The 288,358-nt window shown below is 38.6% G+C and overlaps 1 protein-coding gene and 1 long non-coding RNA gene across 7 annotated transcripts; both read left to right on the top strand.

Moving 5' to 3' along the window:
• The first annotated feature begins 133,657 nt into the window (after positions 1–133,657).
• LOC136379855 (uncharacterized) lies at positions 133,658–261,061 on the top strand. 6 transcript variants are annotated; one of them, XR_010746809.1, is made up of 7 exons: positions 133,658–133,879; positions 133,997–134,065; positions 216,859–217,142; positions 232,407–232,513; positions 251,881–252,085; positions 252,515–253,066; positions 254,840–258,020. It is a non-coding gene; the product is annotated as an uncharacterized lncRNA (long non-coding RNA). The 6 variants fall into 6 exon arrangements; XR_010746812.1 differs by having other exon boundaries at positions 133,660–133,879; positions 252,515–252,548; XR_010746807.1 differs by having other exon boundaries at positions 133,660–133,879; positions 252,515–252,552.
• On the top strand, positions 229,449–230,839 carry SOX2 (SRY-box transcription factor 2). Its single transcript, XM_066347582.1, has one exon. It carries the CDS (start codon positions 229,593–229,595, stop codon positions 230,556–230,558), a length of 966 nt encoding a protein of 321 aa, XP_066203679.1. The 5' UTR covers positions 229,449–229,592; the 3' UTR covers positions 230,559–230,839.
• Positions 261,062–288,358: the final 27,297 nt, after the last annotated feature.

Below are 288,358 nucleotides of genomic sequence, written 5' to 3'. Positions count from 1 at the left end.
TTATATTACTTGAGAGCCATATTTCACATTATTCATTATAATGCTTGTTTACCTACAAATCAGTGGTGGATTAGATAGAACCAATGGAATATTTGAGGAGTTGGGCTTAAGGAATAGAAAGGGCCCACCGTGTGAGCCCTGTAGGGAGATGGCAGGATGAGGCACTGCTGAAGGCTAGGAGCCCTCCCATTCTTGTCAGACATTTACTGAGGAGAAAGAATGTGCATGGTGTACTAGGTGTTCTGGGTTTTAATAACATATAAGACATGATTTCAGTCTTCGACCTGCTCCCAGTCTAGACAGGGAAATAGATAAGAATATAGAAAGCAAAAAACAATGCTTTTATGACTGAATAATGTAGGAAAGAGATTTCTTTCAATGGAGATAGAGATGTTTGGGGTAAATTCATGGAGATTATTGCATTTGTGTCAAAACCTAAAAGATGGACAGGAATTCAATAAACATGAATAAGGATTGATAGAGAAAAAAAATAACTAATGTTGTTTTCATACACAGTGGTGGGAAGGTGACAGGCATGTACAGGGAATGTGTGATTAATTGACAAATGTGCATGAAAGACTGTATATTGGAAGCTAGAAAAGAAAAACCACCTTTTAATCATTTTACCAGTGTCATATATCCTCTAAAACCAATGCTTCTCACTTTTTTTTTTATAAGGACACGTTCTTTCCATAAAGCCTCTTGACTGAGAATCAAAATTGAGAATTTTCAATTTGTTGATATATATCAGGAAGAAGGGGTCCCTCCCCTTGGTCTTCAGAGCAGTGTGTTTCCTACATATAGTCTCCCAATGCTTTTCAGGCATGTTCGTATTCTTTCCAAGTGTAGATATCTAAGCCGCTTAAAGATAAGTTTTTTGTGTTTGTTTGTTTCCAGGCCTTGTTTATTTGTTTGTTTTTAGTGAGAGAGAGACAAAGACAGAGAGACAGGAAGGGAGAGAGATAAGAAGCATCAACTCATAGGTGTTGCACTTTTAGTTGTTCATTGATTACTTCTTATACGTGCCTTGACTGGGGGGCTTCAGCTGAGCTGATGACCCCTTGCTCAGACCAGAGACCTTGGGCTCAAGCCAGCGACCACCGAGTAATGTCTATGATTTCACACTCAATCCGGTGACCCAGACTTCAAGCTGGTGAGCCTGTGCTCAAGCCTGTGACCTCAGGTTTTGAACCTGGGACCTCAGCCAGATAAGTTTTTATTGTGAATATGAGATTGATAACACAATTTATTTAGTTCAGGCTTAGTGAAAGTAGAATATGACATTGACATGTCTTTTATTTTTGTTCAGTTTATTTCTAATTTTATTCTTGTATTTAATATAGGATGTCTCCATGGCTATGATAAGAGCTATTGAAAGATACTAATTGAAAAAACTCTCTTTGAGTTAATTTGAATTGAACTTAAATGGTCCTATTCTGACTTTTCTCCAGGCTCAAGTGTGAATGTCTCTTTTTGTTCTATAAACATTGTTAGGTTCAAATTCAGCACTACTACTTTCTCAGTAATTGTGACTGACTTGTATCATCTGGTCTAAGTGTATACAATTCTTTGGGCTTCAGTTACTTCCAAGGTAATGTGGACATCATGGATTTCTTAGGAATGCCAGACATTCTAAATGTATGAAAAGTGTCTTCTTTCAATTTGTCTCCTTATAGTGTATTATACAATAATTTAACCTCTCAGAAGATTTTGAAGGAAACTTTGAACAGGATAGGAATTGAGGGTCATCCTCTAGCATCTGGAAGCTCGTTACTCCCCAACTTCCAAATCCTACCTTTGATAGCAAGAAAATTTGACATGGCTGAAATATATATATTTGGTATTCATTTAATATCTGGTTCATTCTCTTTGTAGTTTATTTTTATTAGTCTTTTTTTCCTTATTAATATTACTTTTCTTTACATGTGTTTATACATAGCTCTGTGTGTATTTGTTCTATTCTAAATTGAGAGTGCTGAATGGCCCAGAAAATGTATCTAAAGAGCCAGAAGTCCTCATTTTTTAAAACGTATCATTATTTTTTTGGACTATAAAACCATAGTAGTTTACATTACTGTCTTATTTAAAGTGACTTCGTGCATACTGAGCATACTGCAGGTCACAGATACTGCTTCATCTGCCTACTTACTGGAGAGGGTAGCCGGGTTTGTTTTCACTTTCATTTATACTCTGTTTCAAGACGTGAAAGCAATCCATTTTCCTCTCGCCTCCATCTGCTTCCCTCGCCCCCTCTTCCTTTGCTCACAGCATGGCAACAAGAGTTACAGCTTAGCCTGTTTTGCTTGTGGAACTGTGCCAGAAGCAGTTTTGAAGGTGTTTTAAAAATGAAGACATCTGGCAGCTGGCATACTTACAATTCATTTCCCAAAGACAAGTTGCACGCTGCTGGAATTTTCAACTGAAGGTCACACACCAGGTAAGAAGCAGTCAGGTGGAGCTGGTGTTTAGGAAGCCACACACAGAAAAACTGTGAGCTCTGTGAAGTTGGGTGAGCTAAATCAAGAAGCATGCGTTTTTCTTTTTCACCCCTCACCCCTTTGTCACTAGACCCCTTTAAAAGAAGGAAGAGGAGAAAAAATCCAAGCCGAGGAAATTGATGATTTTTGTTTGCCAGTCAAGTACCTATCAGATGAGGCCAATCTGAAATCCCTGCTAAATTTTTCATTCATCACATAAAGCTTTGCATTCAGACCTTCTGATGTATGAATCCAAACCTAAGGAGTATTAGTTCTTCACAGAGGACAGTATCTCTAAAGTGATTCCACAAAGTAATTCGTACTGCAACATTAGTTCTCATTCTCCTTGTGGGTGGCTTTAGGTTGTTTTTATTTATACAGAATTCCATTACTAGGTAAAAGACAAACAAAATATAGATTATGGACAGCATATATAATCTCCAATAAGAAATATCAAAAGTGAGTTGGGAAAGTGAAAAATGTAGATCGTTGGAAATAGTTGCATTTTCAAAATACAGTTTGGTGTGTGTGTTTTGGTAGCAGAGGGCAAGGACTTAATTTATTCTTTCTAACATTCAATTTTTAAAATTAAGTAATGGTGCTTTGGAGGTGAAATAAAATTAAAGTGAATAAATGTGAGGAAATATGCATATAAACATATTAAAATATAACCTAACAATCTAGAAAGCAGGGCTTGTTACACATATTTTTATTGGTGGGAATATTATTAAGATTTTCTCAATATATTTTACTGAGCACCTACTACAACAAATTTTATGGCACATATACTACAAATAAGGTACTCCAATTCAAGTATAAAAGGAAATTGCAATCAAATTCCTTAAACTCCATTTTAATTTTGTATTGAAAATGTGTATTATATTAATATTCATTGATAAAAACAACTAAATGCCTGACATTTGAATAATTATGAAGAGTACATGAATTGCTTTATATTTATGGTGTGGGGTTTTTTTCCCTTTGAAAATAGTTTTATAAATTACATAGCAAGGTGAGTATCATTGTCTCTGCTTTGTGAATTATATAGGGTTAGTGACTTATCTAAACATGTATAACAAATAAGGGATAGAAACACTTTCCTGACTCAATGCTTTGTCTAACACACCCTACTGGAAGAGATGGTTATGTGCTCTTTGTTATTACTATTGATACTAAAATATAATAGTGAACTTAGATGGTATAATCTAGGGCTTTAGTTTTACATTTTAGGTTTTATGTTATTCATTCATTCAGCTAACACTGAACAAATCCATATGCTTAATACTATGATAGATGCTGGGTCTACAACTGAAAGTAAATCATTATATATAGTAAAATAAGAAATTAAAAATTATCACATATATATGCATTCCAGGAACATACCAGGCACACTCTTGCTTTGGAGCATTGATACTGTTATTGTCTTTGCTTTGACTACTCTTCCCCAGAAATTCACATGGCTCATTCCCTCACTATCATCAAGTCTCTCCTCAAATGTCACCTTCTCGGTTGAACAATGCATAATTCTAAATTCAGCCAAATGAGCACCAAATGTGAGAATGGGATAAAAGCATGTTAAGAAATCCATTCAGAAAGAAATATTTTAAAAAGTACTCAAGGGAAACAAGAAGAGCCTGACCAGGTAAGGTGGTGGCACAGTGGATAGAGCATCAGACTGGGATGTGGAGGACCCAGGTTCCAAACCCCAAGGTTACCAGCTTGAGTACAGGCTTATCTGGCTTGAGCATGAGCTCACCAGCTTGAGTGCTGGGTCGCTGGCTTGAGCACAGGGTCGCTGGCTTGAGCCCAAGATTGCTGGCTTGAGCAAGGGGTCACTCTATCTGCTATATCCCCTCCCATCCAGGTCAAGGCACATATAAGAAAGCAGTCAATGAACAACTAAGGTGCCGCAATGAAGAATTGATGCTTCTCATCTCTCTCCCTTCCTGTCTGTCTGTCCCTATCTGTTCCTCTCTCTGTCTCTGTCAAAAAGTAAATAAATAAATAAAGGAAACAATAAGAGTTTAGGAGACAGAAAGACTTTGAATACCAAAAATAAGTGAAGAGACCAGTAAGATATATGGATGAGTATAGTGAGTATGGATCCTTAAAGTTATATAAAAAATTTAAAATACTAATAATATGTAACTAAATTCCAAATATTTTCAACATAAAATTTTAAGGTGAAGCCAATGTCAGTGAAGGGAAAATGATAGAATGCTGCAGTTTATTCTCTTTTACTAAGAAAAAGTATATATATTTGAACATCGAAGTTAAAAGATTTATGACTAACCAATACAGAAATAGAAACAGAATACATAATTTTTAAGCCTCTGGAAAATAAAAAGAATGGAGAAAATTCAATCAACTCCCAGAAAATATAAAGAAAAAAATAAATTATTTGTCTTAAAAAAGGTAAATATTAAATATTTAATAGTGGAAATATTTGCAAATATTTTAATAATCATAATAAATGCAAATGTTAATTGTTCTATTAAAAAGCAGTGATTGTTAGATTTTCTTTTAATCTGACTACTTACTATTTGCCAGAGACACTTCCAAAACAAAATGACACAGCATAATTAAAATAAAGAGATGGATAGCAATATTTCAGAAAGATGCTAATTAACAAAGAGAAAGACCAGTTAAGGCAATATTAACATAACACAAATAAGATTTGGAGGCCAAGTGATTAACTTGGGCAAAGAGGAAGATTTCAAGTTATAAACAGAACAATCTATCAAAATACAAAGATCAGAAATTTTATGTACCAAGCCATCCAGGTTTGATATATATGAAATAAAAGCTATTAAAAATGCAAGATGTGGTGGGTATGCAACATAATTGAACGACAAGATAACCTGGACTTGTTATCTTTGAATATATGTATCCTGATTTATTGATGTCACCCCATTAAAAAAATAAAATTATTATAAAAAAAATGCAAGATGTTGTTATAATCTTAGAGAATTTAGTATCTCTCTCAAAATTTGATGATTAAAATAGCAAAATAATAATAATGTTTCATAAGATTTTAATAATATAACAAAATATGTATCTATGCATATACATATCTAACAAATAGCAAGTACACATTTATTTGGAAATACAAGTACATTTTTATTTTTTTAACTTACCATATATTATGCCTCAGGAAACAATCTGAATAAGTTTCCAAGAAAAACTAAAATTACACAGACATGCATTGACTTCAACAAAATTAGAAATTCATGAACTGATAGCTAGAAACAGTCTAACCATGTAGCTAGAGTTTTTTAAAATCCTTTAAGTAATTCCTAGGTTAAGAAGAAATTATAAAATATATACAAGTGAATATATTGAAGACACTATATTAAAAATGTGTGGTATATTCAGAGATAAATATGTAGCAAAATATTAAAAGAATAGTGTTTCAAGAAAAGATAGTATAGAAATATAGAAATCTATGTAATTCACTCTAGTAACACTAAAGAAGACAATAATATGGTCATCTCAATACATTCTAAACTTGTTAAAAATAAAATAAGGCCCTGGATGGTTGCTCGGTGGATATAATATTGGTCAGGCATATGGACATCTGGGGTTTGATTTCCAGTCAGGGTACACAGAAGAAGTAGCCATCTGCTCTCTCCTCCTCCCTCTCCCCCTTCTCTGCCTCTTCCCCTTCTGCAGGCAGTGGCTCAGTTGGTTTGAGCATGGCCTGGGGTACCCAGGATAGCTAGGTTGGTCCAAGCACATCAGCTTCAGGCACTAAAAATAGCTTAGTACTCAAGTATCAGCCCAAGATGGGGTTGCTGGGTGCATCCCAGTCAAGGCACATGTAGGAGTTTGCCTCTCTATCTTCCCTCCCCTCACCTAAAATAATAATAATAATAATAATAATAATAATAATAATAAAATTAAACAATATATTTTTGCTAAAATTTTTAACAAGCTAGGAAAAGAGGTAAACCTCCTCACTTTAATAATGAATACTTCTGTCTTCATCTCACATACTTCAAAATCAGTAATGAAACACTGGAAGTATTTCCATCAAAGTCAAGAGTAAGTCTCATTGTCCAAGACTCTACTGGCTGCCCAAGGCAATGCAATAAGAAATAATAATTATGATACTTATAATAATATATTAAGTAATATATGAAAGTTAGAAAATAAGGAAATAAAAATTATGATCTATAAATATGATTTTATACTTTAAAAATCCAAAGGAAATAACTAAAAAAGTTATTAGAACTGATAAAAAAAAGTTTAATACACTAACATGACTGAAAAAATGCATAGTTTTTCTATATACAATAATAATAACCAATTAGAAAATATCTTGAATATTGTTCACAATTACAAAAAAGTAAAAATCCCACAAAATATGTGGGACATTAACTTCTGTTCCTGTATGTACTCTGAGTGGAGATCAAACCAGCAACCTTGCACTTCAGGTGCATGTTCTAACCAACTGAGCTATCTGGCCAGGATGACATTAACTTAATATACAAGATTTATATGAAGAAAGAAAGTAGTAAAACATTACCTCAGTAATGGATGGAATTACTCAATATAGTAAGTCCAGCAATCTCCCTCAAATTAATCTATAATTCAATGCAAAGCAAAATAAAAACACTTAGAAGCTCATTCCAAAATATATCTGGAAGTGAGAATACTCAATGAAGGAAAGAAATGAAAGTAAAATATTTTCTAAAACCTTATAAAATATCACAGCATGTTATGAAATTAAAAGAGCTTGATATTGGGACAGATAAATAAATAAATAAATAAATAATAGCATGGATGGAGAGTCCAGGAACTAAATTTAAAATATTATAAAGGGTGTATTTTAAACCATTAAATATGAGGATGAATATATATATGTATTTTTTTTTTGAGAGGCAGGGAAAGAGAAACAGACAGGAACATCAGCTGTCCCTGTATGTACCCTAACTGGGGATCAAACCAGCAACCTCTGTGCTTCCAACCAACGTTCCAACAAACAAAGCTATCCAGCCAGGGCTTAATTTTCTATTGATTGATTGACTGTTAGAGAGACAGAGAGAGGAAGGGAGAAAGAGGGGAGGGAGTAGGGAGACATTCATTTATTGCTCCACTCAGTGGTGCATTCATTGGTTATTTTCCATGTCTGCCCTGACTGGGGATCAAACCCACAACCTTGTTGTTTGGGACCATACTCAACCGACTGAACTAACTGGCCAGGGCTGAGAAACTTTTTTAATAATATTAGGGTAAGATAGACCTAGTTAAAATAAAACATAAAAGCTAAAAGCCAAATAATTGATAGATTTGAATACATAAAATTAAAAACTTACGTATATCCCAATAAAAATCTGCAGAGAAAGTTGTAACAAGCAATAGGTTGGGAGGAAATATTTGGGTTATACATATAACAAAGGATTTTATACAGAATATATGAAGAATTCATGATAAACAGGAAAAAAATAAACAATCCAATGGGCAAAGCATACTACCAGGCAGTTTCAAAAAGAGGAAGCATAAATGGTTAATTAACAAATAAAAATGTTTCACCTCCATAGTTGTTAGAGAAATGAAAATTAAAACAAAAATGAGATATAATTTTTCAGTCATCATATTGGTAATTTTTTAAAATTACTAAATTCTAGTATAGTCAGGAGAAAGTGAGGAAATGAGTAATCTAATATAATCTAATATCCTTACAGCCAGCACTTTCAATTTGAGATGTCTGCAGTGAGCACTGCTGGCCACCTCTCCAGCATTTCCTCCCTCTAGAGCCCCATTTCTTCAGTATTGCCCCTCCCCTCCACCACCCTTCTGCCTCAAGGGAAACGAATCTCATCCTCACCTCTAAAATGGGTCTGATTGAACCAGTGGTCATCTCAGCCCCTGATCACTCATTCAGAGTTGGTCAAAACTCTGGGCCATGAGAAAGGCAAGGAGAATTTTGCTTGAAGTTTTCAGAAGAATTCTTCCTCACTCCTAAGAAAATCAAGAATCCAGTCTTACTTTCTCCCACAAGACATGAGCAAGGAAGAAGAGAGTACCGACACTTCTCCCACCACTGGAATTCTTATATGCACTAATAATTTTCCTACCATGTGCCAAGTAATGTTCTAGGTGCTAGGAACACATAGTTTATAAAACAGACAGAATTCACTGCTCATAAAACAGTCTACTTGGAAAAAATAGGAACAAAGAAAACAAATAAATAAAATAGATAGTCTGACAAATACAAAAGCAGGAAAAGGGGATTAGAAATGTTGTAATACAATTTATATGACAGTCAGGACAGGGCTCCCTGAAAGGAGGATGTTTGAGCAAAATCTTCAAGGAGGGAGGAAAGCCATGTTCGCATATGAAAGGAGAAGATTCCAGAAGGCAGAAAAAGTCAGTGCCAAGGCAAAGAAACGCTAGTGTGCCTGGCAAGTTCAAGGAAAAGCAAGAAGCCCTGTGGGGCTGGATCAGAGTGAACAAGGAACAGAAGAATGGGTGATAAGGTCAGAGAGATAAGAGGGGGCCAGATGTGTGGGGCCTTGTAGAACATTATAATGGCTTTGGTTTTTGCTCTGAATGAAATGAGAAGCCATGGAGGGTTTAGAGGGGCAACATGGTCTCAGTTTCATTATAGCAAGATGTCTGGTTGCTAGTTTGGCTGGACTATAAAGGAAGAGCTAGAGAGAGTAGTTAAAGAGTTCACTGTGGGATTCAGAAAGCCTCGACTGTGGCTTGGACCAGCGTGGTTCAGCGGAGTGGGTGGGGGGGGTGGAGAATTAGTTAAATTCCGGTTATATGTTCAGAGTAGGGCCAGAACGATTTGTTGGTAGACAAGATACAGGTTGTGAGGGAAAAAAAAAAGTCAAGAAAGACTCCAAAGTTTTGAGCCTAAGCAACTCTTGAGAATGGAGTTGCCCTTAACTGAGAAGGGAAGCTGGTTTGAGATGGGCGTGGGGAGAGATCTGGGGTTTGGTTCAATGTTGTTAAGTCCGAGATACTCATGTCTCAATGTGGAGACATCAAGGAGGCATTCTGATGTTCAAGTCTGGATTTCCTGGGAACATTGGTTTGGAAGTAAATATTAGGGAGTTGTCAGAATTCACTTTTCACTGAAAATTCCTGAGAATTTTGACGAGATCACCAAAGGAGTGAAGAGAGAGAGAAAGAAAGTCATTGAAGATTTAGGAAACTCAGCAAGGAGGAACAGGCAGGAAGGAGCCGCGGAGAAGGTAAGGAAAAGATCTGGGGAAGCGTGGTGTCCTGAAAGCAAGTGAAGAAAGTGTTTTAAGGAGGAGGGAGCAGTCAACCGAGTCAAATGCTGCCAGTGACTCAGCTATACTCACTGGCTAAGGTAAAGGCTCTGGAGCCATTCTGCCAGCTTTCATCTATCCATAAAAGGCTCCTGTTCGTATGGTTATTGTGTGGCCTGTGTGTCTAAATCCTTTAACGCACTTAGACTAGTACATACAGTGCAATAGTGCCCAATTCTGTTTTTTCCTTTAAAAAAAAAAAATTGGATGACATCGGTGTGCAAAACCATACAGGTTTCAAATGACCAACTCAATATAACTCAATATAACACCATCTGCACACTGCATCGTGCACTCGCCACCCCAGGCAAAGTTTCTTTCCATCCCCATTCCATCCCCTCCTTCCCCACACCCCTCTCCCTCTGGCTCTCCCTGCTGTCTGTGTCTGTGTGCTACGTATATGTACATTTGGCATCAGAAGGGAGGGGGTGAGGGGATTGGAAGAAAGAAGGTGAAATGCCCAGTGTTAATGGCAGCTGTAGATATTATTTTTGTTGGAAATTTTTATTAGTTTTTTCTTCCAGTTTTACTGAGATATATTTGATATATAGTACTGTATATACAGCATAATAACTTGACTTACATATATTGTGAAATGATTACCATAGTTAAGTTTAGTTAGCATTTATCATCTCATATACATAGATACACACATGCACACAAAGAGAAAAACGTGTTTTTCGTTTGTAATGAGAACTCCTACGATCTTTTCTCTTAACATTCAAATATATCATACTAGCTATGCATATTATTACCTTTAATAGTGACAAGAAGTAGTAGGAGGAGGAAGAATAAGGAAAGAACTGCGATTTGACCATTAGCAAAGTGGAGGTCATTTGTGACATTGACAAGGAGCAATTTGGGTAGAATGGTGAGAGCAAAAGCTGGTTTAAGGTTATGTCAGGTCCAAAAGAAAATGGCAGAAGATGAACTGTAGACAGGTAAGTAGAACAGTAAGAAAAACTTTTTCTTCAAAAAGAAAAGAGGAGCGGAGAAGTAAGTAGTTATAGACAGAAGTTTGATGAGAGAAGCTTTTTAATTATAGGAGAAATACCAGGTTTTAAATAGTAAGTGTATTCATTTTAAACAGACCTAAACCAGAGCTTGGTCTCAGAGGCGTCAGTTTACATGCTTGCTGGTAACAGGGAGGTGGAGGGGGTGGAGCGCTGTAGAGGGACTGTGCACCCATCACCTCACGTCACATGTGCCTGTTTGTTAATATGTATCTCTCACATATATGGCCTTTAGAAAGGGTCCTTGTTTTATTCTCTGCTAGATCTCATATCACCTGGAACAGTACCTAGTACTCAGTAGGCATTTAGTAAATATTTGTTAAATGAAAACTTATTTCCAGTGAAAATTTGAGACCTAGGAATGTTAAATAAATTGTTTGCCTAGCTCATTATGTTATAGAGTTGGATCTAATACTAGAATCTCTTGGTTCCTAGTACAGTGAACATTCCAGAATCAGAAAAACCTGGGTTTTAGCATTTACATCCTGCTCTTCAAATGAGTATTAAAGACAGTTACACCTATTTCAAAAGCTGAAATGATACAGAAGAAAATGGAACAACTTCCCACTTCTTTTCAACTTTATCCTATGTCACTGCAAACACTATTTTTATTCTGTTAAAAAGTTGAATTTTGTTGATGTGGCTCTTAAATAATTAAAACTTAGAAGACAAAACTAGTCATTGTTGAACAATACAAACAAAAATAAATTTTTTTTTAAAATCTCTGCAAATCTTGACCTTTTTCCTATTGCACGCATTGTCTGTATTTTCCAAGATTGCAACAATTGAAAACTTGCAAACATGGTTCCTTGTAGGAATATGCTATGAAAATATGCAGAGTTAGGATGACAATTAGAGAGAGTGAGCACCCTAAGGCAAAAGCTCTGAGCAGACGAGAGTCCAGAGGCCTCTCTGACCCGTACTGGAAATAGTGCATGCTAGAGACAGCAAAACAGCAGGGTAGGATTCACCAACAAAAAAATGTTTAGGCTCTCAGAACAGAGATTAGAAGTCAGCATGTTTCTTGTCCTTTACTTCACCCCCTAAAAAGTTCTTTCTGCTTCCTTGAGTTTTTTATATTAGCTAATAAATATCTGAGTAAGGCTGGGGATGGGGCTTCAGTCCTTGGGTCTGCTGACTGGGGGGCTGTTGCCTCAGTCCCTCAGAACATTTCACCTGGTTTCCAGGTAATTCATTGTTGCCACAAGTAGTGTTCCACGTGAGGAATGGGAACCAAAAGAAAGGTTTGCTATTCTGAGTAGTTTATTGTCCCCACCACAATTTCTTGAGGCAAAAGGTTAGAGTATGTGTAAATGTAGCAGATACTTCTACAAAGCTCACCAGGAATAGTACCTTTTATGCAATTAGAAATGACCTTGAACATCTTGTTCCTTGGTTTAATAAATTATATACAATATAAGATTGAAAGGTTAAGAGAAGAATTGTATCTCTCTGTAGTATTTACTCCTTGATGTTCAGTGATATTATTAATAGCAATGACCCATCTTTATTCATATATAAAAATTTCACTGCATATGTATATATATCTTTCATACCATGTAAAACATGGCAAACGTTTGTTTTGGGTTTTTTTTGCACATACATAAATTGGAACTTTTAACACTAGATGGAAGAGGATTGATTTTACTCTTATTACATCAAATTTTATAGTTCTGTTATAAATGTTTTATAGTTCTGTTAAACTTCATAACTAAAAAACTGAAATATAGAGCTACTTCATATTGCTAGAAAAAGTTTTATAGTTCTGTTAAACTTCATAACTAACTAGAATTGGAGAACTATTTTTAGAATGGCCAAGGACTATAAAATGAAACTAATTCATAGATGTCTCCAGTTAATTATAGAGAGATTACTAGACTATTTCTACAAAAATATACAAAGTATGCCTAAATCCACATAAATGGAGACATGTAATGGGCCTCTATATGGAAGTTAAAAATTAGGTCTCCCCTCATGGACATGGACAAGAGTGTGGTGATTACCAGGGGGAGGGGGAGGGAGGAAAGGGAGAAGGTGAGGGAGGAGGGGCATAAAGAAAACCAAATAAAAGGTGACAGAGGACAATTTGACTTTGGGTGATGGGTATACAACATAATCACGAGTCAAAATGATCTGGAGATGTTTTCTCTGAATCTATGTACTCTAATTGATCAATGTCACCCCATTAAAATTAATTGTCTAAATAAATTTTTTTTTTAAATTGGGTCTCCCCAATCATGTGTCCTTCTCACTAAGTTTCTGAAAAGCATAGCATTGTAAAATAAGACAAGTAGTTTGCTAGATTTTTTTTTATCTTAAAATTGGCCTCATCCTTTGACCCAAGAAAATCTCACTTCTGGAAGACTGCTACATGGAAATAACAAAAAGGAAGAAAAATGCTACATGTTTGAAGATGTCCATTGCTGTGGGTTTTTTTATATAATTTTAGAGCTGGGGAAAAACCTAGATGTCCAACAATAGGGAGATGTTTAATATAATTGGAGTCTAGCTACTTAATACAACATGTAATCATTAAATGTATAGTATAAAATATTCATTGTATAGAAATATGCTTTTAATCTGTGTGTTTTTCATTAAACAGTTCAATCTCAATTTAGTTATTGTCATGCCCCTATATATATTTAACTGTCTAAATGCTACCTGGACTAAAGGATAGGAAAATAGACAAGTAGCACCTTTTATAAAATTTTGTCTTAAAAATGCTTAATCCTGTCTGATTGAGCCACGTGATACATTGATAAAGACTTTTAGACTCCCAAGGTAATTATAAGTCACACCTAACAATCACTATTCAGGCTCATTCATTGAAACTAGCCTTATGAAGCAGAGAAATTTAGTTTATTGATAGTGGGTATTTTCCTACCCTTTTCAAGTCATTTAGGAATTCTTTTTCAAGCAATATGAAGTAGCTCTATATTTCAGTGCACATTTTTGCTATAGAAACATGATTTTCGGCTTTGCAGCCCAAGTATGCGTTCCATGTATGAATAGGAGTCTTTGTGCAACAAGAGTAAAGTCATCAGCTTCTATGCTATGAAGAAGAAATGTTCATCTTCTAATGCGCATATATGTAAGCCCTTGCTTTAAAATCAGTCCCCTTAAATGGCACTGAGTATGCTTCTGTGTATTACACATCAATGTCCATTAATTGCATGAAGAGAACCAAAATTCCAATGGCAAAATCTGTAAAAGTAGATACAAAGAAAAGTGGAAGCATCTGTTTAATATATACGACATTAGAATTTAATTTTACCTCTATGATGCTTTTGTGTGGCTGCAGTGTTAGAGCGGAGCACATAAGCATAGCCGTGCAGTGTCAGCAGGTGCATGCCACCAAATTACTGCTTTTAATTTGCATATTCATCTGCTAAGAAGCATGTCATTATCATATCAAAGGGATACTAAGCAACATCTAACTTGGAGAGATGTGGCATAGTTTCAATAGGAGCAATTAATGCAAGATGAGGACTCTTTCTGTCATGTCTCCAGGGCTAGCTGTAATCGGGCTGATTATTGGATACCAATAAGACCAGGCCCAGTTGGCACAGAATGAGAGAACTGGAAAGGGAGCCTGCTTGTCCTCTCCACTGTATGCTTGATGGCAACGTGATGCTCTGGTCACTCAAACAAATCCTGTTCTTATTATAGACACTGTTTATATGCACTCATCTATTTCAGTTGTCAGAAAATGACCAAATTCAGTCCAAATGTAATCATGTATTTAAAAAGAGAGAGAATGATCTGGACTCTGGACTTTAGAGGTCATGTAAAGGCAATATGAAAGATATTGTTCACAAATAATGGATTTTAGTTAGTACTTAGGTAATTTAATTCAAACAAATATCTTCCTTCTTCAAACATTTATTGATCACCTATGTATATGTCAGTGTCAAGTGATGAAGATGCAGACACAAACTAGTCACTGTTCCTAATCTCAATGAATTGCAGATGAGCAGGGGAGACAGTCAGCCAGTGAAACCAAACAAAACGTGAATAACATTCTCTTTCTAACTGAACTTAAGAAATGTCGCCAATGTGCAAAGCCATCTTTTGATATGACAGTAAGGACATGTGGTATCATCTTTTTTTAGGAAAGCCATTAAGAACAGGATTTTTTTAGTTTAGTTTTAGAAATGATCTCATTTTTTCTCCTCTTGATGGTAGTAGTTAAAAACAATGTACAAATTTGAACATTTGGACATTGGAAGTATAGATTTTTTAAATTATCCTATCATTTCTCAATTTTTCATTGGATGCATTTGTATAAGTAAATGTTTTTAACAAGCAGAATCATTAGTAGGTTGCTTGGCATGGTGTCCAGGGTGGATGGTACACACATACACTGTTATTAATTTATTCAAAAAATATTTTGTGAAAACTCACTATGGCCCAGCACTGCTCTGAGCACTAGGAATACAGCTGTAAACAGAATGGGCCAAGGGTCTGCCCCCAGGTTTATATTCACATATGCTCCTCTTGGTGAGAGTATGCACCACCACAAGCTGATGGAAAGCTCAGACATTCATTCAACAGGTATTCATTTAATAAGCACCTTACACGTATCAGACTAGGGAAATGAAAGGGATATATAGAAAGCTTACCTCAGAAACTACAAACCAGCAGTGAGTACAAAAATAATAATAATAATAATAATAACTTCCAAATGATCAACTAGCTTATGTGAAACAAAACTTAAAAATAAGAAGGCATCCACCTGACCTGTGATAGTGCAGTGGGTAAGGTGTCAACTTGGAATGCTGAGGTTGCTGATTCAAAACCCTGGGCTTGACTGGTCAAGGCACATACAAGAGGCACCTTGTATGTGCAAGGTGCTGTTTCCTGCTCCCCTTCACTTCTCTCTATCTCTACTCTCTCTAAAGTCAGTAAATAAAATTTTTTTAAAAATAAGAATGTATCCTTTTATGGTTGTTCAATCTTCCAAGTAGTTTCAGATATCAACCAGTTAACTCAATTTATTCACCAATCCTCTTATCAATTGCTGTTAAAATTTTAAGGATACAGCATTGGACTGTACTAAGCATCAGATCCAACCAAGCACTATGAGTGCATTGTCTTATCGAATACACAGAGATATCCTCTAAGATGTATCCTTCAGTGTATTCAGCAATACACTGAATTTGCTGATAAGGAAACCATGACCCCAAGAGTTAATGTTTCCCAGGGTCACAGTTGGTAAATAGTTGGTAGGATTGGAACTCAGAGTTTTCTGCTGCCAAATATGGATTGTATTCACAATTCTTTATAACTCAGCATTCAATATCCTAGTCTAATCTATTTTGTGGCAATGAATTTGAATGTCAGAACTAACTTACATGATTAAAGCTAATTATTTTGAGCAATAACAATACTTTCCAGTAAGACTCTTTTACTTTATTGTGGTGGAAGATATGGATTAAATGTATACTATATCAAAACTACTGGTTGAAAATGTAAACAAATGAACAAAAATAGTCTTTTTTACCTATATGTTATTGTTCTGATTGACTTTTTCACCAAGTGGAGAGGACCTCTTTTCTTTTTAATTTATTCTGAGAATTGTGGACTCAGAGTTTTTGTTTTGTTTTGTTTAAATGGACTGTTCTGTAGAGTTGAAAGAGCTTGTTGAGTTGAATAAGAAGACCTCAGTTTAAGTCCTGGTTGTCTGTGGAAGATACTTAGCTGGTAAGGGCTCAGTCTTCTTTTCTATAAAATGAGGAATTTAATCTTTATGCTAGCTTAGGTTGCTTCAAGGTCTAGCTTTTTATGATTCCATGCAAAGGAGCTAGCTAAGGTTCTACTTCAAATATGGTACAGAAAATATTTGAATAGCCCAAGCACCTTAAATCCTCTTTCCTATGAAAAAATAAAATTGTTCATGTTTTTAACTAATACATTTAGGCATAACATCAGTAAATGGTAATTGTAAAGTGTTACCTTTTCACAAAAGTTGACTGCATTAAAGCACTGAATGTTTACTTATTTTTTGTTACAAAGAAGGAGAGAGGAAAGGAGGAAGAGAAGGAAGGAAGGAGATAGAAAGGAAGAGAGAAAGGAAGCCAGACTTGGGTGCATGCATGTTACGATGTCTCATAGGTAACAGTCATAGGTATATGATGTAACAAATACATGCACAACATGTGTTACATAACATAAAAACATACATGTATGTTACATATACACAAATGATCATGTTGACAACTTCTTTAAGTTTTATGATTTTTTCTTGCCTTAGAAAAATGAGGAAATGTTACCCTTCAACAAGGTTATATTCCCAGTAGCTATGGCATCCTTCCTCTGAATGAAATGATGAATTCTACAAATGCTAGAGTTAATATAGAAAGTTTATTTATTTAGTTCTCCTGTTCTGTTAACAGGAGTCAGCTTTATGAATCAATCATACATTGACTGAACTTATAACTATTTATAATTTTAACTGTAACTATATTATGTATCAACTGTTAAGTCGAATATCATTGAATTATCAACTGCTCTGGGCATTTGGAGATTTTCTAATTGATTTGTATAAGCCTGCATTCACAGGAGAGGCCTTTGAGATCACTCTGTTGTTTTCAGGATACCTTAATTCAGATCTAAACTTTAATCTCACTAAGAAAAACTTCAGTCACACACACTACTCTCTCCCACAGTCTTGATACAACTTTCCAAACTTCATTACAGTAATTGTAGGAATCAAATAAATACTAAATATTTAAAAATTTTTAAATTGTTTTTTTAATTCATAATTGATGGAGGAAGTTTTTGTGTCACCTATTATCTTAATGACTTTTAGTGGTAATGAGTTTCTGAGCAAGTCCATTCACAAACCTGTCACCTCCATGTTTAGCTGCTACAGTGTGGAAATGAGAGCCTCGATGCTCTTACTGAAAGAATTCAAAGTACACCTCCACCTGATGTAAATAAGGGATGCTGGTATAATGTAAGCTTTTTAGAATTCTTAGGAAAGATAAAAAAGCCATTTCCATTTATGTATATATGTATGTGTTAGCAACAGTGAAGCTAAGTGGTAGTATTGGATACAAGAGAATAAGAAAATGTGGTGTTTAGAAGAAACTAAGCTTTATTGGTACAATTCAAATGGTCAAAGATAACATTCATTTGTCCCAAAAAGAAAAATCAAACATTAAAAATGTTAAGTGATCACTCTAATAAATTACTGAGAATGAAATTGAAGAAAGAATTCTAATATCACACATCAGATTTACTCTTGATAAGGGGAGGGGAGAGATGACTAGAGCAAGATATGAAAAGATGCTCAAAGTCATTGGTCATCAGAGAAATGCAAATTAATCCACAATGAGATATCACCTCACACCTGTCACTATTATCAATAAATCAATAAACATTGCTGGCGAAAATCTGGAGTAAACGTGCACTGTTGGTGAGAATGAAGATTGGTGCAGCCATTGTTGAAAGCAGTATGGAATTACCTCAAAAAATTAAAAATGGAACTGCCCTATGACACAGTAATTCCACTTCTGGGAATATAGCCAAAGAAACCTGAAACACTAATTTGAAAGAATACATGCACCCCTGTGTTCATTGCAGCATTACTTACTATAGCCAAATTTTGGAATCAGTCCAAGTGCCCATCAGTAGATGAGAGGATAAAAAAGCAGTGGTACATTTCCACAATGGAATACTACTGAGCCATAAAAAGAGGGAAATTTTACCTTGTGCAACAGCGTGGGTGAACCTGGAGATTATTATGCTAAGTGAATAAGCCAGTTAGGGAAAAACAAGCACCATATGATTTCACTCATATGTGGTCTCTAGTGAACAAAATAAACCAACAAGAATAGAAAGTTGGTAGCATGTGTGTGTGTGTGTGTGTGTATGTTTTGTTTGGCTGCTTTAAAAGTAGGGAAATTTCTCACTTAAAATCTCCAGATTTCTTTCTTTAAAAAACAAAAAACAAAACAAGAAACAAACAAAAACAAACCAAGGAAGGTCTGGAAGTACTAACCTGTATTCCTACCTGACACTTGGCAGGAACTAAGCAGTGGGTGTCCTCTTTAGATTTTAGTCTCTCCTATTTTGCCATTGTCCCCACCAGCCCCTCGATATTACACCCAAACTGCTTAGGTACATGATCTCTTGGTGGCTTTTGAGTGTTCAACCCCTGATGTGCTAAGCATTACTCTGGGCCACGTCTTTTATTTTGGTAATCCTTGGAAATATCCCAAGAGACAGGTAACATATTAACATTTTGCAGACAAAGAAACCAAAGCTCTGGGTGATTAGATAATTTGCAGAACTGCTCGCCTAAGAAGAAACTACTACACTCTTTATTACATTTCTCGGTAAATAATACTTTAAGGATTAGAAAAGTTTAGACCAGCCATTCTTAAACTTAACTGCATATTAGAATCACCTGAGAAGCTTAAAAAAAAGTGTGGGCTTTATCTCAGGCCTATAAATCAGAAACTCTTGAGGAGGCATGGGTAATTTTTTTTTTAATTTCTCAGCTGAGCCTGACCAAGTGGTGGCGCAGTGGATAGAGCTTCGGACTGGGATGCGGAGGATCCAGGTTCGAGACCCTAAGGTCACCAGCTTGAGCGTGGGCTCATCTGGTTTGAGCAAAGCTCACCAGCTTGGACCCAAGGTCACTGGCTCGAGCAAGGGGTTACTCGGTCTGCTGTAGCCCCATAGTCAAGGCACATGTAAGAAAGCAATCAATGAACAACTAAGGTGTCACATGAAAAACTTATAATTGATGCTTCTCATCTCTCTTTGTTCCTGTTTGTCTGTCCCTATCTATCCCTCTCTCTGACTCTCTATCTCTGTAAAAAAAAAAAAAAAAAAAAAAAATTCTCAGCTGATTTTGAAATACAGCCAGGGATACAAACCCCTTGTTTAGGTATCAAAACACAAGATGATTTCCAGTTTGTTCTTAATTCTAATTTTTAATTAGTTGTGTCCATGAAAAACAGAGTTCAGCACAAATGGCATTACAAAAAAAAAGCACTTATTTAATGTTTTACTTTTGAAAATGCGTATTGTATTGTTATGGACAAACCATTAGCAAACCACCTAAAATGAGTTTGATCTGACCAAATGCTATTCGGGGCTTGAATGGCCCTGTTTGTCAAGGGACTGAAACAAAGCAAATATTTGCATTCTGGTGCCTGTGTGCTGTGGGTGTCAAGTATCTTCACACAGCTAAGTTTCAACACTGCACACAGGAGGCCCGGCCAAGCCTCTGACTGCCTTGAGCAATTAAGTTTTAATATAGGTCTTATGGGAAAAGCTTGTTTCTTTTCTGATTCCTTAGTCCTGTTATGGGTACAACATGGAAAGCTCAGTTTGACCAATCAGTCCAAAAAATAATGAAATTGGTTGTTTGGTTACTTTTTAAAAAATAAGGAATTGGACTTTGGTTTGATTATTATACAGGCGGACTGTATGTGTAAACCATCTACAATGTTAATGCTATTATTATATTTTATTAAGTGATTGGAAAATTTTGATGTAATATTTTTGTAGACAATTCAGATATTACTAAGCCTGGAGAGGAGAAAAAAAGTGGAAAACATAATTATTTACTTTTAGCAAAATGTGACACAACATTTGCGTTAAAATGTACTCTGTGCATTATAGATGAACATTTGTTTTTAGAGGTGTCATTAGTCAGGAAAAAAATTGCAAATTACTTTCTGCTTTGGGAATATGTCTTTACCAGTAAGGATACTAGAAATGATTCTACATTAAAGTGTTTTGATAGAAAATGAACCCAACACCATCACAATTTGAACTTTTACTTCAGACATGACTTATTTTGATACATCGTATAATTTTTGTGGAGAACAATTTTGAAGTAAGGTATAAGATAGCAGTGTTCTCTACTTTAGTGACTAGAGCACTGGACAGTAAATTTCAGAATTTGAATAGTTATCCAAACTTAGATGCTGAAGAAGCACTGGGTGTGCGGAGGCTCAGGAGCCTGCTCTCAACAGGTCACTCAGCATCAGTAGGTCTATTAGAATCCCCTGACTCAGCTAATTTAGCTCATTCATTCTCAAAGCATCTTCATAAGCATACTAATAAGAATGTATTTTAGCCTGACCAAGCGGTGGTGCAGTGGATACAGTGTCGAACTGGGATGCGAAGGACCCAGGATCAAAACTCTGAGGTTGCCAGCTTGAGAAAGGGTCACTGGCTTGAGAATGGGATCATAGACATGACCCCATGGTTGCTGGCTTGAGCTCAAAGGTCACTGGCTTGAAGCCCAAGGTCACTGGCTTAAGCAAGGGGTCACTCACTCTGCTGGAGCCCCCCACCCCCGTCAAGTCAAATATGAGAAAGCAGTCAATGAGCAACTAAGGTGCCGCAACGAAGAATTTATGCTTCTAATCTCTCTCCCTTTTTGTCTGTCTGTCCCTCTCTCTGTCTCTCTCTCACTTGGTCACACACAAAAATGTATTTTGCATATATAATACAGAGACAGAGAATATGCCTTGCTCCAGGTGAGGTTGAAATTGCATAGAGCTTAGGATGCTGTACTGAGCATAGTATTGTAGCCTGTGTGAAATAGATTACATAGATATAGATGATAGATAGATAGATAGATAGATAGATAGATAGATAGATACTAGACATATGCCAAACATACACACATACATAGATATACTATATATATATATATATATATATATATATATATATATATATATATATATAATACTTATAATGAAGGCTTTGGTATAAATGTCATGATATCAAATTCTTTATGATAACAGAAATTTTAGTCAGAAACAAGTTTATTGTGAACAACAAAAACCAAATGAATCTAAACAGTGAATGGGATTTATTAGCTAGCATACTATAAAATCCAGCTGGCTTCATTCAGTGGCAAATTATGTAATCAGGGCTCTATCTTGATTTCTTCCTCAAACTGTTTAGACTTGGCAGCAAGATGCTGAATAGCCTCCCCACGGCACCACCACTTCTGGTCCAGCAACCCCTCTGCAGAGAATTGTTCTTCAATAGCTCCAACAGAAATCCCAGGGCAGCACGCTGATCAGCCCTGCTTGGATCAACCTGCCTGCTCTGTGCAATCACTATAGCCTGAGGGATAGGGTCCTCTAATCGCCTGGGCTTAGGTTATATATCCACTCTTGTATCTGGGTGGGGAATGAAGAGGTCAGGGTCATTCTGCCTCGCCAGCCACACGAAGAGGGTCCTCTCCTGGAAAGGAGTTCTGTTACCAGGAGAATGTGGAGGAGGGAGATGGCTAGACAAAAACAACATATGCTTCATTTCAACATACAAGGCCCTTTTATCTGGCACCTGCCTACCAGCCTCACCTTATTAGCTCTCATTACTCATAAATGCCAGAGCCAATTACTAGTTTTGCTAAATTTGATGTGTTTGTTGAGTGAATTGATGAACAATTGTAACAATAGTGGTTCCTCTATGGTGTTACTGGGTGTAAAAAACTTGAAGCCTCCTGAGTTAACTGAAAATTCCAGATAACTAAAGATAATGAATAGTGCTCTTCAGTGATCTGTATTATTCCATAGAGTGTTGAGTAAATATCAAACTGAGGTTATTAACAATGGTTTTATGTGCTTATTGTACTTCTGTCTGTTTATAAATCTAAATATCTGTCGTCTCTCCAGACTGAAGGCAGAAATCCTATTGTTTTTGCAACCTTCAAAGCACCTACTATAATGCTGTGCAAATACTACTTGCTTAGTAAAATTTTCTGAACTGAAATAAATGGTTGATTCCAGTTCTTAGGCAGGATATTTTCTGCATACTAAAAACAGGATAGCTATTTTCCTTTAAGGAGCTATCAAATGTTATAATTCACATATGTGTATTTGGTAAAGAAACACTGCCCTAAGTATAAACTTTCTGATCTTTTTTTTTTTCTTTCTTTCTTTCTTTCTGAAGCTGGAAACGGAGAGACAGTCAGACAGACTCCCGCATGCGCCGGACCAGGATCCACCCGGCACGCCCACCAGGGGCGACGCTCTGCCCAATGCTCTGCCCCTCCGGGGCGTCGCTCTGCCGCGACCAGAGCCACTCTAGCGCCTGGGGCAGAGGCCAAGGAGCCATCCCCAGCGCCCGGGCCATCTTTGCTCCAATGGAGCCCTGGCTGCGGGAGGGGAAGAGAGAGACAGAGAGGAAGGAGGGGGGGGTGGGGGTGGAGAAGCAAATGGGCGCTTCTCCTATGTGCCCTGGCCGGGAATCGAACCCAGGTCCCCCGCACGCCAGGCCGACGCTCTACCGCTGAGCCAACCGGCCAGGGGCCTAAACTTTCTGATCTTATAGTAGTTGTCCAAAGCAGCCTGAATAATAAAAATTGTTGCCTGGTTTCTAGATGGAAGTTGAACACTGGAGTGTTTTAGAAATATTAAAGCCCACAGGTAAGAAACCTCCTACTTACAGAAATTTGCAGGCAGGTGAGCTTAGCTTTTTTAATGATATGGAGATTTTAAAAGGAAGTAAGACTGTTCAACAATTAAAATTTATTCTGTGAACTTTTTTTTGCTTTAACTATAGGTCAAATCTTCCATTTATGATATTATTAAAAATCACATTAGTATAGTAGTTTATAGTCTATAAATTGCTTTCACATTCAAAATTGCATAATTCATTTGAAAAAAAAACAGGGTTTTAGTTGACAGTAAGTATAAAATGAACTACTGCATGCTTAGTTGCCAAGAAACATAATGTGATTTCAGACTGCATTAATAGAAGTAAAGTGTCTGAACAAAGGAGGTGACAGTTTCATTGCAGTCTGTACAGTTAGGAAACACCTGGGGCATTGTGTTCAGCTCCCTGCTTCCTTGAGTCTTAAGAGGGACCTTGAGTGACACAATTGGAGATTGCCCAAAGGAAAGCAACCAAAACATGGGAGATCTGAGGCCAAGTCAGATGAGGAACAGCTGAAAGAGCTGAAAATGTTTGATATAAAATAAAAAAGCAATGAAAAATATAGCAACATCCTTTAAATATTAATAGGGCCATCAAATCAAGTATGAATTAGATCTTTCCATATATTAACTGAGAGTACAGAATTAGGATGAAGAGCTGAAAGGTACATATTTCAGTTTAACATTTAAAAAAGTTCTAACCCCCAAAAAGTTATTTTGAAATGACATGATGGTTTGCCTATCACTGGTAGTGATAACTCAGTGTCTACATGGTCACTTATCAGAGATCTCAGCTCCACCACATATTAGCTATGTGGCTTTGGACAAGTTACTTTACCTCACTAAGACTTTATTCTAATCTTGAAAATAGAATTATTAGAATGTCTATAGGGGTGATGCAAGTCAGACCATCAGCAGTGTCTGCTCATTATATATGCTCACTGAAGGAGAGCGTAATCAGAGTAGCTTGAGAAGGGCATCTACAAGCCATCCAGAAATAGGAAGGAGGGATAATAATGTCAGGGTTTAACTCCCTAAGCTTTCATACAAAACCAAAGTTTGACAAATGTTGATGTGCAAACCTGTGTCCTCATCAAGTTGCAGTGATTGATTATGATTTTTTTTGTCTTGAATTTTATTGGAAACCTTAGCCAGAGGAATCACAATTTTTCTGAATAATCAAACAATGTTTGTGGAATAGCTCCCTAACTTTATGAAATGCCATGGAGTATTATTTTTAAGCATTTGGAAAAAAAGAGTGACCCAAGAAGCGGCAGGAGAGACTGAACAGGATGGTCACTGAGCCAAGCAAAGGCCAATTTACTTTGCGGTACACATTATATGTAAGAAATGACTAATACAGACATAAAGGTAATATGCAGCCCAAAGGCAATATGGGTTTACGGAAACTGACTCTATTCAAATTGCAAACACTTATGAAGCACCACGTCAGCCTTTGAAGAATAAAAGCTGAACATAGGAAATACAGAAGTAACTACAGGAAATGACCCCTGCCCTCAGGAATTTATAGAGTATAGTCTGAGATACAGTAATATACAGAACTTATCATAAGTCAAAACAAAATAATTTAAACCAAATGTTGTGAGAAAACAGCATGGGAGCAATGAATATAAAGGAAGTATCATTCAGGTTTGAGGAGTCGGGAGAGTTTTGCACAAATGATACTGACACTGGTCCTACCTTTCTTTACATGGTGAAAGAAGGACATGCACTAAAGGTCTCGGGAGTACCATTAGTCAAGGTGAAGAGATGTGGAAGAGCATCAGCCTTCCAGAGATGGCAGGCTGTCTGGAGTTGCTTGAATACCAGAAGTTGTGAGGAAGGAAGGAGTGGCAGGAGATGAGCCCAGAAAGGCCAGAGGGGTCAGATGTTAAGGAGTGCAAACCTAGGCTAGGGAACCAAATGAAGAAAGCATTGTTGGCAGAGAAACTCCATGATAACATACTTCCTATTAGGTATTCCCTGTGGGCCCACTGATGGCTTCCTTGGGCCACTCAGTAACAAAACATCTCATAAAGGTTGCTGAACTTATGTTGAGATGATTCGTAGAGGTCTCAGACTGAGGAGGTGAGAGAAGATATCAATTAAAAATCCATAAAGGTTCTTGAGTGAGGAGTGAAATAATAAAAATTGTGTTTTGTGGAGTCCGGAGAGTTAGTTGTGAAGATTACAGAGGAGAGAGACTAGAGGCAGAGAACGGTGGTATGAGACAATGTGGAGGAGACCAATGGATGCATTCTGCCCAAGGAAATGTGTAAGAAAGAGTGGGCCAGGAGGCAACATTGAGAAATAAGTGGAAGGAATGGAAAAGAAATATGTAGGAAAAGAGAACAGTAAAAATTGTATATACATATGTTTCTAACATTCATGCTGTATACATATATATTTGAAAGATGCTCTGGCCCAGGCTGCCTATGTGGTTCCTATAGTCTATTACTGTTTTCTTTAAAAACATATACTCTATCTGTGGAAAGGCTGCTTGTTTATTTCCCAATTTTTTTTTGGGGGGGGAGGAGTTTTCACTTACAGTTTATAGTCAATATTATTTGTATTGAAAATTCAAGAGGAAGACTCCCAAGCTCATTTTACAGGGCCAGCATTATCCTAATTCCAAAACCAGTTAAAGGCCCTACAAAGAAATAAAATTACAAGCCATGATGAACTAAATGCAAAAATCCTCAATGAAGGATTGGCAAACTGAATTCAGCAATAGATTAGAAAGATCATACACCGTGTTCAAGAGGGGTTTATTCCTGGGATGCAAGGTTGGTACAGTATCCACAAATCAATTAATGTGATGCACCACATAAACAAAATAAAGAATAAAAACCCTATGATTATTTCCCAATTTCAGTTCTATCCAGTCACAACAATTTCTTAACAAAAAATATAGTTTCTGCACTAAGAAAGAGAATTTCTGCATAATGGAACTAAAAAGGGATAGCTACTGATTATGAATTTTCCCATTATATTTTGTAAGTAGTAAAGCAGGAAATAATATTTTAATTTTTGGAGCTTTGTGAGCAAATCTGTAATATAATTGTTGCTATTTACAAATTTGCATATTCTAATGATGACTGTGAAGCAAGCTTTGTCATGTATCATGTGTGCATGATACAACCAAGCCATTTTTTTTTTTTTAAGTGAAAGGAGGGAGATAGAGAGACAGATTCCAGCATGCACCCAGACAAGGATCCACCTGGCAAGCCCCAACTGGGGCTGATGCTCGAATCAATGGAACTATTCTTAGCACCTGATGCCAACACTCGGATCAATTGAACTGCTGGCTGGGGGAGATGAAGATAGAGAGAAAGGGGAAAGGAGAGGAAAAAAAGCAGATGGTCACTTCCCATGTGTGCCCTGACTGGAGACCAAACCTGGGACATCCACTTGCTGGGCCAACACTCTATCCACTGAGCCAACTGGCCAGGGCCCAGGCCACTTTTTAACCTTGTGAATTAAGATTGCAATTCCTTCTCAGTTTATTATTTTAAAATGAAAATGTATCAAAAGTCATGATATTTTTCAATATCCTTTAACTCAATTTCCTAAAACTTTATCATTCAAATTTTTCATGGATATATTTAAATATTTTATTGCATAGATATTTTACCTTCTGTAGCAAGAAGGAAATCTAAATGTCCCATAAAATATAATTAAATAATTTGACACATGAATATGATATACATTGCAATAGTCTATAGCTTAATAATAATGTTTCTTAATAGAGTATAATTAAGTAATGTTTAATGCTATAATGTTCACAATATAGTGTTAAGTGAAAAAGCACACCACAAAATGGTCTAAACTATATAATCCTGTTTTTGTAAAAATAAATGCATATATATTTATGCATAGAAAAAGAATAAAGGTTATTCATCAAAATGTATCTGTAGTTATCTCTGGTAGTGATTTCTATATTATTCTTTGGCTATTCTGTATTTTTCAGGATAAATATATAAAAAATAATACTTAAAAGTTATTGTTTTAATAATATGTAAGTAAACTTTTATTTTGAAACTTAAGACATCACTCAATTGGTGGGTATTTGTCACACTCAATTGGTGGCTAAGGCATTTTTAAAACAAGTTAGTTCTTGCTTGACCAGTGGTGGCACAGTGGATAAAGTGTTGATCTGGGATGCTGAAAACCCAGGTTCAAAAATCCAAGGTTACCACCAGCTTGAGCACAGGATCACCAGCTTGAGTGTAGGATCATAGGCATGATCCCATGGTCACTAGCTTGAGCCCAAAGATTGCTGGCTTGAAGCCCAAAATCTCTGGCTTGAGCAAGTGGGTCAGTGGCTTGGCTTGAGCCCCCAGTCAAGGCACAGATAAGAAGTAATCAATAAACAACTAAAGTAACACAACTATAAGTTGATTTTTCTCATCTCTCTGTCTTCCTATCTCTCTCTCTGTGTGTCTCTGTTCTCTGTCTTTCTCTCTTTTGCTAAAAAAATAAATTAATTAAATAAAACAATTTAATTATTTTAATTCTTCACTTATGTGAAATTCATTTATAGTGAGAATAATACTATCTGGGTTTCCAAAAGAAAAAATGATGAATAGTTTAATTGTAGTTGAGAAATCACTTTTACCCTGTAACTATATAGTTAAAATAATTTTTTTGATCTTTTGGTTCAATCTGAAAGTCTCAGATCCACATGATTCACATTTATTGGTTGTATATGTGTGACCCATATGTAGTAAGTTTGGAAGAAGCCACGGGAATAAAGTGATGAAGGAGACTTTCTGCTTGGTTAGTGTCCTTTCAATGCTAGTACACTGTGACAAAAAGAAAAATGCCTTTTAAAGAATCAGGAAGGTTCTTGGGAAAGAAAGAAAAAGATAAGAGATCTCTGTTGTTAGAAGGAAAACTGTATAAAAGCATGTTTTCATGATAGAGTTGAAAAAAAAATGGCTTCCAAAAGAACTAAACTGAGACTGTGAAAAGACTGAAGTGTGACTTTCAGAGCATCCTGGGCAATGTGATGATTGGGTGAAGCATGGCCAGTGTGTGGCACAGGACTCAGCAGGACCTGAACTGGTCACCCTCCCTTTACCATATGACTTGGGTAAGACCTTTGGGACCTACCTGGGAAAGTTGTAAGGGGGATGTAGGGGAGAAAAAAGAAAGACAAATCTTGAGAAACACAAGCAAAATAATGGCAAAAGAAAGGAGCACAGAAACACATAGTTTGATGTGGTGTATGTAATAAGCAAACTAGAGCCCTTAATAAAAACCAGTTATGCTTTTGCCATCGGTCAACCCAATGAAAGATAAAATAATACAGACTAAAGATAGGAGAGTAATGGCAATGCTACTGACCACAGGAGCTACTTTTAGAGAGAGATACTGCTACCAGAGAAAGTGAGAGCACTCTTGCATACTGTACCAGATTTAATATTCTAATGCACAACTCTATTTCCTCAGAAACCTTCCGTGTGTCACCCTACTCCCATGCCTATGAGAGGAAGCTCAGATTTCCTGGTCTGGCATTCAAAGTGTTCCCTGATCTGCCTTCGGCCTCCTCTACAATGTGACATCCTGGAGCTTACTTACAATCTGTGCTCCAACCAAATCGAATTATACGCCTTTCCCACTTTCCTATCTTTGCACACACTGTTTTCTCTATCTGAAGGCTCTTATTCCTCATTGTTGGATAAATACACTCAGTGATGTTTCAGGGTCCCATTTCAAGTGCCATGGTCTAAAAAGCTTTATTCTGTCCTCTGTTGCAAGTAATTTTTCTCAACTCTGATCTCCCTCATTTGTGGGAGTCCCTCCCTCTTAGGACTCTTTCAATCCAACCAGAATTTATTGACCACATACCATGTATGATGTACTCTACTAGATTTTAGAAATACAACTACACACACACACACACACACACACATTCCATGTCCTCAAGTAGCTAATAGGATAAATGGGAAATAATGAGGTTATTGATTTACTGTGAATCAGTGTGAAAAATTCAAGAAGAGAAATGTATACTAAATATACCAGCGTTGCAAAGAAATGGTCATTCCCATCTGAGTAAAATGGCCCCACCATTCACCCAGTTGCTGGAGCTAAAAATTCTGGAGTTCATCTTGGAGTCTTCTCATTTTCTGGCCTCCACATTCAGTTTATCAGCAAGACTGTAAACTGCACTTCCAAAACACACCCTGAATCCATCCACTTATCTCTGTTTCTACCACTATGACCATCTCTTGCCCTATCAGTCTCCCTAAGAGTCTCTCTGCTTCCTTCCTGTCTTGCCTTTCTGCAACCCATTCTGTACAGAGAACTCAGGGTCATCTTTCTAAAATGTTAATCAACAAAAAATTTTGCAAAACTATGCCCTCCAAAATAAATAAATAAAACATTAATCAAATCATATCCCTTGTCTGCTTATAACTTACTCAAATAGTTTCCAGCCACATATAAAACCAAAACTTTCCATGGCCTACAAAGTCCTCTGTTTCCTCTCCCCAAGTTCACTTCCTCCCTCCCTCCTTCTCTCTGCTATCTTCTACTCGCAATGGTCCCGTTTTTGTTCTCAGACTCATCAAACTTGTTCTGATCTTGTATCTCTGCACAGTTATAATCACCTGTCCAAAATTATGCACCTATTAAATGTCAGAACTAGGAAGTCAACCCAGAGTCCAACACTAGAACCCTGCTCTTAATCTTTACAAAATGCTACTTCTGAAAATGAATGCAGTGTTGAACTCTGCTTATATGGAAAGGATAGCTGCTCAGAGAAAATAATGCTACAGTGGAGTTTTGAAGGACAACTAAGAGTTTGTCGAAGAATAACGGAGTGAGCGATATTCTAAATTGAAGGTGGAGTGTATTCAAAAGCATGTATTTTGTAATAATAATTTGTATATATCTTCCTTATCATATTTGCATATACCTTAAGTTTCAAATAACATTTATTATGTACCTCCATGCCCTGAGTGGTGCACATACATCTTTGTCTGGAAAGGGCTTTGAACAAGAATTCAGAAAACAATTAATTTCTAACCCCCACTCTAAAATTATGAATCTCTATAACCTCTGAAATGCTCTCTGAGCTTTGATTTCCCTACCAATGAATGGAAATGATAATCCTTTGTTTCAGGATGCTGGAAGCTCACAAGAAGATCATGGATGTGAAAAAAGGGTACGGGCTATAAAGCATAGAAGAAGTGGCATGCCCTTTCCCTCATACAGCTTAGTGTAGCTTAATAATTTTAATCGTTTTCCCACACCTTAAGGCTTAGATTTTTCAATACTGGATTTCCTCTCCTGACTCAGCTAACTTACTAGAGCTAGCTGAATCTTTTGGGATGTTCAGCTCAGCTTTCTTTTGATGAGTCTCAGTTCTTTACTAACCCTAATGCCTGCCCTCTTGTATGGCTGAGATTTTGACTGGGATTGTATTAGTATGCAAATCAACTTGGGGACATCTTATTAGTAAGTCTTTCAATCCACAAATATGATCTATCCTTACATTAATTTGATCTTTAAATTTTTTCCCAATTATGTATAATGTTTTTATATAGATCCTATACATCTTTTCTATGCACTTAATAATTTCTAATGCTATTGTATATGGTATTATTTTTAAATTTTATTTTCTAGTTGCTTTTTTTAGTTTATAGAAATATAATTCATTTTTATTTATTGACATAATATCTTTTTTTTAACAGAGACAGAGAGAGGGATAGATAGGGACAGACAGACAGGAATGGAGAGAGAGATGAGAGGCATTAACCATCAGTTTTTTGTTGCGACACCTTAGTTGTTCATTGATTGCTTTCTCATATGTGCCTTGACTGCGGGCCTTCAGCAGACTGAGTAACACCTTGCTTGAGCCAGCGACCTTGGGTCCAAGCTGGTGAGCTTTTCTCAAACCAGATGAGCCCGCGCTCAAGCTAGCAACCTCAGGGTCTCGAACCTGAGTCCTCCGCATCCCAGTCCAACGCTCTGTCCACTGCACCACTGCCTTGTCAGGCGATATTTATTATTTTGGAAATTATTTATTAATTCCACAAGTTAACTGTAGAATATTTTTATTTTCTAGTTGGACAGTTATATCAGTTATAAATAATAGTAATTTTATTTATTATTTATTTATTTACTTTTTGTGACAGAGACAGAGAGAGAGAGGCAGAGAGGACATACAGACAGGAAGGGAGAGAGATGAAAAGTATCAGTTTTTCGTTGCAGTTCCTTAGTTATTCATTGATTGCTTTCTCATATGTGCCTTGACTGGGAGGTGGGGGGAGCTACAGCAGAATGAGTGATCCCTTGCTCAAGCCAGTGACCTTGTACTCAAGCTAGGGACCTTGGGCTTGAAGTCGGCGACCTTTGGGCTCAAGCCAGCAATCATGGGGTCATGTCTATGATCCCATGCTTAAACCAGCAACCCCATGCTCAAATAATACTATATACAAGCTGGTGAGCCCACACTCAAGCTGGATGAGCCCACACTCAAGCTGGCAACCTCGGGGTTTTGAACCTGGGTCCTCTGCATCCCAGCCCAACACTCTATCCACTGTACCACCAACTGGTCAGGCTAAATAATAGTAATTTTAAATTTTATTTTTCTTTATAAATATTATATCTTTTTTTACCCTATTGCATTTCCTGAGCCCTCCAATAAAATGTTAAGTAGTAATAGAGGACATCTATGTCTCATTACAAATTTCAAAGAAAAAGCTTTCAATATTTTACCATTATCATGCTTACTGTATAGGACTTTTATAGCTGCCCTTTCAGCTTAAAAAAGTTCCCTTGTATTTCTGGTTTACTAACAATTTTTAACATGGATTGGTATTGAATTTCACCAAATATTATTTCTGAACCTACTGAAATGATATATCTCTTTTAATTATTTCATTACTTTGATTTAGAATAAATGATTTTAGAAGGTTAAATCAACCTGGCATTATTGGAATAAACTCAACTTGGTTATGGTGTAGTATTTTTTTTTAGACATTGCCTAATTTGGTCTGCTTATATTTTGTTTAATATTTGTGCATCTATGTTCTTAAGAAGGAAGAGAGGGAAAGAGAAGTAGAGACAGAGACAAGGAGAGAGAGGAGAGAAAAATTGACTTGCAGTCTCAATTTTTGTAATATTATTAAGTTGTGGTAAAGGTTATGCTGTCTTCATGAAATTAGTTAGGCTTTTCCCCTCTTTTTCTTTTCTCTGGATAAGTTTGTGAAATTTGGGGTTTATTTCTTTAAAAATTTGGTAGAAGCCATCCGGTTCTAGATTCAAACTATAAATTCAGTTTCCTTAATAAATATGAGATTATGCAGATCTTCTGTTTCCTCTTGGTCAGATGTATTTTTCGAGGACTGCATACACTTCATCTAAATTTGTAACTTATTGGCATAAATTTTTTTTCAAAATGCATGTGCATTTTTTAAAGATTTTATTTATTCATTTTTAAAATTTTTCATTTTTAGAGAGGAGAGAGAAAGAGAGAGAAGGAGGGAAGGAGCAGGAAGCATCAACTCCTGTATGTACCTTGACCGGGCAAGCCCCGGGTTTTGAACCAGCAACCTCAGCATTCCAGATCAACTCTTTATTCACTGTGCCACCACAGGTCATAAAACTGTTTATAATATCTTTTTATCACTTTTACATCTGTGAGAACTGTAGCATTGTCATGATAATGCTATTTATAATAGTTATCTGTACCTTCTCTCTCTTTTTTTCTTGATCTAGTCTTAGTTTCCATAGATTTAATTTACTTTATTATTTTCTAAATACTTGAAGTTGATGCTTAAATACTTTATTTTTTGTCTTCATCCTTTAATATATGTATTGTTGCTCTAAACTTACCTTGAAACATAACTTTATTTGCATTGCAAAAATTTTGAATATATTTTTGTTATCATTTAATACAAGTATTTTCTGACTTTAAGTGATATTTTTCTTTGATCTCCTTGTGTATTTAGTTTATTGTCTAACTGCTTAACCTTGTGACTTTTTTAGCATTGTTGTTATTCATATCTAGCATATTTTCACTGCAATCAGATAAAATGCTCTGAATTATTTTAACTTTTGAAATTTCTTGTGACTTGTTTTATAGCTTAACACAGTGTTTTTCAACCAGTGTGCCACAACACACTAGTGTGCCGTGAGACATGGTCAGGTGTGCCGTGGGAAAATTAAACATGGGTCCCCAAACTAAGGCCCGCGTGCTGGATACAGCCCATGGAGACTATTTATCCAGCCCGCCACCAGCCGCCATCATCCGAACATAAACATTCCCCTCACAATCCCTCCAGCTATCAGCGACAGGGAACGCTCGCTGACCAATCACCTTCTAGGATTCATCCCGACCACTAGCGATGAACCAATAGTAGGCCGCCTCTCATCCACACCCAGGAAGGTCCCCGCTCGGGCTACCGCGTACTTGTCATTGTGTGGCCCCAGCGAGTAGTTGAAGCTGCTACTCCTCCCTATGGTCCCGATTTCTCCCATCCAAGTACTAACCAGGCCCAACCCTGCTTAGCTTCCGAGATCAGACGAGATTGGGCGCGTTCAGGGTGGTATGGCCGTAGACCCGATTTCTAATCCTGGTCAGGACTGGAGGTAAATGTTGCCACCACTAGATGAAGCCTCAGCCTCAGCTGGTTATGTCTATCCTGATGGTGTATATAGATAGTTGACCTTTTTCTTTTTAAAAGAGGCTCCTGCAGAGGGTGATATACAATGCATCACAATGCATCACGATGTTATCTAACTTTAAAGCTAAAGTTTGCTGATCTTCCTTTGGACAGTTTTTGGTTATCTGTTGCCAAGGAGTTCCCCATTCTGTCCAACAAAGCTATTTTGACATTGCTCCCGTTTTCAACCACATATCTATGTGAGCTGAGCTTCTCAAGCTTGACTGCGATAAAAACTAAAAACCGAGAGAGACTGAGAACTGTTGAGGAAGAGCTTCGTGTGTGTCTTTCTAGCATTCCTGCCAGGATATCCCTTTTGTGTTCATCGAAACAGGCCCAGGTTTCACACTAAGTGAGTATAAATACATTTAGAAACTACATTATTAACTATATGTATAATATGTACGGTGTTAGAGTGTCATTTTATGTCATTTTGGTAGGTGGTGTTCCCCAGGATTTTGTAAATGTAAAAAATGTGCCACGGCTCAAAAAAGACTGAAAATCACTGGCTTAACATATGTCAATTTGGATAAATGTTCCATGTGCACTTACAAAAATATCAATAGTTTGGAGGTGAAGTGTGCAGTTTGTTAATTGTCTTCGGTTGGCTCAGTGGTAAAGCATCAGCCTGGCATGTTTCCCAGATGTCCTGGGTTCGATTCCTGGTCAGAGCACACAGGAAAAGCAATCATCTGCTTCTCCACCCCTCCCCCTTCTCTCTCTGTCTCTCTTTCTCTTTCCTTCCTGTAACCATGGCTCGACTGGTTTGAGCGCATCAGCCTCAGGCACTGGGAATGGCTTGTGGAGTCTCCACTGCAAGTGCTAAAAAGAAGCTCTGTTGCAAGCATTGTCCCAGATGGGCAGAGCAAAGGCCCCAGACTGCTGGATGGATCATGTTCGGGACACATGCTGGAGTCTTTCTCTCTATCTCCCCTCCTCTAACTTGGAAAAAAGAAAAAAAATATTTGGTTATGATTGTGGATTTGCCTATATCTTCTTTTAATCCTGTTCGTTTTTGCTTTATACATTTTAAGGCTACGTTATTAGCTGCCTACAGAGTCAGAATTTTTTTATCAGTTTGGTGGGTTGACACTTTCATTGTTAAGAAATGCATAAATGTGATTTCTTATTTTCTGGTTTTGTTTGAGAATGCCTTCATCTTTAAAATATATATGCAGTGAGTTAGAATTTTAAGTTGACAGTTATGTTCTTTCAGTGCTTTGAAGGCATAATTCCTCTGTGTTTTGGCTTTCATTGTTTCTTCTGAAAAAAAAACACATCTTATTCTTGCCTCTTTGAAAGTAATGTTTCTTTTTTCTCTTTGCTTTTAAATTTTTTCTTTTTGACTTTGGATTTCAGTTATTTCAATATTATGTGTTAATGACAATTTGTCTTTGTAGCTATTCTGTGTAGAATACACCATGCTTTTTTAAAATGTACCTTGATATCTTTTAGTAGTTTGGAAAGTTCTTAGTCATTATCTCATCAAATATGACCTCTTAGCTTGCCTCTTTACTCTCTGCCTACAAATACAGGGTGTGGCAAAAGTAGGTTTACAACTGTGAGTACACAAAACAGAATTTTTTCTTGTATTATTTATTTATTAATTATTGCATTAGTTTCCAACAACTGTAAATCTACTTTTTACATACCCTGTATATTTAGTATGACTTTTATACACTTTTCTGCTCTTTTCTGTATTTTCCTTTCTTTTGTCTCTCTGTGCTTATCTGATGATTTTTCTGAACTGTATTCTACTTCATAAATTATTTCTTAAACTGTATCTAATCTACTGTTAAACCCAATTCTTAGATTTTTTATTTCTAGAATTTTTATTTAATTCTTTTTTTCTAAGGATTTTATTTATTGATTTTACAGAAAGGATATTTAGAGAGAAAGGCAAGGGAAGAGCCGGAAGTATCAACTCATAGTAGTTGCCTCTCGTATGCGCCTTGACTGGAAAGCCAGGGGTGTTTTTTGTTTTGTTTTGTTTTTGTTTGTTTGTTTTTTGCATTTTTCCAAAGCTGGAAACGTGGAGGCAGTCAGACAGACTCCCGCATGCGCCCGACCGGGATCCACCCGGCATGCCCACCAGGGGCGATGCTCTGCCCCTCTGAGGTGTCACTCTGTTGCATCCAGAGCCATCCTAGTGACTGAGGCAGAGGCCACAGAGCCATCCTCAGTGCCCAGGCCATCTTTGCTCCAATGGCGCCTCGGCTGCGGGAGGGGAAGAGAGAGACAGAGAGGAAGGAGAGGGGGAGGGGTGGAGAAGCAGATGGGTGCTTCTCCTGTGTGCCCTGGCCGGGAATTGAACCCAGGACTCCTGCACACCAGGCCGACGCTCTACCACTGAGCCAACCGGCCAGGGCCCAAGCCAGGGTTTTGAACCAGCAACCTCAGCATTCCAGGATGAGACTTTATCCACTGTGCCACCACAGGTCAGGCTAATTCTTTTTTATAGCTTTCTGTTCCCTGTTGAAATTCTTCATCTTGCTTCTAATTCCTTGAGCATATGAAACATAGTTATTTTTAAACTTATGTCTGATAACTCTATTTTCTATATCTCCTGTTTGTTTCTAGTAACTGTTTTTTTTTCTTTTGTCATAGCATATCTTTTCATTTTCCTTGTGTAAAGCCAATAGCCATGGCCACCATCACAGCCGTCTGGCCCATGTAGGTTCACATTAGATTCAGACAGATGGTAATGAAACAACAGAGCCAATAACTGGTGGGCCATCTCTTTTTATTCCTACCTTGCACTTGGCAGGCAAGTAAAAACACACACTGGGCTCCAAAACCCGCTCATTCAGTGCTCACAAAGCTACTGGCTTATCCCAGTTTCCTAGAGTCAAAGGTTTCTAGCTCAATAGCCTTATTCACCTCTGTTCCCCATCTCCTTCTCTCTGCACAAACTCTGCACAAACTGGTTTCTCCTTTTGCATTCTGCCATCTTGGCTACTTCTCCTCTCCTCCACATAGCCTTTATCTGCTCTCCTCTCTAATGCTAATCTCAGGAACCAAGAGAGAGCAAGCTCCAGGTCTGCCCCACATTATAGTGTAGAAATCCAAACCTTTAAGCCAATATACAAACAAGGAAGTCTCTGATACAAAGTCACTTATCTGAGGCATAATGAGATTCCTCATGAGAGTGCACCACCCCACTTATCAAAAATGATGTAAAGGCTTAGTCCTAAAACCAAGCCCCAGGCTACAAGGATCCTGCCAGCCCACAGCCTGCCCCCAACACACATTAATATAATCATGCCCATCCCAAGCAAAAGGGGCAATTAATATTATCACCTGGGTGATGGGCTTCCACGTGGGCAGCACCATCTTTAACAAACTGAGCATAATATATTTTATCTGCCCAACACCTTATTATTATTATACAGATATTTTGACACTTTGGATCATAGTATCTTTCTTTTTTTTTCCACAGGGACAGAGGGAGTCAGAGAGAGGAATAGATAGGGACAGACAGACAGGAATGGAGAGAGATGAGAAGCATCAATCATCAGTTTTTCTTTGCCACACCTTATCAGGGGTCTCAAACTCGCGGCCTGCGGGCCACATGTGGCCCGCTGAACAATTTTGTGCGGCCCGCAGACTAATCCATGAAGTTCAAAATATTTTGGATAAAATTAAGTAAGCCTAGGGGATTAGTCTGCGGGCTGCACAAAATTGTTCGGCGGGCCGCATGTGGCCCGCGGGCCGCGAGTTTGAGACCCCTGCTAGTTGTTCATTGATTGCTTTCTTATATGTGCCTTGACCACGGGCCTTCAGCAGACCAAGTAACCCCTTGCTCGAGCCAGCAACCTTGGGTCCAAGCTGGTGAGCTTTGCTCAAACCAGATGAGCCCACGCTCAAGCTGGCGACCTCAGGGTCTCGAACCTGGATCCTCGGCATCCCAGTCCGACGCTCTATCCTCTGCGCCACTGCCTGGTCAGGCCCATAGTATCTTTCTTAAGCAAGAATTTTCTTTGGTTTCTGTTAAAAAGCTTGGCTATTACCACTACCAATCTAAGATCATCTTATTTATTCAAAGTTGGGTTTTAATCCTGGTAAAGAATAGTTTATTTCCAAATTATTTTTACTCATATAACAAAGACCTTCTGCTCCACACACCAAGGCTTGTGTTATTGCTACTACATTGCCTCTTCAGTGGACTCCTGAAAATCCCAAAAGCTTTGTACAACTTCTCAGCCTTTTTGCCATTGTTTTTAGAATTGGCACACACCCTAAGAGAAAGCCAAACAAATTCTAGACTCCACTTTCTAGCTTTCTTTTCTCCCTGGATTTGGACCTACAAATCTCTATTTTCTTGAGAGCTTTTTTAAAATTTTTGCTACAGTTAAAACATATATATTTTCTTAATAAGTTGTTCTCAGCAGGACGGTTGATCCTAAAGAACCTACATTGCCATTAGAGAAGTATAAATTTCTATAATTTCTTATCAATTTTATTGTGATAGCCTCTTAACTATTCTTCCTTTTCCATCTCTGATCCCTTCCTGTCTGTTCACATCATAGCAAATGGACTCCTTTAAGCATTTGTTATATCATGTCATTCTTTTGCTCCAAATCTGCTAACGATTTTCTATCTCAGTAAAAGAAAATGTCAGAAAACTCCTGATGATCTACAGTGTCCTATATGATTTAGCCACTTCTAGGTAAACAGCCTCATCAGAAGAAACTGATAAGACAAAATAGAATTTTAACTAAAAGACATTAATGGGGATAAAGAATGACATTACACATGATAATAAAGGAGTAATTCAATAGAAAGATATAACAATCATGAACTTGTATGTATCCAGCATCATAGCTTCAAAATATTTCAAGCAAAATAGTGCAGATTACAAATAAAAATTTACAAATCCACATTCTTAGTTATATTTTAACACATTTCCTTCAGAAATTTACAGATTAAGCAGACAAAACATTAACTATAATATAAAAGATTTGATGCCAAAAATAATAGTTGTGATCTAATAGATACATAGAAGACAGGACATACATAAAATATGTTTAAAGGCATTGAACATTTAAAAATTTTTATATACTAGGTCTCAAGACAAAGCTCAAAAAATTATAAAATAAATATCTTGCATATCTCTGACCATAATGCAAGTAAGTTTGAAAACAATATATATAATTTTTTAAATATATTGAAAAACTTGAAATTATGCCCTTAAATATAAGGTCTACCAGAAAGTTCTGTCTGTTTCTGTCACAACAAGTTTCGACACGTAAGCACATGTTTTTTTGGCGCATGTGTGCCTCTCTATTTTTATCACTTAATGTATACATGCTGACGTAGCAAGTTAACTAAAACAAAGTTGATTCACATTAGTCTTATGTGTGAAGCCATAGTGTACCCATGGCTACTGATAAAGTTCATTTACGCCACTGTAATTTTTACGAATTTCAACAAGGAAGAAATGCTACAGAAGCATGTCTGTCTCATCCACCATATTCCCCAGACTTAGCACCCTCCGATTATCACTTGTTTTTGTCCTTACAAAATTTTTTGAAAGGCAAAAAATTCAAAAATGAAGAAGATATCAAAGAAGCACTGGTTCAATTTTTCACATCAAAAGATAAAACATTTTTCAAAAATGGGATATACAAATTGCCCTCACGCTGGTAAGAAATCATTAATAATAATGGCAATTATATTATTTAATGAAGTTTATTGATGGTAAGAAAAATGTGTATTTTGTTTTATTCCAAAAATGGACAGAACTTTCTGGTAGACCTTATATTTTTACAAAAGGCATAAATCACCTGTGAATTTCAAAATATTTGAGACCAGCATTTCTAAAAGTACATGGGTTAAGAGTTGAAGAAACTGGAAAGAAAACAAAAAAGTCTAATGAAGTTGCAAAGAAAGCTATACTAGTAATAAGAATAAACATTATAAATATATATTAATGAAAATTGACAAAATTAAAATCTGGTTCTGACCTAGACAGATGGGGGTAAGGTATCGGGGTAGAGAGCCTAAGCGAAAGTAAGTCATTTGCCAAATCTTTAATGAATAAATAATCTCTGTTTAATACAAACTGTTTCAAAGGATAGAAAAGAATAAAAGCTACTTTTAACATTTGGGGTCCAGTCAGGAAACAAATTATGCAGTAGGCAAGTTAATATAAAAATTATTAACTATTTGTGGGATATTAACTACCAGAGGGAATTCTTAAAACCACTTACGGAGAGTACCTAGGGAAAGAACAAACTTGGAAAGGTGGGGAAGGGATCTTTCCCAAATTGGGATTCAGATCTCAGGAAAAAGGAGTAGTTACCGTGTCCTGGATGGAGGTCAGTTTTGCTGGGTTGATCTGGGCCAGAGTTGGCTCACAGATAGCAGGCCCAAGGTACCTCTGATCTTGGGAGTGGGGTGCTCATGAACCTCACTAGGAAGCTTCCCATAAGGGGTGCTATGAACTCTCTAGGAAGCTACCCAAGGTGCCTGAGAACGAGCAGCAACATGCCCACTGGGGCGGCTGCTGCACTTGCTGGAAGCCACCTCATGTCAGAAGGAGGTATTTCTGAAATTCCTTGGGTATACAGAAGTACCCACTGAGAAGCACCATAGCAGAAAGGAAGAAAGGCACACTAGAACCCAGGAGGAAAGAGGTATAAAACAGCGCATTGCCACATTGTTTGCATTATCAAAGAACTGAAAAACAGAAAGGAAATAAATTAAAAATATATATTTATAAAACAGTTCAATATAGAGTTAACTGGGTCCTATGTGTATCAACATAGACATATCTCAAAATATAATATTCAGTGAAAAATTACAGAAATATTATACCGTATTATATAGTTTGTAACAACTTTAAAAATACACAAAATTATACAAATGTAGGGATGAAGGTATTCCGAGAGTTTCCCAACATATGTTCTGGAGGATTCCAATAGATATCCTATGCTTAAAAACATATCTATGCTTAAATAAATTGACTCTTGATGAGTTACTAACAGAGTGGGGCAAAAGTAGGTTTATGTTGTGAGTACACAAAACAGAGTTTATTCTTGTCTTATTACTTATTCTTTTATTATATATCTAATATAATACTCATTGATTTCTTACTGAACCCTATTCTATGTAGCACATATTAGATAAGTGCCAGTTTGCTCAAATAAACTGTGGTTGTAACATACACAATTCAGTCACTAAATATATGAGAAACAAAGAATTATGCTATTCAAGAAATCTTCCCTTTGTTTAAGCTGAGTCTGATTTCTCAAATGATAAACACAGTTCTCCCTATGTTTGATTTTTCAGGCATACCTTATCAACTCATTTGTAAAACATTAGTTTAAGGTTTGATTTTCAACTGAAGAATTATTTGTAGTAGAAAATATTACAAAAGAAAAACAGTGTGACCTATATGTCCATTCCAGTCCCACCAATTTTCCTGATTCTACACAAGCTCAATCAGTTGTAACAGCCTTTAATTATCCACTAAAATAGTGGTTTTCCAGTTCAAAGCATTCAAACCTATAAAAGCTTATGTTTGGGGCAGTGATTGACAGTACTGTTTTGGGGGTGGGTATCAGAGAAATGCCGCTAATTCTTCCTTATTTCTTCTTATGAGTGTCCTCATACTTGAAAAGCACAAACTTAGATTTGGTAAATATCACTTGTCTTGTCAGACTTTTTTATTCTTAAGTAAATTAAAGAATTCACAAAAGCAATGTAAATGAAAATATAACATCAGGTCACTGGCTGGTATACCATTTGGTGTAATTTGCTGACCTCAATATTTATCAGTTGTTCAATAAGTACATAAATTCCAATGTAATCTTAATTTGTAAATTTGTAAGAAAGGCTTGGCAGGGGTGATTTGTTCAAAAGTTGTAAGTTGGCAATACATTAAAGCTTTGAAAAAGGATTATCTATTCTCTTTTAAAGTTCTGTTTTTCATATATGAAGTTGACTATCTTTTTCTGGTTTCAGAAAAATGTTTATTCATTCATTTACTTAATAAAGTTCTATTTTTTTAATGTGTCAGGTACTGAATAGGTGTAAACCAATGTTGGCCAATGCAACTCCTCTATAAAAGCAACCAGTAAGATTATAGAAACAACTGTAACTTTAGAATGGTGATCCTTCATTCAATAAATACTCATTGAGCAATGACTATATGCCAAACATTAGTCTAGGCACTGATGATTATAACAGAGGTGAACAAGACACGTAATTATAATAAAGTATAATGAGTATAACTATAGGGAAAATACAGATTGCTTTTTGTTCATTTATTTAACAAATACTTTTATTACCTAAAATGTGCTTGGCATTGTTCTAGAAACTGGAGACACAGCAAGACACAAGTCAAAGTATCTGTTCTCACAGAGTTTCCAATTCCATGGAAGTTAAACCTGCAACACTGTCCTTATCAGTACCATGCACCAAATCTGTATTCTCCAAAGGGTGGAATGCATATCATTAGTGAAACATGAAATTATGTAGGTTGTATGCAGACTAATATAATAATAGTATTTATATTTATGATTATATTTTACTTATGGCTCATGATACAAGTTTTCCATTTGTGTTTGTATAGATAATCTCTTCCAATTTAATTTATTTAATTCTAAAAAGCTAAGTTCAGTCAAAGAAAAGTACTTAGTAAACCAGTATAGATTGCATGTAGATGAGAAAGAAATGTTATGGTAATGGACCTATTACTAAAAAAAGGAAAACGGCTTTTACCTAAAATAAGATATGTTCAGATATTAACAGTGTCATTCCGTTGCCCAAATTCTCAAGATAAATTTGTCATTATTTTAAAGGTTTATAACTCTATGAAATAAACTTAATTCAAGGAAAGAGGAAGAAAACGAATTTAAAACTTTCTTTATGCCACACTTCTGTAAATTACTTGGAAACAAGGAATATCTTATCTTATTCATAGTTCTCAACATAGTGTCCTACACTACTAGTAGATGTCAAATAAATACTGGATGAAGGAATGAAAGAATTAACTAATGAATGCTTGCTCGATTGCATCATTCAAACTACAGTGAGTTCCCTGGCCCAACTGAATATAATTAGCCATAGGGCATGAGAAAAGGAACAGTCTCTCCAAACTAGCCTACAAGAACAATTTAGGACTTGGCCATGAAGTATTGAGATTGGCCTTTCTAACAGAGGAACATAAAATACATTAACCTTTCTGCTATGTAACTACACATCAATTGGTACAGCTTGTCTATATCACTGCCATGGAAGAGATAACGAAAAACCTCACCTAGTTATACGTACTCTTTTAGAGGACTAATTTAATTAAGATACCAATAAGTAATCTTTTACTACCTCCAGGGTCTTTATATTAAGCTAACAATCCAAAGAGAACTCCTAGGAACTATACACTGGGGAACAAAATTTTTGTTGCATCCACAAAAACACTTGTTCTTACCTAATTTGAGTGTGCTGATCTTAAAACTGATATTAGTTTTTCTTTATTAGCTACAGTTTTTTTGCAATTCAAGATTTTAGGTTTTCATCTTATTGTAAAATTTTCTTTTTTTATTTAATTAATTGTGTTTACATAGATTCTAGGATCACCCCGAATGCATCCCCCTTCCCCATATTCCCCTCAACATCTCCCTTGTCTCCTCCCTACAGCACCCTCCCCCACTTCCCTTCAGGTTTATCCCATCCTATCATCCCCTTTCCCTCTGTCCTCTTTTCCTCTGTAAATTTTTCAACATTTAGTTTAACATAATGAAGAAGAACGTCTTCTTGGGCATCATTTTTGTGAAAATATCATAATTTATATAATGCAGTAACTACACTAATACACTAAAAGATATGATTGCATCAGAATTTGTCTATAATTTCAAAACAGAACATACTAAAACACTTATTTGATCATAAAATTTGTGCAAAACTTATTTAAATTCAAATCAGGCAAAAATTTGCATTTGTAGCTCTTGCGTTTGTGTACTTGTTAAGGACAATCTCATTTGATGCTCTATCAGTAGTCTGCTCATTACTAACAGCTCCAAGATTTTCGGGAAACTTATCAAGGTGACTGTTCAGGAAGTGAATCTCAACGCTCATGTTACATCCAATGTCATGGAAAGCCAACAGCATCCTTTGAGCCAGAAGTTCATAGTTTTCTGCTTTTTTGTTGACAAGGAAGTTCTTTGTAACTGCCACAAAAGACTGCCATGCTGTTTTCTCCTCCTTATTCATCTTCCTGTCAAATTCTTCATCACATATGATGGTTCGAATTTGAGGTCCATCGAATACACCTGCTTTTATCTTCTTGAAAGACAAGGCAGGAAAAGCAAAAATAATATGTCAAAAGCATTCACTTTCTCTATTGAAAGCCTGAACAAACTGTTTCATTAAGCCAAGTTTGATGTGAAGTGGAAAAATAATCCTGTCTCGATTAACTACAGGTTCATTCACAATATTTTGCATCCCTACTTCCAGAGCTTCATGTTTCGGCCACTCGTTCTGTGTCCAGTGTTTCTTCTGAGCTTGGCTGTCCCACAAACACAGAAAGCAAGGATACTTTGTGAAACCTCTCTGTTGTCCTACCAGGAAATTTACCATTTTAAGATCCACACAAATGATCCAGTTATGCTCCCTATACTTTAGAAAGTCGAGGACAATTTTTATGTCATTTTTAGTAAGTCATTCAATTTGGGTTGGCTAAACTGTTGAGGGGTTAATGACTGCTTGGTATCAGAAAAAGACCCTTCAGATTCTACAACCATTTCCTCATGCATCTTATCAAAATACACTTGATCACCATGTTCACTTTCTTCATCCTTAGAAGAAATAGAACCATTAAAAACTGGAACCAGGAGTGTCTCAGAGTGTGGGATAGGTCATATTGCTGAAGGAATATTAGGATATGTGATAATATGCCATTTTTTCTTGCCAATGCCCTTTGTATGGATCAGACAGAAATAACAGTCACTGCTGTGGTCCTTAGGTTCACGCCAAACCATGGGAATATCAGAAGGCATTTCTTTGCATTTTCCTTTTGTCCAGTCATGAAGCATTTCCTCACAATTATGACACACAATATGAGGAGCCCAATTCTTCTCTTGATCGCCAAGGAGAACTTGAAAATAGACATTATATGCATGTGTCACAAATGATGAAATATTGCACCTTTGATGTTGAAGTGCATAACAGCCACATATATAAAAGAAGGTGTCAGGACTATTCTTACATTTACGCCTACTCAAAGAAGCCACGGTTTAATCTTAAAATAAAATAAGAAGATATTTTATCAGATAATAATTTTTACATTTAAAAACAACTACAATTATGTAAAAGTGATGCTTATAAAACATTAGTTGCCTTGTGGTTATGTTCAATCCAAGAGTTGATGCCCTTTAACTTTAATTTAAAAACCAATGCATGCCATTAACTGTAACAAAAAGAAATTAAAATTGCATAAAAACTAGAGCATGCATCAAAAAACAATTTTCATATTTGGAATCAGCGATGCAGAGATATATAGAAACAGTTCTAAAACCTCATGCAACAGAAAATGAAAAAAGAATTGTTCCCCAGTGTTATGGACAGAGTTCTCTTTGAACCTATAGAAATTAAAAGTAGAGGCAACCTTTGAAAATTTGCCTCCTGACAATTTTGTGATGAAAAAAAAGTATTATAATACTGAAATATGGCTACCTTCCTTATTTTCTGCAGCTTGAGAATAAGATTTATTTTCCTTATTTCTTTTTTTTATAATAATTTTATTTTTTTAATGGGGTGACATCAATAAATCAGGATACATATATTCAAAGATAACAAGTCCAGGTTATCTTGTCGTTCAATTATGTTGCATACCCATCACCCAAAGTCAGATTGTCCTCTATCACCTTCTATCTTGTTTTCTTTGTGCCCCTCCCCTTCCCCCTTTCCCTCTCCCATTTCCCCTTCCCCCCCGTAATTACCACACTCTTATCAATGTCTCTTAGTTTCACTTTTATGTCCATCCTACGTATGGAATAATGCAGTTCCTGGTTTTTTCTGATTTACTTATTTCGCTTCCTATCATGTTATCAAGATCCCACCATTTTGCTGTAAATGATCCGATGTCATCATTTCTTATAGCTGAGTAGTATTCCATAGTGTATATGTGCCACATCTTCTTTATCCAGTCATCTATTGACGGGATTTTTGGTTGTTTCCATGTCCTGGCCACTGTGAACAATGCTGCAATAAACATGGGGCTGCATGTGTCTTTACGTATCAATGTTTCTGAGTTTTGGGGGTATATACCCAGTAGAGGGATTGCTGGGTCATAAGGTAGTTCTATTTTCAGTTTTTTGAGGAACCACCATACTTTCTTCCATAATGGTTGTACTACTTTACATTCCCACCAACAGTGTATGAGGGTTCCTTTTTCTCCACAGCCTCTCCAACATTTGCTATTACCTGTCTTGCTAATAATAGCTAATCGAACAGGTGTGAGGTGGTATCTCATTGCAGTTTTGATTTGCATTTCTCTAATAGCTAAAGAAGATGAGCATCTTTTCATATATCCGTTGGCTGGCCATTTGTATTTCTTCCTGGGAGAGGAGTCTGTTCATATCCTCTTCCCATTTTTTTATTGGATTGTTTGTTTGTTTGTTGTTGAGTTTTATGAGTTCTTTGTATATTTTGGATATTAGGCCCTTATCTGAGCTGTTGTTTGAAAATATCATTTCCCATTTAGTTGCCTTTCTGTTTATTTTGTTATCAGTTTCTCTTGCTGAGCAAAAACTTCTTAGTCTAATGTAGTCCCATTCATTAATTTTTGCCTTCACTTCTCTTGCCTGTGGAGTCAAATTCATAAAATGCTCTTTAAAACCCAGGTCCATGAGTTGAGTACCTATGTCTTCTTCTATGTACTTAATTGTTTCAGGTCTTATGTTTATTTTATTTTATTTTTTAATAAATTTTTATTAATGTTAATGGGATGACATTAATAAATCAGGGTACATATATTCAAAGAAAACATGTCTAGGTTATCTTGTCATTAAATTATGTTGCATACCCCTCGCCCATAGTCAGATTGTCCTCTGTCACCCTCTATCTAGTTCTCTGTGCCCCTCCCCCTCCCCCTAACTCTCTCCCTCCCTCCCTCCTATGTCCTCCCTCCCCCCACCCCTGGTAACCACCACACTCTTGTCCATGTCTCTTAGTCTCGTTTTTATGTTCCACCAATGTATGGAATCATGTAGTTCTTGTTTTTTTCTGATTTACTTATTTCACTCCGTATAATGTTATCAAGATCCCACCATTTTGCTGTAAATGATCTGATGTCGTCATTTCTTCTGGCTGAGTAGTATTCCATAGTGTATATGTGCCACATCTTCTTTATCCAGTCTTCTATTGAAGGGCTTTTTGGTTGTTTCCATGTCTTGGCCACTGTGAACAGTGCTGCAATGAACATGGGGCTACATGTGTCTTTACGTATCAATGTTTCTGAGGTTTTGGGGTATATACCCAGTAGAGGGATTGCTGGGTCATAAGGTAGTTCTATTTTCAGTTTTTTGAGGAACCACCATACTTTCCTCCATAATGGTTGTACTACTTTACAGTTCCACCAACAGTGGATGAGAGTTCCCTTTTCTCCGCAGCCTCTCCAACATTTGCTATTACCAGTCTTGTTGATAATAGCTAATCTAACAGGGGTGAGGTGGTATCTCATTGTAGTTTTGATTTGCACAGGTCTTATGTTTAGATCTTAATCCATTTTGAATTAATTTTTGTACAGGGGGACAAACTGTAGTCCAGTTTCATTCTTTTGCATGTGGCTGTCCAGTTTTCCCAGCACCATTTATTGAAGAGGATTTCTTTTCTCCATTGTGTGTTGTTGGCCCCTTTATCAAAAATCATTTGACTATATATATGTGGTTTTATTTCTGGACTTTCTATTCTGTTCCATTGGTCTGAGTGTCTATTTTTCTGCCAATACCATGCTGTTTTGATTGTCGTGGCCCTATAATAGAGTTTGAAGTCAGCTATTGTATTGCCCCCAGCTTCATTCTTTTTCTTTAGGATTGCTTTGGCTATTCGGGGTTTTTTATAGTTCCATATAAATCTGATGATTTTTTGCTCTATTTCTTTAAAAAATGTCATTGGAAGTTTGATGGGAATTGCATTAAATTTGTATATTGCTTTGGGTAATATAGCCATCTTGATTATATTTATTCTTCCTAGCCAAGAACAAGGTATATTCTTCCATCTCATTATATCTTTTTCGATTTCCCTTAACAATGGTTTATAGTTTTCATTATATAAGTCCTTTACATTCTTTGTTATGTTTATTCCTAAGTATTTTTTTTTTTTTTTGTTGCAATCGTGAAGGGGAGTATTCTTTAAAGTTCGTTCTCAATTGTTTCATTGTTGACATATAGAAAGGCTATTGACTTCTGTATGTTAATTTTGTATCCTGCGACCTTACTGTATTGGCTTATTGTTTCTAGTAGTCTTTTTGTGGATTCTTTGGGGTTTTCGATGTATAGGATCATATCATCTGCAAAAAGTGATACCTTTACTTCTTCTTTTCCGATATGGATGCCTTTTATTTCTTTGTCTTGTCTGATTGCTCTGGCTAGAACCTCTAGTACCATATTAAATAAGAGTAGAGAGAGTGGACAACCCTGTCTTGTTCCTGATTTAAGGGGGAAAGCCTTCAGTTTAGTGCCATTTATTATGATGTTGGCTGATGGTTTATCATATATGGCCTTTATCATGTTGAGATATTTTCCTTCTATACCCATTTTGTTGAGAGTCTTAAACATAAAATTGTGTTGTATTTTATCAAAAGCCTTTTCTGCATCTATTGATAAGATCATGTGGTTTTTGTTCTTTGTTTTGTTGATATGGTGTATTACGTTAACCGTTTTACGTATGTTGAACCATCCTTGAGATTCTGGGATGAATCCCACTTGATCATGATGTATTATTTTTTTAATATGTTGTTGTATTCGATTTGCTAGTATTTTGTTTAGTATTTTAGCATTTGTATTCATTAGAGATATTGGTCTGTAGTTTTCTTTTTTTGTGCCATCCTTGCCTGGTTTTGGTATGAGGGTTATGTTGGCCTCATAAAATGTGTTTGGAAGTATTGCTTCTTCTTCAATTTTTTGGAAGACTTTGAGTAGAATAGGAACCAAGTCTTCTTTGAATGTTTGATAAAATTCACTGGTATAGCTGTCAGGGCCTGGACTTTTATTTTGGGGGAGGTTTTTAATGTTTTTTTCTATTTCTTCTCTACTAATAGGTCTGTTTAGGCTTTCTGCTTCTTCTTGACTCAGTCTAGGAAGGTTGTCTTGTTCTAGAAATTTATCCATTTCTTCTAGGTTGTTGAATTGAGTGGCATAAAGTTTTTCATAGTATTCTACAATAATTCTTTGTATATCTACGGTGTCCGTGGATATTTCTCCTCTTTCATTTTGGATTTTGTTTATATGAGTTCTTTCTCTTTTTTCCTTGGTAAGTCTTGCCAAGGGTTTGTCAATTTTGTTGATCTTTTAAAAGAACCAGCTCCTTGTTCTATTAATTTTTTCTATAGTTTTTTTGTTCTCTAATTCATTTATTTCTGCTCTGATTTTTATTATCTCCTTTCTTCGGCTGGTTTTGGGTTTTCTTTATTCTTCTTTTTCTAGTTCCTTAAGGTGTGAAGTTAAGTGGTTCACTTGGGCTCTCTCTTGTTTGTTCATATATGCCTGAAGTGATATGAACTTCCCTCTTATCACTGCTTTTGCTGCATCCCAAAGATTCTGATATGTCGTATTGTCATTTTCATTAGTCTGTATATATCTTTTGATCTCTGCTCTTATTTCTTCTTTGATCCATTCATTTTTTAAAAGTATGTTGTTTAGTTTCCACATTTTTGTGGGATTTTTTTCCTCTTTTTTGCAGTTGAATTCTAGTTTCAAGGCTTTATGATCAGAAAATATGCTTGGTACAACTTCGATTTTTCTGAATTTGCTGATATTGTTTTTGTGGCCCAACATATGGTCAATTCTTGAGAATGATCCATGTACACTGGAGAAAAATGTATACTCAGTCACTTTGGGATGAAATATCCTGTAGATGTCTATCATATCCAGGTGCTCTAGTGTTTTGTTTAAAGCCACTATGTCTTTGTTGATTCTCTGTTTGGATGACTGATCTAGAGCCGTCAGTGGTGTATTGAGGTCTCCAAGTATGATTGTATTTTTGTCAGTTTTTGTTTTAAGATCAATAAGTAGCTGTCTTATATATTTTGGTGCTCCTTGGTTTGGTGCATATATATTAAGGATTGTTATGTCTTCTTGATTCAGTGTCCCCTTAGCCATTATGAAATGGCCATTTTTGTCTCTGAGTACTTTTCCTGTCTTGTAGTCAGCATTATCCGATATGAGTATTGCTACACCTGCTTTTTTTTGGATGTTATTTGCTTGGAGTATTGTTTTCCAGCCTTTCACTTTGAATTTGTTTTTATCCTTGTTACTTAGATGAGTTTCCTGTAGGCAGCATACAGTTGGATTTTCTTTTTTAATCCATTCTGCTACTCTGTGCCTTTTTATTGGTGAGTTTAATCTGTTTACATTTAGTGTAATTATTGACACTTGTGAGTTCCCTATTGCCATTTTATATCTTGCTTTCTGTTAGTTTTGTGTCTTGTTTGATCCTTCTCTTTCATTTTTCTATCTTTTCTTATTATTTGGTTGTATTCCATACATCTTTCCTCTGTTGCTATCTTTTTTATCTCATGTGCTTCTGTGGTGGTTTTTTCAATGATGGTTACCTTTGAGTAATGAAAAGGGTTTCTACCCTGTTCATTGTAGTGAACTATTTTGTGAGTACTTTTGCACTCCATCGTCCTTTGCTACTGTTAATCTCCATCTTCTCCCCCCTTTCTTTTTGTTGTTGTCACAGTTTAAATTTGGTTTTATTGTGTTCTTCTTGGAGCTTTTACTTGTGGCTCTGTTTTTTTTTTGTTGTTGTTGTTCTTTGTATCTGATTGGAGAACCCCCTTTAGTAATTCCTGAAGTGGCGGTTTTCTGATGATAAATTCCCTCATCTTTTCTGTATATGTGAATGTTTTTATTTCTCCTTCATAGTTGAAGGATAGCTTTGATGGGTATAGTATTGGTGGCTGAAAGTTCCTCTCTTTCAGGACTTTAAATATTGGGGTCCACTCTCTTCAAGCTTGTAGAGTTTCTGCTGAGAAATCTGATGATAATCTAATGGGCCTTCCTTTATATGTTGTATTCTTCTTTTCCCTGGCTGCCTTGAGAATTTTTTCTTTGCTGTTGGTTTGTGTCAATTTCATTATGATATGCCTTGGAGTAGGTTTGTTGGGGTTAAGAAAACTCAGAGTTCTGTCTGCTTCTTGAACTTGAGGCTTTAGTTCTTTCCACAGGCTTGGGAATGTCTCATCTATTATTTGTTTGAGTATGTTCTCCATTCCATTTTCTTTCTCTTCTCCCTCTGATATACCTATTATTCTTATGTTATTCTTTTTGATGGAGTCAGATAATTCTTGTAGGGCTATCTCATTTTTTTTAATTTTTGAGTCTCTTTCTTCTTCTCTCTGTTGTGCCTCAAGTTGCTTGTCTTTTATTTCACTAATCCTCTCTTCTATCTGACCTATTCTATTAGCTAAGCTTGTTACTTCGTTTTTCAGCTCGTGAATTGAGTTTTTCATTTCTGTTTGATTTGTTTTTATAGTTTCAATTTCCTTGGACATATATTCTTTGTGTTCATTGAGTTATTTTCTGAGCTCCTTAAATTGCCTTTCTGTGTTTTCTTGTATATCTCAGAGGATTTTTAGGATTTCTATCTTGAATTCTCTGTCATTTAGCTCCAAGGTTTCCAATATATTAAATTTTTTCTCCATAGATATTTCCTCATCTAGCTGTGTTACCTCTCTTTCTTTTGTATCCATGATATTCGATTTTCTCTTCCTTAATGGCATCTGAGGGTGGTTTTGTTGATAGTATTAATGAGATTTAATAAAGCATAAAAAGTTAAAAAATAAAAAATTGAAAAGAGTTGTTTTTTAAAAAAAAATTAATAATGAAATAAAGAAAAATAAAATAAAATAAAAATTTAAAAAAAAGGAAATTATTCCTCCTGCCTCCTTTTTTCCTCTCCTCTCCTCTCCCCTCTTTCTTGAGAAAATCTTGTGGTGAACTGTGAATTATAACAAACAATGCCTGTAATGGAGGGCCTGAATTGGGGAAAAGTAATAAAGGGGCAAAAAAAAGAAAAAAAAAGAAAGAAAGAAAAAAGAAGGGGGTATGGACCCACAAAAAGCAAATAAGGAAAAAATTTGGGTCAAGAATAAAATGATTTGCTTTTAGATGTTGGTTGACTAAGAGTTATGATGAGAGGAATAAGAGGGAAACAGAAAAATGGGGGGACAAATTAAAAAATTACTATTGTATTTAGTGGAACAAGAACTAGATAAAATGGAGAGCCAGGGATGGGAGCACTGCTAGTGAGTTAAAAAGGTGAAGTAAAAAAACCCCAAAATGCCACAAACATAAGTTTGAGTCCCAGATAAGATAATTTGTTTGTTATTGAGGTTTGAATGAGAGGAGATGTAAAGGAGAAAGGAAGAAACTAATATAGAGGGAGAAAAGAAAGAGAGAGAGAGAGAGAAAAAAGAGGGAACCACTAAAAGAAGAAAAAAGAAAAAAGAGGAGAGAGAGAGAGAGAGAGAGAGTTAAGTGTTTTGGAGTGCAACCCTCATAGAGAGAAAGGAAGAGGAGAGAAAAGATAATGGGAGATGTAACACTTATGGGTAGTGTAGTTCAAGGAGAGGAGCGAGTAAGACCGGCAGAGAGTTAATCGGCCAAATTGGAGGAGGAAAAAAAATATCAAGAATGAAGATAAGAGAAGCAAACGAACAAATATAATAAAATGGGATAGGTTATAAAGTCTGCAGATTATTCTTGATTTTGAAAGGTTATCTTCTTGCTTTTTCTTTTCTCTCCCTCTTCCTGGTCGGTGACTCTGTACCCTGGGTTTTTCCCCTTTGGCACGCTCAGGTAGAGGTTTGCAGTTGATAAGTCTCTATGGCGATGTCATGTATTGTGCTTTAGTCTCGTTGGCAGTCGAGGCTTATTAGCATTTATAGGCTCTGACAGTGAGAGAGTCCGTGTTCCTGGAGCCTCTCTCCTAGTCTTTCCTTCCTCAATTAATAGCCTGATAATCCAGCTATGGGGTTGCTGCTGCCTCTGCCTGGATAGTAAGAGGCTCAAAGAGCTGGCAACTCCCCACTCTATTTCCACTCAGCACAGGGCTCTGGGTAAGGCTCAGTCAGTCAGAGCTGCTAGCATAATCAGGCGGGGTTTCTGCCCACTCAAAGACCTCTGGCTCTGCCACTCTTTCCAGTAACACAGGCGGGCGCCCACTTCCGGGGCGCTTGGAGGAAACTCTCGCTCACTATCTGCGTGTGCAGACTAGGATATCCGGCCAGCAGTCTCACGCTCTGAGTGAAACCCCCAACCGCAGGGAAAAGTTGCAGTGTTGGAATTGGCTCTCGCTCCGTCCCCGTGCGCAGCTTTTGCAAGGCGCTGGGGCGGCCTGAGATTCCGCTTTGGCCCACACAAAGGCCCCTCACTCTGCCCCTCTGTGCGATAACACGGGCGTGCACTGCCAAGGCACTCGGAGGAATCTCTCGCTCATTATCTGCGTGTGCAGAACAGGATATGAGGCTGGCCGCGTTTCCCTCTGAGTGAATCCCCTACCAGCACGGAAAAGTTCCACCGTTGGAATTAGTTCTTGCTCCCTCCCATGCGCGGCTTTCCCAGGGCACTGGGGCTGCCCAGAGATTCCGCTTTCGGCCCACAGAAAGGCCTCTGACTCTGCCTCTCTGTGGGGTAACACGGGCACCCACTCCTGGGGCTTTGGAAGAAATCTCTCACCCACTATCTGCGCGTGCCGACCAGGAGATCGGGTAAAATGGCTGCCCCGCTTGTCTTTCTTTGTTTGGGTTTGGCGCGAGTGTTAGCTTGTATTGCCCGGGTTGCAACAGGATCAGTTTTTCCTCAGCTTGGATCTCCGTGCCACAGCCTGGTTCGGCCATTTGTGCCACGGCCTGGATCTATTCACCCCCTTTGCCTGCCTCAGTTTCTATATTCACGGATCCCAGAGAAAGCCACTCTGTTTAGGTTAGTGAGGAAGGCGGAGCTTTTCTTACTCCCTATTTCCTTCGGGGTTTGGTTATATATTTAGCCAATTTTTCGCTCGACCATACCTTTGGGTGTATTGCGAAACATCTGGAGGCTCCAAGGATAGGTTTTTCTGTTTCTGGTTGAAGATCTGTGTTTTGGGGGAGATTTATCGGTATCGCTTCCTACCCCGCCATTACTCTGACATCATCTCTTCTATTTTCCTTATTTCAAAATGTTCATTTCTGCCATCTTTAGCTACTGAGGAAACCGTTTTCTATTTTGAGAACTTGAAGAATTAAAAGGTCATTAAATTTTTTGCTAATAGAAAATCTTAAGAAATAATTTAATTTCAAAGAACTCAAGATTAATTATCATGAACAGTCCATATCTTTAATTTTGCTGTGATTTTTTTAAGTATAAAACTAGATAATTTTTTTCCAAGTGTCCCACTCAGTATAACTCCCTCACCCCCACCCCTATGCCCCCTATGCCCCCTATGCCACCTATTGCTCCCTTCCCCCTTCCCTCTGGGATTTGCTGTCCTGTTACCTGTGTCTCTGTGTTATGTATATATAATTTCACTAATCCCTTCACCTTCTCTAATCTCGTTCCCTCATCTCCCTTCCCTCTAATAGCTGTCCCTCTGCTCCCTGTGACCCCGCCTCTTCCTCTATTCCATTCCTCAGTTTACTTTTACTTTGTTCATTAGATTTCACATATAAGTGAGATCATATGATATTTGTCTTTCTCTGCCTGGCTTTCTTCACTTAGCATAATGATCTCCAAGTTCATCCATGCCATTACAAAAGGTAATATTTCCTTCCTTTTTCGGTTTTCTTTTGTTTTTTGTTTGTTTGTTTTTTGTTTTGTTTTGTTTTTGTTTGAGGGTTTTTTGTATTTTCCGAAGTTAGAAGCAGGGAGGCAGTTAGACAGACTTCCACATGCGCCCAACTGGGATCCACCCGGCATGCCCACCAGGGGGCGATGCTCTGCCCATCTGAGGCATTGCTCTGTTGCTGGAGTCATTCTAGCGCTTGAGGCAGAGGCCATGGAGCCATCCTCAGCGCCCGGGCCAACTTTGCTCCAATGGACCCTTGGCTGCGGGAGGGGAAGAGAAAGACCGAGAGGAAGGAGAGGGGAAAGGGTGGAGAAGCAGATGGGCGCTTCTCCTGTGTGCCCTGACCAGGATATGAACCCGGAACTTCCACATGCCGGGTTGATGCTCTACCGCTGAACTAACTGGCCAAGGCCAAGATTTCCTTCTTTTTCATGGCTGAGTAGTATTTAAAGAATAATTCTACAGTTGGCAATCTCTCCCAGTCACATCAGTTCAAGCAGGAATTATTCTCTTTTCCTTCCCAAACTGTGATTGCCTCACATTTACCAATACCCAGATGAAGTTAATATCCTGGGTCTGTTGATGTCATTCTTGGGTTTTTTTGTAAACTGTCATGAGAAATTTTCCCATTAAGCAGGTTGGTAGATGTCCACTGCCAAGTCCTCTTGCCTCATTAGACCAATTTCATAAGCCTTTCTGAATCTATTCGGTAGAAGTGGAATCCAGACATCCATGTCTGAAATGAAAATTTCCCAGCAGTTAGTTACACCTCAAACAGCTGTCATTTTTTGCTTTCAGTTTTTCTTGGCTGTGGTATGAATTGAGTAGGACAGGATGAAGATAGACTGCTCAGCTTTTAAACTCACCATTCTCCAAGGAACATGCATATAGTCTCCTCAATAGGAACAATTACCAGAAGCAGGATTCAGTCCCTGGTCCTGCCTAACTTCACTGTCAATAGCTTGATAAGGGAGAAAATGGCTTTTTTTTCCTCTTACTAATACATCTTCAATATACAGTATGTCTAGATCCACTTACAAGTACTTACTATGTCAGTCCTTTGACTACCCTTGCAAATCAATCAAATGGTTTACCATTTCTCTGTAACAAAACAGTTTCTTAGTGCTGACTGACACTTCACTTCCATGATAAAAGCTCCTTTACAGAAGATGCATTTTGTAAATCAAAGTTATAAACACACACAGAGTGTGCTTTCTTTCCCATGACCAAATTAGCAAAAATTATTTATTTATTTATTTGCATATTTACATTCACATTTCTGTTTGGAGGCATGTCAAGTAAGAGATTAGAAGGCAGTTTTCACTCAAAAGCCCCAAAGATGCAAGATGTTATTTTGTGGAAGTTATTTGATTGTTCTTCACAGTCTTTTCCTTTCAATTGGCATTTAGAGAACTAGCCACACAAGCCGCTCTGCACTTTCCCGCATGATACCATTTCTTCCTGTTCTCCTTATCTGTACCTGCGAGGATGCACAGCTTTCTCTTTTTTCTTTCTTGTGGGTTTGTGCAGTTTCTTGATGTTTGTGACAGGCCACCATAGGGGAAGCTTTTATCACCATGGGGTTTGGAGGCCTCAGTAAATTGAAAATTGCAAATGAAATCCACTGGGCTTGAATTCATCAGCTATTATGTCAGATGACCTTTGGCAGCTGCTGATAAAAATGAGAGAATGTTAGCTCTGATCCAATTTTCAGCACTAACCATTCCTTTTCAAATCCATTCACAGTCAGGCAGCAGACACATGGGAAGTGAAAATGATAGGGTTTCAAGAGAACGGCATTGTGTTGCAGATTAAGATTTTCTCCCTCTATTTCTAGAGGTCGGCCCCCAAGCCCCTGTCTGGTATCTACCTATTGTCCAATCAGTTTCAATATCTGCTTCAGAGGACATGTTAGCCATCCTTACAGATAAGTGCTTACAGGAGAGAATGTTGGACTTAATAGTTTTGCTTAGGAGGCATCAAGGGTCGCAGTGTAGCAATATTGACTGGCACATGTTAGTTTAATCTGACATTCTAAGGAATGTGACACTAGATTCTTTCAGAGTTGTTGATCTCTAGGTGATTTTTGTTACCAGCTCTGGTTTTATAAAATTTATTTTTGCACAACTATTTATATTCATGAGTCAGAGATATTCCAAAATGTCTATCATAGCCAAGCGAAGGCAGCCTAAGCTTGTCTAAATAATGTACGAATGCCAGAATTATGAAACTGAGAGTCAGTTCCCTTGTGCGTTCTGTTCTTAAAACCCAGTTAGAGGTAAATGTCATCAAATAGTATTCTAGGAGCTAGATTATCCTGAAGTAAATGAGTTCCTACAGACTGGTATGTTCCTCAATAAATGTAATAGATTTTTATCACACAGGGGGAAAATTAGACTTGTTATTTTCCACTGAGGTAACATGAGCCAGCAAAATAACACTATAGATGGTTGAGTCATCGCTATGTTCTTTCCATCTCTGAAACACAGAAGCGTTCTGAAAATAAAGAAAACTAAAATTAATGTGTTTTTTTTTCTAATTTGACTGTTCAGAAAGGAAAAAAGTCTCTTCCAATCTTTTGAAAGTACTGAGTTTATTGAGGGAACAGTGCTAAACAAATATAAAGTCAAGAAACATTAAGTAATTGGGATCCACATATATTATAAACCTTTTTAAAAAGACTAATAAACTGAAGAATATTAAATCTGTACTTATTAGGTTTTGTTGGTATGCAGATTTCCTTTCATGTTTTCCCTTGACACTCTATTGGTTAACATTACACTAAAACAGGTGTTTATGTGTTAATAGGGTTGCAAAAATACTTTCCATGGCATAGCAGTTACTTTTTTTCTGATACACCAGTCCATAGCACAGGCGTGGGGAACCTATGGCTCACGAGCCAGATGTGGCTCTTTTGATGGCTGCATCTGGCTCGCAGACAAATCTTTAATAAAAAAATAAATAAAAACGTTAAAAATATAAAACATTCTCATGTAGTACAATCCATTCATTTCCTACCACTCATGTTCATGGTTGTGGATGGCTGGAGCCAATCACAGCTGTCCTCCAGGATAACACCAAATTTTTATTGGATAATACGTAACATACACGAGTTGTTGTATGACTTTCACAGAATTACATTTTAAAATATGTGGCGCTCATGGCTCTCTCAGCCATAAAGGTTCCCGACCCCTGACAGCATATGGAACTATAAAGACACTTCGATGACGCTTCTAAATGCTACTCCCTGGGGCAATTGGCACAAGGGAAAGAAGGAGAAGAATATGGTTCTATAAGCTCCTTGTATAAGAAAAGCCAAGTAAGTGCATATGTATCTATAGGATGTATATTATCCATATACTAACTATATCTTACTTTCAAAAAGTAACTACTTATAGCTACTATCTCATTATTGTTTTTTCTACCTTTACCTGGTAATCTTAAATCCTTTTAAGAGAAAACAATTATCTGTTGCCCAATAAGCATGTATTAATAAAATACCAAAAGTGTCAAAAAAAAGCTATATGCACATTAGAAGTCAATTATTATTAAATACCATTTTCAAAGTCAAGTTGTAACCAATGATTGGATCTAAAATGAAGGGGAACCACTCAACCAAAAGATATGGATTTGCGGCTGCCTTTGATTTTCCCAGATGATTGATTCTCTAGACTTTTCTTTAACTAAAAAAGGCACACATTTTAGACTCATAGATGTAGAAAGCCTTGATACATGGTTTCCTGGCCCTGCCCACCTTTATTCATTTGGACCCTGGGAAGTGATATATATCCTGGCTGGCTCTGTGAAAACACCACTTCAACTTTGAGTAATTTAGCTAAACCACCCTCTGACAGTGCAGACAACAGCTCTTATTTAAAAAAAAAAAGCTGAAGTTTCACCTGTGCAAATTTCTCAATGACTGCTGTCGCACATTGCTCAATTCATCAGCGTTCATGTATCAGAACCTGCCTTCAGGGTTTTCAGTGGATACTTCCACTACTTCTAGAGAAGTGGATTAAGAATGAACATGTTCTGGGGGACTGCAACTGTGATGAGCCTAAGCCGTTCAGCCTGGCCCCAGTCAGCTAATAAGTTCCTGCCAGAAGAAACAGTAGCACCCACACTTGGCTGGGCCCTCGGGCCTGGCTTTCAGCCACTGTGATCTGCATGCTCGGATAGATGGAGCAATTAGATAGGCCTGTTAAATTTTCTGTCTTCATTATTGATTTATAGTATGAACTCAGCATGATTATTGAACCAGACCAGCTAGTGAAACAACATAGGCATATATTTCCAATTTATATTTGGGGAGGAAATACAGGGGTATATCATTGTTTCTGAGATTTTGTGCAAGGGCTTCAGCAGAAATTTGGAAAAGTTATTCTTCTCACCTCCTCCTGATCTTTCATTGCCCTTTCTTTTATAGGAACACTATCCAAAAGAACTTTCTGTTATGATGGAAATGTTCTCTATCCTGTCCGATACTAACTATATGTGGCTATTAAGCATTTGATGTGTTACTAGTATGACTGAGGAGCTGGAGTTTTATTTAATTTTACATGTAATGGCCACTGCATTGGACAGTGAAGCAGCTTTATAGTATACTACACTTCTCTTCTCCCTTCATCAATAGTACTTGTCAAAATTCTACCTCTGTGTTCAAAACCCTGTTTAAATACTACCTCTTTTATAAAGCCTTTATTGATTTTCATATCTTTGCATTTCCCTATCTCTCTCTGAATACATATCATTTTATACCCTTGCTCTTTTTCTGCCTTGCAATATAATCACCTGCTCTACTGTACTAGGAGCTGCTTGAGGACATCCACCCAGTGATGTGCTAGCTACAAGAAATATTTGAGGAATTAAACAGAGTTGTAAGTTTTATAAAAAAAAAGAGGACATTATTTTGGGATTTTTTTATATACATGCTAATTAGAAAAGCACGGACACTTTGTCCTTCTTCTTTTCATGCCCTCTTTTTCAAATGACTTTAGGAAAAGCCCTATTATTTTCTTTTCCTGAGTTATCAGCACTGAGGCGGAAGTATAAAACAAAACCGTTATATTTTCTTCTTTTGAGGATAGGAAACTTGGAGACACTTCTTCCTTATCTTCATAGACAACAACACAATGCTATTCGTGTAGGAAAAACTCACTAAATACTACCTGAGTCAATGAATAAATAAATGAGAATTATTATCCAACTTTCAAATATTTTTTTAAATCCCTAAACATGGAGTTGTGCTTATACTGTCTTCTAATGTTAAAAAGAAACTTTTCTTAGAATATTCACATAAAATTTTACTCAATAACAAACCTTAAGAACTGTCCTATACTTGATTATGATAGTCATTACACAACTGAATATGATAGTCATTACACAACTGAAAATTCAGAACTATATATTTGAGAGGATGAATTTTACTACATTTAAAGTTTTCAAAAGTAAATAAAAATACTATGTACTTTAATATATGGTTATAATTTTTAAGTAGCTGTTTAGCATTTAGCACTAAATAATATTTATATAATATATAATACTAATTTTATTCACTTATGTGGTTCTTTGATACCATATGACACATAATTGTCATTTGGGGAATGGTGAGGTTAATCTAATACAATTGTGTTATGATGAAAGGTTAGAAAACTGTTTTAAAAGCCAAATTCTGCCTGACCAGGCAGTGGCGCAGTGGATAGAGCGTCGGACTGGGATGCAGAGGACCCAGGTTCGAGACCCTGAGGTCGCCAGCTTGAGCGCGGGCTCATCTGGTTAGAGCAAAAAGCCCACCAGCTTGAACCCAAGGTCGCTGGCTCCAGCAAGGGGTAACTCAGTCTGCTGAAGGCCCGTGGTCAAGGCACATATGAGAAAGCAATCAATGAACAACTAAGGTGTCGCAATGTGCAACGAAAAACTAATGATTGATGCTTCTCATCTCTCTCCGTTCCTGTCTGTCTGTCCCTGTCTATCCCTCTGACTCACTCTCTGTCTCTGTAAAAGAATAATAAACAAATAAAAAAAATTTAAAAAAAGCCAAATTCTCCTACTTACTAATTAGAAATATAACTAGTAATTACCACATTATATTGTAATAGCTTACACTTATTGAATACATGCTATATGCCAGGTACTGTTCTTATACTCTATTTAGGTAAACTCATTTAATCCTCCAACAACCCTATAATGTCAACATCATTATCCCCACTTTAAAAATGAGGAATCTAAGGCACATAAAGATTAAGAAACTTGGCAAACGTCACACAGCAATTAAAGTGGCACTTGGCCATAGTAGGTTCTCCATAGTTTTTGGTACCCCTGAATTATTAGCATGATAGAGAGAGATGGGAGACAGATATGAGTAGCATGTATTGGCTCTTCCCACCTTACAATCTCTGAACTTGTAGTCTCTTCAATAAAAAAAGATAACACCATTTTCTTCCCATCTCACAAGGAAGACTGCTTTGAGGGTCAAATGAGATATTAATATGACACTGTGAATACCCCTTGACTAATTGTGCTTGGTTCTTGTGCTTGGTGTTTTACGTTAAGACTGGTGTGCCTTTTTAGGTGTAGGAAAGTCATCGACCCCACATATGCCTCCATATTTGCTGACAAGAGGACCTCACTCCCACTTTTGGAGTTAGTCATGATCACACTCGAAGAAACCCAAGGAAAGGAACAATAAAGACTTCAGCCTGCTGACGCCTAATTATACAGCAGAGCTCTTTGGGCCATTTTTTCTTTGTGAAAACTCTGGGAAAGAGGAAAAGGAATAGCAGAGGAGAAGGGAAGAAAATGGAGGTTGAAGGAAAAGATCGGAGAACCCGCCAGAACTCATCGTGTTAGCACTTTCCTTTGCCTGCTAGCCCTTTTCATTCCCTCAGCTGGGGACTGGTGGGCTCACCAAACGCTGGCCACTGAATGGATTCCGAATGGAAAAAGTCTTATCAAAATACTTCCTATCAAAACACTTTTAAATTATTTCTCATTCCTTTAAATATATACATGGGATATGTGGGGCTTTTAAAAATGAGGTTAAATTGTTCTGCCTAGTATTATTACTTTAGACATTTTATACCTATTCATTGCTATAAATAAGCTACTTTAACAGGATCACATGTCCATACCCTGAAGTTCGTTAGCCTAGAAATACTCCAAATTATGTCCGAACAGATTTACAACTAGAAATCAAACTTTACTAGTTGGCTCTCTCTACCAATATACTGCATTCATTTCCAGTTCATAAAAGCAGTTATCCAAATGAATAACTGCTAGAGGCTTTAAGGAGTTCAGGTTAGGTAGAGACCTTAAAGAAATGGAACTGATTATATTAAAATAAAAATACTTACTGTATTTTTTTATACTTATGAAAACAGCATCCTGAGGATACATGTTTTTTTTTAAGTTGAATAAGGAGAGCTTTCAGGGTCAGAAGGAAATTTTTTAGTCAACCTGGCCAATGAATATTAAGTATGATTCGAGTCTAAAGCTGACATCAGCTATTTCTTTTGATTGTGAATAATAATGAAAGTAATAGCTTTAATTTCTTAAACGTTTACCATATGCAAATATAATACAAGGTACCTAACTCTAGCTGGTACAATCAGCACCCAAGTCCCAGTTCTTAATAATAATAAAAAATGTAGATTTGATATATATCAATAGCATCTGCTATGGGTCAGGTGGCTCTTTTTTGTGGCTTTCCTCTAAGTGATAATTTAAAGAAACACCTACTTTCTGTGTTCAAATTTGTCATCTCAGGATCTCTCACTTCTGACAATGTGGGTGAAGTACAGAGAACTCTTACCTGCCTCACCCTGCAAATGACATCATTACTTCTCTACATTGCATTGGCGAGATTTATTGATATGCCCCTACTTGGATTCTCAGGGAGCTGGGAAATATAGTTTAACTCTATGCCACGGATGGTGAATCCTGCCACATCCAGGCACTATGCTTTATATATATTAATTCATGTTTATAAGAACCCTGGAAAGTAGATATTATTAACTTTACATCATAGATGAGAACCCAGAGATACATCCAGTTTAAATAATCAGCCCAAAACACATAGTTAGTGAAGGATGAAACCAAGATTCAAATACATCAAACACAGCCTGTCTTTAATAAATTAAATTTTTAAATGAACATGCAAAAAATATATACAAAGGATATGTATAATAAAACAGAGCTAGCAACTTTGTTATGAGAAGTGTTCAGGCTCAAAGATAGTTAAAGAAATAAAAATTTAGGAGGAAAAAACTTACCTGTGAAATTATCAACAGCAACAAAAAAGCTAATGCTCTCCCTAATGTTGACAAAGACGTGGCGAAGAAATACTGGCAGGAGCATCACTGAAGTGTTAATGGTGGTGTTTCATTGCAGTGGATTTATGGGTGAGATTTCTCACTAATTTACCTTTAAAATTATTTCATTTTATAAGAACACACATACATCTGTATAAGTATACTGCTTTACAAGAAACTTCAGTTTGGGCTATGGCTTGGTGAGACATCTCTGGTTAGTCCTCACTTCAAACAAGAATTCTACCCATATAAATGAACATAGTAGTTTAAAAAAATATAGAGCCATTTACAGTCCTAAAAACTTTCAGCATCTCAAAACAAAAGCTTACTTTTATTATGAGTGTGAAAGAATGAGACTGATTTATTTCTGTGGCTTATGGAATCTGTCTACATTTTATGGTCATTCATGAAACTTATGTCTCTTAAATTCATTTTTATAAAGAAATATTGGTTTTTGCATTCATAAAGCTATCAAAATATTTGTAAGACAGAAATTATCACATAATAAAAAATAAACTCTCATGGGTTACCTAATAATATTGTCAGTCATATGGAAAGCATGTAAAGACTATACATGCAGAATAAAATATATATCAATAGTTTGAAAAGACCAGATTCTGAGAAATTGGATGGGAGCAGGGGCAGAAGATGAATGTTTTACAATGCTCGTGTTTATGACCATTTGAAAATCCATTTACATTTCAACAACCACCTCAAATATGACTCTTTTACCCCCAAAGGAAGACTTCAACCATCTCTCTCCTTCATCGCAACATGTCAGCAACACAGACTCAACATGCATATTTAAAGACAAGTCTTGTCTCATAATTCCTGTATTAGAAAGGACAAACTTTCGTGAAAATCAATTGATAAATAATTGCTCATTTAAATAAATTTTGAGAGATTCCATTAGCAAAGTTCAAAAATAATCTACAAATAATAAAATGTTCCCAAAATAAAGACACTGACTAAAGCTAACATAGACCAGCATAAGACCAGAAGAATATGAGGAAAGCAAAATAAAATTTCAAAAAACAGAGAAGAGTTCTCTATAACCTGAAAAAAAGAAAAATCTAATTTGGATACTATTTCCCTGATCAAGTAAGCATAAGATTTCTAAATTTAAGGCCATTTCACTAAATCTAAGCAATATGTTTGCCTTGCTAAATACATAAGGTTCTCAAAAACAAGCTTCCAGGTTTACACTAGTCAAAGAACCTGTTAGCAAGTTCTTTTGTAACATGGCCAGTTTTAATTATTTAATAAAACATTTCCTAAAATATAGTTAATACCGTATCCATTTTCAGATATAGTAGTAAAATATTATGCAAATAAAGATCCTGTGCTGGGTGAAACTTATTATAAAAAGATTTACTTATGATAAAACTTATCAGACTTCTTAACACTAGTACTATGGATCTGCAGCGGGTGGGGGAAGAGGTCAGTACACAGTTCGGCATTTCACCAATGGGCCCTATTTTTTTGCCATGAAACATACTGAGGCACCAATGTTTTTTAAATCATCCTTTGGAAGTACTGATTTGACACTACTTGTCTCCAATAACAGGGGCCTTTCTCTTGAGTTGTGAAAGGGAGGATATGCACCGGTTAGGGGTATGGCTCCTGGAGCCAGACTGCTGGCATTTAATCTCTGTGACTTGACATGGCCTCTCGGGCAGGTTACTGGACCTCTCCTTGCTTGCTTTTTCATTTGCAGGGTGGGCATAATAGTAGTACCTAGTTAAGAGAAAGTTGTGAGCATTAAATGACTTTATACATTTAAAGAACCTAGAATATTTCCAAGCATATGGTAACCTCTCAGTATTAGCTCTCGGTTACTTAGGCAAGTAAGCAGTTCTACCAAATACAATAGATATCCTTCTTTACTAAAACAACTGCAAATCTAGTTTGGGTTACACTGTACAGGACATCTTTATTTTGTAGGGAAGATTTATCCCAAGACTGAAGATCATAAATTCATTTTTTATAAGTCTAAATTTGTGATTAAAACTAGGGAGGTTTTTCTCTGTTTTAACTTAGAAGCATGACCATTTGAACCTTTGCTTTTCCCTTTTAAGACCCTACTTCTTACACTGTTGCAGTGATGGTGATAAAAGAGGTTATTTTTACTTTTGTTTTACTATCAGGCTCCCAAAAGGATCAAATCCTACCACTGAAGACTGTCTTTTAAATTTCACATCCATGAATAATCAGAGGACTACGCTTTGCCTAGTGCTCCCTCCCTGATAATACATTCTCACTTACGTAAGAGTACTTATGGTCTCTGGTCCCATGTCCCTTTAGCTCAGACTGTCTCCTTGCTCTTGTCTGTAGGTTCAGCTGTGTTTATGTTCAACCCTAAGCATAAGAATGAATTATTTATGACTTAGCTATTTAAATCCATTTGTTTCATTAAAGAGGATTTCAGACCAATCACAAGAGACAGAATATCAATTTAGTTTGCTATGATCACCCTATGACCCCCCAAAAGTGACCTGCTGCTCAGATGCCCAGTCGCTGGGTTGAACCCCATTGCTCTCACCCACAGAGCTTACACTGCCACTGTCTAGAGCCTGTCTTGCTGGCCCCAAAGGTCTTTTATTCCAACTCCCAAGTCCCAGACAATCAGACTTTTTCTGAGGAATTCTTGATCAGACTCTCTTTCACAGGCCCTCTTGGGAACAAAAATCAGAAAAACTGTAAATTGTTAATATTCTCAAAGGAGTCGTGTCAATTTTCATGTTGACTTCGCTCAGAAAGAAAAAATTCACATTATTGAGACACATGTAGCCCCATGTTCATTGCAGCACTGTTCACAGTGGCCAAGACATGGAAACAACCAAAAAGCCCTTCAATAGAAGACTGGATAAAGAAGATGTGGCACATATACACTATGGAATACTACTCAGCCATAAGAAATGATGACATCAGATCATTTACAGCAAAATGGTGGGATCTTGATAACATTATAAGGAGTGAAATAAGTAAATCAGAAAAAAACAAGAACTACATGATTCCATACATTGGTGGAACATAAAAATGAGACTAAGAGACATGGACAAGTGTGTGGTGGTTACCAGGGGTGGGGGGAGGGAGGACAGGGGGAGAGTTAGGGGGAGGGGGAGGGGCACAGAGAACTAGATAGAGGGTGGCGAAGGACAATCTGACTTTGGGCGAGGGGTATGCAACATAATTTAATGACAAGGTAACCTAGACATGTTTTCTTTGAATATATGTACCCTGATTTATTAATGTCATCCCATTACCATTAATAAAAATTTATTTTAAAAAAAAATTCACATTATTGAATTCAATGCTTGCAACTGTTTTGGGGGAAAATCTTTGTCCAAAAATAGTTTAGGGTATCATGTAAAATGCCCGAACCCCATGACTCCTGACTGTGTGCGCAGGTTCCGGTGCCGTGAGGTATTTTCTGTGTTGAGGAAAGCACAGACTCTGTGCAAACTCCCAGCTCGGGTGGTTTGTAGTTTCTACATTAGATTGTTCTACATTCCTTTCAAGATTTCATATCTTTACAAAGCTGAGTTTTCAGTGGTTGTTTTTATGAAAAGCAAGTACCATACTAATCACTGTGGAATGGGAAATAAGGTGGTCAGACCAACCCGATTCCAAGGATTGAAAAGTTTTGTTGCAGCCAACAAGTGCACACATTCCCATTAGTAAGTAATTGTAATTATTTAAGAATAAATTACAAATATTTTCTATCAATTTATCTGTATTTTTCTTTTTCAAAGGCTACTAAGCTGTTAAGACATAAATATAAGTCCTGTGGACCTTACTACTTCATAACTGAAACTATTAATTACTTTCTTTGGCCTAGGAGCACTGTGAAAAAAAATACTGAGAAAATTGAAGGCACTTTGCCCTACTATATACTACTTATTTAACATATAGTACGGCAGAGTTCTTGCCAAGAATCATATATATATATATATATATATATATATATATATATATATATATATTTTTTTTTTTTTTTGCATTTTTCTGAAGCTAGAAACAGGGAGGCAGTCAGACAGACTCCCGCATGCGCCTGACCGGGATCCACCTGGCACACCCACCAGGGGGCAATGCTCTGCCCATGGGGGGGGGGGGAGTCGCTCTGTTGTGACCAGAGCCACTCTAGCGCCTGAGACAGAGGCCAAAGAGCCATCCTCAGCGCCCGGGCCAACTTTGCTCCAATGGAACTTTGGCTGCGGGAGGGGAAGAGAGAGACAGAGAGGAAGGAGAGGGGGAGGGGTGGAGAAGCAGATGGGTGCTTCTCCTGTGTGCCCTGGCCGGGAATCAAACCCGGGACTCCTGCACACCAGGCCGACGCTCTACCACTGAGCCAACCGGCGAGGGCCCAAGAATCCTATATTTAACATAACAAAAAGGATAACTAGATCAAGTAACACAAACAGCCAGGAAAATGGTAATGGCCATAAAAAGCATTAATTAATGAGAACATTATTGCAATTAATATTATCTCCATTTTAATGTAAATATCAGAAAAACTTTAAGAGGTATAAAAACTTAAATCAAGAAAGTCTCAGAAGAAAGTCAAACACATTAGTAAAACTATTTAAACTATTAAACTTATCAATAAAACTATTCAAAACTATTTGAGATACTCTGGTTAGTTAAATATGTCTCATTAGCAGAATGTTAATGAAAAATCCTATTTCAGCTTACATAAAAGCATGTTGGCCATTCTTCTGCCTTGGTACATACAATATCCTATGTATGTATTTGTTTTCTTTTAGTGATTAAGCGACTTAGAAAGAGGTTACACATTTGCTCAGGGCTATAGTCACAATGAACAGCAGAACCAGCATCTGAAAACTAGATGTTTAAGCTCAAGCACTTGGGAAATCAATAGAGTTTAGTAAGTCTGAGAAATACTATTATTGTATTGGGAAATACTAATATTGTATTTCACCTTAGAGCCATGATGGTGAACCTTTTTATAAAAACTGCCCACTTTTGCAGTGCTGGTCAACCTGGTCCCTCCCGCCCACTAGTGGCCGTTTCCAGCTTTCATGGTGGGCGGTAGCAGAGCAACCAAATGGCGCCGCAATTGGCCCATCATGAAAGCTGGAACTCCCACTAGTGGGCAGGAAGGACCAGGTTGACCAGCAGTGCAAAAGTGGGCGGTTTTTATAAAAAGGTTCACCATCACGGCCTTAGAGAGGTGATGTCCACTGGCATATTCAAGACTGAGAAATCTTGAAAGAAAGAAATTTTTAAAATTTGGTTTACTCTAAATTTCCAAATTCATTGACCCCCAACATGCTTTTTCACTAAGAGCTATGCTGTCCTGGTTAAGAGTCTGAGCTCTGGAGTCAGACGGCTCAATTAAAATTTCAGCTCAGCTGCTTAGCCTTGTCACTTAACCTCTCTCATCCTCACTTCCATCATCCATTAAATAGAAATAGTGCTGATACCATTTCAAAGATTTGTGAGCATTTGATGAGACAAGGCATGTAAAGCACACACTAAGTGCTCTACAGATTTACAGCTGCTCACAAAAATTAGAAGATATTTTATCACTTCAGATTTATTTTGAAATATTCCCTAAATTTTGTGAGCAGTATACCTAAAATTGTTGTTGTTGACATTCTTCAACGTTAGTGTTTGTAGAACTTAATTTGAAAATATCCTCATAAGTATTCAAACAAAAACATTAAAATGCATACAGAAGTCATTGCTACAGGTCTGTAACATGCCACTGAGTACACAGAATTTATTGTCAGGCTTTAGAGTAGCATATGTTTGTGAGGAAAAAAAACAAACAAAACATTATTTGTAATCCTGGCAAGATTTGGAGTTTTCATTTAGGGAAGAAGGACAAGGCAGTGTTGTGGTCACTGCTGGGACCTGATGTCTCTCTAAATATCGTCAGGCACATAGATGGTCACAGGTTAGAGGGGAAGCTGGTGCACAAGGTAGACGAAGAAAGGGCAGAGAGAGAAAGGACCGCTAATTAGTGCTGCTCCTCTTACCCCAGTCAGTAGAAAATGAATATCTACCTTTCCATTAATTTAACCCCTTTATTTAACTCACAAAGAGAAAAGATGCTCTTCTTAGTGGTTGCTGTTTCCAAAAAAAAAAGATAAATCATGTTCTCTTTCTTTGAAACAGAAAGTGGAGAGTTATGTTGAGAAAGTACCAATTGGTTCTCTTCTGAAATGTAGGGATGTTAGTTGGAATCACAAAAGACAATACAGAGTGAATACAACAGGCTTTATTTGGGTTGCTAAATTTGAAAATTCTTGGGGAGACATTAGAAAACTAATGTTATCATTGTTTATATATTTGTATAGCTATTACTTTTCTATACAGCAAAGTATTGAAGAACTTTCATTACCTAAAATCACTTTGATGTGGTTAGTAACACTTTCATCACATTTACACAGTGGAACAATGGAAAATTTATTAATATTAATGCACAATTGAGAAACAAATAGCTACACTTGACTCTACTGACTGAATAGATTTTTTTGTCAGAAAAAAAGAATGAAATATTACGTTTTCGACAGTGTACGTTGGCCACATGATTTCCATGATTAAGCTGTCTTAGTCACACAATGCATTAGTCACACAATTTATACCCGGATAGGGTCCTATGGCTCATCAAAAAATCTTGATGTGACACAGTGTTACATAAGTAGACTGCCTAATGTGTTATTCCTTGTAAAAATATTTATCTTTCCTGAGTACAGTGATGAGCATTTTATTCATTTGTTCATGTCTCTCTGAGGATGATTTATCAATGTCAATGATACTTAGAAATCTATGAGCAATTAATGTTGCTTCAAGTAAATTTAATATGGCAGCCCCACTGAAGGTATCCAGGGAAAACATTGATTCTTATATGGTTACTTTGTGACTGAAACTCTAACAAGTCAACCTCATGAGTTCATTATATTTTGGGGGCAAATTAGAGAAAGAATATGGAGTGCACACAAAAAATATCCCCCTCCGTTCAAATGTTACTTTTATACAAAATTAACTAGCAGAGCCAAGGTATCCTTCATGTAAACTTCACCTCTTTAAAATCTTTTCTCTCCCAGTATGCAATAGCAGTTTAATGTTTTATAGTGACAATTCATAAATTTAAAGTACTATTTGTTGTGCAAATTAAAATGTATCTGAACTGTGGCATGTTTCTGAATTCATCAAAATCATCACGTATTATGCCATCTTCTGATAATTCTCAGCTTTAATCAGATGAATCTCAAAACTTTGCTCTTGCAAAGTATTGGCAGAAAAGAAGCCAATTCTTTCAGCAGGTTCTGTCTGGCTGCCCAGTCCTCTGATGTAAGGCTAGGAGTAAGCAGGCGGAGGGTAAAGAAGTCTCCCCTGGTGAGAGGAGCAGGAAAGTACAAAAATAGTGCTGTTACAAGGTACAACTTCGCTTAAGCAGAAATTAGAATTTGATGAGATTGCACAGTAAGAAGACAGTGCTTGTGTTAATTTTTTTTTTAAGTGAGTGTAGGAGGGATAGAGAGACCGACTCCTGAATTCTCCTTGACCAGAATCCACCTGGCAACCCTTGTCTGGGTCCAGTGCTTAAATCAACCAAGCTACCCTCAGCACCCAGGCCAACCCTGGGACCAATGGAGCTACTGGCTATGGGAGGGAAAGAGGTAGAGAAGGAAGAGAGGGAAGGGAAGAGAAGCAGATAGTTGCTTCTCACGTGTGCCCTGACCAGGGATTGGGGACTTCCACATGCTGGGCTGATGTTCTATCCACTGAGCCAATCGGCAGGGCCTTAATGTTTTTTACTGGGAAGTCAGTGCTACATGCAAGCTATCATGGAACGATATTGTTACCTATTCAATTTTTATTGAAAAAAAAAAGTGTGCTTATTGCATCCTTCTGACCTGGAGATTTTTCAGCATATATTTCGATAGGGCTGAAAAGATGTGAGTGATTTTTTTCACTCTCCCTAAATGATCAGTATATTTTTTTTATTTTTACTTTTTTGGTCTGTGTGTTTCAAATTGCTTGTGCTGCAAAAAGTCTCAATATATTTCTGGGTTGAGGAAAGTTGGCTCCATACACAAATTAAAACATATCATTCTTCCAAAGCAATTGCATTTATCTGTAGAAAAACACATAGAAGTCAGGCTTCTTTGACACTTAGGAAAAATAAAGGGATAAAAGCCTTCAAATGACATGAAGGACTCCCATGACCATGTGCTGTTACAGCATATTAATATAGAACTCTTCAGAGTCTTAATTTACTTGAACAGCCCCTATAAAAATTTATGCCAGAGAGCGGGTAAAAGGGTTGGCAGCCAGAGCCCTAGATGCCAAGTGCCTCCTCCCTGGTAGTGGCATCTGGATGGGAGGCTGGCCTGCCTCCGAGACTCTTGGCCGGCAGCACTGTTGTCTATACAGACGGCTGGGTATCCGTTCAAGAGTCCAATAACTACATGTGTATATTTTGGTAAGCTATTATTTCTGGGCCAAAGATTTCATTTTTGCATCTGTTGGCACTGATTCTATATTGGCCACCCCCATCCCCACCCACTGCCGTGGTTTAGTTCTCTGATCAAAAACATTGCATGGGGATGGAACTGTATTAGAGAAGAAAATGTTTCTTAATATTTCTCTTAAATCCAACAAAACACAGTTACAGCACTAACATTGTTCCAGATGGACTTTCTTCATTTCTGCAAGCCATGAATAATGTGTAAGTTCCAATCTCTATGAAAAAAATCTCAATTTTTTCAGGATTTTGACAGAACCTAATTATAGAACTATTAGAAGTTACTTTAATTATCAGAAATATAATGGGCTATTAATAAATTTAAAGTCAAGTTCCTCTTTCAATGTTTCCAGAGTAACAAAATTATGTTCTAATTTTATAAATGTAGTTATTGCAATATGATACCAAACATCCAATCCAAGTCATGCTCTACTGTGCAGGGTTACAACTTCTCGACCTTTCAAAATGCTGCTACCTCAGATTTATTTGCTTGGAGGGCACTCCCACCTAATTTAATTGAAACAACATCTATCAGATGGCCCCTGTACATAAGATGCTGGGAGATAGAAAGTCTAAAAAGTTATCTACCTTAAAATGTTCACAACCTTTTTTCCATTTCGATGAAGGAAACTTGGAATACTTTTTCTTTTTTCTTTTTTTAATATTTTTCCAAAGTGAGAGGGGCGAAGGAGGCAAACAGACTCCTGCATGCACCACGACCAGGATCCTCCTGGCATGCCCACCAGGGGGTGATGCTCTGTCCATCTGGGGCATTGCTCTGCTGCAATCGGAGCCATTCTAGCGCCTGAGGCAGAGGCCATGGAGCCATCCTCAGCACCCGGGCCAACTTTGCTTCAATGGAGCCTTGGCTGTGGGAGAGGAAGAGAGAGACAGAGAGGAAGGAGAGGGGGAAGGGTAGAGAAGCAGATGGACTCTCTCCTGGGCACCCTGGCCTGGAATCAAACCCAGGACTTCCACACGCCAGGCCAACACTCACCACTGAGCAAACCGGCCAGGGATGAAACTTGGAATACTTTTAAACAAGTAACAAGAACACCAGGAAAAAGATATAAAAACTAACTGGAGGTTCAATGTACCTTATGGCATAGTCTAGGAATGGGAATAAAGAAATGAACCCTAACTTTATGTCTACCTTGCAGAGACATTTCAGTTGAGCTTAGTGTTTTTAAACTGAAAGGCTCCATGGAGATCATGTAATCTGATATCCTTCTTATAGAGTTTGGATGAGGAAATGGATAGCTAAAGAGAAGTGATTTGGTACCATTCATACAGTAGTTAGTACAAGGACACAGATCTGGTTCTTTCTTAGTACTACTACTCATCAGTTTAGAGCTATGATATGACTTAAAATGAAATTTGCAGGGAAATCCTGTCAAATGTCATGGCATCATTTCATAAGATAAGTAAACCAAGATTAGGGAATTACTGTACGATGATAATCAGAGGAATAATAAAGCTACGGCCAATACAACCAACTCTCTTTGGCCTAAGTGGCTAGGGCAGGATTTCCAGGAAAATAACTCTAAATCAGTCTAAAGGTGTTGCAGTTAATCGTGCAAAAGCGTCTGCTACAACTTCTCTCTCTCTCTCTCTCTCTCTCTCTCTCTCTCTTTCTCCTTATGGAGAAAGGAGGTATGTCCAGAAATTTATAGATGACGACAATATCACCTCCAAAAGCCCCTCTCTAATTTGGTAGTGAGCAAAATGAGATTGTTTTCTGAGTTAAATGAGGTAATCTACACATGATGAGTTGGAGTCATATTGAATTTGATAATCGACACACAAAATCAATTAAAAGAGGCCAGAGGACTTCTTCACAACCTAAAAGAATTAGCAGTTCTGAAGTAAGAATATGTCAAGTAGAAGGAAAGTTGGTCAACTATCAGGGCAGTGTCTATCCCATAACCATCGTGGGAAAGGCCCTAGCTCAAGGATGCAGGCCTGGTATTGATCATGTCTTTTTATTTTCTGGTGTTTTGACATGTGGAGCCTTGCTGACCCTCCCAGGGCCAGCTATCTGCTAGAGATAGCAAAGAACTCAAAGTGACTATTAAATCTGAATGCAAGCCTACTAATTCTAAACTCATACCCCCAAGTTCCTACCATATCTACCTTTAAACTCTGGGCCACTATCCACCTGCCCTGATCACTCCAGGGCCGGATATCAGACAATGTGAGACAGCTCCTAAACCTCAGGACCTGCTGACATTTTTCACACTAACCCAGCTTACCCTACTGGTCTCACTCTTGTCCTCAACAACCACAATTAAGGCTCTTGCCCATGTTTTCTTCCCCCTCCTTCTGCCTCCTGACCAACCTTGGGGCCTCCCTGAGTGGACCCCTAGCATAGAGTGCTGTGCCTCCTTTTTCTGGGAACCTGGGAACACAAGAACTTCCTCCTCCACAGCAACCATACCATGTCTGTGTGTCACCACACCCAATTCAAACAAATCCCAGGTACATTTGAAACCACCACTCTGGTGCCAGTGGTGTTGAGCTAGTACATCTCTATCAGCCTGAAGTCTCTGAACAATCTAAGCACACAGCTATCACCTGCTGTTTCCTTTTCATTCTTATCACATATCCTGCTGCTCTAATGTAGTACATCAGGTGGCATGGCATGTCTATAGGGCAGTGGTTCTCAAAGTGTGTGCCAGGGCACACAGGTGCACCCTAGAAGATTTCCAAGTGCACCCTATGGTATTCCAGAGAAATATGTGCCTGTTAGGGACCAAAAAACCAACAGGGTTTTTGGAGATTAGATTTTGGGGGGACAGAGGTGTGGGGAATTGGCTGTAAGCTGACAGTCTGCCCAACCCCCCACCTCACTTGCCTGATTAGGTTGCAAAAGGCTGTTAAGCTGTGGTGCTGGATTGTTTACACTACCCCCCATGTTCCCAAGAAAGACTGGAGGCAAGTTTCTTCTATCCTTTGTTTGGTGTATAGTTAAGATGATATGTATGGTGGGGGGGGTTTGGATTGATGATTAAACATAAAGAATTGTCTCTTGAAGCCTTTTGAATTTCTATAAAAGAAGAATATGTGGCAATATCTAAAAAAGCTTTGAACATTTTACTACAATTTTCAACATCCTATTTATGTGAATTAGGATTTTCTACCCTCAACACAATTAAGAATAAAAAGAGAGAAATTCTTCAGTGTATTGATGAGGAAATAAGAGTTTGCCTTTCAAATATATGCCCAAACATTGAAGAAATTGCTAGGACACATCAGGCTCATGTTTCTCATAAACACAAGAATGAAAAAACTTATCACATTTGCACTGGGACCTGCCGAATTTACTAAATCTTACTAAGAATGTATCTATATATATATATATATATATATATATATATATATATATATATATATATAAAGATAACTTTTTTGTTGTTTTTTTTTTATTTTTTAACCCCTCTTTCTTACGATTTCTAAAAAGCATAACAAAAAATGTAACATAAAAATTTTTTTAATGTCAGAATAAATTTAATTTTGTTGTATTTATTTTGTTTAATTACTATAAAAGCACGCTTGGACTTTATATGTTTTTTCTTTAATATTTGACTTAATTATAATAACATATTTCTCAGAAATTTGTATATATTGTGCTACAATTATTTGTAGAATTTTAAATGTGCCCCGACTTCAAAAAATTTGAGAACCACTGCTATAGACAGAAGATTCTGGGAAGGTTTCTATCACATTTCTCATTAACAGACTAATAAATTAGATTTCTAGGTTTCTGTATCGATCTTGTGAGCTTAGTTCATTCCTGATCACCTCTTGATCAGGCTGACATCAGTCCTGTGTATGATGAGGATGGTCCCCAACCCCCGGGCCGCAGACCACTACCGGTCTGGGGGCCATTTGGTACCGGTCTGCAGAGAAAGAATAAATAACTTACATTATTTCCGTTTTATTTATATTTAAGTCTGAATGTTTTATTTTTAAAAAGTGACCAGATTCCCTCTGTTACATCCGTCTAAGACTCACTCTTAATGCTTGTCTCATAAGTCCAACAATTATATTTTAAAATACCATAGTTTTTACGCCGGTTGCATAATTTTATTTTGTGCATTTATCTGTCCCACCCTAAAGGCCAGTCCGTGGAAATATTTTCTGACATTAAACCGGTCCGTGGCCCATAAAGGGTTGGGGACCACTGGTCTAGAGCCTTGCTTCTCAAAGCGTAGCCCTTGGACCAGCAGCATTAGCACGGGACGGCCTGTTAGAAATGTGGAACTGAATCTCAGGCCCCGCTCTAGATCTACTGAATCAGAATCGGTATTTTAACCAGAACCTACGTGATTTGTATGCACATTAAAATTTGAGAAACTCTACTCCAATGCCGGGAATAGCAAAAAAATTTGTTTAAGATTCTATTTATTCATTTTAGAGAGGAGAGAGAAAGAGAAAAAGAGAAAGAGAGTGAGAGCAAGAGAGAAAGGGGTGAGAAACAGGAAGCATTAACTCCCATATGTGCCTTGATCAGGCAAGCCCGGGGTTTCAAACCATCAGGGAATAGCAAATTTTTAAATATTTTTGGAAAGAATTAAGTAGAAAATATTTTAGGTTTTGTGGGATATATGATCTTTGATGCAACTAACTGCTCGGCTTGGCCATTTTAATGCAAAAGCAACCACAAATGATACGGAAATAAGTATGGCTATGGTCCAAAAAAACTTTACATATGGACACTGAAATTTGAATTTCATTTAATTTTACATCACAAAATTTTTTTTAACCACTTAACATTGTAAAAACCACTCCTAGCTTTTAAGGCCTTGCAAAAATAGGTGGCAGGCAAGATTATCCTACTGGCCATAGTGTGCCTACCCTTGCTCTAGACCAGTGTTTCTCACCTAGTGGTCCGCGGGCCGGTCCACCGGGAATCTCATGCCGGTCTTTGAAAGAGTTAACCATTCTGATGTTGTATGGAGATTACAGACTGGGTGATCTTAGTTTAATTCATTTGTGGTCAGGGTGATTTCTGCCTTAGCAGTCCCTGAAATAATTATCTTATTTTCTCCGGTCCTCAAGTGTAAAAAAGGTTAAAAACCACTGCTCGTCTAGACCATAGAAAATTCAATAGGATCAAGTCATTCTATAAAATGAGGCATTCCCTGTTGAACCACCACAAAATCCCATTTGCCAAGTGAGTCTTTATTTCTCTAAATTTTCAGAAATTGGTTATTTTATTTTGTTTTGTTTTAGGCAAACTTGATAAATTACAATTAATTTTTTTTAATAATTAAAATTTAAATGAAGACTTTATAGGACCCCAGGGATCCTAGAAGCTAACTGACGGAACTGTATCATAATCTGAAATATCACTGTTTTAGTCAAACAAGCAATTTCTGGCTTGTTTTTTGTGGTTGACTGGGTCGTCTGGCTGTGAGAAGCAATGAGGAAGTGATAGACCAATGACCCCTCCCACAACAGGGCACTCATATCCAATAAGATCAAACCTCACGTAACAAAGTGCAGACAGAAATGAGGGTATAGTATCTATTACCTGATTTTTAATCTATGTTTATATGTGCCAAATGGCAGAGACATTCTGGTCACTCTTTGTGCGGGATCTCTACTTGGAAGCAGGCCACAATCTACAGTCAGCCCTGCCACCTTTTAGTTAACCTGTCAGCCACAGAAATGGCCTGGCCAACCCCGCTGGCAATTGCCAATACAATTCTAATTAATGTTATCAAGTGAGTTGGTGAATTCAGAATATCATTTTACTGTTTGGGTTACTAAATATTTTTCTCAGATTGGATTAACTAAGAAATAAAGCATATTACTCATGATGCTTTAAGTAGTGATTTCAGATAACTAAAGCTCCCACATTGATACAATAAGATTTCTAGGCATCCATTTTGCAATAATAGTTTTATAACATGAAGGAATTTTTACTTTATAAATTAAATTTCTAAGTTCATATATTGATCCTTAGTTCTAAATCTTGAATACCTATCAGAGTCACCTTGGGAAATTTTTTTCTTAAAGTCAAAGCCCAAGGGGCTCTCCCAAGACCAATAGAATAAGAATAGCTGGTAGTAGGTCCTGATATCTCTATTTAAAAAAACAACAACAAAGTCCTTCCAGGTTATCCTAGTGTGTATTGGTTGAGAACCACTGCTTTGGTAACTATCAAACAAGAGTGATACTTTTTTATTAGACATTGCTATTTTTTTTCTGAAAGATTTTTTAAGGCAAACTTTTTATATATACATAACTTAAAAGTGAATTGCAAACACTATTAAAAGAAAATTTTTCACCTGACCAGTGGTGATGCAGTGGATAGAACATCAACTGGGGACACTAAGGTCCCAGGTTTGAAACCCAAGGTCGCCAGCTTGAGCATGGGCTCATTTGGCTTGAGCATAGGCTCACCAGCTTGAGCATGGGTCCCTGCTTGAGTGTGGGATCATCAACAAGTCCAAAGGTCACTGGCTTAAACAAGGGGTCACTGGCTCAGCTAGAGCCCCCACCCGCCCTGTCAAGGCACATATCAGAAGCAATCAGTGAACAACAAAAGTGACACAACTATGAGCTAGTGCCTCTTATCTCTTTCTCCCTTCCTGTCTGTCTGTGTCTCTTTCTCTAAGAACAAAAGAAAGAGAAAGAAAGAAAGAAAGAAAGAAAGAAAGAAAGAAAGAAAGAAAGAAAGAAAGAAAGAAAGAAAGAAAGAAAGAAAGAGAAAGAAAGAGAAAGAAAGGACGTCACGGAAATGGCGCCGTGAGCAGCGCGTCCGACAGATCTCCCCAAAATCACAACAAATTTATCAACTAGAAACAGGAAAATTTATCTTCGGAGCAAACTGAAAGCAAAAGGACTGTTATCACTCGAATCTGAGAGACGAGGGTGTGGAGGAAGCTACCGCAGGGACGTTCATTCAAGCCGCGAGAAAGTGCGCCGGTGGTAAGTCATCCCGCACTCGGAAACCGCCGCCGCACCACCGCCGCGGCCACCGCCGCCGCCGCCGCCGCCGCGAGCGGTGGGTCGGTTGCAGAGCCAGCGGCAAACAGCCACTGGCGCGCTCCCGGTCTGATTGCAGACCGAGCATTGCAGACCGAGCACCGCTAACGTTCCCAGCGGCCCGCGCACGGGGAGCGGGAGAGGCCCCAGGGCGGTATTCCCTACTTGGGAGATTCTCTCCGCGGGCGGGGCACCTCACCCAGCCATTCAAGCTAACAATCAAGCGTTGGGGGAGGGGCGCGCGCAGGCAGCCTGAAATACCTTCGGGAGCACAGCTGCGACCCAATTACTAAAATTAACTTAACCCGTGAAATCTGCGCACCCTCGGTTCTAATTGATAAGATCTCTCTCAGTTCACCGACCCAAGACAAGAGGCGTGATATTTTTTGGTGCCTCTCGCTAAAGGGGCGGGGGCAACTTCTGTTTGATAGAGCCTCCATATTTAGGGATAAACGCTAACAAGAAGGACTTGGCAGATAATAAGATCTATACCACACTAGTCGCAAGCAGAGACTAGTGCCTCTTTTTACCGGCCAAAACAGGCTACAAAGTGTGGAAAGCCTGGGTTGAGAGGTCCAACGGAATGCTAGGCGTTGAACAATCACCTTGACAACAATTGACTCCCACCCCCGCCTGATTACACTGGAGGCCCTGACTGTCAGAGCCCTTCCCAGAGCCTTGCACTGAGTGGGGATAGAGTGGGGATTTCCCAGCTCTTTGAGCCGCTTACTCCCCAGGCAGAAGCAGTGGCAGCCTTGGGGCTGGATCTCCAGGCTGCTGGTTCAGGAGGGGGGGACTGGGAGAGAGAATCCACGAAGGCGAACTCTCTCGTCGTTAGACCCTGCAGACGCCGGCAGGCCTTGACTACCAACAAGAATAAAGCCAATTGTGTGACATTGCCATAGAACCCCATCAACTGCAAGTCCCTGCCTGGGTGTGGCGCAGGGGCAGGGCCTGGGGTGCAGAGTCGCCGACCGGGAAGAGGGAGAGAGGAGAAGGAGGAAGAGGTTGACATCTCAAAATCAGGAAAAATCCACAGACTTTGCAGCTTGTTCCACTGTTTGTTGGTTGTTTTTTTTTTGTAGTTGTTGTTGTTTGTTCCTTCTATCTTATTGCCTTTATTTCCTCCACCTCAGCCCTTCTATTCTCTGCCCATCTTATGCTTCCCTTTTCTTGAACTACACTACCCATAAGTGTTACATTTTATTTCTCTCCTTCATCCTCACCCTCCTTTGGGGTTATACTCCAGGACACTTGATTCTCACTCTCTCCTCTTTTGTTTTTTTTGCCTTATTTTGTTTTTTTCTCTTCCTTTTTTATTTCTTCCTTCGTTTTTCACTTTTTCTTATTTTTTCCTTTCTATTCGTTTTTTCTTTTCTCGTTTTGCTTTCCTCCCATTTAATCCTCAATCACGAACAAATTGGTTAATTTGGGACTCAAGGTTTTTTTTTTGGCTTTGTTTTTCTTTTTCGGTTTTGTTTTTGTTTTTTTCTGGTTGGTTTGTTTTGGTGGCATTTTGGGTCCTCCCAACCCAAGGTCTCCATTGTATTTGGTCTTTGCTCCACTTAATACAACGTATTTTTACTTATTATTTTTATTTTTTCTTCTTGATTGTTCCTTTTTTTTTTGTCCTTTTTTCTGGTTCCCTCTTGTCCCTCTCATTGTATCTCTTGGTTGACCGTCACCCACAGGCAGATCAACTTATGCTTGTCTAAGATTTTCTTCCCTTTTTTTTTTTTTTATTTTTTTTATTTTTATTTTTTTATTTTATTTGTTTATTTTTTTTTTTTTTTTGCCCCCTTGAACTCTTCACCGCAAACCAGGCCCTCCATTGTGGGCACGATATTTCCCTGAGGAGGGGAGAGGAGGGAAGGAGAACAAAGAAAAAAAAAAGGGGGAAATAATAAATTATTACTGCTTTTTTTTTGTTTTGTTTTTGTGGGGTGTTTTACCCTTTGTTTTATTTTTTTCTTTTTTTTTTTGTTTTTGTTTTTGTTTTTGTTTTTGTTTTTTACTTTTTACTCTTTATTAATTCTAATTAGTGCTATCAACAAGACCACCCGCAGATGCCAATAAGAAAGAGGAAATCGAATATTATGGATACAAAAGAAAGAGAGGTAACACAAATAGATGTGGAAAAATCTATGGAGAAAAGACTTAACATATTGGAAGCCTTGGAGCTAAATGACAGAGAATTTAAAATAGAAATCTTAAAAATACTCAGAGATATACAAGAAAACACGGAAAGGCAATATAGGGAGATCAGAAAACAACTCAATGAACACAAAGAATATATTACCAAGGAAATTGAAACTATAAAAACAAATCAAACAGAAATGAAAAACTCAATTCACGAGCTGAAAAACGAGGTAACAAGCTTAGCTAGCAGAACAACCCAGATTGAAGATAGGATTAGTGAAATAGAAGACAAACAACTTGAGGCACAACAGAGAGAAGAAGAAAGAGACTCAAAAATAATAAAAAACGAGAAAGCCCTACAGGAATTATCTGACTCCATCAGAAAGAATAACATAAGAATAATAGGTATATCAGAGGGAGAAGAGAAAGAAAATGGAATGGAGAATATACTCAAACAAATAATAGACGAGAACTTCCCAAGCCTGTGGAAAGAACTAAAGCCTCAAGTTCAAGAAGCAAACAGAACACCGAGTTTTCTTAACCCCAACAAACCCACTCCAAGGCACATCATAATAAAGATGACACAAACCAATGACAAAGAAAAAATTCTCAAGGCAGCCAGGGAAAAGAAGAGTACAACATATAAAGGAAGGCCTATTAGATTATCATCAGATTTCTCAGCAGAAACTCTACAAGCTAGAAGAGAGTGGACCCCAATATTTAAGGCCCTGAAAGAGAGGAACTTTCAGCCAAGAATACTATACCCATCAAAGCTATCCTTCAAGTATGAAGGAGATATAAAAACATTCACAAATACAGAAAAGATGAGAGAATTTATCACGAGAAAGCCCCCACTCCAGGAAATACTAAAGGGGGTTTTCCAACCAGATTCAAAGAACAAAAGAAAACAACACCACAAGTAACAGCTCCACCAAGAACACAATAAAACCAAACTTAAACTGTGACAACAAAGGAAAAAAAAAGGGGGGGAGAGAATGGAGATTAACAGTAGCAAAGGATGATGAAGTGCAGAAATACTTATAAGATAGGGTACTACAATGAATATGGTAGGTACCCTTTTCATTACTTAATGGTAACCACCCTTGAAAAAACCACCACAGAAACACATGACTTAAAAAAGGTAGCAACAGAGGAAAGAAGTATGGAACACAAACAAACAGAAACAAATGATAGAAAAACAAAAGAGAAGAATAAAACTAGATACAAAACTAACAGAAAGCAATTTATAAAATGGTAGTAGGGAACCCACAAGTGTCAATAATTACACTAAATGTAAATGGATTAAACTTACCAATAAAAAGACACAGAGTAGCAGAATGGATTAAAAAAGAAAATCCAACTATATGCTGCCTACAAGAAACACATCTAAGCAACAAGGATAAAAACAAATTCAAAGTGAAAGGCTGGAAAACAATACTCCAAGCAAACAACACCCAAAAAAAAGCAGGTGTAGCAATACTCATATCTGATAATGCTGACTACAAGACAGAAAAAGTACTCAGAGACAAAAATGGTCACTTCATAATGATTAAGGGGACACTGAATCAAGAAGACATAACAATCCTTAATATATATGCACCAAACCAAGGAGCACCAAAATATATAAGACAGCTACTTATTGACCTTAAAACAAAAACTAACAAAAATACAATCATACTTGGAGACCTCAATACTCCGCTGACGGCTCTAGATCGGTCATCCAAACAGAGAATCAATAAAGATATAGTGGCCTTGAACGAAATACTAGAACACCTGGATATGATAGACATCTACAGGACACTTCATCCCAAAGCGACAGAGTATACATTTTTCTCTAGTGTACATGGAACATTCTCAAGAATTGACCATATGTTGGGCCACAAAGACAATATCAGCAAATTTAGAAAAACTGAAATTGTACCAAGCATATTTTCTGATCATAAAGCCTTGAAACTAGAATTCAACGGCAAAAAAGAGGGGGAAAAACCCACAAAAATGTGGAAACTAAACAACATACTTCTAAAAAATGAATGGGTCAAAGAAGAAATAAGCGCAGAGATCAAAAGATACATACAGACAAATGAAAATGAAAATACGACATATCAGAATCTCTGGGATGCAGCAAAAGCAGTAATAAGAGGAAAGTTCATATCACTTCAGGCCTATATGAACAAACAAGAGAGAGCCGAAGTAAACCACTTAACTTCACACCTTAAGGAACTAGAAAAAGAAGAACAAAGACAACCCAAAACCAGCAGAAGAAAGGAGATAATAAAAATCAGAGCAGAAATAAATGAAGTAGAGAACAGAAAAACTATAGAAAAAATCAATAAAACAAGGAGCTGGTTCTTTGAAAAGGTCAACAAAATTGACAAACCCTTGGCAAGACTCACCAAGGAAAAAAGGCACAGGACTCAAATAAATAAAATCCAAAATGAAAGAGGAGAGATCACCACAGACATCATAGATATACAAAGAATTATTGTAGAATACTATGAAAAATTATATGCCACCAAATACAACAATCTAGAAGAAATGGATAAATTCCTAGAACAATACAACCTTCCTAGACTGAGTCATGAAGAAGCAGAAAGCCTAAACAGACCAATCAGCAGGGAGGAAATAGAAAAAACTATTAAAAACCTCCCCAAAAATAAAAGTCCAGGCCCAGACGGTTATACTAGTGAATTCTATCAAACATTCAAAGAAGACTTGGTTCCTATTCTACTCAAAGTCTTCCAAAAAATTGAAGAAGAAGCAATACTTCCGAACACATTTTATGAGGCCAACATAACCCTCATACCAAAACCTGGCAAGGATGGCACAAAAAAAGAAAACTACAGACCAATATCTCTAATGAATACAGATGCTAAAATTCTAAACAAAATACTGGCAAACCGAATACAACAACATATTAAAAAAATAATACATCATGATCAAGTGGGATTCATCCCAGAATCTCAAGGATGGTTCAACATACGCAAAACGGTTAACGTAATACACCATATCAACAAAACAAAGAACAAAAACCACATGATCTTATCAATAGATGCAGAAAAGGCTTTTGATAAAATACAACACAATTTTATGTTTAAGACTCTCAACAAAATGGGTATAGAAGGAAAATATCTCAACATGATAAAGGCCATATATGATAAACCATCAGCTAACATCATATTAAATGGCACTAAACTGAAGGCTTTCCCCCTTAAATCAGGAACAAGACAGGGTTGTCCACTCTCTCCACTCTTATTTAACGTGGTGCTAGAAGTTCTGGCCAGAGCAATCAGACAAGACAAAGAAATAAAAGGCATCCATATTGAAAAAGAAGAAGTAAAGGTATCACTTTTTGCTGATGATATGATCCTATACATCGAAAACCCGAAGGACTTCACAAAAAGATTATTAGAAACAATAAACCAATACAGTAAGGTCGCAGGATACAAAATTAACATACAGAAGTCCATAGCCTTTCTCTATGCCAACAATGAAATATTAGAAAACGAACTCAAAAAAATAATCCCCTTCACGATTGCAACAAAAAAAATAAAATACCTAGGAATAAACATAACAAAGAATGTAAAGGACCTATATAATGAAAATTACAAAGCATTGTTAAGGGAAATCGAAAAAGATACAATGAGATGGAAAAATATTCCTTGCTCTTGGATAGGAAGAATAAATATAATCAAAATGGCCATATTACCCAAAGCAATATACAAATTTAATGCAATTCCCATCAAAATTCCTATGAGATTTTTTAAAGAAATGGAACAAAAAATCATCAGATTTATATGGAACTATAAAAAACCCCGAATAGCCAAAACAATCCTAAGGAAAAAGAATGAAGCTGGGGGCATTACAATACCTGACTTTAAACTATATTATAGGGCCACAATAATCAAAACAGCATGGTATTGGCAGAAAAATAGACACTCAGACCAATGGAACAGAATAGAAAGCCCAGAAATAAAACCACATATATATGGTCAAATAATCTTTGATAAAGGGGCCAACAACACACAATGGAGAAAAGAAAGCCTCTTCAACAAATGGTGTTGGGAAAACTGGAAAGCCACATGCAAAAGAATGAAACTCGACTACAGCCTGTCCCCGTGTACTAAAATTAATTCAAAATGGATCAAAGACCTAAATATAAGACCTGAAACAATAAAGTACATAGAAGAAGACATAGGTACTAAACTCATGGACCTAGGTTTTAAAGAACATTTTATGAACTTGACTCCAATGGCAAGAGAAGTGAAGGCAAAGATAAATGAATGGGACTACATCAGAATAAAAAGTTTTTGCTCAGCAAGAGAAACTGATATAAAAATAAACAGACAGCCAACTAAATGGGAAATGATATTTTCAAACAACAGCTCAGATAAGGGCCTAATTTCCAAAATTTACAAAGAACTCATAAAACTCAACAACAAACAAACAAACAATCCAATAAAAAAATGGGAAGAAGACATGAATAGACACTTCTCCCAGGAAGAGATACAAATGGCCAACAGATATATGAAAAAATGCTCAGCTTCATTAGTTATTAGGGAAATGCAAATCAAAACTACAATGAGATACCACCTCACACCTGTTAGATTAGCTATGATCAACAAGACGGGTAATAGCAAATGTTGGAGAGGCTGTGGAGAAAAAGGAACCCTCATTCACTGTTGGTGGGACTGTAAGGTAGTACAACCATTATGGAGGAAAGTATGGTGGTTCCTCAAAAAACTGCAAATAGAACTACCTTATGACCCAGCAATCCCTCTACTGGGTATATACCCCCAAAACTCAGAAACATTGATACGTGAAGACACATGTAGCCCCATGTTCATTGCAGCACTGTTCACAGTGGCCAAGACATGGAAACAACCAAAAAGCCCTTCAATAGAAGACTGGATAAAGAAGATGTGGCACATATACACTATGGAATACTACTCAGCCATAAGAAACGATGACATCAGATCATTTACAGCAAAATGGTGGGATCTTGATAACATTATAAGGAGTGAAATAAGTAAATCAGAAAAAAACAAGAACTACATGATTCCATACATTGGTGGAACATAAAAATGAGACTAAGAGACATGGACAAGAGTGTGGTGGGTACCAGGGGTGGGGGGAGGGAGGACAAGGGGAGAGTTAGGGGGAGGGGGAGGGGCACAGAGAACTAGATAGAGGGTGGCGAAGGACAATCTGACTTTGGGCGAGGGGTATGCAACATAATTTAATGACAAGATAACCTAGACATGTTTTCTTTGAATATATGTACCCTGATTTATTAATGTCATCCCATTACCATTAATAAAAATTTATTTAAAAAAAAAAAAAAAAAAAAAAGAAAGAGAAAGAAAGAAAGAAAGAAAGAAAGAAAGAAAGAAAGAAAGGAAGGAAGGAAGGAAGGAAGGAAGAAAGAAAGAAAGAGGAAGGAAGGAAGGAAGGAAGGAAGGAAGGAAGGAAGGAAGGAAGGAAGGAAGGAAGGAAGGAAGAAAGGAAAAGAGAGAGAGAAAGAAAGAAAGAAAGAGAAAGAGGAAGGAAGGAAGGAAGGAAGGAAGGAAGGAAGGAAGGAAGGAAGGAAGGAAGGAAGGAAGGAAGGAAGGAAGGAAGGAAGGAAAAGAGAAAGAAAGAAAGAAAGAAAGAAAGAAAGAAAGAAAGAAAGAAAGAAAGAAAGAAAGAGAGAGAGAGAAAGAAAGAGAGAGAAAGAAAGAGAGAGAAAAAAGAAAGAGAAAGAGAAGAAGGAAGGAAGGAAGGAAGGAAGGAAGGGAGGGAGGGAGGGAGGGAGGGAGGAAAGAAAAAGAAAAATTTTCAAACCCTGACCCTGTAGCTCAGTTGGTTAGAACATCATCCAACTACACCAAGGTTGCAGATCAGTCAGGGTACATACAAGAACAACCAATGAATTTATAATTAAGTTGGAACAACAAATTGATGTTTTCCTCTCTCTCTTTCTCCCTCTCCCTCTCTAAAAGTTAATAAATTTTTTAAATTAATCATTGTGATTCTTCGTAAAAACAACTTCCAGAATCTTCTCAGGATCAGTGTAGATACAACTGAAACTGTAAGCCTCCTTTCTTTTTGCTTTTTTAGCTCAATAAATTAGATTTGGACATTAACTAAATATGATTCAACAAGCACATATGCCCTAATGTCCTAGAAACATTAGTTTCTTCTTTTTTTTTAATTTAGAAAATTAACTTCAACAGGGTGACATTGATCAATAAGAGTACATAGTTTTCAGGTGAACATTTCTATAGCATTTGTTCCATTACTTCCCAACTGTTTGAGGGACTATGATTACACTGTACTGCCTCTCTCTTTACTTTTATTACTTTCATTCTGTTTGATAATATCAAAACAATTATATATAAATTATAAAAATAAACTTGCTTTGATGTTATTTTTGTTGTTGTTCATGCACGGCTTTTTACTATCTCAATTCTACCAGAATATGGGATCTTGCTAAATAAACATTACTCAGGTCTGTGTCTGCCATGCCCCCAGAAGTTTTTGAATATCTCTCATAGAGATGTGGGAGGACTAAACAGTCTGCCCTCCTCCAGCCTCTGCCCCGCCCTGTCAGTTCCAAGTTTTGTGCCTATGCGAAGCATCCGAAAAAGTCAGGGTAGCACCTGGGCATCGAATACCCAGAGATATCACTCATCTTTTCTCTTTTCTCAATTTTCACTCAGGGATAAGTATTAAGTTATTTTAAAATAATTTTTGTAGGCCCTGGCCAGTTGGCTCAGTGGTAGAGCGTCGGCCTGGCGTGCAGAAGTCCCGGGTTCGATTCCCGGCCAGGGCACACAGGAAAAGCGGCCATCTGCTTCTCCACCCCTCCCCCTCTCCTTCCTCTCTGTCTCTCTCTTCCCCTCCCGCAGCCAAGGCTCCATTGGAGCAAAGATGGCCCGGGCACTGGGGATGGCTCCTTGGCCTCTGCCCCAGGCGCTAGAGTGGCTCTGGTCTCGACAGAGCATTGCCCCCTGGTGGGCAGAGCGTCGACCCCTGGTGGGCGTGCCGGGTGGATCCCGGTCAGGCGCATGCGGGAGTCTGTCTGACTGTCTCTCCCCATTTCCAGCTTCAGAAAAAATAAATAAATAAATAATAATTTTTGTTATTATTTTGGATGTGTGGAAGAAAAAAGATAATTAGTTGTTAAAGCTTTTTCTCCTGTGACACAGAAACTGAAGGTAATTTGACTACTCAAACTTCAAAGAGCTGTGTTAATAATAACTAAATTGTTAATTATTGAGTGCTTTCTATGCTAGGATGCTTCACTTATATATATTATCTCATTTAATCCTAATTGTCACAATATAATATAGGTTGGAAATGCTCCCATATTACAGTTAAGAAACTAAAACATCAGATTAACTAATTTACCCAAACTCACACAGCTAGTTAATAGAATCAAAATTTGAAAGCAGGTCGTTAGGATTCCAAAGCCCATGACCCTAATCATTTTATACACACTCCCAAACTGGCACAGTGAAAGCAAACGACTTCCTGTACTTGAACCTAAAAAATGAAAAAGATGGCCTGGATTACTTCCATCGTTCACATTTTGCTTGCTTATGCACAAAACTTGAGTCTTGGTTAGTAATTTGTCAGCTACAACAGGTTAACCACTTCCTGACCAATCTGTTTGAAAGGAGGCGATTCAATAGAAGCAACCACACTGGCCACCGTTTTGAAGAGCTGCCTCAGGAAGTGATCCTTCAGTTTGGGATTGAGACATGGGATTAGGACCACTCAGACTGCCAGTGTTTTCAGGGAAACTATCCAACTCAGAGGAAAAAAAGCAATTTAAAAATATTTTAAATAAGCGAACATCACACACCTTAAGTATTGTGTCTGTTTTGTTTTGGGTTGTTGGTTTTTTTGGCATGAACATTTCTTAATATTATTGTACCTACCTGTAAGTGAATATAACGAATGTATGCATGTATGTGTACATGTGTGCAGATTAGTAGTAAGTGAGCATAAATTAAACCAAGCGTGAATACTGTTATTTCTTAGTCTTTTCTTCTACACCTGCAGACGTAAAACTCCTACAGGTCATCTTGTCAAAATACAATTTTAGTTCTGAAATAAAATAACAGAGGAGAAACAAATACAATCTATTATAACTCACTGCCAATGTTGCCAGCTAACTACCAAAAAAAATAGAGTGTCTCAGACAGAAATATCAATAACTTTAATGCGTGCGATTTGTTAACAGGGGAGAAAACAAGCAAACTTGCTCTCCGCTGACTGTCACTAATATTTATTCGTCCAGTGACTGTTAATCAAACCAAGTTTACAGTCCCGTACAGCACCTGTCACAGGTGCTGATCATTAATCAGCTATTGCAGCAGTTTATTCTGCTGCTGACAACTCGCAATTTTCCACTGATTCAGCTAGTTTGTCAGGTGGGAATTATGGCATAGCACATGTGACAAAACACATCACCCTTTTTTTTTTTTTTTTTTTTTTTTTTTTGCATTTTCAGGCTTCTCTCTCCTGCTTTCTCCCCCTTTTTAGACAAACAATATCTGGGAACTCAGAAGTAATAAGGCGGAATGCATAATTAATTACCCAGCTTGCTCTAATTAGGGATGAATAAGTTGTGTCCCTCTCATCATCACAAATGTGGTGATGGGTAATACCAGTTTATGCTGTATTAACTGCAAATATGCAATCCTTCTGAGAGCACTTTTGTTGATGAATTTGATGAATGTGACAATAATTAGCAGAGACAGATGAGAGCTAAATTACTACTGACAATGTAATGCTATCCTGCTCAAGGGCCTGGGAACGTGGCAGGATACCATGGCGGGGACCTGGGCCTCGTTTCTAATTAATAGTCTTCTTTTTTTTTCCTTTTTTTTTTTTTTTTTTTTGCCAGTGAGGGAAAAAAGGAGGAACGGTAATTGTTTTCGTCAAAGGCTGCAGGGAGTTATCAGGGTAATAAAGTTAATTAGCAGAACAAACATCCTTTCACTGCCTTACCAGTCTGAGAAAAGAGGGTAATTCAAACTGCAGAAAGATATGACTAGATGGGACGATAAGAAAAGAAATTTTACACAGGAGGCCAACAGAGAAGAATTATTTTCTCCCCTCATTTCTTTGGCTTGATACATAGAAAGAAATTAAACAGCCTCTTCTTTCAGTTCACAAAGTTGCTCGTGCAAAGAACTTTATTGTTATGGTTTTGAGTTTGCGAAATAAAGTTGGCTTAGATTAAACTCTGCTGTTTACTCCTTTTATTTTCTAGGTAGGGATTGGTTTGTTCGATTTCATCTTTACTCAAGGAACATTTTCATAGTGTCTCAGACTTAGAATGAAGTTCGAACATTTGCCAAACACACCATTTAGCTGCATTTTGTCCCACAGGAATCGGATTTAGTCTCGGAATTTTGGGGAAAAATAAGAAATTCTTAAGCAATTTCCACCAAGTGTTATTTGTTCATTCTTTTGTGTAAATTAAAATTAACTCTTTAAGTAGTACGAACGTTCATGTAAGTCCTCATGCCTCCTGACCATTCAGAGAACAATAGTAACAAAAATTTTTATTTTAAAAATGTGTAAGGCAATATTAAAAAAGGCAAATATATGTTCTTCTTATTTCCATTAATTGATTATCAAATAAACATGCTTTTAAGTTAATAAAACTATAACTGGAACTAATTTTATTTTTTGAAAAAAGAACTCAATCCCAGGGGTCAGCGAGCATGAAAAAAACTCACTACTCAAAAGGATAAAATGGGATTTAAAAAAAACACATACTATTTTATTATTATTTTGTCAGATAAATCAGCTTTACTAAAATGTAACCAACATTTTTCTCTTTTTCATTGCAGCATTTTACATATATAAGTAACCGGTCAAAAGTTGAACAATTTAATGGATCTCAGTTTTACATTAGAGTTTTATTCAATTTGGTAACATTGCTTAACATAAGTAGATACAACAAAAAGAAAGTGCTTTTAAAATCGTTAAATACCCCACAACTTCTATGTCTTTACCGTGCATATGTGTGCAAAATTTGCTTGTTGTCAGAGATCATTAAAACAGCTTACCATGGTGACTCTGGTAAATTCTAAGTTATGAACATAAAGAGTTAGTGAGTGGCACTTCTGTGTTTGATAGTATGGCACTGAATTGACTCTATAGCACAGAACCCTAAAAAAATAGACTTCAGGCAAACATGGGAAAAGCCTTACCTCCTAATAACTACATTTTAAAAGTGTTATGCTTTCATCAAAGATAAGAGCAGTGTGGGAGTGGAGAAACATAATGTTAAACTAAGAAGCAGTTATTATCAACAAGACGGGTAATAGCAAATGTTGGAGAGGCTGTGGAGAAAAAGGAACCCTCATTCACTGTTGGTGGGAATGTAAAGTAGTACAACCATTATGGAGGAAAGTATGGTGGTTCCTCAAAAAACTGCAAATAGAACTACCTTATGACCCAGCAATCCCTCTACTGGGTATATACCCCAAAACCTCAGAAACATTGATACGTGAAGACACATGTAGCCCCATGTTCATTGCAGCACTGTTCACAGTGGCCAAGACATGGAAACAACCAAAAAGCCCTTCAATAGAAGACTGGATAAAGAAGATGTGGCACATATACACTATGGAATACTACTCAGCCATAAGAAATGATGACATCAGATCATTTACAGCAAAATGGTGGGATCTTGATAACATTATAAGGAGTGAAATAAGTAAATCAGAAAAAAACAAGAACTACATGATTCCATACATTGGTGGAACATAAAAATGAGACTAAGAGACATGGACAAGAGTGTGGTGGTTACCAAGGGTGGGGGGAGGGAGGACATGGGAGGGAGGGAGGGAGAGAGTTAGGGGGAGGGGGAGGGGCACAGAGAACTAGATAGAGGGTGGCGGAGGACAGTCTGACTTTGGGCGAGGGGTTTGCAACATAATTTAATGACAAAATAACCTAGACATGTTTTCTTTGAATATATGTACCCTGATTTATTAATGTCATCCCATTACCATTAATAAAAATTTATTATAAAAAAAAAAAAAAACAAAAAAAAACTAAGAAGCAGAAAGCCTGAGTCCTTCACTGACTGTACTACTCACATCTATACGATTGTGAGCATTTCTTCTCCAGCCTCTGGTCCTCTCTTTGCTCATCTGTACAACTGAGTACCTTCCCTACCGACCTCATAGTATTGCTGTTGACACAAAAGAAATCATTTTTGTACTTTGGAAACCACACAATAATCTATGAGTATACTGTTAATATTTTATAGTATTAAATAATCTTGAGAAATTCCACCTCCTTTTAATAGCCATCCCATGTGCCAGAAACCAGAGCTAGAAGACTTGACGAGAAGTTTTTATAATAAAAGGGACAGAAATATAGCCTTACTTTGTGATTTTTGCTGCTAAATTTGTCAGAGAAATTATCATTGTGAAAATACCCCCAAATTCATTTGATCAAAGCTGCCTATCTTTTTAAGATTTTCGTAATCTCTTGTTAGAAGAGCCTATTAAGGTCAAGACTAGAAGAAAACTAAACTACTCATTAGTCAATATAGCAAGATCTATTAGGCTTGTCAAGAAAACCTCCTTTTGAAAACACCCAAGTGTCCTACGGACAGAGACAGGCGCATGCGCGCGCGCGCGCGCACGCGCGCACACACACACACAAACACACACACACATCAAATTGAGATTACTATGCTTTACTTTGTATCCTTAGGAACATTTTAAAGTTTTTATCATACAATCAAACTTTATCTTTAAAAGAAAACTTTGGAAGTGATAGAAGCATCAGCTGCTACTTTCAGCAAATTATAACAGTTCTTATTTAGCTGCTATGTGAGGCAATAAATTTCAATATAAGTTCATTTACATAGAGAGAGAAAGGTTAAGAAACTATGAAAGAAATGACACAAAAATCCAAAGATGAAATTTTGTTTTGTTTTGGAATTGTGAGCGAGTGACAAGGAGCACGTTTGCTTGTTTCCTGGGTGATCTGCACTGAATTTATTAAGTATTCTGGTCTCTCCTCTCTAGCCACCATCTCCTTCATTAGAACACAGGTATGTCTTTTTGGGAAAGTAATGGAGTCCTGTCAATTTAACTTTACTGATCTCCAAGGACTTTTGAAAATGATAAAACTTTCTGTGGAATACTAATTTGCCAGAAGCCACTAGAAAAGAAGTTTGATATTCAGAATCTCATCAAGAAGTTCTCCTCATGTTTATATAGACACCAAATGATATTTTCAAGTAAGTAATAATTCGCAATGTTGGCCTTTTGGGTGGCTAAAAGTGCTTAGTGAAAAAATACATTGTAGTTAGAGATTCACCAGTCAGGTATTATAGGCACTGGTTTTATGTACTGTTGGTGTTGTTATGAATATTCAGGAAATGTAATTCATTGTTTTCCTTTTTAATCTGCATTGCTTGGCCATTGTTTTAGAGATTAGTTTGACAAATTCTTAGTTTTTAAGGGCTCTGGGGCATTTTTGTTTCATATATAAGTGTAGAAGAGTGTTAGCTGGTTAAATAATTACAAAAAGCTAAAAATAAACCATAGTTCACTTATTTCAGATTTTGAATTACAAAATTATTTAAATATTCCCTGTAATCAAAATGCTACATTACTATGTAATGAAATTACAGTACTGCTTAATGACATTAGGAAACTGCATGCAAAAAAATATTTGTACACAAGGTGGTGATGTTAGCAACCAACTACAGTACTTTTATTCTGCTAAAAACCACAATAAATAACAACAGATTACTTTCCCTCAGTGCTCTCCAAAGGCATGTTCAGGTGTTCTTATACCGATAGTATATAAGGGCACAGAGCACATGGAAAACCTGCCATTGCATGTCATTCAACGAGCAGGGAAAGAAGAGAAAAAGAACAAATCACACACAAAAATAGAGAGTTAGAAACATTAAAGAATAAAATTATATTTACATGTAGTAAGAATTTGAATATTCAGCTTTTAATACCTAGATTTCTACTGACACCTATTTGAATATGAAAGTCCAAAGATTAAATCTTAAATGTAAAATTGTTTCTGTGGCTCTAAGAAAATATTCCCACATCCCAGAAAGAATTCTCCAGAAATCCTTTGCCTCTCAACTCTCCCCTGCCTTCACGCATAGGTTTTCTTATCCCAGTCCTGACTGCAGTGTTAATCCATGGAGAGCAGTCTTTTCTCTGTTCATGTCTCTTATATAGAGATTCAAGGGTTTAGATTTATATTAAAAACAATTAAAAAGCAAAGCTGATAATAAGTTACGAACCTTATTTCTCTTGAAATATTGGAATCATTAATTTATTATTAATACTAAAATAAAAATTAATATATTCCAACACTTAAGCCAGTTCATATTTTGGGTATTGGTACATTAATAAGATCCCTAAGACATAATAATTTTATTATTTAACCCCCCAAAATCCAGTTATTCATTCCAGTGAAGTATATTTATTCTCAGAAACTTTTTTTTAAAGTAAATGATGTTATCATCAGAAATACAGAACTTGTTGGTTACAAGGTGGAAAGCAGTGTGCAGTGAATCAGAAAGGTAGGCAGATGTGTTTTCAATTTTAATATTCTTCTCCTAAGATGAAAAGAGCAGCAATTGGTATTTGCAAGTTAGAAAGCAAAATATCTGTTCTTGAATTATCTAAGGATGAGTCAGAAACTTAAACCCAAAGAAAAGTAATAAATAACAACAGATGTTTGTAAACCTGTGATCCCCTGTTCAGTGTGTCTATGTGTTGTTTGCCTTGAAGTGCTGTCAGCCGCCTCTCACCTGGGAGTAGTGATATCTTATCAAAGCCCAAACAGCTCCTCTTCACAACAGACAGATAATAGTGCCTTTCAATTTATCATACTGGAAGTCTAAAAGAACCATGGGAACGATTGGTCAGGTGACAGCTTGATGGACAGTTTGACAGCCCTTAAAGCATCATGGGAAATGGTTGTCACCTGGTTTTCAGAGCAACCAGGGAGATAACCTTCAGAATGATGAGGAAAACAAAAAAATCTGAATATTTGTATAAGATTCAGTGGCAGCACGAGGGTTCACTTAAGTGATAATAAGTATGAATTTAGATGACTCAGAATGTTATAATTAAATCTGAGGGGTTTCTCCAAGTCCAGAAGTACCCTTCCTCTCTTCAGATGCATTTTACTTTTTGATTCAAATCAAAAATATATATATAATACAGAGCTTTTGATTTTAAAGAGACAATCAAACATATTAACTATTTAACCATATGCTAACTATATTAACTGACCATTTCATAGTCCCCAGCTTTGAAATCTACTTTCCTTTTGACAGACTCCTAATACACCTTTTCTTAAATATAGTTTGCACATTACATTTCTAATTAGAAAGGTTGTCATAAAGATCAAGTGGATCAAATTTTACACTGTGGGCTGATTCACCCTAATGAATAGCAGTGGGGCCTTGGTGTGAAAAAACAAAGGAAGAGAAATCAATTTGAAAATCATTGGTACAAAAAATGTTTGAATCCATATTTATTTATTCATACAGCCATCAAACATGAATTGAGCACTTACTACACATAAGGGTCTCTACGAGACATATAGAGATGAGAAAGATAAAACTCCAGCTTACAACTTGCTTATAGTTAGAGAGTAAGGAGGAGGGTAGAGGGGGTAGATGGTGACAGAGGGAGACCTGACTTGAGGTGGTGAACACACAATGCAGTGTACAGATGATGTAGTATGGAATTGTGCACCTGAAACCTGTATAATTTTATCAACAAATGTTACCCCAATAAATATTCAATTAAAATTTTTTTCAATTCTAAATTCATAGAAGATGGCAAGAGATATCAAGAGATCAGTCTAAATCTATTGCCTTTTGTTGGTGAGGCTTACACACAGTGGTTTACAAATTTTTCTCTTGTGTATTGTAAATGCAGTTTACAATAGTGTTGTGGTCTGATCTGAAGAAATTCTGCCTGAAAATTGGGATTCCAAAGAGAAAAATGAGCACTCAATATTTATATATTTATTGAATGTCTCCCAAGTTCAAAGAATAATTCTAAAAACCATACAGAGATAAAAGAGACTTCAGATGTAATAGCCGTACTTGAGGAAGAGTCTCAACATCACAAGCCTTCAGTCCCTTGGATATTTCAGCTACTGTTTCTTTTGTGTGTTTGCTTGTTTTTTGTTTTAGAGAAGATACTCAATAACTTTTTATGTTAAAATAATATCTAACATACAGAAAAGTTATAATCGTACAAAGAAATCCTTTCTACTCATCATTCAAATTTGTTTTTTATTTTGCCAAATTTGTTTTTTATCACTTCTATTCTTTTGCATCTTCCCCTTCTCCTTCTTCCCTCTCTTACTTAGCTATCTATATATCTTCTATAGTTTTAAATTATTTTAATAGAATTAAATGAGATTAGTGTCTGATCACCTCTATACTCCGTCACAAAACCTATAACTGCCTTGCATATACTTAAAATATATATATATATGAATGAATGAATGAATGAATGAATGACAAATAATATTCAACCTAAACCTAGTCTTTATTTATACATAAATATGATAGGTACTATATTATTTGTTTAAAACATATGTAATATTTACAAATTATGAATATTCCCCAACTATGTTTTATCAATAAATTATTTCATTTAAATAATGATATAATAAAATAAGAAAAGTGCGGAAGTGTTAAGTGACTTCATAAAGTAAGTAAAAGATAATTCTTCAGGTACTGCTGGCTCTTTGTCTCTCTTTGGGACAAATAGATCAACTATAAATGCTGGACAAAAAAGCAGGAATTTAAACAGAAACTGTCTTTCTGGAAAACACTCTGGCACCATTGTTGAAACTGGTACCATTTGGCTGCTGACACTTTTGGGATAACGTTTGGATTCACATTCCAACATGGATTTCCAAATCCAGTTCTGCCAAAACCAGACAAGCCGGACAAATTGTTAGAGCATCCTTAGTGTTTTTTCCAGGGGACTGAATAAAAAAACAGTAAATAATTTAAATGACTATTAACAACAAAATGTTCTTCATATAATTATTCACAAGAAGACACATTATTTGAAAAAAAAAATGAAGCTGAAGTTTGCAAATGCAAAGCAAAATGCTTTTGAGTGCCATATGCAAATTCAAACAGACTGATAAAAACGCATTTTGCTTATTTCAGATTGGGAGGGTGAGATGTGGGAGGAAGACTTGTAGTAACTGGTACATGGACGAGGTCTAAATGCAACAGGACAACTGAATTCAGAATCATTTCTGAAGCAAGAGCTGTGGTTAAAAATGCTTTTTCTTTCCTTGTTGAAATAAACCCAGGCAGCATCAGATCATAACGGGTCCCAGATGTAGTCCCTAGCTCACCTGATATGAATTAAGTTTCATTGTTAACAACTAATGTAGTCCGTTTAAGCCAACTAAATACAATAAATATAAAGCCAGAACCAAAGTTTTATAACATATTTCATAGTAATGCCACAGTTTGTGGTCTGGAAACTTAACAAATACTAGGGTTGAATTTTCATTCGGACTAAAATTTCAACAAAAAGAAAAAGATTATCTACTAGTTAAGGCATAAAACCATTTTTAAAATATGACATGCACTTTTCCATTATAAATTTCAACATATAAGATCAGCTTGACTGTTAGGCAGCATTTTGAAGGGCACAAAAGTCTTACATTATTGTCCAATGTAGGTTATATGGATCATGGTCTTTTCAACACTGCTTACTTGGAGTTATAAAATTGGTGATCTTTTAGCTCAAAAAATGGACCACTATCTGAACTCTTCTACCAAAGTAAATAGACTCTCTGGTGTGAGATCCAAAGTGATTCTTGAGTCTTGTGACACATATTAGAGTGTTAAAGGTATTTCTGTTAGCTCTTTCTTCCTTCAAGGTATGGCCAGTATGTTTCAAGTAACTACACCTTTGCAGATGTTGTAGATCTTGGTTTTCAAAACAAAAAAATTTCCTTTAGATCCCTTATTTAATAGAGACATTTGTTGTTTATTTATTTTTAATGAAAAATACACATGTAGCTGTGCTCTTAGAAAACAGGTTTAAGCCTGACCTGTGATGGCACAGTAGATAAAGCCTCAACCTAGAATGCTGATGGCTCCAGTTCAAAACCCTGGGCTGGCTTGGTCAAGGCACATACAAGAAGTAACTACTATGAGTTGCTGCTTCCTGCTTCTCCCCCCCCCCCTTCTCTCTCTCTTTCTCTCTCTCTCTCTCACTCTCCCCTCTCTAAAATCAATAAATAAAATCTTTTTTAAAAAGTTGAAAATAAGTTTAAGGGTTTAAAATCTGAGCTTATCATATTTGTTCTACACCTTTCCTGTAAACTGGAGACCTGTCAGAGAAGTGAGTCAATGAGTATATTGATTTTTTAAAGGTATTTAGAAAAGCTGTCTTAATCTTAATGCCAGAAAGTAACCACTGAAGAATCAATTGTACCTAAAGTTACCCTGTCATTATGACTTTTAGAACTTTACAGCTAAATTTATTTTATTTCATTTTTTAAAAAAATTATTGTGTTGCCATGATTTTAGATGTCCCACTCAATATAACACCCTCTACACACCGAATTACTTTTTTCAATGAATATGCAAAAATGCAGGGAAAGAGAGAAATGTGATACCATATCTCACTAATAACTATTTTAAACATTTACTACTAAGTTATTTAAGCTGCATATTTATAGTTCTAAAACTGGGTTTTGAATGTAGAAAGGAAATTGATTCTAGTTTTCTGTCCAACTATTCTCAGAGTTCTGATTTGTGATTATCCAGAGATTCATGATAAGCTTCTTGAACCTGACATATGCTGAATAATCCTAGGATTAGAAAAATGTCACCTTTAATGGTGACATTCTACTTTCACTTCTACTTATGTAATAATTTCACTTCTACTTATGTAATAATTTATTCTTATAAATTTCTTTTTTTTTTGAAGGATGTAAGAAGAAAATACATGCAGTTAGATTATAACTAATTCTTAGACTCCAAGTGGTGTTAGTACCTGCACTAGTATATTTATTTTTCTGAGCTGTAACTGAAATGCAGAAAGCCCAAATTGGAAAGTGACATTATTGCTCAGCTAAGTAATTAGTCTATAATATCTTAAATAAACAGTTTGACTTTTTTTCACTGGGTATGCTTAACTGGTAGTTGTGTTGGAATTTTATAGATGCAGCCATAGTGTTTTAACAATCAAGGAACAAAGTTTCTCATTATTTATTCTATATGACACTTTATTTCATTTATTTATTTATTTATCGATATGGCACTTTATTTTATTTATTTATTTATTTTTCAGTTAGAGGAGAGGAGGCATAGACAGACTCCTGCATGTACTCCAACCAGGATCCACTTGGCAAGCCCACTAGGGGGCAATGCTCTGCCAATCTGGGACATTGCTCCATTGCAACTGGAGCCACTGGAGCCATTCTTTGGTGCTTGAGATGGAGGCCATGGAGCCATCTCATCCAATTGAGCCATGGCTGTGGGAGGTGGAGAGAGACAGAGAGAGAGAGACAGAGAAGGGGGAAGAGTGGAGAAGCAGATGGCCACTTCTCCTGTGTGCCCTGACTGGGCATTGAACCTGGGACATCCACATACCAGGCTGACCCTCTACCACTGATCCAACTGGCCAGGGCTCTATATTGCACTTTAAACCCACCATTTTCTTTCTAGCCTTACAGTTAATAGAGAACAAATAAACATAACTACTTTCCAACCTTGTATTTGAAACTAGCTTTTTTTTCTTTTTTTTCTCTCAGTCAAAAAAGGCTAAATTCTTTATTTTATTTCTCTCACTACCTTAAGAAAGTTACTTACAGTTCACAGAGACTGTTTTCTGACCTGTAAAATGGAAATCACTATACCTAACTCTTAGATTTGTTATGAAGATTGGAGATTACTACAAGTAACTGTGTAGGACCTCCCATAACCCAGTCTGCTCCCTATGAGAACTAATTGCCTCCTCTTAGATTGCTGGATTCTCTTAGGTGTTGGAATCTTTATTAATTGACTGTATCAAAAGACAGATTATTCAAAGGCAACTCAATAAAATATTGGCAAAGGAACAAGCACTCCACAAAAGATATAAGGATGACCAATAAGCATATAAAAAGAGATTCAACATCATTAGTAATTAGGAAGTGCAATTTAAAAACATTACTAAAATATCATTTCATACCCACTAGAACAGTTCAAATTGTGAGTTGGTAAGGATGTGGAACAACTGGTGCTATTGTGAAATTGTGTGTGATTGGGTGCACACAATATAAAATACAGAGATGTGTTGTAGAATTGGGCACCTGAAACCTTGTATAACTATATTAACCACTGCCACTCCAATAAATTTAATTTAAAATAATTTAAATTTTTATTCCTGTTAAATTCTGTTCAAAATAATTTGATTCACATGATGAAAATTTTTTTAGAAAATATTTATTCATTCATGCACTTACCCAACAATTATGTGTTTAGAATTCATGACAGGTAAAACAAAGTTTTTGCCTTCACTGAACATGTTTTCAAACTGAAACCTTGTTAATTTAGCCACAATATAGCTAGTATTATTTACTATAGTTTTTTATTCTAAAAACATGAATGATATTACAACTAATTTCAAAATAAATCTGACAATTGACTGCTCTCAAAAAAAAAGACAGGTTATTCAAAGTCTTAAATTAACCTCTTTCCTTCAATTACAGTGAAGTATAAACCAGTGTGTCAGCAGATAGTAATCTTTCTTCTAGGTTGATTCATTAAAGAGGACTCTGCACAAAAATACAGTGGTACCTTGAGATATGAGTTTCATTCGTTCTGTAACCGAGCTCATAAATCAGTCAACTCGTATATCAAACAAATTTCTCCCATTTAAAATAACTGAAATAGATTTAATCCATTCCAGCCCTGTGAAACATCCCCAAACCATCCTAAATTATGAAAAAGACATGTTTTTAATTAAGAAACGCACATGTATACTTTACCAATGCATAACAAAATATATTAAATAAAAGAAAAAAGTGTCATTTAGTACTGTATTCTTACCTTGGAGACAGACGAGTGCGGCTAACAGAGGTGAATGGCGGAGGAGGAGGGAGGGAGAAAGGGATGCAGGCACTGTAGACACGTAAACTAAAACTGCACTTTCTTAACACTAAATGTAAACTAAAACTGCACTTTCTTTACTTAAAATGAAACCACAAAAACTTAATTGTAAAAAAATGCACTTTCTTAACATTAAACTTAAACTAAGCTTAACATTACGTATTTTTCATTTAATCATTTCCTGTTTTTGCCTTTTTGGCTGCACTTTTGGCACTTTCACTTGCAGGACTTTTGAATAAAAATCTATCCAAAGAGGTTTGCTTTTGCCTACCTTTTAAAATGTTACGGAAATGTGACAAATGTCATTAAAAAGTGCTGAAGCACGACCAGTTGAAACTTTTTCTGGGTGTTTCTTTTCAATGAAACTTGAAAGCTTCTCCCACATTGCCAGCATGTCTTTAATTTCACTTGTAGAAATCACTTCCTCCGACTCTACCTCCTCCTCACTACTAATCTCTTGCAGAAGCTCCGTATGTTGCATCATCTGTAGCTCCTTCAACTCCTCAGTTGAGAGTTCCTCCTCATGTTCCTCGACGAGCTCGTTTACGTCACCTTCATCTACCTTCAGACCCATCGACTTTCCTAGGGACACAATTTCCTCCAACACTTCTACCTCGGTCTTGGTCTCGGTCTCTGGTTCGAATCCTTCAAAGTCCCTGTCTGCAACAACATCAAGCCATAACTTTTTCCATGCCGAGTTCAAGGTTCTTCTTGTAACCTCTTGCAAAGCCAAGTCAATAATGCGTAAACATATCATGATGTTGTAGTGATCTTTCCCAAACTCTCGAAGGTTAGAATTGTATTCTCAGTCACCTCAAAGCAGCGGCGGAACAAGTGCTTTGTGTAGAGCTTTTTAAAGTTGGAAATGACCTGCTGATCCATAGGTTACAAGATGGAAGTCAGGTTGGGTGGGAGGTAGAGGACTTTCATGAATTTGAACTCATCGAGAATGTCATCTTCAAGACTAGGTGGGTGGGCTGGAGCATTTTCAAGGATTAGTAATGCTTTCATCAGGAGTTTATTTTCTTGAATATATTTCTTCACTGCAGGACCAAAGACGAGATTTACCCACTCAATAAAAAACTGCTGTGTAACCCATGCCCTAGCATTAGAATACCACATAACCTGCAGTTTTTCTTTAAGAATCTTGTGAGTCTTAAAGGCTCGAGCATTTTCTGAATGATACACTAGCAGTGGCTTTACTTTACAGTCACTGCTAGCATTTGCACAAAATGCAAGGGTCAAATGGTCCTTCATGGGTTTATGGCCTGGCAGCTTCTTCTCCTCTGCGTGATGAAAGTCCTCCGGGGCATTTTTTTCCAAAACAATCCTGTTTCATCATAGTTGAACACTTGTTGGGGGATGTAGCCTTCCTTTGCATATATAAGTGCAGCAAACGTGCGATGTACTCCTCAGCTGCCTTAAAGTCAGCACTCGCAGCTTCACCATGCCTCACCACCGAGTGGATGCCATATCTCTTCTTGAAATTTTCAAACCAGCCGTGACTTGCCTTAAACGTATCTTCTGCTGCCTCTTTTGAGGTTGATAGTTCTTTCTTCTTCAAGTTGCCATAAACAATACCTGCCTTTTCAAATATTACAGTCTCTGTCACTGTATCTCCTGCCAGCTCTTTCTCTTTCACCCACACCAGCAGAAGCTTCTCCATTTCTTCATGGATATTTGTCCTTGATTGGGACAGAATTATAGTTCCTTTTGCTGGATTTGTGCTTTTGATGGCATCCTTTTGTTTAAGGATGGTACAAATTGTAGATGTATTGTGGTCATACAGCCTTGCCAGTTAAATCACTCGTACACCACGCTCATGTTTTCCTATTATTTCTTGCTTTACTTCTATCGACATCACTCTCTTCTTCTTCTCACCACTGTCCTTTACACTCATTTTCTTCGGCCCCATGATAGCACACAAAAAAAGTTAGTAAAAAATGCAAAAATGATTCAAGAACAAATATAGCACACAAGAGTCGACTTGATTTTGAGGGTAACACGTGAGAAAGAACAAGATGCTGGTGTTGTGCTGCTGATACTGGACCTGTGCACCAATGTGCCAACTAGCAGCTTCCCGAATCACAACTCGTACCTTGGAATTTTGCTCGGATCTCAAACAAAAAATACGAACCGAGTCACAGCTCATATCTTAAAAAAATTGTATGGCCTGACCAGGTGGTTGCGCAGTGGATAGAGCATCAGACTGAGATTCGAAGGACCCAGGTTTGAGACCACGAGGTCACCAGCTTGAGCGTGGGCTCATCTGGTTTGAGCAAAAGCTCACCAGCTTGGACCCAAGGTCGCTGGCTTGAGCAAGGGGTTACTTGGTCTGCTGTAGCCCCACAGTCAAGGCACATATGAGAAAGCAATCAATAAACAACTAAGGTGTCGCAACAAAAAACTAATGATTGATGCCTCTCATCTCTCTCCATTCCTGTCTGTCTGTCCCTATCTACCCCTCTCTCTGACTCTCTCTCTGTCTCTGTAAAAAAAAAAAAAAAAATTGTATGTTGGTCTGCTCGTATTTCAAGGTACCACTGTAATTCTAAAACAGAAGATTCAACATTGACAATGCTCAAAAAATACCATCCTTTCCAAAGACAGGGAAAAGGTTCTTTACTAAAAGCCAGTTCCCCATAAGTACAGTGTGTCCATAAAGTCATGGTGCACTTTTGACCAGTCACAGGAAAGCAACAAAATATGATAGAAATGTGAAATCTGCACCAAATAAGAGGAAAACCCTCCCAGTTTCTGTAGGATGATGTGGCAGCATGTGTGCATGCGCAGATGATGATGTAATACCATGTATACAGCGAAGCAGCCCACAGCCATGCCAGTTGAGATGTGGACGATACAGAGGAAAGTTCAGTGTGTTCTGTGGCTCGCTAAATTCGAATCTGTGACCAAAGTGCAGCGTGAATATCGGCGCATGAAGCGCCACCACATAGGAATAACATTACTCAGTGGGATAAGCAGTTGAAGAAAACCAGCAGTTTGGTGGAGAAACCCCGTTCTGGTAGGCCATCAGTCAGTGACAAGTCTATAGAGGCTATACGGGATAGCTACCTAAGGAGCCCTAAAAAAAATCTGTGTGTGAGCCCACATCAAACTGCACTGAATAGGTATGAAACTAGGAGAGTTTTTCTTTTATTTGGTGGAGATTTCACATTTCTATTGTCTTTTGTTGCTTTCCTGTGACCGGTCAAAGGTGCACCATGACTTTACGGACACACTGTATTTTCTCTTACAATTTAGTGAAGCAATAGTAGAATAATATTTATTTGGATTATGTTGTCCAGCACATCTGTATAGATCTCTGAAAACTTCAAAAGATACACAAAGTGTTAGTCACATTTTGTTACTATGAAATCAAGGAGGGAGCTATCCTTATACAATGATAACACAGCAAATACTTATTCAGTGACGGGCATTGTGTTCAAGTACTTAACATGGATTATCTCATTTAATCCTCACAACACTATAGAGGTAGGTATTATTATTATCATCTTTTAGAGATGAGAACCTTGGTCGTGGAGAGATTAAACAGCTTGGTTGAAGTTATATAGTTTGTAAGTGTTGGGGTTGAAATTTCAAATGATTTACACAAAATTTGTAAAAGAGTAGCAGTCTTTATTTTTTTAAAAAGAAAATGCAATATGAGTATTTTTTTATCTTTCATTTCTTAGGCAATAATAAAATCTAATTCTAACTACACAAAGCATTCACTTAGACTTTGGTTCTCAGATTATGTTGGCCTCAGAAACCTTTTACATTCTTAAAAATTACTGAAGACACCAAAATGCTTTTGTTTATGTAAATTGTTTCTATCAATATTTATTATATTAGAAGGTAAATTTGAGAAACTTACACATTTAACAATTTACTTTAAAATAACAATAAAGAACCCAGTATATGTGAATATCACTAATACATATATTTTAAAAAATTAACTGTACTTATTTAATTTAAAAAGTGGCATTACTTTGCACTTTTTCAAATCCTATAATTTCTGACTTAATAGAAGAGAGCTGAATGCTCATATCTGCTTCTGTACTCAATCTATTGTGACTTTACTGTATATCAAGAATATTTGGCCTCTTACAAATGTGTAGTTGGAAAAGGAAGGAGTGTTTTAACAGTCTTTCATATAATTATTTATATTATTCTTTGATACAATACCAGAACTTGACAAGTATGGTTTTTAAAATTTGTTTTCAATATGGAGTTTGAAACAATATCATGGAACTTTTTATACACTGATATATTAAGATCCATTGGCACTTTGAATGGATCTTTTACTTTGTATGGTTTTGAAATATCACATTAGTCTTGTGGAAAATACCGGTTTTCACTTCAAATCTTCCAAATGTGGACACATTCCATTACATAATACTTAAAAATCAAACCATAGTGAACAATATCACCACTAATCTCATCCGAAAGTCAGCTTGCAGCTTAAACAATCATAGTAGTGCTTTCCCTGAGACGGCTATCGAACTACATTCAGCACACAGCAGAAATGCTCTGCTCATTTCTCATTTTATTACACAGAATAGTAGAGGAGACGTACTCAAGGAGCAAGATTTAATAAAAATAATAACTTACTGTTTAATCAAGAAAACTGAAGTGAAATTGGCTTTTTTTCCCCCTAGTGTAAGTGTATGGAAATGAATATAATGACTACTGGTATAGTTCACTGCCACTGCCTTAGTCACCAGCAATTTACCCTTTGTGGTCAGTGCACAATCAGTGCAAAATGCCAAAACATTGAAAAAGAAAGCAACATTTTAGGATTACCATAAAAATTGAGAAAATAAATAATAATATCTCATCAGTCTGGAAATTAGTTACGGTGCATAAAATGCTCAGCAGATAAAGTCATTCAGGTCAATAGGGTATTTTTACTAACTTCTCCTATACCTCCCTAAGTGAGAACTCCACTCAGATCTAGTGTCTGTGTTTTCTAATTTTAATATATTATAATGCAATTGAAGATGCACAGTTTGTACATGTTAGGTCTTTTCCATAACTAATTCTAGAGTGAAATAATATATGCTGTTGAGAAGCCAGTTGTCATCAGTAAATGATAGAAGCTGGCTCTAAACTGAGCCTGCGGTGAACACCTTTAGTCTGGGATCTTGTAAGTTATTTAATTCTGAAAATAAATTTAAAAATTTATCTCAACTAATCCTTTATGAATGCAGATTAAAGACTTAATTCTAAGATTTTGTAAATCTATGGTCTCTAACAAATTGCATTTTTATTTTACTTTATTTTCCAAATCCATTCATACAAGTTCTGAAACAAGAAGAATTGATGCTTACATACAAGATAGCTTGTGATCTGTGAATGCATTGATTTAGAGTCATTTCAGGTTTGGGATATGTCACTACTCTATTATTTTCTTCCTTTACCTGCTTGTAATCTAATAATAAGAGATAATAGAGAACTTTTACCAAAATGTCTTACTTCTTATCATTTTAAATAACTTTATTTTGTGTAAAAGTAAAGCTGAAACATTTATCATAGGACTGGGACAGGTAGGGAAAGAAGAAAGAAGGTATGTTTTCCTTGAGCTCTTGAGTATCACCTCCATTTTTTCTACTGAGGCAGTGCGGACAGGGGCCCAGCTCTGGGGTTTTAGATTGCCCACTTTCCCAGTATGCTAACACCCCAGATCCCTCTTTCTTTCCCTTTAAATGCTCCTCATTCTTCAAGGTCCTCCTCAATAAAGCCCAGTGACTCCAGGTTCCATGCTTCTCCCTCTTGTATATTTTCTTGCATTTATTCAGCATTTTCTCTAACTTATTACCATAGTGCTCAGATTTTGTTTTTGTTTTTTTAGAGAGATGGTGGAGGAGAGGGATGAAAAGCATTAGCTCATAGTTCCTTCACTGTAGTTGTTTATTGAGTGCTTCTCACATGTGCCTTAAAGGAGGGTGGGGGGTACTCAAGCCAAACCAGTGACTCCTTGCTCAAGCCAGTGACCTTGGGTTTCAAGCCAGTGACCTTTGGGCTCAAGCCAGTGACCATGGGGTCATGTCTATGGTCCCATGCTCAAGCTGGTGACCCAGTGCTCAAGCTACAAGCCTATGACCACTGTGTTTTGAACTGTGCCCCTTAGCATGCTGGGTTGATGCTCAATCCACTTCACCACCACTGGTCAGGCCGTACAGTTCGTAGTGTTCAGTTCTTAATAGGCACTTAGGGAAAATTATTATAATCAAGTATAAATGGTCAGAAAAAAATGAATGAAAGATTATTAGAAAAATAATTTTTAAGTGATTTGCCATATATTATGATTTTGGAAAATCAATACAAATTTAGAGATGAACACAATGAAAAATTCTGAAAAACCAATTTCCCTAAGAAAGTTATAAACTGTTCTATCCTCTAAGCCAGTGGTCCCCAACCCCCGGGCCAGGGACCGGTACCAGTTTGTGGGCCATTTGGTACTGGTCCGCAGAGAAAGAATAAATAACTTACATTATTTCTGTTTTATTTATATTTAAGTCTTAACGATGTTTTTTTTTTTTAAATGACCAGATTCCCTCTGTTACATCCGTCTAAGACTCACTCTTGATGCTTGTCTTGGTCACATGATACATTTATCCATCCCACCTTAAAGGCCAGTCCGTGAAAATATTTTCTGACATTAAACCAGTCTGTGGCCCAAAAAAAGTTGGGGACCACTGCTCTAAGCACTGAAAAATTTTGAGCAGTATGCCTTTTGTAAAAGAGTAAAATGTTAACATAGAACTGAATATGGACTGGACAATATTTTTAGTAAAGAGAAAAATAAACAATGTTGTCTGCCTTATTTTCTCAAAAGACCAAATATTTAGAGGAGCAAGTCAAGTCTGACAGGTTTGGAGGAGCAGGTATAGCAGGAACACAGCTCTGTCCAGCTCTATGGTCTTGGACTCCACAAGGATTTTGGGCTCGTGTCTGTAACAAGAACTAAAAATATCTGTTTCTGGTGAAATAGACCTTCAAAAAGGTTAACCGTAGTATCATCACTTTCTCAACATGTGATTAGACTTAAAGCAAAAATAGAAATTATAAATATTGGAAGACCCAGTTTCCATTTTTGTAGATGTAAATTTAGAAACTCCAGAACAATAAATATTCAATATAATATATATTGAATATAGATAATCAATAGCGTACCTGAAAATTGACATTTTAAAGGGGATTTTATTTGCAGAATAAACAAAAAATATATTTTAAAATCTCTGAATAGTTTTATGAAAACCTTCACAGCAAAAGTATATAACCTATATGAAGAAAACAAAAATATATTGTTAAAAAGGTATAAAGATATATTCAAAGATTCCAATAAATGTACAGTGCACAGAAACTTTTGAGAAGAGATGGTACCATGTTTTTTATTTTTTATTAATTTTAATGGGGTGAAATTGATCAATCAGGGTACATAGGTTTAGAGAAAACCTCTCCAGGTTATTTTGACATTTGATTATATTGCATACCCATCACCCAAAGTCAAATTGCCTTCCGTCACTTTCTATCTGGTTTTCTTGGTGCCCCTCCCCTCCCCCAGCCCCTCCCTCTCCTCCCCCCTTCCCCCCCAACCACCATACTCTTTTCCACGTCCCTGAATCTCATTTTTATGTCCCACCTATGTATAAAATCATATAGTTCTTAGTTTTTTCTGATTTACTTATTTCACTCAGTATAATGTTATCAAGTTCCATCCATGTTGTTGTAAATGATCCGATGTCATCATTTTCCTATGGCTGAGTAGTATTCCATAGTATATATGTACCACATCTTCTTTATCCAGTCATCTATTGAAGGGCTTTTTGGTTGTTTCCATGTCTTGGCTACTGTGAACAATGCTGCAATAAACATGGGGCTGCATGTGACTTTACGTACCAGTGTTTTTGAATTTTGGGAGTATATACCCAGTAGAGGGATTGCTGGGTCATATGGTAGTTCTATATGGTTCCATTTTTAAAAACATATTTAAGGCTCTGGCCGGTTAGCTTGGTCAGTTAGAGCATCATCCCAAAACAACAAGATTGTGAGTTCGATTCCCCAGTCAGGGCAAACATGGAAAGCAACTAAAGAATGCATGATTGAGTGAAACAACAAATGAATGCTTCCCTTCTCCCTCCCCTCTCTCTTCCTTCTTCTCTCTCTCTCTCTTAAAATCCAGCCAGATAGCTCGGGAGTGCTGTCCGGGAGCGCGGAGGTTGCAGGTTCAATTCCCCAGTCAGGGCACATACAGGAGCAGCTCAATGTTCCTGTCTCTCTCTCTCCCTGTCTCTCTCAAAAACAAACAAACAAAAAAATTAAAAAACAACAACCATATTTAAGATGCATTAATAAAAAGGTTAGTGCTGGAATAATAATTAAGCATTAGGATAGAATGGCTCAAATATTATATATTTAAAATACATATTTATGTCTATATACATATATATCCACATATGCATATATATTTCTTCATTTCTACTCCATTTAATTTTTATTATGTATAACAATTTAATATATGAAAAAATAATGTATACCATAACTAGTTAATAAGGAAAGGAAGGTTCATTCAGCAAATAGGAGTGGAAGATTAGGATTTGAAAACTTGCCTATTAAGATGGCCACTTTTTACTACATGAACAAATATAACATGTATGTTGTGAGAAGAGCTAAAGGAAAATGCTACTATTGGAACTCTGACATTTTGCAATAGGGAGAGCCTAAATATTACTTATTTGTCCAAAGAGTATCTATTAGCTTTTTAAATGCCAATGGTTTTTGCAATGTGTGTACCTTTGTCACTCTCAAACTAACACTGAGCTTTCTACACTATAAGTAGGCAAATTACTTTTTTATAAGTAGTTTATAGATTTATTCATTCATCTGCTCATTCAAATAGTATTATTTTAAAATATTTGCCATATTCACTCCTTTCCTCTCTAAAAAGAGTACATTATGGTTTATCTTTTTATCAGTAACATATACATATCTGTTTTGCTTTAACTGTACTTTCCTATAAAAAGAAAAGCAGTAACAACAACTAAAAACAATCTCATGCCTTTAGTTTTTGCCTCATACCATGTTTTTTATGAATGAAGCAGTTGGGTAAATCAGGTTTTAAATTATAGAAACCTGAAGAGCAGAACCTTTCAATGACTTCCTTCATGCCATAATTCAAACACACTAGGTTTAACTTCATTTTTCCCAGAATGATGATTTTGGTCATGGATAATTTGTAACTGAGGTCTCCATATTGGAATTGGTCTCATTTCAAGATGGAAGTAAGATTTATATGAGAATAGCAAGATGATGGTCAAAATAACCTTTCAAAAATCAGGAGATGACCTTATCTCAAGAGTAAAATACTGCCCAGTGATCGTTGTGTTCTAAAATAAGGGTCTTGCTCCTGATCCCAATTTTTTATCATGGAAACTGTAAAAATATGATAAAATAGAAGCTATTACTTGAGTTCAGAGAAAATTGGAGGCATTTCATTTAGATGTTGCTCTTTCCTCCAGTGTGCTTTGTGTTGTTGATTTTTTTACATGATATAATCTCATGGTATTTTGGTAGACTTTTATACCTAAAATAAATCTTAATCTGATTTGTATTATTAACCTGAGAGTTCAGAGGCAACATTAGCAAATAGCAAGCAATATCTGAGTAAAGTTTTATTATTTATAAACAAAGGTATCTCTAACATTTCAGCACATGTTAGTCAATTGTGTTACAAATGCACTCTCCAGGGCTTTATAGATTGTATTTATTTCTTCACATCAGTTTCCTGTTCTTTTAGAAAACTTTAGTCTATAGAACTATGATTTATTTCTGTTCAAGTAAGGACCACATTTCTTTCTGTCTAATTCTAGATGATTGCACAGTTCTCTTCCAGTTTGATGAATTTATGAATGTTTAGTAAACTTGAATGTGATATAATTCTTTATAGCTGCTCATGTATTACTTTGAATTTCCAGAAGCAATTATGGAAAAAAGAATTGATGATATGTACTACCCATCATGTACAGGGCACTTACTTCCATATACTTTACTTTGCTGTATATGTTAGGGCCTATATTGCTGTATTAAATGCTGGTGTCTTTTTGATAGACTGACAGATATATTTAGATAGTTAGATGAATGGATGGATGGATGGATGGATGATCAAGGCGATGGATATATACTGTATGGTCTCTTCCTGATGAGGTCAAAGCCTTAACCTATTCTCCTCCCAAAGCCTGTGTATCACAGACATCATTTGTCTTGCTGCGTACTTCCTCAGGTTTCTGTCCAATACTGTTCTTTTATGAATGGCCTACAGGAATGCTCTGAAACTATGCCAGAGTTTCAGCCAACTTAGATTATTACCCAAGAAGATCCTCCAAGCTTTGGTTATTAACATGGCTTCTTCCTTGAAATAGTAGTGATCAATAAGATAATTCTTTGGGATTTTTTTCCTGAAATGAGCTAAAGAACATTTTCTCAAATTGTATTTTGAAAATTACATAAGGCGGTCCTGGCCAGTTAGCTCAGTGCAGCATCTGCCTGGGGTGTGGATGTCCCAGGTTTGATTCCCAGTCAGGGCACACAGGAATAGCACACATCTGCTTCTCTATCCCACCTTCTCTCTCTTTCTCTCTCTCTTTCTTCACCCTCTGCAGCCATGGCTCAGTTGAAGCAATTTGGCCCTGGGTACTGAGGATGGCTCCATGGCCTCTGCCTTGGGCACTAAGAAGAGCTCAGTTGCTGAACAACAGAGCAATGTGCCATTTGAGCAGAACATTGCCTCCTAGTGGGCTTACTAGGTGGATCCCAGTTGGGAGTCTGTCTCTCTGCCTCCCCTCCTCTCACTGAATAAAAAAAAAGAAAAAGAAAATTATATAAGGAATTAATAAGTCTTTTAAAAGAAATATTACTGGTTTATTAAACAAAATAAAATTAGTTTGTTTTTAAAGAAATTTATCTTGTATAACCAAATGAATGAGCAAAGGAATGACTTATAGGAATGGATTTATTTTTCTGTACAAATATTTCATAAGCATTTTGTAGTTTTAATTTTCTAGATTTTTTATTTATTTTCTTTATTTAGAAATTAAATTTACTGGGATAACATTGGTCCATAATATATATAAAGGACTTCATGTTATAAAAACACTATTACAAATAGTTAGCTTATATGTGATTTACAGATACTATACCTACTAGTGGAAAAGTCCAAAGTATAATTTACATATCAATCAGATGTTACGTGATTTACAAGAAAATAATTTTAATGTCCATATATAATCAATAAGCTTGGTGTCAGAATAAACCATTTGATAATTGATGAAACTAAGAAATGCTAAGAAGTGGCTGACCAGTATGTGGCACAGTAAATAGAGCATCAGATTGGGACGCAGAGGACCCAGGTTTGAAATCCTGAGATCACCAGCTTGAGCATAAGCTCATCCAACTTGAGTGCAGGCTCACCAGCTTGAGTTTGGAGTCTCTGGCATGACCTTGGGATCATAGACATGACCCTAGGATTGCTGGCTTGAGCCCATCATCACTGACTTGAGCAAGGGGTCATTCGCTCTGCTGGAGCCCCCTCACCCCCCCATCAAGGCACAAATGAGGAAGCAATCAATGAACAGCTAAGGTGCCGCAATGAAGAACTGATGCTTCTTATCTCTCTCCCTTCCTGCCTGTCTGTCCCTATCTGTCCCTCTCTCTGTCTCTGTCTCTGTCTTCTGTCTTTCTCGCTAAAAAAAGAAAAGAAGAAGAAATGCTTAGAAGTAATTAAGTACTTCATTCTCAAACCATGTTATGGGTATTTTATACATATATATATTATACATATGTATATATATAATTTTATACATATATACATTTTATTCACATGTATACATATATGTGTGTGTGACATCTATAAATATCATAAGAATATTAGAAAATGGCTAATACAGTGATATAATAACCTCCTTCCTCATAATTAAAGATATTCACCAGCCAGGCACTAAATTCACATGTTCCCTATAGCAGGTATGATGGTGCCTTAAACACAGTTAACACACAAAAGAAGGTTTAATTTAAAATAACTAACATTAATGCATACTCGGTAATTTTCATACATTATTTTTTATCTTCCTATCCACCCTGTAAGGTAGGTGAACTTTTCAATGTAAAGAAACTGTGGCTCAAAGAGATTAAATATTTTGCCCAAGGTCACAAGGGTAATACATAGCAAAAACAGTATTTCAACCCAGGTTTGTTCCACTATACAATTATCTAATAGCAGGTAACACTAATTCTCATACCCATTTAATAAGGCATGTTCTATTATCATCCTAAATTGACAGATAAGGAAACTGAGGCATGAAGAGATTGTCACATGTCCATAGCTACACACTTGGACTTGGAGAGACTTAAGTAGGAGGGAAATTGGACCAGATCTCATGTCCTCACATCTGAGTTCATTGCAACCACTATGGTAGAAAAGAAAGACACCATGTCATATGCAAATTTTTCCTCGGAAAACCAAAACAGAAGCCTCTCTGAACAGCAAACCTTACTTTCTGAATTTGAGTGGCCTGCGACTGCCCTTTGGCCTCTTAAGAGTGGACAGAAGCTCCCACGTAGCCCAGAAGATCAAAATCCACAGCAATAGACAGAATGCTAGAGTTCAATGCCCCATTAAAGTGTGGTGAGACAAGAATCCCCCAAAAGCTCTCTCTATCCCTCCTTCTCCTTCTTACAACTAGGCTTCTAACATCTAAATTTATTGTTAAAAACATTCATAATAGAAATATTACTGTATATGTTTTCACTAGAGAGAAGTATGTCAGGGAAATTTGTCATGATAGATGTTTACCGTAACTTTGACATGCATTGTTGTTAGATCATTCTGCTCTCCATCCGTAATTTTTCTATGCAATTTGTTTACGTGCATATTTAAATGGTGTGCCTCTTAATTGAAATTATCGTGTGTTCAAGCAGAGTCGACACTGACTAGCAGCTGTTAAGGAATACTTGGAACCTATGAACAGGTCATTTTCCAAATAGTACAGATGTAACCATATTATTCAGCAGAATATTTCAGGATTAAACAGCCAATCTTGCCAATACAAGTACCTCATTCATTCTGGGCAGGATTATGCCTTGGTCACCTTTCTAGCCTATAACCCCAGAGCCATGTATGACATAACAGATGGTTTACCACTAGCTTCTTCCTACATAAACTGCCTACAAATAACTTTTTAAAAATAATTTGAAAATAACTTTAAAAAAATTATTCAATCCTCAGAATACTTTTAAACTGTAGATATATGTATTTTATTCAAATAAAAACAGTATTTGATTGTTTTTCATAGTATTCATCCAGATATTTATTATTATAAAAGTACAGCCTATGGCAAAGGAAACAAATACAAAGTGTTACAGAGAAGATATTTGATGCAGCAACATCCCAAACACTTCCAGAAAACAACCCAAACACCAAATAGGTTTAGATTTTATTTTTAGATTTTAGAAAGGCTAAAAATTTATAAGGAGCAACAGATACTTGATCTGTTCCTTCCCTTTTGTCTTCTATTCTACACATCTCCTCCAGAACTCGGGCATGTCACATGGCCACTCAGTGCTTCCATTCCTTCATCTGTAATATAGTATAATAATGATGATAATAATAATACTCTTCTCTTTGGGTTGTTGGCTGGACTGAATGAAGTAAAACAGTTAAAATGTATACATCAGATACATGGCATGTGATAGGTGCTATATTTTATCCAATATATTATTATTTATAGTTACTGTTCATTATTATTATTCCATGATTGTTATACATTATACTTTATCTTACAGTAGCTCCTAAAAATTAAATTTACAAACATTTGGAGCACCTCTATGAATGTAAGAAATTATAAGCATAATTAAATGTGAATTAGTATATAGCCAAAGGTCACTTTGGGGATAATAACCTGAAAAATTATAAAATGAAGCCACTATTAAAAAGGCCTTTACCATCCATATCGGAAAAGAAGAAGTAAAGGTATCACTTTTAGCTAATGATATGATCCTATACATTGAAAACCCGAAGGACTCCACAAAAAGATTACTAGAAAAAATAAACCAATACAGTAAGGTCGCAGGATACAAAATTAACATACAAAAGTCCTTAGCCTTTCTATATGCCAACAATGAAATATTAGAAAACGAACTCACAAAAATAATCCCCTTCACGATTGCAACAACAAAAAAAAAAATACCTAGGAATAAACATAACAAAGAACGTAAAGGACCTATATAAGGAAAAGTACAAGGCATTGTTAAGAGAAATAGAAACAGACACAATGAGATGGAAAAATATTCCTTGTTCTTGAATAGGAAGAATAAATATAATTAAAATGGCCATATTACCCAAAGCAATATATAAATTTAATGCAATTTATGGTCAAATAATCTTTGATAAAGGGGCTAACAACACACAATGGAGAAAAGAAAGCCTCTTCAACAAATGGTGTTGGGAAAACTGGAAAGCCACATGCAAAAGAATGAAACTCGACTACAGCTTGTCCCTGTGTACTAAAATTAATTCAAAATGGATCAAAGACCTAAATATAAGACCTGAAACAATAAAGTACATAGAAGAAGACATAGGTACTAAACTCATGGACCTGGGTTTTAAAGAACATTTTATGAACTTGACTCCAATGGCAAGAGAAGTGAAGGCAAAGATAAATGAATGGGACTACATCAGAATAAAAAGTTTTTGCTCAGCAAGAGAAACTGATATCAAAATAAACAGACAGCCAACTAAATGGGAAATGTTATTTTCAAACAACAGCTCAGATAAGGGCCTAATATCCAAAATTTACAAAGAACTCATAAAACTCAACAACAAACAAACAAACAATCCAATAAAAAAATGGGAAGAGGACATGAACAGACACTTCTCCCAGGAAGAAATACAAATGGCCAACAGATATATGAAAAGATGCTCAGCTTCATTAGTTATTAGAGAAATGCAAATCAAAACTACAATGAGATACCACCTCATCCCTGTTAGATTAGCTATTATTAACAAGACAGGTAATAGCAAATGTGGGAGAGGCTGCGGAGAAAAGGGAACTCTCATCCACTGTTGGTGGGACTGTAAAGTAGTACAACCATTATGGAGGAAAGTATGGTGGTTCCTCAAAAAACTGCAAATAGAACTACCTTATGACCCAGCAATCCCTCTACTGGGTATATACCCCAAAACCTCAGAAACATTGATACGTAAAGACACATGTAACCCCATGTTCATTGCAGCACTGTTCACAGTGGCCAATACATGGAAACAACCAAAAAGCCCTTCAATAGAAGACTGGATAAAGAAGATGTGGCACATATACACTATGGAATACTACTCAGCCATAAGAAATGATGACATCAGATCATTTACAGCAAAATGGTGGGATCTTGATAACATTATACGGAGTGAAATAAATAAATCAGAAAAAAACAAGAACTACATGATTCCATACATTGGTGGAACATAAAAACGAGACTAAGAGACATGGACAAAAGTGTGGTGGTTACCAGGGGTGGGGGGAGGGAAGACGCAGGAGGGAAGGAGGGAGAGAGTTAGGGGGAGGGGGAGGGGCACAGAGAAAACTAGATAGAGGGTGACGGAGGACAATCTGACTCTGGGCAAGGGGTATGCAACATAATTTAATGACAAGATAACCTAGACATGTTTTCTTTGAATATATGTACCCTGAATTATTAATGTCATCCCATTAACATTAATAAAAATTTATTAAAAATAAAAATAAATAAATAAATAAAAAACAACTAAAAACAAAAAAAAATAAAATAAAAAATAAAAAGGTCTTTACTGTGGAGAAAAAGGAACCCTCATACACTGTTGGTGGGAATGTAAAGTAGTACAACCATTATGGGAGAAAGTATGGTGGTTCCTCAAAAAACTAAAAATAGAACTACCTTATGACCCAGCAATCCCTCTACTGGGTATATACCCCCAAAACTCAGAAACATTGATACGTAAAGACACATGCAGCCCCATGTTCATTGCAGCATTGTTCACAGTGGCCAGGACATGGAAACAACCAAAAAGCCCATCAATAGATGACTGGATAAAGAAGATGTGGCACATATACACTATGGAATACTACTCAGCCATAAGAAATGATGACATTAAATCATTTACAGCAAAATGGTGGGATCTTGATAACATTATATGAAGTGAAATAAGTAAATCAGAAAAAAGCAGGAACTGCATTATTCCATACGTAGGTGGGATATAAAAGCGAGACTAAGAGAAATTGATAAGTGTGGTGGTTACGGGGGGTGGGGGGAGAGGGAGAGGGAAAGGGGGAAGGGGAGGGGCACAAAGAAAACTAGATAGAAGGTGACAGAGGACAATCTGACTTTGGGTGATGGGTATGCAACAAAATTGAATGACAAGATAACCTGGACATGTTTTCTTTGAATATATGTACCCTGATTTATTGATGTCACCCCATTAAAAAAATAAAATTATAAAAAAAGAAAAAAAAAAGCCTTTATTTTTCTGCAGACTAGATTACAAAACATCCTAATATATTATGGAAAGAAACTTCAACCCTATACATATATATATCAATGTACCTATAATGCAAATAACTTTACTACAGGGAATATATGACCATCATGATCTTGTTCTCTTTAAGATTTCATTTTCCCCTGTAGCTTTTGTTTGGCAATTAGAAATCAAGCAAATAGCTAAGTAATCAGTATATTGGTACTATTTGGGATGCAAAAGGGAAAAGGAACTAACATTTCTTAAATAGCTTCTAAGTGACAAAAAAGTTACCATGTGCTTTATATGTGATCATTATTTTATTTAATTCCCTTAACTGTCCCGAGATAGATATTACATTATCCCTATTTTACAAATGAGAACTTTACTTCTTGGAGGCTTCTTCCTCTCATATGATTAACCAGCTCAGAGGTGGTGGATCAGAGTCTAGAACCTGAGTTTATCTGTCTCTCAAGCCTATTCTCTGAATACTGCACAATACTATGTTTGCTTGTAGCAGCTTCTTTTGACTGACTACTCTTTATAGTACCTGATAACATAGTTCTCCAAATTATCTGAGGATCACCTTTAGAATATTACTTCATAACCTTATGGGAAATACTAACAAAATGCAATTAAAAGGATACTAATTAAAAGAATATTTCTGTTTAGTTTGGGGGAATCCTAACAACATTTCTAGAGAGAAAGGGTTCCTGGGTAGCAGCTGTTGAAAAGTCTCCATGAACATTTCATTTGATACCCTCATGTTTAACATTAGTGCAAGTGTTTTGCACACCCCAGGGATGTGAAATGTACTATAAGAAATTCGGCGAGCTGCCAATCAATGCCCTGCAGGAGCATTTGTGAAATGGAATCCTACAAATGTTGTTTGTTTCTTTTTAACCCAAGCTGCATGAATTATTTGAACTAAATTGGGGCAGGGAGGGTCAGAGTGGATGAAGGGGTACAGGAAGCTAATATAGAGTTCTGTGCCCTGCTGGATGCTGAATAAACACCTTTGGCCTGAATGACAGACTACTTATTGCAAAAGTCTAAAACTTTTTGTTTGGAGATTTTGGTTTTATGGGGCTCCTGTGGTTTTTGAACAATTACTCCAATTATCATCATCATCATTTTTAAGTGAAAGCCAAACTCTACTCCTTGAGTTGCTCTTCTCCTTACTGCCAGGAGAGAGGCTGCTGTGAGGTGCCAGGTTCTTCATTCTGCTTGGGCTTACCTTCCAAGATGGAAGCAGAATGGTTAGTTTCAGGGGGTGGGAGGAGCTGGACCAATGGGGGAAACAGCATGGTTTCATGGGAAAACTGGATCTTTTTAGGGCCTGAGTTTTACTCACACCTCTTCTGCTTTCTAACTGTGTAACTTGGGCAAGATTTGGTTACTTCTCAGACACTCCACTTTCTCATCTCTAATCTGAGAAAATAACATAAAGATTAAATAAAATAGTGTTTCCAAAACACCTGGTACATAGTAAGCATAGCGCTTACTAAATAGCAGCTGTTATTATTTTCATCATTGCTAAGACAGTAGCACAAAATAGCATTATGTCCTGAATACATGCTAGAAGATGTTCAAGAAATTTTAGAGCATCTTTTGCCGCTTAAGCAAAGACATTTTTTTACTCTGGATATCATAGACCAGTCCAGTAGTGATCCCTTTTCACTTAGTGGCTGCACATATAGTTTGAATGGAAACTAATATCCTCTCCTGTATTTCCTCTTCAGCTGTCTTATTCTCCCACAGTCCGGATAGTACATTGCCTCAGATTATCTTGCTAATTACTTAAAACCTGTTGTCTAAAAATGAAGTTGTAAAATCCTCATCTACTTCAAGATGTGAAGAGTAATATACAATGTGAATATATGGTCAAAAGAATCTATCTTCAGGAGACATTTTATCCAATATGTCTAGAGAGCCAGTTAGACCCAAGTGGGACTATTATTATTCTCGAAGAGCTATACTACCCAGAATTAATGTTGAAGCATTCCATTTTCAAAAACAAGACAACATGAAATATTCTTTTCAATTTGTCTTGGGCCATCCTATTTCATTATTTTTGATACAGTGCCAAGTGTTTAAAAATGCAAAGCACAAAAATCATCTTGAACAGTGGAATGTGTCTTAGAGTATTAGAGAATGTTTCATCCTTAGAAGGAGAAGGAGCTTTTTCATTTACTTTGCCTTAGTAAGAAAGTTAAAGTTTTGTGGTCATGAATTAAAACATCATATAATAAAACAGAAGTAAGTAAATAAAATTTTAGTAGATTCTATGAGGCAACAACACAGACAAAAAAGGAGTATCACCAACGTTTCACATATGAAAACTCAAAATTTCTATCCCTCATCCCAGTATTTGTTTCTGAGAGCCCTAAACTCCTATATATATGACTCTAACTAGATCACTGTTTCCCAAAGTGTTGAATGAGATATTAGAGTTGTATAGGTGAAAATTTATTTTAATCTTTATTTGTTTTAGTATGTTTTCAGAAATTTAATTAGCATATTAAATTATAATGTAAAGTTTTCTTTTTAAATATAATTGCTTCAGTAAAAAGGGGCAATTAAAATAAAAATATTAAGAAAATAATATTATAGGAGTTAATGTGGAAATGTCAAAAATTATAGAACTAAAGTTCAGTAAATACTGATCTAAGTGACTAATTGAAAATGTGTTGGCGCATGTTAACATCGTTTGGTACGAGTTATTTTGTTGGGTGGTTTCATAATATTTGAGAGTAAGCACTGACGACTTAAAGAGACAGGTTGTGCCGTTCTGCAACCGGAGTCTTGCTGACTAAGTTAGCAGAGGAATGTGGTACGTGCATTTCCCTCTAACACTCCTTACACTGAAATAAATCCCATATGGAGCAAAGATCTAAGGAGAAAGAAATCATTTTGTTTTGCAGTCGTGGAGTAGGGGAGAACTTTCGAAACATGACGTATCTTTCAGAAGCCTTCAGTGAAGAACTATCAATTTAGCCAATAAAATATTTTTAAATTTTTGCATGACAAGATATGTGAGTAAATAATAACTGAATAAAATTAAAGGCAAAATTAAAATTATGTGCAGAATGTATGACAGACAAAAGCTAATTTCCATAACATATTAAAAGTCCTTACAACATACTAAAATAAAAAATAACTAAAGAATAATAGAAAAACAAAGATTACAAATACAGGTCAGATTAGAAAACATAAACGGCTTTTTAACCTATAAAAAAATGTGCTTATGCTCTCTCATAATAAAGGAAACACAAAATAAAACAGACATTTCTATTTAACCTGCTTGGCAAGAATAAAAGTTTAATAAACATGTTGATAAATACATTGTGTACTGATGTGCTCAAAATCAAGAGTAAATAACATTATTTATCTGTTTTTTTAAGATTTTATTCATTCATTTTAGAGAGGAGACAGAGAGAGAAGGGAGGGAGGAGCAGAAAGCATCAACTCCCATATGTGCCTTGACCAGGGAAGCCCGGGATTTCGATCCAGCGACCTCAGTGTTCCAGGTCGACGCTTTTACCCACTGCGCCACCGCAGGTCTGGCAAGAGTAAATAACATTAAATAAGATATACAGAAGAAAGAAGGAAAAAAAAATAACCTATTGCTCTTTATAAACTTTTAGCTTTTCTAAGTTGAAAATTAAAATCTGAGGCTAGTTGGTGTTTTTGTTGATTCCTTGAACTTGTTTTGGCTGTTGCTCTACCAAAAATCTTTTATCTGAAATAGCCTGGATTTGTTTCCTGTTGCCATAGGCAGTATTTTTAAAGTACAAATAACTACATGAAAACTACAGAAGACTGAATCAATAATAGGGTATATTATGTACACAAAACAAATACTAAGATTATTTTTAAAAGAATTTAGAGGACTGTAATTTTAAGTCATTTGCAGGACCACGGGATTTGTATGCAGAACCTTGTTATGAGAAGATGAGGAAGCTAATGGTACTGCTATCTGTTTATGCAAGTCCTCATTAAACACTCAATCCCAAGGCCCATGCTAATGCGAGTGTGGCTGGAACACATGATCAAGGGACAGAGTGGTAGGAAATGAATTCTGAGGTATAACCAGAGGCCGCATCTTTTAGGCCTTGCAAGCAAGGTAAAATACTTTGGACTTTATTCTAATCGTGATATGCAACCACTGGAGTATTTTATTTTTGATCATGTTATTTTTTTATGTGACCTGATGTATTTAAATTAGAGAAGTCTACTATAGCCATTTTCTACCTATAGGTCTGTTAATCTTTATAGCAAAATGTATTTTTCTTTTATAGCACTTACTGCAATTTTTAGATCATGAAATTTATGCTTTTCTCACTGTAGAAAATTTAGACAATACAGAAAAATATAAATACATCTGTAAATCTAACCCAGAGTTTGGCAAATTATGGCCAACAAGCCACTGCTTGTTTTTTGTGAGTCAGGTTTTATCGGCACAGTAGCCACGTGCATTTGTTTACCATTGTCTGTGGTGCTTTCCTCGTCACAACAGCAGAGCTGAATAGTTCTAACGGCAACTATATGACCTGCAAAACCCAAAATGTTTACTACCTGGCCCTTTGAAATAATGTTAATTTATTACTACATTTTTCAAAGGTATGTTCTATAAATTTTCAGACCCAAGATCATATTATAAACACAATTACATGTATTGCTGAGTTCATTTACCATTATATCATCAGCACGTTTGCATGTAATTAACATTTATTCATTATGAGAGATAGCCAGAAGCCAACATTTTTAATGCTTGTATATATTTCATCTTATATCTATACCATCATCTGCTTTAAAAAATCCTACTTATTCTCCTATTTCTGACATTTAGATTTTCCAAAATTTGATTTATAAATAATGCTGCACCTTTTGTAAGGTATTTTTCCCCTCCAAGAAGAAAGGAAGAGGGTAGAGCCACAAAGTGTGGAATAGCAGATGGCTTTATTGAGTACAGAGCGCACATCCCGCCCAGCAAGGTTCCCTGGCCCCGAGGAAAGAAAGATGGAGGAGATGGAGACTAGGGAAGTTGCAAAGATTAAACCGCGTGGGAGATATTTAAAGGGTCCCTCTAGGGAAATGGAGCTACTATGATGTGGTGAAATTTCACTGGCTGGCAGACGATCGCTTCTTTCCAAATGGTTCCTGGGAAGCTTCCTTTGGCGGGCTTGATTGTGGGCGTCCTAGCCAAAGTGGGTGGGTCTGAGTTCTCCACATGACTATCCCTCTATCCACCGACCTTACATTCTGACCTTTTGTGTTAAATAGAAAAAGGGGCGCCATTTATTCGTCTGGCTACTTCCTGCTGAATAGGGGCGTCGTGGGGAGGGGAAGATCAGAAGGTGGTGGTTTTGAGGGGTGTCAGGAGGAACATCTGTGTGGCTGTGATTGGAGAAACTTCGCAGATGCGGTCCTGTAAGGATTTAAAAAAAGAAAGAGGAGTAATAGGGGAATTTGCAGGGTCCAGCCTTTTGGTGAGCTGGAGATGGATGGAGTCCAGTGGTTCCAACTGCCAGTGGTCCTATAAGGAGGCAAGCTTGAGGCAGAACTGCATGTCAGGAGTGGCGTAAAAAGGGGATAGGAAGAGGGTCCCATCCATTCCCATAACTGAAACCTGTGAGGGAACTAGAGGTCCAGAGTATGAAGGCAAAAACAGAGAAGGCAGCCCCCATGTCCACAAGAAATGAGATGGACTGACTTACCCACTTGTTGCAAAACCCTGGGTTCTCCAAGTCCAGGCCATGTCCTAGGAGTTTGAGCGATGCACCCACCTGGCTGGATTGGCCTTCCATTTGGGCGGCTTGTCCTCCACGTAGAGGCGCTGAGGAAAAAACCTGTTGCCCAAAGGGGCAATCACTCCGCCAGTGACCGGGCTGCTTGCAGTCTGGGTAGGGCTCAGTGGGCAGCCGTAGGCTGGGGCCCTGCCGGGACCAGTGGTCCTGCTTGCCACACTTAAAGCAAGCTGCTGGTGGCTCTGCTGGTCACAGGGTTGCCACAAGAGTTTGGGTTTGGAGCGTTACCTTCTGCTGCATGGGGGCCTGGCGAAATAGCCTTGGCCTGTTTTAGTTGGGACCATTAAAAACTTTAAATGCCATGTTCACAGGTTCTGGATAGGGGTTTGGGGGTTTGGGAATAAGAGGAGGAGGGCTCATGCAGAGCCCGGCACCCAGATCTTGCAGGAAATGCTGGACAGGGCAGGAACTTCCTGCAAGAAAATTGGGGTTGGACATCCTGAAAAATGGTGTAAGAGCCAATGCCAGGCTGAGAAAGGCCTGACGGAGGCGGGACTAGAGAACACAGTGAAGGGAGGGGACCCTGGCCAGCAGGGGAGGAGAAAGAGAAGGTAGTAGATGGCGAATAAGAAACAGATTTTTGCGAAGGGAGGGGAGAGAGAGTTTGGAGTCCGCGGAGAAGGAAAGATTAGGAATAGAGGTTTTAGGTGAGGTTTCTCTGGCCAGAAAAAGGCCTGCGCGGTGGAACAGGCAGCACAGAGATTAAGGACAGTTGCACGAATAATTAGGAGCCGTGTATGTAAGAGATCTCCAATCAGTTCCCAGCTTTTTTGGCAATAGTTAAATTGATGAGGGTGTTAAAACCGAAAGTCCCTTCAGGAGGCTAATTGAGTGGGTTCTGTGGCCTGGCCACAGTGGAGAAGAAGAACAGTTTCTTCTTCCTTAGGGAGGGAAATTCCTGTGCCCTCACAGCCACGCTCAGTTCTCGGAGTGGTCAGACTTGAGTATTAGCGTCCTAAAAACTCAAGGTCCAGCCACGGACAAAAGTGGATGTGCTTGGAGAGGTCTCCACAAGCATACACTCACTCTGAACGGAAAAGAATTCCCTGACGAAGCTACGGTTTCGGACAGGGAGTCTCGGAGGAAAGAACTGAGAGGAAGGCTGGAGGCAGGGGACTTACCACACTGTGCGCCAAAGTGGGTTGGAGAACGGAGATCCTGGTTCTTTCTCGGAGGGGAGGAGAAAGGAGCGGTCCTTGCAGACTTCTAACTCCTCCCAGGTTTCGGCACCAAAATTGTAAGGTATTCTTCCCCTCCAAGAAGAAAGGAAGAGGGTAGAGCCACAAAGTGTGGAATAGCAGACGGCTTTATTGAGTACAGAGCGCACATCCCGCCCAGCAAGGTTCCCTGGCCCCGAGGAAAGAAAGATGGAGGAGATGGAGGCTAGGGAAGTTGCAAAGATTAAACCGCGTGGGAGATATTTAAAGGGTCTCTCTAGGGAAATGGAGCTACTATGACGTGGTGAAATTTCACTGGCTGGCAGACGATCGCTTCTTTCCAAATGGTTCCTGGGAAGCTTCCTTTGGTGGGCTTGATTGTGGGCGTCCTAGCCAAAGTGGGTGGGTCTGAGTTCTCCACATGACTATCCTTCTATCCACCGACCTTACACCTTTGTTTATAATTGATTGCATTTTTATCATTTCCTTAGGCTATATTTCTTAAGGTGAAATTATGAAATCAAAGGTATCAACATTTTAAGACTCCTCATTAATATACTAAGATTTTAAATCATTGTTTCCCAAAACTTTAGACTTCTGTAATGTTGTATACAGTGGTCCCTCATCTATCACTGGGTTAGTTTCCAAAACCCCCCGCCACAAGCGAAAATTCGTGAAGTAACAACCTTATATTTATTTTATTATTTATATATAGGCTTTATAAACCCTCCTCACACTCTTATAAACCTTTCCCATGCTGTTATTAACTTTTCCCACACTTATTTTGCTTATTTTACCACAAAAATAATTAAAATAATAAATTTATAAAAATACCTACATACCGCAAAATTCAGCGATATAGCAAAAAATTTGCGCTACAAAATTAGATATATACAATTTTAATATCCGTGATACAGTGAGACCGTGAAAAGTGAACCACGATTTGGTGAGGGATTACTGTAATATCATTTGGGTCAACTACAACAGTGAAAATTACTTTGGAGTATCTTGGGAAAATTACTGGGTTTTTTTATATTTTAAATGTGAGTGAGGATAATTGTGAAAATAACCTTTATTTTGGATAGAGCATTGCTCTAAGTGATTTACGTACATTGACGTATTTAATCCTTACCGCAACTTTTTGGAATAGGTGCTCTTATTCCTATTTTAAGGGTGAAAGGATAAAATCTAGACAGTGTGACCTCAGAGTTCTTGCATTGTGCTCATACTGTTTGAGTATTCCTGCATCTTGTTCCTTTTTTTTTTTTTTTCATATTCTCTCCTATCATATTCTACCACTATCAATGATTATGTCCTGTGCTAAGTTTCCAGGAAATATGTTTTGACCTTAATGGTCTGTGACTTCAAAAAGGTTGGGAACCCATTCATTTTAAGCAGTGCTTGCTGTTGTCAGTAGAGTAATTAATTCACATTAGGTACTTCTTTTTTTTTTTTTTAATCTTTTTTTTTTCTTTATTCATTTTTAGAGAGGAGAGAGAGAGGGAGAGAGAGAGACAGAGAGAGAGAAGGGGGGAGGAGCTGGAAGCATCAACTCCCATATGTGCCTTGACCAGGCAAGCCCAGGGTTTCGAACCGACGACCTCAGGATTTCCAGGTTGACGTGTTATCCACTGCACCACCACAGGTCAGGCGCACATTAGGTACTTCTTTTACCATTTTCTTGGACTTTCTCAGTGTTTTCTTTTTCATTTTTTTCTTGGTACTTTTTTGTCTTGTTGACATTTATCTCTTCAAAGTTTAAAGTTTACATATCATGCTTTATTGAAAAAAATAGTTTGATGTTATTTCATGTCATTACTACCTCCACACAGAGGCTAGCAGAAACAGTTTCCAGAAACTCAAGGAGGATTGTGTCTCCTATTTTTAAAAATTAAAAATGCAGACACAACTTTGGCTTGATATTATATTTACTTCTTACTGGTTTCTAGATGTTTTTACAACAAATTTATACCATGTTGTGCTTGTGAGAAACCTTCAGGATAATAATGTCCAAGAAATCCTCCAATTATTTTTTCAATGGGTTAGCTCCACCTCCCATTTTAATTAGCAAACCATGAAAATTAATTAAAATTGACATCATAGTTCCAAAATTACATACCACTGACTATAGAACATAAAATCTTAATGAAAACATTGAAAAAGCTTGAATCCAACTATAGTATTTTGTCTAACATGCTTGCTCAGGGGGGAAGACAATGAGGTGAGTGAAAAGAAGATGCCTGTTTCAGGGAGTCTACAGGACCTTTCAATGGAGGCTTCAAGAAGTAATGATGCTGATGACAGTGCCAGTTTTTGTTCCCTTCTACCAACATACAGAGTTTACTTCCAGTAAAGGAGTCCACCTGATCAGGAGAAAACAAATTAGTGGCAGTGGGCCCCCAGAAGACCAAACACGAGTGTGGCCTAAGGGGCCTCGACTAGGGCTCCAGGAGATCGAGGAAGGGGACAGAAAGAGGAGCAGATGATCTGGCTGACAGTTGGCCAGTCGGCCAGTAAACTGGTGCTTCTGCTGAAAGCCACGCACCCTGTGAGGCACTTTTCCAGAGGCTACCTTTTTTTTTTCTTTTTCCTGAAAACAACCAGGCCAAAATTTATTATTAACCTCACTGTACAGATAATGAAATCATACTAAAAGGGATTAAGTAAACTGCCTAAAGCCATAGATATGCCTGAGGCAGCACCTGTTTTCTTCCCCATCTGCTCTCTCTCCCTGGGAGGTGCATCTGCTATGTCCTGCGGTCTGGATCAAGTCACCCCTTCAAGATCCAGCCTAAATTCCATCTCTCCTACAGCTACTGGGAGGAGGGAAATGGCTATTTGAGCTGGATGCTAAATAGGAGTAGGTAAAAAAAAAAAAATAACAAAACAATGCCATCAAGAATTTCCTTCATGTTTGTGTGTGATCTGTTGTAGGTCTAGGGCTCATGCATCTTTGGGGAGTAACTATAAAGATATAAAAATGACACTTTATGAATATCATCTGGGGTATTTGAACAATATCACAGACAAATATAGAAAAGGTGACATGGAAGATGATGAGCTTTTTTTTGTTGTTTTTTGTGGGGGTTTTTTTACAGAGACAGAGAGAGAGTTAGAGAGAGGGATAGATAGGGACAGACAGACAGGAATGGAGAGAGATAAGAAGCATCAATCATTAGTTTTTTATTGCAACACCTTAGATGTTCATTGATTGCTTTCTCATATGTGCCTTGACCATGGGGCTATAGCAGACCGAGTAACCTCTTGCTCGAGCCAGTGACCTTGGGTCCAAGCTGGTGAACATTGCTCAAACCAGATGAGCCCACGCTCAAGCTGGAGACCTCGGGGTCTCCAACCTGGGTCTTCCGCATCCCAGTCCGACACTCTATCCACTGCGCCACCACTGGTCAGGCAATGATGAGTTGTTTTTTAAGAGAAGAAAATTTATTTAGTGCTAAGCATCATGTGAGAATTCTATCATCATGTATACTTACATAATGTGCATATTGTTTCATTCTGCAGTTATTTCTTCCTGTATATCCCATTTTCCCAAATAAATTATCTATTTTTGCTGGGCAGGCTCTCATCTCATATTTCTCATACATTATAGAGCCTACCACCATAAAGAACATGAAGGGACTTCCAGTCAAGATGGCAGTGTATGTAAATGTGATACTCACATCCTCTCACAACCACATCAAAGTTACAACTAGAGTACAAAACAATCATCATTGAGAACTGCCTGAAGTCTACCTAAATGTAAATTCTACAACTAGGGAATTGAAGAAGAAGCCAGATCAAGCCAAGTAGGAAGAGTGGAGACGTAGAACAAGCTGGTTCTATATCCACATGTGCTGGATAAAAATTGGGAGGGTTTTCTCACCTGCAGGGGTCCCCACTTAGGATCAAGTGGTCCCAGCCCCACACCAGGCACCCCTACCACAGGGTTCCAGTACCAGGAAGAGAAACACCCTTTACTTCTGGCTGTAAAAACCAGTGGGGATTGAGGCTGAGGGACTATTAGAGTCCTTGACAGTTCCTCTTAAAGGTCCAATGCACAGACCTATTTAGACTCACTTACTCTGAGCTCCAGTACTGGGCCAGCACCTTGAAAGGCACTAGAGATATATGAAGAGGAACTGAATTATCCAGCATCAAGGCAAGAGCTGGGAGGCAGCTTTCTCCCATACAGAAGAGCTGGCAGACACCATTGTTCCTTTGATGGTCCCTACCCTGACAGAGCTAGCAAGTAGACACCACACCTGAGTCCTCATTAGTTTGGCTCTCTTGTTTAATCAAATGTTTGCCACACACTGGTGATTTTCTGAGGCCCTGCCCTCCCCAACTTGTAGGGCCATCTAAGCTGTTTCCAATGGCTTTTCCATAAGAATGGCCAGTCCTGGTTCATGCTTCATATTTTCCTAAAATCTCTCAAACAAGCAGCATCTGGCCTCAACATGTGCCATTATTCTCACTAAGTGGCCCCAGGACCTGCACTAGCAGCAGCTGGCCTAGGTTTGTAGCCTGGCCTCGCCAGGGCACTGCCAAGCCTGGCACAAGTAGCAGCCATCTTCAGATCCCTTTGTATGACCCCAGGCAGAACACAGGTGGTGGCTGACCTTAGCCTGAACCTCCCAGGAGGACCCAGAGACAGTGCACCCAGTGGACAGTCTCAGACACATCAAAGCACTGCCACCTAACCACCTCCACAAGCAACATATTCAATGGGTCCAGCAGGCACCAGAGCCCCACTGAACTAAGTCCTGCTCTATGGGGTGGGCCCCAGCACAGCTGATCTTCCACGTGGTTGGAGGTTGCTGGTCAGTGGTGACAGCCAGTCCTTGCAGCTGATCACCCTGGGGGTAAATCCCTCCCATTGATGTGCCAACAGCAACTAAGGCTCAACTACAACAAGAAGGTTTATACAGTTTACATGATGCGGGGAGCACAACTCGAGTGCCCAACTTGGGTGATCGGAAAAGATGTGCCACTGGACCCTATAGAATATTATATTAGGCCATTCTACCAGACCTGGGAGATGTAGCAGCTCTACCTAATACACAGAAACAAACACAGGAGTGCTGCCAAAATGAGGAGAAGAAAATCATGTCCCAAATGAAAATAAATCTGCAGGAAAAAAAGCTAAACAAAATGGAGACAAGCGAACTACTAGATGCAGAGTTCAAAATACTGTTTATAAGGATACTCAAATAACTTAGTGAGAACTACAACAGCATACAATTAGACCAGTTAAAAATAAAGGATACAATAACTAAAATGAAGAATAATTTATAGAGACTCAATAGAAGAATAAAGAAAGTTGAGAATCAAATCAGCAATTGGGAATATAAAGAAGCAAAAAACATCCAATCAGAACAGCAAAAAGAAGAATCCAAAAAAAATGAAGATAGTGTAAGGAGTCTCTGGGTCAACTTTAAGTGTACCAACATTTGCATCATGAGGGTGCCAGAAAGAAAAGAAAGAGAGCAAGGAATTGAAAAACTATTTGAAAAAATGACAGAAAAGTTTCTTAACCTGGTGAAGGAAATAGATATACAAGTCCAGGAAGCACAGAGAATCTCAAACAAAATGAACCCAAAGAGGCCCACACCAAGACACATCATAATTAAAATGTAAAAGGTTAAAGACAAAGAGAGAATCTTAAAAGCAGCCAGAAAAAGTCAGTTAGTTACCTGCAGGGGACCTCCCATAAGACTGTCAGCAGATTTCTCAGCAGAAACTATGCAGGCCAGAAGGAAATAGCAAAAAATATTCAAAGTGATGAAAAGCAAGGACCTACAACCAAGATTACTCTACCAGGCAAAGCTATCATTTAGAATCAAAGGATGGATAAAAAGCTTTCCAAACATGAAAAAAACTAAAAGGGTTCATCACTACCAAACCAGTATTACATGAAATGTCAAAGGGTCTTCTCTAAGAAGAAAAGGAAGAAGAAGAAAAGAGAAAAAACATGAACAATAAAATGCCAATAAATATGTATTTATCGATAATTAAATCTAAAAAGCAAAGTAAATGAACAAGCAGAACAGAAACAGACTCATAGATACAGAGAACACTTTGTCATTTGCCAGGTGGAAGGGGTGTTGGTAGATAGAAGGTGACAGAGGACAATCTGACTTTGGGTGATGGGTATTCAACATAAGTGAACGACAAGATAACCTGGAGTTGTTATCTTTGAATATATGTATCCTGATTTATTGATGTTGCCCCATTAAAAATAAAATTATTAAAAAAAAAGAAATTAAAGAAGACAAAAATAAGCTGAAAGATTTCATGAAAAAAAAAAAGAAAGGGTGTTGGGGGAATGGATGAAAAAGGTGAAGGGACTAAGAAGTACACATTGGCTGTTACAGAGTAGTCATGGGATGTACAGTACAGTATAGGGAATATAGTGACTCATATTCTAATAACTATGTATGGTGTCTGATGGATATGAGATTTATTGGGATCATCACTTAGTGAATTGTGTAATGTCTAATCACCTGGGTATATACCTGAAACTAATATAATAATCTTGTGAACTATAAGTAAAATATTTTAAAATTATTTAAATTTTAAAAAATTGATGAACTTTATAATTTTTTTGTTCAGGTTCTGAAGTATGCCTATTTCTATATGACAGCTTTATAGGCAGTCCAGTTGCTACTTGTCAAGAGAGTCTTTTAAAAGTATGATATCCTACATTGAAATAAACTTTTAACTCCTCAAAAAAAATAAATAACATAATGTTGGCATTTAATAAAATTTTATATCTGATCATAATAACTGAGTTCAGAATTATCAGAAAATTAGCCCAAGTCTTAGATGGAGTTGGCAGTGAGTAAGAATGGAATTCACTTTCCTTTATTGCTGTATAACTTCCTAATACTGACAGACAAGAGAAAGTTCCAAACAGTGCCAAGTCATTGTAGACCAGGGGTCTCAAACTCGCGGCCCACAGGCCGCATGCGGCCCGCCGAACAATTTTGTGCGGCCCGCAGACTAATCCACGAAGTTCAAAATATTTTGGATAAAATTAAGTAAGCCTAGGGGCCTACTTGTATTTTTCATTTCTCTAGCATCCTAGCTAGATATTAGCTTAGTTAACAGCAGTTGTGATGCAAACTACAGTTTCTGGTCGTTTTGTGACACTGAGTAAACTGCATGTACGATTGTGCTTGTTGTACTGATTTTTTTTTGTTTTCAACTGCAGTGAGAAAAGTGTTGCGTAACAGTTGCCTTTTGTAGACCTAGTGCGGCCCGCCCACATGCTGAGTTGAGTTTGAGACCCCTGGACAGTAAAAGTATGGTTCAGTTAATCTTGTGATATTCAGTAGAACAAATTGCATGGGTCTAAGAGAGATAGTGAGAAGTCATGTTCCCTCTCTCCTGGGATGTGTCTTTTCACTTTAAAAATGTGACTGTAGAAGGAGGGTGAGGGAGGCGGGAATGAGAAGAGATCAGTGTCATCATTCATGGCAGCATGTGTACTTCACCAGAAAAAAAAAATGACTTTAATTGAACAGAGATAGAAAAAAAAATGTTTGAACTGCATTCTTTCAAAAATTCAGGGCTTTCATGTAAGAATAAAATACACATTTACAGTAACTTTAGATTTGGGGGTAGAATTTCAAGCCTTCTTCTATCAACATATATCATAATAGCACTTGTTTAAGCAGTTTTAGAAAGAGCATGGGAATCTATGCAGTAAGGGAGTTTACAATTTTAAGGATATTTTTACTGAGAAACAACACGCAAAATAAGTTGGCAAATCCATGCTCAGAATCTGTGTTGTAACCGTAATGTTCAGGAACAGTTCAGGAAGGAAAGAGACTCTCAAGGTCACTGGAAAGTCTTCAGGGTATTCTTATAAGGCTTATCTGTGCTCACATGCCTAATTTTTTCTCCAAGTGCAGAGAATGGCCACTTGCTTGAGACAGGCCCAGTGCCATCCTTTATTCAAGTTCTTTTATATTCCTCTTTTTAAAGAAGCTGTCAAGTTCTTTTTTTGCAGCTGACAGAAAAGGCCAAATCTGTGGTACAGGAAAGGAGGCGCAAAAAGAAACTTTTTTGTGTTGATGTTTTACTAAGTGAGCTAAGGAGAATTTTAGAATCATGTAATTTACTCTGGAGGCATTTACTGTACATAGCTATAGTGATGGTAATTTCTTTCATTGTTGAAGTGAAAAGATAACCATCAATCAGTTGTCAATTGGTCAATTGCAGAAGTGATGAAAAGAAACTGGTAGGAACAATCACTTCTGTGGCTACCTAGATCATTTGTAGGCCTAAGAAAAGTATGGGAACTGGATTGTATTTTAAAGAGGATTGGACCAGATTTTCAAAAAGTTAGCAAGCGTAGCTTCCTTATAAATAATGGCTTTGCAGTTATACATAATAAGAAAATGCATTTTAAAAAATCAAAAATTAAGAAGACGTGATTAGTCAGAAAAGAAAAAAATTTTTTTTTATTAAAATAGGTATCAAATAAGTAAGCCCAAAAAGACCTTGGATTTCAGTGAATTCTTAAGGGAGTAAATATACATAAGCTTACTATTAATCCAAGACATATATTTGCAAACAAATAAATGAAAATCACTTGTGCTTAGGCATCAGTCTCCATATTGGGCACTTTGAAACAAATACTTCCCAAGTATTTATCATAAGAAATTAAAAGTCCGAGTTACTTGTGAATACTATTAAGCAAACCTCTACAAATAATATCATTTTTTAAACCTATAGAAGCTCACATCAAGGTTAAGATAAGTTTGAAAATCACTGTGGCTTAAAAGGCAAAATGGCACTTTGGGCTTTTGTGTTCTAAGCAACATTTCATTTTAATTTATCCTTTTTTTCTAAAAATAGCAATGTTATTGACTCATTCTGAAAGAGTTTCCCCCACACACGGTGATTTTTTTTTTACTGTGGTAGGTAATAAAAAGGATTACAGGCCCCCAGAAGGATGAGATAGCATCAGTTTGTAATCCAGCCCATGGTTTCCTAGATACCGTATTGTCTATTCTGTTCCGCTATGTGAAAAATGTTGAATATCAACAATGGGTTTCAGTGCTGTATTGTTGAGTTTTGTATGAACTAATCTAGCTTCACTAAGAAAAAAAAAGAAAGAAGAAAAAAAAGGGGGGGGGGGAAGAACCACAGCTTTGGACAAAAGTCTATAGTCAGTGCATTTGAGACTCCCCTTGCACAAGGGCTGACTGTAGCCGGGGAAGACAGTTGACTCATTTGCTCTCTCCTTTCACACAGTCAGCTGGCCCTCTTCTCAGGTGTACATCACCTAACCTATTATCATTTCACCCGTTTTGATTCTCTGATGAGGAAAAGTCCCAGGACTTATCAGCTGGGACAGGCCTAATTTACAAGACAGCTCTGTTCAGTGTTTGGAAGGTAAGCTATTTGCACAACTTCTCTGCTGTAGTGTACTGGCCTAGCTCTAGAACTTTGAAGCATATCATTTATTTTTTAACTTTCACTTTTTCTTTTCTCTTCTTCTTTTGGAGAAAGAAAACCTGGCAGTTTTCTCCGGAAAAGTGGCCATCCATGGAATGAATGAAATGTTCCCTTTCTATTCCAGTAAGTAATTGACTTGTAACTAAAAATTGAACTGGCTGCTATGTCAACTGCAATGTGAGCTGCTGCTGACACAGGTGTTGCTTACTCTTCAGCCTGGAAAGAAAAGGGGCTTAACCTGTGATTAAATTTCTAGTCAATTGACCTCGACACGATAGTACATAATTCTCACTTGCGTACCAAATGGCCTGAGTTCTGATTTTGACCCTGATTCTGGCACCTGTGTTTTTAATGTTGGGTGTAACTAGAGCTGCTCTTTGGGATAGAAATAAAGTGGGTGGAGAACAGTTCTAAATAAACAGCGAATGATGGTCAGCCAACTACGTGTTTAATCCAGGGCTCGAAGTGTTCTGTTTCTTTAATGTATGAACTCTAAGTCCATGTAAATTATTTTTTAGACTTTCTTTTTACATATATGGATTCATGGACAACCATTTTATTACTAGAAATGCACAGCAAATCCAAACCTATGAATTACAAATAAGCAAAGGATGTGAGGATTATGATGCTAAGGGTTTTCAAATGCTGAACTTTGAATATGTCACTTATCATAAGCTTTCTAAATATGCCTTGCACTTTAATGATATGTTTTTAGCCCTTGCAATAAAAGAGCAGCATTGTTTTTCCTAGTTTCTGTAAATAAAGATTTTAACTTTAGCAAGAAGGTGCTATTTGAATTTTGGAGACAAACATGTATCTACTTCTTAAGAGCAAAACAAAAATCAATGACATCAAAAATCAGCATTTACACTTGAATCTATTTCCCATTTATTTTCTGTAAAATGGTTGCACACTAAGAATGGTCTGTAAGATGAGAGCAGCCAAGACTTGTTTTTCCTTCCTCACTTTCTTTTTAACCTGAGAGGCAGAAGAAAGTGCTGATGATGCTTGCTTCTCCCTGCTTTTAGTGCCAGGCTGTGACCAGCTCTCTGTGAAACCATTTCTGACCCTCTGCTTACAGTAGCGAGGCTGAATTTTTCCCCTTCCTTGCCCATCACTGTCAGTCAATTATAGGATTGAACTGAACCAGAAAATCTGGTACAGTCTGGTAATTAGTACAAAGGGTTTCCAGTCTAGTGTAAAGACAGAGATGCAAGAGCCCCAGCAGACACAGAAATCGTTTTGATTGGCCATGGACATTGCCTTTTAGTGCTGCTTGGTGACTTCCTAAAGATATTGCCTCCTACCCTACAGGTCTTCTCCTTCAAGTACATTATGGACCTTTTTTAAGGTCGTGTGTGTGTGTGTTTCTTTTTTTTTTTTAGATCCAACTTCTCTCATTTTTAGTCTGTCATTTTTGCTTATCAAACAGACACATTTTGACTTGCCCAACAAAGAACCAAGTTATCAACACTCACAGAAACTGACATTTTTAATTCAGGCTTCATTATGTCTTTGAATTATGACAGTGAAGTACAAAGACATTTTAAGAATTTTTTCATTATTTTTTTAATCCAGCATTGGGATGTTTATCTTCCTTTAGTATTCATATTTCCTTTTCTACCTGTATCATCAGTAATATATAATTAGCATTATCAAAACCATCAGCTATTATCCTTTATGACTTTTGACCTTTTTTTTTTTAATATGTCTCAAGCTAGCATTCTTTAAAAATAAGTAAAAACTCCATGGGAGATTTTAATGAAATTTTAAGGTTATAAAAACAATGAAATAATTTAAAATGTGAGTCTTTTAAACATCAACATTACATGACTAGCCAGGTAATGAATTATATGATAACTATAACAAGAAAGTACATTTTAGATAAAATATTTTGTGAATCAAACTTGCATTTGATGCTAAGCTCAATTTTATAGGTTATGTTTCATCATGCATTTTTAACCACTACTTTGGAATTCCTGGTTAATTATCTATGCTATTTTTGGATAAATTATTATTATTATTATTATTTAGTATTATTATTATTTTGCAGAAGCAAACATCTTCTTTGATTATAGATTACAATCACTCCTTAGACACACGTCAGATACAATGAAAACATTTGGTAGCATATCACTATAGCAAATGCCTGCCCCCAAAAGCTAGATACCGGTATATGTATATAGCTAAGGCACATTTAATTCTGACACCCTGTATGCACCAAACTACTAAAGCAACAGAGCCCAAAATAACAGAAGCAAAAGAAAGCACAAGGTTTTTCATTTCCAAGAATACTTTCTTTAGAATAGTCCACATCATGATTTTAGTTGTAAGACATGTATATTGTGAATCTTCTGAAGGACTCTTATTTACCCACATCTTAATGTAGCTTTAAATATATGTACTATCTTATGTACAATCTTAACAAAAGCAATTATGTTACCATGTCTGGTACTGATGTTTAGATGTCTGACTTTATTATTAAATTTTAAGAAGGTTAATGTTGCTTTGGTAACCCTGTCATGAGTAATGCATTTTCCCAGTAAACATGTCACAATTTTAAAGGCTGTTCAAGAAACAGTATTTCTGTTGTAATAGTTTTTTCATTCATTTTTCTATTGTTTTCTAACCATAATATAGTGTAAGGCTTTGAAAAGATTACACATGCTTATATAATCAACACTTTCTGTTCTTAGCAAAACCTTGCCCATTAAAAACTAAGAAGGTCTCAGAAAAATCATCAGGCAACTTTTCAGTCACCACATTTGCATTCAATTTTAATTCACCATCAAGTCTGTATCTTGAAATATGTCTATAAAATTACTAAGGGAAGAGTATGTTTTGGTAATATTTTTCTTCTTTTATTTTTTAATCTAAAATATATGTTGAGCAAAAGGTGCTTGACCCTTTGTATGGCAGTGTTCTCTGTTCTGTCACAGCTGAGAGCTGCGTGGTTCTGTGTTGTGTGACAAGGTTTCACAGGCTCTCTTGAGGATACAAATGTTCTTTTCTCCCTCAGTCTTACTCCTTGTGGCAGGAGTAAGACTTGGGAAGAATCCTAAAGATTATTTAGCCTCGTGATTTTCAAGTTGTGTTCCCTTGAGCTTTTAGGTCCTTTGGGGATACTCAGGAGCATTGGGGAGGGGAGGATAAGTGGTCTGTTACCTTCATGAGATGAGAGCATCTCTGCCATTATCTGCTTTGTCTATAGAGTTTCATATGAGATGAAAATCCCAAGCTGGAGGGAGAAAGTTTAAAAAACTGTTAACTGAGGCCATCTTATAAACAAGGAGAGCAGGGTTTACTGAAGGTTGGCACATGAGTCAGTGACAATGTCAACTGTGTAATCTGATCTCTTCTCTTGATCTTAAACTCACACTATTGAACTATAATAAACTTTCCCTACATTATTCACAGCTCTTTTTGTGTAATCATCCTAAACTATATTATTAAAAACACACACAAGTAAATCCATAGCCATAGGTTGCAAATCATTTTACTTACTGAAGATACATTATCTAGGTGGTAAATGTAAAAGTAACCTGTTGTTGACAAAAACCAAGCCCTTTGTTTGGCAATGCCATTAAGTTGGGGTACATTATCACAGCCCTTAGGTAAAATATTGATTCAGCTATTATTTAGTAAAGTAATATTTTGGGAGAAATTTAAGCAATCTTAATTGTGGTGAAAAAAAATACATACCAAAATTACCATCTTAACTATTTTAAGTGAAAAGTTCAGCTGTGTTAATTATATTCACATTGTTGTGATTAGGGTGTTTATAATAGTCAAAAAATTAACTTGGACTTAAGTCTTAAAGAAAAAAAGAGAATATAGCTAATTAAGAGCTACTCTTCTTAGAAATGCTTTGTGAATACTATTCCCATAAGCTGTGCCATGTAAAAAAGTAAAATGGTCAGTAGCATTTGGAAATGTATGCTATATCTCTCTCTAGGAAATTCAAATAGAGGGAGCATAAGCAATATTAGCTGTTTCTGGCACTCAAAGCTTATCAGGCTATGTTTGCTTTGTTTTTCCTAATTTTAAAATGAGAGAAGAGAAAAAAAACAGAAGGAAAAAAGCAGAACATCAGTACAGAAGTTTAGAATCTGCTCTTTGAATAGAGATATCCCATGTTTTCTTGAGATGTACTTATGCATCAACAATTAGATCTATGATCAAATTCTCCACTAAACAAATGATAAACTTCTAATGTTTAGAAAGAGGAAATTAGAAAGGAAAGAAAAGAAGAAAAGAAAGCAACAGAGGAAAAAAGGAAGGAGGAAGAAGGAAGGGAAGAGGGAAGGAAAGAAAACAATGTTCCCTGGTCCTTCCTCCTGTTGTAACTCCTTAGCTATGTAAGAAGATTTCTTTCAAGTATCAGCTAAACACCTTGTTTGGTCATCTGTCAGCATGTCCTCATTGTCTTCCTAATTATTCGAAGTATGTCTCTCAATCAGATTCAACTCTTGGTCTTAACCATGGGTCCTACCTCTGTCAGGAAATATCTTTAGCTATGCAACTTTCTCTCCCAGGTGCTGACCTTTCTTTGCTGGGGTGTGAGCAGAAGTTGTCTCCTAAACAAAGGAAAAGATGGGCCCATGGGTGTAAACAGTGCATAATCTCCAGAGCTGTCCCATCCCTAGAATACCGACACAAAAATATTAGAAAATGTCTCAAGAGGATCCTGGTTTTCCTATTGGACAATTCCCTTATTGCTCATTTGAAGTGATGGAACTGAGTGACTTTTGAGGTAGTCACTTGAAAATAAATATTGTAGGTTACTGACCTTTGGTAACAAAGACTTGGGAGGAAGAAAAGATTGTAAAATTTTTTTATTATTATTAATTTTAATGGGATGACATTGATAAATCAGGGTACATATGTTCAGAGAAAACATCTCCAGGTTATTTTGACATTTGATTATGTTGCATACCCATCACCCAAAGTCAGATTGTCTTCTGTCACCTTCTATCTGATTTTCTTTGTGTCCCTCCCCTCCCCCCTGCCCCCCATAACCACCACCCTTTTGTTCATGTCTCTGAGTCTCATTTTTATGTCCCACCTATATATGGAATCATATAGTTCTTAGTTTTTTCTGATTTACTTATTTCACTCAGTATAATGTTATCAAGGTCCATCCATGTTGTTGTAAATGATCCGATGTCATCATTTCTTATGGCTGAGTAGTATTCCATAGTATATAAGTACCAAAGCTTTTTAATCCACTCATCCACTGATGGACACTTGGGCTGTTGCCGGATCTTCGCTATTGTGAACAATGCTGCCATAAACATGGGGTGCATTTCTCCTTTTGAAACAGTGCTATGGTGTTCTTGGGGTATATTCCTAAAATTTAAAAGAAGAAAAAATAGCTTATAACTAAGAGAAAAGGAAGGAAGAACCAGGCCAGCCATGGTCCTTAGCTGCATTTGCTCGCATCCTGTGCCCCAGGTGATTTGGGCCTGAGCTCAGCCCTCTGGGATGGTGTGCCTTCTGTTTACTCTCTCCCTCCTGCCCCTCCCTGCATTCCCTTTCATGTGAATAACATGGGATAAGATCATTCTGGGAATACTATAAGGACCTGGAAACAAATTTGGAATTTTTCAAGTCAAAATTAAGAGCTACGTTGGTTTGTTTTCTTCTTCTAGTCAGCTGGGAATCAATTTTCTAATTCATTCTCCTCTGTCATTTGCCTATTGATAATACGCTAGGCCATGCAATACTTGTCCCCTTTTATTCCTTTTAATTAACTTTTTAAATCAATTATGATTACTTGTATGGATTTCTGTTCTCTCTTCTCATTAAATTTGTTTGGCTTATTTTTTATTTACACAGCACTACCCACTGCTTTGAACTAACAATAACAAAAAATCTGCACTCTTCCCTTCTACCTCTTGAACTGGAGAAACAGTTAGCTAATAAGAGGCTAAATGAGCCTTAGAGTATAGAGAAGCTGGAATCCTTAAATTATTTAAATTGAAAAATGGCTGGTTTTACAATCAGAAAAACTCAAGTGGACCATAAGCCCTACTTGATTGTCCCCCCTTATCTGGATGATCTTGTAATGACAGCTGGAGTTATCTGCCATCAGCATCACTGTCCACAAAAGCTTCTCTGCTCTCTGCTCAACTCCCTAGCAGCCCTGGGGAGCTGGAGCTATTTCAGGGGAGAGGACCCTACAGGATTGAAAACTTTATTAAAATTCAAAGCTGTCTCTAGTGACATAAAAGCTCAGTAAAAAGTGACAGATCTAAGACCCCAGAGCCAGAAATTATCTGCAGAATAAAAAACTGAGATTTTATATACTGCCACCAATAGGCTAGGGGTCAGTGTAAAATAAAAAGCAATGTGAAATAAACAGCACATTCAAATAAAAGCAAGAGATGGAGGGAAAGGAAAATATATTGTTCAACATGAATAGTGCAGCCAACATTATGTATCAAACTAGCCCTGGCAGAATTCTGTCTCAGGAAACAGCCCTGTGGAATTTATTGTGGGATGTCAGTACACTTGTCAGCTTTGAAAGATTAGGGAAGTAGGCCTAAAACATTCATGATTTTCTTTTGGTAAGCAACTCATTCTTGAGCTATCATACATGACTTTTCTGAAACTCTTTGTTACTAACAGAATTAGTAATAAGATAGTAATAGAAATCTGCCTCACTGGTGGTGGCGCCGTGGATGGAGCATCGACCTGGGATGCTGAGGTTCCAGGGTCAAAGTCTCAAGGTCACCAGCTTGAGCATGGGCTCATCTGGTTAGAATGCAAAGTCACCTGTTTGAGTACGGGATCATCAACGTGATCCCAAGGTTGCTGGCTTGAGCAAGGGGTCACTGGCTTGGCTTGAGCCCCCCAGTTAAGGCACGTGTGAGACACAATCAATGAGCAACTAAAATGATGCAACTCTTGAGCTGATGCTTCTCATCTCTCTCCCTTCCTCCCCCTCCTCTCAAAAAAAATTATAGTACCTGTAAAAGGAATCCATCACACTTTGAATTAAAGTCTGAAAGTGGTCCTTCCCTTTTCTTGCCATACATCCATAAGGAATCTAATCTTCAAAGTATATTGTAGGTACATTTGCCCAACTTGATCCATTGTACTGTAAAATAACAAAAGAAGATCTTAAATTTATTTGACACTGTCCACTCAATTCAAAAGACTCCACATATATTACTCACTAATAAGTTGAAATGTTGAAATAAAAACTAAGGCACTAATGCTTAGAACAATTAAGTAATTTGTTATAAACAAGGGAAATTAAAAACAGGGTCCAGCCTGACCTGTGGTGGCGCAGTGGATAAAGCATCGACCTGGAAATGCTGAGGTCGCTGGTTCAAAACCCTGGGCTTGCCTGGTCAAGGCACATATGGGAGTTGATGCTTCCAGCTCCTCCCCCCCTTCTCTCTCTGTCTCTCCTCTTTCTCTCTCTCTCTGTCTCTCTCTCTCCTCTCTAAAATGAATAAATAAATAAAATAATGAAAAAGTTTTTAAAAAAAAAGAAAAGAGATGTCCTCTTTAAGAAAAAAAAAAAAAAAAACAGGGTCCAAGTTTGAGTATACTAAATTCTTCATAAAGCCCTCTTTATTTTGTATTTAAAATTCCTTACTAAAAAATTTTACTGTAATCACAGTACTCGTAAAAACCAAAATAATGTAGTCTCCTTTCACTGCTTTGAAAAAATTTCTCGGGAGAGATTTATTAACAATCTTATGACCACCATGGCAACTACTAACAACCACTTGCTGAGTGCTTACTGTCTGCCCAGCTCGTCGTCCCCTGCTCCAAACTTCATCTTCAAGCATCACTTTCCCTTCTGCTCAGGAACCTTGAAGAGGGGGAAAAAATAAAAATGTTTTTTTATTTTGCCCTAACTGGTAATTTCTCTTTTTACGCAACTAGCAAGTTTAGATAACAGATGAAAAAGCAAAATGAAGCACCCCATTTCTTCATCTTCAACAGAAGACATTAAAATTACTGGTCAGATCAGAATTATTCCAGATATAAGGAGAACCACCTCAAATATTTACTGCTATTGTTCTTATTTTCCCTAAAAAATATTGTGTTTATTCTTGACGTTTATAAACTGAATTTTTTGTGATGAACAAAGGTTGGCAGATATATTTGACTTTTTTTTTCTTCCATTTTCAGTTCAGAGATGGCTTAAGTTGTGATTTTATAAACAAGCTTCCTTCTCCAATGGAAGAAAACAAGGTCCTCTCTCTCCCCAAGAGAAACTGGGCACCTGAACTCAGAAGCCTCTCTGTCCAGCCCTGCTCTCATCCCCATCAGTATACACTACTGCACACCTGAGGCCCAGTGAGCAACTTTTTTGACTTGGGAAGCTGGTTCTTGCAAAACCCCAACCTTTCTTCCATGGGGACACTCACATCAAATGACAGTACCTATTGTAATTGTAGCCATGTTCTCCCATTCAAGACAGTGCATCCAAGGGCAAGTGAAGTGAAAACAACGTCATTACAGGAAAACCTTGAGTTTTGCTGGAATTAATTCTTAAAACGTTGTCTAAAAAACCCAGGACTTTATTATTTCACATTTCTTGTTATCACAGCTGATCATAACATGCCAGAGTCTCATGATATTGGGGTTGCACACTATCCAATTGGCAAAATTGGCAGCCCACCTGGGAGAGCTAATAAGTATCGATCATCCTTAGATCCTGGGAGCTAGCCCGAGATCTAAAAGGACAGAGTGAAGCAACACGGCCTCTCAAGAGCCTTTCAGCAAGTGCTCGGGCCCCCTCGTCCCGCTCTGCTTCTTTTAGCTCAGCGCCCCTCACTCCAGGTCAGCTCCACCGCCTCACATTTATGGGGCAGTTCTGGACAGTGTGTTTACATTTAGATTTTTTTTTCTTTTTTCCAAGAGAGAGGAGGGGAGATACAGAGACAGATTCCTGCATGCACCCCGACCAGGATCCATCCCGCAACCTAGATTCTCTGCCTATGTAGGACCCTGCTTGCAACCAAGCTGTTTTTAGCGCCTGAGGCAGAGCCATCCTCAGTGTTTAGAGACAACACGCTTAAATCAATCGAGCTGTGGTTGCAGGAGGGGGAGGGGGGAAGGGGGGAGAAACAGATGGTCGCTTCTTCTTTGTGCCCTGACTGGAAATAGAACCCAGGACATCCACGTTCCAGGCCAATGTTCCACTGAGCCAACCAGCCAGGGAATATTAAACTATAATTTAAATTAGCTTAAGATACCTACTAATAGCATGAAATCAATTTTATGCACCATGACTACATTTCTTCTTATTAATTGTATTAATGTCATATGTTAAGTTGTACTTTACATTGCAAACAAAATTATTTTTAAATTTTTTACTGTTTGAAGGTCAATTTTGATTCTCTGGAGATCTTTTTAAAAGGCCAATACTGAGACTATACCCCAGACAAGTTAAATCAGAACTGCCGAGAAGGGACCCCAGGAACCGGTGTTTCTCCAAGCTCCACAGGTGGTTCCCATGTGTAAGCAAGGTCAAGTATCACTGGTCTGAGGGAAGGAAAAGCATAGGAAAGGGAGATGAATATAAGGAGTATTAAGAAACTGCGGTCATGTAATTATAACTGCTGTTCTTTAGATTCATCAGCTTGGTCTTCTGAGAGTTGCCAACAATACTAGAAGTGAACATAGGACATTCCCAGACACCAGTCCTTCTCTGCCTCTCTCTACGCATCTGTCCTTGGAGCCTTCTATCCCTGAGAGCCAAGGACAAAAAGGAAGTGCTAACTTCTTCATGGCAGCAACATTTTCTTAAAATTCATTCAGTAAAACCTTCCTCTACTTCTCTCTCCTTAGAGGTAGGTAGAAGTAGAGTCCTAGGCCTACTGCAGACATCCCCAGAAAAGACACATTCAGCACAGAGTTTAAAAAATAATATAAAATGTTGCCTGGCCAGGCAGTGGCACAGTGGATAAAGTGTCGACTTGGGATGATGAGGACCCAGGTTCAAAACCCCAAGGTTGCCAGCTTGAGTGCAGGCTCACCAGCTTGAGCGTGGGGTCACCAGCTTAAGTGTGGGATCATAGATATGACCCCATGGTCACTGGCTTGAGCCCACAGGTTGCTGGTTTGAAGTCCAAAGTCGCTGGCTTGAACAAGGACTAACTGGCTCAGCTGGAGCCCCCCCCCCCCCTCCATCAAGGCACATATGAGAAGCAATCTATGAACAACTAAGGTGCCACAACTATGAGTTGATGATTCTCATCTCTCTCCCTTCTTGTCTATCTGTCCCTGTCTGTCCTCCCACCTTCTGTATCTCTCTCTCTCTTTCTCTCTAAAAAACATTTTTTAATAATGTGGAATGTTTACTGTGGGCAAGGTGCTAACTTAATCCTTACTACAACCCCATGAGGCAGGTGTATGTGCCTCCATTTTACAGATGGAGACACTGAGAAACAGAAACATAAGAAGGTTGCCAAAGGTCATGCAGCTAATGTGTGCCTGTGTCTGGACTTTTTACTCTAAGACAGATGGAAAACTGACCAGGGGTCACCCAGCTATTCATAGACAGCTGTCTGTGTCAAAAGAATCTTCCATTCTTTAAGTAGAGAATCAAATTAGTATGCTAATTGTGTTCTTTGCTAGTATGTATAAGCAAGCATTATACTTGCAGACATAGAAAAGAATCTTAGTATTCAGACACCATTATGGCATTTGTCCTCTTTTGAAACATTATCACTAGTTCTCATGACCAATTTAAGTCTTTTGGAGTTTCTTTGATTAAAAAAATTTTTTTTGAATAATTAAGAGAACTCAGCATAGGCATGTAAGCTCAAGCTTATACACAGAACCTTTGAAAACAGAGTATGACTCCTTACAACATTTCTGAAACTGGAGTAGCATTTGAATTCATGGTGGTAGAAAACAAAGAAAGAATCTACTTTGTATGTTCTTTCTATGAAGCCCTAGAGGGCAATAGTGAAACTGAGATTTGGCATCAACCCCAAATGGCTGGAGCCATCTGTTTCTTATTTTGTAAACTTTTCCTTAACCAGAAATTGCTAGCTATCTAAAGACACAGGTTGGGACCAGCCTACAACCAATTCGAAGAAAGCAGTTTATCTTTTATATACTCGTCAGGCATTGTCCTGTATTGACTGTGTGTTGGGCGCTGTTACTCTAACTATGTCATTTTTATCCCTTTCCCAACTTACTGGCACTCCTGTCCCTATTCCTTTCACATTCCCAATGGCCTCTACCCTCTGAGCCAAAACCTATTCTCCATCCTTCATTCATATAAAGGTAAACATGGTGGATAACAGCTAAAAAGAGCTTTGATTTCCAGGGTGATGTGCATTTTAACAGGGAGTAAATCCTCTCAGCTACAAAGGCAATGCTCTTGTGATATAATTACAGGCCGTGGGTCTCCGGAGACCGAAGAAGGCGGCTCCGATCTTGCCTCTCAGCGGCCGCCTACTGCTCTCCTGAGGTCAGGTCCCTGTCTTTTCATGTTTCGATCCCGAGTGGCTGTCACAGCGACCAGCATATTTGGCACTCAATAATGAAGGATCCTCTAGCCTGAGGAAAACAAATTACAACGATAAAGATGCCCTGACACAGATGAATAGAAGGATGCTGGAGTCGTTTTGAGCCAAAATGCCATGAGGCAAAGCCAGGTACAGCAATAAGAGAAAATAAACTAGTCCCGTAGTTGGAACACCTCTGGAAGCCAGTGAGAGACTTCTGGGAGTCCCAGTTAGCCCTAGGATCTACAGATCTGGCTTTCCTCAGCACCTCTGCTACATTTTAATTTGTTGCATTTGAGTTGCACTGAAACTGAGATAGAGACTAAATGAATCATTTAAAAATATATATTTATTGAGCTCCTACTATGAACTGGGAATACTGGTAGGCATAATATACTGTAGATAGCCAGTTCCTGCCCTCGTGAAACTAACATTCTCCTTCAAAAACCTGATGTGAAAGCATTTAATTGAAGTCATATAAAATACTGCAGAGGAAAATTGCCAGGTACTGAAATAATATTTTAACAGACCCCGTGACCTAAAAGGATAAGTAGGAGTCAGCCAGAGAATTCATAAAAGGAATTGACATTTCAAATAAACACCTTTAACATGTGATACCCAGAGCTAATCCTGAGAATTGTCTTGATTCCTTTTCTCAAGGTCTTCCGGACAAGCTGCCTGTTCAAGATTCTGAATTGGGACAAAAGAAAACATTGGCACAGAGAAAGAAATTTCCATAGCTGTGGCCCTCTTCATGAGGCACACACAGGGCACTGTGGTCTCATCCACTCCTGTTTCCCTGTGCTCCTGCCTACGTCATTAGCATGAACACTCCTTTCATATTTCCCATCAGTACACACTAGGCCAGCGGCTTTGTCCTGAAACCTTGGGCAAAAGAAAAGGAGTTAGGAGAAAAGGAATGAGTCCAGAAACTGCAAACCTCAGAGAGAGCCTGGTCTCTGTAAGAGATCCTATAACCATCCTGCCCACACGGTTTTTAATATGGAGTCAGTACTCTGTAAGTTTGCAGAAAAGATATTCCCATATTCATCCTGCTATTTTATATCACCTTCACATCATCATATTTTATATCACCTTCCCCTGACCCTCTTTTTTAGAAAATTGAATTCTTATTCCTAAAAACTCAGTTCTGGCATCTTACCCTCTTATACCCACCGACCCAATCTAAATTAGATATCCTGCCTTTGTGCTGCACTTTTATACTTATCTCAGCTAGCCTATGGGAACCGGTTTACTTATCTGATTCATCTACTTCTTAAGGAAGTAAGTTCCTTAAAGGGATGGCTCATGTTTTAGTCATTTTTGTATCCCTGGTCCTTAGCAGAATACTTTAAAAATACACTCAGTGGCCCTGGCCAGTTAGCTCAGTTGGTTAGAGCATTGTCCTGAAACAACAAGGTTGTGGGTTCAATCCCTGGTCAGGGAATATAAGGGAAGACTAATGAATGCACAATTAGGTGGAACAACAAATGAATGCTTCTCTCTCTCTCTCTCTCTCTCTCTCTCTCTTCCTTTCTCTGTCTCTAAACAAACAAACAAAAAAGCAATAATTATAAAAAACATTTATCTCTTTCTTTAATAAAATACACTGAATTAATTAATTCATGCATGATAGTTACCTTCCCTTCTTAGCCTCTGGAGAGATGTGGAAATTTAGATGTTTGCATATCTAATAAACAAGGTGGTTTTGTATGTAAGAAATTTTTGACCCATGCTAGTCAGATATCTTCTCTATTTATAGGTAAACCTGTTGTAAGTTACCTAAAGACTACTTTTTATAGTCTTCCTTTGGAAACATTTTAAGAAGTAAGTAGGCCAGTATACATAGTCCCACTGACCAATATATCAGTCAAGAACAGGATTGGTTTTGATGTTCAGTACTGAATAAGACATAACCATGTGCACATCTGATCTTTTAGTCAATGCATTTTAAATAGTGTTCATGTTTCATATTAGGAATGGCATCATTTCCAAGATAGAAGCAAGGTAAGAATAAACTATACCTCGAATAATATTTATCAAACACTCAAATATGTATTTAATGAAAAAAGGAAAGGATACATTAATAAAGGAGTAATTGGGCGTATGTATAAATATAGTACAATCCACAGGAATCATCAAGCCTTAGTTAAAATAAGGGATGTAGCACTGGCAAAATGACAAAACCATCAAACATAAAAAATAAAAGCTATTGGAAAATCGTATTTTCCAACCAAACAGTTTCCAAATATTATTCAGATAGTGGAAAAGAAGAATGTGCTTTAAAAAAAAAAGTACTACTCACCTGAAGGAGGCCGAAGTTTGATATATGAGAAAATATTAGAAACTAGAGAAATCCCCATACCATCCAGTTTTCTCCTCACAAACCGCCCCCACACACAAACCATCCTCACACATGCACATCATGGTTGTCTTGTCTACCTGCTTTCCTGAAATAACCTTGATTGGAAAAACAGAAAGTTAGAGACAATAGTAGAGTAAGAAAAAGTTCCTGTCAACTGAAATACTCCTTCCTTCTCTGCCTGTTATTCTTCAAGATAGGCATAATTGCCACTTCTTCTAAGAAAACCAATTTTTACCCACTATCAAAGGGCCCCTTCAAACTGCGCCCTTCCTCTGCACAATCACTACAGCTTAACTCTTTCCATCTCTTGCACCTGTTTCACTATCTTTTATTTTAATTGCCTATACCTGCCCTTCCTCTAGAATAGGAGCTTTGAAAGAGGGGTTGTGCCCTGGCCAGTTGTCTCAGTAGTAGAATGTTTGCCTGGTATGTGGAAGTCCCAGGGTTGATTCCCGGTCAGAGCCCCCAGGAGAAGAGCCCATCTGCTTCTCCAACCCTCCTCTCACTTCTCTCTCTCTCTCTCTCCCTTTCTTCTTCTTCTTCTTCTTCTTCTTCTTCTTCTTCTTCTTCTTCTTCTTCTTCTTCTTCTTCCTCTTCCCCCTTCCCCTCCTGCAGCCATGACTCTGCTGGAGTAATTTGACCGTCAGCATTGAGCATGGCTCCATAGCCTCCACCTCAGGTGCTAAGAAGAGCTCAGTTGTTGAGCAACAGAGCAACACCCCAGATGGGCAGAGCATCGCCCCCTAGTTGGCTTGCCAGGTGGATCATTGTTGGGGCGCATGTGGAAATCTGTCTCTGCCTCTCCTCCTCTCACTGAATAAAATATAAAGATAATTTTTTTTAAAATTTTTAAAAAGAAAGAGGGGTTGTATCTCATTTATCTTTATATTCCATTCTCTCTCTCTCTCTCTCTCTCTCTCTCTGCTTTCTCCATTTCTAACCCAAATCCAAGAAAATAAAAATGTTTGTTGGATGGCTGGAAAGGAAGAAGGAAATAAGAAAAAAAAAGAAGTTAATTCTTAAAGGAAAAAAAACACTTGTCTTTCTTCTTTTTTTATGTATGTATGTATGTATGTATGTATGTATTTATTTATTGAGAATCAGAGGCAGAGAGATAGGCTCCCACATGCACCCCAACTGGGATCCACCTGACAAGCCCCCTACAGGACCATGCACTGCCCATTTGGGGCTGCTGCTCTGTTGCTCAGCGATGGAGCTATTTTAGCCCCGGAGGTGAGGCCATGGTGCCATCCTTAGTGCCCAGGATGAACTTGCTTGAACCATTTGAGCCATGGCTGCAGGAGGCAAAGAGAGAGAGAGAAGGGAGGGGTGGAGAAGCAGATAGTGACTTCTCTTGTGTGCCTCACTGGGAATCAAACCCAGGACTTTCACACGCCAGCTGACGCTCTACTGCTGAGCCAAGCAGCCAGGGCCTTATCTTTTTTCTTCAAAAAGATTTTATCTTTCCAAAATCAAGGGACAGCCGTTCTTTCCTCCAAGGTGTTAGGGTATGTGCCCTTGAACACTTCGCTTTGGCAAAGAGCCCAAATTTCATCTCTAACCAGCTGAGTCGTTTTCAGTGTCTTTGTGGTTCATTCATGCTTTTCCCCCTTCATTGACACATTAACATTTCATGGTGAGTGGGTCCTGTTCAGCTAGCGGACCTGCTCAACCCCCACACCTCTAAGCTGTCCTCACTTCATTAGTTCCCAATTGCCTGCCTCTTGGGGAGTTCTGTCATTGTCACCTATAGCAAAAAGAGCTGTTCATTTGCTATTAAGTTTTGATAATTAAAAATGTGACATAAACTCAGAGAACGAGAGACCTCTGCTAGAGGCCATCTTCTGTTTTCTTTTTGAAAGCACTCCATTTGTTTTAAGAAATACAGATAATGAAGGAACTGAACAGATCTAATATCTGCTTAATTTGATATCTGGTCAAAATCTCTATTCTTTTCCCCTCAAATACTTATATGTCTCTTAACTCCAGGCCCTCTGTAATAGTGACTCCCAAAGAGTTTCTAGTTCGATTTTGTTTTGTAGGTCAGCAATTTGTACCTAACCTTAAAACTAGCAGATTAGTAATTAAAAACTAGCATCTCTGAAACATGGCATACAAGGGTTTCTGTTTATTGACTTCCAAAAGGGAATTAGACACACACACAAACACACACGCACATACACATTTGTTACAAGGTGAGCATTTCAGGATTTACTTGTGGGCCTTAAGTCCTTAGTAGGTGCTCAATAACTCCCTGCTGACACACTGATTAGTTTTAGTAACTCCCTGTTATTTCCAAAAAGACAGCATTTTCTAGACTTTTCTGATCAGCAGATGAAACATACGTTTTCTTAAAGCTGTGGAAATAGAATAATTCATATTGTGAGGTTATTTATTAGCAGCAGATTCTCATGCTGCTCTATGGAACTCTGATAATCACCTATTTCAGAAGCCATTAGCCTTCTGTGTGTTGTAAAGCACTCTTCACTGCAGCGGTTCTGTGCCTTTGTATTCAAGGGGGAGGAATGGTGTGTGCTGAAGGAACAGACCTCTGTTGACCAAGTAAGAAAGTCTTTGATGCACAAATAGTACATTAAACTGCTTTCGTTTGATAGTGTTGAAATTAAACAGTGTGTGGAATCCCTGCCCAGGTATGGCAACATATAAAACCTTTGAGAAATTGTACATTAATTCAAATGCTTACAGATACAAACGTATAAGAAAAATACATATTGCAAGATGGTAACAATTGAGGCTTAGGCACTTACAGGAGGACAGCAAGAGCTGGATTTAACTTATTGATTTTAGAACCACTGTTTTTAAAAAAAAAAAAAGAAAGAAAAAAGAGGCAAAATATTGCTTTTACTGTTTTCAGATAATAATGATGGTTGTTGCAAATTATAAAATTTAATTAGCTGTATAAATGCCAGAGGAACAAATAGTGTGCTATTGTCTTGATATCTTTCCAGAAATTAGTCTTTTAAAATAAATTTGCCATATTAATCATCTAAAAATATTTTTGATCACTGAATTAATAGTTTGCAGCCTGTTTTCAGGTGCTCATTGCCATAGGTGATTGCTTCTTAATTACTACATGGGCTCTTTCTATTCACTCATATTAATTCATGTTTTCTGGCATAGTCCCAAAAGGCAGCCTTGCCCTATATCTTCTAATTACTTCTATAATTGAATTTGCCCACTTTTTCTAACCTATTTTTTAAACTGACTGTGTTTGTGCATAGTTTATTGTGTCTTTCTTGTGTCAGTTCTCTGCAAGCAGAATGTACATTGATTCTTTCCTCGTTTCTCATTAATTTTCAAGAGCTTTGCTGCATGTCTGTTTTTTCAGTCTGTCAGACCTATTGCTAGACCAAAAAAAAAAAAAAAAGACTCTTATTATTAAAGGTTAGGTAAAATAGACTGAAGTTAATTAATTCATTAGTAACTCTGAGCCAATTACTGAAGCCTTCTCTTATTTATATACTTGTTAACAAGACAGAAATGAGAAAGGCCAATTACAGTCCCGTGTCCTTCAGAAGTTCAGCAAAACCAGAGCTTATATATTTACTGACACCCCGCCACAAAAAATCCATTTGTATATCAGATATGTGAAATTGCATTTAAAAATTGTTGGCTAATACTCCTATTCTATTTTATTCTATTAATAAATATTAAAGGTTTTCTGCCATCTAGATAGCTTTAATATGTCTAATATTATTAAAGTCTTCTAAACTTATCTCCAGGAGTACTTCTGAGCCTCAGAGCAATTACAAAACTAGAAGAAATTTGACTTATAAGCTGGTCTTCATTTATCTCTTTCTTCTAGGCTATTAAGTTTTTAATTCTTGGAATGAGATCATTGATTAGCAGATCTCACAAATGAGCACCTTTTAAAATATGTTCTACTTGATTTTTATTGAACATGCCAAAATCTTACACATGTGGAAAGGCAATTTTTTGTGCATTTTTTCTGTCACTAATACAGAAAATTATAACTATTTCATTCATATAAACTACACAATCCCTACTGCACTTGTTACTTCCTCTTCTCTGCCTCAGAAATATCATGTTAATTTAAAGGGGGTTGGAAGGAAAGGGGCCCACGATTGATCAGTTTTCTGTACCATACATTCTCTTCACATGCTGGTGTCAGCATGGGACCGACAAGTCAACAGAGTCGACTGACACTAATGTCTCAATAAATTGACTGGTTGTTTGAATTAAAACTAATCTGAGTTAGTTTAGATTTTGTTTTTACTTTTTTAATATGTGAACTTGAGTTTTTATAGTTAAGTGAGACCAAAATAATGTCAGGGTTACTGCTGCCTCGTTTTTTAATTTTTTCTAAGTCTCAAATGTATTAAAATTTAATCAAATACTTTATGAGATATTAATGACAACCACAGCATTGTCAAATGAGAAATAATCTCAGCAGACAATGAGTCCAGGGCCTGGTTTTGGAAGACCATGGAAAAGGAAAAATCTTTAAAATGTGTAGTGTACCTTTGCAGGAAGTCTTTCATAGCACCTCCACACTTCCGTACCCTCTGCTTGATGTGGTTTCGTTTAACTCTTTACTTTTTACCCTGAATTATAATAACTTATGTCTTTTTCCTGTTGATTTATTACCTAATTGAAGAGGTAACTGTATTGTATATGCCCTGTAGCCCCCGCATTTAGCACAATACCTCACAAAGAGTAGGTCCTCAATAAAAATATGTCCAAAGAATCAGGGATGAGGAGGCTATCATCTCTTTTTAACGTGTTTGGTGTTTAACTTCCTTCCCTGTCTAGGTTAGCTAAAGAATTTCATACTTGAAATCAGTTAATATATCTTAATTTTCTGTGATAACTGCAACAAATTTGTAACAAATATTCCATTATTAACTCATTATATAAGCTTCTCTGCTCCAAGATTAAAAATCTATACTAATTTTTCCTCCTTGAACTGTTTTTTATTCTTTTAATTATATATGACTTTTGTTAAGGTTTTACCCACCTCCAGTTTGTTACTTTGGGTGAAGACCCCACAGGCGCTTGTTACTCTCCCCAGCGCCACGTGCAGTGCAGCCTCTGCAGGCTCAGAGACACTGTGCGAAACAGTTAGGTTCCCAGGACTCCTTTACACCCTAGGCTTCTACCCAGTGCTTCTTCATGCCCCTGCTTCAACATAGGTTTTCCTTAGGAGAACTTTTGTATATTGTCCCTGCCTTTCTGTTTTCTCCTTCGCTCTCCCGCCCCATCTCCTCTCCTCCCCCCTCAGTACTTCCCTCCCTCCCTTCCTTCCTTCCTTCCTTCCTTCCTTCCTTCCTTCCTTCCTTCCTTCCTTCCTTCCTTCCTCTTTTTTTTCTCTGTTTTTTGACATAAGGTCTTCTATAGCTATGTCTCCTAATAATGGCACTACATATATGTTTATAATGATTCCTAGTGTATAACCTCTTTGCATAGATGCAATCTCATTTGATCCTTACAGACTATTATGCAGATGAAAAAAATCATAATTCAGACAAGTTAAGCGGCTTGGCCACAAAGCTAGTTGTGAAAGTGGCTTGGCCACAAAGCTAATTATAATTTCTTTTTCTTTTTTTTCTTTTTTTTTAGCGAAAGAGAGACAGACAGACAAACAGGAAGGGAGAGAGAGATGAGAAGCATCAATTCTTTGTTGCAACACCTTAGTTGTACATTGACAGCTTTCTCATATGTGCCTTATCTAGGGGCTACAGCTGAGCAAGTGACCCCTTTCTCAAGACAGCAACCTTGGGGCTCAAGCCAGAGACCTTTGGGCTCAAGCCAGTGACAATGAGGTCATGTGTATGGTCCCATGCTTGAGCCAGCAACCCTATGCTCAAGCTAGTGAGCCTGTGCTCAAGCCGGTAACCTCAGGGTTTCAAACCCAGGTCCTCAGCATCCCAGGTCAACTCTCTATCCACTGCACCACCACCTGGTCAGTCTACAATTTGTTTTTAAATTCTGTACTTGTTTCCTTGTGAGAAAAAATCCAGAAGATTTCCTTTTTATCAGTTGATTCTTACCTGTTCTATGAGGACTACCTATGTACTCCCCAAACAGCTGAATTTGTAGTCATCTGAAGAATTTTTCCAGAAATTATACTGCTCATTATAAGGAAGAAAATGAGGCTTAATATACACATATCATCCTGTGAAAATGCAGATCTAACTGAGTAGGTCTGCATGTCTAACGAGCTCTCAGGTGACTTGGGAGGGAGGGAGATGGAATAATGCCAATACAGGGACCTAGTGGACAGAGTGAGAAAAGTGTTGGAGTTGGAAAGACCTAATTCAAGTACTGACTCTTCCACTTACGATGACCTGGGATAAGCTACTTGGCCCCAGTGAGCCTCAATTTCTTCATCCTTTATTAAAATGAGGGTAATAATATGATCTTCATCACCGGAAGCAGAAAGAGCTGACTATTAGTGAATTGGCCTGCTTCTTCTCCACTACTGCCTGATTAATCTTCCTAAGGTCTCCCTCCACTCAGAAACCTTCCAGGGAGCCTCGCCATCTGGTGAATTATGTACAAGCTCTGCCCCTCGAACCTCAGACCTTCAATGTTAGAGCCAAAGTCACCTCTCTAGTGTGCTCTCCCCCTACTTCCTACTCCTATCTTACATGTAGCGAACATATCAGATTTCCTTGTTCTGGTTCCCCTTTGTCCTGCTCAATCCTCACCATATCTATAGAAATTCTATCCTACCTTTAGGTCCCTTCTCCCATCCAGACTCTTACTGGAAGCATTTTTCTTAATATCCATCCCCTGTCACTTCCAATTCCCCACTAGACATGTCTCCATAGCATTTGAATTCTCAAAACAGGCTGCTATATCTTTGGATGGTTTCTTTTGTATTCCATCTTATGTACTACTTATTTTTGTAATTATCAATTCTCCTATTAGACTCTAAGTTCCATGAGGGTGGAGATGAGATATCACAGTGGTAAGAACATAACTTTTGGAAGCATACACCTGGGTATGTACCTCAGTGCCACCATTTGCCAAGACAAGTCCCCTAACCTGTCTGAGCTCCAGTCTTCTCATCTTTAGAAGTGGGTGCCAATAACCAGTTTGCAAAGTTACTGAGAAGAAATGTTGTATATAAAATTCTTCACAGGGGATCCACCATGTGTAAGAGCTCATGTTTGTGAATTTGAATAGATTAAAAACTGACTACGTGATCCCATCACAATGCAGACATTTATTCTAGTGTGCAAACAGCTGGACCCAAGCCCGGCCCTCCTAGTTGTGTGACCATTTTAACATTTTCTTTTCTGGCCGTGTTTATGTCAGTGTTAAGTCTTATCAGAATAATCTGTGTTCAGCCCTCTTCAAGTACATTTGTTGATCCAGTTTAAAGTATTAATGAAAACTGAACATAGTATAGTTTAAAAAAACAAAACAAAACCATGTGGCTTATAGCTACCACTGGTCTGAATCCAAACTGCTGCCACTCGAGCAATTTCCTAACCTCTCCAAACTCTGCGATCTCAGAAGCTGGTTTTGGGATGTTTTTCACTTTCTTCATTATTTGTCTGAATTTTTTGGATTTTTAAAAGTAAAAAGTATGTTATATCTATTTCCCAGAAACAATAATAATACTAACATGGGTGACAGCAATAACTATCAGGGCCCAGATCTCAACTTTGGTACGTGGAGTTTATACATTTTGCTTGTTCAGCACCCTTGTGAATTTAAATGTTTTGTTTATTTCAGTAATTGCTAAGAAGCAGGACATTTTTAATTATTATAAACTAATTTATAAAATAACTAAATAAATCAGTAAACTTTATAACCATTCAGTTTAAGCTTTGGGAGATTTTTTTTTTTTTAATAACTAGAAGTTAATGTTGTTCATGTAACCCAAGTTCACTCAGAGCCTGTACACCGAGAAAGAGACAGACCCAAGTTGCATCTAAACTTAGGGCAGTCGAAGCCCGAGTCACGCTGTGGTCGGAAGGTGGCTTTGTTCATGTGGGCAAAGAGGGTTTTTAACCCTTTGAGTAGTATGAACGAACGTTCATGTACATTCTCGTGATTTTAACACAAACATGTTAATTTTTTTATTTTAAAAATATGTAAGGCAACATTAAAAAAGGGCAAATGTATATTCTTCTTGTTACCATAAATTGGTTATCAAACAAACATGATATTAAGTTAATAAAACTGTGAGTGTAACTAATTTCATTTCTTGAAGAAAAAAAAACTCACTCCCGGGGGTCAGCAAGCATGAAAAAGCTCACTACTCACAGGGTTAAAAGGAAAATAAAAAATGGGGCAAACCTTGTTTTAATCAGGGAATATAAGGAAAGAAAATTAAATGCCTATGTTACAACTTATTCTTTCAAACTACCAATGACATTTTCCCTTAACCTCAAGAGACAATCATAAAACAATGGCTCACACTGCTTTAGAACAGGAGCCACAGCTGTACACTGGGCGTGCATGGAGTCCTACATAAGAGGAAAGCAACATTTAAAGCTACTGTTGCCACCTGGAAAAAAAAGAGGAACAAAACATGGGATTCTGAGCTGAGTATGTATGCATTTTCTGTTTTCTGTCTTGTGGCTCTTTATTGCTAAAAATCTTTTTATGAAATCACTCTGTGCATCTTTAAACTTCATGTGTTCTTGCTTGCTTGTTCTCAAATCTCAGCTCATGACATGGCTATGAAACATCTTGAGTTATTAAAAGTAGAGAAACTGCATTTTATTTGTGAACTGAATAGCAGGCCAGGCAGTGTATTCAGAAAGAAAGATTTTATTTTTTAGGGAAAAAAAAGTTCTTTTTCATTATAAGCTAAAATGAGGGATGATATCAGCACAAAAAGAGAAATTGTCAGCTTGAAAGCTGTAACGTTGAAGCTGTCTACATAGCCGTGAATAAAGCGGAGATTGGTTTCTTTTTCTTGACTTACTTGGCCAGTGGAAAGCATCTTATTGGGTGATCAAATCTTGACAAGTCATTTTGAGATTTAAGTTACCAGTCTGCAGCATATCGATGATTAGATTAACAGCAACAACAAAGAGATGTTTAGTTTTACTTCATGCATCATAAACAAAGGTTGAGACATGCTTTATCAAATACACAGTTATAAGGATGGGCTTCAAATCTGATTAACTTGAGTGTGAGCCCTGGGTTTCCCACTTGCTAACTATGGGATAGTCGGCAGCTTAACCCCATGAAGTCTGTTTCCTCATCTACAATGTGGGGATTATGACATATTTCATCAGAGTTAAGGTGCTCATTCTTTCACATTTTATCATCTCTAACGTCAGAATGCATCTTATAACTGATGGTGTATCTTGGTTTCATTAGCAACATTTTTTTTCTTTCTGACTAGTACATAAATTGTGTAATTTACAAACTACAGCATTTGCTGTTCAAATAACTAATTTATGTATACTGCATAGAGTTGTTTTGAGATATAAATAAAATAATGATGTAAAACCTTATGCCCTAAAACCTGGCCCACAGAAGACTCGCAGTAAAAATACCCATTAATGCTGTACAGTATGATTTTTGTAAATGCTGGCTTTTTCCTGTCTTTTTAGTCATAATTTTCATTTACCAACATTAGAAGTGAATTTCTTTGCAGAATCCTTGTTGTTGGAACAGTCTGCCTACCAAATTGTTCATCAAATTTCCTCTAATATCTCTGGCAGCAAGGTATTAACCCTAAGGATTTAAATCTGAAATGGGGTCAAAATAAAATATGTGAAAGTCTGCACTAATTTACCAGATTGAGTTGTCTGCAGACAAAAAGAGGGGTAAGTAGTAAGCACACTTCACGGTGCCTAGCCCATGGTAAGCTCCATAGAAGTGTCACTGAGAGCTCGCAGCCTGTGGAAGGTGGTTTAATAGCATAGATTCTGGAGCCAAACTGACTGAGTTCAAGTCTTGGCTCTTCCTCTTACAAGCTGTGGAACCTTGGACAAGTTATTTAAACTCTCTGTGGCCTCCTTTACTCCTGAGGTTGTGAAAATTAAATGAGCAATGTCTATAGAAAGTGCTTTAGAAGTTTGCTATTATTATTAAAAATACACCCTTTTTTGTTTAAGTTCCTTAAGTAAGGTCTGAGTTTTCTGATACTGAAAGGGAATATTACCATTAATTTACTTTTCAAGCAGGTGATTGTTGTAATTCTGTTAGCGCTAAGTACCACATAAAACATATAATCTACTAACAATAACTTTGAGGAATTGTGATTATGTGACCTAGCTGATAAAACTAACTTATATCAGTGGTTTTCAACCTTTTTACTTGGGGACCGGTGACCTAGCCAGCCAGAAACAGAAACACACAATGAATAAAGTTTTATCTTACTGAGCATAACAGTGCGACGCGGTACAGCTGGAGCTTGATTTCCAAACTCCACATGTCCGATGCATTGATACTACATGTTTGTCCAAGAGCTTTTTTGTCTATTGTGCATGATTTGTAAATGCTCTGCATGGTGCAAAAAGTTGTTCCATCAAACTTATAAGTTCCAAAAATATCCAAGACAACCTCAGTAGTATTTCCATTGATGATAGAGGCTGATAAGTGGAAGTCACCCTGAGCATAAGCAAATTCAACTAAGATTATTGGGTCTCTAATCCTCATACAATATCAGGGTGGTTAACTTTTTTGCAGACCACCATGAAATTGCAGACCAGTCTAGCTTTCTGTTGATCCTTTAGATCCTGCCCGGCCTGTCAGGGATGCAGGACTCAAGGCAGCTGAGATGCTTGGCCATGGGACTTATATCAGAATAAACATCAGACCCCAGGGACTGATATCAATAAAGGGAAAGCAAAGCCAGGAAAGGACATTGAGAATGGGCTCTAGGTTCTCTAGGAGTTTTGGAAGGGAAGATTCTGAAGGAATAAATTAAATAAATGGAGGACAAAGGAGAGAACTAGTTGTGCGAACTTGTGCTTAATGTGGAGCCCCAAATCCCAAGAGAGCAGCTGCACAAAAGGGGGAAATGAACACATGTTGAGTACTCGCAATGTAGCAGGCATCATGCTGGGGCTTTCACACAAGTCACTTCATTTCACTCCCACAAGAAACCTTGGGCAAGAATCATTAATCCCAGTCTTCAGTACCGGTAAAGTAACTCCCCCAAGCTTACACAGTGAGTAAGCAATGTGGTTGGGACTGGGTCTTCAAAGTCCAAGTGTGGTGTTCTTTGTACTTCACCACCACTCTTCATCTCCCAGTGATGCTGCGTTGTGCTGAGGACCCAAAGACCAAGAGAATAGTCAGGAAGTTTATTCTCCTAAGGGGAGCAGGAAGTGAATCATTTCCCTTCTCATGCAATCCTTCCTAACCCCACTTCCCACATGACCAGAACAGCGTAACTCAAAGTCAGCCTACAGGACGATGTATATTCAGTAGACCCCAGACTCACACAAATATACCCCTATCTGCTTGCTAATGTTTGAAATAGATTTTACTGAGAGAGGCAGTGAGTGTGTGGATGGCTTTCTATTAACATATATGTGAGAATAGTTCCTTTTGGGGGCACAGGGAGCATAGAAGGATTTTACTGAGTAGAGAGCAAAAAGTTAAATAAAGAAAGCTTATCAAACAAAGGCCACAGCTCTTTGATTTCATAATCTGACAGCCTGTAAACCAAAAACGCCCAGCAGAAGTTTTGAGTCCTCTGTGGCCATGCAGGCCTGAAATATGGTGGGAACTAACTGCACAGAAGTCTCATGAGACAAACCCTGCATGCTCTGCCATGAAGTGCCCTCAGGGTATCCAAATATATGCAGAAAACTAAGGGATTTGGAGCTTGGCCTTTTAAGAATAGTATTAAAACAGAACTACAACTGCAACAGGAGAACGGAAATAAATATAAGACTGGGTTTTTCTCCTCTGCCAAAATAAATTTAGTTGTAATTGTGAGCAGCATAAACTCTGTCAGTTCCAGCCTCTGCCTCTATCTCTACCATATGTGAGAATTCTACCTACTGATTTCAAGTATAAGAAACAATTAGTTCATGACCCAATATATCTCTCATTCCCTGAATATATCTTGGGACTCTTCTTTTCTATGAAATGATGTCTTCCTTACCATTAATTTTCATGGGTACTACATACTTATAACAGGGTTTTCATAATCCACGTGTTACTCAGAGGCAATACATTGTACTGGTTAGTAGTTAAGGGGCGGAGCTCTGAGCCAGAGTACCTTTGATTCATTATGTACAAGCTTATCTAACTTGGAGCAAGTTATTCTTGTGTGCCTCAATTTCCTCATCTATCAAACTCAGAAGTTACTAGTGCTACCTATAAGTTTGTTTCAAGCGTTAAATAATTTAGTATGTATAAAGCACTTAGAAAAGTGGCTGACACATGGTAAGAGCCCAGTTCTCTAGCAAGAACCTCAATAATGAGGGAAAGGGTCCCGGGGAAAGAAGAGCCAACCTTCAATCCCTGTCACCAGTGCTTCTCCACTTATAATGTGCTTATGAATCACCTGGAGATCTTGTTAAAATGTAGATTATCTATTAGGTTCAAGGTGCAACTTGAGATTCAGAACATCTACCAAGCTTCCTGAAAATGCTGGTCTACAGACCTCACTTTGAGGAACAAGGGTAGAGAACACCTACTTCCCAAATGCTAAGTAGGTTCTTTCTCTAAGATGAGAAAATTCTCCAGGGTCATTCTTTTTACCCAGCCTCTTCTGTCTTGGGACATGGTCAGGAAAAAGTTTGAAAATAAGTATTGCTTCAGATGAAAAATACCTTGAATTACATAAAATATTTTATATTCTTAAGCATTTGATGATTTCGCCCCTTACAATTCAAAATTTCCTTCTCCTTTTTGCTCATTAATTACAAATGACAGGAATGCGATTCTTTCTGAGGTAAGCGAAATGACCCCCTCTGCTTTCCAGATAAGGATGAAAGCGGCAAAACCAGGCGTCCCCTCCTCTTGTCAAATGATGACCTTGGCCAAGCAACCAGGTCTTTCATTTTAACTTCATGCATATCTTAAGGAAAAGTTAAACCACATGTTTATGTCCTATTGACACATAAATCATTGATTGATATTTCACATAAAAATATTTTTGGCCCTGGCCAGGTAGCTCAGATGATAAGAGTGTCATCCTAATATGCCAAGGTTGCGGGTTTGATCCCCAATCAGGGCACATACAAGAATTAACGGACTACACAAGTAAGTGGTCAACAAGTCTCCTTCTCTCTCACACTAAAAAAATAAATAAATAAATAAATAAATAAAAATTTTTAAAAATATGTTTTTGATTGTTAAGGAGCTGTAAACTATCAGACAGGGTTTTACTAAGATCAAAGTTGGGCCTTAGCAAACAGTTAAACTAAGCAGCCTTCAGATCAGAAAGTCTAAGTCCACTCAAATGACTTCACACATACAGGCTAAATTAATTTTTAATCGTTTAGTCAATTTCTGTACTATCTTCTATAGATATGTCCTCAAAGAAACTTGTACTATGCAGAGACTTGAAATGTGTCTGTGCTTTAAAAACCAATTCACAATCAAAATCAACCAAAATTAAACCAGAGCCTTAAAGCAGGAGTAGGCAGACTTCTGTAAATAACCACAAGGAAGTATTACAGGTTGTGTGGGTCATATATCTTAGTTTGCTAGAGCACCTGTAACAAAGTACCACAAACTGAATTGCTTAAAAAGCAGGAATGGATTCCGTCGCAGTTCTGGAGGCTGCAAGGCTGAGATCAAGGCGTCAGCAGGGTTGGTTGTTCCTAAAAGTTTTAAGAATCAGCACCATGTCTAGCTCCTAGCTCAGGGGTCGGGAACCTATGGCTCGCGAGCCAGATGTGGCTCTTTTGATGGCTGCATCTGGCTCACAGACAAATCTTTAATTAAAAACAATAATATATAACATTTAAAATATAAAACATTCTCATGTATTACAATCCATTCATTTCCTACCGCTCATGTTCATGGTTGCAGGTGGCTGGAGCCAATCACAGCTGTCCTCCAGGACAACACCAAATTTTATTGGATAATGTGTAAGGTACACTGGTCGTTGTGAGGTCAGGAAGTAAACTTCCCTCCTTTTAATCAAGTAGTCAACTAGCTAATTGCAGAAACTCTTTTGACAAAGAAGATGGCTAAAAGAAAAAAAAAGATGAGGAGTATCATACTTTTCAGCAGGAATGGACAGAGGAATTCACTTTTGTGGAGAGAGCAGGTTCTGCAGTGTGTCTAATATGCAATGATAAAATTGCATCAATGAAATGGTCAAATATAAAGCAGCACTTCGACACACGCTATACGACATTTTCATCAAAATATCCAGCAGGGGACAGCAGGAAGAAAGCATGTCAAGAGCTACTGTGCAGAGTGCAAGCTAGTCAGCAGCAACTCCGTGTTTGGACCCAACAAGGTGACTGGAATTTACTAGCTTTTCTGATGCTTGAGCAATTGTGAGAGATGGAAAGCCATTCACAGATGGGAAGTATGCCAAAACATTCATGCTTGATGTTGCCAATTAACTTTTTGACGACTTTTTGGATAAAGACAAGATAATCAAATGAATAAAAGACATGCCTCTGTCGGCAAGAACTGTTCATGATTGTACCATCATGATGGCAAATCAAATTGAGGCAACACAAGTGAAGGACATAAATGCAGCACCATCTTTTCTGTCTTTTTGGATGAGTCAACAGATGTAAGTCATTTATCCCAGTTCAGCGTGATTGCAAGGTATGCTGTCGGTGACACACTATGTGAGGGAAGTCTTGCTGTTTTGCCTATGAAAGAGACAACAAGAGGGGAGGATTTATTTGTCTTTCACTGAGTTCACTAAAGAAAAAAATCTACCAATGGATAAACTTATTTCGGTGTGTACTGATGGTGCTCCGTGCATGGTGGGGAAAAACAGAGGATTCGTAGCGCTTCTTCGTGAACATGAAAAGAGACCCATCATAAGTTTTCAATGCATCCTACGTCAGGAAGCGTTTTGTAATCAGGTGTATGGCAAGCAGCTTGGTGAGGTGATGTCTCTGGTCATTCGGGTGGTCAACTTTATTGTTGCCCGAGCTTTAAATGATCGCCAGTTTAAAACACTGCCGGATGAAGTTGGGAATAATTATCCCGGTCTGCTTCTGCACAGCAATGTGCGTTGGTTGTCAAGAGGGAAGGTGCTCAGCCGTTTTGTGGCTTATCTGAGCAAAATCCGGACTTTTCTTGAAATGAAAAAAGTCGAGCATCCTGAATTAGCTAACATTGAGTGGCTCCTGAAGTTCTACGATCTCGTGGACATGACTGAACATCTGAACCAGCTCAATATGAAAATGCAAGGTGTTGGAAATACAGTCTTATCCCTTCAACAAGTAGTGTTTGCACTTGAAAACAAGCTGGAACTCTTCATTGCTGACATTGAAACAGGTCATTTACTACACTTTAAAAAACTGGAAGAGTTTAAAGATGCATGCACAGCAAGTGACCCTGCTCAACATCTTGATCTCCAGCAGCTAGTGGGCTTCACATCTAATCTCCTGGAGTCATTCAAAGTGTGCTTTGGAGAATTTCTTGAGCACGCTCATCTTTTTAAGTTCATCACTCATCCACACAAGTGTGCAGTGGACAGCGCCGACCTGAGTTACATCTCCAGTGTCTCCATCAGAGATTTTGAGCTACAAGCTGCTGACCTGAAGGCCTCAGACATGTGGGTGAATAAGTTCAAGTCACTGAATGAAGATTTGGAAAGACTTGCACAACAGCAAGCACAGTTGGCGAGCAAACACAAGTGGGAACAAATGAAAAAACTTCAACCCGCAGACCAGCTGATTGTCAAAACTTGGAACGCGGCCCTGGCCGGTTGGCTCAGTGGTAGAGCGTTGGCCTGGCGTGTGGGAGTCCCGGGTTCGATTCCCAGCCAGGGCACACAGGAGAAGCGCCCATCTGCTTCTCCACCCCTCCCCCTCTCCTTCCTCTCTGTCTGTCTCTTCCCCTCCCACAGTCAAGGCTCCATTGGAGCAAAGTTGGCCCGGGTGCTGAGGATGGCTCTGTGGCCTCTGCCTCAGGTGCTAGAATGGCTCTGGTTGCAACAGAGCGACGCCCCAGATGGGCAGAGCATAACCCCCTGGTGGACATGCCGGGTGGATCCTGGTCGGGTGCATGCAGGAGTCTGTCTGACTGCCTCCCCATTTCCAACTTCAGAAAAATACAAAAAAAAAAAAACTTGGAACGCACTTCCTGTCACATACCACACACTGCAGCGTGAGTATTGCTGTACTGAAAATGTTTGGCTCTACATATGCATGTGAGCAGTCTTTCTCACATCTAAAGAATGTTAAGACTAACCTACGGTCATGTTTAACGAATAGAAGTCTCAACACCTGCATGAAGCTTAACCTCACCATGTATCAACCAGACTACAAAGCCATCAGCAAAACCCTGCAGCACCAGAAGTCGCTTTAATGGTAAGAAGTATTTTATTCATCATTGGTTAGCAACAGCATAACAACATTATTAAAAAGAGTTCAGAGACTTACTGTACTTTAAAAGTGTTGGTCTTACATAAAATGCACACATTTACTTGTATTTAGTGTTAAACATATTGTATGGCTCTCATGGAATTACATTTTAAAATATGTGGCGTTCATGGCTCTCTCAGCCAAAAAGGTTCCCGACCCCTGTCCTAGCTCCTGGTGGCTTGTTGCAACTTTGGCATCCCTGGGCTGCATCAGCTTAACCTCTGCTTTCACCTTCACGCAGTGCTCTTCCTGTGTGTCTGTGTCTGTCTGTGTCCAAATTTCCCCTTTATAAGGATGCAAATCATATTGGGTTAGAGACAGCGGCGATTAAGGTCGGTTGAGGCCTCAGGCACAGAAGAAAATATTGGGCCCCTTAAAAAAAAAAGAGACAGAGAAAATAAAAATACATGTTAACCATATCTTTAAATAAATAAAAAATATTATATAGTATTAATGTTAAAACTGCATATAATTAAACCGAACTTTGTGTCGTTAGAAAAAAATGTAAAGTTGAGATTTTGTGGGGCCCTTCAGAAGTCGGGGACCAGGGTGTGGGCCTGGTGTGCCTGCCACTAAATCCGCCTCTGGTTAAGGACCCAGCCTACTCCCATTTGACTTCAATCTAACTTAACTAATTATAACTACAGAGACCAAATTTGCCCAAATAGGGTCACATTCTGAGGTGTTGGGGTTAGGACTTCAACATATCAATTTAGGGGAGGGGAGAACACAATTCAACCTATAACATACAATTTCTGTTCCAACTACTCAACCCAGTGCTTGTAGTACTAACAAAAAAAAAAAAAAAATGCTTACGCAAATGGGCGTGGCTATGTTCCGGAAAGCCACTTGGAAGAACAGGTGCAGGTCTGCCTGCAGCAGTTGGCAGATCCAAATCTTAGAGTACCTCTGATACCTTCTGAATATGAAAGAAAAAAGGAAAAGATTTGGCACTTTGCAAAAAAAGAAGAAAAACACTTTGCAAGTTTTGGCAATACCTACTTTATATTTTGTATTCTAGTCACAATGTTTTACATTTCACTTTAATATGTCTTATGTCTACATTCAAATATAACCTGAGTTAGTACACACAGTTTCAATTACTGATACAAATTTTATAATGCTGACTTTAATTATCATCATACCCTTTGGGGAAGGCTCTTACTAAATTCACTAAAAGCTTGAAAGCTGACTATGCAGTAAGAAAATATGTCAATCAGGCACGTACTATATATTTTGCAATAGTAGCAGAGGCCATGCTCCCACTTATATTAAAACATAGACTGGGCTTATCAATGTCCTTTTATTTAAATTGTTAGAGATCTCTAAAACCCTGACACTCTTCCTCCCCATGGTTATAAAGGTGGCCAGCGTCAGAGGCCAGCGCCTGCTTTAAAGTTTAAGGCAATAAATGTGCAAGTAGTGAGTGGCCTTATTGAGAATGAAAGGAACCTACTCACAGGTATCAGGATTGGATGTTGGGGGCTCATTCATTTTCAGCAGAGGTGCCCCATGAAATCACTTACTTGGGGTGCCCTAAGATTGGCCTTGTATTTAGGATCTGAAAGAAAACAATCACTGGATTGTACCAATTATAAAATAGGTCAAATTTGGGGGCCAAAAAAGCAGACCATATATGCCTTTAATCAAGTTTGCTACTTTAAAGGTTTTCAGTTCAGACAGAGATTTCCAGAGAAAGTGTCAGCTATGATGATATATGTATCAAATGCTATATGACCTAAATTGTCAGATATATATGGCTTTAATAATTTTAACCATTTTAAGGCCAAAGAAAACTTCTAAAATCATCACTAAAATGTGATTGTTCTCTTTAAAATTATAGAAACACCACCACATTTCCTGACTATTACACCCATGACCTTCAATAAGACAAGCTAAAATCTGCCTTGACATGTACAATGGACTTTAGACCACACATAATTATCTTGGTAGTTTCTGAAATAAGATTTAAGCTCAAAGAATAAAACTAGAATTTATTCTACAAATAAAACGGCTGAGCATCCCTAAATATTTTCTTTAATCTGGAAATGTTTTTAATCTCTTGGATTCCCTGGTCTACAGTTTAGAAGCGGCAATCCTATCCTAAGAATCTGTACACATCTGTTTGGATACAGGCAGGTTCTCTCTTTTCCATCTACTTTTACTAAAATAAAGGCAAAGGCTTTCCATCTTCCCACAGAACTAGAAAAAGAAGATGGAACTAAATGGCTTTTTTCTTCTTGACATTTTGCAAACTTGAAGAAATGAAGTGCTACAGCATGTCAATGCAGAATAATGATAATATTAATAATGATGGTGATGATGATAATAATGATGAATTAGGCAATATAATTCTCTTCTTATTCTAAGTGTGAAAACTGAAGCAAAATGATGAAGTGCCTTTCCCAAGATCAGTGTCTCCACAATTAGAACTCAGGCTTCTCCTCCTTTCGTACTTCTTCAGAGGAGAACAAATATCACTAATGTTCAGCCTCACCCGGAGAAAACCACACTGGCCCATTCAATGGCCAATTAGGATAAATTGTAAATTAGGACAAATATCATAGGTAATACAAAAATCAAAAGCTCTCTAAAGAAAAGGAACAAAAACCTGAATAAATAAGCTTAACGGTCCATTGTTTGTGAGGAAAATGATGAAATTATCATCAAAATATTCAATGAATTGAAGACAAATTTTTATATGAAAAGATTTTATTTTAAAAACGTCTACCTAGAGAAAATAAGACTTCAATGACAGGTATTAGTTTCATAAAAGGGGCATTAGTCTGTCTGATAAGAGATAAAAAGTATGCTTTGCGTGAATCTTAGTAAACTGATCAATTAAAATTCTTCATATAACCTATATTTTAAAGTAATATTTGTAACTATGCTAAAGCATTTAGTCATTAAAACCGTGTCTACACAGGACAGTGTTCTAATTATCCCAGAATCAACCTCACAGAGTCTGAATCATTCAGGTGAAAACACCCTTTTTCTTTAAGAGCAATTTTAGGGACACAGATTAACAGCAAATAATACAATACGTCTTTTGCCCTGAAAAATACAAACCTAGTCTAAATATCATTGTGCAGATGCCAAACCTGCCTTTAAACAATGTGCCAATCTGCTTCCCCCATCAAAACTCTGAGCAAGGTATTGTTTTCACGTTCAGGGACACTAGCCCAGCACCGCTGGGGGCGGGGGCATCTTCATTTGGACAGTGCATCTTTCAGACATTCCCTTCTTTTATTGATTTGTTTGCTCCTGTCCTTTCTCTCCTTCTTTTGTTTCCTTATCATAGCTTCAGGTTATTACGTGCAAAGTATTGATGGGAATGGATGGTTTTGGTCGATGGAGAGCTAATGCATCCCTAATCCCACTATTGTTACAGAGTTATGCTTTACTCTGGTTTCTGATGGGGGAAAAGGTGCAAAGCTGTTGATCCTAGTTTTATTTGTCACAAACCCATCCATCAATCAAGCACAAGCATGTCTGAATGCTGAATGACGTGTGGGTCTCAGCTGAAAAAACTCGATAACACTGTATTGTCAGGTCTCTCACTCTTTTTTTGATAAGAAATACATTTGACTGAAATAGATAAGCATGCAACTAGTAAAGACTTGAAGAGAGAAAGTGACATATTGGCACCAAAGGTTATATATCTTTGGTATTAATGATATTATAAGTAAATAAAATGGAAGGGGCAGCTACAGCTAGAGACAACATCCCAAAGGTTTGATTGTGTTTAACTATCATCGCTCTACTGTTACTCACATTTTTTAATATTAATCTGACTGTATTTCACAGTTGGCTACCCAGGTTTTAAAATGCAAGCAAATGCACAATTGGTGAGAGTGATGGGGTACAGGGAATCAAATATCACTGTTTACACTGCTTTGAACAATACAAACAGATATCTTTTTGTTGTATATGGTAGGTAAACCCTGGAATATTTTTGTATTTGTATGAACTCACAAGTTCACAACTATCTTCTCTTATGAGTGAAAGCATTTGGTACAGGAAAAGCTTTATTTTAAACTGGAAATATATATACATGTCATTTTAATAGTGACTTAACTTATAATTACAGTCTCAAAAATGGTTTCTGTGTGTCCCTCTTATTCCAGTTCTCAAATTAGGTACTTTAATACATTATGAAAGCCTATCTCTTCAGTTATATACAATTTTCTATTCATAGTCATTTCAAGATAATTGCATTTGGAAATAGTTAAAAACATTAGAAACAACAGTACTAGTATAATATAACTTTAGGGGAAAAATTAATCAACAAATCAGAATATTTTAAAAACCACTTTATTTTCTTATCATAACATTTTAGAGAAGACAAGTATTCTTTAATGACCTAAAAAACCCATCAAGAATGGTAACAAAAAATACTGAATTAGAAGGCACTAAGATGAACGTTTTGTAACTATCACCATGCTACAAAAGTAAGCCAGTTTTTTCTCTGTTCAGTGACTGGAGGCTAAAAAAACTGCAAAAAAATCAATGTGGGAGTGCTTTAGATTTGTGGGGTAAATTACATGTGCTTGGCCGCTCCATTGTATCTGTCCTATATTCTATACAAGATACTTTAGATGGAGCTGTCACATAATACATATACTTCATATTGATTTTTATAGATTTAACAGAACTTAAATTGAACTCCAAAATAAAGCAAGAAAAGAAACTCTATCTCCTTCAGATCTCTAATACCTGAATTATTCTCAAAATTAACTAAATGGTAGTTCCCAATTCTGAATTTATGATAGAATTTAAAAAACAAAATCAAGATTGATTCCCAATTCCCCTCACCTTCTGTTTTTGCTTCTCTTATTTACATTTTATTGTAACTTCCCCATATCTTTCAAAACATGCTGATTCTCTTTTAAAAAATTGTTGTTGAATTTCTAGGGGTGACATTGATTAATAAAATTATATAGGTTTCAGCAGTACAATTCTATAATACGTTATCTGTATATTTTATTGTATGCTTACCACCCCAAGTCAAGTCTCCATCCAACTCCACTTAACCCTCCTTCGCCCCTCTAACCTCCCCCCACACCCCTTTCCCTCTGATAATCACCATACTCTCTCTTATCTGTGTCTTCTATGATGTTTATTGTTTTTTATTTTTGCTTAATTCCCTCACTTTTTTCACCCAGTTTCTCTACTCCCTCCCCTCTGACAGCTTGTCAGTCTGTTCTCTGTATCTAGGAGCCTGTTTCTATTTTGTTTGTTAGTTTCTTTTGTTCATTAGATTCCACATACAAGTGAAATCATGTGATATTTGTCTTTCTCTGACTGGCTTATTTCACATAGCATAATACTGTCCACTCCCATCCACACTGCCCTCAAAGGTAGGATTTCCTTCTTTTTCACAACTGAGTAGTATTCTATTGTGTAAATGTACCACAGCTTTTTAATCCACTCAGCCACTGATGGGCACTTGGCCTACTTCCAAATCTTAGCTATTTTAAATAACTCTGCAATAAGCAAAAGGGTGCATTATTCTTTCAAATTAGTGTTTCAGGTTTCTTCAACTATATTCATAGAAGTAGAATTGCTGGGTTGTAAGGAAGTTTCATTTTTAATTTTTTGAGGTATCTCCATACTGCTTTCCACAGTGGCTAAATCAGTCTGCATTCCCACCAACAGTACATGAGGGTTCCCATTTCTCCAAATCCTCTTATCATTTGTTGATGTACTGATGATAGCCATTCTCACAGGTTTTAGGTGATATCTCATTATGGTTTTAATTTGCATTTCTCTGATGATTAGTGACACTGAGCATCTTTTCATATGTCTATTGGCCATCTGTATGTCCTCTTTAGAGGAGTGTCTATTCAGGCGCTTTGCCCATTTCTTAATTGGATTGATTTTTTTTTTGGTGCTAAGTTGTATAAGTTCTTTATAAACTTTGAATATTAACCCATTATCAGATGGATCATTAGCAAATATATTCTCTTATTCAGTGAGTTGTCTTTTCATTCTGTTGATGGTTTTCCTTGCTGTGCAAAAACTTTTTACCTTGATATAGTCCCATGTTTTTATTATTTTGTTTCCTTTGCCCAAGGAAAGATATCAGAAAAAAAATTATGCTATTAAATGTTCAAGATTTTACTGCCAGTGTTTTCTTCTAGGATTTTTATGGCATTGAGTCTAACATTTAAGTCTTTAATTAATTTTGAGTTTATTCTTGTGTATGATATAAGAAGGTGGTCAGTTTCATGGGTTTTTTTTGCACATAATCTGTCCAATTTTTCCAAGACCATTTATTAAATAGACTATCTTTACCCCATTGTATGTTTTTGCCTCCTTTGTCAAATATTAATCGACCATAACAGTGTGAGTTTATTTCTGAGTTCTCTTTCTGTTCCATTAATCTATATGTCTGTTTATATGTCAATACCATGCTGTTTTGATAATTATGGCCTTGTAGTAAAGTTTGATATCAGTTAGTGTGATTTCTTCAGCCTTGTTTTTCTTTCTCAAGGTTGCTGTGGCAATTCAGGGTCTTTTGTGGTTCCATATACATTTCTGGAATATTTGTTCTAGTTCTTTGAAATATACTATTGGTAGCTTGGTAGGAATTGCATTGAATCTATAGATTGCTTTGGGTAGTATAGGCATTTTAATAATGTTAATTCTTCCTATCCATGCATGCAGTATATGCTTCCACTTATTTGTATCTTCTAAATTTTCTTCAGTGTATTATAATTTTCTGAGTATAGGTTTTTTGCATTCTTGATTAAGTTTATGCCTAGTATTTTATTTGGGGGGGATGCAATTGTAAATGAGATTGTTTTCTTAGTTTCCCTTCCTGATAGTTTATTTTTGGTGTATAGAAATAGAACTGAGTTCTGGATATTGATATTGTAACCTGCTACTTTACTGAATTCACTTATCAGTTCTTGTAGTTGTGATAGAATCTTTAAGGTTATCTATATATAGTATCATGTCACCTGCAAATAATGGCAGTTTTATTTCTTCCTTTTCAACTTGGATGACATATTTTTTCCTTCTTGTCTGATTGCTATGGCTAGGACTACCAGTACTATGTTGAATAAGAGTGGTAAAAGCAACCTGACTAGGTGGTGGTACAGTGGGTAGAGCATTGGCTTGGGCTGCCAAGGATTCAGGTTCAAAACTCTGAGGTTTCCAGCTTGAGCATGGGCTCACCAGCTTGAGAGCAGGGTCACTGGCTTGAGTGTGAGATCATAGATATGACCCCATGGTCTCTGGCTTGAGCCCAAAGGTTGCTGACTTGAAGCCCAAAGTCATTGGCTTGAACCCAAGGTTACTGGATTGAGCAAGGGGTCACTGACTCAGCTAGGGAGCCCAGCCAAGACACATGTGAGAAAGCGATTAATGAACAACTAGAGTGCCACAATTACAAATAGATGCTTTTCATCTTTTGCCTTCCTGTCTGTCTCTGTCTGTCTGTCTGTCTCTCTCTCTCTCTTGCTTAAAAAAATAATGTGGTGAAAGCAAACATCCCTGTCTTGTTCCCAATTTAAAGGAAACACTTGTATTTTTTGCCCATTATGATGTTGGCTGTAGCCTGACCTGTGGTGGTGCAGTGACCTGGATTGTTGAGTTCACCAATTTGAAAGCCTGGGCTTGCCTGATCAAGGCACATACGAGAAGCTACTACCAGTTGGTGTTTCCAAGTCTTCCCCTGCCACTTTCTCTCTCCCTTCTCTCTCTAAAGTCAATAAATAAAATATTTTTTTTAAATAAGTAAAAAAATGATGTTGGCTCTGGGTTTGTCATATATGACCTTTATTGTGTTGAAGTATGTTCCTTCTATTCCGACTATGTTGAAAGCGTTAATCAAAAATGGCTGATAGATTTTGTTAAATGCTTTTTCTGCATTTGTTGATATGATCATGTAATTTTTATCTCTCATTTTGTTTATGTAGTGTATCACATTTATTGATTTGTGGATATTGCATCAACCTTGCAACCAAGGAATAAATCCCACTTGATCATACTATATGATCTTTTGAATATATTGCTGTATCCAATTTGCCAATATTTTGTTGAGCATTTTAGCATCTTTGTTCATCAGGGTTATCAGCCTATATTTTTATTTCTTTGCAGTGTCTTGATCTAGTTTTAAAATTAAGCTAATGCTGGCCCTGTAAAATGAGGTTGGGAGTCTTCCTTCCTCTTGAATTTTTAAAAATATTTTGAGGGGAGGTGTTATTTCTTCTTTGAATGTTTTATAACATTCACCTGTGAAACCATCCAGTCCAGGACTTTTGTTGTTAGAAGTTTTGGTTTTTGTTGTTTGTTTGTTTGTTTGTTTGACAGAAAGCGAGAGAGTCAGAGAGAGGGATAGATAGGGACTGACAGGAAAGAAAAGAGATGAGAAGCATCAATTCTTCATTGCAGCTCCTTAATTGTCATTGATTGCATTCTCATATGTGCCTTGATGGGAGGAGGGCTACAACAGAGCAATTGACCCCTTGCTCAAGCCAGCAACCTTGGGCTTCAAGCCAGCGACCATGGGGTCATGTCTATGATCCCATGCTCAAGCCAGCGACCCTGCACTTGAGCTGATAAACCCACACTCAAGCCAGCAACCTCGGGGTTTTGAACCTGGGTCCTCTGTCTCCCAGTTCAACACTCAATCCACTGCGCCACTGCCTGGTCAGGCATTGTTTATTTATTTATTTTTGGCTTGTCTGTTTGTTTTAGTGAGCAAGAATGAGAGACAGACAGGGACAGACAGACAATTATTCATCAATTGCTTTCTCATATGTGTCTTGACCTGGGACTCCTGCCAATCCAGTGACCCTTGTTCAAGCCAGCAACCTTGTGCTCAAGCTAGTGACCTTGGGCTTCAAGCCAATGACCTTTGGGCTCAAGCCAGCGACCATGGGATCATGTCTATGATCCCAAGCTCAAGCTGGCAACCCCACTTTCAAGCTAAGGACCTCAAGGTTTCAAACTTGGGTCTTCAGCATCCCAGTCTGATGCTCTATCCCCTGCACCACTGCCTGGTCAGACAAAAAAGTTTTTGTTTGGTTTTGCTTTTTTAAATCACTTCTTCAAATTTTTTTGTTGTAATCTGTCTATTCAGAGTCTCTGATTCTTCCTGATTCAGTTTCAAAAGATTGTATGTTTTTCAGAACTTATCCATTTCATCCAGATTGTTCAATTTGTTGGTTTATAGTGGTTTTTAATATCAATATTTTCTTACAATTCCTTGTATTTTTGTGGAGTCAGTAGTTACTTCTCTTTCTTTTCTGATTTAATTTATTTGGGGCCTCTCTTTTTTTTACGAGCCTGGTTAAACGTTTATCAATCTTATCTTTTCAAAGAACCCACTTTTGGTTCCACTGATCTTTTGTGTGTGGGAGGGATATTTTTAGACTCTTTCATTTATTTCTGCTCTGTTTTTATTTTTTTGGTTGTTGTTGATGATGTTTTATTTCCTTTCTTTTACTCACTTTGGGCTTTGTTGTTCTTTTTCAAGTTCCTTTAAGTGTAAAGTTAGATGTTTATTTGAGGTTTGTTGTGGCTGTTTTGGGGGTTTTGTTTTTTTTTTTGAGGTAGGCCTGTAATGCTATGAATTTCCCTCTTAGGGCTGCTTTTGCTGTGTGCCATAGATTTTGGGTTGTTGTGTTCTCATTTTCATTAGTTCCAAGATGTCTTTTGATTTTTTTCTAGATCTCATTGTTAACCCATTCATTACTTAGTAATTTGCAATTTAGCCTCCTTGTTTTTGTGTGTTTTTCAGGGTTTTTTTCTTGTGATTGATTTATAGTTTTATACCATTATGATCAGAGAAGATACTTGATATGATTTTAATCTTCTTAAATTTATTAAGACTTGTTTTGTGTCCTAACATGTGGTCTAAGCTAGAAAATGTCCCATGTGCAGTTGAAAAGTATTTATATTCTGCTTCTTTGGGGTGAAATACTCTGAAGATATCAATTGAATCCATCTGATTTAGTATGTCATTTAAGGCCACTGTTTCTTTGTTGATTTTCTGCCTGGAGGATGTATTCATTAATGTCAGTGACTTTATCCCCTACTATGACTGTATTGCTATAAATTTCTCTTTTTATGTCAAGATTTGCTTTATATATTTAGTTGATCCTATGTTGGGTGCATACATACTTACAAGTGTATATCCTCTTGTTAGTTAGCAATATGTTAATTCTTTTTATTTTATTTTATTTTATTTTATTGATTTTAGAGAGAGAGGAAGGGTGAGAGAGAGAGAGGAACATTGATCTGTTGATGGTGCCTTGTGTGACTCACAGTGACTTGCCCAGAATCAGGTACTTACTAAATGCTAGTAGCTCTGGCTGGTTGGCTCAGTGGTAGAGCGTCGGCCTGGTATGTGGATGACCCGGGTTTGATTCCAAGTCAGGGCACACCAGAGGAGTGTCCATCTGCTTCTCCACCCTTCCTTCTCTCCTTTCTCTCTATCTCTCTCATCTCCTCCCACAGCCAAGGCTCCATTGGAGCAAAGGTCCAGACGCTGAGGACTGCTCCATGGCCTCTGCCTCAAGTGCTAGAATGGCTCCAGTTGCAATGGAACAGTGCCCCAGATTGGCAAAGCATTGCCCCTTGGTGGGCATGCTGAGTGGATCCCAGTCAGGCGCATGTAGGAGTCTGTTTCCCTGCTTCTCACTTTTGGAAAATAAAAAAATAAAAAAAAATGCTAGTTTACTGAAAGAACTGGCTCCTAAATTCTTCCAAACTTCTAACACTTTTTCCATACCCTTTTGAACAGGTACACCTACATTTAACCTTGAAGCAAACACTTATTTCACTGAATTTTCTTTGATCCCTACTATAATAAACTAAGTACCACAGAGTTTTCTTCTTAACTCTCTTTGTTCTAGGGCCTTCCTACTCAAAGTATGTGCTGCAGATCAGCAGTGTGTGTATCCATCCCCTGCCAACTTGTTAGAAATGTCAAATCTCAAGGCCCACTCCACACCTACTGAATCAAAACCTGTATTTTAACACAATCCCCACCTCCCCCTCAAGTAATGCATTTAGCCATTAATGTTTGAGAAGCAATCTTCTAGGGAGCCTGTTGCTACTCTTAATCCTGCTAATGTGAGTGTTATAATAAGTACATTTTGGTATTAATATTATGTAACACTCATTGACCTAGGCATTCAACAGATATTCTTGAGTACCTACTGTGTGCAGGGATGGGTGGTATGGAAATACAAAGATGAAGAAGACATGATCACAGACTCTTAGAAGAATGTATAGTTAACAAAGGAGATAGTGTACATCAATAGCTATAATACCAAGAAGGATATGGTAAGAGTCTTTTGAGTGGTCTATGATATTGGCATTCATAGAGGTCAGAGAATACTCCCTTGTAGTATAGAAAAGGATAAATAAGTCATTCAGTTTGAAATTTTGATTATAGTATAAAAATAAGAAGTTTATAGTTCTAGCAATCACAAGTTTAGAAGGTCTCTGTCTAAAAACAGGGCAGATTATAGTAGAAAAAGCATCTTCTTTGAAAACAGAGATGCCTGACTTAAAATCCAGCCAGATAATCTTGGGAAAGTTACGTAGACTCTCTGAAACTAACTTTCTCATCTACAAAAGAATATAGGACCTATGTATCAGGATTGTTCAGAGGGTAAGTAGGAGTGCAAGTACAGATCCTACAACACTATCCAGCACATACTAGGTACTCAACAGCAGTATTATTGTTGCTGTTCCTATTCCCAAGATTCCTTGTGACTTGTAGTCTGTCCCCCTTGAGCTCAAGAACATGACAGGGGCTACTTGAATTTGGCTACACTTGGGATAGGCTGGATCTGGCTAACAAGGTTCCAGCCACTAGTTCTTTTTTTTTCTTTCTCTGAAGTGAGAAGTGAGGGGCAGCAGACTGACAGACCCCACATGCGCTAAACCAGGATCCACCCAACATGCCCACTAGGGGGTGATGCTCGGCCCATCTGGGGTGTTGTTCCACTGCAACTGGAACCATTCTAGCGCCTGAGATGGAGGCCATGGAGCCATTCTCAGCACCTGGGCCAACTTTGCTCCCATGGAGCTGTGGCTGCGGGAAGGAAGGAGAGAGATAGAGAGGAAGGAGATGAGGAAGGGTGGAGAATCAGATGGGTGCTTCTCCTGTGTGCCCTGGCCAGGAATCAAACCTGGAACTTCCACAAACTGGGCTGACTCTCTACCACTGAGCCAACTGACCAGGGCCCAGCCACTAGTTTTTAATCATCACTTGGCAGTCCGTTCTTCATAGTTCAGTCTTGAGTGTTACACAAAACCTAGAAATTATGTGCATTGTGAAACCTGTGAAAAATCACATTGATCTGCACAAAACTATGAAAAATCACTTACTGATCTGCACACAACAAAAAAGAAACATCAAGTTAATTTATGCTTATATAATAAATCTGGTTACTTTGAAGTAGTATGAGTCTGGAATGAGTAAGCGAGTCCTTTGTAGAATAACTGGTATCATGCACACATGGTCTTCATTCCTCTTGTTCCATGTAGGCCGATTTAAATCTAAGCTCATCTTGTGTCTGGTAATCCCAGAAGTCATCAAGCTACAGAACTCGGGATGAATCCTTTCCTCTCCTCTCTACTTCTTTCTTTTCCTCTTCTACTTTTTCATCCACTTCCTCTTCCTCCTCCTCCTTTTCCTCTTCTTCTTCCTTTTTCTTCTTCTTCCCCCCACTAAGCTACTGAATTTTTCATCCACTTCCCTTAAGAACTAGACCTTGCTCTATCCCTGTGCTGCTAAATAAATGACAAAATCAGCTTGACATCTTATATAAATGATAAGGCAGTCGGAATAGTTGTTGTCTAGTGCCTATCTCAGTCCTTAAGAGGTCTTCATAATCAGTAAGAGAAACCTGACAATATTTTTAAACATTCAAGGCTCATAAAATAGTAGGTGTTGTACCCTGCTATATCTCTAAAGAAAAAAAAGAAAGTATTTCACAGCCCAAAAGATTCTAAGAAAGAAGAGAGCAAGGAAAAAAAATCTTACCAATTACTTTTAGAATGCCAAGGTCTTAAAGCTCAAGGGGTCTGGCTCTCCAATGGACAGATTCACACAGAGCATGCCCCACCCAAACAGCGTTACCATGAAGCTAAGGTGATCAGAAACCTGTTTGCTTCTAGCTTTTTTAACAATTACAGAGATGCTATTAATAATTATTATGTTAATGGTCCTGGGAAAACAGTATGTATAGTCATCCTATCTAAAGGCAAGCAAGGATAAGAATAAGATTTAGAGCCAAGGTAGTGAGTGGTAGGTAAGGAGATATGGGCAAATATTTTTCTGCATTTAACAGATAATGTTTGGTGATATAAATGCGTTTATAAAATCTGTTTCCTCTGCTACAGCTTCATAGGACTTTGGTAAACTGCTTAAAAGCATATCTCACCTCCCTTATTCAGCAAGCTTAGCTATGGGGAACATAGCCTAGAATTGAGCCTTGCTTGACAAAGCACACTCATTAATATTAACCTGCTTAAGAAGACACAAAAGAGAAGCCCCTCAAACCTTCCCTGAAAGCTTACTGAATCCTTGAAACTCAGCTCAGTAACACATTCAGTTAACTAATGCCAGCCCTAGTCCATAGAAAATGTTGCGTATCAGAATATATAGTGGGTGTGGCACACTCATAAGCAGCAGGGGACCTGATAGCCTCATTAAGAAAGGATAGACAGACAGCAGAATCCCAAAGCATAGTCTATGTGGCCTATAAACCTGTAGCCTCTGAAGATGCCACTGGTCACATGCACAATCACTGTTCATCATCGTGATCTTGAGTCATCAAGAAGAAAGTTTGGATTTAAGTAGAGAAGCAGTATAGTGATGTAGAAAAAATAATGACAGTGGAATCAGAAAGACCTGGGTTAGAGACCTAACTCTGCCATTCACTAGCTTTGTGACCTTGGATAAATTAGTTAATCTTCAAAATTGGCAGCACTCGCATCATCTACAAAATAGGAAGAATACCTACCTAAGAATAATAATGATAAAGTGTGATCATATATTTACAAGGTCCAGCACTGTGCCTTCCATATGGAAGCTGCTCAATCAATGGAAGTTATTATTCATAATAATAAAATGTTCAACCTGGAATGCTGAGGTCGCCAGTTCAAAACCCTGGGCTTGCCTGGTCAAGGCACATATGGGAGTTGATGCTTCCTGCTCCTCCCCCTTATCTATCTATCTATCTATCTATCTATCTATCTATCTATCTATCTCTATCTCTCTCATACACTCTCCTCTCTAAAAAAATAAATATAATGTTTTAAAAAATTTTTTTTAAGTTCAGTGTGTTCTATTTAAGAAGAATGTTATCCTGAATGGTAAGAGACATTATAAGATTATCACTACTGGGGTCTCCCCCTATGGGGTGCTAACTGAGCCAGTTTAAGGCAGCAGATTGTCATGGCTTTCTTAGGCATGAAAATCAACCAGGCATAGTCATGTTAGTAAGAAGGGGAATATGAGTAGTAGACGCTCATAGACTGGCAGGCCAGAAGGTGGTTGGGGCAGGCCAGAGCTGGTATCTCAGGGGCTGAGTTCAGGCAGTACTAGAACACCCTGGATAACAAGTCCTTTTTCTAGAGTTGGCCTAGATCCAGTGGCAAACCATCTGACCAATGCATAAGATTTATCAAGAAAAATTAAAAGAAAAGGTTATTTTGGTAAAATATTAGGTTTAGAATATCTCAGAGTGAAAATGTTTATAACTGGATTATACAGCCTTGAGATATATGAGTTTTCCATCAACAAAAGAGTGTTCAAACACAACTAAAAAGCCTCTTGATATGAGAATTGTTAAATGGATTGCAGCATTGGCTGAAAAGCTGAATTAAATTACCTTATGATGGTCTTTTCCAAAACTAAAATAGTATTTCACTTATGTAGAGTAATTTTGAGATTCATAAAGATGCTATTGTAAATAGTGCATTTTTTTAGAATATAAAGTTATGTAAGTAAATTGAAGAAATTCATAAGGTATCAGAAAACATATACAAGAGAAAATTAATCATGAGTCTACTGTTCCAGAGAAAACCATCATAAACATTTCCTTTTACTCTTTTTTCCATAGATTTTTTCCCCAAAGTTGAGAATATATTGCACATACAATTTCACTTTACATGTTTTTGCTTTACTCTATCATAATCATTTTTGTATCATCAAAAAATGTTTAAGCAATATTTTAAAGTTGCAAAATATTACAAACTCTTCAGCCATTTTTTTGTTTGCTTCAGCTAATTGCTGTAGCTATAAAGCAACAGATGAATAAATGCTACTAATCTAGAACCACTGGTTTTGCCAACAGGTTTTTAAAGGAAGGACAATGTCTATTTCTGTTGTTTTCTTTCCTCTTTATTTATTGTGATTCAATACACATAAAATTGACTTTTACTGACTTTTAGTATGTTCACAAATGCTGTACACTTTGCCAATATGTTTTCAGGCCATTTTCCCCAAAGGTAGTCAAATATAATATACAGAAAGAAAGATAGAAAAAGTAAATGTTATTAGGCTTAAAATACCTCTCATAAAAAAGGAAAAATAACTTCCTCATTCTCAAATTTCATTAGGAAATCATTGGGTCCAATCACCAAATTATAACCACCTTAAATCCTTTTGTAGTGTATACATACCTAGTACAACTTTAATTACCTATATGTGTGTAGTCAGGAGGAGGACAGTAGAAAGGGCACCAGCACTCCAAGAGTCCCATTACAGGTCAGGCACAGTAGAAAATGGTTACTGTAAATTACCCTATGTAGTCATTACAAAGACTACACATTATAACTATTAATCTCCATGTTACAGATGAGGAAACTGAGGCTTAGAGATGTAAAGTAATTTGCTTAAATTTACATAACTAAAAAGTGGCAGAGATGGGACTCAAACTCAGATCATCCCAATCCCCAAGTTTCATGTTCTTTTCATTATATCACACTGCTTTGTTGTTATAAGTGTATAACATTATGCTAAGAGAGATTCTCTGAAAGTTACAGCAGAAATGTCAATAACCATCTAGATAGAAAAAGTGTAAGTCTCCAAACCAGGGAATCCAGTTTTTGTAGCTTTTCTTGGTTGATACAGTTCTAACATTTCATCCTCCTCTATTGCTGTCAGTTTATCACCTAGATAGCTCAGCATCCCTGAAAGGGTCATTCTGAGGGGATTAGGCATTGGCACTCTCAGTTCTAGGCCAAAACACACACAGGCTTATTGGCCCAATAAGAAACTGCTTGTAGAGCAGCTTTTCATAAACTGAAATCACAGCTTTCTCTCTTCTTATATCACAGTTTTTGTTTCAAAACTGACAGTAAACATGCACAGACTATCAAGAAGAAAGGGAAAAAAACTGTTCTTCATAGAAAGAGTCACTAGAATTTATTGATAGAAATTTGCAGTGAAAAGTAGAATCTTCTGTTCAATTTCATTCAGTCCAAAGCTTTGTATTTTATTTGCTCGTGTTCCTGGGTTTTCTGTGATACTTAATTTCTCATTTGCAACTCAGAAATCATTTAAAACATGTGGCTCTGAAGCACATAAAATTATATTCATAGAGCACTTTGCTTTGAAAAGGGTTAGAAAGTCATAGATTCAAGTATGGAGCCCCTAACACTGCTAAGCACAATGATGGAGAAATACTAATCCTGAATAGGAACCAACTGCCTTATGAACATGGTTTCCTCCTCCAAGCAGCCCTGAATGTATGTAGTGGCTGCTGAGTTCAACTTCCCTGACATTAATATAACTGGGCTGCAGGAATATCTTCAAACCAGGGAATCCAGTTTTTGGAACCACTATTATTAGAAGCCACTAAACTTCTAATTATATTACATATTAAATAGTTGTATGTAATTAACAAACAAATAGACGCATAGATACAGAGGAGAGATGGACAGTTGTTGGAGGGGAAGGTGTAGGGGGCGGTGGAAGAAGGTAAAGGGGAATAAATGGGGAGGAAGGAGACTTGACCTGGGTGGTGAACACACAGTACAATGAACAGATGATATGTTGTAGAACTGTACACCTGAAACTTACGTAATGTTATTAACCAATGCCACCCCAATAAAGTCAATTTAAAATAATAATAAATAATAGTAATAAGTAGGTTGTATATTTCTGCCATTCTACTTCTCTTTTCCTGACATTTTTATATAGAGGTCCCTTACTGCCTCCCCTGCTCTTACCTTACTCTCATTGCACCCCTCACCCCCATCCCACCCAGACCCTCTGTGGCACTGTATGATCTTCCTGAGATATTACTAACCCTCTTAAGGGGGAAAAAAAAGCTAGCAAATACTATAAACCTTAAGGAGGAAATATCCTTCCTTGGTAACCATGATTGACAGTCCTACTACTTAGTCTAAACAGAAATGATCAAGTTTAAGTTAACCTTCAACTTTTAAGTGGGGTCAGAGGTCCGCACTCCTGTGTCAAGGTCATTGCTGCAGGAGGGGGAGCAGCATGTGTCCACAGAGCACAATATTCTTCTTTTCAGAGTGACATCTGTCTGCCCAGACAAAACCAACTCCATCAGCTGGAACAAGTTTACAAAACAATGACTGTGTGAATTCACAATGAAATAAATCTCCATTAAAATCTAAAATCTTCCAGGGCATTTTAAACAAACAAACAAAAAAATCCTGTAAAGAATTAAGTTTCTCTTTCCTGCCTTCCCTCCTCCCCTCCCCTACCCTCCCCAAGGTAAAATCCATATTCTGTGTAACTTTTTAATGTTCCACATGTTATGATAGTAGAAAGGCCATGGGATACCACTTCAGAAAAAGGAAAGTATCAGAGAGGCATTTTATAGTTTATCAAGATATGAATATTAGTAACTAAATATTGCAACAAAAATAAGTAACTAAAGCATTGGGTATGATTATCATACAGAAAGCCTCTAAGGATCACCTTGAGTGGCATTATGACAGGCTGATGACTTCTGGGTATTTGGTGGTAGGAAACTCAGTGCTCCCTAAGTTACTACTCCGGCATGGTTGTTTATTCCACCCATTACTATAAGTTCTACTTTCTAGGATGTGACTACAGAATATAGAAAACCAGCTCATAGAATAGTTTGAGTCACGTGAATAGTTAAGAAAAAAATCACTGAAACCTATCCTTTAGGCAATTTGGAAAATATCTATCAAAATTATAAGTGCATATACCTTTAATGTAACAATTCTACATCTAGTAATTTATTCTAATGAAATACAGGCATATAGAATGATATATACACAAAGTTATTTATGGCATTGTGAGGAAAACAGCTGTGTTAGGCTTGCTTGCTGGTTCACTGGCTGCAAGCACTTTGCCTGACTGGTGTGTGGGGCAGCGCACGTGTGCGTGCTCTCTGTGAGGCTGCGGGTTCCTGCCCTCACAGCAGTTCTCCCAGATCGCTCTCCCGCCACCTTCAGGTGCCTCGCTCCCTTGCCCTTCACGGCAGAAAGCAGATTCTCCCTTGTTTATTAGCTCTTTTCCTTTTGTTGTTTATTTGCTCACCTGTCTTTGCAAGCCCCAATAAACAGGTATGGTCTGAGCTTTCTGGCTCTGCAGTTCCTCTACGGTCTGCCCGAATCCAGTGAGAACCTGCCTGGCCTCAACCACCAGCATTCCAGGCATCATTGTTTGTAATAGTAAAATATTGGAAATAAATGTTCATTAATAAGGAACTATTTAAATAAATTATAGTAAATCCATGCAACAGAATATAAAGCCATAAATAAGAATGAAGAAACTCTATATGAATTGATATAAAAAATTCCACATGAGCTAAATATAAATTAGCTGTTAAATTTTAAAAACATAGCCCTGGCCAGATAGCTCTGTTGGTTGGACCATCAGCCTGAAGCACAGAGGTTGCCAGTTTGATCCCAGGTCAGGGCACAGACAGATCGATGTTCCTGTTTCTCTCTCTCTCTCTCTCTCTCTCTCTCCCCTCCCTCCTCTCTGGCTAAAATCAATAAAAAAAATTTTAATTTAAAAACATAAATTACTTCTGGAAAACTACACAAGAAAGGAATAATGTCACTTGCGAGGAAAGTGATATAATGTCACTTGGAGGAACAGCAGGGAAGAGATATTTTTCCATGTTTTGAATTTTGAACTATAGGAAATCATTTTGTCAGATCAAAACAATTGATGTGCACAAGGTCTCAGAAAGTAAAACATTACAATTCATGTATCTTTCGAACTGCCATGCAACAGAGGAACTGCTGAAAATAGTCCTATTGTAAATGTTCTCAGACCCCAAGATAAAAAGCTTAGTAAAAAAAATAAGATAAATAGACAAATTAACAATAAAAGGCTTTAATTATATAGTTTGTAATATATGCACATACACGAACACAATGAAAGGCAATTCACTTTTTTGCCTGTCACATACTTATAATCATACCATGTAGGCATCATTATTTATTTTATCAATTAGGAGAGCAACGATCATTCTTTATTCTCTTAAATATATTTTACACACCTACAAGGCACCAGTACCAGGTTGGATTCTGGAAATTATGTGCAGAATAAGACAGACATGGTCTCTGACCTCCTAGGCAGTTCTGGTACTTTAACTATTAAGGACAGGAAAAATTTCCTTTTTTAGAATGATACATACAACACTCAATAGCTACTTTCCCAGCTCAGTAAAATAGTAAACATTCAAATATGAAATAAAAACAGCTGGAGCAGATGGCTACAATTTAACTTTACATGAAAAAAATCGTCAGATACAGATTCCTACTCTGCACACACTAGTGACTCCTGTTCAGGAGGCTCAGTGCGTAAGGACAGAGCGGAAGACAGTCCCCTCTTCCTCAGGTCTCTGTCTCCTTCCTGTCGGTGCACACCTTCTCAGCCCTGAAAGGGAAAACACAGGAGTACTTTTAACAAGGTGCCATAATTTAGGATTGGATTAAATAAGTTTGGGGCATGTAAACTATTAGTGTGACATGTGCTCTATTTTTAGAGAGTCTAGAGCCATGTTGCTTAAAACTTATGAGAACATGATTGCATGATCTGTATTAGGATCATTAGCATATTGATCTTTTTTTAGTTTAACACACCATTATAAACCTCTCCAAACTAGCCAAGCATACTTTGGTGAAAGATTTTCACAGGGAATAGTCTTCATGATCTTCAAAAAAGGCAGCAGCAGCCTGACCAGGTTTCACAGTGAATAGAGCATTGGCCTGGGATGCTGAGTACTCAGGTTCAAACCCTGAGGTTACCAGCTTGAACCTAGGATCATAGGCATGACCCCAAGGTCACTGGCCAGGCCCAAGAAAGCTGACTTGAGCAAGAGGTGATTGACTCAGCTAGAGCCGCCCCCCCCCCACCAGCCCCAATCCAGCCGTCTCTCTCTCTCTCTCTCTCTCTCTCTCTCTCTTTCTCTCTCTCTCTCTCTCACACACACACACACACAAAAGGGAGAAGAGCGAGAAGTACCTCCTTTGCACATGAGAGAATATCCTGCAAAAATAAGTTCTCTCCCACTGGAGACAACCAGAGTCACGGGAGGAGAGTGGGCCCCAGTGAGCGAATTACCACAAGCCGTGAATGACTAACTGATGTACATTTCATTCAAACCTGAGTAAATCACAGGAAGGAAGTATAAGTGAGGTCCATGGCCTGGGAAATACCTGGACTGCAAAGGTGGAAAAACAGCATAACCGCAAATAGAACATCAGAAACATGTTGAATAGCTAAACTGGTGTCATCACTGATAATTTGATCGAGTGAATTCCCATCTTTGCTTCCATGATTTCTTTTAACAATTATTGGACATAGACACACTTCTCTGGGTATGTACAAGTTTTACAAAGAGGAAGACTTCCGGAAAACAGTATATACTTTGCAAACCCAAGTTCCTCTGCTGAATGAGAGAGGTCATCTTCTAAGTGTTTTTTGGGAACCTTTAATTATACATAGAAAGGAAACAACCTCTCCTATACCCTTGCATTTTTTCTGGCTACCAGAATAGCAGAAATGGTTTGAAGCAACTGTAGGTAACTAACTTTACGTTAGAAAGAGTTCCAAACTGCCTCATAGTTTGCAAGACCACACACTTTCAAATGTCAAGCACACACAATAGAAGTAATTAGTGAGTGCTGTACCTCCTGCGTTGAGATGGGGTTAGGGGGTGGACATAAATATGCTAACATTGAGATTAACTGGTAGGAACATTTTACTGTTGAAAAGTCTAATATCCCCCAGAAACATTCCTGTCTTGCCCAGTTATCACATATATATTAGGCACCAAAATGTGTTATTTATTAGGACCATGTGGACTTTTGTGTATTTGAGGATTAAAACGTTAAGATGCCAATGCAATTCTCTTATGGCAATAGGCCACCACGTGGCATGTATCTCTTTTGGTTATTGGGAAATTAAGTCCTGTAAAGAGAAATGAAGACTAGATCATATATTTAATTATTTTTCAAAATGCTAATCTGACAAAACAGTAAATTTTCATGAGTCTCATTCTTATTCCTTATCAAATTTTGAGTGTTTGACAAAATAAGTTCTAAGAAACAATAATAAGCACATTGTTTTGATAAGTAGAAGCGATCTAAAACTAGGCCTGATGCAATACAGTGCAGAATGTTAAGATCTTTAAAAATTAGTTTTTGTAAACAGAAAAGATGATACAGATTGTCTTTGGAATCACTTTTTACCTCTATCACTTAATATCTTAAGGAGTTGATAATGATTTTAGATCCTTAAATATGTGACTGCAAATGAAATTCTTTACATAAAGAAAAAGTTCACTAGGTTTACAATTCCTAAGTGATCCATTTTAACCACAAATTGTGTAATCTTCTAGTTATTAGGTAAATTCCAGTAGTAGCAGCTGATGACCAATACAAAATCTTTCTAAATGAATAATTTTGAGTATCACCATCAATATTGTGGTTGATAAAGCAATTGAGAGTAAATAAGATTATATTGCCTGATTAAGAGGCTTTCAAAAATCTAAATTTACTAGCTGTTGCTGAAATTCTTCTTCTGGGTGTTCTGCACGCTTCTCCACTGCTACTTTCCTAGCAGCTACCTTCTCTTTCTTCTTTAATGTTCTTCATTCACTAAATATTTATGGAGCACCCACTCAGCACTAGGGCCAAAGCAGCTGAGACAAGCAAAGGTTTTGTAGTCCAGGTTTAAATACCTTTGGGCCTTCTTTAATCACCAGCTACTCATTCATACCATTTCTAATTTATCAAGGATGAATTCCTAATTCATCTTTTTTTAAATCCTATATTTAACTGATGAAACATAAAATCTCATTTTTCTTTTTGTATTTTTCTTAAGTAAGAAGCGGGAGACAGAGAGACAGACTCCCACATGCACCCGACCGGGATCCACCTGGCATGACCACTAGGGGGCGATGCTCTGCCCATCTGGGGTGTTGCTCTGTTGCAACTGGAGCCATTCTAGCACCTGAGGCAGAGGCCATGGAGCCATCCTCAGTGCCCTGGCCAACTTTGCTCCCATGGAGCCTTGGCTGCGGGAGGGGAAGAGAGAGAGAGAAAGGAGAGGAGGAAGGGTGGAGAAGCAGATGGGCGCTTCTCCTGTGTGTCCTGGCTGGGAATTGAACCCAGGATTTCCACATGCCGGCTATCACTCTACCACTGAGCCAACTGGCCAGGGCCAATCTCATTTCTTAAAGCCAAGCCTAATAAATAATTTCAGAGGCATGGCAAGTGTGGCTTTTCAGCTTGTTAGTTTCTTCCTTAACCTATCCACCCAGGCCACAGGCACTTCTCATTTTTTTAACTCCCTTTTCAATTCACCTCATCTTATATGTTGACCATCTAAATATCTACTCATTAGTTAATTTTATATATATATATCAGACTCCATTTAACTGTTAATTTAAAGCAAATGTCTCAATGCCCTGATAAAAAGTAAATATTTGGTATATTAAATGGGTTTTTTATTTTGCACTAATTTCTGAATTTTTTACTTTTTTTTTTTTTTTTTACAGAGACAGATTTAGAGAGAGAGACAGATAAGGACAGACAGACATTCAGGGAGAGAGATGAGAAGCATGAAGCATCAGTTGCAGCACCTTAGTTGTTCATTGATTGCTTTCTCATATGTGCCTTGACAGGGTGATGGTGGCAGGGTGGGCTCCAGCAGAGTGAGTAACCACCTGCTCAAGCCAGTAACATTGGATTCAAGCCAATGACCTTGGGTTTCAAATCAATGACCTTTGGGTTCAAGCCAGAAATCATGGGGTCATGTCTATGATCCCATGCTCAATTCAGCGACCCTGCACTCAAGCTGGTGAGCCTGTGCTCCAGCCAGTGACCTCGGGGTTTCAAACCTGGGTCCTCCACGTTTCAGTCTGATGCTCTATTCACTGCATCACCTCCTGGTCAGGCTGAATTTTTTTTACTTTTTAGGTAGATGTTTTAATATTCTAAGAATATAGTTCCTATATTTCTGGATTTCAAAACTAATAAAACTTCCCCCAAAACTACAGAGATCTACAGAAAACCACCACCAAAAAGAGATTTAAAGCAATCTTTCACCACCATTATGTAATAAAAGGATGAACTTCATATTTAAAAGTAAGAAATGACATAATCCCAGTGTAAAAGATAGTCCTAACTTAAAATGGATCTATTTAATAGTGAAAAATTTACTGTGTTGTTCTCATATTTCTTTTTCACCATAGATGGCTCGAAATGTAACTCTGATTCTGTGCTTAGGTTCCACTGGTATATAGATAATCCCACATCTAGACGGACCAGTTACTTAGGAATTGCATTTGAAAAGCATTTGTGAAAAATTTGCTACCCTTGTTCTGGGTAAAATAAGCTATTATTAGGCTTAGCTGACCAAAATAAGTTCTTAAGACTTAACAAAAAATCTACCTCTGCATCTAGGTGAGGTTTTAATAAAGCCACTTTAGAAATTAGGGAATCTATGCGATTCTGAAAAAAGCAACTTCTAAAAGCTTCCAACACTACTTAGGATAAGTCATTTTGGGGTTTTTCAACTGTATTGGAGAACTTTGAAGATCTGTTGCAGTTGTACCTAAGACCTGAAGATCGGTCTGTAGGGGAGGAAAATTTTTGTTACCTTTTCAATAGTTTGATTCACATGTACTCTCAAAAATGACACCCAGATGTAGAAACCACAAGTTTCCATAAACATTCTCAAGGGAAACAGACAATATAACTTTTCTATTAAAAATGAAAAAAAATTGACAGACTACTCCAAAGCTGGGTTTTGGCTCCTCCCCTGTGTGAATGGGAGACAGTCCCTGCAGGGGAATTCTCATTCCAACCTTATAGGAAAAGAGAGCAGTGATGCCTCCCAGTCTAAAATTATGCCATTGCCAGAAATCTATACAACAGAGTAAAGATAAAAATGAATTCTTCCCTTATTTGAATCATTTCTGATTTTTCTTTCAAATATAAAGTTTTACCTCCTACTTCTCCAAAAATAAAATTTATTTGCAATAAAAATGAAGTAATTTGGCCCTGGCTGGTTGGCTCAGTGGTAGAGCATCGGCCTGACGTGCAGAAGTCCCAGGTTCGATTCCCGGCCAGGGCACACAGGAGAAGCGCCCATCTGCTTCTCCACCCCTCCCCCTCTCCTTCCTCTCTGTCTCTCTCTTCCCCTCCTGCAGCGGAGGCTCCACTGGAGCAAAGATGGCCCGGGAGCTGGGGATGGCTCCTCGGCCTCTGCCCCAGGCACTAGAGTGGCTCTGGTCGCAACAGAGCGAGGCCCCGGAGGGGCAGAGCATCGCCCCCTGGTGGGCAGAGCGTTGTCCCCTGGTGGGCGTGCTGGGTGGATCCCGGTTGGGCGCATGCGGGAGTCTATCTGACTGTCTCTCCCTGTTTCCGGCTTCAGAAAAATACAGAAAAAAAAAAAATGAAGTAATTTGATCTTATCATGTAGAATGAATTTAAGAGAATTCATTAGTTATCAGAGTTAGAGTCTATAGGCTAATAATTCTTACTTAGAAAAATAAGGAACAATTTAATGATGTAGTGCGATATCAAAAATGAATACCTTCAATTATGTCATTTAAAAATACGTGTTTTATCGACATTTCCTTTTTCATTATGAAAGCTTTCTTAAAAGTGGTAAGTGGATTGTTTTGTATCAACATATGTATATGCCCATTAAGATGTATGTTATGAAATGCTTCATCAAACAAACTAAATTCCATCTTTGCTGTGTTTTCCAATTGTATGTCAGAAATTTGACATCATGTAAATGTATTCTGAACCTCTGTTGCTGATAGTAAAACAAAAATATAGAAAATATTTGGCAATTATGATAAAAGGAGTTTATACTAATAATTTGCATCATGTATGATAAAAGTGTATGATAAAAGGAGTTAATACTAATAATTTGTATCATGTATGACAGCACTGGGGAACAAGTTTTTTTTATTTTCTGTTACATGCGGTGTTAGTACTGTTTCCATATATTTCTGCATCGCTGATTCCAAATCTGAAATCTGTTTTTTGGTGCATGCTCTAGTTTTTATGCAATTTTAATATCTTTTTGTTACAGTTAATGGCATGCATTGGTTTTTAAATTGGAGTTAAAGGGCAATGACTCTTGGATTGAACATAACCACAAGGCAATTAATGTTTTACAAACATCACTTTTACATAACTGTAGTTGTTTTTAAATGTAAAAAATTATTATCTGATAAAAACACCCTCTTATTTTAAGATTGAATCATGGCTTCTTTGAGTAAGCATAAATGTAAGAATAGTCCTAACACCTTCTGTTATATATGTGGCTGTTACACACTTCAACGTCAAAGGTACAATATTTCATCATTTGTGACACGTGCATATATTGCTTATTTTCCCCTTGGCGATCAAGACAAGAATTGGGCTCCTCATATTGTGTGTCATAATTGTGAGGAAATGCTTCGTGACTGGACAAAAGGAAAACGCAAAGGAATGCCTTTTGGTATTTCCATGGTTTGGCATGAACCTAAGGACCACAGCAGTGACTGTTATTTCTGTCTGATCCATACAAAGGGCATTGGCAAGAAAAAATGGCATATGATCGCATATCCTAATACTCCTTTAGCAATACAACCTATCCCACACTCTGAGACACTCCCAGTTCCAGTTTTCAATGGTTTTATTTCTTGTAAGGATGAAGAAAGTGAACATGGTGATAAAGTGTATTTTGATAAGATGTATGAGGAAATGGTTGGAGAATCTGAAGGGTCTTCTTCTGATGCCAAGCAGTCATTAACCCCTCAGCAGTTTAGCCGACCCAAATTGAATGACTTCGTAAGAGATTTGGGACTATCAAAGAAAGCAGCTGAAAATGTTGGAGAGGCTGTGGAGAAAAAGGAACCCTCATACACTGTTGGTGGGAATGTAAAGTAGTACAACCATTATGGAGGAAAGTATGGTGGTTCCTCAAAAAACTGAAAATAGAACTACCATATGACCCAGCAATCCCTCTACTGGGTATATACCCCAAAAACTCAGAAACATTAATACGTAAAGACACATGCAGCCCCATGTTCATTGCAGCATTGTTCACAGTGGCCAGGACATGGAAACAACCAAAAAGCCCGTCAATAGATGACTGGATAAAGAAGATGTGGCACATATACACTATGGAATACTACTCAGCCATAAGAAATGATGACATCGGATCATTTACAGCAAAATGGTGGGATCTTGATAACATGATACGCAGCGAAATAAGTAAATCAGAAAAAAACAGGAACTGCATTATTCCATACATAGGTGGGACATAAAAGTGAAACTAAGAGACATTGATAAGAGTGTGGTGGTTACGGGGGGAGGGGGGAAAGGGAGAGGGGGAGGGGCACAAAGAAAACTAGATAGAAGGTGACAGAGGACAATCTGACTTTGGGTGATGGGTATGCAACATAACTGAATGACAAGATAACCTGGACTTGTTATCTTTGAATATATGTATCCTGATTTATTGATGTCGCCCCATTAAAAAAATAAAATTATTAAAAAAAAAAAAAAAAGAAAGAAAGCAGCTGAGTTATTAACCTCTAGGCTTCAAGAAAAGAATGTACTTCACCGGTCAGTTAAAGTATCCCATTTCAGGAAATGGGCTTTTTTCCAAAGACAAACACTTTGTTTACTGTCATGGTATCAGTAGTCTTCTCAGCCAGCTAGGTGTTACCACTTACAGTCCAACAGAATGGTGGCTATTTCTTGACAGCTCTAAATGGAGTCTGAAATGTGTTCTCCTACACAACGGTGATGTTTATGCAGTGGTTCCAATTGGTTATTCAACTCATCTGCAAGAAGATTATAATGACATAAAAATTGTCCTTGACTTTCCAAAGTATGAGCAGAATAACTGGATTATTTGTGTAAATCTTAAAATGGTAAATTTCTTGCTAGGACAACAGAGAGTTTCATGAAGTATCCTTGCTTTCTGTGTTTGTGGGACAGCCGAGCTTGGGAGAAACACTAGACACAGAAGGAGTGGCCAAAACGTGAAGCTCTGGAAGTAGGGATGCAAAATATTGTGAATGAACCTGTAGTTAATCAAGACAGGATCACTTTTCCCCCACTTCACATCAAAATTGGCTTAATGAAGCAAGTTTGTTCAGGCTTTGAATAGAGAAAGTGAATGCTTTCAACATATTATTTCTGCTTTGTCTTTTGAGAAGATAAAAGCAGGTGTATTTGATGGACCTCAAATTCGAACCCTTATATGTGACAAAGAATTTGCCAGGAAGATGAATAAGGAGGAGAAAGCAGCATGGCAGACTTTTGTGGCAGTTACAAAGAACTTCCTTGTCAACAAAAAAGCAGAAAACTATGAACTTCTGGTTCAAAGGATGCTGTTGGCTTTCAGCGACATTGGATGTAACACAAGCGTTAAGATTCATTTCCTGAACAATCACTTTGATAACTTTCCCAAAAATCTTGGAGCTGTTAGTGATGAGCAGACTACTGCTGGAGCATCAAACGAGACTGTTCTCAACAAGTACACAAATGCAAAGCTAAAAACGCAAATTTTTGCCTGAATAGAATTAAATAAGTTTTTGCACAAATTTTATGATTAAAATAAGTGTTTTAATATGTTCATTTTTAAATTGTAGGCAAATTCTGATGCAATCATATTTTAGTGTATTGGTGTATTTACTGCATTATATAAATTATTATATTTTCACAAAGATGATGCCCAAGAAGACATTCTACTTTATTATGTTTAAGTAAATGTTGAAAATTTTACAATAAGATGAAAACCTAAAATCTTTAATTGCAAAAAAAAAACTGTAGCTTACATAGAAAAACTAATGTCAGATTTGAGATCAGCACACTCGAATTAGGTAAGAACAAGTGTTATTTTGTTGTTGTTTTTTTAATTTAATGCAGTGACATTGATAAATCAGGGTACATATGTTGAGAGAAAACATCTCCAGATTATTTTGACATTTGATTGTGCTGTATGCCCCTCCCCCAAAGTCAAATTGTCTTCTTTCACCTTCTATCTGGTTTTCTTTGTGCCCCTCCCCTCCCCCAACCCCTCTCTCCTTCCTTGCCACATCCCCCCTCCCCCCACCCCCCACCCCCATTGCCATCACATTCTTGTTCATGTCTCTGAGTCTCATTTTTATGTCCCATCTATGTATGGATTCATATAGTTCTTAGTTTTTTTCTGATTTACTTATTTCACTCCGTATAATGTTATCAAGGTCCATCCATGTTATTGTAAATGATCCGATGTCATCATTTCTTATGGCTGAGTAGTATTCCATAGTATATATGTACCAAAGCTTTTTTATCCACTCATCCTCTGACGGACACTTGGGCTGTTTCCAGATCTTCACTATTGTGAACAATGCTGCCACATACATGGGGGTGCATTTCTCCTTTTGGAGCCATTCTATGATGTTCTTGGGGTATATTCCTAAAAGTGGGATAGCTGGTTCAAAAGGCAGTTCAATTTTTAGTTTTTTGAGGAATCTCCATACTGTTTCCACAGTGGCTGCACCAGTCTGCATTCCCACCAGCAGTGCAGGAGGGTTCCCTTTTCTCCACATCCTCGCCAGCACTTATTCTGTGTTGTTTTGTTGATGAGCGCCATTCTGGCTGGTGTGAGGTGATATCTCATTGTGGTTTTAATTTGCATTTCTCTAATGATTAGTGATGTTGAGCATTTTTTCATATGCTTATTGGCCATCTGTATGTCCTCTTTGGAGAAGTGTCTATTCATTTCTTTTGCCCATTTTTGGATTGGATTGTTTGTCTTCCTGGTGTTGAGATTTACAAGTTCTTTATAAATTTTGGTTATTAACCCCTTATCAGACATATTGTCAAATATGTTCTCCCATTGTGTAGTTGTCTTTTTATTCTGTTCTTGTTGTCTTTAGCTGTGCAAAAACTTTTTAGTTTGATATAGTCCCATTTGTTTATCCTGTCTTTTATTTCACTTCCCTGTGGAAATAAATCAGCAAATATATTGCTCCGAGAGATGTCAGAGAGCTTACTGCCTATGTTTTGTTCTAAGATGCTTATGGTTTCATGGCCTACATATAAGTCTTTTATCCATTTTGAGTTTATTTTTGTGAGTGGTGTAAGCTGGTGATCTAGTTTCATTATTTTGCAGGTAGCTGTCCATTTTTCCCAACACCATTTGTTAAAGAGGCTGTCTTGACTCCATTGTATTTCCTTACCTCCTTTGTCAAATATCAGTTGTCCATAGAACTGTGAGTTTATTTCTAGGTTCTCTGTTCTGTTCCATTGATCTATATGCCTGTTCTTATGCCAGTACCAGGCTGTTTTGAGTACAATGGCCTTGTAGTATAACTTGATATCAGGAAGTGTGATACCTCCCACTTTAAAGAACAAGTGTTTTTGTGGATGCAAAAAAATTTTGTTCCCCAGAGAGTTTGAGAAACAATGAACCTTCTTCTGTTATTACTCACATATAATAAATATATATTTATTATATTATACTATTATTATATTATAGTAAATATATATTTTGATTTACTGGATTCTAAGTTCTTATGAGATATTTTATTTATTTATTTATTTTTATCAAAAGAGAGATAGAGGCAGGTACAGACAGATAAGAAGAGAGAGAGATGACAAGCATCAATTTCTTGTTGTGGCACTTCCATTGTTCATTGACTGCTTTCCTATATGTGCCTTGATGGGGGGAGGGGGCGGGGGCAGGGGCCCTCCAGCTGTGCCAGTGACTTTGGGCTCAAGCCAGTGACCATGGGGTCATGTCTATGATCCCACGCTCAAGCTGGTGAATCCGTACTCAAGCCAGAGACCTTGGAGTTTGAACCTGGGTCCTCGGCATCTCAGTCTGATGCTCTATCCACTGCGCCACTGCCTGGTGAGGCCAAGTATTTTTTATTTTTAAATGTTATGTTAATATTTTATGGTTTTATATTGTTATTTTTAAATTATTAGATATTTCCATTTTAATTTTTAATATAGTAAATAACAAAAGCCTTTGAGATCCTCAACAATTTTAAGAGTATAGAGAGATCCCGTTAGCAAAATGTTTGAAAGCTAATGAACAGAATGAACAGTGGTTGTCTCTGAAATCACTGAAACTTCAGAGCATATAAACACCCTGAATGTTTGCTGGACTCATAACTATAATTTTACCTCTGGCTGAAATACCATGAGTTTCTCTTAAGAAAGAATTGTACTAGAGGAGATAGCCCAAGAATGTATAGTACAAAAATTTTTTTCATTAAGAAATGATATATAATAAATACAGCAGTTGCAGCAGAAGATTGAAAACCACCTAAATTTTTGGTTTATTGTTATTGTTGTTAGTGTTTGGTCCTCAGATGCAGAGACTACAGGTTGATTTCACTGTGGTCTTAATTTATCAGCATGTTGTCATCTTAGGTCCATGCAATATACCTTTACTTAGCGGTAGAGTGTCGGCCTGGCATGCGGGGGACCCGGGTTCGATTCCCGGCCAGGGCACATAGGAGAAGCGCCCATTTGCTTCTCCACCCCCCCCCCTCCTTCCTCTCTGTCTCTCTCTTCCCCTCCGGTCAGGCGCATGTGGGAGTCTGTCTGACTGTCTCTCCCCATTTCCAGCTTCAGAAAAATACAAAAAAAAAACACAACAACAACAACAAAAAATATCCCTTTACTTCATTCTATTTTGCTCTTTCTTCATATTTCACTGTCGTTTTCCCCCTCTAAGTACCCACCCATTTTAAAGATATTGGTATGTATCTTTAAACATGTGTAGTATTATAAAATACGTGTAGTTTTTTTGTAAAGAATTATATGTGTTCTATTTAAATAGTATTTGTGCTATAACTCTCATCTTTTTTATGATTATGCTTTGTATATTTCTCCATGTTCAGTTAGTTCATTGCTTCTTACTGCTTCATAGTGTTTCACAGTATGCACCTACCATATTTTACTTATTAATTACATTTACTTATTGAATAATATTGGATGCTTCAGATGTATCTAACTCTGTACTTCCATTAGGGATAACAAAACATCCATGAATCTGTCCCCAATCAAATTTCTGCAAGTTCTCTGAAAAAATATAACCATGAGTGGGATTGCTATGTATATGATGACTTTCCAGAGTGATTGTACAATTTATACCCCCACCAGCAGTGCAAAAATTTCCACTCTCCCTGTCCTCTCCTATACTTTGTATTAGCCACCTTTCTAATTGCTGCCATTCAAATACTTGTAAAGTAATATTTCATTGTTGCTTTAATTTGTATTTCACCTCTTAATAATAAACTTTACCAAATCTTCATAGATTTGTTCAAATCTGTTCTGTGAACCACCGTCTAACCTTTTATGAAATTTATGAATGTTTCTCTTGGGTTTCCTAAGTTTTCTTGTTGCTTTGCTAGCAGGCATCCCCAAACTACGGCCCGCAGGCCGCATGAGGCCCCTGAGGCCATTTATCCGGCCCCCTGCTGCACTTCTGGAAGGGGCACCTCTTTCATTGGTGGTCAGTGAGAGGAGCACTGTATGTGGCGACCCTCCAACGATCTGAGGGACAGTGAACTGGCCCTCTGTGTAAAAAGTTTGGGGACCCCTGCAAGAGTATTTGCATATTTTGGATATTATCCCTTGCTGGTTTTAAACATTGCACAGATAGGGTGTGGGCAAAAATAAAGTAGGTTTACAGTTGTGAGTACATGGGTTTATTTCTGTATTATTTATTTATTATGTTATTTTCCATATAAACAACTGTAAACCTGCTTTTGCTCACCCTTACATTTTTTCCTATCTAGCACATGGTTTCTTAATTTCATATATGATATACTACCCTGAACAAAAATTTTAGCCCTAGCCAGATAGCTCTGTTGCTTAAAGCATCATTCTGAAGTGCAGGGGTTGCTAGTTTAGTCCTGGGTCAGGACACATACGGGAACAGATCTATGTTCCTCTCTCTCTCTCTCTCCCTTTCTCTCTCACTAAAATCAATAAATTAAAAAAATTTTAATTTTAATTTTGGTGTAACTAATTCCAACCACTCTTTTTTTTATTTATAGTTAGTGCTTTTGAGATTCTGTTTTTAAAAACTTTCCCTACACCTTGGTCACAAAGATTCTATTTCATATTTTCTTCTATTATCTTTATAGAGGTATCACTTACATTTAGGTCTTTAATTTATCTAAAGCAAAGCTTTGCTTAAGTTAGAGGTTCTTATTTTTCTCCACATAATGAGATAGTTATTTTAACATCAATTTGTTGTTTTTTTAAGTGCTTTTTTTTAATACAAACCTCTATCATAAAACAAGTCCTTACATATAAATTGAGAGCTATTTCTTAGCTCCCAATTGTTTCCTTCATCTATTTATCATCAATGGCATCATCACAATTTATAGTATGTCTTAATATCTGATGAATGAGAGTGACTAGTATTTGGCTAATCTTTTTCTAGGTATTTTTTTTTTTTTTACAAATTTTGGGACCTTTTGACACTCATTTAAATTTTAAATTTTGTTGTGTTTCTCAAAAATGCAATTAAAATTTTCATTAGAATTTCTTTTACTTTATATGTGAAATGAATTAATAACTTTACTAGGATAAATCATACCAACTGTGAACACAGTATATCTCTCCATTATTCAAATCTTATTTTATATGCTTTTCTATTTTTCCACTAAAAAAATGAGAATTTATATTTCTTAAAATAATGTATTATTTTTATTATAAGAATAATTTGTCTAAAAGGAGTGCTTTAATGCAGTGGTCCCCAACCTTTTTTGGGCCACGGACCGGTTTAATGTCAGAAAATATTTTCACGGACTGGCCTTTAGGGTGGGACGGATAAATGTATCACGTGACCAAGACAAGCGTCAAGAGTGAGTCTTAGACAGATGTAACAGAGGGAATCTGGTCATTTTTTAAAAATAAAACATCATTCAGTCTTAAATATAAATAAAACAGAAATAATGTAAGTTATTTATTCTTTCTCTGTGGACTGGTACCAAATGGCCCACGGACCAGTACCAGTCCCCGGCCCCGGGGTTGGGGACCACTGCTTTAATGAGTTGATTTATATATTTCTATTAATCTTGCTAAACTTTTATTAGCACTCATAGTGTGTTCATTCAATTGGATTTTTTGTATAGACAATCATATCACTTGCTAATAATGATTTTTATCTCTTCCAGTCCTAATATGCCTTATGCCTTTTTCCTGACTTAAAAGATATGACCTCTTTCTGAGTTCCAGAAATTGCTCCCTCTCCTCATTCCATTGGGCCTAAGGATGTTAACAACCCCTGTTGTTGCTACTGGGATACTACACTAATCTTTGCAGTTTCCCAACACCTTGTCCACAGTTTGTAAATAGTCTCTTTATTAAACCTTTCTTGATTATCTTAATTAGAATGTGCCATCTGTTTCCTTTGGGATTTTTCTGGGATGTGGCCTTATTTATATACTTGTGTAGAGAAAATCTATCCTCCCCACTCCTCCAGATTAACAAATAGTGATACTGTAGTTTGATGGGTATCCCTCCAAACACAGAACATATTTATGAGATATGTGACACGACACAAAAAATGTGGATAAAACAAAACTATATTTTTTTAAAAAGAACTTTTTTTTTTTTTAAAGTGATCATTTCTGGTCGCTATTAACCTCTCCTTATTTTTTTTTTCTTTTTTCTTTTGACAGAGACAGAGAGAGAATCAGAGAGAGGGACAGACAGGGACAGATAGGAGAGAAGAGAGATGAGAAGCATCAATTCTCCTTGCAGCATCTTAGTTCTTCATTGATTGCTTGTTCATTGATTGCTTTCTCATATGTGCCTTGACTGGGGGGCTACAGCAGAGCGAGTGATCCCTTGCTCAAGCCAGTGACCTTAGGCTCAAGCCAGAGACTCCGCATTCAAGCTGATGAGCCCGTGCTCAAGCTGGATAAGCCTGCTCTCAAGCTGGTAACCTCGCAGTTTCAAACCTAGGTCCTCTGCATCCCAGTCCTACGCTCTATCCTCTGTGCCATTGCATGGTCAGGCAACCTCGCCTTATTTTTAAAATTCTTTATTTTTTTAATCTCTGTACCTCTTCATAATTCTGGTGCTCCTTTAATCTTTTCGTTGACTGTATCTCTGTCCCCTCTCGTGGGTTTACCTTTCTAGGTTTGAGTGCCCAGGTTCTGTCCATAATTCTCTTCTCTCAACACCCTCTCTCTCTCTCTCTTTGAGACCTGTTCCTTGAGGAACTAAAATTATCATTGCAATGCAAATAATTCCAAAATTTGTCTTCAGCCCTGACCTCTCTCCCAAGTTTCTCCATTTTCATTACTTTCTGATGGCTATCCCCAACCTGAGTGTACTAACAGCAATTCAAGTCCAACAGGATCAAAAACAAATCCAGCCTGACCAGGTGGTGGCGCAGTGGGTAGAGCGTTGGACTGGGATGCGGAAGGACCCAGGTTCGAGACCCCTAGGTTGCCAGCTTGAGCACGGGCTCATCTGGCTTGAGCAAAGAGCTCACCAGTTTGGACCCAAGGTCACTGGCTCCAGCAGGGGGTTACTCGGTCTGCTGAAGGCACACGGTCAAGGCACATGTGAGAAAGCAATCAATGAACAACTAAGAAGTCGCAACGCGCAATGAGAAACTGATGATTGATGCTTCTCATCTCTCTCCGTTCCTGTCTGTCTGTCCCTGTCTATCTCTGCCTCTGTAAAAAAAAAAAAAAAAAAAAAAAAAAAAAAAAAAATCCATATCTTTCCCACGACACCAGTTCTTCGATCTGAGTCTCCTCTCTCCTTTCCTAATAACCCCAGTCTTCTTGTCTTCCCAGGTCAAAATTTTGGTGTCATACTTGATTCCTATTCATTACTTCTATTTAGAACAAGCTTTAGCAGCTTGGATAGCTATAGCATTCATCCAGTATGAATGCTACCACAGCCAAAATCCAGTATGATATTTTTATCCCAGACTCTCACGACCCTCTCAACTCAGCTCCCACTACTAGTTTTTCTTCCTGTTGCACCTAGCCTCCAATAGACTGATAGCCTAAATTTCCTAAAAACAAACAAAAAACTTCTATTTTCTGAATTAAAAAATAAAGGAATACCCAGTATTCACTCAATTTAAGTCTAAAGTTCATGGTTGGTTTCCACATGTCTCTGTTATATGACCTTAACCTACACAAGGCTTTATCCTAATACTTCCGCCATGCTGCAGTCATGGAGCCCTGGCATGTGCTGTTTTCTCTGCTTATGAAGTATTCCTCACATCTCTGCTGGATTAAATTCTTCAAAGTGCAACTCAAACCCTACTTCTTTAATGTGCCTCCCTTGAGACAGTAATCATATTCTACTTTACTTTATATTACATGTGTACTGTCATCTTGTTCACCAAATTAAAAGTTCTCTTAAGGCAGGGACTCTGTTTTATCTATTATTTTTACATTTTACATTTTTATTGATTAAATGTATTGGGGTGACATTGGTTGATAAGATTATGTAGGTTTCACATGTACAGTTCTATAATACATGATCTGTATACTGCATTGTGTGCCCACTACCCAAAGTCAAATCATGTTCCATCACCATATGCTTGATCTTCTTTACCTTTTACTACCCCCATCCCCCTTCCCTCTGGCAACCACCATGCTGTTGTTTGTGCTTATGAGTTTTTGTTTGTCTGTTTATTTGTTTGTTTAGGTGAGAGGAGGGAGATAACGAGGCAGACTCCGCATGCACCCCAACCGGGATCCACTCAGCAACTCCCATCTGGGACCGATGCTCGAATCAACCAAGCTATCCTCAGTGCTTGAGGCCAATGCTCAAACCAATTCACCACTGGCTGAAAGAGGGGAAGAGAAAGAGAAGGGAGAGAGGGAGAGGAAGAGAAGCAGATAGTCGCTTCTCATGTGTGCCCTGACCAGGAATTAAACCTGGGACATCTGCACACTGGGTCGTTCTCTATCCACTAAGGCAACTGGCCAGGGCCTGTTTGTTATTCTTGTTTGTTCATTTATTGTTTTCAGTTTTATATCCCACATATGAGTGGAAGCATATGGTTCTTGACTTTTTCTATCTGACTTATTTTGCTCAGCATGATATTCTCAAGATTCATCCATGTTGTCATAAATGGCAATATTTCATCTTTTCTTATGGCTGAGTAGTATTCCATTGTATATATGTACCACATCTTCTTTATCCAATCATCTATTGAAAGACACTTTGGTTGTTTCCATGTCTTGGCCACCATGAGTAATGCTGCAATGAACATTTGCAGATAAATGTTTTTGAATTTTTCAGGCAGATACCCAGAAGAGGGGTTGCTGGGTCAGATGGTCACTGTTTCCCATAGTGACTGTACCGATTTACATGTGAGTTCCTTTTCCTCCGCAACCTCTAGAACACTTACTTGCCCTGTTGATAACAGCCATTCTAACAGGTGTAAAGTGGTATTTCATTATAGTTTTGTTTGCATTTCCCTAAAGCTAGTGAAGATGAGCATCTTTTCATGTATCTGTTGGCCATTTGTATGTCTTCTTGGGAGAATTATCTGTTTAGGGCCTCTGACCAGTTTTTATTTATTGATTGGAGAGGAGACAGAGAGAGAGAGAGAGAGAGAGAGAAGAACATTGATCTGTTCCTAAATGTGCCCTGACTGGGAATCGAACTGGCAACCTCTGCACTTGGGGACAATACTCTAACCAACCAACCTATCCAGCCAGGGCTTGACCATTTTTCAATTGGATTGTTTGTCATTTGATGTTGAGCTGTATGAGTTCTTTATATATTTTGGATATTAAACCCTTGTTGGAGCTGTTGTTTGCAAATGTCTTCTCCATTCAGTTGTTTGCCTTTTAATGAATTTTGTGGGGGGTTTTGTTGTTGTTGTTCTTATTGTTCTTTTTTTGTTTGCTTGCTTGTTTGTTTTGCTGTGCAGAAGCTTTTTGTTTGATACAGTCTCATTCATTTATTTTTGCCTTTACTTCCCTTGCTTTTGGGATCCAATTTATAAAATCCTCTCAAAGACCAAGATCCATGAGTTTAGTACCTATGTTTTCTTCTATGTAATTTATTGTTTCAGGTCTTTTATTTAGGGCATTGGTTTCTTTTGAGATAATTTTTATATATAGGGACAAACAAGAAGGTTTGATACCTACCCTTCTCAAACTCTTCCAAAAAATTGAAAAAGAGGCAATACTTTCATTTTTATTTTCTTCACAATTCCTACATAATCCTTTCCACAAAATTGGTAGTCAGTAAATGTGCACTGAATAAATAATCAGTGAAAATATTAGAAAGAAAGAATCAAGTTTTCTTTCTTTTTTTTTGACAGAGACAGAGAGAGAATCAGAGACAGGGACAGGTAGGAACAGACAGACAAGAAGGGAGAGAGATGAAAGCATAAATTCTTCATAGCGGTTCCTTAGTTGTTCATTGATTGGGATCTCATATGTGCCTTGACCATGGGGCTACAGCAGAGCAAGTGACCCCTTATTCAACCAGCGACCTTGGGCTCAAGCCAGTGACCTTGGGCTTCAAGCTAGCAACCTTTGGACTCAAGCCAGTGACCATGGGTCATGTCTATGATCCCATACTCAAGCCAGCAACCCCACGCTCAAGCCAGTGACCTCAGAGTTTCAAACCTGGGTCCTCTACATCCCAGTCCAATGCTCTATCCACTGTTCTACCACCTGGTCAGGCAAGAATCAAGTTTTTTTAATGAAAATTTATAAATCATTTGCTTTTTGTTTTTTAATAGTTTTTCTTTCTTTTTGAATGTACGCATACCTATATTTTATAACAGTTGTTTATTTTACACCTTTAAAAGACTATAAATCCTACAGAAATCCAATACAAGGTATGATTGATTGCAACATAACTCATAATTGTTGTATGGTGTTTAATCAAAAGTAAGTGTGACTTTGGCACAAGCCAATTTTTCTTTAGAAAAATGGTAGAATAAAAAAATTTCACTCTATTGGGCCTTTAATTAAAATATCCTTTGTGATTATTTTCTCTTTAACAACACTACTATCCATATCCACATTTATCCAAATGGAATTGTCTTAATTGTATTTTTGTAGATAATCAGTGCAAACAAAAAAATAAATATGGTACCTCTGTCAGAAGTTGAATGTGTTAAGTGACCAGGTCATCTTAAAAGCTAAACTATATATGTAGTGTTATATAGTATATAAAATAAAAGAATAACCTGTTTCAAAGATGGAATGACACAGGTGACAATAGATCTGTTCGCTATTTCAGTATAAAAAAAAGATTTAACACCTTTCTTCTTTCCTTCTCCCTTTTCTTCCTTCCTTCTCTCCTTCCTTTCTTCCTAAGCCTATCCTATGTGTCAATCAGGCATTGGGGATATCAAGTAGAATAAAGACTTAACCCCTTCTTTAAAGGAGAGTCAGGATTATAAGCAAATGATAGGAAAATAACTTAAGTGGAAAGTTTGTGCCAGCTATAACAGTAGCACCAGAAAAGAAAATATGATTATACAAATACTATAGTTTTATCCTAGAGAACTTTTGCTAATCTGGTTTTCTGTAGCTTACTATAAAATATTACACACCAGACAGAACCAGAAAAAAAGAGAACATGTTATATAAGACTTAAGTATTTGAGTAATTTTATAATGGCTACACTGCTTAGAAAACTAATTCATTTTGGCCACATGGTGAGATCACTGGTTCAACGCTGAAGAAAAAGCATGCAGTATTACAGGGCCTGAAAAAATATATATGATTGCATTTAAAAGAAAGTGCTAGTCATTATTATTTTCTTTAGTCAAAAGGGAAAATATTTGTTTACTTAAGATTTTAATAGCATAACTTAGAATTCTTATCTCTAAGCTAAATAGAACATTTTAACTGCAAGCAAAGCCACAAAGCATTATTTCTCAAAACACACATTTAATTAGTTGCTTATTTACTTAGCTCTCTCTTCACTAAACTGTAAGCTTCTTCTAGGACAAAGACTATTTCCTGTTCAACTTTACATTTGATGCCTAAACACAATTCCTGGCAAATAGCAGCAATAGATACTTGTTTTTAAAAATGTAAATATAGACCTTTAGATCATTACTAGCTCTCAATATTTGAATTATATACCCTGACTGGTGGTGGCACAGTGGATAGAGCATAGACCTGGAATGCTGAGGTCCCAGGTTTGAAGCCTCAAGGCCATGCTTGAGCATGGGCTCACCAGCTTGAGCACGGTCCTTCAGTTTGAGCATGGGATCATCAAAATGATCCCATGGTCTCTGCCTTGAGCACAAGGTCGCTGGCTTGAGTAAAAGGTAACTGGCTCAGCATGAGCCCCACCCCACCCTCTCTGTCAAGGCACATATGAGAAGCAATCAATGAACAACTAATATGAGGCAACTATAAGTTGAAGCTTCTCATCTGTCTCCCTTCCTGTTTGTCTGTCTGTCTCTCTTACACACACACACACAAAAAGAATTATATAATACTCCTCATTTACACCTTTTCTTATCCTCTTTCCACTAATAAAAACAATAACAGGAGAGATTTCTGGACAGCCTAATATATAGTGTATGGGTGTTTCAACAAACTAAAGCCTCATGACCTACCAGGATACATTAATTCTAAGAGACGGGGTTGGAGAGAGAGAGAAGAAACTTCTTATTTATATTTGAACTCAAAATTGTATACTTTCTAAAAATATTCCTGTTGTTGGATATCTATGAGATGCCTTGAGAAAACAGAAAACTGCAAACATGGCCCTAAACTTCACTTAAAATGATTGCACTTATTATTTTTATTTTTCACCTCACTTTTACTGTAGTTGCTGTGAATGGCTTGAAACATGCAAAATATGCTAAGCAAGAAACTCAGCCTGTACCTGAAGAGTTAGCAGTTGAAAGGCACAAAGAGGCACAATGGATTTAAAAACCTCTTGAAGAACAGCCTTTTGCTGCATAGATGCCAGGCAAGACAGTGTGTGGCAGGAAAAGAGTTGGGGAAACTGCTTTAAAAACCCATTAACTAGGAATGTGAAAAAGCAAGGAACAATTGGGAAAGGAGGGAGGTGCTCGCTGCTTAAAAGGCTTTTAAACATGACCATATTTTTGTTGGCTTTTTGCCTGCGACATAAAATGCGGATGATGGGCTGAATAGCTAGCTGGGCTGCTGAAGGTGGAGTGAATGGAAGCAAGGCTAGAGAGTCAAGGCTGAATTTTGAGACGCACTCTGGACCGTGTGCAGCTGATGAGACGACTCTCAGCAATGATTTACCGCCATAAAGACAAAATTCAGTCAGCCAGCTCCATCACCCTTCCACTCTAGTGTTTGTCTTGATACCCTAAATATCTGTCTATATGATCTTTGCTGCAGATACTAGGAGTTAATGAATTAACCCGCTAACAGGCAGGAACAGAAAAGCCACAGAACTTAGACTTGAACAGCTGGCAGCAGATTCTGCAGGTGTGAGATGGGAATCAGCTCTGCATCTCCTCTATAGCACAATTTTCTCTGGGCTGTGGCTGGATTTTCTAGCCCCTTCAAGTCAAGCTGAGTTATAAGGGAGAGAATTCCATAGGGTCTTGCTCTGTGATCCAAGAACTCTAACCTTTAAAAAGGAAGCGATCTCCCTCTATGTTTAGACTGATAATAATACATACTGGTGGTGGCCTTGTAGGATTTTAGTTTCATATTAGTGAAAGAAAAAATACTCTAGAGGCCATCTTACTTAAATAAGAAATGGTGGATTAAACTACATGGCACAATAAATCAGCCTTCTTCAATTGGTGTCAAGGGGTGAGCCCACGAGCTTGCATGTGTGTGCGCGTGTGAGTGTGTGAGTGTGTGTGTGTGTGTGTGTGTGTGTATGTGTTTGAGGGAAGAGGGATCACTACTTGTACTGAATATATAAGTACCATAGCCTACTAAGGTCAAAACAGAGTAGGGGAAAGGAGAGAAATGGACTGCATGAAAGTGCATATTGCTTATTGACTAGCTTATCATATTCTTCTAATCCTTCCATTTGCTGGTAATGGACATTCAAGGCTAAACACATTGTAGCAGTTCTTCCAAACCTTTTCAACTTACAATGGTAAAAATACTAATTATGTAACACTCAGAAGTGTTCAATATGATCACTTGATTAACAGAACATTCTAGTGTTTCTTCTGCAAAGGGCCTTGGGTTGCCTGCAAAAGTGATAGTGACTCATGAGATTAATATAGAGAAAATTAATTTTATTTTTCTTTGTGACAGTGAATATGGCCTATACATTCAAATCTTTTTGACCAAACCCTATTATGAAGTATGTATTTGGAATAAGGATAGAAAAACTCGGAGATCTGAGAATTGTTTCTAGACAGATTTGAGGAAGGACAGATAAATGCCTTCTGTTATTGACAGTCGGAATGGAAGCGAGTACCTACTATTCATCTGAGTACCTACTATTCATCTCATCTTGGGTCTTCTCTTCCTGCAAGGCCACTACAGGTCTCTACAATCCTATGCTTCCAACTTCTCCTTCTAAAATCAAAGATCCTATGATTCAGATAGTAAAATATTAGCTATTTTCACACCTACAACCTATATAATTTTATTAACCAGTGTCACCCCAATAAATTTAAATTAAAAAATAAAGATTAGCTACTTTTAGATATACTGGCCTTATAGAGCTCTGAAAAAGTTCTCCCAATCCAAAAATATCTTCTTGGACTTTTTTTTTGAGGGTATAAAATTCTACCATTTGAAATTTGAGCATTTACAATAAGCCTTTGTCCTTTAATGACAAATTCAGTTTCAAAGCACAGCAAAAGTAAGTGAACATAAAAATCCAAAGAGATGTATACTACTTAATTTTTAAGTAAGTGCAGGCCAAAGATCAGAAAGGAAAATAGGAAAAAAAATTAAGTTACTTATGATGTTATGATAGTAGTATTATAGATTACATTTTCTTCTTTAAATTTCCCTTTAATGTAGCTGTATTAAACAACAGCATAAAAAATTAATATCACTTTGAAAGACTCTAATTCTGCCTGATAACTGTATCTTGCTATTAGGACCTAAAATATAAATACATAAAATTTAATAATAAATGCTTACTCTAAGTGGTATAGATAGACTGATTAATTGATTGATTGAATTTAGGAGAAAAGTATAAAACTCAACAAATATTCATTTACAAGTTAATGTTCATTATGGGGAAAGCACTTTGTTGGGTGATATAGAAGATACAAAAATTACCAAAACCTATGCCCTTCTCTCTTTAAAGAGCTTCTGGCATAAAGCTAGCAACTGTGAAGAAAGAACACATTATTATTATCTGTCATTAGTACATTATAGTGTATCCATTTATTAGCCATTTGTTTCTGATTTGGGAGAGTGGGAGGGGACAGCCTGGGACACTACCTAGGGAAGATCAGCCTGGATTAAGACCCTTAACGAAGGAAGATGAGGGCAGTGGGCACAAGCCAGGAGAGGCGACAGCACAAAGGAGGGAAGAGGATGAGAGCACGCTGACTGCAAACTGGGTCTGTTTCAGAAAGTCGATCAGAGCCAGCTCTGACTTTTGGAAATGATTTTCGTCATATAAAATGAACCCTAACAGAGTATTATTTCCATCAACCAAGGAATGCTGAGTAATCAAAGAGGAGTACTTATAGGCAAATATGCCTTCACATTCACAATATAAACTCTAAAATAGTATGCATTTTCTTATAAGCCACCACTAAAGTGAAGATTATTTTAGGGTAATAATTTTTGAAGCTCACTCTAATATCTGATGTTGCAGATATCCTTGTTTGATTATTCTGTTCCAAACGTTTTAAAGCAGGTGGAAAAAGTAATGCCCTTAGGGAGTCTTCATCACTTTTTTTAAAAAGCATTTTTTTAAAAGGCATTTTCCAAGTTGTTTGGGAAATAAGTTACTTTCTAATTTTTCCCACCTTTTCTAGACATCAAAATATATTGATTTTTCCCTCACTGGTAAAGAAATATGGCATTGAGAAGTATCAAATGAACCCATTTTAGCAGGCTTTGAAACAATACTACACAGCTATTATTTTTTAATTTTTTTCCCCTACACTTATATTTTACAGCTGATCACTTTCTTTAGGAAACACTAACGCTCACAGGCCCAAAATTTTCACTTGGTCTCTAACACTCCATTTAGTAATCAATACACTCTTTTGCCTCCCCCCCCCCCCACACACACACATCTTTATTCCCTGTATCTCTCACACTTTTTTTTTCTTTTAGTCACTTTCTTTCATTTTTAATCCTTCCCTTTGGGCCAAGTTGTCTGCCTTTTACATCTGTATTTACGTCCTCCTTCTTCTTCTCATTGAACCTTTCCTAGACCTTAGATTATGAATGTTGACATTTGCAACTCTTTTTTTTTTGCCATGGTGATCTCCCATTAATACAATTTCCTTCCTCCTGAAGATTATTCTAAGGAAGCATAATTCTAAGCATCCACAACTATTGCCCAAATAGAGATTCACTTCATTTTATTCTTCATCTGTATTATATCAAATGTGTTCAAGAATATGATTTTTTATCATTCTTACTCAGTATTTTCTGTGAGTCTCCTTTATTATACCTTTCTATTGCAATGCGGAAATTTCTGTGGTCTACTCTGAACTGAACATGGGACAGTGATAATGACCTTCTGACCCTACAGTTCTTCCTGGCTGTAGGTAGAATTGATAGCACTTTTTCAATTTCTCCCTTGTCTTTGCTTGAACATACTGGAATTACAACCTCTGACAAAGGTAACATCCCTTTTGTAGTGGAAACAAAAGGAGTGTGTAATGAATTGGTTAAGATTACACTGCATGTTTAGATGATGAAATCCAATTGCAAGTCAACTCCTTTATTTTCTCAGCTGGGCTTGGTCTTTCAATAAGACATTATTGACTGGCATTTTCCCCAACTCAGTGCTCTGAAATATAGTCTTGCTGATTCAAGTTCTTTAGACTGAAAAACCACTATAGTAATGTCGAGGGAATCAGATACAAGACAGTAATGCCCAGTGTTTTAGGATGAGCACTGTATAGATGATCCATATCTAGGTGGCACTAAAAGAATGAAGGGTCTTTATATTTATATGATGTACTACCCCTTTTCAAATTAACTTTAGTACTAAGATGGCAGGATGTGAATTATAGTTTTCTATGTCATTTCTCTGCAAAACTCTAGGGCTAAGAGGAGCAAAGAAAAGGAAGAAAATTTTTTATAATTCATCACTAAGATTTTGGTATACTGACATTATAAAGTGAATTTTTAATCTTTATGGATGTGGAATCAGTTAATGCCACGATTGTGTGGTATTTCAAACTCTATTTTTTAATCATAACATATACCATCTTTGGTTGCTCCAAACAGCAAATTATTGGCCTCTTTCTACCTTTCCCCTTATTTTATATGTACTTATATCTTTATGTAAAAAATATCACTTAGAATATTTCTTTTCAAAATGGTATAATACTGGTATTGGCTGCAAGAAATATTTAAAATGTGTGTTTTTCAAAGAATGATCAAATCATTTATTCATCTTTTAGAGAAAAATTATTCTATTCATCTCAATTATTTTTTCCAAGGACTATAACACTAATTTTACTCTTTCTAAAAATTAAAATAGCTAACAGTTTATGTAAGGTGTTGATAATTACCTATATTATTGTACTGCTATGACAGATGTTGGCAAAAAAAAAAAAAAGCCTAAAATGCCTACAGCTGTGCACTCCATGACATCTAGTTTATACTCAGACAGAAGGCTAACAGATGTTCTGAACTGTCACTTTGCCTAAATGTTTTTTAAAGTCTAAGGACCTGCTTTATAATTCACCAGGGCCTGGTTTGGTTTCACAGAGGTCCTCAGAATTCCCATCTGTGACAATTAATGTTAAAGACATTGATAAATAAAGCCGTGTTTTCCTTCTTCTTCAACAAATAGGCATCAGTTCATAGATGAATTGTGGATTGTAAAAGCTGTTTTTATATACATCTTAGTTGTGAAGTTCTCTCCTTAAACACAGATAGAATTGGGCCACCAGAATTCATGATCTGTTTTGAGCTAGGTGTATGGAAAGAGCCACGGAATCACCCATCCTTTTTATTTTTCCATGCCTTGGAAATAATGTTAACTATTTCCAATGACATATATTTTTCCTAGTAAATAAAAAAGTGATGTGTTATTTTTATTCAGCATTTTAATAACTCTGTTCCTAACAATAATGACTAATTGTGCAGCCTGTTAGGATAATGGAAGAACAAAATAAACAGCATTCACAAAGCATACAGCACATCTCCTGCTTGACACCCTAATACTTCCTCTTCCCAAACATACCTTCAGATCCTTCATACAGAATTACTGCCCCATGCAAAGGCCATCAATGCTTTATTTGCTGTTGTTCTTAATTTTAACAAGACGGATTCCTGTAGTACACTTGCTTAATAGTTTAAACATTGTTAACAATCAGGTGTTTGGCCTATCCTGTTTCTTCTCCATTCTGTATAGAAATATAACTCCAAATAGTACATCTTTCTGGGTTTGTTTCTAAATTAGTCCCCACACTTAATTATGAGGATGAGAGGGATGCCTTATTCCTCTTTGTTATAGGCTAAGCTCTCAGTAATCCCAAACAAAAGAGCCAGTTCTGGAAGATATAGGATTTGCTAGCAGGATTATGGTCTCATAGATAATGATGTGCAGTCAGCAGAAGCGAAGCTTTATTTTAATTCAAATAAGCTAGTAAACAAACCACTGACAAGTCTGCTGGTGAGAGTAACTGGCTGCTGTTGCCACATTGGCAGCTAAATTATAGAAAATCTATTATACCCTGTTCACCATATGTTTAATTTAATACAAGATACAAATTAAACCATCCATAATGTCTATTAAAATAACAATACATTTTTTTATATTTGAATGTCTTAAAATAATTTCTACTGACCTTTTAAAAGGTGGGTTTGATATAGGTGATTATCTGTAGGGGGTAATTAATAGAAGAAAAAAATTAATTGCCTTTTTGAGAAAATAAAAATATAAATTCTCACTGGTTTGCAGTTGTTAATAAGGTTAATTAGCAGCCATGTGTTTTATTATATTTCCCTACCATCCTTTCAGTTTCTGAGGCTGGGGTTTTAGGAATGATACTTAGTTTGACCTATGCATCAAAACTGTCCTCATGAAATCATTATCCTGATCAAGTCAGCCTATGGGTAACCTTAAACCTGATGCCAATTGAAACCTATATTAGGAAAATTCACTTAAACTCTAAGTCCAACTTTGGCACAGGAACAAGACATAGACTTTTATATTCTAGCCCCAAGTCAATCTCTTCACACCCAAAGATCCTAAGGAGAGCCAGAATTAAGAGGCTGCCTTTCAGGGGAAGGAAAGAAGAAAAAAACAAGGTCACACCTGTTCACAACCAATTTCCTCCTGTATCCACTATAGTCAGGAACCAATGATGCTTGCTTGAGTCCGTTTGGACTCAGTCCACCAGATTCTAAAGACCAGGCTAGGTTTTAGAACTATAGAGCTAGGTTTGAAACCAAGATCTACTCTTTCTCAGCTGTGTAACCAGAGCTATTTAACCCAGCTGGATAGATAGTCCCTTTACTCTGTTAAATTAAAGCAGGGGGAGGGGGTTATAATCTCAATTTTATAGGATTATTTTGAAAATAAGATAAGAAAAGGTATCTAGTACATAATAGATGTTCATTAAAAGTCTGTCCTTTCTTCTTTTTAACCTCAAATAGAATGTTGCTGTTTCTTTAAGAAAGAATGTTAGGAGAAGGGATTGGAAGGGGTGGTACAAATAGAAATTCTCCCTGGGCTCAGTTTCCTTGGATCACTAACTTCCTTCCACAGGGAAAATTCAAAATGGCATTCTCCTTGTCTCCCAATAGTCACCATAATGTTTCCTCTCTTTCAAGAATGTATTAGTAAGCCATCCAGAATAACTGCTCATCCTTGGACCTCTGAGAAGTAGACAGTAATCACTTTAGTATTCCTTTTCAAACTTTTATCTGCATACAGCTTTTGCACTGGGTCTACAAGTATATTCATGAGGTTGCACCATGTGAATTTTGGTTCAGATACATACCTATCAAATCCAACTCTGTACTGGTAATTTCAATATTGGATAAGGTGTACATTTGGAAAACGTACATGGTTATTCTTGAAGTCTAGAAGATGATGATATCTTATCCAAAATGCAAGTTAATTTATCTTAAATTGACAAAGAGGAAAATTTGGAAGCATGGTACCGGAAAGCATATGCCAGAGCGACAATCACAAGACAAATATCCCATGGTCCTTCCCCTTATTCCATCCACTACTCTGCTATTCAGAGGCTGAGAAATGAGATATTTCCATTTACTGAGACTCTGACATATTGAAAAAGTAAGAAATTGGACAAAAAGAGTCACAAAACTTGTGGCATATTTAAACACTTAACAGTTTAAAATTAATCTGTTTACACGTAAAAACAAAACGTGATTGCATGTAAAACTTCATTTTATATATAACAAAGAAATGTAACAAGTCCGTTGATGAACGCTCCCCATCAGCCTTGCCACCCCCTCCAACTTTCCTCTTAGTTATAAAAGGACACCCTTCCCGCGTCCCAGGTGTCAGTCTTACCATAAAACAAAGACTGAGGGTACCTCAGAGAGTTACAGAAGTTTGAACACGGGTGGGAAAGAAGGCCATGCTGGGTATTCGGCCACTAAGAAAGCAGGCCGCCTTCGAGCCTTCACTCCCACCTGCAATACCTCGACGGTAGTCGTGGCTCACTGAGTTACTTGCCATCGCCCTTCTATGCCCTCCGCCCTGGGGCCCGACTTTCCATTTCTGAGCTCCTGGAGGTGACTCGGGCGCAGCCTGGGAGGACGCACCTGCCCGCGCTCCCCAGGATTCCGGGGTCACGCGGGGTTCGCGTTTCCGCAGGCGGCGGCGCCCTGGGAACAACCCAGCTGGCCTCGCGGGGAGCCGCCGACCAGCGGTTCCCGACGTCACTCTGACATCCGAGTCTCCTCGGGGAGCTCTTGCCAGCCCGCCTGCGCCTCCCTCGGAGCAGCCCCGAGGCCGGCAAAAACGCACGGGCAAGGGCGGCCCGAGAGCCGGTCTCCGCTGTCGGAGCCGGCCGGTCGCGCAGGCCTCACGGGGCTGGGCCGTGGCGGCGCCGGGACGTGCGGGCCGAGAGCGCGGGAAACGGGGCGGCGCGCGAGGGCCCGCGGGCCGCTGGGGGCGCAGCTCCTCCTGGCCCGGGGCGCCGCCGGCCGCCGAGCCTCCGCGCCGCGTGGCGTCGGGTGGGGCTGCTCTCCCGCAGGGCCGCAACTTGGAGGCCGCTGGCGGCTCTGGGGACGCGCGCACCCTCAGCCCGTCCCCTCGGTCGCCCCTCCTGGGGCAACAGTAGCTGGGTGCCCAGAAGGCTCGCCCGCGCTTTGCGAAAGCAGGGCCCGGCCCCTTCCCACGCGCGCGCGCCCGCGGGTGAGGCTTCAGAATCCAAAGAGTTTGGATTGAAAGCAAGTCCTTCCCCGGCCTGGCTCCGCTCCCCCGTCACTTGGAATTGTGCATCAAGTGGCAGTGTCGTGTTGTGTCGTTTTGTCTAAGTGAATAACTGGATGGTGTTGAGTGGACACCACGTTCACGGCCTGCAGAATAGTCCCGAGCACTCGCGGCCATAAGCCCCACGGGCTGGGGGAGCAGCGCCCCTCCGACCAGGCGCGGGCCGCCCCTCTCCGAGCCCCACACCTGGCAGCCGGGCGGCCGAGCAGGGGACGTGAAGGTCGGCCTACCGCCCGGCGCGCCAGCGCCCCCAGAGGCGTCCACGGGACTCCGAACACCCGCCCCGGAGGCGGCGGCCCGAGAGCCGGCAGCCAGGCCACAGCGTCGGGGGCGCCGGCCGAGTCCGTCCTAGTTCCACTTGGAGCGGATAGAGCGGCCAGTTGGTAAATGCTTGATTGCTAGTAAATAGGAAGATACAGCTTTCGCCTTAGCTGATGGCTAAAGCATGACACTGTGCTATCTCCGTGGAACTCGTATTTCCGGACCCTGATTGTGCGTATACTGTTTCCTTATGAGAAGCACTCACCAGTTTAAAACCAGGTCCAGGGTGCCTCACTTGCTGAATCCCTTCAGCCTGTAGTCCGCTTGCATCTTCTTTTTTATCCTCTCTGCACCTTATCTTTTCCTCCCTCCCTCCATTTCTTCTCACTCACTCCTTCCGTCCTTCCCCTCCTCCCTCCTTTCTTTCCTCCACCATCTTGAGTGGTTCCTGCTGAATGCCACTCTCACAACCACATCCCCAGCCTAGGAGTGGCCAGATGAACTCCCCACATCTCCCAGTGTGGCTTGCACTTGTGAAATTGGAGAGTTCAGATTTGGCCCCAAAGCACTTTGGATTGGTGAAGTTTCCCATTCAGACAGAGTCCATAGATAGGTTCTCAAGGATTTCCCCAACTGGTCAGAAAGCGTTTCTATAGCCTAGAATAATAATAATTATTATTATTATTATTATTATTATTATTATTATTATTATGTTTGCTCCAATGAGAAAGGAGCTGACTTGTCAGCTTAGTTTCTGGATAGAGAAAGATTATTTTAAAAGTAGTTTTCCAGTTGCAGACAACTAATTCTTGACTCCCTCACCTACCAAGGCAGGTTGTCATTTTGGCCCTTCACATTAACACATTCCGCACTTTTTCAAGGCTTAAGTCTTCCCCTGTGTCAGATAGAATGCATTACAGCTTTTGAGACAACTTTTGGACACTTGCCCACAAAATCTTCCTGATCCTTCACAAGAGAGTGGGGCCAACTGAGAGATTTTAAACTTCCTATGTCTGGGATTAAACGGATTCAATTGATAAGGTTTATAAAGTTTACTCACCTTTAGTCACATTTGACTACTCACTGATGCCCTCCCATCTTATAGACAGACTTAGATTCGGCCCAAACCCCTCCCTCAATGGAGAGTACAGCAGTTCAGATTCTTATTTCAGTTCATCAAAAAGAAAAATAGCTTTTAATCAGGTTATAGCATCCTTTATAAATTTTTCTGTTCAAGGAAAAAAATATGACAAGGGAAGCAGGAAGAAATCGTTCCATTATTTCAGTGGATTTCATTTTGGTGCAAAGTTAAGAAACACAGGATTAAACATTTTAATTTTCCCTTTCCCACTCCACCTTTAATGGGAGAAGTATTTCTACTATTGACTTTCAATTTTGCATAATGTCTCCCACCTTTCCTACAATACCAGAAGTAACAAGAATATATTCCTCAGCCTGCTCTATTAAAGGTCACTCTTGATTTATACTTATGCCCCCCCTCCCTCAATACACTCATACTTATACAAACACATTTGCTTGATCCAGACAGTGTTGGGATGTGTGTAACTCTTTTAGTATTGCCCTGACTTTCACTCTTTTGAACTGATAAAGTGTCCATCGTTTTGTTGTTTGTATTTGTTTTTCAAGTTTCATAGGAAAGGTTTTAATTGGTGTCTAATAATAGTCACCAACAATCTGTTATTAGATGAGTTCCAGACCAGTTATAAACCAATAACATTATTGTTGCCAAAATGGAAAGTGGAAGCTAAAGTCATTTTTGTCAAGGGATTCATTTGAGTGGTTATCTTCCTCTTATTTTGGATGATTTGTGGGAAGAAAGGGAGGACTAAGTAGGGCAGGGGACAAAGATAGAGACCCAATGAAAACATCTTTTTAAAATTAAAGCCATCTTCCCCAGACTGTTATCTTGCCACAAATGAAAACACACAGAGATGTCAGAAAAGTGGATTATTGTCACTCTGGGCTATTGGAGGCCCTGAGAGCCCTGCCATCAATTCCTGTAGAACAGTAGATCAACCTAGCCACCTTCCCCTTCCCTTGCAACACCCTGCCTGCCTAATGGGCAGGACTCTCAAAGTTGGTATCAACCGCAGCTAAGTCTAGGTGGCAGGGCTTCTCCAGTGAAGGGAAGCTGATGCTTTCCATGGAACTGAGGAAAAAGGGTGACTGGAAGAACAAGCCTGAGGGGATAGGGTGCTATATAACAGGAAGGCTGTGGCCACCAATCCCCTGACAGGATAGTGATCAGTGAGTCAAAACTAGCTAGCAATGTGTGAAAGAGAGCCAAGAGTAGGACTCTTTGGGTGCTAGAGACTAACCTTTAGCTTGTTCCACTCCTTCTTCTGGGCCCTTATCCTAGGATGGTAAGGAAACATGCCTAGCCCTTGTCCAACACAGGCATGGGTGGGAGCTTGCAGAGATCAGGAGACACACCTCAAGTCCTCAGTGATCTGTGTGTCTGGCTCATGCAGTTGTGCATGGTCAGCAAGAGATGGGAGAGGAAAACCTTACTAGTTTTCTTCTGTTGCTCTCTCTGGGGTGTGTGTCTCCTCTCCCCTAACCCTCCACCTCTCCTCATCAGGATCAAATAGAATTGAAACTACATTGCCTTTGCCTGCGCTGAGCCTAAAAATTCAGGATTTGATAAGGTTGCTGCACCATTGATACAATTGCAGATTTTTTTTAAAGCCTTCTCAAAGAGACAGATGTTTGGGTTGATTAAGAATTGAGGAAAAAACCTGCAGCTGCACCAAGGAATAATTTAGTGGACAAATATTTTAATAAAAAGATATGAAGAGATCAGCCCGACCTTGCAAGGTCTTCTGCTTTAAAAAAAATCTTTATCAAACTCCTATTCTATGGCTTCAATAAACAGAACCCATTACCTCACGGCATCTTTTGTTGGCCCCATACAAGAGAGAACAAAATGGTTATTCAGGGGAACGCTTTCGATTTTTATTGTGGGTAGCCTGCACAAAGAGCCGTGTTATTGTATTTAAAAGAACCATCTGTAGCAGAAACAATGGCATCAAATTATCTTTGAATACCCACTGAAAAAACATAAAGCTTTTTTTTTATTCTTCTTCTGTACGGTGGGGGGGATAGAGCAGTGTTAGGATAACTGACTTTTTTGTTGTTCTCTGGGTGCATTCTTCTCGCTCCCCCTCTCTCTCCCCCTCACCCTCTCACTCCTCTCTCTCCCTCTCCCTCTCTCTTTTAAAAAATCAGCCATTTGGGGTTTTAAGCCATAAACGATTTTTCTTGTTGCAGGGGATTGCAGTGGCAAAGCTAGGCTAGGTCTTGGAGGCTGGTGTAAGGCGAAGCGGGTAAAGGCAGGAGGCTGATGGAGAGACTGGGGGGAAGAAAAACCGAAATGGATTCCCGGTGCCTTGCATGGAGGATGAGAGGGGAATTGCAAGCCCCTTCAGCTGTTCTGTCCGGTGAGAAGTGATCTAGCTTGGGCTGACAAGAGGCTCGGGAGCCTTCACGTTCTTTCGCTTTTTTACCTGCCAATCAAACTGCTACAAGACAACACCCTGATCTGGCATGGACATGTAAGTAGTTTGCAACCCAACTTTGACATTCACTGCTAGCTCACTCCTCTCCACCCACCCACCCCCAACTCACTTTCTTCCCTTCTCATTCTTTTTTTTTTTTTTTAACCTTTAAGAGATCTGGAAATATACCCTTTGTGGCAGTCATTTAACACAGGCAGATTTAAGTCTGAAAGCATTAACTTTTGGAATTAAACGCTAATTTTGATTTTTTTAACAAATGCAGAAATGAAGTAACATTTTTTTATTCTATTCTGAACAGTTTTAATGCTGAATATAAGCAGTTTCCTTGCAAGGGTGTGTTTGTTTCTTTTTTGTGTGTGAAAATGAAGAAATCCGTGATCCCCCAAAGAGAAATACAGAAATGAAAAATTCAGGCTTCCATTTTAACAATGTTAAATTCTAGCATTTGGTCCCTACAACGAACCTTCTCCAGACCGAGATTACATCGAATGCAAAGAGTGATGTGAGCCGAAAGGTACATGTCAATAAGGGATTGCTACTATTTCACCTAGCGTCTACCTATTTTGGTGGTGGCTGGGGGCGGGGGGTGGGGGGGGGGGCGGTGAAAAAGAGAAGGAAAAGGACAAGCAACACCTCGTTCTTAGGAGACATTGTTGTTGACATCTAGAGATGCAAGAGGGCAAGATAAGCAGGAAATGTTACCTGAGAAGGAATTACAGACCTTGGCGAGGCTGGAAGCTAGGGGGGCTTCTCGGGGAAGTTGTGCGAGGGCTGTTAGGGGCTTGTTCTCTGGCGCCCTCTAATGGCAATTTGAACCTATGTTTTACTTTCTTAATTCAGAACTGGGAAAAGCAGCTGGGTTTTTGTTGCTGCTGTTGGTGATATTTTTCTCCTCAGACTTAAAAACTAGACACTATTAGTGGAGTAAATGATTGTTTTCACCCCCAGAAACTTATGTATAGGCCTTAAAATTATCAATATTTTCTCCTCAAGCATTCCCTCCTCTCCCAAAATTTTGTTATACTAATAGAGGAGGAGAAGCTAATGGTAAATTGATTTAGGAAGGGTGGCCCGTAACCAATTAATAACTCGGGGAAAGGGATTCCTTTGCTACCTGGACATCATTCTAACTCTTGTAATATACTCGAGAGATACAGGGGGTGGCGTAGGGGGTAGGGTGGGGAGGGATGATTTGGAAATTGCAGATTCTGACACAGGCTCATTATAATACAATTTAAAAGGGGCTCTTAGGAACCTCTGTTATTGCGACATGTGGTGGTCAGGGGGCTTTCCTTCCCGCCTCCTTTTTCTTTTTTCTTTTTCTTCTTTCTTTCGTTCTTTTTTTTTTCTTTTAATTTGGTAGATAAAGGTTAATCTTGGGCTGAATGATAGAGCTATGATTGACAAGAGAAAAGGTGTTGAGGGCAGGTCGCGCTGTCTTATTTACAGCCCACTGCTTGCTGTAGAGTCTTTGTTAGAACTGGAAAGCTAATTTAGTGCTGATCAAAAGCACCACAGAGTTAAAGGACTGGTAATGACGGCTAATTTCATTTCAGCCTCATGCATCCCCAACTGCTGTAATTAAAGACACGCTATTTAAATACAGGTGAAGGGTGTTTTTTTTTTTTCTTGTTTTGTTTTGTTTTAGTTGGGGAGGGGTTAGGTAGATACAATTTTATTTAGATTTCATCTTATACATGGGTAGTATGTAGTCCAACATCAGATTTTTTGTAAGAGCCGCTTCATGTCAGTTATACCTGGCTTTGCAGAATCGGCAGTGTGAAACGTGTCAGTCACATAAAAGCTCCTGTTTAAAGAAAGAAAAGGGGGGAAGGATGCAGAGGAGTAACTGTTTGGGGGGGAGAGGGATTTAAATATTTGGGTCTCTTTTTTTCCCTCCTTCAAATTAATAGAAGGGCCTTCGAAATAGCTAAAGTATTTGAAACTTGGGCAGGGTTAACAGGCCAAAGGGATCAGTGTCAGCTTTTAAGACTTCTAAAAAGATCATGTGAACAGATGGAAAAATATATTTTTAATTAAATAATTCCCCCACACTATAGCTGCAGAGTTGGCTCAGAAACCGTGTAATTCCTCAACCGATAGGAGTTTCTTTATGAGAACATCAAAGCATAAAGAGCTCTACATTTTCGTAGTTGGTTAAAATTGATAACCACCCCCTACACACACACACACACACACACACACACACACACACACACACACCACACACACACACCCAAAAAAAGAATTTAGCCTTTAATCTCTTTTTATCCACAAAGACTAAAGCTCTGTACTCGACCCCGCGAGCGGCTTTCGCTTTCCTGGGCTGAAATCGGGCTTAGATGTGAAGCGGCGCTGAGCCGCTGCGCAGGTTCGTGCCCAGCGCCCCCTGTTGGACACAGTAGGAGCTGCGCAGCGCCAGTCCTGGAAATCGCTAGAACCTTGCTCTGGGGTTAGATACAACTCTTTATTACCCTCCAAAAAGAGGATGGGGCGAAGAAACAAGTTTTTATATTCTTTAAAGATAATAACCTTAATCTAATAAATATTAAAAGGAGATAATACAATTTTAATTCAGTTTAAAAGTAAAGACTGACCTATTCCTGCAACTTACATCCCAGCCATTCCCTACCCCCCTTTGGGTTTGGGACTCTTATTATAGATTCAGCGACAGTAAAACAGGTAGAGAAGTATGATTTAAAATATTTCTTCTGTAGCAGGGAAGAACCAAGCCATAGTTACATCTCACGTTCAGGTTGCATTCAAAAAATAAAACTGAGGGTAGTGCTTGCCGTTTGGACGTTGTCAGCAGCTTTTTGAAGACCATTAGAGGTCCTTCAAGTATTACAACTGAATCTCTGAGTAAACAAAATATTTGCTCCTTTTTATTTTATTTTTTTCAAAATAGACTTTAAAAGCCAGTCTGTTCTTTGAATGTTCCCATCTCCCAAACCAATCTTGATCAAACTTTTCCTTTCCAGCTAGCGGATAAATTCCAGATATTACTTAAGAAACAGGTGCCTGACACGTTTCTTCCTTTATCTCAGACTTAGGATTTCAGGGAAAGTGTACCCATGATAAAGAATATTTTCTTTTGAAATTCATCATTTTTATTGACCAGGAATTCAAATTATCCTAGGGGAAAGAGGATTGTTTTTACAGTACCTGTCTACATAAGAAAGAGCTTTGACTTTTTCTTTGGTCGGCAAGTGAAAACAAAAGTACACGCTGCATTCTTTCGGACAGAGAAACTAAAAATGAGACATTCTTTTAACTTAAAACAATGGGAAAATAATGGGTTTATTTAGGTGTTTAAAATACAGTAAAATGGAAACAACTCGTGTATTAAATGAGCAGATATGATCTCAGCAAGGTGTTTTATGATTGCGATCATCAGGGATGAACTTACAATTTTCATTTTTAGAATCTTTAGGTAAAAACCTTAAGAAGTTTAGAGCTTGCTTTTTTTTCTTTGAGTTTGCTAATTGAAAGAAAACAGCTAAATGTTCAAACAATTACTTTTTTAAACATTTTTACTGTGGCTATGAAAGTTGTTCATGTTGATCTTAGGTTTATTTCTCCCACCTTCCCAAATCAGCAGATGCGAGATTGAGTTTTAGGAGGAATTGCTGAAAACAGTTTAGTGCGATGAGAGATGACTTCTTCATCTGATTCCAGAGTTGAATCTCAGCTTAAGTCTCTCAGTAAGTTAGTTCGGATATTGTGGCAGGAAAAGAATCAAGGTTTTTGATTTCGGAATTCTATCGAAATGAGCAAGCGGGGTTCCCTGCTACAGACACACCCCTGCCCCTTGTTTCACCAAAGACCGGTACCACTGCAGTGATATTAAGTCTGGGTCAGCTTTGGAGCCAGCGCCAACCCCGAAAGGTAACAAGCGATACTCTGACATCCGCGGTCCAAGGCTGCCCGCGGCGTGGGGAAGCCGAACCCAGCAGAACCTCTGGAGCGACCCACAGAATAGGGTGTACGCCTGCAGTTCGGAAACGATGTAGAATTTGCAGTAGCAGAGGCTGGGAGACTTCGGCCCGTTCCGCCCCCTCGGGGTTCCAGCTTGCAGCGAGAAGCCGGGGGGAGGAGCCGCACCTGGCTGCGGGCAGTGAGTCCCCGACGTCCAGGGACCCCAGGGGGAAGCGAGCTCCTACTTCAGAAAAGAGAGCTGAAGAAGCGGGTGGCCAGGGCCTGGGCAGGCCCCCGGCTCTCCCCGAGCAGGGTCGTTTCTGTGGCTGGAAGCGGCCTCAGCCCCAGCCGGGTCCTGCACCCCACCTCCGCCAGCAGCACGGCGGCCTTGCCACCTCGGGGACCGGGGAGGAGGCGGAGAGGACGCCTGAGGAGCAGGGAGGCCGGGCTGCCAACACGGCGGCCTTGCCACCTCGGGGACGGGGAGGAGGCGGAGAGGACGCCTGAGGAGCAGGGAGGCCGGGCTGCCAACCGCAGCGCCTCCCCGCGCCGCCGAGAGCCCTTCCAGGGGCGGGGCGGCCGTGTTCTTGGTCTCTTGTCCCCGCGTCCAGGCCTGAGCCCACGCCCGTTGGCTGGGCGCCCTGTTTTGTAAGGAGTCAAACTCGCCCGATTCCGAGGGCGACCCAGGAGGATGGGCCAGTGTCGCTTGGGCCCAGTGAGTCGTGCCAAGTCCTCAACTCCTTCTCTCCACCACATCTTTCTTGGTGAGCCCAGCCTCACTTTGAAAGGCCAGTATATTTGGCTTGGAGTTTGTTAGCTACTGGGGCGTGGAGAAAATGATTATCAGGACCGAGATTCAGGGATAAACCCCCATTTATTAGGTTTGCTGTTTTACTTTGTTTTTAAACTTTGAAGATACTTTAGTTTCTTGACCCAACCCTGAGATGGATGAAGACACCAGGGAGAAAGCGCAGCCAGGCGTGAAGGAGCTGAGATATAGACAGAACCGTACCGCTCCACCACTCAACCGGCAGATAAACGCTGCCAGACTGTGGGTCCTCATCCATGGCCCAGCTGCTATGTGGGTTGCTGAAAGGTGTTGAAACCACAAGTACAACTTGACACCATTGAGCCCATGGTGATTGTCAATAATCTGTGAATTAGGTGCAGAGATTGTCAACTGTAGATCATAACAGTTTCTTAAGGACTCATTACAGCCTATCGTGTCAATGATCTTCAAATTAAGGGGGGGGGGGGAGGAGTGGGGACAGCCTACAAAAAGGGAAGAAGGGTTGGAGGGGAGATAAAAGTCAGAGCCCCAGCTCGCAAAGAGCCTTTAAAGATTATCAGGCTAGCGATCTGAGAATTCTATTGGGATGGGTTTGGAAGCCCAACTCTATTTGAGCCAGAGTTGGAAGGGGGGGCGGCGCTAGGGGGTGAGCAGAAGTGGGCCCCTGGGAAGGCAGACTTCTCAGACATTTCTTTTGAGGCCAGAAGAGCTTTTGGGAGAGGGCTCCAGATGTCAATGGGAGGCCCTGAGGATGCCAGCCCGCCCAGGATGGATGTACACTTTGATTTTGAGTACTTTCTAGGGTGAGCCACAGCTGCAAATCTTTGAAAAAAGAAAGTGGGTAATAGTTTTATATAGGGCTGATGGTGATTGTAGGGTGATTTTTTTTTCAATGACTAGCTTTCAGCTTTTCATGTAAACAGGTAAAAGACTTTCTCCCTTTTGCTTTGATACTATTCCTATCCCTTAAGCAGATCCAATTTATTTCCCCAACTTACTTTTTGAGGTCCCAAACACCTCTGCCCTCTGAGATAGTTGAGTTTTACCACTTTATGTGAGTTTTTATTATGTCCAATTATACTGCTCACAAAAATTAGGGGATATTTTATAGCTTCATATTAATTTTGAAATATCCTCTAATTTTTGTGAGCAGTATATATACTTCTACAAAAGAAAACTAAATTCCTATTGCTGCAGCTTGGAAGGGGCCAGGACAGGGGAAACACGGTCTCCCTGCTTGGTGGGTGTCGGCGCAGTGATTGTGCAGCCTGACGCTCATTGGGGTGGCATTCATGCGTCATTTAGGTTTCTTTTCCCCACAAAAGTTGTGGTCACAACTAAATGAAATAATCACAGTTGGAGAATTTAAAACAATCTTCTTTTTTCTAAAATGAGGGTGACAGTTTTAGTCACTGGGTAATTAGGATTCTGAGGAAGCCCCTTTCCTTTGGTATGATTAATTGTACAAGATGGTGTGGTCAGTCAGGGAGATATGGATTTAGACTTCCAAGCAATGACTTAGAGATGTGAACCAGCCCATGGTTTTGTTGGGCCAGTTGTAGTTCCTGGTGATCTATTTGCCAGGTTTTTAATTCCCTTTTCCTAATTTTTAAAATAAAAATAATAGGGTTTTCTTTCTTTTTCTTTTTCTTTTTAATGCAGCTGAAAAGCACTGGTGACAGTTCTTTAAATGTTTAGGTTGTCTTTTTATTTAAAAGGAATTTCTATTTTAAATAATTAGATCGTTTAATGGGTATGTTGTTTTTCCCCCTGGACAACTGTAGAGCACAAACAAAACTTTATGTTAAAATTACTTGGTAATTCAGAAATGAAATGAAATTGTGAAGTATAAATCACTTTTTCCAGAAAATATTTCAGCTGGAATATATGTAGGATGGACATATATATGTAATGTTATAAGCAATATGATGGTTATTATATATAGCCCTGTAGACATACATAAGTGATTATAATATATTATTTTTATTGCTATAACTTAAAAATGGAAATGTATTTAATTTTCTAACTACTGAATTCTTTTTAAAATGTGTTTATTTCATCAGTGGAGATTAGATGAGAGAGAATGGGTATAAAAAGGAGCTGAATGCAGAATAGCTCTGCATTCCTTAGGTTTCAAGGGTCCTTACAGCTCTTGAGTGAAATTATTTGGTGAAATTGGGTCTGGACTGACATAACATTTGTTATCCCCTTGTTCATTTGTTATGTGTAATACCACTTCTAGAAATTAAAGGCAAGGTGCTGAAGGGACAGACAACCAGAAAAAAATATGATTGAGCAATTTTAAATTGCCAGTCTACTATGCATCCATATGCCTATCTATGCCTTAGTAAATAAAGAGGGACAGAGGTATATACTTGTCTTTGTATCACCTAGAAATACTTATTACAGTTCCCATCAATAACCCTTCACACTTCCAAAATCTGACAAGTTTGGCAATGGGAAGAAAACAAAGGAAATGTAGATGAAAGAGTTTCTATCATTTTGAAAATTGCTCTATAAAAATTGAATTGTCCCCTCTAGGATTTCCTGGGAGGGATCCTTTACAGTTATCTAAAGCAAATGTAGTTTGATCACAGTACAATTCTATTCTAATTTTTGCTCTTACTTTTCAACTTTCTTTTTTCAGCATATGTCTTTTTTTTTTTTTTTTTAATAAGTGATGCTTTCTTAAGGAAAAGAAATCCTCTAATATTCTGGAAGTCTTGTGGCATGCTCCAATTTGGAGTGACTGAAGTGTTTTGCGATTTAGTTTGGAAAAGGAAACATTTTAAAAATTGGCTTATACCACTCTTCTTACTCTGTAATTTTCAGTTTTCTTGTGTTAGGGAATAAATATCAATAAAATCTCATCTTACAAAATTGCCCCAGCGTTGTCCTAAACATTAGAATTTTCCTTTATTTTTGGCTTTCAAATCAGGAAATTTTCTTGACTTGCTGTACTTCTCTCTTTTTAGTTGTAATTGCCTCTGGCGTATCACATTGGTATGCTCTCTCTCACTGTAGTATGGTCATTGCTGTGGTCGGTTTCAGGGGAGGTAGCTGAAAGGTTAGGATCTGGAGGAAACGTGAAAAAAAGGGAAGAAAAAAAAACCTTTCATTTGGCCAAATCTGGCTTCTAATACATTTAACTACTTCCAGAATTAGAAAGCCTTTCTGTACATTTTCTTCTATTTTTTTTTTCTCTGTTTTTCCTTATGTAATGAAATTAAAACTTTTGGAGCCCACAGTTGACATTTTTCAGAAAATTGAGTTATCAAGGCAGTAATTATTTCACGGGGAGATAAAACTCTCATAGACCTAACTGTCAAATAGGGCCCTTTTCAGATTTTAATTACAAAATAAAATTAGTCTGCTCTTCCTCAGAATGGTTTGTGAGTGGTTAAACAGAGCTTTCCCCCAATACTGGTGGTCGTCGTCAAACTCTGCTAATTAGCAATGCTGAGAAATTCCAGTTAACAAGGACATTCTCCAAGACTCTGCAGGTTCCCTGCCGTTTGCCTTCATTTCCATAAGAAGATTAAGAGAGGAGGGGAACACACTCAAATGCAGATGCAGAAAAGAAGCGTTTTTTTAACAAGCATCATAATAGTAAGATGCTTGGCTAGTTCTCACCTAATTACTGCAAGTTAAACCTCTATTTGCCACTAAGGAGAAAAAATAAGTCTACAGTCCCCTATCCACAAAATTGTTAGTTGGCTTTAGATATAATACTTCAGAAGGGATGAAGGGAGTTTAGGAGAAAAATATCAGTGCAAAAGATTTTTAAATAAAATTGAGCTACACTTAATCAGTCAAGGACATTTGGCTGGGGCCTGTAGTAGAACAAACAAAATCAAATGAGAATATCCCAGGAATTAGGCATTTTTATTCTTAATTTCTAATCTGGCTCTTAAAGTGTGCCGTTTTTTGCTGCCCATGGAAAGGAGATGTCACAGTCTCTTTATTAAGCACTTTCAGTTTTCATAAATTGTGCCAATGGCAACACGTAAAATTTTTGGAGGGTAAAGCACCCTCTTCCAAGTCTTATTTAGATTCCCTAGTAGTCAATGGTACATTGTTATTAGTACTGTGGCCATCTGTTATAAACCTAAAACAGTACTGCTTCTATCATCTATTGTGATTGTTATAGTTATTATTATATTTAAGGGCCAGTGATGATGCTGGATTGAAATAGAGTGGCTGGTGATGTGATTTTTTAAATGCATATGCTCTAAAAAAAAATCTAATGAGAACATTTTTTCTGCTATCACCATCTTCTTAATCTTATTTTCATAGTACGTTATTATGCATAAACACTAGACACAGTTAGTTTATTGCCTTGATAAGTACAACAGGCTTAATTAAAATAAAGCTGTAAATAAATGCAACCACTGATAACACAATTGTAATATATTTCCATAGCTTATTATATGATAAAAGCAATTAACAAAAGACCTAGCCAGCCCCTTTAACCTCTTAAATGAATTATTATACAGTTCAGGCACAAACATATGCATCTGAGAATGTATAAAAGCTTTTATTATATCATCCCAAGGAAAAATTTGTGCTTCTTACTACTACTCCTTGAGAAAGATTAAAAACATTTGCTTCTATAACCATCTGTTATTAATATTTATTTTAATACATATATTCCACCACTATTCATACCAACCCTTTGGTTTTATCTTCAAACTTATTTATCTATAGCTTACTCCCTCCCTCGTCTTTGGAATAATGCTACTAAGCACAGACCAATGCATACACAGCCATAAAGTGAATGTTTGGCTTACCTTTCGTGGCATCAACAATCATAATTCATTCATATGTTGAAACTCATTATTTGTACCTCTTTTACCCATGGTTTAACCTCTCACTTATCGCGAGGTTATATATGTACATTTCTAGTTAAGCAAATTAAATCTGATTCATATGATTTGGTTTTATAGCTTATATAATATGTTAACTTTTCTTTTGTTTAGATTACGTGTAATTAATTTGATTTCCTCCCATCTCCCTAATGTTCTTTGCTTTATTTCCAAACACCTTCTTTTAAAGGTAAAAACTAGTCTTGGAAAAGCGAATCTACCAGTAGGGGGCGCACCAGCCACGTCCCTGAAACCAAGACGCACTGAAAAGCCAGTGGCCGCCTTCTCCAGATCCACGCAACCTTTTCTCCTTCCTAGTCTTCATGTCCGTGATTAGTTTAACATTACACCTCGAATAAACAGAAGACATTGCTTTATTTTTGAAGAGTGACATACATGTGCGTTTCGAGAAGGCAGTCTCTTCCTTACCAGGGTTCCCAAGAACTAAAACCATAACTTAAGCGGAAAAGGAGAAGCTCCGGGATAGTAGTTGGGGGGGGGGGGGGGGGGATGTGCTGGGGTTTGACTGTAAATAATTTGTTAAGAAAGTTTGCTGCAGGATTATTTTTCTCGACTTTTCTGTCTTTCCAGTGAGCATACTTATCTTGAGTTTGCCTAGAACAGAAAAGCTTAGTAAGCAGGGATTGAAGAAGTTGGAGTGGGGGTGATGACGGTTATGGGAAGGTTAGTAAGGAACAAAACAGTGCAAAGTTTTGTAAAGATAATAAATGGAACGTGGCCGACAGATACTATTCAGTACATTTTCTTAGGGTGAGTAAGGGTGTATCAGGGGAGGAGGGGGCGGAGAGAGTGTTACAGAATAAAGAAAATAAGTAACCCTGATGGTTTAAGCCCTTTATAAAAAAGAAATGGCATCAGGTTTTTTTTTCCTCTCGCCCCCCCCCTCCTTTGTAGTCAAGTGCATTTTAGCTACAAAGATCCCAACAAGAGAGTGGAAGGAAACTTAGACGGGGCTTTGTTTGACTCCGTGTAGCGACAACAAGAGAAACAAAACTACCTATTTGTAACGGACGTGCTGCCATTGCTCTCCGCATTGAGCGCCTACCTATTGAAATCTTTACGTCCAGACAATGGGAGAGCGGCTAAAATTACCCTCTTGGGTCCTGGGCAGGCAGGATTTCTGAGCCCCTACCCCCGCCCCCAGCCCATCCTCCTCCAGCCCGGGCCTTGCTGGGCTCCCCCGTTCCCCAGTCCTGGTCGCTTTCTTCCCTCTTGCATTGCCTGCACCTGTGCCTGGTGAACACCACCCAACATTTCAGGCCTAGAGTCCCCTCCGAGCGCAGCCCCAAACCCGGGCAAACCGGGGCAATGAAGTCCCTGGAGGGAATGCCAGGACTGGTGCTGCTTGAGTCCTGGGAACTCTGCGTGGGAGGGAGTTTGTGAGTGCGGCCCAAATGCCCCCTACATACAGTGCCACGGCGTGCCAGGAAGTTGAGCTAACGCTCCCCCATAGCCTGCACTTTCTGAACGTCCTTCGGCTGAGCTCTTTCATCCCCCAGCCTCCTTTTGAAACTGGCACAACTAAAATCCTTCTTTGGGAGAGGCTCAGCAGGAATATGGGGAGAGGACGAGCATCCCCTTTACACCGACTGAATGGAGAAAAGCCTTGTGGGAGATGTGGCTGGGTGTAAGCGGACAAACTGTGGTTTCCTACGCCTGAGCTGAGTAGGGCAGGGAAGAGTGTGGTTGCAGCAGCTTACCCGGGGCCTGTCTGGCCTCAGCTCTGGACTCGGCCTTACAGTCCAAACAGGGTTTGTTTTTAAAACTGAGCAAACTATGTGGAAGCTAGGCGGGTTTCGAGGACAGAGCACTCGGCTTCCTAACTTCTTGTCGGGACAGGGTGAGGAGAGGGTGAGGGGGAGTAGGCACCTGTGGAGAAAGAGGGGCAAGGGGAAGAGCAAGGGTAGGGAGAGGAAGCACTAGAGAGGCTGCAGTTGGGGGGAAATGTGTGGAGGAGCCAAAGAACAATAACACACTAACAAAAGTATTGCCTGTTTCCTGAAATACTAGGATAGTCGCCCTGAATCACTCACTCTGCCCTGACCCCCCCCCACACACACACACACCTTTAGTGGCTTCCCGCGCCCCTTCCTCATTTCAGCAGCCCGCAACAAAAAGTAAATCAGCATTAAGTTTAAAGGAAAAAATCGCAGGCTTAGTGCTGTTTATCCACTTCCTTCGAAAAGGCGTGTGGTGTGACCTGTTGCTGCGAGAGGGGATACAAAGGTTTCTCAGTGGCTGGCAAGCCGGCTGTGAGAGCCGCCTCCCCCTCCCTGCTTCCCCCTCTTCCCCCTGCTTCCCCCGTGCGGCCCGCGGCGCGGCAAGCCCCGCCCCCTTTCATGCAAAACCCGGCGGCGAGGCTGGGCTCGAGTGAGGAGCCGCCGCACGCTGATTGGTCGCTGGAAACCCATTTATTCCCTGACAGCCCCCGTCACATGGATGGTTGTCTATTAACTTGTTCAAAAAAGTATCAGGAGTTGTCAAGGCAGAGAAGAGTGTTTGCAAAAGGGGGAAAGTAGTTTGCTGCCTCTTTAAGACTAGGACTGAGAGAAAGAAGAGGAGAGAGAAAGAAAGGGAGAGAAGTTTGAGCCCCAGGCTTAAGCCTTTCCAAAAAATAATAATAACAATCATCGGCGGCGGCAGGATCGGCCAGAAGAGGAGGGAAGCGTTGTTGTTGTTTTTTTTTTTTTTTTATCCTGATTCCAGTTTGCCTCTCTCTCTCTCTTTTCTTCCCCCAAATTATTCTTCGTCTGATTTTCCTCGAGGAGCCCTGCGCTCCCGACACCCCGCCCGCCTCCCCTCCTCCTCTCCCCCCGCCCGCGGGCCCCCAAAGTCCCGGCCGGGCCGAGGGTCGGCGGCCGCCGGCGGGCCGGGCCCGCGCACAGCGCCCGCATGTACAACATGATGGAGACGGAGCTGAAGCCGCCGGGCCCACAGCAAACTTCGGGGGGCGGCGGCGGCGGCGGCGGCAACTCCACCGCCGCGGCGGCAGCGGGCGGCAACCAGAAGAACAGCCCGGACCGCGTCAAGCGGCCCATGAACGCCTTCATGGTGTGGTCCCGCGGGCAGCGGCGCAAGATGGCCCAAGAGAACCCCAAGATGCATAACTCGGAGATCAGCAAGCGCCTGGGCGCCGAGTGGAAACTTTTGTCGGAGACGGAAAAGCGGCCCTTCATTGACGAGGCCAAGCGGCTGCGAGCGCTTCATATGAAGGAGCACCCGGATTATAAATACCGGCCCCGGCGGAAAACCAAGACGCTCATGAAGAAGGATAAGTACACGCTGCCCGGCGGGCTGCTGGCCCCGGGCGGCAACAGCATGGCAAGTGGGGTCGGGGTGGGCGCCGGCCTCGGAGCGGGCGTGAACCAGCGCATGGACACCTACGCGCACATGAACGGCTGGAGCAACGGCAGCTACAGCATGATGCAGGACCAGCTGGGCTACCCGCAGCACCCGGGCCTCAACGCGCACGGCGCCGCGCAGATGCAGCCCATGCACCGCTACGACGTGAGCGCCCTGCAGTACAACTCCATGACCAGCTCGCAGACCTACATGAACGGCTCGCCCACCTACAGTATGTCCTACTCGCAGCAGGGCACCCCTGGCATGGCGCTTGGCTCCATGGGCTCGGTGGTTAAGTCCGAGGCCAGCTCCAGCCCCCCTGTGGTTACCTCTTCCTCCCACTCCAGGGCGCCATGCCAGGCCGGGGACCTCCGGGACATGATCAGCATGTACCTCCCCGGCGCCGAGGTGCCGGAGCCCGCCGCCCCCAGCAGACTGCACATGTCCCAGCACTACCAGAGCGGCCCCGTGCCCGGCACGGCCATTAACGGCACACTGCCCCTCTCGCACATGTGAGGGCCGGACAGTGAACTGGAGGCGGCGGCGGCGGGCGGGGGGAGGGGGGGATTTTCAAAGAAAAACGAGGCAATTGGAGAGGAAGAAACAGCATGGAGAAAAACCTGGTACGCTCAAAACAAACAAAAAAGTCATCACCCACAGCAAATGACATCTGTCTGCAAAAAAGAATACCAATTCCATCTACAATCAAAAAACAAAAAAACCCCGCGATGCTGACAAGAAAACTTTTATGAGAGATCCTGGACTTCTTTTTGGGGGACTATTTTTGTACAGAACAAAACGGGTGGGTGGGTGGGGAGGGCGAGGGAATGGACCTTGTATAGATCTGGAGGAAAGAAAACTACGCAAAACTTTTTAAAACTTCTAGTGATACGGTAGGAGCTTTGCAGAATGTTTGCAAAAGTCTTTACCAATAATATTTAGAGCTAGTCTCCAAGCGACGAAAAAAATGTTTTAATATTTGCGAGCAACTTTTGTACAGTATTTATCGAGATAAACATGGCAATCAAAATGTCCATTGTTTATAAGCTGAGAATTTGCCAATATTTTTCAAGGAAAGGCTTCTTGCTGAATTTTGATTCTGCAGCTGAAATTTAGGACAGTTGCAGACGTGGAAAGAAGAAAATTGTTCAGATTTGGACATTTTAATTGTTTAAACATTGTACAAAAGGAAAAAACTAGGATAAGTACTGGTAAAAGTATCTCCGTGGTCTTTAAAGGGACAAAAGTTTTAGATTGTACTAAAAATTTTTTAACTTACTGTTCAAAGCAAAAATGGCCATGCAGGTTGACATCACTGGTAATTTATAATCGCTTTTGTTTCCCAGCTTTCCATTTTGTTCAGATAAAAAAATGAAACTACTGTGTTTGAAATATTTTCTTATGGTTTGTAATATTCCTGTAAATTTCTTGTGATATTTTAAGGTTCCTCCCTTTATTTTCCGTAGTTGTATTTTAAAGATTCGGCTCTGTATTACTTGAATCAGTCTGCCGAGAATCCATGTATATATTTGAACTAATACCATCCTTATAACAGGTACATTTTCAACTTAAGTTTTTACTCCATTATGCACAGTTTGAGATAAATAAATTTTGGAAATATGGACACTGAAATTATTCTGAGTCTTTCATTTATTTGGATAACACTGATTATACATAACTCCTCGGGGAATATGCTGTGCCCAGCCAGGAAAGAAAAACACCTAAAACCGTGGTGTTCTATTCCAGTAGCATGTGCGAATGTTAACAGCAACAAATAAATGGCTGGATGATTGAGTAAGTACTCGAAAAATTGAAATGCTTATATCATTTCTAAAATAGAAACTAGAGACATATATTGTAAATCCACCCCCTCCTTTCCTAAGCAGCATGAATAAGCATGATGGGGACTTAAACTGATTTACACCACTTGTTGCCAAAAAAAGGAGTCAATTCTGAAATTTTTCAGGTAGCTTAGCAGATGGGATATTGATCCAGATCAGAACCAGGATGGCTGGTTTAGTTTTCGTTTTCTTGACAGGACAATGGCCCTTTGGACACCCGGTTATAGGGGGAAATGATGCTTTTTGTATCGGAATAATTGCAAACTAGACATGCAAAGTGCTCGTCTGCTGGGTGGGTGTTTGGATTACTCCAGCCCTGCTATTTGTGTGAGAGGAAACAAGTGGTTTGCTTTCTTTGTTACTTCATAAACTTTCTTCTCTACATTTTCCTGTTTAGGGGCGAGGGAAAGCGAAGAGAGTCTTGCAAAACTCCCTGACTTATCACGGCTATTATTATATTATTATCATTTATTTTCTTTTTTCCTCTCTCTCCCCCCACGAATTCCATTTCTTAAATTGGCAGCGCGGGTCCAAGCCTGTAGCCCCAAATCGGATAATCTCTGCAGCTGATAACAAGCAAAAGAGAAGCCAGGCAACAGCCATATTAAAGAAGAAAAAATCAACTCTGAGGTAGATATTTTACTTTGTCCGGTCTAATCACATTTGGAGATTATTATGCTTTTGATTTGTTAACCATGTTTTACTACAGTAGTAGAGGGGGAGGAGGAGGGGTGGAGAAACAAGATTGGATTTGTTGTTTTCTTTTGCCTTAAGAAAGGTAAGCAAAGGCTATAGTTGCCCTCAGTGGGAGCGGAAAAGTTGGGGAATCGAGTGTCTTTGTAGTAGCGATGTTTCTGCATCACAACTGATTCGCGCTTTGGCGCAGCCGGTGAATCTTGTAAAACCAACGCAGGGACTTTTCTTCCTTATTTACTGCTTACCTCGCTCATCTTCCCCCACCGAAGGGGACCAGGAACCAAGAGTCAGGCATTCTTAAGAGCATGGTTTGCTTCTCACAATTTCAAGGGCTTGTTGTGTCAACTTGCTACAACTTTGGAGAACTTGAAATCCGGCAGCGCCTTCCAACCTTGAGCAAAGTACCGGCTGCAGCCGCTAAATTAGCTCATCCAGATGATTTGCATCTTCTCGTTTTCCAAGAAAGTATTTTTTACTCGTGGTGTTGTTAATGTTAGTTCTGGGCTCGTTTGGGGATATCCTCTATGTTCTATATTTTGATCTCAGGTGGCTTGCTTTATTTTTAGTGTATATTGGTTTTTATTCCTTTCCTATGACCATTTTTAGGATATATTGCACTAGGGGAAAAAATTATGCCAGTTCACAATTCTAAGCCAGGCATGCCCCCCCCCCCTAATTAATGCAGAGACTCTAAAAGAATTTCCCCCGGCCTGGCCAGCCATTGTAATGCATATACGGATTATTCACGTGGTAATGAGCACTTTCGACAGTTCTTGCTCACACATACGAATAAAAGAAACTTTGAATAAAGATCCAAATGATCTTGCTGGGGGGTGGGGAGGATATTCCCGGATTTTGAGACAATCAACTAACTATATGAAGTGTATATTTTTTGAAAAATAGGTAAAAATTAGAAATATGAATTTGGGTTTAGTGTAATTGAATTGCACTAACCTCCCTTTAAAAAAATAATAAAAATAGCCCACAGAATCAAACTAAAAAAAGCAACAACTTTTTGGCAAAATATTCAGGTTTAAATATTTTGCAAAAGGAAAGAGAGCAAAGTTTGGGAAGTTAAACTAGTTTTGAATGGTTGTCACTGTAGAAAACAAAAATTTCCATTCCCCTTCCTATTCCTCCATATCTCCTAACCAAATGAAAGCCAAAATATTTTATTTGGAAATATAAATTGTTTCTGATAAACTACATTTTTTAAAAAAAATGATACGTTTTATTGTTCATTTGATTGAGTTAAATTTTTCTCCAAGATGTATATAGTTTTATAACGAATAATATTAAATATACAATGTTTTAATTATAACATGATTTCCAAGAAGGGGATAAATGCTTAAATTTTACAGATGGTTATCCCCCAGTGCTGAAATTAGTTGTTGAATGTTCATTTCAGTTCCTTCCTTGGGATATTATTCTGCTCACTAAAATAATTTAATTTACAGTCTAAGGTGTTGAATTTAATGTTTTGTTAACCTATACACCGAATAGAAATGTGTAGAAGGATGAGATTACACTGTGTTCCCTCTTTGATTTTTTTCTCTCCCCCAACCCCCTCCATACTTTAAATAAAGAGTGTTAAAATATTTTGCTGAGCTGTAGTAGATTAGCAAGGTTTCTTGCCAATACTGGGAAGCTGGTATTACAGACGGTCCCAGGGGGAAATGGCTCACATTAACCACTAAATGAATATTTGACAAGGGCTCATTCGGAGGTATTATTACTATAAACGTGTCCCTACTGGACTTTTCAAGGGTCAAAGAGCAACACTTCAATTAATTATTTAGTCTGCTAGTAGATTTGGTTGTAATAGCTGTACTTATTTCTAGAACCAACACATTCTTACACTAGGAAATCTCAGGAGAATCTTCTCCAATCAGCAATGCCCTGGATACACGCAGAGCCCTGGTATTCTAAAGCTGACTTTTTTTTATAAAACCTTTTCTTGGGCTGGGGGAGGGGGATATCATCTCTTTCACTATTTTACTTACTAGTTTTGTTTTAAAAGAAAAAAAAAATACCAAGAACATAACTGATCTTAATTTCTGCATGTCTGGAAAGGTCTGGTGGGTCCTTGCAATTGAGAGAGGGGAGGGGATTTATTTATAACCTTTGCCTTCCTTAAGTGGAGATGTCACAGGATTTCAGAGACTCAGGCAGGGTCTGAATTTAGAAAGGATACACATTTCTGTTTACCAATAAAATTCAGGTTTTCAACTAGAAGGCTGAGTATTCTGGGTCCTAGTAGTCTTAAAGTAAATTGGGGTACAGGTAGTCCTTCCTCCCCTTCTTCCCACCTATTGGTCTGAACACTTCCAGGTGTAGTGGGGAGGGGGTGACTTCCATTTTTGCGTGTCATAAGTTTCCTTGCGGCCCTAGGTTAAATAGTAACGCAATGATTTGAGAGTAAGATTCCTTAACAATAATATAAAGTGAATGAATAAGAGATAAGCTGAAGTGGGTGAGGGAATGAGAAGCAGTAGTTACCAACCCAATTCATTCAGCTTTTCAGAACTTTTGTTGTGGGAACTCCATTGACAGGTTTTGAGCTGCCAGTTTTCTCACATTAAAAAGAACTGATCAGCGCCTCAGGGAGAGAAGAAATACTGCTTAACTGCATAGTGATGGGGTCTTCATTTAGAACCACTACAAGAAGAAAATTAAACAGTGCCTTGTGTGCACAAGGTTTACTTTTCACCTGCTAACACTTTATACCTAACTGCTCTGAGATTGAAGTTTGACTGTGATTTGTCACCTGCTAGTTGGCACTGTTTGTTTGTTTATTTGTTTATTTATTTATATTTACCTGTTGTAATTAAAAGAACTTTTTATATCCCCACTGCCCTTTATTTCTTGCTCTTGAGAAAATTTTTTGAAACAAACCCTCATATTTGGCTTTGTGGGAAGTTTTCCTTTACCATAAACTTGAGCAAAGACTTGAGTTAACATTCTCCAGTACTCTTCCCCAACCCACCCCCCTGCCCATTATTGCATTAAAACAATTTGCATCTCACTGTTTTTCATGCTACCCCCCCCTTTTTTTTTTTTTTTTTTTTTGCTTTCAAAGCAAAGGCTGCTGCTTTTCAGGACAGCCAATAGTGAAGCTAGGGATGGGGTTTGATTTATTGCTTTGCTTTGGTTTCTTTTTTGACTAATGTTGGAAGGTGGCCGGGTGGATTTCCTTTGGGATCTGTCTATGCAGTGGATCTTAAAGACAGTGAGAGAAACTCTTAACCTTTACTGTGAAAAATATGGATAAAGTTCAAAGGGACACAGCCTCCGGAGTTCTAGAGTGAGCAACTGTGGAAGGAACTTTCCAAAGATTGAGAAATTGCCCAAGCCAGGGAATTGGTTTGGCGTCTTTCATAGTTATTTTCTATTAAAACATTTCCTGGAAACATGACCTCTGATATCACCCAAGGAGACTTATAACCTCTCTCCCTTTTCACGATGCTGTCCACTTACAATTCTTGTTTTCAGTTTTTGTTTTGCTTTCTGTGGCCTTTAGGAAATAATGGACTTGACTTTCTTATTTTAACTAAGAGACTTCTCTTTGGGAAGGGTGGATTACTGAAACAAGGCCAAGATTTCCCAGGGCACAGAGCCCTCTTTCTGTATGCAGGTCTAGATGGCTTTTATTTTATATTTTTAGTGTGACGTTTTTTAATTTCTGGACTCCATTTCTCTCAAAAGCAAATAGAACATCCTTTCTGGACGAAAAGATGTTTGCTGCCTTGGGGCTTTGGATTTGAGATGCTTGCTCTACTTTGCAAAGAAGTGTCAGGTGATTTAAATGCTCCAAGGAGTCATTTGTTTTATTGCTCTTCTTTCTGCCTGCATGTAGAGAATGCAGTGTGCTCTATTAGTAAAAATTTTGGCTCTCTGAACTATCACTGGCCTCCCTCTCTGGGCTTCGGCGCAGGGTGCAGGGTGTGACACGGGCAGTGAGCGCACGGGCTTCCGGCCAGCCCGAGGGAATGCACGGTGCCCAGCGCCCGGAGCGATGCTCCGGCAGCTGGAAGCTGAAACCGGCTAGCACCGGGCCAGGGTCCTGGTGTCACGCAGCCCTAACCAAGGCCCCCACACGGCTCCCTGGGAAAGGTGTTCCCGTGGGGTTTAAGTTCCCTCCGCTGGGGTCCTGCCAAAACGACGCGATTTCTTCTCTCCACTCTGGCGGGTCCCGCGTCCTGCGAGTCTGGAAGGTCACCCGAGGTGCTGTGGGCCCGTACCCCTCCAGAGGTCCCCACCTCCAGGACTCCGGCCCCACTCTCCTGCACGTTGACCTCGTGAACCTGAAGGCGGTTCTAAGACCCAAACTTCCCAAAGCGCAGGGTTGTCTGATGATGTAAGTCCTGCCCTCCTCTTGCCTTTCACCCCAGGCTTTTACTTCTGAGAGCTTGTCCTTGTTTGGAGCCGAGGCTCAGCAGTAGCAGTCTAGCTCCTAGTCCTCCCTGACGCCAGCGGCTGTGGATGGCGTGTCTGTGGGAAGCCAGGGGGCTGTCTGGGCTCCCTGGAATATCGGACCCTTCCAGGATCAGAGCAAGTAGGGACGGGAGAATGCAGACCCTTCGCTCTCCCGTTTGAAAAACAGGGATAGTATGTATTTACGTTGCAGAAGATGAGTGTAAAGCCACTGCCCCCTCCCCCCCAAAAAAGGTGACAGTCGTTACTTTTCTTACTGTTTAATATAGTTAGGTGATAGGGAAGGCGAGAGATTCTCATTTGAGACACCAGAGATCAATCCAAAAATTTGGGCCCTTCTCTACTTTCTAGTCTTGGGGAGTGTTCTCCCTGGTTTGGGGTTTGCGTAGGAAGTTATCCTGCAAACTTGCATCCCTGGGCATCTTCCTGAAGGGAGGGATGCCGCCATTCCAGGCAGAAGCAGCCCCCACCCGCCGAAAGCAGAAAAATAATTACTGTATTAAAAGGAATGGTGAATTCTTCTTATCGCTGGTGGCCAGGCCAGAAGCAGAACTGCGCCCCCACCCCCACCGCCTGACGTCACGTGCAGGGCCTCGGGGATAAAGTGATTCGTTTGAGTGTTCCAGAAAGGGCAATCCGAACACTTGCAGGGCAAGGCCAGCGGAGCCGGTCTCTATCCCCACTACCCAACCCCAGCTTAGGAGGCTGCGGAGGCTCTTTCCCCAGAGCGTAACCAAACACAGAGCTTCAGTGCACGTACATTCACGCACGCAGCCCCCCACACCATGGTGCCTGAGCTCGGAGGCAGGCCCTTCTTCCCTGTATAGATTTAAAGTTATTTGATTTGCTAGCTAGAGTTTGTTGTCAGGTCTGAAGGAGTTGTTTTTAGTTTGTTTTGTTTTGAGCCGCTGAACAAATCACACTAAAAGCCTTTACAAAGTACACCGTAGCTTGATTTTATTTGGCCCTAGATAAGTTTCAGTGGTGAATTAAGAATTGGACTTCCAAGAGCTTTCCGGTTCTGATATGGAGTCACAGTTAAGACGAATGCGTCCAGCTCCGTCCATTTTTATTTTCCCTTTCCCCATCTAATAAGTTGTATAACTAGCTCTCTATATGTATTAGACTTGAGAAAATATTGCTGAGAGAACTCCTTGGAACCAGGATTTAAGCTTTAGATAAGGAAGACATTTGGTCCATGTTCTCTGTAAATTAGAATTATTTGTGGGTTTAGAGCACCTCGCCATTTCTAGCAGATGCACTTCCCAAGTTTTCTTTACAAATCAATTTAATTCACTGAATACCCCTTTCCAGTGGGAGGGGTCCTGGGAACTAGGCCTTATGTTCTAGGATCTAACAGACTAGTAATTTGCTGAGAAGAAGCCAGTAGTTCACATGCAGTCAATTTAGTATCAGCTCATAGCTGGGTTATTCCATAACTTTACAGTTTAGTAAGTCTGAGATTCTAAGTGGGAAACCTGTGTTCTCTTGCTGAAAGCCTTCTTCCCTTTCTTTGTTTTCCCCTTCCTACCACCTCTGAGGAAAATATCTTAAAACCAGGTTTTCCTTGTGAGAATTTGTTTACCTCAACTTCTATTAAACTAGACTAACACTCTCTCATCAGCTTTCTAAACACTCTCATCTGTTTTGTGAAATGGTGCAAAGACATCTTGGAATCTAAGGTGACAAAATAAACCTGAGCATATGGAGGAAGACTTGGTTGTTAGGAAATTTATTTCAATGTTTAGTTCACACTTCAACCTCCTTTCCTCCCTTACCACCGTCTCTTGCTTTGCTCACTGCCCGCCCAGACACTCTTGGGTACCCCACCTCTATTAGCAAGCTGTTTCACCAGCATAAATTATGAATGCGTTTCAAGCCGCCCCTTCTGATAAGATAAATCGGGGCTTTTCTCTCTTACATGTTTCTGCTTTCATCCCCATTGAAACTCTTCCCTGAGCCACACCGCAGTGGCTCTACAAACTTACTATCTCTGTGTAAACTATGGAAGTATGTTTTCAATAGGAAAAAAGTCAGGTAATTTTTTTCAAGAACTCTTACAAGTTAAAGATACAAAATATTTCATGGTTAGCTTCCAAATTAGCTGCATATAAAGTATTTTAAGATTTTTTTTTTTTTTTTTTTGGGCTGTCATGGCTGGCAATACTCATTTTGTATGTGTGTGTTGGTTTGAAAAGCAGGAAGAAATGTAATGAATTGAGTGCTGTCAGAGATGTCTTCTGTTTGAACAATCTGCGATGGGCTGAATGGCAGGGACTCCCTCATCCAGTGCAGGTGCAGTAGAGCTGGGGAAGGGGGGAGGGGGCTCCCTCTGTTCAGTCAAAAAGCACCATTCTCCACAATAGACCACACACTGACAGCCAGCGTGACATCAACTCACACTTTCATACCCCCCCTCCATAGTTCTGAGTTCACAAAGTGGCCATACAGTAGCCTTGGTTAGGTTTCTTTAATGAACATTTTGTGGCTCCTATGACCAACATTAAAATCAGCTGAGGTCTGGGAGAAACAACTTGATTGTTGATCGTGAGTTCCAAATCAAATTGTATAGCTATAGATTAAAGTGAATCTGTTCTCTCCACTCTCTCCCAATAGCAGTGCCCACAACAGACTCCAGATGATCTGAAACTCTGAGTTAAAAGTTCTTCTAAGACTTACTTGGGGCCCAAAGCACTATTTTCTCATGTCCCGAGAGAGGCCAAACAGAGAAAGAGAGAAGGAACAAATTCGTGAATTTATTTAAACTTAAAAGGACCTCCAGTATTTTATTATGCTGTGTGAGAGGGTTAATCCCGTAAATGAACAGACATTAATCTTGTGGAGTGGGGTCTGCCCCGTTCTGAATTGGTTTTACTGGGGAGAGGGGTGGGAGATAGGGAAGGGGGTTAGGAAAGGGGTTTTAGAAGTCCACAAAGATGTCACCGCATTTTGGCTGCCCTATGGCTGCAAGAGCCGCACTTTCCAAAGATTTCATTTTACATTTGTTTAAACTCCGACTTTGGTGCCTCTTTTTTAAAATGGAATTATTCAAAGGAGGGAACACTATCAGACTATTCTAGGCCATCCCTTCGCCCTCCCCTACAATGCCGCTGCCCCCACCTGGCTCCTGCTCCTCTTCGTCCCCACCCTCTTCGCCACTTCGTCTAGGATCTGAACCTTTGGGAGAAAGGGAGGAGCGAGGAGAGGGCAGTGCGGGCAAGGACGGTTCCCCCAGCGCTGGCCGGCGCGGGGCCACGGCCCTGCGGCCACTGCCCGGTTTCCCTCTGTGCCGACACTTGCCGGAGCATCGTGCCCATGAAAATTACTCCCTGTTTGCTTATTTAAAAAACAACAACATGTAACCATATACGTTTTTCATCACGGCAACAAAAATACCAACTTTATAGCCCTTGAAGAGAAACCTCATTTTTTTTTTTATCATTCGCCTAAATATTGTTCAGCGGGTGGGGGGTGGGATAGGGTGACTTCGCAGGGCAGCGGCGACAGCATTGATCCTGTACCCTCCTAGGAGGCATGGAGTCGGGGGCTGGCGGGGCACGGGGCAAGTGGGTTTGATGTGTAGGCCGAATAAGGGCCAAGTTCTTTAAAACCTCAAATAACACTGCAAGAGATGGATCTCACCCCGCTCCGTGCAGCCCTCTGCTTGTGGTGAATTGCCGGGTGGCCTGCCTTAAGTATTCCTGCGGCGCCTACTAAAGTCTGGGCCTCGGACGAGAGGCGTCTCCCTCCCCTCGACCCACTGCCAGCCGCTACTTGATAGCTGCCGCCGTCTTCCGGCAGGTACACACCCACAATTAATCTTTCTTATTAAAGCCTCCATTCTGTACCCAAGGGGCGACTCAAACCTATTTAGATTTCCTTGGTTGGCTGCACAAATTTAAGTGGGCAAAGAGTTATAAACCTAATAACAGAGGGCGAGGGAGAGTGATTTGAGTAGAGAAAACGGAAGATTTCACGAGGGGTGTGAGCATGCTGCGGGCCTTTCCCACCCCGGTCACCGCGTCGGGACGCACGCCAGCCTCTGGGAAACGCAGTGTGCCCTCCGTGCGCACCGCGCGCCACCTCCACGCACACACCTGCTCCCTGCCCTCCGTGCACACGGCGCGCCACCTCCACGCACACACCTGCTCCCTGCCCTCCGTGTGCACCGCGCGCCACCTCCACGCACACACCTGCTCCCTGCCCTCCGTGCACACGGCGCGCCACCTCCACGCACACACCTGCCCCCTGCACTGTCGCTCCGGGACACTTGCAGCGAGTTGGCATGCTCTGCATTTCTTGTAAACCCCTCCCAGAAAGGCGGAATTCTCTGAGCATCCAAACCAGGGAATTTCCGGGGACCTAGAGAAGGTTTGCCTTGTTTGCGATTAATTGAGAATAATTAACACTGGAGACCGTTAATCACCACTTTGCTGCTTTCTTCCTTCTTGCGGGTCCGTGGCTACTGCCTCCTGCTCCGGCGGAGCGGGTGGCTTCGCTGGTGAAAGTGAAGACGTCGTGGTAGCTGTCACCCAGTTCAGCTGTACTTTTTTAAACGCTCACATACTGTTTGATTACTAATTTGAGTTAATATGATCTTTACGGCAACATAACAGTGGATAATTGGCCTTTTTTTCTGAACAACAATGTAAATCACAATCGCTTTATTATTTAATAACGTCAAACGCTTCGTTGGATTGGCCCCGACCGAGAAGACCTTTTCTTTCTAGACAGTGTTGTGGAGGAAGAACAATGAAGATCTAATTGTGGAGATTTCATAAGTTGGCTCCCGTAAATGAACAGCTTAGATATGGAAGTTCCAGCAGATGTGGACACTATTCGCTGTGGAAATTCTACCCCCACCCTCACACATGCAGCCCAAACACTCCATTGGAGGTTTTCTGTAGAAGTGGTGGTGGTGAGTCCTCAGATCCTAGCAACCACCTAAATCTTCCAGCAGCAATTAGAGCATTTATCGGGCTTGCTTTTCAGCCCTTTATACTGCGGTTTAGCAGGGAAGCATTGAGTCCGCGCACCAAATTAGCACACCTCTCAATCCACAGCCACTGATGCGCCCCTTCGGCCACTTTGGTTGTTAGACATTGAGAGCACTGACCTGTGCTTTTTAAAGTCTTATTTTGTTTTGATTTGATTGTTAAAACGGAGTCACCAACGCAGTGTCTTGGCGTATAGATGTTTTAGGCATTTTTTTGGCAAAGGACAGGAGCCACTATTTGCAAATGCCTAGAAGAGCAGGTGAAACCTAGAGACCCCTCAAATGCAGACGGCAAAGCGCTCAGAGGGAATGTATCCCCGCTGCTCGAATTACATTAGTCCCCAAAGCCTTCTAACGGTTCTCTATCGTGGCTTTTGCTGTCTCTGGTGGACTGCTGGCTCTGGCGTCCTAAGACTTCGAGTTCTTTGCAAATCAATCTCCACCATTTGGAATTCGGGTCAAGGAGAGAGACTCCGAATCTACAGCAGGTTTTGTTTTTTGCGTGTGCCCGCCTCTCTATTTTATTCAACTTCTATTGCCTGTCAGGAGACAGAACAATTCGCTGCCCCCCTCTTCTAAGACAAACCCCTCGCTTCTAAGACAAACAGGAGGTGCGAAATGCTTCGCCTGCACACGCGCCCTTGGGGCCCTCTCCCCCACTCCTCCTCCCTCCTGCGCGGCACCAACGCCGCAGCTGCCTTCCGCCAGGGTGGAGACCCCCCCCCCCCCTTTTCTTCCCACCGCATTTTCAAACCATCACATCGACGGTTCTAGAGTCATATCCACATTTTCGGCCACCTTCCAATTTCTTTACGGTCCACACTCTTCCTTTCTGAGAACCTGAAACGTGTCAAGGGGAAGCCTTGAGGAATTAAAAGAAGGCACTGGATTTTCAAACCCTCCCCGTCCCCCCTCTGCCCCGTGAAAAGTGTGTTTTACCACAAGGAGTGCACTGGGAAACTTTCCCTAACAGGAGTTGAGCGCAGTGTTATTCTTCTCCAAGGGCCCGCTGGCCTCCCCGCCCCCGCGGGACAATGCGCGCTTTGAGGCTCGGTGGCCTGCAGGCAGCGGGAGGCTGGGGACTGGGAGGCGCTCCTCCAAGGGGCCCGCAGCTGGGGCAGCGCGGGCAGGGATCCGGGCTGGGGAGGCGGACCACGCAGGAAGCAAAACCGTAAAAGTACAATTATCCGCCCCCCAGCTCTCCACAGAGGCGGACTATGAGGACCTGGGGCCAGGGAGGCAGCAAAGTGGGATATAAGAGGTTTTCTGTTTTGTTTCTTTCCTACACCCCATCCCACCCCAAACCCAAACATTTTATTTCGACACAGAATTATGCATTCTAGATTTTCCAGTCTCCTTGTACTCACTCTTGGGCACCTGGTCCCTGGTTGATAATCTCAACCCAGGTCTTTAACGGTCAAATCGCCCCTGTCCAGTGACAGTTTCCTCAATGTCCCCCCTCCCCCCACTCCCTCATTCGAGGTGCCATGAACAGGAAAAGCTTCCTGGCCAGGCACTCTGGGACATTTTATTTTAGTCTGAGTTGGGGGGAGGGACTCCAAAGAGAACACTACTATCGCCCGCCCCTCCAGGCGCCCTCTAGGATAGGACCTTTGAGATCAGCAGAAGCCCTCAGAGGGTTACCATCTTGGTGGAAGCATTTGTGTGATGTTTTAAAGCATGTAACAAACGGAGTGTCAGGGCCACGTGCCGTGCCTTCGAAAAGCCACTGCGAGCCCTGGCTTTCCGAGCCGCGAAAGCTGGGGCCGGCGTGGAGGGGGCGCTGAAGCCACAGGCGGCGTCGGGGCCCGCGCTGCGCCGCAGGTCTGGCCGCAGCACCGAATGAAGCGAATTACGTATCTGGAGTGTGTTTGATCTGGGGCTGTATAGTCAGATTCGGCTTTGTTTGTTTGTTTGTAATCTCATATTTAGCAAGCTGCGCAAAAGAGAGAAAGAAAGGGACGTATGAGAGGACTGCGCGGTAACCACACCCCTTCCTAATGAGTAATTTCCATATGTGCGCCTCCCGCATCTAGCGCCCTCTCGTTCCTGACGCTGTGGTGCTGGTGCGTCTTGCGCAGCGCAAACGCCTCCACTCTGGATTGAAATGAAAAAGCTCGCGGTGGGACCAGAAAATTGGTCTATTGATACATTCACTCCGAGTGTTGATCTTGGCATAACCGGCAGTGGGTTATTTCTCCCCCGCCCCCAGATGGGGAGCACACGGGTTGCTGAGCTTGCGGACACCCAGGCAGGCAGCAGGCAGAAACCGACCTTCCTCCCCCTTCCCCGCCTCCAGTTGTCCAGTTTCTTTTTACGCAACTCCGGATTCTTTTTTCCTCTCCAGGTGAGGATAGTGAGGGCAGTGTCGTCATAGCAAGGGGGGAAGGGTATATAATCCCAAACGAATAAATCAAAAGTGAAAGTTTCAAACTAGACCCAGGTCCTGTTTGAGAAAAATGTAATCCTGCACTCGAGGGAGAGAGAGTACTAGTCCGAGTGTTTGTGTGTGTAAAAGAGAGGAGATGAGGAACTGGGGTTGCGAGATGGTGTCCGTGATCTGAGTCGGTTAAAAGTTGTGGCAAACACAGTGAAGTTTTGAAGGAGTACTCAGTAGAAAACTCGAGGCGGGTTTCAGCTGCTTCTAACCGGGTTTCGTGTGTGTGTGTGTGTGTGTGTGTGTGTGTGTGTGTGTTGATTCTGTTTGGGAAAATTGAAGAAACAGACTTTTACAATTACCTCCCTGTTACCTCCACTACAATACCCTCCTAACCTCGCCATGCACACTAGGGTGTGGGCTCTGGTTTGAGCTCCAAAATAGCTTGCTTGTCAGTTGCGAGCTGTAAGTATATCAAAGTGAACTGTCCCAAGTAACTCTTATCTAGAAGCTGGGAAGCTGAAGCAGCTCGCTTTAATGATGATTTGTAGCTCGGCGAGGGGCACGGACAGCAAACACCCCGCAGGTGTGTGCTGTAACACCACCATCCGGACTTGAATGTAGATTACTCTGGCGATCGTTTGATCGGCCCTTTGAAACCCTTTACAACTGCCTGTGACGAACGGCCAGTCTCAGTTTTTTCTCCAAATAATGCCTTGAGGGTAAGTCCTCCGGGCTTTTAAAGAGCTCCAGTACTTTTTTTTTTTTTTTTTTAAGGAAGAAAAAGGGAAGAAAAACGTTCGATTTTAGTTTAGACATTGTCACTGTTTTTGTTGCTAACGGGCATCATTCAAGTCCTTCAGTACTTAATGACCTTAATGACCGTTACCTTTGCTGTCTTCCCAGGAGACACACACACACACACACACACACACACACACACACACACAATGCATTAATAAAACGGAAAACAAAGTTATTGATTTCGTTTTCTTTAGTTCCAAACTGCTCTACCTGTTTATAGATGTTTATGTGGGTGTTTATTATAAACATGCATTATTATTATTAATGCCATTGCTAATCTTGTTTGAATGCCTTCTCTGTACTCTCTGAATTACAACTATTCATTTCAGTGGGAGTTTAACTTAACATTAAGGATTTCCAAAGTAAAACTGGAGTTTGGCCCCCTCCCCAACACCTTCACACCAACCCATATCACCAAAATGAAAGAGATGGTGCTGTTCAACCTTTAATATTTACTTACTGTTTACATAAGCGAAGGAAAATGAACTTTTGTCTGAAACGTGAAACAAGCAGCACTCTGATTTCATAAAACTCATAAGCTCAACAATTGCAAGAACTTATCACACTAGGGTGGGGGTGGGGTGGGAGTGCAGTTGAATTAAAGGCCCATTCCTGCCACTTCAGACTACAAAGGGTTACACATAAATAAGTGCCACATTTGCCTATTGCAAAAGTTTTCTCAGTGCCTTCTAAGTCACAACAGGGAAGGGGGGGAAACTGTCATTTATTATCCCGCTCTGGGCAGGAGCAGACCCCAGTACCAAGAGGCTCTTAGCTTTGGCCGGCAGAAGAGGGGTAGCCTTTCAACAGCAGCCCCCTTTGTTCTCCTGATCTCTTTCCCAATTTCAAGCTTCACTTGCACATCCCAAGTTTGTGTGTTAATGACGCTATTACCATCTGGCTCGCCCTACTTTCCAAAAGATATAAATCTCCTAGCTCCATTGCCCGCATTATCATTTAAGTGCCACCATAGCCAGAAGAAAAAGATGCTTTCAAGACTCCAGATTCTCTTGCACTGACTACCCCTGACATGACTCTTCCACTATATTTATAGACTACACATTGGGTGCGGGTGAGCTTCTTGATGGAACCAATTTCCCAAGAGCTGTCCCTCTAAGCAAAGGCAGACATGATTCTGAGAGAAAGGAAAGCTTCCAATGAATTTCTCCTTAGCATATGCTTGTTTTGTTTGCAGCAAGCACATAGTAAGCCCCCAAATACTTTGATGTGCTTGTGCCTTCCTTTCTGTCTCTTAGGTTTGTGAGAATCGCAGTACAACTCCCAGGCCTTCAGGGTATACCACTTTGCAAACTCTATTTTGAGGGGGTGCCTAGATTGGTCTGTGGCCGGAGGAGGCGACAGCAAGAGTGAGGGGGGATAAAAAGAGCCATGTGAGGCAACTTTGGGGAGCTAGACCAACTGAATCCCTTCCCTGACACCCTCACAGTGCAGAGCTGTGGATGTGGGGGTTACACACTGTTAGTGGTAGAGCTAAAGCAACTTCTCTCTATTGCTTCCTGAGCAACTCGTGATTGGAGTGTTTTGGGTGCAACAGCTGAGAACTACAAAAAGAGTTGGGCTGGTTTGTGAATGGGCCCACAATGACTTCATTTATCTGGCCAGGTCTGAGTGAATCAAGCAGAACAGAGTGTAAGCGTGGGCTTTCGGTTTAGGCCCCTCGCTCATTTGAACAGCTCAAACCCCTTTGGGGGCTTCTCCTGTTTGTGGCCCTAGACTGCCATATCCAGGCGCCTCTTTCTGCTCCTGATGCTCTCCCTTCCCAGTGCTGTCTTCACAGAGGTGAGGTCCGCTAAAATAAGCCAGCCTAACAGGTTGGAAGAAGAATTGGAAAGATAAACTTCCCAGGTCCCTAAGAGAAGCTTTTAAAATCATCAGGATTTGAGCAGACTTGACTTCTCTCTTAAAAAAATAATCTTGCCGGACAGAAGAAGACACCTTTAATAAAATACATCTTTTTTGAGGGAGGAAAGAAAATCACTTGTATATACAGTATTGCTAATACTTTGAGCGAAGCACAGAAGGTGCCTGAAATGGTGATTATTTGTATCACAGCCGTGTGGCTGTTTGCACGCACAGGGTACTTTTTCTTTCTTTGCCGTTCACTTTACTGCTTTTCCTTTCAAGTTCAAAGAAGATCTTGTTTAGAAATTTGAATCCCTACTTTTTCCTTTCGAGAATATTATCGAGTTGATATGAACAAACTGCAGAGGATACACCATTTAAGTAAGATGCACTTTTAATCACTGATCATTAAAATGGTTATGTTAAATATACTCAATTACATGCATGAGTTAACTCTAACAGTACTTTCTATTCTCCCAGCTGCTCACGTATTCCTTAACGATAGTCTGCAGTAGAAACTTGATTATGCTGAATTCATACATTTCGATGGATTTCATCAGCCTAATTAATGCCTCAGTGTGGTCCTGGGGTCTGAATGAACCCTTTGCTATGTTTGAGGTGACAGACAGTGTTGGAATGTAGAAGGTTTTTCTTCCTTAGTTACTCAGGACGTACTTTGTGATTCCTCTAAGCAAGGTAGGTAGCAGTTATTAAACCAAAAGACTATGCAAAACAAAAAAACCAATCCCAATGGTAGAAAAATGAAACTAATTCTTCATTCTTATTACCTGTCAGTATGCTTGGATTTAATATACAATCTCCAAATCTTTAGTAAAGAGGAAAAGACTATCTCCGTTGCATCTTAAAACTACACTGAGAAGGAAAGTTGAAATAGATTCATGACTGGTAGCTAAATAGATTTTCATGAACTCATCAAGGCTGTCTTACTCCCTTTCTTCTTCCTGTTACCATAACTTTTAGACTATTTTACCTTTTCATTTCAACTTTCATCTTCTGCAAGAAAGCACTAAGGGCCAGTATTCATGATAAATTTCAGCCGCCCCCCACCCTTATGGGTGACTGCGTTCAGTGTTTTCAGGTGTAAATTAACATCTGAATGCGTCTCCTCTTTACTGACCCTTCCCACCACCACTATCCCCGGACTCTGCACAGTTGCCACTAATCTGCACCTCCACAACTTGCACGGCAGACTGAGGTCAATTTTCCAAACCGAACCCCCAACAAAAGCACCCAAAAGTGCTTGTATTGCTTAAGATGGAAGTTCTAACATATGCTGAAGTCCAATCAAACACCTGTGGAAGAATACCATTTAAGACATATTTTCTTGGTAATCAAGGGTACAGAAAGAGGAAGAAAAAAAAGAGAGATGGAGGCATCTTGGTTCTTTAAGAAATGTCCCAACTTGGGCAGGTGAAACTTAAAACTTTTACCTCACTTTGAGTTCCCAAGAACGAAGTTACCCCTGCAGAACTTCCCTTAAGCGGGGACTTGTCTGACCCTGATTCTAGTCCTAGCGGGAGCAACCTCATACCTCGACATCGATCTAATAGAACAGGAAACATTTCAGATCTATAACCAAATTACCACCTTGGAACTTTGTGCTTGTTATGCTAATGTAATGACTTCTGCAGTAAGAGTATATTTTCAGGGTTGGAAATTAGCTTTGTAGAATGCTTTGTGTAATGACAGACATTAGACAGAGAGACAAATGTGCCAGCAATAGTGGCACAATACTTCTGGCAAACACCCTGGGCTATTTTAACAGATAAATGGAGACCCAGATATGTTTGTAAAATGAAGCAGAGCGTGTGCCGGGGGAACTGGGTGAGAAAGCAGGTGCTGGCGGCCAGACCATTGCAGTGGTGAAGATACTCTTGCAACCCCTCCCTCTTTTCTCTCAGACCTAGTTGAGTGGAAGCTTAGTGCATTACTTATTCCCTTGGGGTGGATGCTTGGGGAGAAAAAAAGAAGTGTTTCATAAATAGCATTGCAAACAAGTAGTTACCTCTTGCTCATGGTTTGTGCAACTCTTCTTTTTTTTAATTGATTTTATAGGGAACAGAGAGAGAAGTGGGGAAGAGGAGCGGGAAGAAAGCATTAACTTGTAGTAATTGCTTCTTGTATGTGCCTTGACCAGGCAAGCCTGGGGTTTTGAGCCAGTGCCCTCAGCATTATAGGTTGATGCTTTATCCACTGTGCCACCACAGGTCAGGTGGTTTGTGCGCTCTTAAGTTTCAATTACAGAGAGTAAGGGGGAAAAATATTTGCTGGGGAGAGTTGGGGAACAGGTAGTATACGCAAGTTGAGAGAGAAATGAACACTTATGAGGTTTAAAGCCCTACGGTGGAGTTGTCCAGTACCTCCTCCGTATCTAGTGTATGATATCTTTGCATCGTGTGATTAAGAATGTAAGCAAATCTATCTGAAACTAATACAAAATAGTATCAAATGTAAACTGTAATTGAAAAAAATTACTTAAAAAGAATTCAGGCAAATCCTCAAATTTATGATTTATGTCTAAGAATCAAAAGTGAGATGGTTTAATGCACCATATTTCTGACAAAAATAAGGCTCTTCAGTGTACAGGGCTGGGGTGGGGTTAGTCATTTTTCATAATTGTAAATAAGGTAAATTCACACTCTGATGAATCCAAGAAAAGGACTCTTTTTATCAGTTACCTGCCCTCAATGGACATCAGGGCAAAGTCATTCACAGCCTGGTTATTGTGTGCCTAGTTCTTTCCCTCCCTCCTCTTCTCCTGCTCCTACTATCCCCACACACCCTGGGCAGTTTCTTTGCAAATAAGCGACTTGGTTCCTGATGGGTTTTCACCCCTTCTGCATGATGCAGTTTCTAAATGTCAACTTGCCACTATGGAGAAGCCTGTGAAGCCTTTTCTATGATAATGGGTAAATTCCACTGTGTTAACAGTCTTGTTTGGGGGCTAGAGCAAGGTTGCCAAGACATAGTCTGAATGAGTTGGGGGCTTCTTAGATGTAAAATGAGGCCAATTTGAAATGTTGGCACGAATGCTGAGCTTTCGATAATAGCCCATGTTGTCTCATTTTCTTCTAGAGTTGAATAGGAGCAAAATACCTGGCTTGATACAGTGATGCCCTGATGACAAATGAATTAATTAGAGTTTTGTAGTTCATCCCAAAGATTTTAGCAATAGTAGATGTGGGAAATGCAAGCTTCAACAACTTGAGTTTTAGGAAAGACAATTTTTATGCATCCATGCCTTAAAGTTATAAACTGAATTTGTCTCACTTAGCTTGCTACTGTCTGATCCCCTCTGTCACTTTTCTGAACTATAATGTTTAATACATCTATCTATTCACTGACAGAGCAGATTCATGAATCAGGTTCCCTTTCACCTTTGCTATGTAAAGAACACATAGCATGGCAAGGTCATGAGGCTTTTTAACATGGTTCTTCTGAGATAAATTAATGAGTTTATTACATAATCTAATTTACCAAGAGGAATAGATTTCCCAGTGGGTCTGCCCAGTACCACTTTTTAAAAAAAAAAATTCCCTTGGTAAAAAAGTCATTAAGTTAAAAGTACGGAAGAATACATCATAGATAAAGGAGGAGAGAATACAGATAAGGACGGATTACATCTTCTTCATGCTCTGGTCTGACGTGGCAGCGTTTGTCCGTGGCAGATTGTGGCGAGAAGGCTAAGCATGCAACAAGAGGCAGTGACACTGAGGCAGAGAAACAGCCTGCTGGAGATTTACCGGTTCATGTTACTTATGATCAGCTGCCATTCACTTACTTTCAAGCTAGAGGATTTAGATACTGCAGAAATCCTGGTCACATTGATGGGAATAACCTAGGGCTTCAAAGGATTGGTTTTGAAATTGTTGGACGTTTAGTTTCAAATTTTAATTCTAAAATCCAAATCTGAATTGCCTATTGGTCTGGGGAGAAAACCACCTTATTTGAAATTCTGTTATAAATGTTATGAGAGCAAGCAGACTCAGATAAGCTTAGACATGCTTTGAATCCCAGATCACCGCACTGTTATGCTACTTGTTTCTGGAAGGAACAGGGGAGCAAGCACCTGGTCTCTAACCAGGAGAGGAGCCTATTTGCAGTATCTCAGCAAATCTCAGCAGGTCGGTCCTCCTGGTTCAGAGAGACCATGGACATTTAAGCCAGCTGGGTAGTTCTGGTCTCCTGTCATCCAAACAGCATATTTCTCAAACTCAGAAATGCCAGATCGTCTTATTTCTGTTGCTAAAGATCTATGACAGCTGAGTTTTCCCTATCGATTATATGACAATGCAGTTCATTTATAGAGTTCAGGGAAATGAGCAAAAGTGGAAGAATCAATTAAATTGTGAACCCAAATATTTGTAGCTAAATCAACCTCCTAGGAGGGCAATGACTGATAATTTAATGTGAAGCCTTATGACTGGGTAAGTGAATTTGTAAACCATACAAGAAATTACTTACACAGAAAATTTATATTTAGCTCAACGTATGTGTTTAAAGTTGCTCCTGAATTAAAAACAGAGAGTGAACCCAAAGTGTAAAATACAAATCAAAGGGCACCCCTGTGAAAGTGTGAGTGTGTGTGTGTGTGTGTGTGTGTGTGTGTGTGTGGTGGGGGGAGAGGGAGTGTGAAACTGTTCATAGAGGCACTAACCTGCAAACACTTTGAAAGATCTTTGTCAGATTTAACAAGTTCTGAAATGATTAAATATGCATACCTTCTTCCAATGCATCTACAGGTTAAAAAAAAAATTATTGTTATTTATCTTGAGCGTCAATTCCTAATAGTTTTCTCTGTCACAGGATACAGACAGGCATGCAACTAGACATACAACACATGCCAAGGTCTTGCAGGCCCAAGATTTCAAACAAAGGAAAACTCGGGAAACATGACTGTAAATGAAGAGTGCTTGAGACAGGCGCGCCCAGAAGGGTAATTGGAGAACTAGGAAGAGAGAGGCTCCTCTGCGCAGTCTGACAGGAAGAAAGAGCCAAGCTGGAGCGGCTGGTAGGCTCCCTGCGGTCCCCCTGCAACCGAGCGCATTCCCCTGTGGGGGGGGGGGCAGGCTGTGGCTGGGCGGGGGCTATGGGCACAACCAACCCGACTCAGGCCTGTTCCCTGGCCACCCCTGGGCAGATCTGCTTCTTTATTGCCTGAAAGCCATCCCAGCAGGTTGAAGGCTTGATTCTTGACAATTTGTCAGTCAGAGTTTGTCATTGGCAATATGTAACTTTTCCTAAAGTTTTACTCTTGGGTACCTGAGTTTAGGAAGATGGTATTATTTTGTGGCTTCTCATCTAGATACGGCCCAGTTAGGCAGAGGAAGGAAAAGGAACATTAACTCAACGGCAGTGACTCCACACAAGCCCTGGGGACCCAGGGGAGAACTGCTTTTTCTCCTACACACCTCGTGCCTTCTCTGCACGTCCTCCACAGACTCAGTGCCCAGACTCCGGCTGTGCTGTTCCCAGTGGGTGAGATGCCAGGAGGAGGCAGGGCTTCCCTATTTCCCCTCCTACCCCGTATCCTTCATTCTGCAAAAATTTGTGTTCTTGGGCCCACAGTTCATTTGAAGAACCTGGGACTGAGACCCTGAAGTTTGAAGTTTTGCTTTGGGTTTTTGTTTGTTTTTGTCTTTTCTTTTGTAATTGTGGGTGTGTATGATTCTCAGATGCCCAGGGCCAGGACTGCCACTCTAATGTCGAAACCTTCCCAACTTCGCTCCTCCTTTTCTCTTTCTCTTGTTGGACTGGTGGGTGTGGAGGCCCAAAGGCTGGCCTTTCTCTGGGCTGGAGCAGCTGCTGTGCCTCACTCCTCTTTTCTGACCATCATTAACATTCAGTTTCAAATCTTCCATCTTTAACAATTTTCTGGGGAGCCTATGAGAAGTGCCAAAGGAGAGCCTTTTTTCAAGTGGTTATGACTTGGCAGCAGGCAGGCACTGGTCAAGTTGCCCCTGGCTGTGTCCTTCTAGGAGCTCTCCAGTGGGTAAGTGTTTAGCTGGGAGCGCTGGGTTTACTGGGACTGAGAGAACAGCTCTGAGAAAGTCTGAAGGCAAGCCGAGAAGCTGGGGTGGGCAACCAGCTCCTCTCTCCTCCACGCTGTCCTGGAGCACAGCCTCTCTGGTCCTGGCGGTGGAGCTCAGAACCGAGCAGGAAGTTCTCACGTTTAATTTCACCCTTCCTCACTTTTGTCTACTGCTCAGCTCTCTGGCCTCTCCTTCTTGATTCCAAAAAAAAGAATGTGTATCAGAAAGTTTCCTTCTGCCAAGAAGCTTCCTTTAACAACTCTCTTTTGGGGAAAGAAATCTGCTTCTGGGTCAAAGGGAGACCACTAAAATGTTCTGAGAAAGGACAATGAATGCATACCCACTGCGTGGGGTGGGTAGCTAAGTGTCATCAGAGCTTTGACCGTGAGTTGCCATGCAAACATTCTTCAGAACCAGCCTCAGAGTAGTTTTCTATCCCTGCTGCAAAATGTTAACATGTGATTACCACCAAAAATGCCACTCTTAACTAACATCCATTGGGATCTATGGAAAGGATAGAGCATTTCTTTGAAATTCTAGATGGGAGTTAAGGACTACCTGACTACAATTACCTTCACCTCTTAATCACGTGTCTTCCTAAACACCAGCCTCCTTTCCTATGAAACCATTGGTCCCTTAGCATAGAGGGACCCTCCCTTTAGAGGCGTGGTCCCTCCTCCCTTTAGATTCTTATTTCTAACTCATTTTTTCCTCTGAGTTCCTGAGCCAAATTCTCAGAATTAAATTATGATCTCCCAAATACCATCACAATTTAGAAGGGGAATTTGGGGACCACACTGAAAATACATGATATAGAAAATAAATGTTATAGCTGAATGCAGTTGACAAGTGGCAGTTTGGGGTATCAGCAATACATTCCACATTTTTTTCTACAGGACTTTTTTTATTATTTCATTTTCAGGATCCACTGATCCTAATAGATACAAGTTCAAACTGAAATAAATTAGAGAAACGCTAAAGAAAGACCAGATTAAGCCCTTCCTGGACTGGCAGCCATCGTAACCTGTACTTGTGATTATTTGGACAGATTCTTTCATCTGCTGGAAACCTAGATAGACTAACACCCAGAGACCTGCTTCTCCGTATTTAATTACAAACCTAGCAGAGTAGAGACTCTGCACAGGTTAAAAGACAATCAATCAGTGCTTATTAGCCATAACAAGTCAATAAAAATCATTTAGCTGCAGAAGCAATATTAACACACCCTTGTTACCCTCAGCCATAAGTGCCTGCGAATTTTGAAGCTTCTGCAACACATAGTATTTTACTGTTTCACTGCCTGACTTGAGGGAATTTCTGCTTGGATGGTACCTCAAGTTGTTTCCTGGAACTGTAACTTGAATGAGTTTTGTAGTCATTGTATCCCGTGGTCTCAGGATAACTGTCTCCAAGGTCTTGTATGTGTCTACCAGTGTGGTGGACATATAATTTCTTTGCCCCAGAGAGAAGGGCCTCATGTTGTAGTGGAGAACATGGGGCTAGAAATGCCAAGCAGGATCTAGGCTCCAGTTGAGGCATGTCATTAATAGTGTGAATGTGAGGCAGTTTGTTTCTGGGCTTCAGATTTCCCACATGTAAGGACACAGAGCAGGATAATCTCCTAGGGCCCCTTCAGTCCCTAAATCCTGTAGTTTTGTCACATATTTGTGAATTTTCAACATAAGAGATCCAGATCTATGAGTTACTGAATAAAATATCTCTTTCTTTTCCAGTCCCTTCAGTAAAAGTTTGTGCAGAAGCCTGACAACAGTTTTCTGGTCTTTTCCTGGGAAAGAGCCTAAATTCAACTAGAGGAAACCAAACCAAGAGACTTGGCCTTGTGTTCTTGCATATAAATGAACCATTGTCTTAAACTTGAACTCCAGATCCAATTTAGACATAATGTTTCACTCAAGATAAGGCCTGTGGTTTAGGAGATTCTGGTCTGGCTTGCCTCATTTTAAGACTTCTGTCATCTCTTTTCAAAACCTAAGGAGTACCTCATTTCCTGTTGGAGAGTTCCTCAGGCTTTGCCAGCCACCAGCCAGGTCTTTAAGGAAGCTTGCCAAGAGTTCCCGGCTGAGAAGGACAGTCTGAGTTCCTCCTAGAGAATAAGCTGGCATCACAGTGCAGTGACTCACCAACCTGCTGGCCCACTCTGTACAGGCAGGGACCACACTGTTTAACTGAGAGACTCGCATGCTTTAGCAAAGTACAGTTGGATCACATGGCAAAATCATCTCATACTCTATCTCTGATCTTCCCTTCCACTGGCTGTTTTGAACACAAGACAAGAAAGGAAATTATATCCTGAATTATATGATATTTTGTTTTAAGGTTAATTAATAGATCCTGGATATTATGTCCATTCTGTTCTGGGAATGTAGTGGTGGTTACAAAACAGTGAAAATAGGTCACAGCAAAATGAACATTCAAGATTAAGTCAAAATATTCCTCTGAAATTTCAGTATTCATTTTTAGACTGTCAGTTACTACATTTCTGTAATTCATCATTTTTTTTTCTTGGCTTAGAGTCAAGATGAGAAATGATATTTTAGGTCAAAGACATTGTTTTGTTATATAGCCACTGCTCTTTATAATGCAAATCCAGCCTCCCCTCACCAATGCTTGATCATTTGTAGTGCTCATGAACTTCTGGACTCTCTCTCTCTCTATCTCTCAATCTCTCTCTCTCACACACACACTCACCACCCAAATTCTAGAAAAGGTCTTTTCAAGACTTGCATGAGAAAATTGAAGAAGGGCCAGAGCAACAGTGACACTAGAAGTCAATGATTTTACTTTATAAAAAGTCATTGTGCAGTACACAGGTATTTTTTTTAAAACAGTTATTACTATGGGCCTGTGGTGGCGCAGTGGGATAAAGCGTCGACCTGGAACACTGAGGTCGCCGGTTTGAAACCTTGGGCTTGCCTGGTCAGGGCACATATGGGAGTTGATGCTTCCTGCTCCTCCCCCTTCTCTCTCTCTCTGTCTCTCTCTCTCACTCCTCTCTCTCTAAAAAATCAATAAATAAAATATTTAAAAAAAACCAATTATTACTATGATTAAAGAATATTAAACCTCTAAATTATTACAATTCTTGTCTAATTTCAAGTTACATATAGAAGCCATTTCAAAGTATTTTGTATCATAATCTGTCACCAAAAAGAAAAGAAAACAAAAAACTGATAGAGGTTTATAATGTGCATAGGTTTATACCATAGAAAATTAAATTTTAAATCATAAGTATTTTCATTGTTGTAGAACTTTAGGACAAGATAGCATTTGGTATTAATATAAAAAAAAAACATTCAATAGCTAGGTATTTTAGCTTCAATGTGTATTGCACTAAAATAAAGTACACATTGTGTTTTTTTTCCTCCTGGCATTCTTTTGTTAAATATGGAGTATTTTTAGTATGTTATTTTTAATGTATGTATTATTTTTTCTTTGGTCATTTGGTAAAAGATAAACTGTGTAATGGTAATAACCTTTTGCTTTTCTCCTAATTTTATTATTTCAAGTCAAGCAAAAACGGATTCTTTTCTCTTTGGGAAAAAGATTATGAGTATGTTTCTGATGCAAAAATGAGTATTTAGTTATAGTTTATTTCCTTAATAGATTAGTATTTAAAATGGATCTTAGTTCAAAGCTGATTATTCTCAAGGAAAAGCAGAGAGATATTAGAATTTCCAAGTAAATTAGATTGTTTAAAAAGTATTTTAATACATCATCCAGATTGTTGTCAGCTATTGGTTGAAAAACAAAAGCTATTTCTGTTGCAAATGTGAAATCTTGCTGTTCCAAGCACCTTACCAATTCCAGCTTCTTTGGAATAGAAGTGGAAATTCATATCAAAGAAATAGACAATTTAAAGCTCCCTCAATTCTTTTTTTTTTTTTTTTTTAACTTTAACTGTGATGGGCATTTCTGCAAGATGGGTTTTAACATATTTTTTCCTAATTTTTTTTCCTCCTTTCAGTAAGAAGAATAAGCTTTTAGAGTACCCAGTCACCGTGGTAACTGCCAAAAAAATTCTCCTGAAGTTTGAAGAGGTCAGCTAGCAGGGTCAACAACTCTGGCCTCTCTCTGAGCGCGGTCTAGCATGCCCCAGCCTGTGGTTGGAGTGTCAGGCCAGCTCTGACCCTGGGAGGTGGACTATTTCGGCTCTGATATAAATTTTTTGAGTCAGTTCATGGCCTGGACTCTCCAGGTGGCCTCCAGAATCGATTTTGACCTCCTGACCCTGTCTCACGGAGGCATAGCATCCACCCTAAGTAAGGATTTAGCCAGGAATGACAGCTTTCCACTGAGTGTTATTGGGGACAGTATAAACAGTTTGGAAAGCAAGTAGGGAGGTGTGAGTCCTAGAAATCATTAAAAGCACATTAAAAAACAATTTAACAAAATTATCTTTTATAGAAAAAAGTTCAAAATGTGTATTTGTTACAGAAATCTTATTGATTTGTAAGACTTTTAAATCAAAGAATAGTTTTGAATATACTCAGTAAATCCATACATCTTTATCTTTTTATATACTTAGTTACAAATATGCAAATAAATAGCCTGGCTTGCAATAAAATAGGTACAACAGGGATGTAACATGTACAGAAAAAGGAAGCTAGTTCTTAAAATACATTAAGGGATTTTCTAATATTTTAAATATTAAATTGTGTGTGTGTCTTAAAATGTTTATAATGGGAAAATAAAGCACCTTAAAAAAAGTCTGGAATGAAAATAAACTTGTGCTGCATTACAAGGACCTTGCTACTTTGTAGAACAAATAGCCAATGTATTATTCATTTGGATACAAATGAGATAAAAATGGTAAAGATAGAAAGTTAGATCTTGTATAGAGAAAACAGGAAGTTAATAGTGTCTCTGAATTAACTTGGAAAATAAAAAATAATGTAGATAAGTCATCAGTGACTTTTTTTCTTTCTTCTTTCTTTCTTTGTTTTGTTTTTTTTTTCAGGATGCCACCCTGAATGCTTTATTTTCTCCAGGAAAGTAGAGTTCTCTTTGAGAGTTCTAGCCTGTGAGCTCAGTATGTAAATGTGGTCATCAAGCAAGACTGAACTGCCAAGAGCGAAGATTTTGAATGTTTCGCTTTCTTAAAACCCTTCACAGCATTCCTTCTTCCAGTGGTACTTTACTCAAAGTTTTCACCTTTTCCCGGCGCTGTTGAAAAATGGTTCAAAGCAACAGTGCAAAAGCTAAACAAATTTTATTATGAAGTTGTTGAGATGGCATTTTTATCTGAATCCTTTGTAAAAATTAGATTTTAAGTAGGGGCGAGTGTCCTTTTGGGAGAGGGGGCAAGGCAGAGTAGAAGCAGAGAGAGAAGGGACAAAGCAGTTTATGTATATATATACTCTTTGTGTTTGAAGGCCTGTGTCTTGGCTTCTCACTATGTTAAATCCCTATTATAAAACTTATCTTCTCAAAGCCTATTATAGTATTCTGAGAACAAATTGGACCATGAATAACTTAGTTGGAAGTGTAGATTATTTTCTACTCAGGGAAAGTTAGAGATGACAACAGCTTAACTGAAAGAATAGTGATTAATCTTAAATAGATGGATTTCAAAGTTTCACTCTTGATAAAGAGTACCTTTGATGATATTCCCCCACTTCAGACTCATGTTTCCGCTTTCTTTGTATTAAGAGTTGCCCTCGCGATTACACTGTCCACCTACTATAGCATGGCTCTAACTGTAGATCATTTTCTTTCACGTTCTTAATCTGTCACAGGGTTACCAGAGTGACACTCTGCTTCCTATTGGTTAAATACATGGTTCCAAAGTGGTACTTGTGCTTAGATATCAAACTCCTTCTTAGGGATGATATCTTACATAAATCATAATTTCTCAATTAGATAAAATTATTATTCAAAAAAAATCTTAAATTTGTGTAATACTCTATAGTTTACAAAGCACTTCTCAGCTCATAATTTTGTTTGATCCTTAGAATTATGTTATGAAATAAACAAATATTATTAATCCCATTCTACCAATGAGGAAGCTGAGTGATTTGCATATTGTGATCTGGCCGATAAATAGAAGAACTGGAATTCCAACTCAGATGTTATAAAGCTTCTATTTCAAGTGATTAACCTGTAGCAATAAGCTCTTTAATTATTTTTTTGTGTGCTACATCCCTGAAAAGGGAGATTTTGTGTTAAAAAGCAAAAGTCTTTATGTTTTACAGATTAAAAAAAAAGTTAAAAGGCATGACTGAAAAATTCTATTCACTTAAAAGTGAATATGCTAACTATTGTTTTCCTTTGTGTATATATATATTTTGATGGTCTTTTTCTAGATAAAGGTCTTAATTTCTAAAAGTTAAACATGGGCAGCCCTATATACATTAAATAACTACCTGAGACTTTTTTAATGTACATAAAAACTATAGACTATATATTTCAAAATAAAATATAACAATAAATAAGCCTATAGAAACAGGTTCTGCATGTTAAGTAATTATTTGAGAACATGAAAGTGATTGTTATAGAGTGCTATAAATGAGTTTCCTTCTAGTGTTTTTTTTCCAGCTATATTGAGGTATAATTGGCCAATAAAATAAATATTTAAGATGTACATCATGATGATTTGATACATGTACACACTATGAAAGGACTTCTCCCATCTAGTTAATTAACATCCATCACCTCACATATTTATCTTTTTTGTGAGTATGTGAGAACATTTAAGTTCAACTCTCAACAAATTTTAATTATTTAAAACAGTATTATCAACTATAGTCACCATGTTTTAACTTGGATCCTCAGACCTTACTCATCTAGTTGAAGGTATGTACAATTTAGCAATATCTTCCTAGCCGCCTCACTCTCCAGCCCTGGCCCTGTTGGTTTTCAGGTATCTTTTAACATCTTAGCAAGTCTGCATGAACAAAGTTGTATAAGACTGCTTTTGGGTTTTTATTCTCCATGTTAAAATAAAGTTTACAAAATACTCTAGAAACAATAAGTGAAAGGTTTAGTTAACCTGATATTGATGTAATCTATGTAAACATACAGAAATCAAGAAATATAAAAGGATATCACCATGTGATTCTTTGGTTTTTTATTATATTTTTTTAATTATATAATATTGGTAGTGTGGGTATTAATGTGGAAATTCTAAGTTGTTTTTTTTATTTTAAATAGTATACAATTAAATTAGTCATTTTATATATACTTAAATTAAGGCTTTTGCTCCTGAATTATGCTGGCAGCCAGACAAATGAGGTCAAGTTTTTTAAAAATGAAAGCATCCAGAAAAGGAAATCAGCTGCTCTGGTTGGATGTTGCATTTATGAGGTTGTATTGATAATGACATAGAACCATTTCAGTGCTAAGGTTTGTCAGTTACAACGTGGTATGAGACTGAGATTGTTGTTGATTGGTTTGAATATAAATAATCAAACCCTAAAATTCACATTTCTCATCTCTTCTCTACTAATTTGCAAATTAAGAAAATATAAAACTAAGGATTTACATTAACATTGTTATATTTGTTTAGATGCTTTTTGAAATCTTTAAGTTTCTTTTTTCATTACCAACCTCATTCATTTTGTTCCTGTGTGTTTTTAACAGCTGCCACAGTTTCCTCCCTGCCTCTCTTCCTTCCTTTCTTTCTGTTCTTTCTTCTTTTCTTCTCTCTCCTCCCTCCCTCTCTCCTTCTCTCCTTTTTCCTTCCCTCCTTCCTGAGTTTTTAGGTAGTTTTGTTTTAAAATGTAGAGCATCTTGTCTAATGCAATATATTATGCACAACTGATATGCTATACACAATAGAACACTTACTTCAGTTAAACTTACAACAAGTCAGAGAACCCTCAAGTATAATATCAAGACTTCTTAACAACCAAAATCCAATCCTGAGAGGTCAACTTTTTTTTTCTTTTCTTTTTTTTTGTGACAGAGACAGAGAGAGGGGCAGATAGAGACAGAGAGACAGGAAAGGAGAGAGATGAGAAGCATCAATTCTTTGTTGCGGTACCTTAGTTGTTCATTAAATGCTCTCTTATATGTGCCTTGACCAGGGGTTTACAGCAGAGCAAGTGACCCCTTGCTCAAGCCAGCAACCTTGGGCTCAAACTGGTGAGCCTTGCTCAAAGGAGATGAGCCCACGCTTAAGCTAGCAACCTTGGGGTTTTGAACCTGGGTCCTCCATGTCCCAGTCCAATGCTCTATATACACTGTGCCACCACCTAGTCATGCTGAGAGTTCAACTTTTAATGTAATAGATTCTGGCAATTTCTCTCTTATTGTCTTTATAAGTCAGTTAAGCTATTATTTTTCATGTAAACTTCATAAGTTTCAAAAGAAGAAGAAGAGGAAGAGGAGAAAGAAGAGAAATTATTTCAGAAATTTGAAAAGAAATACTGTCAAAGTGCTACATTTGATTTGTATGTAAGTATGTAGAAGCATCATACTAACATTGAAAAGCATAAATAAAGATCAGCAATTCTTCATTTTTCTTTTAAGTCATCCTGTACAATATATTGTTGTATCAAAGATGTGTTTGTTCTCTCTCTTTCTCTTTCGTGCTCTCTCTCTCTCTCTCTCTTTCTCTCTTTCCTGAATGTATTGTTAGTATGGACAGATTAATATAATTTTTGCAAAATAAGATTATATCTTAAATGGTAGAATAATTTCTTAATGATGTTTTTAAACAAGTCAACCAGGCATATAAATATTCTGTATTCTTCTGAAAGGAAAAGTGTATTTCGCGTCAACTTAGAAAATCACAATGCAGCCTGACCAAGCGGTGGCGCAGTAGATAGAGTGCTGGACTGGGAGGCAGAGGACCCAGGTTTGAAAGCTCATCTGATTTGAGCGTGGGCTCACCAGATTGAGCGCAGGTTTGCTGGCTTGAGCGTGGGATCATAGACATGACCCCATGGTCACTAGCTTGAAACCCAAGGTCACTGTTTTGAGTAAGGGGTCACTTGTTCTGCTGAAGCCCCTGCCCCATCAAGGCACATATGAGAAAGCAATTGATGAACAACCAAGGTGCTGCAATGAAGAATTGATGCTTCTCATCTCTCTCCCTTCCTGTCTGTCCCTATCTGTCCCTCTCTCTGTGTGTCTCTCTCTGTCTCTGTCACAAAAAAGAAAGAAAAGAGGAGGAAAGAAAAGAAAATCAGAATGCACAGTGAAAAATTTAGTCAACTATTTGGCTGCTAGTTTCTACAATATTAGATTTTTTTCTTATCTCTTGATATTATGAATATATCTGGTATATTTTGTGTTGATAAGCATAATTCATGATTATAGAACTTAATTTACTAGAGAAACCAAAAGTTATCCTGTTTGTGTTGAGTATTGTTAACTGCCTGCTATTCATCAAATGAGTGCACTTGACTACCTCTACAATAGATATGAGGCAGTCCTCCAACTTGTACAAAGACAGAAAGACTAAATCTCTGACATTGTGGAATTTTGTGCTAGGTCTTATGAGAAGAATTGGAATTAAAACACACAAAAAGGCTCAAGATTTGGGCCCAGCTCCCGAGGAAAGAGAAATTAGCATGTACACAAGTGTCTCCTCAGAGTAAGCCATGGTAAAGGTATGAACAATATGAACACAAATATACGGAACAGCCTGGAGAAGCTTATTGGAGGAGGTAGGATTTGAAGAATTGATAGGGTTATAATAGATATGGGGCCGTATTCCAGGTGGAGAGGAAAGGTGGAAAAGTGAGACTGCACAGTGTACCACAGAAAATTATTCAATGGATTTAAAAGAAAGTTTCTAGAATAAAACAAAATGAGGCCTAATGTCTACTTAAACAGGCCATTCTACAGCTTTATTTATACAGGAAATACTGTCATCATAAGTGTCATGAAAACATTTCACTAGTAATAAAAATACTTCTTTTAAAGGTAATTAAAATTCAATGAAGAGAAGTATAAGCTAGTTAGTGTTTCTTACACTAAATTATTACTGTATCTAAGTACCTCTGTGTTTCTCAGTATTGTCATCTGGATATCTATTTATCATATTCATGAATATCATATTCATTTAATATTTCAAATATTAAAATGAAGACTTAAGAAAAATCAGTCATTCTTTACAAAGACCACTCATAGATTATTTTGTGCATATCACTTGCTCATATAGTTCCATTATAGAGTTACACTAAAAACTGCATCTTAAAAATGTACTTTTAAGAAAATGATACTTCAGCCTGACCAGGCGGTTGCTCAGTGGATAGAGTGTTGGACTGGGATGCGGAGGACCCAGGTTCGAGACCCCAAGGTTGCCAGCTTGAACGCGGGCTCATCTGGTTTGGGCAAGGCTCACCAGCTTGAGCTCAAGGTCGCTGGCTCGAGCAAGGGGTCACTTGGTCTGCTGTAGCCCCCTAGTCAAGGCACATATGAGAAATCAATCAATGAACAACTAAGGAGCCGCAACGAAGAATTGATGTTTCTCATCTCTCTCCCTTCCTGTCTGTCTGTTCCTATCTGTCCCTCTCTCTGATTCTACCTCTGCCACAAAAAGAAAAAAAGAGAATGATACTTCAGTTTAAGAGAAGAAAAACTTTACTTTTAATTATGCTTCTAAATTCATGCTTATGCAAGTGAATGAAAATGTAGAACTATATTTAAATATATTTAAAGCCCACAGAAATATCTTTAAATCAGGAAGTATCGGCCAATTATATGAACTACCTCAGAATTTTTGATAAAAAGACACTAAAAGGTAAAATAAGCAAGAAATAAAGGCACACTAAGTAAGTTCTTGCAACACCGGCATCATCCTGTAATAATCAAAATAGTAAACGAATACAAATGTTTTTGTCAATGTAAAGCACAAGAGTCTAGGAATAGAATGTTTGTTATAAGCGTTAATCTTCCTAATATGAAACCTCAGGTCTAGTGGAAAATAAATCCTAGATCTTAGATCTTAAATCCAGGCCCAAGGAATATTTTAGGGGGGAAATGGGTTGAAATGTATTGAACACAAATTGGAATGAAATATGAGCAAGTAATGGAAATGCATGCAAGTGTTTGCAAAGGTAAAAGAAACACTCATTCTAATCTATGGCTGGTTAAGCACATTGGATAAAACACTGGTTAATTGTCTAGAACCATATATTTAATTTCAATTTACCTTTGTTCAATCACATAGCCTCAAACTATAATCCTGCCCTAATAGAAGTCTTTTAATTATAGATTTCTTTCCATTAGTAAATAAAAGTTTTGAGTGTTCATGGGGATATTGTAGGTGCTACTGAAAGAAAAAAGTGTTCAAATTAAAAGGAAAAGATGTAAAGATGTCATGCCCCCTGCCCTCAATCATATGAACAACATTCGTATTTAAGGCCCCACCCAAAGTAAATTATTGACATTGCTTTCAGTACCGACTTAAAGACGACTTGTTTATAAAGCTTTTCCTTTGTAACTCCTGCAGCTGGATATCAGGTATCCCCAGTGCCAAAGTTCTAAACCTGACTGTGGCACTGCAAACAATACAAAAGTTTATAGAGGCTAACATGAAAGTGATGTGTAGAATAAAAACAGAAAGTGCTCTTTGTCACTTCGTCAGAAGTCTGAATCCTTCCAGATCTCAGATAAAAAGAGATGTATTGGTGGATGGGAAGATAGGTAGATAGATTAGGTAAGTAAGTAGATAGATAGATTGATTGATAGATAGATGATAGATAGATAGATAGATGATAGATAGATAGATAGATAGATGATAGATAGATAATGATAGATAAATAGTTAAGAACATAGACTTTGAATCCAGACCAAGTCTGAGTCCCACCCTCTACCTCTTGCTACATCCTCATCTATGAACGTGGGGACAACATACTATCTCATTAGGTTGAGTGAGTGGCTTAGAGCAGTTCTTGGCACATAGCACAGAGTAAACATTTTACAAGGGTTAACTATTCTTATTATGAATATATGTATATACTTTTTTTAAAAAAAACTAATGAGATTTTACTGTATCTAATTCTTCATTCTGTACTGTGTCTGGGAGAATGTACTTATAACACAGAAAGACCTATGTCCCTGTGTAACTGCTGCACTGTATCCCATAGTCAAGTTGGGTCAGAATTTCTTTAACCATTCCCGTTGGCCATCCAGGCTATTTCCAGGCATTTCTGCTTCAAAACAACTGCTAATAGCTTATCCTTGATTATGAAACAAGACCTGCAGAAGGGACAGACATGTATATATCCCCTTTTGATAAATGATCAAATGAAGCTCAGATGAGTTTAATGAATTGCACACTAGGTCATATAGCTAATAAGTAGGAGTTCGGAGAACTAGTGTAACACACTGTCCTACCTCAAATTCTCCCATTTGATGTAGAATTGCTTTACAAATACAGTGGTCTTTATGTCACATGTTACAAGAAGACTTTTCTGCTTTCTGAAATAAGCATCGGGAAACCACATGTCTAATGTGCTTCTAAAGGGGACATCTGTCAAGAGATACAAAGGCCTATACTCAAAGTGGAAGTAAAATAATAAGCCTGGCACTGGCCTAGGTATTAAAGAGGATATTTAAATTATAACACTAATCTTAAATGCTTAAGTGGTTTGAAATCAGGATAAATAAAACAGTGGTAGGAGGAAAAATAGAATGACTTGCTATTTGGCTATATGAGGGAATTTTATTTGAAAAACTACCACAATTGACATTTGGTCTTCCCAGATGGTACACCTTTGATTAACTATGATCAGGCTCTATTCAGATTGATATTTATACTCCCCTAACACACACTTTCTAACCCTGTCCCACTCTATTAAATAGTATTAAGATAATCAAAACTTCATGAGCTACAAATATATAAAAGCCAATTAAACAGACGTTAAGTTATTGTGAACTCAAAATATGTAATTCTTTTGTATACAGTGAAAGCTTCAGCCAAGTATAGTTCTTTCTCTTTCAGACAAGAGACTATTGTAAAATGACTTCAAAATGTACAGGGCTCATTGTGGAAATCCTTTTTAATAACCCGTGTTTCTAATTTCAGCATTATTTGGAATCAAAGAACAGAGGGGGAACGTTTTAATATCATAATATATTTGTTGTTGCTAGTCTTGCTATACTCCCAGTGTTGGGAAGGCATTTTATTCTCAGCTAGATCATTCAATGACTTTAGGACTGGGGCAAATGACTTCTCCAAGTTGAAATTTCCTCTGAGGTAAAACAGAGTCTGTGTATTTGTTTTGCTGGGAAGTAGGCATGTTCATTTGGTTGATGTTTATCTGAATGTTTGTCAAAGCATGGGAGATGCAAATTGTAAAACTGCATTGCAATGAGACAAATACATTCAGGACATTATGTAACTTTAAAGCAGAGGACAGAAAACAATGAATCACCATGGCATTTTCCAGACAAATTTCTTAGATAGTACTAAGTCAGTTTATTTATCAGGTTGTTTACCTTCTGCCTCTGTTTCTGAGTTATGGTAACACATAAGATGTTTATAAAAATACTTATCAAAATCAATGGGACACAATGCGACAATTTAACTCCTAATGACAGCCACCTTTAACTATGAATGACATATAATAAATTATGTTTGAACTGGATTTTCAGCTGCAGATCTTTATTCTGCCACCCAGACAGCCCTATAAAGTTGCACTTGTGGCCTTAATCCCACTTGGATGTGTGCCCTACTGCCTCTACTTTCCATCATTCTGGTGCTTTAGTCTTCTTGAATAAGTGAACAATCTTTGTTTCTGTACCTTATTAGGCCAAAGACTATAACAGCTAGTGATGGCATCGGCAAGCCCTGCGGGCAGGATTCTCTGCAGACCCAGCCAACCTCCAACAAACCCCTTTTTATACTCCTGTTTCTAGGAAGAATTATGATGGCAGTGCCCTGCTGTTGATCAGTCAAATCTGTGGTAGGCCTAGAGATAAGTCCTGTAAGTGTGGTGTACTGTAAAACAGCGGCTCCCATTCATTAGTAGCTTGTGTGTAATAAACCACCAAAAAGGGGGGGTGAGGAGGGGTGGCAGCTGCAGTGTGCAAGAGCAAACAAGGCATCTCATTCTTGGGAGCCAAAACTTTGTAATTTGCTACTGGGCAGCCTGCTCTTGCTGACATTCTTTCTGATAACATAGTAGTGGCCTATCTATATTTATAGTTTGACTACTAACCCAAAAAGATTCTATTTGGTAACTATGTATGTGTATGTATGTATGTATATATGTGTGTGTATGTATACACTCGTATACACATACATATCTCTCTCTATATGCATACATATTTTATAAATATATTTTACATATATAATATATATAAAATAAGACATTGCTATTAAGAAAGAGATGAAAAAATACCATATTTCCCCAAATATAAGACGCACAATTTTCCAAAAAATTTGGGGTCTAAAAACTGGGTGCATTTTATACAGTGGTTGTAGAAGGGTGGCGTTTCAAACACCATAGATGGAGCTGAATATGAGGCAATAGATGAAGACAGTGATTCGTCATCAGACACAGATGACAAGCTAATGGATGGGAGTTTTGACAGTGATGAGGAGTTGTATGAATTTTATGATGAATAAAACTTGAGTTCATTAACTTTATGTAATACTTTTTTTTCCCCAAAATTTCAGGCCCCAAAATTAAGGTACATCTTATACATGGGAAATACAGTACTATCAAATGACTGCCAAACAAAATTGCTGGGTTAAAGTGACATTTTTCTCGACTATTAACCTTAAAATAATTTATGCTAGCCATTGTTTCATAGTACTGGTTTTATAAGGATGGCACTTCAAAAGATGCCAGCTAAAATTCACAGTGGGAATATTCCCTAGGAATGAATGGTGTCTCTTTTGTAATATATTTTCTAGACATAAAGGTGTTCATCAAGAGAAAGGTATTTTGAGGGGATGCTTTTCTTTTTAAAATTAAAAGTATAAATTAGCCTGACCAGGCAGTGGTGCAGTGGATAGAGCGTCAGCCTGGGATGTAGAGGACCCAGGTTCAAAACCCCGAGATCGCCGGCTTGAGTGTGGGCTCATCTGGCTTGAGCGCTGGATCACCAGCTTGAGTGCCAGTTTATTGGCTTGAGGATGGGATCATAGACATGACCCCATGGTCACTGATTTGAGGCCCAAGGTCGCTGGCTGGAGCCCAAGGTTATTGGCTTGAGCTAGGGGTCACTTGCTCTACTGGATCGCCCCCCCCCCATCAAGGCACAGATGAGAAAGCAATCAATGAACAATTAAGGTGCCTCAACAGAGAATTGATGCTTCTCATCTCTCTTCCTGTCTGTCTGTCCCTATCTGTCCACTCACTCTCTCCCTCTCACTAAAAAACAAACAAACAAAAAAGTATAAACTAAATCTTATTTTTTGACTATTAAGTATCTAAGAAACACTACTTTGCAACAATACTGCAAATCATTCATCTGTCCAAACCAAAATGTGGAAAACAATTATATTGTGAAAAGAAGACGATATACCTGTTGGAGAAAATAATTTAAAAAACTCTCAATAGGCTCTTTTAATTCAGGATGGGTAAACTGAATGAAAGGGAAACACACTTGAATTTGCTCACAACTGTTTAAGAAGATGAAAAAATGCTGCAGTTTCTGTCACAAACTCTTCCTTTTTACATTCAAAGCAGGTACATGGCATTGTGATATCAACACTCCACTTGTTCCCCATCAGCCCCTACTGCTCTTCCGTACCGGAATGGAGTACTGTACATTTCAGGCATTTTTCCTTTCCTGTTTGGAACTCGGGGTCAGGAGAGTGGCTACACAGTGTAGAAGGCATGCCAGTTGTTTTGGAATTCTTGCAGGTGTTTAAAAACCAAAGGATTCTTTTGAGAAGCACATCTGCATTTGTCATATGCCATTTGTGCTAGAGCCTGTGGTGTTTTTGTTTGTTGGTTTGACAGATTGACATGTAATGGCCAGGACCATTGAGTGGCTGCTCCCAACAACGTCATTCTGATAGCTGGAGTTCTCTAGAATCAACTGGCCTGAATTACCCATGATTTTTCTCTGCCCTTCAAAATAAAATGCATTGTTCTAATGTTCTTTTTGGCTTTTTGTTTGCTTTCACAATTTTTTTTGTTTCATTGTTTTAAACTCAGTTAAAATAAAATAGGGACTTTGATTAATAATATCTACAAAACCAACTAACTAGTCCTTCAGATGTACTTAGAAGTGGCTAAAAGATTTATGGCATTAACATAAATATTGGGATATCATAAAATGTAAAACTTGAGAACACATCTGCATCAATAATGAGTGAGGGAACTTATATAGGCAAAAACTGCAATGTTAAAACTTTCACATTTAAAAAAATGTCTCTTGATTTTTAGAGAGAGAGAGGAAGAGAGACAGAGAGACAGAAACATCAATGTATTTCTGTATGTGCCACGACTGGGGATAAAACCTACAACCTTTGCTTATCGGGAGTATGCTGTAACTACCTAGCTAACCAGCCAGGGCAAAATATTTTCACTTTTTTTTTAGTGAGAGAGACAGAGAGAGGCACAGATAGGAACAGACAGAAAGGAAGGGAGAGAGATGAGAAGCATCAATTCTTTGTTGCAGCATTTTGGTTGTTCACTGATTGCTTTCTTATATGTGCCTTGACGGGGGTGGGGTGGAGTGGGGGTGGGGGTTGGGCTACAGCCAAGACAGTGGCCCCTTGCTCAAGCCAGCAACCTTGGTGTCACATCTATGATCCCACGCTCAAGCCAATGACCTTGGGGTTTTGAACCTGGGTTCTTTGTGTCTCAGGCCAACACTCCATCCACTGTGCCTCCGCCTGATCAGGCCATTTTTTTTACATTTTTAATGTATCTCATCAACCATGTTGCCACAAAGCCAATTAAATATGCATGAAAGCAAACTTTAGTCTGGTGTCTTTTGTTGACAAAGTGGAATCAGAAATCCTTATTAACATTCTCTGTACATAGGGAGTGTCTCATAGAATTAAGAGTTCAAAGCTCATGCTCCTAGCATTCACTTTATTGTTGATGTAACTTTCTGAATTGTACTGTACTGTGATAGGCTTTTACCCTGGCCAGAAATAACAAAGAATACCAAGTTCAATTAAGTAAATGCAAAATGTCATAGACATGTTCATAATAGCCTTCACTTTACATTAACCTAAATATAAATATTTCATTTACCTAAACATTTCCTGGACATACCCCTTCACTCACCTGCATTATTAGACCTCTGAACTGGAAAGGCCCATTCCTCTTGACAAGCCTCTCAGTTTGCGTGTCTTATTCGTCAGCCTGTTATCAGCTCCACGGGACTATCTGCACAACCACGTTTCCCTGGAGCCTGCTCTGGAGAAAGAGGAAAGGCAAAACGAAACAGAACTCTTCAGGCCTGGTCGTAGTGGTTCAGAATTAGCCGGGGGAACCTAGAAGCGGCTCCCTGGCAGGGCTCGGGGGAGAGATCATTAAAAACCAAAAGCCAATTGCTACACTGTAAAATGGAAAAATGGTAGTTGATTGTTCTTATACGAACAAGTTAAGCTCTGGATATTTAAAAATTTTAAATAATGATCACTTATTAATTGTTTAAAACTCTCTTAAATAAGGATTCCTTTCCTGTTCCTTCAGTAGGACTTAAATATACTGTTTATAGTTAATTTGCCAGATTTAGAAAGTGAAAAATAGGACGGATGACCAGCTAAAGTTGAATTTTGGATGAGCAACAATTTTTTAGTGAAGTAATACATGAGATGTACTTACACTAAAAAATATCTGTTGTTCATCTGGAATTCAACTTTAACTGGGTGTTTTATCAGGCAACTTTATTGATAGTAGAGGTTGATAGGTAACTGTTGGTCAAATAAGTTTGTAAATATGATATATATGTTTGCTTGTTTATAGTTTGCATTGGGTGTGGGGGAAAGGCTGTAAGCATGCAGGGTCATTATAGCCCAAGGCTTAGTTTTCAGACTAAGCTTTTCCCCATACCCTTGACTTTGCATGATGTGGGTGGTACACTCATGAGGAATCCCATTATGCCTCAGATAAGTGTCTTTGTATCAGAGACTTCCTTGTTTGTATATTTGATTAAAGGTTTTGATTTCTACACTATAAAATGGGGTAGACCAGGAGCTTGCTCTCTCTTGGTTCCTGAGATTAGCATTAGAGAGGAGAGCAGAGAAAGGCCACGTGGAGGAGAGGAGAAGCAGCCAAGATGGCGGAGTGCTGAGGGAGAAGCCAGTTTGTGCAGAGAGAAGGAGATGGGGAACAGAGGTGAATAAGGCTGGTGAGGTACAAACCTTTGATCCTAGGAAAACTCAGGTAAGTCAGTGGCTTTGGGAGCCCTGAATGGAAAGGGAAGTGTTTTCCCACTGTGTGTATTTCTTGCCTGCCAGCTGCAAGCTAGGATTAAAGCTAATGGCCCACCAGTTCTTGGCTCCGTTGTTTCATTATCGTCTGTCTGAATCAAACCCGAACCTGCATGGGCCAGGTGGCTGTGATGGTGGCCATGGCTACTGGCCTTACATTAACAAATTCATGATCAGAAGCCTCATGGTTTGAAAGGCTTGACTTTTTTTTTATTAGGTTTTATTTTCCTGGAGTTTACAAAGGATTTTCTTAAGAATTTCTGTTATTGCCCTGGCCGGGTAGCTCAGCTGGTTAGAGCATCTTCCCCATATGCCGTGATTGTGAGTTTGATCCCAGGTCAAGGCATATACAAGAATCAACCAATGAATGCATAAGTAAGTGGAACAACAAACTGATGTTTCTCTCTTTCCTTCCTCTCTCTCTAGATAAAATTTTAAAAATAATTTTATCTATTTAGAGTAATATGATTAATAATAATAACTATGATAATTGAGCACATGCCCAAATACACAGCAATCAGGGGAGACAGGTGATCTTATCCTCATTTTGAAAACTGAGGCTCAGAAACAAAGAACAATTTTTCTTGAGTTAGACATAAACAAATGGAAGAACTAGAGGGAAAACCAGGTCTATAGATTCCAGAGTTTAGGCTTTTCCTTTTAGCTGGACTAGCTTGTGAAATATAAAAGGTCATTAAAATAATAAGTTCTTGTAATCAGCAGGTTATAACTAATATTAAACAATGTCAACTGCTAGTCATCTTCAAGAGTATGTGTGTATTCTTTCTTGCTAGCCTCAAGGGTTGTGTCAGTGTTTCATATTGCTTAGTCCTCTCTTAATCAAGCTGTCACATTATGTTATAATGTCACATTATTGAGGATTATCAGAAGTTTGTCTTTTGATTAAACCAACTGTGTTTTCATTATTATTCAAATGTTAAGCATATTGTCACAATAATCCTCACTTGGTACACAAACTCTGAGTCTGTTTACTCTCTGCATATTTGTATGTTGCACATCCAAAGTTTCACTTGCTTTATAAACTATTCACAGCTCTGACCAGGTAGCTCGGTCGGTTAGAGAATCACCTCAATATACCAAAGTTGTGAATTTAATCCCTGGTCAGGGCACATACAGAAATCAACCAATGAATGCATAAACAAATAGAAGAACAAATCAATATTTCTCTCTCTCTCTCTCCCTTCTTTAGAATCAATCAATAAATACAATTAAAAAAAATAAACTTACAAACCTCCCATATCAGCATTTCCTTGCCAAAATACCAAAATAACAACTATTGCTTCAATGCCTTACCCTTCGTTGCTTTTAGATCATGGCTATAAAGTTACTGAATTTTGAGCTCTTCTCTCCCAGGAAAGGCTTCAACCTCTGGTTTACCTTTGCCTGTGGTGCTCTGTCTGATGGAAATGCTATTACACAGTAACGCTCCTCCCCCTGGTCCTTTTATGGTTCTTTGATATTACTTAGAGGGTGATTACATAGCTTAATTTATTTCTTTGAATACACAGGTTTCATGGTCATTAAAATAATCACAGACTCATCAGCTCTCCCCAGGCTCAAATGAGATCAATACAAACCAGAACAAGAGGCTTCTTCACTCCTCCGGCCACCAGGATTTCTCTTTCCCTTCTCTTTCACTCGCTCTCTCCCTCTACTTCTCTAATCCCTTCCCCTCCTTCCCACTCTCAAACACAGTATCGAGCAGAATACAATAATTTTTTATAGTTTTTTCTGTAATGATTCATAACATTGATTGAGCCGTTATCCCAGACTTAGAAAAGTGTTGCCTTTATACAAACTGTCAAGAGGCAGCTGTAGCTATTTTGGTGTTTGCTGGAGTAAAAAGCCTGCTGGCCCAGCCTTAAAAACCAGCTGAGCAATGAAATGGTTAACAAGATGAGTAAAGGCTATTTTTAAGTCTGACTCCCCTCTCTGATGCACTCTTGAAAATTCACCCTGTACTGCAGAAATCCTAAATTGCAGTGCCCTGCACCCCACTGGAACTCTTCAGTCTGCTGTAAGTAAGCCTCAGCATGGGCAAGATTGGGGGTGAACAGCTGGAGGAGGGGCTCAAGCCCTGGGCCTTTGTAATGGAGGGGCGAAACACTGAGACCCTGCAGAGAAGGAACACAGAAACCCTCAAGGCACAGAGAAATAGACCCAGACAAAAGCCCCGTTACATGGTTGCAAATCACCCCACTGCTGTTATTTTATTTACTGTGGTCGGCAGGAGGATTGTTTTCTCTTTGCAAAATTTTTAAGCTTCCTGGGTTTTTCTCCTCCACACCAGCGGTCACTTATACCACAGTGCCACATAGAGACAGTCATCACCTTCAGCTTTCTTAAGGAAAGAGGAGGGAAAAAGAAACACTTGCCTAGCCAGGATGCAATAGACAGAATGAAATTGATGAATTTCCAGTCATCCAGTTCTTTTCCAGGCACAAAAAGGTTGAAGTACTGTGTATCTTAAATATTGACTTAAATCGGTTCTACGGATGTGGTTTTATTCCACATTTTTCAGGATTTATTTGATTATCTTCCTTAAAGATGACACCTACATGCATGCTTTTGGTCCTAAATTTATCTGGATGTGTGAAGAAAAGAAAAGGCCTCAGAATTTTATGTAGAATCAGAGATATAAAAATGAATAAACATTTTTCCCCTGTAAAATAATCTATTTATTTATTTATTTTCAGTTTCAAAACTATTGGAAATATCATCCTATCTCTACGGCAAGACATGCTGTGAATTTGAAGGTTTATAGTTGGAGAGTTAAGAGAGGAGGGAAGCTGATGAAACAGCTATTTTAAAATCTAAAAAAATATAAATAAAAAGGAAAGAACTGTTTGCAAGTCCCGTTTGTGCAACTTTCTTCACGTATCTGTAAAAAGGGGCTCTTGCCTCCCTGCAGAGCGAGGGAGAGAGGTCCATGAAAGGAAAAGCAGCTCACTTCTCTGAATAGAAATATGTGGCTGACGTGGGTAAACATTTCTCCATGACTGAGCCGGAGCTGCAAGTGTGAGGTGGCCGAGGAGTGAGCGTCCTGTCACTCTAACCAGTGCAGCAGAAGGCTGGTTGGTCTACCCCAGAGCCTTTCACTGTCATGACTGGGGAGTTGAAAGGGGAACTTGCAATAAGTGTGCTCAATTGAAGAAAAATAGAAAAGTGAAATTTTCCTCTGACAAATCCACGGAGGTATTTACAAGTTGTTTGAGTAGGCAATTAGCACCCAAACCAGGTTACAGAAAATAGTCCTGCTCACCTCGAATGAAGAATATATAATGAGCTGAAAAGCTTGATTTTCAATGGATGATTTATCTGGGACAATAGCCCAAACAGAACCAGGTAAAGGGTTTACAAATGGTAACTTGAGAAGCAGTGGGCTTCCTTCCTGGGAGTTTAGTTCTGTCCCCTTCTGCTACCCTGTCCCTCTTCTGCAGCCCCTTCCTCCCCTTCCGTCACTTCCACAAAATACATACCTATCATAATTTTTCTTGAAAAATTGAAGTTTGTTCTTAAGAAAAAACTGAAGGTGCAAAAAATTGTAAAATTGTCTTGTTGGCATGTCGGTCTTACTATGTAGTTCTGAGTTATTTTAGGCTGAAACTTTTCTGTGTGTCTTAGACTTACCCTGCTGAGATTCATTGTGGAGTCTTCCTATTGGAGTTTTGCACTGGAAAACAAACAATGCTGAAAAGATTACCCATTCTTTTCAAAGTCTTCTCCAGAAGACTGACAACACGGAGAACCAAAGATGACCACAGATAAAATAGTTCAACATTTCTTAACTGACAATGTTACATGATTTTGTTGATTTAAGAAAGGCTCATTACCCATAGGCATAATGGCTTGCTATGCTACAACCATTATCATTTCTAGGAAACTAATCGCCTCTGCCATAGCCAACCTGGTACCAAAATGAATAACAGCAGTTAACTTTCACCTCCTGAGCCTCTTATCGTATATCGAAAGATAAATTTTACTGTGTCGTGATCTAAAATGTCTGCATCATCTTATTTTGCTCATTTATGGTTAAGGTCTTCCTCTTCCACTGCACCCCACCCCCAATTGCTTTGGGTACACATTAAAGTTAAAAAAAGGTAACTTAGACATCATTTTACAGACTGAAAAATAGTTTCAGAAAGTTCAAATAATTGCCCAAGGTCACCAGTGTCAGAGCTTGGACTGAAACCAAGGCATTCTAATCCCTAATTTTGACTTTTCCCCCCAGTGCATTAGACCATCTTCTTATGCAGTTAATAATACAAGAACTGTTAAGAGCACTGATTTCTACTGAGGCATGCTCTCTGTCATTAAGTGCTCTGGCAAACTGTTAATTAAGATTGTTTTGAGCTGTTTACCAATTTAGGTGATATCAGATACTTCTCTTGGATCCTGTTAGCCTCTTGGGATAGCAGAAAATTCTCTTGATACTGTTGCCTGTGGTTTGGCCATCTGTTCTAAATCATTATTGTGCTGCCATTTGGAAATCCATAATCTGGTGCTGTTATCATAATTGTACATTTAAAATGCATTAAGCTGGCCCTGGCAGGGTAGGTCAGTGGATAGTGCATCATCCTACACACCAAGGTTACAGGTTCCATCCTTGGTCATGGCACATAGGAGAAGCAATCAATGAGTGCACAATTAAATAGAACAAGTTGCTGCTTCTCTCTCTCTCTCCTTTTTCTCTTTCTGTCAAATCAATGGAAAAGCTAAAAAGTAATAAAATGCAATAAGCTCCTTTGGGGTCTCAAGCCCTTCATAAGCTCTCCTTAATTTTATAGGCTGTCCACAGAAAACACTTAATTTTGGAGTTGAAAGGTACAGGTTAAAATACTCTTGTTTCTTGTTTTCTTCCTCAGGCAGTAGAGAAGCTGTTTTGTTAAAAGCATATGAAATAGAAAATAAAACACTGGAAGGTGCAGTGAGCCCGCTAAGCATGAAACAGGCAAGAAGGGTTGGAAGTAGGAATGCAATCATAGGATTTCTAGTCATCCTTGCCAAGTTTCCCTGCAAGGCACACTGAGGACACGCAGGAAATGACAGACTCTATTCAATGCGCACAAGACTATGCAAGACTTTTAAGACATATTCTGTCTTAAGAAAAATGTTTGCTTTAAAAAAAATAAACTTGTATGTCATGCTTTGCACTTTTCAGAGTAGTTTTTAGTTTCTTACTATCTCTAATATCCTTTATCATTCAGGCTAACTGTTCTGTCCCTAAGTACAATTTTTTTTTTTAGTATTGACTTACTGCACAGAAAATACATAGCACAATGTCTGGTACACAGTAAGTACTCTATAAATGTTTGCCATCATTACTCGTTTGTTCATGAATCATTTACTGAGTGCTGATTCTAGCTGCTGAAGACATGCTGAAGGTGAGGGTCATGGGTCCTGCCCTCAAGGAGTTTATAGTCACCTAAGGGAAATAGATAAGTAAATTGGTCATAACAGAGAGATACCTGCAGATGTATTAGGAGACAAACAGATTTCCCAGGCCCCACCCTAGATCTGCTAAATCCCAGCATTGAGTGATGAAGCCTAGCAATCTGTCTTTTTGAAAAGCTCCTCAGGCAATTCTAAAGTAGCTGTTGGGGTGTCTGTCTAAGCTAAAGTAGGCTGGAAAATAATTCTGGGAAAGCATTTCTAGAGGAGCTGATGTTAGTTAGGGTTGGAACCTGGAAGAATGAAAGGTATCCTAGGTTAAGGGAATTACTCAAAGAAAGGTGTGAGAGCCTATCCTGTTTGGAGAGGTGCTGGTAGCGAGTTCTGGTTGAAATGAAGGCCTGTGGAAAAGGTTATGATATAGGTAGAATGACTGTGTCATTACTCAAGCCAGAACACTTTTGAGAGTGAAAGGCAGTATTATAAATAATTATGCATGGGTACAATTATCCTCTATAATGATGCTGGGGGCAAGCAGAGCTCTGAAGAGATCCTGAGGTCCTTCAGAGGGAAGCTGTTATTTAACCTCTGTGAGTCTGTTTCCTCACCTGCAAAGTGGTAGCAATATTGCCAATCTCACAGGGCTTGTCTAAGGTTTAAATAAATGGCATTCGTGAAACTCTCTGTCAGTAGGTTGTTGTAAAGCCAGTAGCCAAGGCCAGGGCCACCATCACAGCAGCCTGGCCCATGCAGGTTCTCATTGGGTTCGGACAGTCGGTAAAGAAACAAAGGAGCCAAAAACTGATAAGTCATTATCTTTAATCCTAGCTTGCACCTGGCGGGCAAGTAAAAACACACACTGGGCTCCAAAACCCACTCACATTCAGTGCTCACAAAGCTACTGACTTATCCGAGTTTCCTAGAATCAAAGGTTTCTAGCTCATCAGACTTTATTCACCTCTGTTCCCCATCTCCTTCCTTCTCCCTGCACAAACTCTGCACAAACTGGCTGCTCACTTAGCACTCCGCCATCTTGGCTGCTTCTCCTGGCCTCCTCCACATGGCCTCTTTCTGCTCTCTGCTGTGCTCTCTCTGCTCTCTCATGCTAATATTAATCTCAGGAACCAAGAGAGCAAGCTCCTGTTCTGCCCCCATTTTATAGTGTAGAAATCAAAACCTTTAATCCAATATACAAAATAGGGAAGTCTCTGATACAAAGTCACTTCTCTGAGGCATGATGGGATTGTACCACCCCACAGCAAAAAGGGTGGGAAAGGCTTAGTCCTAAAACCAAGCCCCAGGCTACAATGATCCTGCCTGCCCACAGCCCACAGAGACACAGTAATATCACCTGGGCAACGGCCTCCACGTGGGCAGCACCATCTTTAACAAAGTGAGCATAATATATTTTATCCACCCAACAGTTGTAGATGTTCAATAAGTGTTAGACTTCCTTTCTTTCTCTTGAAAAAGTGCTGTGGAAGTAACAGAATTAGGAGAATAAGGTTAAGAGAAGTGAAGATGCTAAGATTCCCTCACCTTCCTCAAGGGTGCTGCTCCACTTCTGGACCACAGCTCCCTCCCAGTTGTAGGACTCAGCTAGGCAGTAGGAGAGACAGGTAAAGGCCAGATCATGTGAAGCCTTGTAGGCAATGATATAAAGTTAGGAGTGACCTGATTAGAAGGGGATTTGAAGTTCTTACTGTTCCTCCAGCTCACCAAACTTGTTCCTACCTCAGGGCCTTTGCACTTCCTGTTCCCATTGCTTAAAATATTTGAACCTCAGATGGCCATTTGGCTTACCCCTTACTGCATTCAATGCCTCTCCTTCAAAGAGGCAATCTATATCTGAATTAATTAAAATACCATCTCCCAAACTAATAGTCACTCTTCAACCTGGTAACCCCTTATCTTGATTGGATTTTTGTCAGTACTTAAAAATGCTTAATATTATATTGCATACATATTTAATTACTGTTACTCTCTGCTAGAATGTAAGCTCCATGAAGACAGGGGCATCATCTACCTTATATGCTGTGTTTCCCCAACACCTAGAGGAGTAAATGGTAAATACTGTGATTGTACTTTATTATAAGATGATTTGAATTCTTTCACTACAAAATGTCTTTAAATGCCTTGGCACCATAAGTCATATTAAATAGGTATGCCAATAGTACATTCTACCTAGAAGTCAGTTTCTGACAGCAGCTTCAAGGAACAGTTTGTAGCATAGTACTGTTTTTATGAGAAAATATCAAAGACTAAGATATAAACCTTGTATATAGTATAGTAAAAAAAAAGAAAAGAAAAGAAAAGAAATGCTCACAGTAAGTATAAAAGCCAGGATTCTAACTCTAATGCTGCAACTAATTAGCCCCATGATCTGGGTGTGCCCCTTTGAGTCAAGTCTCTTGATCTGCAAAATGGGCATTGTAATGTTGCTTTAGCTCATGTACTTGTAAAAGTGTATTTGACCAGTAACAAAATGCAGTATGGAAGATGTGTTCAATTATTGAGGTTTAGAATATTAAACCACACATAACTATTAAAGTGATAAATACCTATAAACTTCTCCCTGTTAGCTAAAAAAGGTATTTTCACCCTTCGGTCTTTTTCATTCTTGAACTTTAAAGACTGTATATATAGAGAATAAAGAACTGTGTAGGATATGACCAAGTGAAATGAACTGTGAGATGCCTTCTTTTTAGGCACTCAAAAGAGAATAGTTATTTCAAGAAACTAAAAAGAAGACAGAGAAGGAAAGGAAGAAAGAATGGAGGGCAGCTATAGGAAAGAAAAATTTCAATTTACATTTGGCCATGTGGCATTCTGTAAAGTGGCTTAGTTTTGAATCACCTGGTTTTGACCCATTATGGTCTAGCGATGCTATAGTGAAGTAGGCACGGCGTATAAGAACCCAACTCTTTAACACCCTCAAGATCTTAAAGGGCTGTCTGTTTAGGACAGCCTAGCAAAGAAGACTTTAACAGGCCCTTGGAATGCTAGGCTGACCTTCTGTGTATTATCAGCATTGTTCCTGCAGTTCAGGGAGGGAGGCGGACTGAGAGCAGGAACAGTTCACTTAGGATGAGTGCAGTCTCAGGAAGGCTGGGAAAGGTAGAACTGGTGTGGAAAAATCAGGTAAGCTAGAGGGTGGCTGTAGTCTTTCAAAACAGGGTCAGTAGGGTGTAACCTTTTAAATTTTTTGATTCACAGTTGAGTTTTAAACTTTCCCAGAAAAGCATCAGTGCTATTGCAAGAAAGGAAAAGAGAATCAGTTAGCTAAAATGTCCCTGTCAACAATAATCTTTCAGAACTGCAAAAGGAAGGTTCTACTTAGAAGAGCTTAAATGGAAAGGAAGGAATCATGCTCTAATTGTGCTCTACTATTTAGAAGCTTGAGCAAGAAGTTAATTACTGCAACATTTTTCTTCTCAGAAATTTCTCCTTCTACTTTAAGATGATTCCAGATATCTCTAGTGTGTTTAGATAAGGATCAAGATCTCTCCCCATAGGACTTAGCAGGGCGGAGGGGGCAGCTGGTGAACAAGAGCCCGTGCTGAACAAGAGTGTGGGCTCAGAAATCCCACCCCCTGGTTCAACTCCATCCTCTCCACTTCCTACCTCAATGACCATGGGGAGGTCACTGACTCTCCATGAGCGGCAGCATCTCCACTTAGGATTTGAGACTATTAATGCCTGTATAGTAATTAGAATTTAATGAGATTTCAATGGAAACAAAGATGAAAATCATTAAGATCATACTTTTAGTGAGTTAATGTGTTCATTCTGTTCCCCTTTCTTCCTTACTTGGCAAAGCACCCACGTGTTCTTAAAAGCCAATCAATAGGAAAGTATTTTAATCTGAGATCTGCACAGCTAAATTTGGGTAGCATCCCAAATTTTCACATCAAAAGATAAATAGATAGATAGATAGGTAGAAATTTTAGAATAATAATGCATAGGCTGTAAACCCCCTTAGCACTTAGGAGTACTTCTTATATATTTCTCTATAAAGCTATGACTTCTGTATTTATTATGAGCCAAGAACTGGTTTAAAGTGATTTACATTTATTCTTTCACTTAATTCTCACACAAACTAAAACAAAGGTCTCCTTTCCCATTTTAGTAGCTAGAAAACTAAGACTTAAGCTCTTAAGCACTGTGCAGCCTCATCGGAACCTCATGCATAGTAGATATTCTATGACTAGTGGATGATTGAATGAATAAATTCCAAAATGACCAATCGTCCTCCTTTAGTGAGGACAGCCCTTCTTTTGTAAGTTCCGTCCTCTCTCGAGAAGTGTCCTCCTACATGTTCTCCTTTTTGATTTTGGAAGACTAATCTGTAAATGTCCGTATTTGATGGATGCAGAGTTGATCCATTGCGTGTGATGTGACGTATTTGTATTTGACATGAGGATTCCTCAAGGATCAGTACAGTGCGGCGAGACGCAATTATGAGATGCATGCACTCCACCACACGGGAGACCTTGAGAGAGCGTGCAATATACTGAACGTGCAAATGGCCTTGTGTACTTCTTACTGAAACAAGACACGGCACATATGACATTGTAGACTCAAGATTATTTCTTTCTCAGTGAATATTCAATCATAAACAGGTAAGCACAATTCTTGTTTTATTAATTCATTATCTATTTAATAATTTCCAAATTGTAAAATTTTATTTTCCCAAAACTTGAATTTTAAAGTGGAAATCTAACCTCAAACCATATCTATTAACAACACATTTTGATTAAAAAGTTGCATAAAACAAACGTTTTTTAATTAGAAAATGATAAATACATCTTGAATCACTCCAAATTAGTGGTTTTGTTTGATATTTAGTTTTACTAAATGAGTACTTTTTTCTTACAATTATTATTAAAAATTAATAGGCTTGTAAGCATAATCACAATATAAAATATTACAAATGTTTTTATTATGGATTTATCATATTATAGTGTATTATTGTTGTAATTAATGTTTCTTTTATTTACAATATTGTTTTCTTCAATTTATTTTTGTTCTCCTTTTTTGTTCTCCTTTTCATTGTAAAAAAGTTGGTCACCTTACTGTTACATTTGCAGAGCACTTTCAATTTGCACATCGATTTCACACATCAGATCTTGTTTTATCCTTTATTCAGGCAATCACATCATTCTTCCTTTCTTCTCTTCTGAATTGGGAGGGACATTATTGCTTTTAGAGATAACTAAGGGCCTTAAAATATTACTGATTTTGAACAGAGGCAGAAGTGTTTTCCAGTTCTGTTGTTCTGGCTAGTAAAGCCTTCCAAAGCAAGCAGGGAGAAACTGACAGGAGCACGCCCAATTCCAAACAGCCCAAACCTGCTGCTTACTGTGCTCCATTCCTTGCTAAGAGTGGAAAGCCAAATGACAAGACAAAAGATGAAAGTCAGTTTTGATGTTAACATGTGCTTTGGTGCCCTTTGGTGTTCTTGTAATCTTGTCATAGATCATTTATATTAATTTAATATAATTACTTTAATAGTGGTACGCATTATATATACACTAATCTTTCTGAATGTAAATTGTAGAAATTAAATTAAGTGTTTAGCTCAAAGGGTTTCTTTTTAAATTTCTTCTCTTCTCCTTCTTCTTCCTCCTCCTCTCCTTCTGTGTCTCGTCCTGAACACAGGCAGCCAGAGATCCAGGCCCCCAGATTTCTCTCTGCAGAGTGTACTTTACCTTTTGGATGGGACTTTAAAGACTTTAAACAGCTTGAGACTTATAGTTTGCCACGGGAGCATGTAGCAAATTCCTGTTTCTACTTTTTGAACCCGGAGCTGGAGTATAAGAGCCCCGCGCAGGAAGTCGCAGGTGGTGGGAAAGGGGAAACAAGGTCATTTTCAACCATGTACATTGAGGTTGTACCTTTAAAGTCAATTCTAAATTTAATTGAAAGCCGAGGGCAGAGAAGCCAAGATCGGAGCAATGTGGTGATTTATTCTGAAGCCTGTAAGAAGTCATGCGGCTGAATGTGGGATGAGCTGGGGCTTTAATAAAAATGGCACTGGGGAAGCCAGCGGGAAGAGGCACAAGAATGGAACTGGGTTAGATGAAGGATCTCCAGGCCTGAAAGGGAGCGGGGGTCTGAGAGAGCAGTGTTTGCCCAAACTCCGCTGTTTCTACCACGATGGATGCACACAAGTTATCTGCATCAAAAGGAAAAACTGGGATCAGACAGAAGCCACCAAGACTCTTTAAACCGTGAATTTTTGCATGAAATCATTAAGGTGTCCAAATTGCAAAAAGGCTACAGAATGAATGGCAATGAGAACTCATCTAATATTATGTCTAGCTGAAATTTAGCTGAAGAAAAAATGACACATTTCTTTATGAAAGCACTACAGGACTTGACAGCAAAGCTCCCACACATTTCTCTGGGTGGTATTGTCTACAAAATTATTATATACTGGACCGCTGCAACAGAAAATCCACAACATGTTCTCAGAGAAGAATCTTCTCTGTTGACAAATGGTCAAGGAACAATCTTTCCAAGCTAAAAAAAAAATTTTTTTTTTTAAGGAAACAGAAGCTTGTTAGCAGCCGTTATATTAGAAAGAGATCAGAACTGGGCTAAAAATTGTACTTCCTGGGTTAAAGGGCCTTTGACCAGAGACAGGGGCTTGTTGTCCCTCCACTAGTAGGGACTATGTGACCTGTCCCTGTGACTGTAATTTTTATAGGCTCTTCTCTTTAGATAAACTCCTCATCATATTCAGCATCACTATTATTATTAATTTTAATCTTATACAAATATATTACAAATTCATTGCAGAAAACTCAGAGAATTCAAAGAAGAATCAAGATGAAAGTAGACATTACTTGTAATCTCACCAGAGATAACCACTGTTGATGTTTTGGTTAATATCATTCTGATTAAGATAATATTCGAAGGATTAGGAAGGTTCCACATCAAATAACTAGGCACTGCTTCCCGTTGAGGAATAATTGTCATATTCAGAATTTGGATGTGGTAGTGGTGGCTCTTTTAGAAATCTTTAGAGGAGTGATCACTAGTTTTGAGAAAGTCTTTCACTCATTGAATCTCTTTCTAGTTGCCTGGTTTATGATGTCAAGATCTGTGCTTTCACAGAGGAGGAACTATTATACATACAAGGCTCTGCTTGATTCCGTGACTCCTGTGCTTGTACCACAACTTTTAATCACCACAAAGTTTTTAATACTTTCCTACAGCAATTTGTGTGTGTGTGCGCGCGCACACACACACACATGCTTTTCTGGTAATATTTGGATAACAACTACTTAGCAGTGATAGAAACTTAAAAATAACTGATATGTTGGGGGTACTGGAATTGTAAGTGAACATTTTTCTAATTATGTCCTTTATTTTTGTTACACTATTTGTGCAACAAGTAAAAATAGTAAGAAGAAAGGTAAGGGGCTGGTGAGAAGGAGGGAGTAGGCTCATCGTTAGACACAAGCAGTTCTTGTATAGTAGACCTGCTGCCTGTGAGGCTCAAGAAACTCTCAGTAAAAGTGCTTTTGCACTTACATTTACTAAGTTAGAAAGTAAAGACCTGGTTCCAACCCATTGTTATTTGTGGCTCAGTTTCTCTGGGCTTTGATCATCTCATCCATAAATGGGATCATAGCAATTCTCTTTCCTAAATTATTTTGCAAAGATGTAAAAGGAAAGTTCAAGTGAGGCATTATGTGAAGAAACCTTTATCTTAGAATTCTAAGATATTGTATTTTATAATTATAATTGACAATTAGAATTACTCTGATTAGCCTTAGAATTTCCAAAGGTTCTAGGAAATTTCCTTCATGATACTGTTGGTTCTATGATAGCTGCTGGTGGTTAATTTCTTTCTTTCAGGAAATCAGGGTAAAAGCATGCATTTAGGCATGGATTTTGGAGTTAGATAGCCAGATGTCATGCATATTTGGAGGGCACTGGGCAAGTCACTTAGGCTCACTGAGCCTTAGTTTCCTGTTCTATAAACTGGGAAGAGTAAAACCCACCTTGCAAGGCTGCTAAAAAGTTAGGGATAATGTGTGTAAAGCACCAAGCACTGAGTTAGCCACACATAGGTACCCACCTAGAGTGGCTGTTATTGTTGTAGGGTTGATTTTTAAAATATTCTTCCTCAGCTCCCCACTCCCACAGTTAATATATAAAAATACAAGGACAAGTGGTTTAGAAGCTCCTGACATGCTGTCCTTCTAGTTCTCGAGAAAATTTTCTAACTCAATACTCTGAGAGCAAGGCCAGTACCTTAGTCTTCTAAGGGATGCTGCTTGATGATGCTTCTGTTCTTAAGAGTCATTTAACAAACACAGTCAAGACAAAGTTTTGTTTTACGAGCAAAGTGGGACTTTCTATAAACTATCAGTCTGGAGTTAGGACTAGAGAAAAAGAAGACCATGTACCAACCCATACCGGTAGAAATATACTCATAAACAAGAGATTTCTGTCAGCATATGATGCTTCTGGTTGTTTATTGAAAAACACATCTTGGACATTAATTATGCATTATCCAGAAGTAGGCCAGCTCTAGGGGTGCAATGCTGAGAATCCATGTTCACTGTGGTAACTTCCCGTTTCAACTTCAATTGGGTGCTAGAGGGACGTAGATTTGAATCCTCAATCTATCAGCATAAGTGACCACTGCTCCACTACTGGCTGAGTGACATTGTGCAAGCTGATCAATGTCTCTGAAAGTCAATTCTTACACTGGTCTATTAAATAATAACAAAGTGTCTGTTTCATGGACGAAAGAATGAACTGAGAAAATGAATTAAAGGGCCCAGGTCTAGCAGATACTAGGTGCTCAGATAACGATGGTTGGTTGCTATTGTTAACGATGGAAGTCTTCATCTTTGAGGAGTGTGCAGCATAGTAGCAAGGAAAATGTATCCAGTCCTGAATAAAAGTTATAGGCTCATAGTGCTTCATATGACTAAGGCAGAAGCACTGCCACCTGTGTAAAGAGGGTATGATCAGGGGAGGCTTCAAAGAGCAATGTTTGAGCCTCACCTTGATAGATGGGTAAAATTCCTCCAAGAGGAGAAGGAGAGGGGAAGCACACCGCAGACATGCAGGCACAGAGTATAGGGCGTGGCAGGGATATGGTCCTTGTCCAGCGTTCTGAGAGTAGCACCGTCACATGGTTAAGAATGATGGGAGCTGGGGAGGAAAAGGAGAGGGGAAGCACACCGCAGACATGCAGGCACAGAGTGTAAGGGCGTGGCAGGGATATGGTCCTTGTCCAGCGTTCTGAGAGTAGTCCCGTCACATGGTTAAGAATGATGGGAGCTGGGGTGGAAAGGGAGTCCTGCTCCAGACTGGAAATGGCTTTGGACATCCAGACACAGGTCTGCGTTTCTTGAGCAAGAGACAGAAAATGAAGTTGGCTGAACATATTTCATTTGTCCTCCAGTCACCTGTCACTCACCTCATTCTGCTCTTGACCCTGGGGCTGACCTGCTGTGGACCACATCAGTGAGCTCCCTCTGCCCCTGGCTTCTGGAAGGGTTTGGCCAATGGACACAGGGAAGAAATTAGAAAGAAGGAAACTGAAAGTGGGGTATTTATCTCCTTGACAGACGATCATAGCACTAGTCAGGTGGCCTTCACACATACGGATCACTCCTTGTCCCATGGCCTCCCATTGATGCTGGCACCAAGGTATGGGACATCTCTCTCTCTCTCTTTAAAATTGATTTTAGAGAGAGGAAAGGAGAGAGAGAGAGAGAGAAAGAAAAGGAACATTGATTTGTTGTTTCACTTATTTATGCATTCATTGATTTAGTCTTTATTTATATTCTTATTTTTTTTAAGTAAGAGGAGGGGAGATAGTGAGGCAGACTCCCACATGTGCCCTGACCAGGATCTACTGAGCAGCCTCTGTCTGGGACTGACGCTCAGACCAACCAAGCTATCCTCAATGACTGGGCTGACACTTGAACCAATTGAGCCACTGGCTACTAGAGGGGAAGAGAGAGAGAAGGAGGAGAGGGAGGGAAGAGAAGCAGATGGTTGTTTCTCATGTGTGCCCTGACCAGGGATCGAACCCGGGACATCTGCACACTGGGCGACGCTCTATCCTCTGAGCCAACCAACCATAACCCATTGGTCGATTCTTGTATGTGCCCTGACAAGGATTAAATCCCCAATCTTGGCATATGGGGATGATGCTCTAACCAACTGAGCTACCCGGCCAGGGCTGAAACCATCTCTTACTGTTTACAAATAGTCCTTTTATTACTTCCCCGTAAGTTACCCAATTTGAAGTACGACATATTCCTTGCCAGCCCCTGACCAAGACATAACCTAAATAAGTAATAAAATCAAAGTGTTTATGGGGGAAAGCAAGGGCAGAGAGACCATGACACTCATGCCAAAAAAGAATGAAGTTCCAGGGTATATCATTTATATAAAGAGCAATGGTTGTTCATTTCTTGCAGCTGGTGGTCTAGAGCCACATGGAGACATGGCCTGGCTCTTGGACAGTGTCTTCAGCTTGTGTTTAAGTGAGCCACTTGTGATGTGATTCAAGGAGAGCACCCTAAAATGCTGTTTCCCATCTCAATGGGTGGACTGACTTCCAGAGAAATGCCTTGAAATACGCCCTCATGTCAAGATTGTTCTTGTCAGGACAGTTATAGGGAATATAAAGAAGGTGGTCGTGGTTGTGGGTAATGAATGCGACAGACTTAGGAATAAAAGCTCCCTTTTCTAGGCCTGTTTTCTTTACAAGAAGTACGCAGAGTTTCTCCTCTGCACCTCCGCCCCTCCTCCTAACGCAGGTGTGGAGGAACCATATACTCTGCATTTCCACCCTGTCCTTCTGGTGCTCTGGGGAAGATGGGATGCAACCACTTACTTTTTATGACTTTCTCTAGGGGTTTGAATTTTGAGTTTGTGCATTAGTTATGGAATGAAAACGTATGTTTCCTAATGCAAGAATTTTAGACCACAGTGAGGAGGAGGGAGAGATGGTGGGAGGATGAAGGGTAGAGAGGACAAAGTGACTTCCACTAAGCAGTAATTACAATAGAGAGAGGCTCAGCTGGAAGCATTTCACTCAATAATCATTTAGTATTGAGAGCTGTGGATGCAGGGCCCTTGCGGGGCTTTGGGGGAAGTGGAGGCGAGGAGGGATAGTGTGGGAGGAAGGATGCTACCTGGACACAGATATGTGAGTAGATGAAGGAGCTGGGTGGGGATTTAGAAACCAAAGAGATGAAGATTGGGTTGTGGGAACTGGACCATAGTGACAGTGTTTGACTTGGGTTTTGAAAAACGGTAGTCATGGAAATAGCAGGGGGTTTCTGGAAGTAGCAGGGGTTTTCTTTCCCATCCTTGCCACCTCCCTTGCCTTCCCCTCGGAAGCAACAAGGCTGCTTCATTGTGTGTAGAGAACAGTTTTGAATTTTGATAAGTATTACCTAGATAAAAGTTACCCAGGATAGGCTTCAGGGTGTTATGTGCTCTAGGACAAATTGTATTTTGCATAAGCTAT

The sequence above is a fragment of the Saccopteryx leptura genome, chromosome 8 (genome assembly GCF_036850995.1).
Source record: "Saccopteryx leptura isolate mSacLep1 chromosome 8, mSacLep1_pri_phased_curated, whole genome shotgun sequence".
Classification (NCBI taxonomy): Eukaryota; Metazoa; Chordata; class Mammalia; order Chiroptera; family Emballonuridae; genus Saccopteryx; species Saccopteryx leptura.
Note: the sequence above shows the minus strand (reverse complement) of the source record. Positions and strands in the feature narration are given on the sequence as shown.

What these genes read in the sequence shown, in the direction of transcription:
- SOX2 (XM_066347582.1), top strand. Translation starts at nt 229,593, where the DNA reads ATGTACAACATGATGGAGACGGAGCTGAAGCCGCCGGGCCCACAGCAA.